Here is a 288,358-nt window from a genome sequence, read left to right as displayed (position 1 = left end):
ATATACGGAATAGGCAAATCCATGGAGAAAGAAAAGAGATTAGTGGTTGCCAGAGGTTGGAGGGGGTGGAATGGAGAGTAACAGCTGGTGGTTATGGGATTTCTTTTGGGGGTGATATAAAAGTTTTGAGATAAAATGGTGGTGATGGTTGTACAACTCCGTGAATACGCTAAAAAAAAACCACTGAATTGTATAATCTGAGTGAGTCTTATGGTATGCGAGTTATCTTTGAAACTGTTATTTAAAAAATAATATTATTTTTGCAAATTCTACAAAACCATATGATCAAGTGAACACATTGCCAAGATCTCCTCCCAGGGTCTTTAAAAGGCCAAGCAATGCACATAATAATAAATTCCCCTTTGTTGTATATGCATATCAGTTATCTATTGGTACAGTAATGCTGTGTAACAAATAACCACAAAACTTCAGTGGGACACAACCATAAATATTTATTTGGCTCATGAATGAACTGGATTCTGCCAGGCAGTTCTGGTTTTAGTTAGTCTCCCATTGTGATGGGTCACCATGGGTTGTCTGATCTAGGATGGCTTCTGCTGGGACAAGTGGTGTGACCTGATTCTATACCACGTGTCTCATCCTCTAACATTGTCGGCGTGTTTTTACAGTAAAGGCAAGGATCAAGAGAGAGAAGCAGAACCACACAAGCGCTTCTTCAAGGCTCTACTTGTGTCGTGTCTGCTAACATCCCATTGGCCAGAGCAAGTCCCATGGCCAAGCCCAGATTCAATGGGTAGGAAAATAGACCCCCTTTAGAGAGGAATTGCAAAGTCCCATGTCAAAGAAGCGAATATATGGAGAGATGTCTCAGGACCACCAGAGCAATCAATTCTATGTCTGGTTTTATGTATATGGAGGTGTGTGCCTGCTTATGTGTCTGCTGGTGTCTGTGTATCTGTATGTAGTGTGTGTTCAGGCATAGGTGTGTGCGCATGTCAGGCTGCTGTGTGTGTACACCTTCTTTGAGTGTGTATGGTATACATGTGTTACATTTATGCATGCATGAGCACATTCTGGAAGCTTCTCTGCTCATGTGTCTGGGCAAGTCTGAGCTTTCCTAGATGGATGCCAAGCGTAGTGGGCTGAGGATAGTGCCAAGTCAATGCATGTGCCCCCTAAACCTCAATGCCAGCTGGATGCTAGAGTCTCTGTGTCCTTGCCTGTCACTCCCCCAAGACAGGCAACCATTACAGGGACATGAGCACAGGCTTTGAAATCAGGAAGGCTGGATTCAGTTACCAGCTCTGCCACCGACTGGCTTGGCAAATGACTCCAGTCCGTTTTCTGATCTGTAAAATGAGGGCACCACTTCCCAGTTCCCTGTGAGGTAATGCTTGTGAAAGGGCTTTGTTAGTTACGAAGATGCTGGGGGAGTGATTTCCCTTCCCACTCCATGTTCCAAAGGCTTGACCCTCTCCAGATGCTGAAACTGGAGGTGGCTCTGCATCTCTTAATATGCTGCCATGGCAACAACCACTGCCTCCTGCTCAAATGTCAGCAGTGCAGGGTGGGGTTCTGTCACCTCCTCACTGCTGGGCCCAGCGTGGGGGGTCGTAGCGGAGGAGCAGGCCCACCGGAAGCCCCTTACCTTCCTAAGTGGGCCAGGGAAGGAGTCAGGAGACTGATCTGCCTTTGTTGCTCCTGTTCTCCTTTTGCCTTGCCCCCTCCAACGGCAGCTCGGTTTGGAGCAGTATCTTCAAACTTAGCCAACCTCAAAGTCACCCAGGCAGCTTTCAAAAATGCAGACTTCTGTGTCTCACCCCAGAAAGCCTGATTCAGTAGGTCTCAGGTGGGTATCTGGCACCCACATTTTTAATATGCTTCCCAGGAACCACACCTAGAGGAACCCTGCACCCTTAGTGAAGGACCTGGGGCAGCCCACTGGCTTATGCTGCTGGTCCCCACAGCATAACCAGTCATTTCGTTCATTCATCTACTCATTCATTCACTTATTCACTCATCGGTTTATTTGCTCACTCATTTAATTACTCATTCTTCCACTCACTTAAATAACCATTTCCTCATTTATTTTCTTATTTATTTAAACACACATTTATTAATGTCTTAAGCTCTGGGAGAGGGAAGATAATTAAGGACCCAATCCCTGCAACCCTGCAAGAGGTTCCAGGGCAGTGTTTTTCCAACTATAGCAAAATGAATTTAAGGGGTTTCCTAGCATGTTTTAGAAAATGAAACAGAAGAGACTCTAATAGAAAATATTAGTGTGCATAGCAGGAAGCACCACGGAAGTCAGTGTTTGGGAAACTTTTGCATCTATTGTGCGTGAGTCTGGGCATTGGATTTCAATATGAAATGTATTTTCTGGTGGGGGTGAGGGAGCATGAAAACAAATGCCAATACTGCATGCTGGTGCTAGAGTGGGGATGAACTGAAGGTTCCACAGAGCTCAGTCCCTCTGCCAGGGTGACATCGAGAAGCTTCACACAGAAGGTGACATTTGAGCCAGGTTTTGAACCATGAGCAGGAGTTTCTCCACTGAAGAATAAGGGAAAGCATTGCAGGGAGAGGGAACAGTATGTGTGGAAGCACAGAGGAATGAAACAGCAGAGAGAGGAGCTGGATGACCAGTGGGCCTGTGGGGCTAGAAATGGTGGGAGGGGAGGCTGGAGAGTAAGAGAAGGCTGGATCCCAAAGGGCCTTGATGGCCAGAGAAAGTGCTTGAGTTTTATGACATTGTGTGGAGCCACTGTAGAGAAAGCAGGGAAGTGACATGATCAGAGGGAACATTCAGAGAGACCACACCAGCAAGACTGGGGTAGGGAGGAACCAGTGGGAGACTGGTTATTATGTGGTGAGGGAAAGTAGTAACTGGAGCCAAGTAGTGGTCTGTGGCTGGGGTTGAGGAATAAAGGTACAGTTGAGAAGAGTTCTAGGAGGTTAAAGAAATAGGACGTGAAGACTGGACATGGGAGTGGGCATTGGGAAGCGTTCACAATGAGGCCTGGGATCCTGATGTGAAAAGCTGGATGGGTGGCGAAGTTACTTACTAAAATAGGAGCCCTCGATTTGCCTCTTTGTAAGGGTCCCCATCTGAGTTCAGCACAGCTCCTCGCCAAGGGAGTGGAGGTAGTTACCCAGCCCTCCCAATGGGAGGGGCAGTTTTAATAACTTAATAATTAAATAAAAATTAAGCCAGTAATAGAGGCTCATTGTGGAAATCATACTAATAGCAGTGTGGTGCCCACTGTTAATTCCATTTCCCTTAATCTGAGTCCCTGGGAAATCATACTTCCCCTCCCCCTTTCAATGGCTACTTCTTTGTATCAACTTGACTGGACCATGGGGTGCCTGAGTGTTTTACTAAACATTATTTCTGGGTGTGTCTGTGAAGATGTTTCTGGAAGAGATTGCATTTGGATCTGCAGATGGAATAAAGAAGATTGCCCTTCCCAAGGCAGGTAGGCATCATCTAATCTGTTAAGGGTTTGAAAAGAACAAAAAGGGAGAGGGAGGGAGAATTCTCTCTCTTTGCCCAACTGCTTGAGCTGAGACAGGGTTCTTCTCCTACCCTTGGACTGGGACTTGCACCGTCTCTTGGCTCTCAGGCCTTTGGACTCAGACTACAAGTACACTACCCGGTCTCCTGAGCCTACAGATTGCAGACAGCAGAATGGAGGACTTCTCAGCCTCCATAATAGCACGAGCCAGTTCCTATAACAAATATTTTTATATAGAGAGACATCACTTTTTCACCAAGGTGTTCCTTGGCACCTAACTTTATCTAAATGTTTAATGCCCTGACTACAGACTTCCCAGCTGCCTTCTCTGTGGGTTTTTAGTTTCTCTTATCATCTTTGCCTTATTTCTCTTGTTCACTCTCCATCTCCCCACTGGAATAGGGTCTCCCCAAGGGCAGGGATTTATTATTATTATTATTATTATTATTATCATTTATTTCAGAGAGAGGAAGGGAGAGAGAAATAGAAACATCAATGATGAGAGAGAGTCATTGATTGGCTGCCTCCTGCATGCCCCCCCTCGGAGATCAAGCCTGCAACCCAGGCATGTGCCCTGACTGGGAATCGAAACGTGACCTCTTGGTTTATAGGTTGAAGCTCAACCACTGAGGCACACCTGCCAGGCAAGGGAAGGGATTTTTATAGGCTTTGATTCCTGCTGAATCCACAGGCTTGGCACATAGGAGGTTGATGGAAAATTCATTTGAATGAGTAAATGCTTGAGCTCCTCGAATCTTCCCCACAACCTGTGAGGAAGAAATTGTTAGTCCCATCTGAAGAGGAGAGCGCAGCGACTCGGCATCTGGCCTGAGGTTGCACACACGCTTTCAGGCCTGCAGTTCTAAAGCTGCCCTGCCTTTGTCTCATAGGCAGGGTGATTGCAATAATGCGGAGGCTTTTCATCTTTTTCTGAAGTGCCCAGCAGGCTACTTGAACTTCAGGCTGGTCCTACTGCCCAGGTGCCTCTTTGAAGCCTGGCCCCAACTGATCTGTGAGGGGCTAGGGCTCTGGGCTTGCGCTGCTGGGGTGGCTGCGGTGGGCAGCAGCACCACCTGCTGGACACACCAAGCCTGTGTTTCTTGGCGCTGCCTGGTGGCTGGGAGGAAGCTGTCAGGCTCACACTCTAGGATTTAGCCTTGAGGCCCTCAAAGAGTTGAAGGGTCTACCTACAGGGTGTGAGCTGAGAGACTCCATCATTCCCCCACTTATTCACAGCCTGCTTAAGAGCTTCAGGGATGGGGTCCAACAGACCTGATTTCATTCCTGGCTGGACCACTTCCTAGCTGTGCAACCCTGAGCAACCCCTGTGAGTCTCAGGTGACTCATCTGTAAAATGGAGATAATCTTAGAACCTACCTCAGGGGTGTGGTGAGGATCAAGCCAGTACAACCCAAATACCACCTCCTCCGAGAGGCCTTCCCAGATTACACCCGTCTGAAAGAGCTCCCCCATCTCCCTCCAAGCCATTCTTCATTCTTTTACTTTGCCTCAATTTTTCTTTATCTGACACTTTATATATCATCATCTGACACTTTAATATTCCTTCTTTACTATCTTTCCCACAAAATGTCAGCGCCATCGCAGTAGGGGCTTTGCTCATGCTATATCCCCAAAGACTTCGGCAGTGCTGGGCACACATAGAGTTTAATAAAAACATTTGAGTTCCAACACACTTTGCACAATGCCTGACACATACTGAGTATGCAATAACTATTATTATCATCATGGCTATGCATTTCTTTAATCATATGCATTTAATCATTTGCTCATTTCTTAGTTGATTCACTCACATATTTCTTCTTTTATTGTGATAAAAGATACATAGCATAAAATTTACCATTTTTACCAAGTGTGCAGTTCTAATATGTTAAGAACATCCACATTGTTAAGCGAACATCACCACCATCCATCTCCAGAACCTTCTCGTCTTTTCCAACTGAAACTCCCTGCCTATTAAACGCTAATTTCCCATCCATTCCCTCTGTCCAGGCCCTGGAAACCACCATCCTACTTTCTATCTCTATAATGTGACTACTCTAGGGACCTCATATAAGTGGAATCATACAGTATTGATCTTTTTGTCACATGTATTTCTTGAGCCCCTACTACATGCGTAGGGAGTAGTTCTTGCAGCGCTGAAGTGCAGATTGAACGAGATCAATGCAGGTAAAGCTGGAGGAAGAGCCCAAATAAAGTGGGCCCAGTGTCCTGCACGCTCCTCTCGGCACTCTGAGGCGAGGCGGTGCTCCCACCTCGGGCAGGGAATTCTCGGACTCCTGTCTGTATTTCCCTCAGTGGCTGCTGTGGCTGCTGTATCCCTCACAGATACCAGGTGGCAGCCTAATGCCACGGAGTGGCCTTGGTCTGAGCCAGCCAAGGGGAGCAGGGCGAGATGCTGGGGAAGACGGAGCCTGTCTGGGGCTCTAGGGGCAGCAGGAAGCCCTGGCCAGTGTGGCCCAGTTGGTTGGGCATCGTCCCATGCACTGAAGGGTCGCTTGTTTGATTCCTGGTCAGGGCACAAGCCTGGGTTGTGGCTTCAATCCCCGGTGGGGGTGCATACAGGAGGCAACTGATTGATTGATGTTTCTCTCTCTCCTTCTCCTTTCTGCTCTCTCTAAAATCAATAAAAACATTAAAAAAGGAAGTGATTAAGAAGAAAGTTCCTAGAAACGGGACACAGGGGCCTCAGTCCTTCGGGGTTTGAATCCTGTGCAGGCAGCAAGGCCCCAACAAGGGGGGGGGGGAAGGGGAGCATGCTGTAGGGGAAAGAGCAGGGGTTTGTGCTGGACCACATGTGGGCTCAGGCGCAGCTCAGCCACTTTTCTGCTGTGTATTGTTGGGTGAGTCTTTTCACCTCTCTGACCCTCTACTTCAGCATCTGTAAAATGGGTCTTCTGATAAACCTTGGGCAGGGCTATAGGGAAGAGTAAGTGAAAAGGAGCGCTGAAGCCTCTGGAACACAGCAAGCACTCCGAGTCTGCTGGCATTTCCTGGTGTTCATTATTAACAGAGGCGAGAGAGGTGCAGAGCCAAGAGGTAAGGGGAATCATGCCAGTCACTAAAAGTCATTTCAGTTTATAAGTTCTCACTACCGCTTATTAAGCTCTTACTACTGCCAGACTCTAAGCCAGGTGCTTGGCAAGCCCCGAGAGGTCAACAAGTCTCCAGGTCCACTTTACATACCATGGATGTGGGTCTTTCTCCAGCCTGCTGCTCAGGCCCAGCTGCTTCCACGAGCTCTTCTGACTCCCAAGCAGGAGCAGCCACGCAGAGTTGTTATATTCCAGTGTTACAGATTCCTCCCTGACCTCAGAAGATAATTTTTGTTGCCCACAAGAATTCTCATTTAAGAAGTCAGACACAAAAGGTCACATACTATATGATTCTATTTATATGAAATGTCCAAAAAAGGTACTTTTTTTTTGGATGGAAAGTAGGTTAGTGGCTGCCAGGAGCTTGGGGAGGGGACAATGGGGAAAAACTGCTTGACAGGGTTTTATTTTGGGTGATGAAGTGTTTCGGAACTAGAGAGAGGTGTGTTTTGGAACTAGAGAGAGGCGATATCATAGCTGTGCAACATTATGAATGTACTAAACGCCGCTGAACTACTTACTTTAAAAGGTTTACTTCTATGTTATGTGAATTTCATCTCAATTTTTAAAAAATTTTGATTTACGAATCCGTTACTATTGTTGTGACCATTAAAGATAAGGACTGGGGCCCGGCCAGGTGTGGCTCAGCAGTTGAGAGTCGACCTAGGATCCAGGAGATCGAGGTTCAATTCCCGGTCAGGGCACTTTCCCGGGGTGAGGGCTCCATCTCCAATGACTCTCTCATCACTGGTGTTTCTATCTCTCTCTCCCTCTCCTTTCCTCTTTCTGAAATCAATAAAGATATATTTAATAATAATAATAATAAAATAAATAAATAAATAAATAAATAAATAAATAAATAAATAAAGATAAGGGCTGAGGGTAGGCAGAGTAGCTTTCCAAAGAAGCCCAAATTGGAGCTTTTCTCCCCTTGTGCTAGAGGAAGGACCAGCATGCTTCCACCTGCCTGTCTACTTGCCCACTAGCCTTCCAGTCATTCATCTAGCCATGCATTCACCCGCTCATCCACTATTTACCTATTAATCTATTTTCCTACTACGCGCCTACTAATAATACACCATTTCCTCTCTCCACTCAGCTACTTGTCCACTTACTCATCCATCGTCCATCTATCCGTCCATCCATTTACTTGTTTACATACTTACCCTTGCCTTTCCTACACTCCAATAGTATGGTAATAACCCCATCTCTGGGGGTGGGCCCTCTAAGAGGTCCTAGTAACTAGACCCATTTGAGACCAGCACCCTTCCTCACTGCAATTAGGAGGCCCCGGGCCTACAGGAGCCTAACCAGGAATGCAGAGGCAGGAGGGCGGCTCCTTCCTCACCCCCACCCTGCTCCCTCTGGCATCACCCCTGCCTGCCCTGCCCTACCTGGCCCTTCTCTCTCAAGGATGCCTCCCTGGCCAACCTTACGTTTCATCAGAGAGGGTTTTAGAGCTGCCCTGATCCTCACTTTAATTAAAAGGAACAGTCCTCCCGGAATTGTTGGGCTGGTTTTTCTTTTCCTCCTCGGAACATTTGCTCGGCCTCTGAGCTGGGGCCTGGTGCCTGATTAATTGAAAGTTCCAGATGAGCAAGGACACGGCTCTCTTGGGAGGGAACAGGAGAGACACAAGCTGGTGTTGGCTCCATGCTTTTCCTGAGGGAGGGAGCAGCCGTGTTCTAGGCCGGTGGGCAGAAGGCCGGCAGGGGGTCTCACCCATTAGAACAGGCCCCTCCAGCCACTTTGGACCCCATGGAAACCCCAGATGCCAAACTTACAGGATTCTAAATAACTCATGTGCTTACTTTCCATAGAAAAATGATAAAATAAAGCAAAAGGAAGGGCCCAGAATGCTCCAGTCCTGCCAGCTGGAAATAATCATTGCTAACACTTGGGTGTATACAGCCTCCTGGAACTTTCTGGGCACTTTGCGTAAACAAATGATTTTATTGCCTTTCCCCCTTGGTTATGTAAGTGATAGATGTTCATTATAAAAAGCTTAGACAACAGTTTTAAAAGCATATGAAAAATTTTAACTGTCTATCCATAAAAGTATACCAAGAGACTGTGTATAAAGAAGTAGGGAGTGGCAGGTGTGGGCCTGGGTATGGGCTCTGGAGGCGCACTGGCCTGGCCTTGGTGAGGAATTTAACGTCTTGTGCCTCGGTGGTTTCATCTGAATGGGAACCATGCAGTCATGGCTGTCTCAGGGGCTGCCCTGAGGAGGAGTAAGACCACTGGGTATCCTGCCTGGCCCTCTGCAATCAATGCAGCCAATACTGTGGCACAGTTCGTTCTTGGGGAGATTTCCTTCCAGGTATATAATAATAAAATACAACACAACACAACATACAACACAACACAATACAACACAACACAATACATCACAACACAACACAATAGAACACAATACAATAGAACAAAGCACAACACAATAAAATACTACACAACATAACACAATATTAATGATACTGTGTATTTATAATTTTGAACCCTATTTATTTTTACTCATCATTGAATTTTGGATATTTTTAGAAAGATGACATGTACTTTTCTTTTATGACACCACCTTTAATGGCTGGGTCATGCTGCACGGGCTGAGATTGCCGCCGTCCATCCCACAAGCCCATTGCTGAACTTCTAGGTGAATGCCTTTGTTTTGCTACTGTTGTTACGCATCATAGCCCCATGGCAATTTTTAAATACTCATGTTGGCCGGCATTTCTTAGTATTTTCTGAGAAAGAGATTCCTAGAGGTGAACTTGGTGAGTCAAAAATATCTTCTTACTATATTTTATCACCAAATTATGTCCAGAAAGTTCTTTAAAAATCAATTTAGGGATCCGTCCTACCTCTATGAATATGTTTGTTTCCCTGCGTCCTTGCTGATATTGCCATGTGTGAATTTTAAAAGTCCTGCAGGCTTAATGGGTGAGGAAGATCTCTCTAGTTACTTTAGATACTAGGAGAAAAGGTCAGTATTTGGGGATGAGTATTTGGTAGCTGTGAGAGTAGGTTTCTCTTTTCTTTGCACGTCTGGGTCCTTATCTATAAAGTGGGGGTAATAATAATTCTTATTGCATAGGGCTGTTCTGAAGATTATATGAGTTAATACATATAAAATTTTTAGAGCTCTTCTTTATAAATGCCAAGTAAAACTCAGCAAGTATTACTGCCTTTGCTGCTATTGTTGCCAAATTCCACAGGTATAATCTGGGGCCTGTTCTCAGACGGAAATAACATTTTGTGATTTTGTGTAGGTCTCATGTCTCGCTGATCCTCAGTGTCTTAATCTGTCAGGTGGGGCTGGAAGGCCTGTCATGCCTGCCTTCGAAGGTTGTTGTGAGAACTGAATGAGGATTTGCGTCTCGGAGAGGCTGAAATGTGTGAGGGTTTACTGCCTCTCTTCTTGCCTGATGGGTCTCAGATTCCAAAGAATGGCACTGACAGTCCAGGAAGTCTTCCTGGAGGGTGGGAACCAAAGCCAAAACTTAAAAGAGAAACTGGAGTTAGCCAGCTGGACGTACCCCAAGGCTGCCTGGTATCTGAACAATATCAGGGTTTCGTACTGAGAGAGAAGGGAAAAATGGCTGTTGGTTCACAGCCACCTGCGTCTTTCAGTGTCTCCAAAGACACCTCGACAGACAGGAAATGGGTGTTGTGGAAGCCGAGCGTCCTCCAAGGAAGGGAGCATCCTAGGTGGCTGCGAGCCAGGAGCCTCCGGTTGGCTGCCTCGCCTCACTTGCTCCTGGTTATGTTCCCCTTGGGCCTTGGCTGGCCCTGGGGCTCAGAAAGCAGGGGATAGATCTGTTTCTTCTTCCATCAGTGTATGAGGGAAGCAGGTGTCTGGCCCAGCCCTTGCCTTCCTCCAGTCCCGGTGAGGAGCTGAGCCCTCACCAGGGGCCTTCCATCCCAGGGTTCCAACCTTGGGGAGCTGGTGCCAACTTGGAAGGGGGTAGGGCTGAGTTAAGATACTCGCCCTGTAGTTCACAGCAGTGCCTGGCACAGCCAGTGCTCAATAAACATTCCATTAAATCAATTTTCAAAAGGGGTTGATCCTGGGCTTTGGGCAAATTACTGATTCCCCTCAGGCCTCAGGTTCCTCATGTATATAAATGGGAAAGTAAAGAAAAAGGAGAAATGGGCAGAGCAATTTCTGTCCCTTCCTTATGGAGTTTTCTGCAGGTGTTATCTGTCTCCCCTCCCACCCTTCTCCTTTCTCAGCAAAGGACTAGAGAGAAAGAACGCTTCTAGAGCCCTGCGCCCCCAAGTGCCACCCCAAACAGCAGCATCTGGGACCTTGACGGACACGCAGATGACCAAGACCCATCGCAGGCTCTGGAATCAGGTGATGACTGTGCTCCAGTTTGAGAAACACTGATGTTTCCAGGTGAAGCCGATGATGCTGGTCCAGAGACCGCACTTTGAGAACCGCTCAACCCTGGCTGCATATTACAGTCACTTTAAAAAATCTGAAGCCTCAGTCTCCCCACTAAAGACTCAAAGTTAGTTGATCTGAGCTGGCCTACAGGATATTTTAAAAGCTCCACAGGTAGTTCCAACATGTAGCCAGGGTTGAGAGACATTGCTTTCAACCTTTTGGAGGAAATGTTCTGGCTCTTATTTACTTACATTTATGTATTCATCCATTTAATCACTTATTGTACTTATATTTATTTGCTTATATTTGTTGGTTTGTTTCGGCCAGGGATACTGTTTAATCTGTCTTCTGGTGTTCTTACTGTTTCGTGCATCCACCCATTTCAATCAGCACATGGTTGTTGAGCCTTTACAGTGTGACACGCATGTGTTCAATGCCAGGGAAACGGTGGTGAACAGGACAGTCCCTGTCTTCATGGGACTGACAGTCTAGCTGGGGAATGAAAGCGGGAAGAGACGACACAGTGCACTGCGCACAGCAGGCAGGCCCAGAGGCCCCCGAGCGTGGGAGGGGCCTGGCTCAGGGAAGGGCTCTAAGGCAGAGGACGCCCCAAAGGGCTCTTGAAGTGTGAGCAGGAATTTACAAAGCAGAGCTCAGGGGGACAGGGCCCACTTGCCAGAGGGTTGGCACGAACAAAGCCAGAGATGAGAACAGGCCAGTGAGTGTGTAGCAAACAAGGGGCAGCTGGATGTGGCTGAAGGTGGGAGACCAGGACAGATAGGACCTTGCAGGGCACAGTGAGGAGTCTGAACTTGATTCTCAGAGCAGCAGGAGGCTGTTGGAGGGTTGGTTTTCCGCTGGTGGGTTTTATGACCTGACTTCAGCTTTAGAAAGAGCACTCCTCCAGCTGTGCGTGGAGAATGGGTTAGAAGGTCAAGAGTGGAAGCCAGCAACTGGCTAGGAGGCCACTGCAGCCACCAGATGAGCTATGGTGGTAGCCTGGGTGGGGGAGGGGAAGAGGAGAGGCCAGAGTTGAGCTATATCTGCAAATGTGAACCCCCAGGGGAAGGTCCCACATCAAGGGCTGGTGGGGGTCTGGGGTGGGAAAGCTGGGTAGGGTGGAAGCTGGGTTCTGGCTGAGGCTGAGAAGATGCGATTTTGAAAGTTCCAGTTGGCTCTCAAGACCCAGATGGGGCCAGCTGCAGGCCTCACGTGACCACTATGAGTCCCAGATAGCCAGTGTCGCTTCCTAGATTTAAATAAAGTCTAATGAGGCCATTGTTCTGTTGCAAAGCTTCAGCTTAAAAATATTCTAAGTACAAGGGCCAATTTTTTAAAATAATGTTTTAATGGGCCAGGACTTGGCAGTTAGAAAAATGTTATTCTTGGGGTGGGGGTTAGGCAAGGGCAAGGAAAAGAGAACAAATGCTTATCTTCAGATAGCCAGTGTCCCGAGTCCCTTCTCCCACTGGAACAGCTCAGAAAATATCTGCTGCCAATAGAATCATAGAATTAATCCCTCCCAAGTGTGCAGCCACCTCTCGTTTTCCTTTCATCTCTGTCAAGGTGGGGGTCCTCTGCTTGCACCCCTCCAGGGATGGTGAACTCACTTCCTACCAAGGCAGCTTGTTCTGTGGCTGGACATTCCTGAATACGAGAATGTACTTCCTTTGGTTGAACTGGGATCTGTCTCCAAACAGTGCCCCTCCAAACTCGAAAACACACACCTTTGGCCCCTTTAAGATCACAGAGCACTCTGCACATTCTGCCTTATTCATTTATTTATTCATGCATTCATTCAGTAAGTGTTTTTTAAAGCAAGTCACTCATTTCTCTCTAAGCATTTTTTTTTCACCCGTAGGATGAGAGTAATCAGATCTGCCTTAGAGCTTGATGAGTACTAATGACACAGAGGTTGAGCAGGACTTAGCTAGTGGGTGTTGTAAAATGCTGGGTCTCAGGAACAGGAAACTAAAAGCAGATATCTTTTGAATATTAGCATGTGGATAAGATCATGCTGGAACTGGGGATACAAAGACAAATGAGACACAATCCACACCCCGCTCCAGCCCCAAGGGGCTCATAGATCAGTGAGAGAGACAAGAGCTGTGACAGGGAGCTGGGAGCACAAGGGGCAGCCTGCACAGCCTGAACAGTGGTGATCCTGAAAGGCTTCAAGGAGGTAACTTCTCAGCTGAGACCTGAAGGAGTTGTTTTCCAGAAGAGGGGCTATCCCAGGGGTAGGAGTGTGTAAGTGAGGAGCAGTCCCGGTCCAGACAGAACCCTCTGCTTCCCTCTCCTCGCCTCCTTCATCCCTTCAGGAACCCCCATCCCCACCACTCTGTACAGGTCTCGTCAAAGGAAGGTGACACCCAGGTTCTTCTTAGATTGTGCGTTTAAAACATTTCAGACTTAGAAGTTGCAGAATTAGTATAAAGAGTCTGTATACCCTTTACTCAGATTTCTCAAGTGTTATTTCCTCACATTTACCTGCTTCATCATTCTCTTTCTCATTACACACACACACACACACACACACACACACGCACACACACACTTAATTTTTTCCCCTCAATTAGTTAAGAATAATTTGTAGACATGATGTCCCTTTACCCCTGAATACTTCAACATGCATTTCCTAAAAGCAAGGATATTCTCTTAGATAACCACAGTGTATTGATCAAAATCAGGAAATTAACACTGATATAATATTATTAGCTAATCTACATATCTCATTCATATTTCACCTATGGTCCCACTAATGCCCTTCACAACAAAAGCAAAATATTTTTTTCTGGCCCAGGATTATCTGTTGCATTCAGTTGTCATGTCACCTTAACCTGAACATTCTTCAACCTTTGCCTTTTATGGCCTTGACATTTTTCAAGAGCATAGGCCAGTTGTTTTGTAAAATGTTGCTCGATTTGGGTTTCTAGATTGTTTTAAACAGTGTTTGTTGATGTGATCAGCAGCAAACTTTCCCCACGAGAAAGGGTTGGGCTGCTTTTTAGGAGACAAATCCTGGGCCCCAGCCCAGACTTTCTGGATCAGCTGGTGGATGTATAGCCTGGGGATCAGTCTTTATCTGTGTCCTCTCAGGTTCTCATGAGCACTGCTGGTTTAAAGTCATCTTCTGAATGGACGGTTAAGGTTCTTTTGTGTTCTGGGCCCTTGGGCTGGGGCTTCATGGCATGGTCCTTGTATCTCTACTCTTGAGCCCCCCATAGACTCGTTGGGTTACATAGGCCCTTACATACAGATTGTCCCCAGAAGAGGTGGGGACAATCCCCCAGGCTCCAGCAGAAAAGGGGCAGAAGCCCCCAACTTCCACACCATGGGATTTTCCTGGTCTCCCTCTGGCCTGCACTCTGCCTGGTCTTCGACCTTTGCCTGGTGCCATGTGTGTGTCTGCTCATGGAGGCCACTGTGGCGTCCAATCCCATGACTTATAGCTGTGTGAGCTTGGGGGAGTTGCTTTCCCTCTCTGGGCCTCAGGATACTCAACTATAAATGGAAATAAGAACCCCCACTTTGGGGCAGATTGGTGGTGGGGAGTAAACAGCATTCCATGAGAAAGTGCTAGGCAGGTAGAAGGCCCAGGAAATGTGGTGTCCTTTTCTTGTTCCTGCATTCCTGTGATTTGGGGAACTGCTGGGGGGGGGGGAGGGGAGTGCGCCAGCCTGCCTGCGGCCTCCAGCGGCAGCGCCTTCAGAGTCCACTGCAGCGTTTCAGCAAGTCCATACTATCCGTAGCAGCCCCAGTTAGGGGTTGAGCATGGTGGAGGTACTGGGGTCAGGACTTTTCCTGTGTGGGACTCCTCTAATGACAGTCGTTGCACGGGGCTATCTGTTGGTCTGGCTGACACTGTCCCAGCGCTGCCTGCAGCCTGAGGCTCTTCCTACCCCAGCCTCCTTCCTTCCCCCTCTCCTTGCACAGGTGCCCGGTGTCACAGTGGCCGGAGTATCTCCCTGCCTGCTCCTGCCCTTTCTCCCGTGTCATTTAAAGGCATTCACCCAAGCAAATCTATTTCACTTTTAATTCTGTCTTGGCGTCTGCTTCTTTTCAGACCTGAACTGACTCAAACCTCAAAGAAAACACCAAGAAATTACCTTAAAAACATTAGGTGAAACCTCTAGTGAACACGTTGCAGGAACCTTGGTTTCTCCTTGGATGATAGTATTAGTTTCCCACCATGGTTGGGCTCCCCACATGTCCTCGTGAGACCTTTTTAGTCCAAGAAAACTTTTCCCCCAAAGCAAGATATGGACAGCCCTTATTTCTATGTGCATCATAATGAGATGATCTTGTCAGTAAATTGTCCTCCTGTAAGCTGGCAAGCTCATGTGGCTTTATGCTTATTTAAAAATAGTTTATTATGTATTTTCCATTATAAAAAGCAAAGCCCATGTCTATGGCACAGACAAGAGGGAGCCAGTGTGCACAGCAATGTAAGTGGAAAGGGACCTGAGAAGGAGAGGCTGGGGCACTTACCTGAGGATCATCTACACCTCATGGGCTGCTGGGAGGGGCAATGAGAAAACACTTGGGAGGTGGCTGGCACCCTCTTCTTATCTAGTAGGGCCTAAATAAATGCTAATTATCATTGTCACTGTTGTTACTGCCAACACTACTGAGCAGCTTCTCTAAATGGCCCCACAACAGCTCCACGGGCCTGAGGTGTGACCCAAGGGAGTTTCCAAGAGGATCGTGAAAGCGATAGTTTGTGAGGACAGAGAGGGGAGAGACAAAGTAAGTACAAAAGGACAGAAAACCATGAAAGAAAGAAGAGCATCGGTGAAATTCAAACAAATACAAACTTGATTATTAAGATATCTTTGGCTGTGAAACTGGAAATGATTTTGAAAAGAACAAGACCTGGTTTGGGAAAGGGTGTGGGGGAATTATCACCACCAGCATGCTGGGGGGAAGTGAAAATGGACATAATTTACCTGGAAGACAATTTAGGCCTCGGCGTGAGTGCCCTTAAAAACGCACAGGCCTCAAAATTGACTCCACAGCTCCACTGCTGCGAGGTCGTCTGAAGAAAAGAGATGTGCACACAATTGGAGCTTCAGGACTGTGAGCCATTTTTGTGATCTTTTTCTATTAATGTGACCCAAGGTTGTGGTCACCCTGCCTGGCAGTTTGCTCCTCAAAGCAATCTGTAGGGCTTTTATTTTAAAGAGGAGAAATACAAAGTCTGCAACCAAATATTTCATGAGCTGATGGAGATACAGACCCCACCTGAGGCCCTGGACCGGTCAGGGTCCCTGGAGAGACCAAGAGGGCATCTGGAACCTCTTTTTTCACATGACACAGAGCCCAGAGGAAATCACATAATTACTCACCGCCAGGGTGAGCTGGGTTCCCAAAATGCCACATTGCTTTGTTTATGTCTGGAATGATATCAGCTCAGTGCTGTCACCCTGGTTACCTCATGCTAATCAGGAACTCTAATTAGCAGCCACATCCGATTAATTAAAAAAGGGGGCTTATTATTAAGTGACAGTTTGGTAGACAAAATCCTTCAAAACATGGGGCTCTGGGTAGGGGGGTGAAACTCGATTAAAAAGTTCCTTCTAAGGGAAGATCTCAAGCACCATGGCCATAAAAACACTTGCTATTTTTCGAGTGCCCATTTCGGGCCAGGCACTGTGCTTTGTGCTTTCCTCGTTTTAGCTCATTTCACTTTAACCACAGTTTTGTGAGGAAACTGAGACATAAAGAAATTTAACTAACATGTTCAGAGATGCATAGAGAGTGAGCAGCAGAGCCAGAACTCACATTCAGGGCGTCTGACCCCAAAGCCTTGATGACTGTTATATTGTCATTCCTTATTCATATTCATTCATTCATTCATTCATTCATTCATTCATTCATTCATTCATTCATTCATGTATGCATGCACTTATTGAGCTCCTACTGTGTGTCAGGCACTGTTCTGGGCATTTAGGACATAGCAGTGAACCAGAAAAAGTCTCTATCCTCCCAGAGCTTCCTTCGTATTAGAGGGAGGCAGACAAATTAATAAACATATGAGCGCTAAAAATAAGAAAAATAAAGCAGGCCCTGGCTGGGTAGCTCAGTTTGTTAGAGTGTCATCCAGATACACCAAAGTTGCAGGTTCAATCTCCAGTCAGGGCATATATAAGAAGCAACCAATGAATGCATAAATAAGTGGAACAACAAAACTGATGTTTCTCTTCCTCTCTCTAAAAAATCAATAGAAATCTTTTTGAAAAGAAAAATAAAGCAGAGTTAGGGGACAGAGAGAGACAGGGAAGGGTGTTATTTTAGGTAGGGTGGTCAGGGAAGGCCTCTGGGAGGAGATGACATTTGAGCAGAGACCTGAATGAAGGGAAGGAACCAGGCTTGAGGTTATCCAGATGAAGAGCCAGAGGCAGAACATGTCCCTGGCCTCCCTGATACAGGTCTGTAAGTGCTTTTTTTCTGCCAAATCAAACCTGAGTGAATTTGAGGGTCTCACTGTGCCATCTCTGCCTGGCAAGAAGAGGTGCTCAGAAATGTTTGCCAGGAGACACGATCACTCTATGCAATGTCTGATCCAGGATCAGACAAAAAGTGCTATAAAGGGAATTATCAAGACAATTAGAGAAATTGGATATGGACTGTAGATTAGGTAATTGTATTGTAACAGTGTGAAACTTTATGCATTTGATAATGTACTGTGGTTATGTAGGGGGATGTCCTTTTTCTTAGAGGAGATAATGCTCATGTTTTAAGAGAAGCAGGGTCCAAATGTCAGCAACTTACTCTCAAGTGGATTAGCAAAATCACCATCATCATCTTTATTATTATTGTTATGTTTGTGATATGTGTGTGTGTGTGTGTATTGTTCTATCCACTTGGTTAAGCTAAAACTACACTTCCTGGAATCCCCTTCTCTGTGTGGTTCTGGAAGAGTTGGCCAAAAGCAACATTTGCCCAAGGTTTGGGTGGCAGAAGTAAAGCAGGAGCCATTGCTCTCTGAAGGTCCTCAGGGTTGGATGCAGTGAGACACCTGTGTGCTCCCAGAGGTGCAGTGTGGGAGGAGTCCAGCTTGTCCTTGCTCTCCCCGGCCCAGTGCCCTGCTGACCAGTGGCTCCAGATTGTCCAGCAGATATCTAGAGCTGGGAGCTATGCAGAGGTAACAGCCTTCCCTAGACTTCCCCCCTGGCTGACTGCTTTATTTGCAGGTTAGAGCTCAAAAGGGCCCCTTGTTCTAAACGCAGGAAAGAAGTACTGTCAAAGGTACTGAAATCAGACTTTTCCTTCCTTCCATGGTCTCTCTCTTGACTGGTCATGGTGTTTTTTAGTTTACTATTTAATATTGTCCTAAGTAAAGGAAAACTTGAACTCTGACTCTTTAGTATAAATTTTACTGTTCATCTATTTTTTTAAACCATTTTTATTGACTTTTAGAGAGAGAGGAAGGGAGAGGAGAGAGAGAGAAACATCAGTGTGAGGGTGGAACATTGATCGGCTGACTCCTGCAAGCTCCCTACTGGGGATGGAGCCTGCAACCAGGGCGTGTGCCCTGACCAGGAATTGAACCAGCAACCTTTTGGGGCATGAGATGATGCCCAACTATTGAGCCATGCTGGCCAGGGTGCTCAGAGTTATTTTCATCCACACATTCCAAGACTTTTTGGAAGTCCAGCTCTATCTCACTGAATTGTGAGTACGAGTCTCTCTCTCTGTGTCGGGGAAAAGAAATATTGTATGTATATTTAATCTGATAAAAGAGGCCATTGTGCTCCCACCCCCAAGAATCGAAGATCTGATGTTGTAGATCATAGAACCTTTATTATTTTTCCTCTAAATTCTTAGAAATGTACATAACGTACATGCTCTAGTTATGACACCATTTATAGACATTTAAAATGCATCTTCATTTATAAATATTTTACATTTGGTCCATAGAACAGATAATTTTACTAAATAATACTGTAATTTTTTTAAAACAGGCTCTGTATATAGTTTCAATATGTTTATATTACATATATTTTTTTATATAGAGATAGATTTACTTGGTGTTCTGAGAATAAATCCTTATTGCAAAAAAAAAAAAAGCATATATGATAATACAATATCTTCCCCCCCACCCAGGGCAAATACTAAAAAAAGTTACACATATTCACAGTTCTCACAGTAATTGTACGACACGTAATATTGTGCTATATAAGTAGGTTTGGATGGAAATCAGTTAGGGGATTTCTGGCCAAACACCTCACTTAGGTTGGCTTACAAACATGAAATACACTGCATTTGTCTTAAAAAGACTTGGTCTTAGTATCACACTGAAGAACAAAGAGAAAGTTTAGAGTCTTCCTGCCCTTATTCTGCAGGAATTCACACAGGCTGGGGAGGGGCGGGACCGTGAGACAGTGCGGGGTTCCTTTCCGTCTAAACCCTGTAGTTTAACAACACATATGCAGTGTGATCCTGGATTCACCAGTCGGCATTTGGGATGCCTTAGCTATGAGACTATTTTACAGATGATCTCGGGAAAAGGTTTTAGATTTCCTACACAATATCAAACAAGACCTATATACCACGCGTAAGGATGAATGTACGAGTGTGTGCATTTATATGTGTACAAGTACTTCTTGTTTTCTCTACAATAATGTGCTTAATATTCTGAGGGTAATACCTTATTGCAAGAACTGGTATGCTGGTCACTGGTCACTTTCGGATGAGAATGACAAGAGATTTAAAAACCCACAGTCACAGTTATTTACCATAGTTATTAAGGATTAGTTGTAAAACACAGTTTGTGAGCTAACTGGCTAAGGAGCTACAGGGCACAACAGACAATTTGCTACTTGGGAACCCATCTTCCTGGCAAATGAGAAACACTGAGTTACTGGGGCTTGCAAGGAACTGTCTTCGCCCGATTTGCCGATCTGCCACCACCACCGCGGAGCCCATTCCTGAAAGAACCACCACGGCTTCCCAGGGAAGCAGTTTCACTCTTGGAAGCACTCTGGAGGCGGGGGTGGGGGTCTGGATTAACACTAGCTCCTCAGTTAGTGGCAGGGCAGATTTTAGTGGCAGTGAGGGGATTCCTGCTGAGGGATTTCAGAGAAGGTGAGAAGGCAGCAGCTTCGAAGGGGGTGGCAGTGAGGGAGATAGTTTTAAAAAGATAACTGGATCCGTTTTGACTCAGGGGCAGGACTTGACCTTGATTTCCTCTGCAACTGTTCTGTGCTTGGTAAAGCTGGGCCTCCTAAGAGAAACTGGGGCTTCGATTAGGGAACTTCCCCAGCAGGATCTTAGGTCCCCAGAATGGCGATTAAAAAATTAATTGTGCTTGTGGCGGTTTTCCAAGGAGCAGGGCCAGGTGCAGCCAGAATAGCCTGGTGAGGCTGCGGGGAAAGCGTCGCCGCAGAGATCTCGCTCAGCCGGCAGGGGGAAAAGGGACACTACGCAGACTGCTTGAGAAGCTCGTCTGGGAATGCTGATGCGGTCCTCGGGGCTCGTTTTAAAGCCAGCTGCCTCGGGAAGGAGAAAACCAGAAAATGAAAGAGCTCTGCTGGCTCCCTGCTACTTGAGTGAGCTCTCCCTAGAAACCTGTTATACAAAATGCCCTTTTCATGTGTACAGAGCAGCGTTCCGATGGAAACGAACTCCTGCAAAGTCCAAGATAACAGTCATGGGTTTCGGCAGTAAGAGAACAGTCAGGAAAATGACTAAAAGCCAGGAGGGTGCAGCCTCCCCGTGTCACACTCGCTGGCGGGATAAAAATGATCTACTGCGGCAGGAAGTCACAAATGCCCACCGCTTGATGTTAATGGGCCCCAGATTAAAAAGGTCATCGGCCCGCAGGTGCTGGAGCCGTCGAGTATCTTTGCCCAAGGCAGGACCCACCAGGAGTGAGACTGTCCCCCACCTCCCCTCTGCGTGGTGATGGTGTCTGGACTCGCCACTCGAGGTAGGTTGAGATAGAGAGTATCTTCAGACATCAAGTGGTGGTCATGCTCAGCCAGGTTGGGGGTGAGAGCTTCGAGTCGGCGAGCCACCCTGCACCCCTAGATGTAGGCCTCTTTGCTGCCTGAGCTGCTGGCCTGGGGCTGTTCTGGACCATTCTCTGGGCGAACGATGTCTTCGCTGGGCTGGATCATGACCTGAATGCGCTGTGGGCACCGGGGAGAATTTGGGCTGAGATGGAAGGAGACTGGCCTTTCTGTCTCCCCACCTTCTTTTCAAGTCTATTTTGTCTGTACCCAGACTCTGGCCACGTCTCCACATCCTCCATACCCTCCGATGCTCCCATGCACACCTCCTCTCACTTGGGTTACAGCGATACTCCCCACTGGCCCTCTATGTCCATTCTTGACTGACCATCAGCCCCTTCATTCTATTCTCAGTATAGCAGCTGGAGGAGTTATGTTAGGGATTGCGTCCCTCGTCAGGATGCAACAATGGCTCCCATTTCACCAAAGTCCTGTAAGGCACCACGTGATCTGCCCCGTCATCTCAGACCTCCATGTCCTTCCCTCATCCCCTCACTTACTTCACTCCAGCCACGCTGGCCTCCTCACTGCTCCCCATACACACCAAACATGCACCTGCCTCAGGGCCTTTGCACTTGCTGTACCCTCTGCCCGGTACATCCTTCCTTTCAGTTAGTTACACAGCTTGATGTCTACTTCCTTAGGTCTTGGCTCTGTGTTCTCTCCTCAGTGAGGCCTCGCCCAACATTCCCTAAACACCTTCCTACTTTATAGGAACTCCATCGTACTCCTCCCATCTAATGCGTTTTTATTTTGTTATTTGTTGATCTTCCTCTACTAGAATATAAGCTCCAAAAGGGTGTGATTTTTGCCTGTTTTGTTCCATGCTGTGTCCCCAGTACTGACAATAGTGTCTGGCATATAGTAGGTGTTCAATACATATTCGCTTGGTGGATGAACTTCCCACTACCTTCTCCACGCACATCCTGCAGTCCTGCCTCATCATATAACACCCTGTCTTCAGACATGCCTTTTCCTTTCCCATCACTGTGCTTTTGCACAGGCTGTGCTCTCTTCCACAAATGCAGACCTGACTTCCTTTTGAGGCTCAGGAGAGAATAATGGAAAATGAAAACACTAAACTTGGAGTCAGAAAAAAAGGCTGCAAGCCCAAGTAAGTTACTACTTACTAATAACTTACTGTAAGAGATGGGTAACTGGTTTCCTCACTTGGCCTGTTTCTCCATCTGTGATAAAAGGAGGCTGCCCACCACCCACCTTCCCTATGCTGCAGACCTGAGATCCCCTCCTTCTGGCTCTGAGTGGGTCTAGCGAGTACATCTTGGTGGGAAACAAGGTTGAGAGCCACTGATCTGGGCCTTCCCAGACATGGTCCTCCATAATCTGATGCTCCACCATTTCTCAGTGAAATCTCCTCAACCTACACTTACACTGTTAACACCTCTAGCACCTGGCTACCTCCAGCACAGCCTTGTTTCACTCAAGAATATGATATAACTTAACAAAGAGCTGGCATGGACCTAGTATGTGCTAGGTGGTCATGCTTTGTCTGTCCATGAGGATAAGACCATGTTTTCTCTTTATCAAGCTCACAACTGTGGTACTGAGTAAGCCCTCAATACATCTGATTCCACCCTTCATCTGCTCTGAACCCTCGATGGCTCCCCAGTACCCTCAGGATAAAGTCCAAGGTTCTAGTTCTGATCTTCAAAGCCCTCCATGATCTGACTAGGCTTTAAGTTACCAACCTCATTAGCCACACTGATCAGTTTATACCTCTTCTAGGAACATTCTTCTGCTTCTACTTTTAACTCTGGCTCATACTTAGCTATCCCTTCTTTCGGGAAGCCTTCCCTAACCCTCCTCAACTCAGGCAGGGCTCACCCATCTCCCCGGTTTACCCCAATCATGGCACCTCTAACACTCCATTGTCATTGGTTATTGGTTTATTTGTCCCCCCAGCTAGTCCATGAGCTCCACTGTGCCCAGCACAGTGAGGGAAGGGGACGAATGATGCAAAGGGTGCAGAAGGGGCTTACCTGCTTCAGGGAGCCCTTTAAGGTGAGGAACATGTAGGCCATGTACCCAGGGATGAGGACCATGGAAGACAGAGCCATGAGCCAGCCCACGCCCTGGCCCCACTTGGGGAAAACATAGCTTCCCATGGTGAGTGGAGTCATCTGCACAGCACTGAAAATGAACACACCCTGCGAGGGGTGGGGGGCAGTCAGTCATGCATACTGGATAATCAAGGCCCCTCTTAGATCCTGCAGCCAATAGGTCCACAGCCCTCCACCCCTACCCTGAGGATGACCCTCACCAGGACCCAACATCTTGGGAATCCTGCACCAAAGGCCACTTCCAGTACATAAGGAGCCCTTGTGCATGACAGAAGAAGGTATCCCCTCTTGGAGGACCAATAGCAAAAGGAGCCTTCTCCATGACAACCAACAGAAAAGGGCACCCCTCCCAGGAGAACCAATACAAAGAAGGCACACTCTCTGAAAGGACCAACTGAAAAAGGTGGTTCCTCCGAGAGGACCAATAGAAAAAACATCCCTTTCTCCAAGTTAACCAGCTTGGCAAGCAGGACAGAGTTGGATGTCAGTCCCCATTCGCCATTGGCTGGGTGCCCTTGTGCAGGACACAACACTTGTAGCAGCCCAGCCCCCACACCAAGGACCTGAGGCATCTCCCTCCCAGGCCTGCTCATGCCCCAGCTTCCCCCTGCAGAAGGGGACGAGAGATGCTGAGAATGAGAGGCCTCCCCATATGAATAGTTTGCGCTTCAGAATCGGGCCGACCTGGTTTGAATGCTGCACAGACACACTGGGTGATGCTGGCTGGGTGAGCACTGGATGTGAGCCAATAATGTCTATTTTTCTGAGTTTTCTGAGAATGATGTAATATGTCTGGCATCATGCAGGGCACAAAGTAGACGCTTAACAAATGGGAGGGACTAGTATTATTAGGAAACAGGGGTCTGGGGTCTCTTCCATCTACCTCTGCCTCCATAAGTTTCTCTCTAGACCCGAGCTGCCCCAGGGCCTAGTCTGTGCTCATCCTAACAGGGCTGGTCAAGCATGGTCCTTACCGCCACAATGATGGGGGTGAAGAAGGACCAGCAGAGTTTCCACCAGATGCAGGGCCTGGAGCCAACCATCTCTTGTATGTTGTCATAGAATCGGTTGACACCTGTGACATTTGGAGCAAAAGCAGGAGGATGGATGAGTTGTGGGTACTAGAGGCTAAACTCAGTCTGTCACTTTCTCATAGTATGACCACATGCAAGTTACCTAACCTCTCTGAGCCTCAGTTTCCTCATCTGTAACATGGGGTTAATGCTCTGAGGGGTGCTCATTAGTAATCAATAACTAAGTCTCCACAGTAAGTGGGTTGTGTGGAAAAGCAAATCACCTTAGTGTGAAAATATCTACCAAAAATCAGATATGCTTACAAAAGGTGTCCCATCACCCTTAGTGTCCCTCCCAGGCAACATCTATCCCAGCCATTCCTGCAAAGCCCCGATGACCCGATGCTATCAGCAACTGGTGATGGATTGCAAAGAAGAACTGCAAATCCTGCAAAGACCCACAGATGTCATGAAGTTCACGAGAGTGATGCTGGACACTGCTCCCATTATAAGCAAAGTCACTGACCAGGAGGGATCTGATAGCACCAGACCAGTTAGAGTTGGGGAAAGGAAAATGGGGAGGGGAGTGAGGTGGCAAAAACAATATAATGATTATCAAGTACTAAGAGGGACCCTGGAGAACGTTTCTCTCAAACGCATTATCTTGCTGTGATAATCGAAAAGTAGGGAAGGATATCCTTTGACTATCACTCAGTTGGGTCTGGACACTTAGGCCACAAAATCAACAAATAAAATCACATTCCCTTCATTCTTTGTTGTAAGATAGTGCATACTTTTAACTTTAGAATTTTTTGTAGTTTTGGTTTCCCTTTTCTAGATAAAATCTCAAACAAACCATTTTATCCCAAAATTTACGAAGAAATTTTGGTTTCCATTTTAAATGAGTTTAACTGTCCTTCTTATGGTGTCTTCTAAATATGGGATGTCCTGTGCTAGCATCACCGAGTTGCTGTGAGAACTAAATACATGAATGTATGGAAAGGGCCTGGTGTTCAAGCTGTATTGGTTGAATGATGCTTGAAGAAAGGAATGAATCAATGAATGAATGAGTGAGGGATGGAGGAGGGGTTGATGCTCACCATAAAACCAGGAAATGGAGACACATTCAAAGAACACGAGGAACAGCAGGCTCATGCCACTGGCAGAGTAGTAATCAAAAAGCTTGAAGACGTAAATGCCCCCCTGCAGGAGGAAAAGCGGTGAGAGTGAGGCCCCTTCTGTGAGGGACCAGTGCATTCAATTCACAGTCAACGGGGCTTTATAGTGTGATGAGGCTGGGGTTAGGCTAAACTGCAGCATGAAGGCTTGCAGGTAGATTCGAGGAAGCACTTGAGACCCTGAGAGGATGTGGGTGTTGCTTTTCTTACGATTCTGAAGAAAATGTGCAGGGGGTGGAGGGAAATGCCCCAACTCTGGTAAGACTGGAGGGCAGAAAGAGGAGCCATCTGTCCACAACGTTACATCAATCATGTCCTTCCCCTGCTTAAAGTCTTCCATGGCTTAAATAAGGCAATAACATAATACATAAATAAGTAGAAAGATATAAAATAAGATAATAAAATAAAATCCAAATGCCTTGGCCTTCAAGATCCTGCATGATCTCTGGTTCTACATCCCCTACTTAGCCCCTCATTCCCTCTTCCCCCACACTGGCCTTCTTTTTGTTCCTCAAGTTCACCAAGCCCATTCCCACCTCAGGGCCTTTGCACCTGCTGTGATTTCTTCCCCTTAACTAGATCCTCCCCTGGCTGGCTCTTCCTCTCACCTCAGAGGGACTGTCCCTGACTACTCTGTCAAGGTAGCATCTTTCCCATCCCTGCTGGTCATTCTCTGTTCCACTATCTTCTTTCTTCATGGCATTTAACAATCTAATGTGTATGTCAGTCTTGTCCAACAGAGCAGATACTGTCTCTCAGGCCCATAGTAGGTGTTCATCAGCTATGAAGGAATAAATGAACAATAATTCTAGGTCTGAACTGTATTTAGATCCAGCGGTGGTTCTGTGGCTCATAAATCAGACCCACAAGGCTGAGCTCATGGCTTTAGGGTCATTTATATTTATCGTAAAATTCATCAATTATGTTTCTGTCTTCTGAGTAGACTGGGAGGGCTTGAACGCAGAGAAACTTGCTTGTTAATAGCCACAGGAAAAAAAAGAGTAGGAATGAGAGGAAAGGACAGTGTCAACTTCAAATGCCCAACTAACTCCACCTTGATGCTCCAGTTAATTTCTTTTTTAATCCTCAGGATATGTTTGTATTGATTTTAGAGAGCGGAAGGGAGGGAGGGGGGAAGGGAGGAAGGGGGTAGAGAGAGAGAGAGAGACATCAATGTGAGAGAGAAACATCAATCGGTTGCCTCTTACATAAACCCTGACCAGGGATAGAACCCGAAACCTAGGTATGTGCCCTGACCGGGAATTGAACCGGCAGCCTTTTGGTGCACGGGATGATGCTCCTACCAAATGAGCCACCCGGCCAGAGCTCCAATTAATTTTTATGAGTTCTTTAAAACTCAGACCCTGCATTCCTTCCTCCAGGAAGCGTACCTGGTGCCCCAGGTCAGGTTAGGGGCTATATTCTCTAGCTCTGCCCATCATTTCTGGCTCCTTGTCTGTATCTCCCATCAGCCCAGGGGCCCTTTAAGGGCAGGGACCCCCATCTTCCCTCTTGCAGGGTGTGCCAGCTTGGCATGGAGATGGTATATTTAATGAACAAGGGGAAGGTGAGTTAAGACAAGGCTGGAGTGAAGAGGGCCTGGGAGTGGCTCTGGGCAGGCAGACCAGAGGTGTGCCAGGTGCTGGCTGCGCTTACCTGGGTGATGTTAGAGAGGCCAATCAGGTAGGAGACGACGCAGACAGCAGCAATGAAGAGCTCCCTGCGGTTGCGGAGGAGTCTGGGGTACTCGTCCACCAGAGCCGTGATGAAGCCCTCCACGGTGCAGAACTTCAGGGGGAATGGGCGTCAGCCACCTGCGGCCGGCCCCAACCCCGACCCACCCAAAGTCTGACTCTGGCCGGAGACCCGAGAGCCCAGCAGCATCGAGACAGCAGAGCCAGTTGAGCCCCAGGATCCAGGCCTGATCTGCCCCTGCCTCCCTTTGTGAACTCAGGAGAGTCCCTTCCCTCTGAGCATCAGTTTTCCCATCTCAAAAATGGGGAAAGTAGCTGAGCTGTTCCCTGAAGTTCAACACCGTGGGACATTCTAGGGGTCTGAAACTCTTGGCCATCTTCTCAGGGGCCTAGGGCAGTGACCTCCTCTCTCTGCTTCCTCCCAGATGGGCAAGGCTGGGTGAGGGGCGCCTCAAGGGGTCAGGGAGAACGTCCTCACCTGGCTGTCAATGCCCAACATCAGCAGCATCGAGAAGAAGAGAATGGCCCAGAGGGGAGAGATGGGCAGCTGGGTCACTGCCTCTGGGTATGCCAGGAATGCCAGGCCGGGGCCTGCAGGAGAAAGGATAAAAAAATAAATAAAACGTACCAAGCACCTACAGCATATTCAGTACACACCCACTAAGTTTCTTTTTATTTCATCTTCTAAGAAACCTTGTGGGTGAGGGTTGTCAGCCTTTCTTTCTACATGAGGAATGAGTGTGTGTGGCGGGGGAGGCTGTAGGGTTGGGTCCAGAGGCAAGGGGACCAGTGGGCCGGCCGGCAGTGGGGCAGTACAGGGGCAGAGAGGTGCCCAGATGGAGAAATAGTTAGGAGGCAGAACAGGCAGATCCTGGCATTGGCTGGTTTGCTAGTGAAGGTGACACAAGGGCCCAAGGTGATGCTGCGGCTCTGTCCTGTGCACTGGGTGGCAGAGCCCTTTGCTGCAATGGGGAGCACACAGAAGGCGGCTTGGGGAGGTCAGTTTGGGACATGTTGTGTTTGAGTGTCTGGGTGGGGTGACATTCAAGAGATCAGGGTAAACGTTGGCAGGAAAAGGAAAGAGACTATAACTTCCCTGAGGTCTGGCTCTGGAAAGAGGGGTGGTGGCTGGGAGTTCCAGAGAAATGAGGTGGCGGGCTGCCCGGGCAGGGGAGGTTTAGGACCTCAGCAGAGAACGTTCCTTCTGCATGATCAACCTAGTTCTCCATGATGGGGAAGGAGCAAAGGTTTCCTTCCTGAGCCCCTGGGCCTCTGCTGTACACACAGTGGGTCCTCATGTTTGCTGCTTTCCTGGCTGAGCAGGGAAGGGAGGGCTTGCCTGGGTTTTCCTTGGACCCTGTGCCCAACTATGTGGAGAGAAGAGTGGGCACAGCCCACTTGGTGAGAACATTTTTGGAGCTGAAACAAATGCACGGACTTGGGTGCTTTGTGTCATGGTGCTGAATGTGTCTGACTTGGACCAAAGTTTATACTCTTGGGGCAAGTGAGTCTTCTCCCCTCAGATGTCCAGGATGGGCTGGAAGCGCCAGTATGGCCAGGCTCTGCAATCAGCTAGGTCTGGGCTCAACTCCAAAGTGCTACCACCTTTCTAGCTCCCTGAAGCAGGTAACCTCAGCATTAGAAAGGTTCAGGGATACAGTCCACATAAATGCTCCGTGTGCTGCCTGGCACATAGTGACCTCTATGCCAGCGAGCCAAGGGGGTGGTGATATGATGACAGCGAAAGCCTGCGCGATTAACCCCTCCCTCTCCAGGAGCCCCGGTCCTGTGCGGTGCTGACCTGAGGCCGCCACATCAGCAATGGACCTCTTGGTGACATGGGCCATGAAGCCCACGATGGAGAAGATGACAAATCCTGCGAACATGCTGGTGCACGAATTGATGCAGCAGACAATGATGGAGTCCCTGCAGAGAGGGAAGGGCACAGTCAGGGAGGGTGGGACTGGAGAGAAGGTGAGCTAATAGGGAGTGGGTAGCGAAGGGAAGGGGGGGGTGCCTGGGAGTAGGGCTGAAAGGCAGGTGGGTCCATCCCCCACCCCCAGGGAAGGAGCAGAACCAGGACTGGCCAGAGCGATTGGCTCTAAGACAAGTGGAACTGACAGTGGAGAAAGGCCTGGGGGTAGCCTCGAAGGGGCATGGCCCCCGGAGGAAAGTGCTCCTGTGCTTTGGCACCTGTAGACATTGTTGTGGAAATTGTTGTAGCTCCCAAGAGCAATCAAGGATCCTAGGCCCAGCCCATAAGAGAAGAAAATCTGAGTAGCAGCATCCAGCCACACCTATAAGGATAATGACAGAAAATAGTCAAAATTATAATCATAAAGCCACAGTGCCCCAGGGCCCCTTCCAGGTGCCAACCAGCTCTGCGGCAACAATCCTAGTTTGCATAGGAGGGTCAGAGAGCAGCAAAAAACGTATCCTAATGCTGGTCCACTGTGGCTCAGGACTCAGGTGTGCACTTAACCGAGCTGCTGCCCCCTAGTACCCGGGGCCAGGAGGGCCATTCACCTCGGAGTCCGTCAGCTTTTGGAAGTTGGGTGTGATGTAGAAGAGGATGCCTTCCCTGGCCCCGGGCAGTGTCACTCCTCGGAAGAACAGGATGATCAGCATGATGTAAGGATATGTGGCTGAGAAGTAGACCACCTGGGAGGAAAGTAGGTAAAACACGGTCATGCCCCCTCCAATGCACCCATGCCTCCTCCTTCCCCACTTCACCTCCATCTGTACCTGTGGTCACACTAGGCTTGGTTCCAGTTCTCTTCCTCCAGGAAGCCCTCCTGGATTCCTAACCTGCTCTGCTTGGCCACTTTTCTGCAGCCCTTCCTTGGAGTCTGAACCAACCGGCTCAGTGCATGAATTTTCCCTTCCCCTACCCCTCCTACTTTTTGATTTCTGTTTAAATTAAAGTAAAACATGTGAGAGGAAAATTTTAAAAATTTTAAAAATCACATACGAACACACAAAGTTCCTTTCAACAGCCTCTAGAATGTAAGTTACATGAATGACAGGACTTGTCTTGTTCACTTTTCTGTTTTTCCAGGGTCTAAACAGCCCATGGAATATAGTGGACACTCGACAGATGCAAGACAAATACATAAATGCACTGATGTTAACATCTTATTGTTCCTATTTTGAGACTTTCCTTTACATATCGATCACATTTTCTTACAAAACAAGGCTCAAATTAAGTACTTGCCTTTTCATTTAACATGTTTAAAGTTAAAAAACACAGTACATACAGCTTTATTTCTTGTTTTGTTTACTAAAGATTGTTTTACTGTCCCATAACAATGTGATTTTTAATTATACAAAATAGTCTCTCAGGAGGTTCCACCATCCACTGAGGTCACTTCCAATTTTAAATATCAATCTCTATACTGCTACATTGGCCACCCCTGTATACAAAACTTTGTCTGCAAAAGTAGACAAATTATACGAAAAATTACTACAACTTATAATGAAAAAATTATACCAGTCTTTGGAAAAATTTCTAGAAGTAGAATTACTGTGAAAAAAGAAATAAGCTTCTCAAAGGCTTTTAATCCATGTTGCCTAATTCCCTTCCAGAAATGGAACTTTGCCCAGCATTACAGAGTGCACCTTCCCTGCAAAGATGCCAGCAGTGGGTATAATCACCTTAAAAATTATTTTTTGCCAAATCAATCATCAAAAGACAGATCATTGTCGAAAATTACATTTCTTTGCTCACTAGTGTGAAAGAACAATTTTCAAGTTCAATGACCTTTGTAGCTCAGAGTCAAGCTCAGCAGAAATTGTTCTCTGGGTTAGTTTCATCTCCCTGACTTGACTCTGAGATTCTTCAGGGTTAGGAAAGGTGGCCACAATCCCACAGCAAAATCACTGTACTTGGAATTAGGAAAAGGGGATTCGGAACTGTCTGCGTCACCTACAAGCTATGTGACATTGGGTCAATTTCTTATCCACCCTTAGTCTATTTTTTTTCTTGTCTGGAAAATGGGTACAATCAACACTGCTATGCAGAAAGGTTGGTTGCATGAGGACATACAACATGCTTAACATTTGTTGCTAGGTCTTGCACTTCAATATGTCTCCCATGTTCAGCATGGAGCTAGGTACACAGTAGGTGTTCAGTAAATGCTTACTGATAGATTGGGTGACTCACTCAAATGATGCAGTGAGAGAGGCCCTACTCTCTTTCTTCAAGACGTAGCCAGTTGTGTAATGCAGCAAGAACTCTAGATACCACTCCAAAATGATTATAATTGATGTCATGAATTGAGTGCCTACTATGTGCTAGGCAAATGCTACACACTCTGCATAGATTATCCCCCACTCAGTCTTTGTGATAACTCTGTAAGGTACTATTATTGTGATCACTTCACAGATGAGGAGACTAAGGCTTAACTGACTTGCCTAAGAGCACACAGGTAGGCACCACGGGACTGAGATTCAAACTCAGCTCTCTCTCTTCTGAAGCCCTTAGGCCCTACACTCTTCTGCTTCCAAAAGCTGGACCTGGAGACAACTGTGCCCTCCTCCGCCCTGGGTAGCCTAGGGACAGAGCAGAGCTGCTTTGACACCAGTCTTAAATCTGAGAACCTGTTGGGTCCAAAGGTCCCACCAGACTGAAGCAGGGAGTTTTTCATCAGCTGTGCCCATGCCCAAGTGTGGAATTCATTAAGGTTCTGTTTTGCTCATTCAGCTTCTTAGGTAGTCTGAACCTCCCTCTCTCCAGCCTTAGTCAGTTGAAATCCCTTCTCTCCCTTACTTGCTTTAAGACCTCAGACAACATACTTACCCTGAGTCCTTCAGGCCAAGACCAGTGAGGCTTGGCCATCTTCTGTCCCTGGACTCATGGGGTGGGGCTTAAAGGGGGAAAGAAGTAGGGATGAGGCCAGTCTTCCTCCCCCCAGTTTGATCAGCAAGCTCCCTTGATGTCCCCAGGCTGGAACACCCCAACGTGGCCTGGCTTTTCCCTTGCCAATAATTAAAAAAAAATAACTCCCTTGCTAGCTGCTGAGTGCCTTACAAAATCATCATTACCATCATCATCATCATCATCATCATCATCGGCTCATTTGATTTGCATAACAAACCAACAGATAAGCATACGTATTAGCCCCATTTTTAAAGGAAGAAACTAAGTTTCAGAGAGGTGAAGTGACTTGTCCAAGGTCACACAGCCAAGTCAATGGCTGAGTTGGGATCTGAACTCAGGTCTCTTTGACTATAAGGCCTGAGTATTCAACTATTAATCAATCCATCTCTGTTGCTCCTCAGAGGCTGGGATGTGGAGTGTTCACCTCTGGGCCTGCCCACTCCTAGAACAAGGCTTGGAACAGAAGAGATACTCAGGGACAGTGTTTAGCGGTCCATGAGCAACATTCACTCTCCGTTTTGCGGTGGCTCTGCCAGGTCCGGGGTAATCTCAAGAGACTTAATGTGAGCCTGGCACCATGTTAAGAGGTTGACTTGCATTCTTTCCTTTAATCCTCACACTTTCCCAGAGGTAGGTAATGTTATTCCCATTTTACAGGAAAGAAAACTGAGGCACAGAGAGATGAAGGTACCTGCTTACACTGAGGTTGGATAGGGTTCCTGAGAGGTACAGACTGCTTGCCCAGAGCAGAGATCCCTTTGTAGACCCACCCCCCCTCCAGTTCTCACTGTGAACACCTCTTACCTTTCCAGTCCAGCCAACACCCTTCCAAATACAGAAATACACAAGAATCCAGGCAATGGCCAGGGTGATGGCCAGAGGCCAGCGGATCTGACCCGGCTTATCCAGCCCATCTGTCATCTGATGCATGTTGCGCCTGATGGAACAGGAGGGAGGAGAAAGTCATATGGGGCTGAAGTGACCCAGGCAGCGCAGGCCAGCATGTGGGCAGGGGCAATAACCTCCACTGTGATCCTGCTGACATCTGTCATCAGCAAGATCTAAGAGCTGGGTGGGGACTGTGGGGCCCATTATACCAACTGGTAGAAAGCGCTGACCTCCCAGTGCCTTAATTCAGCCACCACTGTTGCTCACCCCTACATTCACTTTCTCCCTGTCTCCACTCCAGCACCCTGGGATCCTTCTGTTTGCAAGCCTGGTCATGTCACTCTTCCGCTTAAAATTCTGCAGTGAATAGCTCCTTATTGTTTTCAGAATGAAGCCCGGTGGACCTTGCCAGCCTGGATGAGCTGGCCCCTGCTTTTCTCTAGTCTTGGCTCTCACCGCGGTCCCCTCAAACTCTCGTAAGACTGGACTACTTGTCATCCCTTCACTCCAGCCTTGCTTGCACTCACCTGCCTCCAAGGTTTCATGCATATTCTTCCTTCTGCCAACACCTGTCTTCCTGACATTGCTTTTCATCCTTAGATGCCATTCCTCACCTAGACTGGTCCAGGTCCCTCCTTGGGGTCCCCACAGCCTTCCGTGTGTCCCTCCTAACAATGGTCACTTGGTGTTGTCACTGCCTGTTTACTTAGCCATTTCTTTAACCAGACTGGCACATAGTAGGTGCTCTAGAAACGTTTATTGAATAAATGGTTGAATGAAAAGCCTGGACATGTGAGAGACAACTGCATGTGGGTGATGCCTAAAAGCAGAACCAGCAGGAGCAGAATCTGATTTTTATTTGTAAGGAGACAGCCTAGCTAAGGACATTTCAGTACAGAGAGACTGGCATCATGTGTTCTCACACCTCCTGAGAACTGCTCCGCCTGGCAGCTTATCCAAGGTGCAGTGGAACCTTCCAGTATACCCTTTCGAGTTGCCCAGGACAGATGCTTCCTTCATGTCAAAGAGATTTGGGTCAATGGACCTCATTTTGGAAAATTAATGCTCCCAATGTGCATCTTCTATGATGAAACAATCAACATGGCTTTCACTATGAACACTTATTCCAAGTGATTCTGGACTGGTTTTCAGGATGAATCGGGACTTTACTGGCCTCTCCTAGTGCTTTTCTCGGCCTGTGATGGTTATTCCCCTCCGCTGGCCACTGGCCACCCTTCTCCACCCTGCTCTTTGCCCCGGAGGCTGAATGCTATGGCTGCATTCACTGGCTCCTGTGCCCTCTAGCTTCTTCTAGAGGAGCTCCAAGGGTGGGAGGAGAGAGATGTTGGGGATGTATTCTCCCTGCTGCCTGTGGCTTTGTCTGCAGCTGGGTTTCTCTACTAAAGGTCTAGTGCATGTCTAGTGGCTCTTCCAAGGTTCAGCTCTCTCTGGGGCAGGAAGGGGCTTCACCCTTTCTTGTGGCTCCCTTAGCCCTGGCCACATCTCCACAAACAGTCCTTCACCTAACTCTTCCATCAGCCTTTTGAGGGTGCCTCTGTGCCTGCTGGCCCTGGCTGATATGCCACCCACCACGAGTAACCCTGCACTCACTCCCAGAACTCTACCACAGCGCTGGTCATGTTGGTGGTGTTCACCATGCTGTAGTTGGAAAAGCAGCGGTCTGTGTTCCAGGGGTTGTCACACTGTTTCCACGGCAGCGCCTACAAAGACACAGTGGCACAGACAAACCCTGTTGAGCCCTGTGGGGCTGGCAACAGTGAGTGGTCCTTGTGCACCCTGCCCACCCTTACGGTCCCCTGAGCCTCCTCACAGCCATTATCTCATCCCTACTTTCCAACCGCTTCCAAATGCAGATCATGCTATGAGCCCCATTTTAGAGATTAGAGAGGGGCAGCAACTTGCTCAAGATCACACAGCTCCTAAGTGTCATGCTGAGATCTGAACCTCGACCTTTGCACTCTGAAAATGAGCTTTCCAAGCTGCACCATATGGTTTTGTGTCCATCCCAGACCACTGCCCAGCTACGCGACTTTGGGCAAGAGACCTCACCTACTTGAGCCTGTGCACACTGTTAACAGTGAATATTTACACTGCTTGTTCTTTGCACAGATCTAAGCACTTTGCACATATTTACTCCTTAATTCTCACATCTCTAGGAGGTGGGTTTCCCGTTTACCCTCACTTTATAAATGAAGCTGTCTCATTCCCAAAGTTGCACAGCTGGTTTATAATAGGGTCAGGGTTTCAACCTAGATCCATATAAAACGGGTTAACAATGCCCACCTTAGAGGAGTGTCATGAGGATTAGACGTCAGCCCACAAAGGCCCTGGCTCAGTGCCTGGTCCGAAACAGGGGCTCAGTGTATGGTGCTACAATTGTGGGGAGACAAGGGCTGCTGAAAACCACCCCTCACCCCCTGCTGCTGGAGGAGTGGCCTTGTCAGCAGAACGGCGGTCCTGGTGGATGGAGGGTGGACTGTGGGTCTGGCTCCTTCTCAAGGAGCAGTTGGGGGGCACTCACCGTGGTGAAGGAATTGTACAAGTAGTAGATAGCCCAGGAGATGATGACAATGTAGTAGATGTTCAGCCAGAAGGACAGCACAGCAGCGGCAAGGCCCACGCCTGGGAGCAAGCACTCATTGTGATATTCATTTAATAACCACAGTTTCCCCAGGTGTGTCAACTGCTATCATTCCCCACATCTACAATCTCACTCGAACTAGGAGAGAGGCAGGACCTTGGCTAAGGACATACACATCTGGCAAGTGAGGGAGCCAAGCCTTGCATCTGGGGCCCCCACACAGGCTGGCTGAAGGTGGGGGTGGGGCTGGACTTGCCAGAAAGCGTGATTCTCCACATGTTCACCTGAGTGTCTGTCAGCACTGAGCAAGGAAGCCAAGAAAGTTGCACCTGGCACATGCCAGGGAAACTTGGAAACGAGCTCACAGAACAGGGCAGGCTGATGTGCATGTGGGGGCCTCTGGATTGGGTCCTCCTCTCTACTGCCCTAGGTTCTGGCCAGTGTGGCCATCTGTCACCTGGCCCCTTGTAACGGCTCCACTCTGCTCAGACGTGGCTGAGCAGCTCCCCCTGTCCACAGGGGTCAAGCGTGTTGGGAAAGCCCTGGCTTTGCCACCGTCCTGTGGGCAGGATCACCATCATGACCTGTGGCCCCACTCTGCACACTTACCCTTGAACATGGGGGCCAGCTTCCACACCCCCAGGCCCCCGATGGATGTGTACTGGCCTAGGGAGCACTCCAGCAGGAAGAGAGGGACCCCGGCAAAGATGAGCGTCAGGAAGTAGGGGATCAGGAAGGCCCCTGTGGGGTCAAGAAGAGAGATGCTTGTGGCCCCCCAGCTTTGGAGAAACCCCAGTCAGAGAGCATCACGGCAGGGCATTCTGGGGTCTATGCCATGATTTCCTTACACTCGGCCTCAAAAACAGCATCTACAGCCAGAGTGAGGACCCAGGAAGTTCTCTGCTACAAACACAAGCCCTGTGCTTTGCAAATGAAGAGGTGAACTTTTAGGTGTCACTGACAGAGGACAATCACCTTTTCAGAATCCTTTGGTAAAAGGTCAAGAAACAGGAAGCGGGGCCTGATACTCCTTTGGGAGTCTTTAGGGGACCCACTCCCCTAAGGTTGCCCCAGAAAATGTCTAAGTGGGACACCTTCTGTGGGGCCCAGGCCCAGCTGGAAGGTGGCCAGGCTGGCACCTACCGCCGCCGTTTTTTCCGCAGAGATAGGGGAACCTCCAGACGTTGCCCAGGCCGATGGCGTAGCCCACGCAGGACATGAGGAAGTCGAAACGGCCCTTCCATGTGTCCCGGTCCGGAAGGTCCGCCGCCTTCTTCTGCACTTTGACCACCAGGGTTTTGGGCTTGTCGTTGGCCACGGGGACCTCGCTAACCTCCGTGGAGATCTGCCCATCAGCCACCTTGCTGCCATTAGTTGCCATGTCTCGGAATTTGGAAACAGGGGTCCTGGCAGGTGGACGTGCAATGTCGGCCCCAGTCCACGTGGACAGCAGTTTTGCGGCTCAAGGTCACCCTAGAACAGAGAGCTGGGGTGACAAGCAATGAAGGGGGGCAAGATTATGGAGCTGCCCCAAAATAACAAACACAAAAGAACTCACAAAAGAACCAGGGCCCCAAGAAAGCTCTCCTATAAGCCTCCCACCAGCCTCTGCTCCCAGAGGAAGGGAGGTGCCTTTTGTTTCCAAAGACATGTGAGGGTGTGGCCTGTGTCTCCTGGACTAGCTTTAACTCTGGCCATCTGTGTCATGTGCCCTCCGTTATGTGTCATGCTTAGTGTCGAGACCCAAGGTGACCAAACTTCTAGAGAGAAATATTAAGTGCTCCTCATTTTCCTCCCTGGATGTAATTAGGAGATTTTCGTAATAGCCATAGCAGGGTAAGTGATGGCGGATCTGAATAGGGAGGTGTCCTGGCTGCAGGTGGTGGGTGAAGGTGGTACATGAGCACAAACACTGGCCATGATCAAAGCCCTCTTTACCATTTTCAAGCTGTGTGACTTTGAGTAAACTTCTTAACCTCTCTGGGCCCCTCTCCCTATCTTTTAAACTGAGGATGATGATAGTACATCCCTCATCGGGTTGTTTTTCTCCACTTACTTATTGAGACACACTGTGCCTGGCAAATAATGAGAACTTGTTGCTATTTCATCAGCAGTTCCCAAGCCTGGCTGTGTTCCCAAGTCATTTGGGAAACTCTATAAAGACACATTCCCAGTTCCCACCCAAGATGATCCCCAAATCTATACTTCTAACAAATTCTCTAAAGGATATTCTTATGCCGGGAGCCCAGCCATAGTCCTTAGGTGAGGAAGGACCCCTCCGCCATCCCCAGATATTTTACCTACACGGCAACCTTCTCATCTCTAGTTCCAGAGAGAGTTGAGGACGGTGTGTGACACTGGACTCAGTCCAGTCCTGGGTTCAAATCTCCATTCTGCCTTTTACCAGCTGAATGGCCCTAAGTACTATTCCTGATTGCTCTAGGCTCAGTTTCCCCATCTATAAAATGGGAGTCATACTATCTGCCTTGCAGAATTGTGGCATAACTGAGCTTTCATGGCTTATAAGAGTGCCTTTCCCCAGACTGGTTGGAAATGATTATGATTTTGGTTTTTGATATTACCTGATGGTTTTCTGTGGTGGGTCAGCTTCAGAGCAGCTCCCTCTCCAACTCCTGGGCGAGAGCCTACAAAGCAGAAGAGAGGAGAGGCTGTAAACTGGCAGGTGGCACTGATGGGCAGCCCTGGGTAGAGAGCAGGAGTGCAGGAAGCCTGTGACTGTGCCGCATATGAGCCCCTTAGAGCCACCCAGCTGGGGTGACCTCAGCGAGTTCATGCACCATGGCTAGCCCATGAGGTCCTGGGAGCATGCAGGAGTGGGGCCTGCTGCTGTTGGGACAGCTGCGAAAGTGGGCATGAGGGCACTGTGAGAAAGATGTTCCATAATTTTATCAGAAATAAAAAGAAATCAGAGGGGCTGAAGCTTCTCAGGGTTCCACTGGGAGCCAATGAATGCAGCTGGTATTTTTATCTGTTCTCCACCCAACCTTGTAGTAATGTTGTGGAAAACCATGTAATAACATAAGAGGGAGCCCCTTGTTTTGTGGAATGAGAAAAGTAGGTTTCAAAACAGTTTATTTAGTATGTATGTATGTTCCTATTTTTACCTCCCCCCAGATCTGTTCATTAAAAAACAAAAAACCTAAAGGATCTACCCTAATATGTCCCCAGTGATTAGTTTATAAGTGGTTTTTGCTTTCTTTTTTTGCACTTTCCTGGATTTCTAGAATTATTTTTAAATTTTTACAAAAATTTATAAATAAAATATATTTTGAAATTTCTCTGAATTTTTTTAAATTAATAAAATCACTCAGAATAAACTTATGGAACCCTCAGCACAAACCGGAACATGTGAAGCACTGATCTGTGGACTCTCAGATGAAGGAGCCAAAGCATGTGTGGCCCATGCCCCAGATGGCTTCCTCCCCTCAGTTCTGCCCTGCTGGGGGACCCAAGCTTGCTGTGCACTTGCCTGCGGCCCCTCACATGCAGTCCCCATTACCAAACACCATTGTTTCTTCCTAGAGTTCACGGAGAACCAGGCCACCTTCGGACAATCCAAACTTTACCGTCAACCCTGCTTCTTGTTCTCAGGGATGACCCATGTAGGCTTGTCTCGATGCCCATGTAGGTCCTGGACTGGGCCTGGCTCCATCAGGAGGAACCCTAGACTCAGGTAGGGTGACTGCCTTGTGGTGTCAGGAATGGCAGGAGGTGGGAAGTCTGTGGTCTACCATAGAGTCTTGGGATATTCAGGGAAGAAAGCAGCCTCAGGAAAGTGGAGGAGGGTAAAGTGGACCCCCTCTGGGGGTCAGCCATTAACTCTGAAAACAATGATGCCCTTAACTTTCCCCGTGATCTATCCTTAGGTGCTCCAACTGCCATATGATCCAATCACCTTGGACCACGGCTGACCGCCTGGCCCTGACTAGCCAAAAAAACTCCTTCCCTGGGAATTCGGCAAGGGACTGAGAAAGGCCAGTCTCTCAAGTGACTTGTTACCACTGAGGCAGCCTTCTTCTGACCACCTTGTACTCAGAGTAGCAGAGAGAGTAGGTCTGCTGAGGAGGAAAGAAGGCAGAGATCAAAAGACGGACAGAGAATCTTGAAGGCATTCTGCTTTGTGGTTCCAGGCTTTCTTAAGACTGGTTAGGTTCCTGCTCTTGGAGTTTATAAAACAATCCCACAGTCATAAAATAAATTCCCCATTTTTGTGTACATTGGGCTTAGGGGATTTCTGCTACAATCTCAAATCTCTGTGCATTACCTCTTACCACTTGTCTAAGTTCTCAGGAATGTCTATGGCCTGTGGGAACAACTTCTGGCCTCCACTTTGGATTTACTTGTCGATTATCACGGAGACTCAAAACAAACTCCCAAATATACCTGGTTCTTAAAACTGGTGCTGTGCACTGGGCCTCAGGATCACCAGACATCACTCAGAGAGAGGGAGAGAGGGAGGGAGGAAGGAGGGAGGGAGGAGGGGGGGAGAGAGAGTTTGAGCCTGGTGCAGCTCTGGGTCACCCCCTGCAAGCAGGCAAGACAGCAGGACATGTTTCACAGGGTGGAACTTAGTATGTATGTCCTTCGAAGAAACCATTCAATATAAACACAAAGGAAGGTTGGAAGGTCGGGGGGAGGGGGTATATTTGGGGGGTGGGGAAGGAGAGTTCTGTTCACCAGGAAGGTTATGCTGTGTCTTCTCCAGGAGTGGAGCACCTCCTCCTGCCAGGCCTGGAGGGATCAGAGATGTGGCTGCTCTGAACTCGCTGTGAGGAAGTCATGCATGCGCTCTCCAGAATACAGAAAAGCGCATTCAGATTTAGCCAGATGCCTCTAACTGCCCTAGGAAGAGCCACGTAAGCCTATGTGGAGTTTTCCTTTCAGAACATGTGTAATATGTGAAGATCAAAGACATAAAGCCACAAACTAGTGAAATCGATGCTTCTTTGAGGATTCAGACTGAGAAGACCCTCTGGCATGACCTCAGCTCCCTCTCACACCTGCTAGCGCCAGGCCCGTTACTTCCCCATTTTGATCCTCGCCTGTAAAGTGGGGGGACACCACCACACTCTCTCAGGCCTGTGGCGGAGACGAAGAGCGAGCGTGCACACACGGTGGGAAGGGCGCCCGGCTCAGCGAAGTCTCGGGAATCTCCGCCGTTACCACCGTCGTGATGGTTACCATCTGTGTATGGGTCGTGGTCTTAATCTGGGGTTCATAGCTTCCTGGAGGTTATGATAGTGATGATGATGATGATGATGATGATGATGATGATGATGTTGACAGTAGCTAACATATACTAAGGGTTCATTACTCGGGACCTTCGGCATCTCTCAGCATTTTCAATAGCCAGGCAGAAATCATCCTTTTAGTTGGGGAATTCTAGCTGATAAAAATGTGAAGTCCTTTGCTTTGGCTCTTTTTTATACCAATTCCTAGTGGTCTACCTGATCACTTTGGGCCAGTGAGAAGCTGGGAGTGGTGCATTTGTGTGTTGGGTTAAAATAATAAAAACTAATTATTCTGTAATAAATAAAGCCTGTTAAGAAAAAAACACCCCAAACGTCTCGTAGATGGGAGGGAAAGGAGAAAGGGACCCTGTTAGTGAAGAGGCCTGGGACCCAGCACTCACAGAAAGCCGTTCCAGGAGCTGCCTTGCTCACACACTTGCCTGGGAATTTTAATTCCTGACACCAGCGGGTTGACCCGTCGCTCCCCTCGTGAAACAGCATGCAGAAAGCATAGGCATGTGCAAGTTCACAGCAAGGGAACTTGGCTGTCTTTCTAGAAAATTAATGACCTCTGAGGCAGAACTAACCTTTTACCACTGTTACGTCCCCTTTCCTGAAACAGGCTCCTGTGCTTTGCAGGCATCGGAGGGCAGCTCTGTGGGTCTGCGGCAGTAAGGCCGCGGTCTCCCTGCTCCCGAGTGCCAGCCTGCAGCCCATCTCTACCTGCTGGCAGGGTGGGTGGAAGGATGCCTCTCACCAGCTCACAATGTAGGGCCCTTTTCAAGGCAGCCTTCCAGAGTTTTCCAGTTCTTCCTAATCAGGTGAACAAGAACCTAGTTCCACAGTCCTCCAGGTCCTTAATACGCCACCATTAACTGAATTCCACCAAAGCAATATTCAACAGGGCACGGTTAATGTGAGACCACAAGCGACAAGTCCTTTGTACTCACTCACCACTTCATTTTTTTTTTTTAATTCTCACTCAAGGATATTTTTTCCATTGATTTTTTTTTTTTAGAGAGTGGAGAGGAGGGTGGGGAGGAGAGAGAGAGAGACACATCGATTGATTGCCCCCGCACACGCCTTGACCAGGGCTGGGGCGCCTTGACCAGGGCTGGGGATCAAGCCTGCAACTGAGGTATGTGCCCTTGACTGGGATCAAACCTGTGACCCTTGGGTCTGCAGGCCAATACTCTAACCACTGAGCCAAACCAGCCAGGGCCACTCCTTCATTTATTCAACAAGTATTTACTGAGTACGTGCTATGTCTGGAACGGTGATGGAACAATTGTTTCAAGCATTTTGTATTCTGAACTACACCCTGGTCACCAGAGTTTGAATCAGTGAACTAACGAGCCAGCAGAAAGATTCAGTTTTGTAAATACTTACTGAAGGCCTATTGTGTACATGGAACTGAGCTGGACACACAGGTTGAAAGGATTAATAAGATCCTTGACCTTGACAAGGTCACAGCCTAGAAAGAGAAATATCTCTGCCTATAGCTAACCATAATCATAAATATTGCAAGAGTATGTGAATAGGACACTGTAGGCCTAGGAGGAATGGGTTAATTCAACCAGAGAAGGTATCCCAGATGAGGGAACATTTGAGCTGGGTTTTAAAGGTTGAATAGGTGTTCATCAGGCTCAAGGAGGGAAGGGCACCCCAAGTGGAGGGAAATACATGAACAAAAGTCAGGAGGTTTGAAGCTTAGAAGGTCAGTTTGTGAAGGGTCTTGAAAGCCAGCCTAAGGAACTTATGGACCAATTGCAGGGATGGAACACGGGTGGTAATGGGATCAGATTAGTATTATAGAAGAAGACTCATTCATGGGACTCTGGGAAGGAGTTAAAGAAAGAGACTTGAGACAGGCAGGTGGTAAAAATGTTCCCATGACGCCCCATCCTTCCTTGATGTGCTCTCTGTGACCAAGTCCTAAGCAACTAATAAAAATGGGCCAAACCACGGAGACAGAATACTTCTGCCAATACCTGGATGAGAAGATGCCTTGTAAGAAAAAGAAAACGTGGAGTTCGGAAGCTCTAAATCAGAAGTGGCAATATGGGTCAAAATTCGCCCTCAGGCTTGTTTTATTTGGCCAGAACAATTTTTTTTTTTTAAGTTTGAATTAGGAGCCAGAAATTTGACTCTCTGGGATACAGAATTTCAAACAGAGGGACAGCAAGTGCAAAGGCCCCAAGGCAGGGATAAGCTTGGCTTGTCTGAGAGACAGCATGGAGGCCAAGGTGGCTGCAGTCCAATGCAGCAGGCAACAGAGCTAGTTAGAGGCGGGTAGGGGCTAGATCACACAAGGTCTCAAAGACCATAGCAAGGGGTTCAGATTTTATTCTAAATGAGATGGGAGGAACTGGAGGGTTTAAGCAGTCACGTTTGCTTGTGTGTCTCACTCTGGCTGCCCAGAAGAGGCTGCAATGGGGCAAGGGTGGGAGCAGGGAGGTTCATTAAGAGGCTGAGAGTCCAGGCAAGATATGTTGGTGACCTGATCAGCGGCAGCTATTGGCAGAGGTGGTAAGGAATGGCACTGGGGATCTCTTTCGGAGGTGGGGCCTGCACGCCTCTGCTGGTGAATTGGTTGTCAAAAGCCCAGCCCTGGACCAGAAGGCAGGCTGGGGGGAGGGGAGCATGTTGCAGCCACTTGGACAATCCTCCTCTGTCCCATCGCATCAGAGGGACAGCGTGGGGTGGGGACTTAGGCAGAGACCAAAAGGCCAAGGCCACAGTCTCAGGGCTGCTATTGTCCAGGGCCAGGACTGGGCCCAGAACCCACTTGGAGCTAGTAGGGTGCCCTGCAGAGCTGGGGAGGCAGGAAAGCAGTGGGCCTGAGAGCAAGGCCCCCACTCCTTCCTATGATGCTGTGCGCATTCCTGCTTTGTTTTGCTCCAGTTCTGTTCTGTAATTACAGAAATTGCAGAGGTTTGCTTCAGACTGCAATCATTCTACTCGCTTTTATTTCTTCTGAAACTACGGTTGAGGAAAAAAATTAATATTGGGCTTGGCTTCATTCCAAGAGGAAACATAATGCAGTTTATTCTCTGCTTTAGGGGGAAACGCTAAGCTTAATCAATTGGACAAGGCTTTATTGAGCATCTGTTGTGCACCCAGACCCATGCCAGCTCCTATCAAGGGAGAAGAGCCAGCATTTATTGAGCACCTATTGTGTGCCAGACATTTCAAAGGCGCTGTAACATCCACTCCTCATTCCATCTCTGTAAGCTGAAAGCAAATTCACCCATCTGACAAATAAGGAAATTGAGGTTTGCCAGCCTGAGGCTATTGTAAAGAGTCTCAAATTGCTTAGCGATTCAGGGCCCTGCTACTCAAAGTGTGGTTCTCCAAGGGGCATCATTGGCATCACTAAGGAGCCTGTTAGAAATGCAGGATCTTGGGACCCCCTCCAGACCATGGCATCAGAAGCTGCCTTTTAACCAGGTCCCAGTGATTCAGGTGCACATGGCAGCTGCAGAAGCTGTAGGGTAGGGATGACCCTGATTATTTCACGGAGCTTGATTCAGGGGCTAGATATTTAGCTTGCTTGAGTCTCAGTTTTTTCATCCGTAAACATGAACCCGTATACTTCATAGGGTTGTTGTGAAACTCTGAAGGGAGATAATGCATGAAAAGAGGCCGGGGAAAGCAGAGGGCCTGGGACACAGGAAGTGCTCAATAAATAGCAGCCTAGCGTGTCATTCAAAAAGATGAATGGCCTCGGAAGTGCTTTGTAATTGAGAAAACATTGTACAAAAGTGAGGACCAATTAATGGCTGATGACCAGGTGCAGAAGGTTTGAGAGAGGTTGGAATTGTGCAGGTGGGTGGCAGGTGCTGTGGGCAGCCCTTGTCACGCAATGCTCCTGAGGTCAGGGAAAGTTCCCTGGAGAAGGTGCTCTGAGGGAGAAAGGGCAGCTGGACAGAACTTAAAACCTCAGAGGCTTGAGCCCAGTTTGGTGGTGAGGGTCAATCTTTGCCAGGGTGCTCCAGGTCCAGATGGCAGGCTATCATCCTTGGATCCTCAGCCAGTAGGGCTGGGCCAGGACTATGCAGTCTCCTTTCTGCCACTCCACACCACACCAGTACACCTCGTCTGCACTAGCAGTCCACAGATGAAGAAAAAGGCCCAGACAAGGCTGGTGGCTGGCCCAAGGTCACACAGCACACAAGTGGTACGATCCTTACCGACCTTTAACACACCAAATCTTGGCCCATTACACACTCTTACTCAAGAGATGAAGGAAAGCAGTTCCACATCTTGGCACACAAACCCCTCAGCTGCCTCAACATACTTGAGAGGTAATATGCAGACTGGATGCATTTCTCAACAGCATTTATTGAATGCCTACCCTTCACAACATCCCAGTGTGACTTTCAAGTAAGTTACTTATTTTCTCTATTGTTTGTTTCCTCATCAGGAAATGGGGCCAATAGTAACCACGCAGTGCGAGGACTGGATGTGAATTTTCTAGCGCTGTGCCCAGCCCAGCAAGTGTTAAATACAGCAAAATCAAAATGATGATTATTCCTGTTTTGCAGATGATGGTACTGAGGCTCAGAGAGGTCAAATGAGCTGCCCAAGGCCACACAGGATTTAACCCAGGCCCTCTGAATCACAGTCAAGTGGTATCTGCTCACCCAGCAGGTGCCTCCCAGACACTGGCCTGTGTGAAATTCTCCGAAGCCTTTAGATGTGGCCCGATGACCTATCTGAGCCTGTCTGCTGGGTTCTGGATGGGAAGAAATGTGACTTCATGAAGATGAGTTCACCTGGCCTCACAGCCTTATGACAGTCTAGAAATGGGGGCTCCCACCCTTCCCCCCTGCCTGTGGCCTCTGAGAGCCTGGCAGTCTGGTTTTCTGGGTGCCTCCAAAACCAGAATGTAGGAGAAGGCTGAAGAACACCTCACACCAGCAACCAAACGACAAAAAACCCAGCTTTATATCCAATGAAAGCTTAACAGAGCCATCTAAAGGTTAAATGATCTCCAAGAGTCTTGGTTCTCTTCTTTTCTATGGTTGAATACAAAACAAAAACAAAATCCCCAACTTTTCATTAACAAAGAGGGAAAGAAAAGGAGTGCTCAGAGCGTAGGAAGGAAGTGAGCTGGGCACTTACTAACATGCCAGAGCTTCTAAATGTTTTATGTAAATTAACTATGTTTTATGTATATTAACTTGCTATTATCACCCACGCACCCCATTTTACTTATGGATAAACTAAGGCACAGGAGGGTTAGACTTGAACCCAGGCAGCTGGGCTCCTGTGCCCATGCTCTTACCCACTCTATTCTGCTCTCTGGTGGGGTGCCTGTGGAACCCACAAGCCCCACCTGTTGTGTGTAAGAGTGGCTCATTTCCAGCAGGGAACTCCCTCCCAGACAAACCCGCATGAGGATAAGGTCTGCTGCTCTTTTTAAGAAGCCTAAGAGAGGCTGCTGGCACTAGACGCTCTGAGCTCTGGCTCCAGGAAAGGCCCATGGTTATAATGGGCAAATCATGCAGGTACACTGGGAGCCAATGAGAGGTCACATGGGATCCAGGCTGAGCAGCTCTCACCAGACCCCTGGGGCTGGGGGCTCTAATTAGAGTCTCCCCGGAGGCAGGAAGCCCCCAGGGGTGGCAAACCCCTCTGGGAGGCCTCAGCTCTGCTCCAACTGCAAACTCTGCCTATTCTTGCAGCAGCCAGGAGGCTTGGCCTTAGGACCCATTTGCAGGGAGAGGGCCTTTCCAGGGGCTGATGGGAGAGGAGGAAGCACAGTTAGCTTGAGACTCTGGAGTCCACAGACCCTGTCTGACTCCTTGATCCACACTTTACTAGCTGTGTGATCTTGAGCCAGTCCCTTTCCCTCTCTGTGCCTCAATTTCCTTTCATGTGCAAGAAGAGTTGGATTCTGACTTCTAGTGTGTCTTCTAACTTCTATCCTCACTCTCATCTCATCCTGCTTGTCTCTCACACAATCAGTGGTTTGCAAACATCTGTTCTGGCCCTTAATTGTCTGCAGTGTCTGACTGAGCACCACGCTTTGTCTCGGCGGTTTTCAATCTAATCTAATCCAAATCAACTGTGCACCTCCAGGGAGCCAGGTCCCACGCTGGGTGCGGGAGAATAAAGCTACAGTCGGAGTCTGAGTCCTGCTGCCCCTGAGCTCTCAGGACAGCTGGGACATGGGCCATGGAACCAACATCCACATGATTTCTTCTGCAGCCCAGAGAAGGAGGGATGGCACCCTGCCAAGGGGGCCTGGGTTTAGGCAAGCAACTGGGAGAGGATGGCATTTGAGTGGGTGGAAAGGGGATAGAAGTAGAGACATTATTTTTATAATCACAGCTATTGAAGCAGGACCAGAATCCTTGACTAATTGTTCTGGTCCATTCCAGGCAGGGCAAACACGGCAAAATGCATAATGTATTTTGAGATGGTGAGGTGCCTGGCCTGGTTGGCTAGAATCTAGGGTGATTTAGGGATCACGGCTGGGGAGATGGTGAGGCTCTGAATGCAGGAAAGGGGGGCGGCTGTTGTAATAGAACAAATCCTGTAATAGAGCAATGATCATACAGGTCGTTCATCAAGTGATTATTATGTGTGGTGCATTCATGGATGATCAAATTTAACTCTCACAAAACTCCACTGCACAGATGTGGAAAACGGGGCTCAAGAAGGAAAGCAATTTGCCCAGGGTCCCAGGTCCGGGAGGTGGCAGCTTGATTCCAAAGCCCATGCTTCTAACAGCCCTTCCCCACTGTGAACACTGGGGGCGCCTGGGGGCCACTGGAACCTTTTAGGTGGGGAGATTTCATTGGATGGCGATTGGGCAAGAGCCTGGCAGCTGTGTGGGCCCATGGGAGGGGGTGGGAGGACAGGGATGAGCGGGGACCATGGTGGGGGCAATGGGGAAGGCTTGGTCACTCTACACAACTCAGCTTCTCTCCTTACTAATAGCTAATCCTTCTGTCCTATCTCCCCACCTACACTGTCCCCTCTGTACGAATAGGACCTGGGTCTTCAACTGCTTCTACTTCCCCCAGCAGCTCAAAAAGTGCTAGACACAAACGTGTTCTCCTGAGTTAAACCCTTTGTGACAGGGGACGTTGTTATTACAAGTCCTCAAGAAATGTTTTGGAGAGGGAGGCACCGCTATCCAGAGCAGTGCTATGATGGTGATTGCTTAACAAGGAGCTCTCATGAAAGCAAACAAAAGGCCGGATTTCAGGGGCTGCTGATTTCTGTGGTGTGAATGCTCCCACCACAGCCAGTTCCAGGTACTACCACAAGGTCACGGGATTTTGAAGGGATGGGGACACTCTGCAAGAGGGCTCTTGATTGCTTCCTGTGAGGAGAGCTCCAGATATCAGCTCCTGGGCTGGCACCAGAGCAGCCGCTGCAGCTCCTGTGGGTGCAGCTGGAGGGAGGAGTGGGGACGGGGGAGGAGAGCTGGAGGGGTGGGAGAGAGGAAGGAGGGAAGGAGGAGGGAAACAGGAGAGTGAAGAAAATGGAGAGAGAGGAGACAGGAAGAGAGTAGCAGAGCGACAGGGGAAAGGGCATAGGAGGAACCCAGATACTCCGTGATCTCACTGAACCTTGGGAGAACCCAAGGAGGGAGGGCACCTACTTTTCAGCAATAAGGAACCTGTGGTTGGAGGAGCCCAAGGCCGCAAGTGGTTGAGGAACTGAGATTGAAACCCAGGCCGCAGGGCCCCCTGCTGACTTCCTTCAGTTGGTTCTAACTGATTTTCCTTGGGCCAGCCCGTAAGTCTCAGCCTTCCAAGGAGGGCCCAAGGCACTAATTGAGAATGTACCCTGAGCCAGGCACAATGGGAACCCAGAGCAGAATAAGCCAAGGTTCCCAGCCTCTGGGCCCCTCGCAGTCCTGTTCCAGGCTGCTTCTTTCTTCCCACCTTCCTTTGGCTGGTGTGGAGAATTCTTGGGCATTTCTGTTCCTGGGGATGCCTCTGCAAAGGCCCCTGGCTCAACAGGCCAGAAAGGATTAATTCAGATCAGAAAGTAAAAGTGATGTGATGACCACCTGGCAATCTTTGACATCACTCTCTGCCTTCTAAGACACACTTGCAAGAAAGCCAGGGGGTTAAATAACCGTTCTCTCTGGTTCAAGATATAATTGAAAGGCTCTGAAGGGCATGGGACAAATGCCCTTCAAGATTTCAGATTTCGGAAAAAGAAAAAACATTATAATGCAGGGACTGGCTAAACTAAATGATGATCTGTAATAAATCACATGCAGACACACAGCCCTAATGGAGAGCTGCTCTGTGTCACAGAATGGCATTTTAATGACTGTGGCCCTTGGCGTCTCCACGGCTCCTCATCAAGTGTCCATACCTGGACTCCATTTCCTCCTCTGGGCAACTCTGCAGGCTCTATCAGCCCCATTCTAGAGATGAACACACTGAAGCCCCAAAGATAAACTGTCTGGCCTGAGATCACACAGTCACAATAAGAACTACCAGGGATCCCAAACTAGTGGCTCGCGCACTTATTGGGTCCCACATATGTGTTTGGTTGAACGGCATCAGCCTAGAATTTTAAAATTTGAATCTGTATGTTTTGTGGGTACATGTTTTCCACCATGACTGTCATCTTGCCCCTGACCTCTTTACTCAGTTTTTGACCTGCCTGGCCCTCAATGGCCTTTGAGTTTGCAATCCTAATATACATGGTGCAATCTAGTCACTCCAGAGAGCTCTTTCTCTAAGTGGCAGAAGAAGGACCAGGTTAGTGTTGCCCCTTCCCTAGGGGATATGCAAAAATCTTATTGGAAGGGGTGGTGACATTTATAAAAGCACACTCAGTATTATAATTTTATATTTGGGAAACAAGTCTGCTGTTATCTTAATATAAGCTCAGTTGGATTTTAAAAAATGTTGAGAGAACTGCTTTAGGACAGTTTGCAAGAATGAGGAAGGTATTTTCAGAGTCGATTAAGGGTCAGATTCCAGGGTCTCAAATATTTCCCACAAGTGAAAGCCGATTTTCTTTATGAAAGACTTGACTGGATGCTCACTTCAGCCAATGCATCTGTTCTTGATTCATTTACTTAGCTTTCAAAAAGAGTCTTGATAGTGTGAACCCCTCCTTCTTTGTAAAGTGAAACATCCCACGTAGCAAGAATAACCTACCCACTTGGGAAAACGGGATTTTTACTGAGCAAATATTCTTAAGTTCCATGCACCATAAACAAACTCAAGGGTATTCAGAGATTTATTGGTCCTGACCCATGCTAGGGGCAGGCAGAACACGGCAGGGGTTAAAGGCACTGGCCTGAGGGAAAGAAAACATGGTTTTGAGTCTTAGCCCAGGTGCTGTGTGACTGAAGGTTAGTCACCAACCTATCTATCTAAGACAAAGGTGATAATGTCTACTTTTAGGGCTGCTGTGAGGATTAAATGGGAGAGTATGTGTCGGTTAGTACAGCGCCTGATACATAGTAAATGCTTGAGACCTGGCAGATATTATAATAAGTCACCTGATTAGGTCTAGTATTACTTGTTGTTGTTTTTTATAGCTGTGGGAAGAAGTCCTGGGTAGAATGTCATGATTATCTTAACCTATAAGCAATCATTGCAAGGGGATGGTGGGAGCCACTAGGAGATGCTGACCAAATCAAATTCTCAGAGCAAACTGTTCATTAAACACGGTTCCCAAAGTGACAAGTGTACCTATCCTGTAATTAGCACATTCAACTGTCATCTGTCCTGACCTCTCTCCTGCCTGCACGGGATGAAGGGGTCAGAATCTGAGGTGTCAGGCTCCTTGTTTCACACCCTGTCACCCAGTCCCAGGATGGGTAGTGGACGCATGGCCCCCCCCTCTGGGAATCCAGACACAGGCTGCTGTCCCTGGGGGCGGGCGGCTTGGACAGGTTTTCGGAAACAAGCAAAATGGTTGCTGCCTCCAAGTCATCAGGACCCCAGCTCTCACCATTGCTTTTGAAACAGCCTAATGCCTGAGTCCAGCACCCTCTTTCTGCTTCCAAAATGGAATGGGGTTGTCTGCCAGCTCTCGTCACATCTCTGCCAGCATGCAAATGATGAACTTTGGGGTTTCTCGGGGTGTTAACCCCATGCTCTCCAATCACCAGTTGGGGAAGTAAATATATTGTGCTGGCTGCACAGGGGAGAGAAATGAAGACCGTGGGTGAGAGTGTTTATTTTCCAAAGGGTTTGCAGTGTGGAGTCATTCAGGTAGCTGGCACAGAGAAAACAGAATTTCCCCTAGTGTGTTTGCATGTAGGCTTTTAGGGACAGTGCATTTGCAGGGAGGTACATCAATCACGTTTTCCAAATGCAAAATATTTGTGCATATTTTTGGTGATGGAGGCGGTTCATTCTGATATTTACCAGCCTGAAATGAAGAGCCTGTTATTTATCATTCTTATACTTGCTTTAGCCATCTCTCAACCCCACAAATCAGAAGCAATACATGGCTGAGAGAAGATGGACCCTTCTCCTAGCCTCCCCTCTCTGGTGAATGGCAATGACTGCTAACCGAGCTACACCCAAGAGCGAGGCTTAATGCTCTACCTACCTTACCTTAGTTGGTCTCATGACAATCCTATGAGGTAGGTCTGTTATCATCTCCATTTTGCAGATGAGAACACTGAGGCTCAGAGAGGTGAAGTGACTTGCCCAGGGTCACACAGCTAGGACGTGGGAGGAAGGGCTTTGACTTTGACACCAAAGCTGAGGTTTGGAGCTACCTTGCTATGCTCTTTCCCCATTCCTCTTGTGCTGAAATTGTCGCTCCTGGCCCATCAGACCTCCACAAGCGCTCTCCTTAATAGCCTTTAGAGAGGTCCAGGTGCTCTTACTGCAGGGCTCAGAGCTGGCTCCCTTCTGGGTCCTTATGCCACCAACCACCCTCCCCTCAGTGTCCCTTTCCAGCCTTTCTCCCCCTACCCCCAGCAATAGTTTGGGGTTTAAATCCAAGCTTCACCTCTGGCCTGCTTGTGTGACCTGGGGGAAGGGCCACTTCACCTCTCTTCCCCTCACTTTGTGCCTCCATGAAGAAGTGAAGGTGATCGTTGCTTTCTGCAGAGGTCATAGGAAGGATGGAACTAGACAAAGCACATTTCCTCACATCTGCCTCCAGCCCCGCTAGTCCTGAGCATCCTTTATGGGGACTCTCAAACCCTAGACACAGTCCCCTCTGCTTTCTCACTCGCTCCAGCAGCTCCCGAATCAGCATTCAACACACATCACTCTGCCTTGTACAACGCCATTATCTCCCGAGGACACAGGCTCCGTTGCCACGGCAACCAGAGTCCTTCCACCAACTCTATTTAATAATTTCTCAACAGTGGAGCTGGGCTGGCGTGGGGCAGGGGGGAGAGCACTGGGTTAGGGGTTAGAAGCTCCAGTTGTAGCACCTGCTGGCCTAGGACTTCTCTCTAGGCCTCAGTTTACCCATCTGTAGTGCAGAGGCGTCTGAAATGGGTGGATTTTGTGGCTTTCTCTGGCCTAGAAAAACCTGAGAAATAGCTTTTGAGGTCCAGGAAGTGGGAGGCATGGTACCAGAGCTACTGGAGAGGGGTTGGAGGTTTGAGTGACATTTCAAGTCCACAAAAAGAACCAGAAGCTGCCTTTGGTGACCACACTCTCCTTCTGCTGACTTGCCTCCAAGATGTTACAAAAGTAACATTTATGCAATCTCTGTGACCCATCATGTTCAGGGCTCTGGTTAGTTAGGAAACAAAGTTTTTTCTTGCAGCCATCACAGCCCTCACTCTGCCCAGTTTGCAGATGTGCAAACTGAGGCTTAGGAAGGGCAAAGGGGTTGCCCATGGCTAATCAGTAAGTAGAAAGTCCAGCCATCCAGAAAGTCTGGGTTGGTGGTGCCTAGAGAAGAGAGCCAGTTCCCTACCCAGTCCCTCTGCCCCACTCAGCTCATGGCTGATCTCGCTTTGGCTCCCACCTGTGTGGCCTCTGGCTCTCACTTAAGGAGCCACACAATCAAAAGCAAATGGTAAGTACCTACTATGTGTCCTCCACTATGCTGGACACTGGAGACCCAGAGACAGCATTCCTGCTCTTAGGAAATTTATGGCTTTGACTGTGAGCAGCTCTTCAAAACAGAAACACCTGGTTTACCTCCATGATCCACAGTACGGCCTAGCACACAGTAGATGCTCAAAATTTTATTTGGTTCAATTGTTTGCCCACATCTGCTCCTCAAGGTAACTTGTCTAGATCCCCCCAAGAGGCCTCTAAGAAAATCTCCCAGAGTAGCTACTGGTGTCTCCAGCTCCAAGGAGCTGCTGCAGACTCTGTGCTGGGGACAAGATTGGTGTGAACGAGGCTTTGTGACTCTTGTCTGGCTCCAAGGTTGGGGAGGGGGTAGTTTTGCCTTGACCCAAGATGATGACATTGCTTATAGGCACAGCCATTGTACCCAATGGTGCTATTTAACTCCTCTGGGGTTAGCATTCTCATTTAGTACCTGTGGTGTAATTAACAGTGTCACATCTGCTCTGTCATTAGTGGCATTCACTGCCATTTGAGAAAGGGCTCTTATCTTCCCCAGCCATTAGTCTTGGGAGGCTATTAGGGGGGAAATGGAGGAGGAAGTGGGATGTGCAGCCTCCCTTCCCTGCCTGGACTCCGGGAACAGCCCATCAGCCTGTCCAGTCCAAACCCCTTGGCTTTATGGACTGAGAATGTGAAACCCAGAGAAGGGAAGAGCCTGCCCACGGTCCCCAGCAGGCTTGAGGCTGCTCTCCCACGTCTTTCTTGGGTCTACAAGCCCAGGCCTCGGGGTCCTGCAGACCCGGATCTGAGTCCTAGTTCTGACACGTGAAACAACCACATGAGCTAAGCGGGCCTGTTTCCTTACTGAGGATTCTGGACACTGCTTGTAAAGTGCTCCGCTCAGGCCCCGGCCGATGTGGCTCAGATGGCTGGAGCATCGGCCTTTGCACCAAAAGGTGCTGGGTTTGATTCCTGGTCAGGGCACACACCCAGGTCTCAGGTTTGATCCTCGGTCGGGATGCATACAGGAGGAGATTGATCGATATTTCTCCCGCAAATTGATGTTTCTCCGCCCCCCCCCCCATCAACGGAAACATGTCCTTCGGTGAAGATTTAAAATAAATAAATAAAGTGCTCCACTCAGTGCCTGGGTCACAGTCAGAACTCAAAACTGGGGCTTGTATGTATCTGATTATTTGGAGTCACCACGCTGAACCAAGCTGCTCATCTTGTGCATGGAACACATGTAAGCATTTAAAAACTTCTTCACAGAATTCTCTCCAGCAAGACTACTTTTTCCCTAGTCCCAAGCCCGCTTGTTTTTTAATCATAGGTGAGTTCTTGACTTCAAGCTCTGGAAACATCGACGTGGGAGAAAAGCGGTTCAGGTGTGAGCGAGGCTGGACCACAGGATGGAGCAGAGACAGAGCACGGGAAGCCAGGGGCCTTTGTTCAGTCTGCTGGGCAGCGCCACCTCCCTTGGCCTTCGGGCGGTCCTCCTGCCAATGGGTACAGTAGCACCTATTCCCTAGCATTGTTCTTACCAGCCTCAGGCAGCCCAGGACTGGTGCCCAGGAGGCTCTCCATACTTGGTGGTTGGGGCCAGGCTGGCCACACAGACAGGGGATGCACCAAACCCTCAGGTGTCCCTGACTCCCCAAGCACCCCAGAAGTAAGCACCCAGAATTTGTGATATTTCACAATCTTCAGCATGTATAGCAGTTCAAGGGCAGGGGGAAGGTAGGGTCATTGCCAGGGTAAGAGATTTCCATTCTATACTCTCTCCCTTCCCTACCTTCTTGTCTGGGCATGGCTCAGCCCCACACAGCCCATTCTTCCAGGGGGTTCCAAATGTTCTGAGGCTCATGTCTGAATACTTCCCTGGTTATCAAGGCCCTTAGATTCTTCTAGACAATCTTGTGGGGTCTCTAGCGTTCATTTTCAACCAAATCCATCTAGATAAGCATGCCTGCACGTGTCTGAGAGAATCATCCCTTCCTTTCCCCCCACATCCTGCCACCGCTGGGGGATCCCTGGCCAAATGAGTACACTTCAGGCTCTAAACTCTGAGTGTGACTAAGGACACGTTAGCCTCCGGCCAGAGCTCAGGTAAGATGCCATAACTCTTTTCTCCTAAGCCTTAGGGCTGTGCCTCCCCACACTATTCTGCAACCTCCATCCCTGTGCACTCTGTGCCCTGCCTCCTATAAATTCAGGTTCATCTGGGCACCTTCTCAAGGGGCTACCTGGTGAATTTGGATTTGGGCTTAGTTAAAGGTGATTCCTATCAGCTTTTCCCAGAGGTCAGAGATAAAGGTGTTTAGGGCTTCCTGAGCTTCAGTTACTTCATCCAAAAAATGGAGATAATGGTAATATTATTATTTTCTCTGGGAGCTCTCAGGGTTATTGCATACTTCAATGGAAAAGATGTGAAATTCTACATAAATGTTAAGTGTGCATGTACTCACGTTGTGTGCAAAGAGGCCTTATTTGAGTCAAGGTCATTCTGACTTGAGCTTTGAGAGAAAACTAGCTTTTACAAAAAATGTCTATTTTTGTTTGAGAGAAGGTTCTTCTCCAGGATATCAAGGACCGTATTTTCTTCTCCTATAATACTTCATACAGGATCAAAAGAAAGAACAGCTGCAAGAGCATTTTTCCCCCCTGCAAACTGTAAAGTGCTGTCCTGATGTCCAGGAATATTGTTATAAGCACTAAGTTCCAGCAAACAGCAATACTGATAGCAAATGTCATTGCTCACCTCCTTGTGGCTGCTGCCCTCTCCCTGCACAGAACCTCCTTACCAAGCAATAAGGCCAGGAAAGCAACCTGCTGTCAGTGTCTTTCTGGGCATCTCTGACCTTGAATGTCCCTCTGGCCAGGGCTCAGTTATCTCAAGAGCTGGCATGTGACACTGATCTTGCAGACTCTATGCAGTTGACAGGTGGGCAGAGCTGCAGGTCATTGTCCAAGGCAGCATCCTCCAGCCTGGCCTGTGTGCCAGGATCCCATTCAGCCTCGGAAGCTGGGGGCCCCTTTTGCCAAGAGTCAAGCCCAAGAGGGCCCCTGGACCCCTAATGTGGCCCATTCCACCTAGCCACCCCCCCCACCCCCCGCGCTTTCAGAGCACCACAGCCAATCGTTCTGCAAGACCTGGCCTCCTTGTAATTTCCAATTTGTGAGAAATGTAAAAATAGAAGGCCATTCGCTGCAGGCAGCTTGCATCAAATCGGATGCCACTTTCGTGTCATGTCAGATCACGGTAAACGGAGCTGATGGCTTTGTCGGCCACTTTTGGTAGCTTCCAGAGCAGCATGATGACAAATTGGAAGACAACTAAGAATGAAGGAAAGATGGCTGGGTGCACAACCTTAATGCAAGCTTTAAATGAATTTAAAGTCTAGGTTATAAATGTGTTGTAATAGGCTGAACACCTGAGTATGAATTCCAGTTCTGCAACTTAGCAGCTGAGGGACACTGGGCACAGATTCACCTCTCTGGGCCTCAGCTTCCCCGGTTATTAAACAGTGACTGTCAAGCCATGGGCCTCCCAGAGCTGTGGAAAAGCTCCACTGACAGAAAAGGAATGGGGAAATGCTTTCTAACTGTGCAGCTCAAATGGGGAGTCATGGTCCTTGCTAAGTGACAATACCAGGGGCTTTTCCGTTGTGGCTGAGTTGGGGCTCCAAGGCCATTTAGAAGCCCAGCGAGCCTGTGGCAAGCACCCCAACCTCTCTCCTTATCTGTTTCTTCATCTGTACAAGAGCAATTCTACTACCTCATACGGTTTTGTGAAAATTAAATGCAATAATATAGTAAAGTACACAGCACATACCCTGGCAGATCATCAACTCGCAATAACTATTCATTATTATTGTTATCGATGATATTATTAGAAAAATAGTGAGTGAGGTGTTTTTTTTCTGTTTATGACTGAATCCAGGCATGTGCTGAAATATCACAGCTTGCATTCACACCTACCGTCTATGCCAGGCAACCCTTATCTCCGCTGTTAGCTGGCTTCCCACTCACTCCCACGTTCCCTTCCCCTGGCTCCTGAGGGCTCCAGGTGAGCTCCGAGGAAACATGCAGGCAGTTCACAATGCTCACTGAGGCACATTTCCTGGGAAACCCTATTTTGGGGTCCACATCTGGCCTCCTACCCTTTTCCCCTCTCAAAGGCCATTTTCTTTCCCTCCACCTCCCAGTGACCTTCAGAAAATGGGGGAAAGGTGACAAAAAGGACTGCTGACACTGGGCCCATTTGAGGAGCTGGAGCAGAGGCATGCCACAGGATAGTGGACAAACATCTGATGATCTCCTTCCCGAGAGGGGGCCCTGCTGCTCCTAGCAACTGGAGTCAATTCAAGGTTGTTTTCATCGCGCCAAGGGCTGTGTTCTGCCCACCATTCTCTGGGTACAGAGAAGCTGGGGCCACTGCACAGTTGAACTGAAGGGGCAATTCTGACGTAGGCAAAGACAGGCCTGAGATGGGCACACCTTGGGCCAGGTGACAGGGACAGGCTTGGGCATCCCACCTGCTCCCAAGGACAAAGGGGATGTATTTCTGGATGCAGGGGGCTGAAGGTAGCAAGCAAGGCTTAGTAGATAGGGGTTGGCACTCGGCCTGTGATGCATACACAGGCGAGAGACAGGGAAAAAGACGTGTCCAAGTTCAAGCGGTTTGGGTAATCTCTATGTCCACTGACAGGAAGTATCTTTATGTGATGGCGAGAAGCCACTTGGCATTTACGCTTTATTTAATGTTGCTCTTAGCATATGCCAGGAAGGTACAGGAGCAGCCTGATGGCAGGTCTAAGGGACCTCACTGTCAATCATCAAATCCCAACCATCACCCCATCACATCACTTTATGGAGGTAAAAACCTAGGCCTAGAGACTCAGCAGTGAGGCAAGCGCAGGTTGGGAAATCAGAACCACAGGATTCTGTCCTACCTCCTTCTAGCTGTGTGACCTTGGGCAAGTCACTTCCCCCTCTGAACTGCAGTTTTCTCACCTCAGCAGTGGAGGATTAGAACTGTAACTGCTGCACCAGGTTGTTGTAGAAATTATAAGCTGGGCACATAAGAGGCTTTCAGCACTCCATTTCTTCCTTCCAGCAGGAACAAGAACTTACTCAAGGTCACCTGGCCAGAAAATGGCAGCACCCCAGCTCAAAGCCAACCCATCCAGGGCTCAGGCCTGGTTGTGGTCTCAGAAGCCACCTTTTATAGCCTTCCTGGCTCAATGACACTGTAATATATTGTAGGTAGGTCCGTGCTAGTGCTGTCATCACAACTTATTGAGTGCCAGCTGTGTGCTGGGCCACGCGTAAACAAATTCATAGCCTTGGAGCTCCTGGTTGCCAGGCTCGCAAAATCCAGGGAGCAATAGAACTGTTGTGCTTCTTTCAGCTTTGATGGACTTGGCTTTCTCTTTATCATTACCCTCTGAGTTGCCTACTCCTTGGCCTCCAGAAGTCCCTCCCAGCCTCAGCCGGAACTCCTCGGGGACCTACTTCTCACCAAGCATCCAGCCCTGGCATAAAGAGTCACACATTAGGAGAGCCGGTTCCGGCTTTCTCTCCCAAGCGGCTGCCTCTCTCCTGTGTGGTTCTTAGGGATCGCCTCACTCCCCAGATGCTCTGCCAGACAAGCCAAGCTGTGTGTCCCGCTGAACTCACTGTTTGTCCTTCAAGGACTGGCCATTGAGCCAGTGCTTGGCTGGAGAGAGAGCGCTTTCTTTGTTTGCTGCCTGCCTCACAATTTATTTCTGAGGCTAAGGGGAGGCTCAGCCATTTTGCCCTGGTTGCTCTGGGAAAAGGTCCCTCCCACTCCTTGCTCCAAAGAGAGAGACAGAGGGTGCAAGAAGCCTGTAGTCCCACTGACCTCCTTTGTTCTGGAATTTGGGAGTTAGGGTAGCCTTTTCAGACTCCATTATGAATACATTTTCCCCAAAGTTCCAAAGAGAGAAGCTAGGCAATACCTAGCACCCAACAACCGCTCTCTCACCAAGTACCCACCTTGTGTGTCACAGAAAAATGAAGGTCAGTTCCAAAGTCTACTTGCATAGCCTGACAGTCTCCGATTTTGGGGGGGGTGTCACCAAAGCTCAGAAGCCATCCTATTCAGCACCTCCCCCCAGTTCTTCGTGGGGATGAGGCTGAGCTTCCTGAGAGAGGGAGGCAACGCTCCAGCTTCACATTGGGAAGAAATGGGATGTTATCATTTGGCATATTAAAATCCAATTTTCTCCTTGGGGTTCACATCAATTTTGGGAGGACACTAGCTCAGAGCCTCGGTGGGGGCTGCCAGGTCTGAGTTCCTTGTCTGCAGATCAAGCCAAGCTATCACAGGGCATCTGTGGTTGCCACCCGTGGGGACCTGGGGTATACATGGAGACCTGATGGTCTCTGCCTCGGGGTCACTGCAGCAGGCAGTCGCCTCTTTTCCCCATCCCTGGGGAGCAAATGCCAGGACACAAGGCAAGAAGGTCAGAGCAGTCCCCCGGTGGCAAAGGGACACAGTCCTCTAAACCTGGGGTGGAGCTCCCGCTCCCCACATTTCCAGGGGTTAGGTGTGGGGAGAGCAGCAGAGCTTGCGTGCGCTCAGCCCGGGCTGGGGTGTGCTCTTTAGCCAACATTTCTTGAGCGCTGGAGCTGCCCCGGGTTGGACGGAGGTGTCCCATCCCCAAGTTGCTGGCCTCCTTCGCCCTTGGAGGATAAATGAGAGGCACGGCTTTATCTCGACGCAGCTGACCCTGAGACAGAAAAGTGGCGCCCGGTCCCCCGAGCACTCACTCCCGGGTCCCCCACTGTCCCCTAGGGAATGGACTCGATGCCGCGAAGCTTCGACGGCTCCAGCAGAGTCCAGCGCCAGCCGGGGAGTCCAAGGGGCCCCGCGACAAGGAAAGGACACGCGATTCTGGTGACTCGCCCGCGAGCCCCCTGCCCTCGGGCCTCCCGGGGAATGGCCGGGAGGAGCGTCGACGGGCGGAGCGGCTCCCGGCTCCGTGGGGCCCGAGGCTCGGAGGCTGGAATCTCGGGTGTCCGCCCACTCCGCCCGGCCCGCGGCGGCGGCTCGGGGCGCCCCGCCGTCCTGACCCGGCCGCGCCGGTCTCCGCGCCCCGCGCCCCGACGCCGGCCGTCCGTTCCTACCTGCGGCCGGGGCTGCGCTGCCCGCGGCGGGCGCTGCGCGGGCAGCTCGGCCACTGCGCTGAGCTCCGGGCGCGGGCCGCTCCCCGCTCCGGCCGCGCTGCGCTCCCGGATCCGTGGCTCCTGGGCTCCTCGCAGCTCGCCCGCAACCTCGCCGCTCGCTGGGTCTTTCGAGGGCGGGCGGAGGGACGCGGGGAAGCGGGGGGCGGAGGAGCGCGGGACCAAGGGGCGGGAAGCGCGGGAGGGCGTGGCTGCCGCTCAGGAGCCCGCCCACCCGGGGAGGAGCTCCCGCGCCACGCGGCCCCTACCCCCGCGCCTCCCCGCGGCCCCTCAGCCCCGGCCCGCCCGCGGGGCCGCGCTCCCCGGGCCTCCCCGCAGCATCTGCGCCAGCAGCCCCCGCCCTCTCCCTCGCCCCTTCCCCCCCCTCCCTCGCCCCTTTCCCCCCTCCCTCGTCCCTTCCCCCCCTCGCCCCTCCCTCGCCCCTTCCCCCCCTCCCTCGTCCCTTCCCCCCCTCGCCCCTCCCTCGCCCCTTCCCCCCTCCCTCGCCCCTTCCCCCCTCTCCCTCACCCCTTACCCCCTCCCTCGCCCCTTCCCCCCTCGCCCCTCCCTCGCCCCTTCCCCCCTCTCCCTCGCCCCTTCCCCTTCCCCCTCTCCCTCGCCCCTTCCCCTCTCTCTCCTTCCCTTCCCCCCCTCGCCCCTTCCCCTCTCTCTCCTTCCCTTTCCCCCCTCGCCCCTTCCCCTCCCCCCCTCGCCCCTTCCCCTCTCTCTCCTTCCCCCTCTCCCTCGCCCCTTCCCCCCTCTCTCGCCTCCCCTTCTCTCCCCTTTCCCCCATCTCCCCTCAGCAGTTCCCAGCTTCCCCCCCATCTCCTCTCTCTCCTCTGCCCACTCCCGCTCCCAACCCCTCTCCCGTCTTGCTGGCTCCCCTCTCCCTTCCTCCTCGCACTCTTTCCTCCTCCCGCAGTCTGTTCCCCTCTTCCCTGCTTTGGCTTTGGGGTCCTCAGCCTGTCTTGGTCCCAGTCTCCCCGTCTTTTTCAGCGTCGCTTCCTCTCTTGGGCTTTCTCTCTCCACCTTGCAGGTCTGCTTCTGTTGGTCTGTCCTTTTTGTTGCTCTTTCTCTGTCCCCCTCGTTTTTTGTAGGTTACAGGGCCCTCAGGGTGGGTGTGGGGTGAGGTCCTGCCCCCTGGCTGTGCCCCCCCCTCATATGCCCCCCCCCAACAACCTTCCCTGCCTGTTACAAGGGGGATACAGCTCCTGGCCTGGAGCTAACAGCCTCTGGGACCAGGCTGGGTGTGTGCCTGTGGCAGGGAGGGGCAGGAAGGTAGGACTCCCTGCCTGCTGCCAGGCGTTGGTCTTGGAGACACAAATGGCTATGTGTGTGGATGGACAGATGGATAAACGGATGACGGAAAAGGAAAACACTGCCTGGGAAGAACACCCAGGGTGGCCGGCAGAACTCGGAGACACCCTCCTCTTTCCAGCTCTTGAGGTGTGACAGTTGTCCCTGAGAAGACTCTCCCAGCCAATCCAGCCTAGTGCCTGAGGCCCCCTCCCTTCCCCTTTCCAAGGCCTGACCACACCTTTCACAAACTCGCATGGGAGGGAGGCCATGGCTGCATTTCTCTCTGGGTCCCCCAAGGACTCACAGAAAAGAGTCCTCCTTTCCAGTCTGAACCTACCCTTCATCTCCCCTCTCTGTCCCCAGGCCTGGCATTTGCTGATTGACTTCCCCTCCCCCACCTTGCCTCACAAGCTGATCATCCATCCTGGGGTCCCACAACACGCTGTGCCCCTCAAGGTTACCCTGCCTTCTCTTGTCTCTTTCCACACACTCTTAACCACAAGCATGGGATCTTTGTATCTTCCTTGATCCAGCCACTCCTTCCCCCTCACTGGTCACCAGGTCCCTTGTGACCTCCACATAATATTTATGGAGCTCCTTCTAATTGCCAGGAAATGTCCTAGGCTCTGGAGACACAGCAGTGGACAAGACAGACAGACCACAGACCTCAAGGTGGTCCTGGACCCAACATGGGAGACAGGCTTTTGTCAAATAACTACAGAAGCCCAGAGTGACAAGACCTTCCAGGAGCACACATTTCAGGGGCTCCCAGTCCAGTCTGGGATGGTCAGGGGAGGTGTCTTCAAGGAAGTACCATTTGAACCATTTGTGGTCCAAGGGATGAACAGGAGCCCTCTGAATGGAGGTGTGGGGCACAGCTTTGAGCAAGGATATGAAGTTAACAAAGGTGGAGGCTGCTTTTGCTTGCCTGATATCCATCTCAACTTCTTTAAGTGATAGCACCTCAACTTTGATTTGGGGAACTTCCCCTCCTCCACTCACATTCATATGGTTGGGCGGGGTTCCCTCCTTCCAGAGGTGGGCATGTGACCCAGGCACAGCCAGAACACATTACTATGACCTTCGTGGGAGCTAGGAGGGGCTGATATGTGACATGTGCTGAGTCCATGCGAGCTCTCCCTGGGACTTTTGCTAAAATCGCCAAACAGAAGCTTGATCTCTGCCACGGCTCCTAAGCCTAGAGCTGCCAGCAGCTGTCCTTGTCACACCCTGAGCAGACCCCACCTGAGAACGAAGCCAACAAAGAGGAAGGCAGCCCTGGGAGGCGGAGAGTAGACTGTGCCTGACGAATATTGATCGATCCCTTGGATGCAGCCATGCCCGAAGGCAGTTCAGTTATTTAGATCTTACTAAGTTTCTTTTTGTCACTTACGCAAGTCTGAATTCATTTTATGTTGCTTAAAACCAAAAATAGTTCTGACGAACCCAGCACTGGATTAAGAAGTATGAAGCATTACTTAGCTAAAGGAATAATAACCATTTCCATGCTCCGTCCCTCCTTCAGGCCTCTGGAACAGCCTCATATGCAGTTTGTCTCTTTTTTTCTGTATTCCTGCTCAGAAGTTAATTCCCTTCTATTTTCTTTGCTCCAAATGTGTTTTGCCTGCATGTGAAAGCAAACTCCGGCTGTCAGGTCAATGTCTTAGGCTGACCCTTTGATGCTGGAATGATCTCTGCAACATTCTCTGTTCCCTGCCCCCTCCCCACACCCCGTGACTGTCCAGTGTCTGTCTGCACATCTCTAGTCATGGGAACCTCATTATTCTACCAGGCAAATAGTTTCAAACAACAAACGTTTATGTCAGTTCAGTTCTTAGAACTGCAGTGGGGCTTCAGGGAAGAGGCACGGAACTATGAAGTTGAGGCGGCCGCATGCAAGGCCTCTGTGTCCTTCCCAAAAGCCCAAGTTAAAGTGTTCTGGAGAACTCAGGCATTCCCCATGGGCTGGAGCAATGGGTTCTGTAAAGCAGGGTTCCCAAAATGTGGGCTGGCAACCGCCTGTGGTAGCTAGGATAGTTTTCAGTGTAATGGAGTAACTTGGCACACAAAAGCTCTCTCCTATTCATCTGCCTAGAGCATCCTGGTGGTTTCTGTCCATGAGCAAGTCTCAGGTTAGTGCTGCTTTGTCTTTAACATCTCTTCGAAGCACTTAGAGGGGCAAGCCTTAGGACTCCAGCCTTGGTAGACAACAATATCTGGTCAGAATTGAATGCATTGCTCATTTGTCCTTGTGTTTATTTTAATGGAGACCTATTTCCTGCAAGTTACACTGATTTAGTTATTGTATAATGTACAGCTTCCTTTTGAGATACATTTATTTAACCTAAAAAAGGAAAATATTTAAGAAAATAAAAATAGACACAGTGCACATACTTTTGCAAAACTCCTGTGGCTGATTTGCAAATGACTAAAAGTTTAAGTAGCCTAATTTCACCCATGTGTTTATGCACTCAACAAATGTTTATGAAAAAACTCTGACCATGAGGCACAGAGAGGTCTAGACAAAGAAATAACACAGTTGGTAGGAGTTCCATTAGAGATGACAGGGCCTGAGTACCGAGGGTTTAATCTCCACATTGAAGAATTAAACTTGGCCTTGGGGGGCACTGGAGAGCCACTGAATGTGCTGGAGCAGAAGAGTGAAGTAGGGTTTAAGAGGGCTGAGACTGGCCAGGTATGCAAGGTGGGTTGAAGGGGAGAAAACCAGAAGCCAGGAGACCAGCAGGGGCTGTTGCAGTATTGTAGGTGTAACATGAGAAGGGCTGGCACCAAGCAGAGTTCTTAGCACACAGTAGGCACCCAGTAAATGGTTGAACAGTTATTGTTAATATTATTGTTATAGTCCTCTCCTTTTCTTGCCTTGGGGTAATTCATTGAGTCATAGACTTACAGCATGTTAGACTGGAAACAGCCCTTAGGTATTACCTAATTGAATCCTTTTATTTTAGAAATGGGTAAACTGAGGCCCAGAGAAAGAAAGTGACTTGCTTGAGGGCACTTATCTATTTGGTGGCAGAGCCAGGAAGATGATGACTACTAGCTATATTTTGGAACACTTACTTTGTGCTAATCACTGACACGTGGGGATCAGAGGCTTAGAGAGTCCTGGCCCAAAGTCACACAGTAGGAGAAAAGCAAAGCTGGGGTCCAACTCAGACCCAGCCACGGCCATAGCCAGTGCTCTGGGCCATTAAGCTCTTTATTCTTGCCCCTGGGGCTGTCCTGCCACCCAAGACAGCCTCCCAGCAGGCCACAGGTGGCGCTGCAAGATCAGTATGCCCAGATCTGTCACTGACCCTCTACGTGGGACCTCAGGCAAGTCCTTTCCTCTCCCTGAGCCCCAGGTTCCTCCCTGTAAATTAAAGAGATTGCACTTCCCGGCTGCCATCCCAAGTCTCCAGGCTGCCGGATGAGGGCTCAGGGGAGGCCGTGCCAATGTCTGCTGCTGGGAGCAGACTCAGTCTCCATGGACAATAGAATTCCACCTTCCAGCTTCTCCAAAATGACAGTAAGACTGAGAAGCCTGCCTTCCACCTAAGAAAACATCCCCTGTGGGGCAACAGGGCTTCATGTTTGTTTACTGAAGGGAGGTTATTACTTTAACCGCATTCCCTCCATGCCAGAAATTCCCCCATTAGCAAAACACCGCTGCATTAATGTTTGTAGCCACTTGAAAAACCACAATAAACCTCGAAGGAGATAATAGGACGTAAGATCATTTTGTTATCCTGTCCAAGTCATGCTGGGGGCCGGTCCCTGGCAGCTTCCTCGTTGCTGAATGTTGAAATATTTGTGTGTGTCATACTGTGCTGGGTTCAATACTTTATCACTTCGCCAGACTGCTGTTCAAGAGGCAACCCCCCCCCCCCCAAAGGTGGGCGGGGAGCAGCTGTGGAGAATTAGCCTGCCTCTGAGTCGAGGGCCCAATAAACATTTCTTCAGGGCATGCAGCGTTGTGGGGAATGTGCTGGCTGGCTTTGGAACTAGACAGGCCCTGAACAAGTGACCTCACCTTCTTTGGCCTCAGTTTCCTCATCTATAAAATGGGAATAATAATAGCATCTGCCTGCCACGGTTGCTACAGAAAGCCAGGTAATGCTCTGGTGCATGATAAATGCTTAATATACTTTTATTATTTTGCCGCCTTTCACAAGGAATTGCTCTGCCTTCTCTCCCTAGTCGACAAGATTCTAATTAAGGGTTTAAGGCAATCTCAAGTGTTACCACCTCCAAGAATCTTGCTCAATTTTTGCCCAATTGCATATTATTTCTTCCTCTTTCAATTCCCCACACAGATCTTGTTCCTGCCCCCCTTTTGATGCTGCTCTTCCTTTGGTGGGGGCAGGGACCGTTGTCCCTGCACACAATAGGTGCTCAGTACTTGTTGACCCTTACATTCTTTCCCAGCGCAGAGAGCCTGGGACTCTTGGATTTCTTCCACGTGCATTGTCTGCATCCAGACACACAAGGTTACTTTCAGTGCCTCTCAAAAGTTCCCGCCTCTGGGCCTTTACATGCGGTTCCCTCTGTAGGGAACACTGCTCCCTTACCTTCTTCTTCTGGTTTATTCTTCATTACTCTGCAGGTGTCAGCTTGAATGGCAGCAGGACTCCTCTTGCCCTCCTGGCTTGGCCCAGTTCCCCCTGTTTGTATTCACTCTGCTTAGAACCGTAAACACTGATCTAACTCTTGGCTTCATGCTCTGTCTCTTCTCCTTGACTCTAATCTATGTGAGGTCAGATGGGTAAGGAGCCCAGGGCCTGGCACACAGCCAGCATTCACTAAATATCTGTTTAATAGAGAAATGCACAAGTGAAAACCATGTGTTCATGCCTCACTCAAGTATCAGGTCCTGGAACCCGCATGTCTGCCCCCAGGCAGACAGGGTGTGAGGACTCAGAGTTCTAAAAACCCTTATTTGTTCTCCTCTGGGCACTGCCAGGCTCCTGAGAGTAAAAGCCCGGCCCAGCTGGTGAGCATCACAGTCATTCCCCAGGATGGATCTGAATGTCACCTGTAACCTGTGGACAAGTAACTGAGGCTGGTTCCCCTGTGTGAGACATTGAAGACACTGCGGCTACTCTGGAAACCCAAGAGATAACTGGAAAAAACCAGAGGCCTGGAAGAAAGGCAGAAAGAGGCAGTAGGTGCTGTGGAAAAAACATGGGTGTCAGGGTGGGAGACTGAATCACATCCCGGGAAAGTTGTCCAGGAGCTACACAGCTTCAGCAAATAATGCCTTTAAAATTCTAAGTAACTACCTAAGTATTTATTGGGCTTCTACTTGGTGCTGGGACCCTTCACATGAACCATTGCAATACCTTCCCAATGACCTCATAGGATGGGTGGTGTTATTTCTGTTTTGCAGAGTAAGCTGACTCAGAGGGTGAAATGGCTTATCCAAGGTCGCACAGCCAGTAAGACCTGGTTCAGATCCTTGCTGTGCCACTTACTCTCTGAGGGACCTCTGTTTACAAAAGCCATTCATCTCTCTCAACCTGTTTCATGGTCTGTGCTATGGGAATGAGACAGAAGCCTCCAGTGGCATCTTGAAATCGGAATGAGAGAGTCTGGAAGGATGTGCAGCCTTGGAAAGGGCTCAGTAAATGCTATTGTGTAGCACACCAATAGCTAATAAGGTCGAGAGCATACTTGCCGAGGCTGTTCTAGGTGCTTTACTGACAGTAATCCTCTGATGAGCCTGGGAGGGAGGTACTATTAATATTCCCATTTTACAGGCACGGAGAGGTTAGGTAACTTGTCCAAGAGCCCACCTAGAAGTGCTGGAGCTGGGATTTGAAACCAGGCAGTTTAGCTGGGGCTTCTAACCATTTTCTTAATACGTATAAACTGTCACACCTTTGCAAGGATTTTTTTTTTTTTTTTGCCTTATCTATAGAGCATTGATAAGAGGTGCCTATGCAAGCGTGAACTCCAGTCAAATAAGAAAGGGCTAAAAAAAAATCATCCCTTATCAGCTGTGTGGCCTCAGGCAAGTTGATCAGCCGCTACTGTGTGCCTGCTTCTTGGACTGGTTGTCTCGGTGAGGTGATGGGTACCAAGTGCCCTGTCCCCAGATATGGTGGTGGTTCATGCAATAGCAGCCCTAGCTGAGGGCCTTTGATGGCTTTAAAAGTGATGGCACCTTGCCTGGCCGGGCGTGGCTCAGCGGTGAAGCATCAACCTAGGATCCAGGCGATCGTGGTTTGATTCCCCGTCAGGGCACGTGCCCGGGTTGCGGGCTTGATCCCCAGTCGGGGATGTGCAGGAGGAAGCAGCCGATCAATGACTTTCTCATCATTGATGTTTCTATCTCTCTGTCTCCCTCTCCCTTCCTCTCTCTGAAATTAAAAAGATTTAAAACAAAAAGTGATGGCACCTTGAGTGCAACTTTTGAGATAAACATCTATGAGGGATGGGCTTCTTCTAAGGAGGAAGTGGGGAGCAGTCCACAGTTGCCAAGCCCTTAGGTGACTCCCTGACTCCACCCTTGCCCACAACTGGGTGACCAAGGCTACCAGCAGCCAGATCTTATCAACCTCGCTTCCCTGCCTGTTCATGGTGCTGAAGTGACCCACAGAAGCCAACACACCTTACCTTTTGGCCCAGCCAGCAGCCTGCATACAGATTTTCAAATCAAAGTATAACATGCATACATTAAAATGCAGGAGAGTACTGACCCTGTGTGTACAGCTCAATGAGTTTTACGTGTGCACACACCCATGCAACCACCACTCAGAGCAAGATGCAGAGCATTTTTAGCTTTCCAGAGATTCCCAGTCAATACAGCACCCAAGAGGTAATCACTGTTCTGTCTTTTAGCACCAGACATTAGTTTTGCCTCTTTTTTTTTAATTCTATATATTTTTAAATTTTATTTTTCAATTAAAGTTTACATTCAATATTATTTTGTGTTAGTTGCAGGTGTACAGCATAGTGATAGACAATCCTATACTTTACAGAGTGATCCCACCTGATATTTCAAGTACCTACCCAGTTTTAACTGCTCTTAAACTTCACATAACTACAGCCATACTCTTGTTTGTCTGGCTTCTTTCACTCATATGTGTCTGGCTTCTTTCATCATGTCTTGAGATTCATCCACTCTGTTAGGTGAAACAATAGTTCATTATTTTTTAGACCTGTATAGTATTCTACTGTACAGATATGCTATAATTTATGTATTTTGCTGTTAATAGACATTTATGTTTTTCCCCATTTGGAGTTATTATAAACAGTGCTTCTGAGAACATTTTATAGATGCCTTTTGGTGCGCATTTGAACACATTTCTGTTTGGGGCCCTTCTTTCACATAGATACGCTGACAAAATGCCATGCATTTTTGAGCCAAGACTCACTCACGGAATTGTCTTTCTAATCCCTTGAGTGGGATTTCTGGTCATGGGTGTGTGTTTCACTTTGGTAGATATGCCAGCAGCCCATTTAATAGCTCTGGGTCCTTGTTAGCAAGAACCCAGACCATTCTCTTTTGATAGGAAAGAAGCCTTTGAAATGGGCTCATATTTAAGTTCCCCACCCAGGCTAGGAGGTGCTGAAGGTGACATGTGCAGAGCTCTGGCTCCACAATCCATAGGTGCCAAAGGGAGTGTTCAAGACCTACTTAGTTCCCTATCTGACAGCTCTGCTCCTTGCCCTATCGAAATGTTTAACTATTTGATGTGATTCTTGTTGATGTTGTTTTCTATACAATCATCTTTATGTATTTTTTTTAAAAATCATAAGTTTTTCATTTCCAGGCCTCACTGGGGAGGGGGTGGCAAAGATGGCAGAATATGGAACCTGAGCTCAAAGCACCTGAAACACCCAATAGAATTTATTCACTTGCACCGCCAAAGCGCCAAGGGCGTAACTACTCGTCATGTGAGCGCAGCTGATCTATTCCCTCCCCTGCCACCCTCCCAGGTCTGCTTTCCTCAGAGTGGCTTCACTGCTGGGCAGCTCCAGGCAGACACCCGATCCTCTCATCAGGAAAGATGCTCTTATTCCCCGGATGTCCAGGAAACTCCCGTAGTTGACTCTCATTGCATTAACTTGACCACAGGCCCATTCCTGACCCCGTCTCCGTGGTCAGGGGTACTCGATGCTCTCTTTGGTCAAGCCTGAGCTACATGCACCCCACCTCCATGGACCGCGGGGTGGAATCAGCCCACCCAGACCACGTGCCAGGCACTGTATTCAGCCCTTTGTGTGTATGAACTCACTTAATCCTTGCAAGACCTATGTGGGAGGTCTTATCTTTGTTGTCCATCATAGGAAACAGTGTAGCACATATACCTCAGAATTATTCCACCCCAGGGAGAGGGAGCTGGGGTATTCATACGCCAGCTGATGCCAGCCATTGATTGAGGACTGCTCCGAGGGTGCTAATTTCCTGGAACTGCTGGACCAGTGAGCACTTGGCAGAGACGCCTTCCAGAGCTGTGTGGTGGGAAAGCCTCCAGGCACAGAGATGCAGGTTTCGGAGTGAGAGGTCAGCCAGAGCTTCTAGGAACGGTCAGATCCAAAGTTATGGGTGATGCATTGTGTCTCCTCCAGGAGGCAAGGGGTGGGCACTGCCAAGGTAGCTGATGCCCTATGGGGCTGATCCATGGAGCATTACCCTGAGGCTACCCAACCTCATTCATTTTCTGGAATTTTTGCCTTCCAAGAAGGATGTAGGGTGCAAACACTGATCATTAAGTCAGAAGTCCCTGGTTCATTCTAGGACTTCATAGCTGGGTGACATCACTAGGTCACAGTTTCTTTCTCCGTTTTATAGGCACAGCCATGGCCACCCAGGAGAAGTGTTAAGAAGCTGAAGGATTTTTTGGACTCAAAGCTTGGCACAGACTGGATGCTCCTTCAGAGCTCGTGGCATCCATGCGTCTCTATCTTAGGAAATTCAGAAGCAGCAAATGTGTGCTCCACTTTCTTTATCCGCCACGGAACGGCAGCTGATCACAATATAATTATTTACGAGAAAAATGGATTCAGCATTTTTATGCCAAACGGAAGCTATTGACATTCCTAGAATAGAGGTAGGAGAGGGAAAACCCATTGCAAATGTTCCTGCAGAAACAATTTGCAATCAGTAGGGCCAGCAATGTGGTCCTTGCTGGTTCTCACTGATAAGGGGAGTGAAGTGCTCGCAGGGCAGAGGGGCGAGGGGCAGGCAGGAGCCAGGAGAGGGCTGGACCCCTTAGTGGGAGAGAACCTTGTGGGCCCTGTGGTTTCAGCTTGGCTGCCCGGGTGACGGGGCTGGAGAGCTTGGCAGTGAGGGAGGAGGGGCCCTCAGGGGCCTCTGCACAGTCTGCTTCCCCCTGCCCGTCTCCCCCCCCTCCCTTTCTCTCTGGCCCTTTCTCTTTCTTTTTCTCCCTCCCCCCTCTCCTTTCCATCCTTACTTTATACTCCTTCATTTTCATCTTTAAAAAATATTTTTAATTGCACCAGTATTTCTGGTATTTACTCCTTGTAAACTATTATAACATTTAAGACCGAAGTTCCTTTTCATCATCCCACTTAATCTTTGTTTACCCCTCCTCACTTCCCAGATATTATGGGAACAGTTTGCTACATGTCCTTCCAGACTTTTTCCCTATTTGCCCATATCTATATATACCTAGAAAGGGTAAAATAGTGTTTTTCATGTGTGTGTTGTTTATATTCTAAAAATAATATTGTACTCTAGTTATCATCCTGCCACTCTTTTTATAAGACCTTTTTTTTTTTTTAAAGAGAAGTGTTAGATTCACAACAAAAGTAGGAGGGCGCTACAGAGATTTCCTATTTATCTGCTTCCCCACACATACACAACCTCCCCAGTGACCAACATCCACAGCCAGAGCGGTGCATTAGTTCCAGTTAATGAACCTACTCTGACATCATTATCACCCCAAGTCCATGGTTTGCATCGCAGTTCACTCTTGATGTTGCACATTCTGTGGGTTTGGACACATGTGTAATGGCCTGTGTCCATCGTCAGAGTATCAAACAGAATGGCCCCACTGCCCTGGAAACCCTCCGTGTTCCACCTATCCATCCTTCCTTCTCCGCAAGTCCCTGGCAACCGCTGATCTTTTCGTCTTTTCCAAAATGTGATATAGTCAGAATCATACAGTATATAGCATTTTCAGATTGGCTTCTTTCACTAAGTAATATTCGTTTAAGATTCCTCCATGTCTTTTCATGACTTAATACTTCATTTCTTTCTAGTGCTGAATAATATTTCATTGTCTGCGTGTACCACAGTTTATTTATACCAAAGGACACATTGGATCATGCTTTTTGGATTTTATCTAAAATGTCATCACCATACCCAATATTATATAGATTTTCTCCTATGTTATCGTCTAAGAGTTTTATCATTTTGAGTGGCACATTTAGGTCTATGATCCATTTTGTGTAAATTTTTGTGAAGAGCGTAACGTTCACTTTTTTTTTTCTTTTTTTTGCACATGGATGTCCAGTTGTTTCAGCACCACTTTTTGAAAAGATTATCTTTTCTCCATTGCATTGCCTTTGCTTTTTTTGTCAAAGATTAGTTAACCGTATTTGTATGGGTCTCTTCCTGGGCTCTCTATTCTATTCCATCAACCTATTCGTCTATTCTTATTCCCATACTGCACTGTCTTGATTACTGTAGCTTTCTTGAAGTTTGATGGTGTTGGTCCTCCAACTTTGCTCTTCTTCAACATTGTGTTGGCTCTTCTGGATCCTTTGCCCCTCCTTATAAACTTTAGAATCAGTTAATCAATATCCACAAAATAACCTGTTGGGATTTTGATTGGAATGTATTGAATTGATAGGTCAAGTTCGAAAGAACTGACATCTTGACCACACTGAGTCTTCCTATCCGTGAATGTGGAATATCTCTCCATTTGTTTAGTTCTTTGATTTCATGCATCAAGGTTTTGTAGTATTCCTCATAGACTTTGTACTTATTTAGTTAATTTTTTACCTAAGTATTTCTTTTGAGGGGGCTAATTAAATTATATTGGTGGTAAAGAAGTGAAATGTAAATTATAACTATTATCAGGGGCCTATCTGAACCCATAAGCTGGGAAAGCCTAGGGCGACTCAAGATGTCATAACAACACTTTGTGTCTGTATAATATTTTACAGTTAAAAACATGACTCCTGTTTGTCAAAACATACCCATTATTATCCCCAATTTACAGATGACGAGGCTAAGGACACAGAGGGACAATAATTTGTTCAAGGAAGCAGCTAGTAAACAGTGATGCCACCTCAAGTCTTGGAAGAGATGAGCCTGTTCAAAATGGGTAACTTCATCACTACCACCACCGTGACTGGATCAGGGAAGCATGCAGGACCAATGCTGGGCCAATCCGAATGAATCCTTGGACTTTTGGTGCTGATATCTATGTTGTCCCCATAAAAAGAGTGCCTGTCTAAAATCAAAACTGAAATAGAGACAAATGTAGCCCAGAAATAGTAGGGTTAAACTCAGGCACAATGCATCCTAATGATATCATCTAAGCCTCTGGATCCAGCCATACTTGAAGTTTCCCTGGAAATTTTCTCTTATGTGACCCAATTAGCCTTCCTCTTTTAGACAATGTTAAGCTTAAGCCAGCTTGCATTGGATCCTATTGCTTGCAACCTAAAGTTTCCTGACTGGTACACCAGAAAGGTCACCTAGGCCACAAGTAAGCAAACTAATCCATGGGGAAGTTAAGCCTACCACTTTTTTTTGTTTTTGTTTTTGTTTTTTTCAGAATTAGTTGTGACACAGACCATATGGCCCATAAAGCCTAAGACATTTACTATATAGACTTTCACAAAAAACAGTCAGCAACTCCTGACCTAGATCAATCTCCTTCACCTCTTATTACAGTTGGAAACTGGGGCCAGAGAAAGTCTTGCTTAAAATTGGGGCACAATCAGTTCTTGAACCCAGATCTTCTGATTCTCAGCCTAGAGTCCTTTGTTCTGTCTCTCTTTGTCCCTCAGCCACTGCCATGAAATGTCCGTGGGCTCTTCCAGGGGGCATTTCATTCATTTGACAGTTTCATCCCTCCCCTAGGCCCAGGCAAAATTCTTTCTGCAGCCTCCCTGTGCTGCTCCTGGGAGTTGCAGGCAGCCGGGGAAATTGAATTCCATAAATAACCCAGCTTCCCGTCCCAGCAAGCCCAGCCTGCCTCGCTTAGGGCCCTGATAACTGGAGCTGGAGCTGACACAGAGGACTGTGCTGTTTGGGACCCTCTCCAAATTCCACAGATAATCTCCTGGCCATGGGTCCAGGGACCGGAGGAAGGCCTGGTTGCAAAATGCTTTTTATATCCTCTGAATAAGACAAGACAGGTTTGGAGACTCCTCCATCTTAAGGGAGCTGAGAGGTGATTTGGATCATCAGGGGTAGGGAGAGCTCAGAGGCAGGAGGAATGCGCAGTCAGAGAAGCCTCTTCAGAAGAGGTGGTCTGGAGTGTTCGAAGATAGAATGAAAAAATGTTCAGGAAAACCTTTCCTACCTCTCTGAACCCCCCCCCCCCCGCAGCTCTCTACACTCCACCCACAGGGTACAACCCAAACGTGCCAAGCCCACTCCTACCTCAGGGCCTTTGCGCATGCCGCTTCCCCAGACAGGGGTCCCCTACCCTCAGAGCCTTGCGTGGCTGATTTCTCTTCATCCTCAGCATACCTGTCACCACCTCTGGGAAGCCTCTTCCCATCACTGATCTTAAAGTTGCAGCCCAACCCTAGTCGCTCTCCACCTAAGCCCCCTTTTTTGATTTCTTATTTCACTGGCCTCTCGAATGGTCTCCGGCCTGGAGTACAGGAGATGGGTGATTTGTTATGCGAGTGACTGGGGACACTGCGGGGAACTCAGAGTTCAGTGGGGGAGTGAGAGGCGCCTTGTGAAGAATGAAAGGGGCCCGCAGTAGCACAGAGACCCACATGGACTTGGGGGCAGGCGGTCAGGACTTAACCTGGAAAGTGGGAAGGAGAAGGAAGGGTTCCTGGTAGGGGGAACAGTGTGTACAAAGGATCAGAGGTGAAGGAGCGAGCGTGAGGGACTCAAAGCAAGGGAGGAGGGGAGCACAGGTGACGTGGCCGGACAGGTGGGCCAGGCCCAGGGTCAGGGCCTGCTACAGCATGCCAGGGAGGCTGGACTTCAGCCCAAGGGTGACCACCAGGGCAACAGTTGAGCAGGGACATGGAAACATCAGCCATGGGCTTGGAAGGCTCATTTCAACAACGTGTCAGATTCAGAGGACAGGGCCAAGGTGAGGGGCCTGTCTGAGGGCAGACTCTCTCCCCAGAAAGGGGTGGGGTGGTTGTCAGAGAAGAACATGGGGTGACCTGCACTCTCTGCTCCATTTCCCTACCCCCAGCATCCACCTCCAGGGCTGCTGTCTTGCCACAGCCCCAGGCTTGACCCCTCTAGGCTGTTAGCCCCGATGGCTCCCTGGAGGAGGTGATCTAGAACAGCCCTGCACCCATTTAAAAATGCTGTACAGGGAGACCTTAGCACAAGATCTGACTGTGCTACAAGTGGGCTGTGTGAGCTTGGGCAGCTCTTCATGCCTCACTTTCCTCATCTGCCAAACAGGGAGAATGTAACACCTGTGTCCCCGGCTTTGTGAAGATTAAATGACAGCGCAGGTCAAGCACTTCATACAGAGCCTGTTCAGGACCAGCATCCCGAGGACTGGTAACTCTCTCAGCCATTATGGGGGGCTGGCTCATTCTGGCTGGAGGTCCCTATGGGGGTGGAGGGGGCGAGATGGGAGCAGAGAAAGTTGGCTGGAGGTTTAGGGGAGTCCAAGGCATTTTGGAGACTCCTAAATCCCTTCTGTGCTTGGGGACAGCTCTGGGCTGGGTCTGTCCCCTACTGGGCTCCTATCCCCAGGGCAGCTCCAAAAAAGTCAGTCCTGGTACTGGGAGGGGGACCCAGGCTCTGGAGTTGGTAGCTGAGGATGGAATCTCTGCCTTCAAGTCCTGCCACTATTCCTTTACAGTCCCTGTGCACGGGCCAGGTGGAGACAGCCGCTGTGAGGAAGGTGACAGATGGCCACAAATGAGGGGTGAATAAAACTGCTAAATCATCAGCTGGGAAATTGAGCATCTTACCTCCCATCTGCGAGAGCCTCTTCCCTCTGGAAGGGAGCATGTGCTTGGGTGTGAGTGTGGGGGGCATTTGGCTAAGGTATAGACGGACTCCGTGCTGTCCCAGGACATGTGCACACATGCACACACACGCTCACACGTGCTGACACACTCATGCGCGCGCACACACCTCTGTGCTAACACCCCCTTGACCTACATTCTTTCCATCACATGCACACATGCACTTGTCCATTCACCCAGAGGCTCTGTAGCACACTTCTTACACATCTTAACACTCAGAAACACCAGCCTACACCCGTCCACACCCAGGGCACAAGGCACCCCGGCAGGTAAATTTGTGCTCCTGCACTTTCTCATGCTCGACACACGGAGATGCAAAAGCTCCTTTGACCTGGCTTCTCACACGCCTGACTCACGGTGGGGCGAGTTACCTTCCCATTCACATCTGCAAAACGGGGATGTGGCACTTCACAGGGTGGCCTTCTTTCCGTCCCTCCTTTCTCTTCTTTCCTTCCTTTTCCTTCCCTGTGAGCTTCATCTCTTCCTTTCTCTTTCAACCTTCCTAATTTATAATGGAGAGAGAGAGAGAGAGGAAGGGGGGAGGACTCAATGCTGGATTCAAAGGAGCTGATGCTCTATTGGGGGGATCAGGCATCTGCCCGCTACATTTTGTCCAGCACCCCTGGGGTTTGCTTCATAGGCAGCTGTGGGGCTCCTCCCTTCAGAGCAGGGGCGCCTGCACCAGAGCATTATTATTTCAGTAACTGTGCCATTTCTCCTGTAGGGTGGGAGGGGCAGGAGTGTTGCGGCCTCAGCCTGCTGCCTGGGGGAGGCAGCCCAGGGGCTGGAGGAAGATGAGAAGGGCTGGCCTGGGGCTGGTGACATGCACTCCGAGGGGAAACAGTTGCCCCAGGCTTGTAATGGTCTTCTCTGCGTGGGGCTCACTTTCATGTTTGTGATCGCACCAGCTCCCCGAGGTTGTGCTGGCAGCAGGAACACAAGAATGGCAGGGACAGCTGGGAACACAGCAAAGACCATCAGCTTCCCGCCAGGCCCAGCTGCCTGTCCGCTGGGCCCGAATTCCAGGCTCTGTGCACTGTGGGTTTCCGCTGCTCCTTAGCCTCTCTTGCCTCCCGTCTCTCCATAAAGTAAGTGGTTACAATGAATCTGTGAAAAGAACACTCATTAATTCACTCACTTGTTCGTTCATCCACTTATTCATCCATCTACTCATTCAGCCACTCATTCATTCAGCCACTCATTCATTCACTCACACACTCATTCACACATCACTTCATTCTCTTTTCAACCTGGTAGCCAGAGGGATTTTATTAAGTGTAAACCAGAAGTAATCTCCCTTGTAGTGGAAATCAAAATCCCTGCAAAGGCCTGTGAGACCCTGAATGACCTGGCCCTGTATCCCAATCCCCTGGGAAGCCCACCCCCTCATCTCAGCCACACTGGCCTCTTGGCTGTTTCTGTTCTCCACACTTTGGCAAACTCTTGCTTCAGGGGTTTGTATGTACCATTCACTCTACCTGGAACTTGGTTCCCTCACATGGACCCCTCCAGCCCTCACCTCCTGCAAATCTTGCCTCAAATGTTGTCATCTCAGGGAACTTGTCTTTGCTCACCTCTTTCATTTTGTATTCTCAATTCCCCGCCTTCCCTCATTTTTCTCCATAGCACTCACTGTCTTTTAAAGCCCTCTATATTTTACATATCTATTTTGTTTATTGTCTGACTTCTCTGAGAATTTAAGCTATGTCAGGGCAGGAATTTTCATTTATTTTGTTCCCTTACTAGCTGTGAGATCTTGGGAAAGTTATGTAATCTCTATGCCTCAGTTTCCTCACCTATAAAAATGCAGCTGACAGTTTCCACAACCTTACAGGGCCACGTGAAGACTGCAATAAAGAACATGTAAGGGGCAAAACTCTACACAGATGATGGGGGTACAAACCCATGGACCAAGGAAAGGAGAAGTTGTTGGAGCACGGTGAGAGTGGCCATAGCTCCAGGAGACGGCTGCCAGACAGGAGCTGTGGCTTCAGGGAGAAATGTGGCCAACCTGCAGTGACTCAGCAGGCAGGGAACCAGGGGCAGAGCACCCCACTGGGGGATGGGTAGTGTGCTCTTGGACCTGAGCATCCACCCTCCTCCTGCCCTCCCATCTCCTGCAGGGCCCTCCCATTGGCTGAACCAAATGTTCATCAGAAGACATGGGAGCCTAGGGTGTAGTCCTTATGGGCCAGGCCTCTGGGCTACAGAGCGGAGTGAAGAAGGCTGGAGAGTGGATCTGGATAAGGGAACAGAATATGTCCAGTGGAAGGAGATGCTGTGTTTATCATTCCCACACAGGACTGACTAGGTGATTTTTAAGACAGTACAGAATGAAAATTCTGATTCTATTATTAAGAATTTCAAGACAGTGGCAGAGTGAATTTAAGCCATGCCACATGCCCATTGAAGCCAACCTTGTTCTGCGTCACAAATGAGGAAACTGAGACACAGAGAGCTAAGGCACCTCTCCAAGAGAGTTATACCCGGACTTTGAGCCCTGGTCTTCCCCCTTCTAGTAGACAAACCACTTTACTAGCATACAGCGTGGTCTTAAGACATCTATGTACTGTAGGGGCGTTGCTGACGAGAATAAAAGCAGGCGAGCAGGGTTCTGCTAGGACCACACATTTGGGGGCTGTCCAAGGTGCTGATACTACACTGGGTTCCCTGGGTTCCCTGGGTTCCTCTTGACGCTTGGATGCTGAGGTTGGTAGCAACTACTTTTTAAAACTGTTTTTATTATTTTAATTTTATTCTTATTTTTGACACTATTAAAGATGTCCCATATCCCACGCCCCCTTTGCCCCACCCCTCCCTCTGGGCACACTGTTGTGTGTGCCCAAGGGTGATGCATATTTGTTCTTTGGCTAATCTCTTCACCTTTCATCCAGCCCCCCCCCCCCCCATGCCTGTCAGCGTGTTCCATGCAGCCATGCCTCTGGTTCTGTTTTGTTTGTCAGCTTCTCACTCCCAGTCTGTCTCTGGGATCCTCTAAATATTAGAGCACGGAGTCCTGAAGTGTTACTGTATGGAGTTTGGGAAGTGATGTGCTGAACTGGAAAGAGTACAGGAATGGGAGTCAGGGAAAGTAGATTTAACTAGGATGGCGCTGACATCATCTTATTTCATCCTTGTAACCATCCATCAGAATGACTACCTTAGCCACATCGAATGCTTTATCAAACACTTACTATGTGCCACTACACAATTACTCTGTCATGTAAGTGCTGGCATCATCCTCACTTATAGACCAAGAATATTAGGGCAGTAGATTTTGTCAGGGTATCATCCATCAAACCCGCCTAGCGCACAAGGCAAGCTGAAAATGCTGGCGTTAAAGCCCATGGAAACACCTGTCAACCCAAGGTGAGTGATTTTTGAATGGATAAATACCATATCACCCTCAGCTGTACATTGGGATACCTCTGAGGCATGGTTAGAGTCTCCCTATGCAGCTGATTTCTAGTTGTCCACAGTGGGATCTGGCTTGAGACACATTGTCTATTGGCTTCCTTTGTCTCCCCATCTCACTTTCTGTAGCAGCCAGCCTCTTAGATGGCCTCAGGATCCCCTCCCCCTGGTGTCCACACCTTCGTAACCCCTCCCACACTGTATCAGGATTTGTCTATGTGAAATAAATATGACAAAAGTGAAGGTATGTCACTTCTGAGATTAGATTATAAAGGACTGTGACTTCTGTTTTGATCTCTCCCCCCCCCCCCGCCCAGGAGCAAGCCTGCTTCCATGTCATGGGCAACCCTATTGAGAGGCCCATGTTGTGAGGAACTGAAGCCCCAGCCAGCAGCCAGTGAGGAAGCAAAGGCTGCCAACAACCACGAGAGTGGGCTTTGGAGTAAATCCTTCAACCTCAGCCAATCCTTCAGCTGGCTGCAGCTGGCTGACAGTTTGACTGAAACCTCATGAGAGACCCTGAGCCAGAACCTCCAGCTAAACCACTTCCAGATCCCTGACCCTCAGAAACTTTAACTAGTAGACATTTGTTGTTTTATGCTGCTAAATTTTGGGGTAACTTGTTATGGAAATAGATAACTAGTACACTTTCTCACTTCACTATTGATGTCTCCTGGGTTCACTTCCCAAATAAACTATTTAAACCTAAATCTTTGTTTCATGTGCAGCTTCTGGGGGAACTCAAACTCAGACCTTTATCCAAGGAGACCTACCTGGTAAGTGGAGGACCCAGAGCACCTGAAGTGGATGTTCAAGAGCCCACTGCTGTATGCATCAGTCCCTCTTGGCTTCAGCCTGAAGGTTCCTTGGTTGTAGGGATTGGATATTGGTTCCCTTGGTGGCCTCAGTACCCAGCTCAGTGCCTTCCACATACGAGGTGCTGAGTATAATTTGCTTCCCTTCTGCTCCTGCCGCCCTGTGTTATGGATGTTTGACTTCATCAAGCATAACTCTCCTATATTCGATTGAGATCTAAGAGCATGAACTCTGGATTTAGGCTGTCTGCTGGCAAATCCTGAGTCTGGAACTCACTAGCAGGGTGACTTTGGGCAAATTATTTAACCATTTTGTGCCTCAGTTTCTTCATCTCTCAATTGGGGGCGATAATGGTAACTACCCCAGAATGTTGTGGGGAGGGGTAAATACATGTATACATAGTCTTGGAAAACACTAAGCCTTTGGGAAGTGATATATGAGTCTGTTTGTGTTTCCGATATCATTTCATACATGTCCCTACTCTCCCTGTACATACCCATTGGCAGGGCGCACAGCTCAGGCAGCCATTGCCTGCCATGATTTGAGAAATGAGAAAGATGATTTCTTTTCAATTCTGAGCCCCATAGGGACAATTACCAGACATGTATAACTTAGAATGATCCCTCACCTTACCTTGAAACACAGAGATCAAACTTCTTTGGGAGTGGGAAGGGGTTGAGGGTTGGGGGATGGGGAACATGCAGTATGAACTTCAATTTTTTTTGTTGGGGGGGGGCAAGAACAAATTCTAGCTGCCTTCCCAGCAGGTGCTCAGTAAATACCCATCAGAGAGTGAATTGGAAAAATACCAAGACGGGCACTGCTGCCTTGAAAATGGGTGCATTTTACATAAAGTAATATCTCTTGGGAACACTCACACAGCAACACCCCTGAATACACACACATTTTCTGCTCACTTATTTTTTTCCTTCTGAGCTGGTGACCCCCAACTCCTGGCTGCTGTTGATATCTCTACCTGAGACACTGAAGGCACCATAATTCATATTCATCTCCTACGTTGGGTTAGGAATATTGGCCCATTTATGCCCTGATTATGCTAATTAACTACTTTTTAAAAAAAGAGACAATTATTACCTTCAGTTTGACAGTTTCTAACTCCATTAGCAATCACAGCTGCCAGAATCATAGTGCTGATTAGTTACCTGAATTGTTCGGAGTAATACAATTCAGGGTGCACCCCCAACCTCTCCAGTAGTGATGGGGTCACTGGACTCAGTGATTTCCACAGAGAGCTGGAGTCTAGGGAGAAGAGGCTGCAGCTGGTGGGGTCACCAGTTTTGACTGTGGTTTCGGCAAAGTCTGGAGCTGGAAGCCACTGGAGTGGAGATCCAGAGGGCTGAGGCTGCTGCTCTCCAGATCAGAAGTGCCTGGTGTCGCTTTCCATGGTCCTGAAACGTTACACACCTTTGGAATTTGGTTCTGGAAATCTCATTGGCAACCATTCCCACAGTTCACATTTTTTCTTTAAAAAAATTATTTGTGCTTTGATAAACATTTTTGTCATTTTTATACTGTCACTGAATAGTTAGGCCAGTGACTTATTAATAATTCACGGGAGGGATTTCATATACCTTTGACAGTTCCATAATGCTTCTGTCAGTTACACATTTTATTTTTGTCTCTGAGAGGCTGAGGAGGGGGGCTCGTGTGATCCTAACTGCCTTCCCCAAGGTTCTGCTTTTGAGCAGTGAGTGCACTTGGGGAAGGGCAAGGATAAGGCCTCCAGGAATTCTGCCTTCCCCCTTAGGTTGCCAAAGGCAAGGGGCTGACCAGTGCCACCAAAGGTGCAGGAACGAGGGAGAGGGGAGAGAAGTCCGGACCCATAGTCTCAGCTCCTTCTGTGTCATCTTATTTGTAATCACACCCTCATTTACAACCACTTCCTCTATGCCAGGTACGACTAAAAGCACTTTGCATGCATTCTTCCCCCACCTCTGACATCCACTAGAATCCTGAGAAGTAGGAATCATTAGCTCCATTTTACAGATGAGCATACCAACACTCAAAGACATCAGGGTCCTTTTCCAAAGCTTGTGAGTGGTGGATGCAGGTCCTTTATTTGTCAAGGGTTTCCCGGAGCAGGGTGCCGACTCCATTGTACTTCTCTAGGCGCACATGCATGAAGCCCCAGTAAACTCCATGGGCACCCCCACATTTAGGCAAAGGCTCGAACATGTGCTTGAGCAGAGTGAGAAAGAGCCTACACAGGGAGCTGTGCTGAAATCAGAAGGGTCAAGAGCAGGGGAGTCGGAATCAGAGTTGTCAAATGCATTTCAGGCACCAAAACCCATCTGCCATCTACACAGGCTTCCTGTAAATAACTCCTTGATAATTCACCTGTCTGTACTCCCTGCCCCTGGCAGGATTGCTCACTATGGTAATAATACCAGATAACACTTACTAAGGTTTTGCTATGTGCCAAGCCCTGTTCTCATCACTGTACATATGAACTCATTTAAATCTCCCAGCCACCCTGTGAGGTGTTGTTTCCATTGTACAGATGAGAAAACTGAGGCACAAGTAGTAAATGGCAAAGATTGGATACAAGCCTGGGTCCCAAGTCTGAGTCTCTGATTACTCTCCTAGGATACTCCAAATCCTGACCCTCCTGGAGGAATTCTGGAATATTTCTACCTCCCCAGCATGTGGCCAACAACTGGCTGAGGTCATTTCCTGAGAGGGCTTTTAGGCAGAGCATGTCACCAGCGCAAGTGCAGGAAAGGAAGGGGCTCCCCTGACCCTCACAGCCTGCAGGACTCTCTGCAGACCCCTCCAGGCTCTTTGCTCTGCCTCTGGCTGCTCACCAAGACCTGGTCTTGGCAGAGCTTTATCTCACATCCTGGAAGTATGGGCACAAGAGCTGCCAAGAAAGCTGCCCAGATCAAGTGGCCTCTGCAGCTTGATTTCCAGCAGCTGTGGCAGGAGAGTTGTGAGGTCACTGATAGCCAGGAAGCTGGCCAAGCACAAGTACCCGCTGACTGCTTCTGAATGCATTGTTCCCTGGAGGCTCAAGGCCCACTCCTGGTGGGCAGGGGTCAAGGGTCATTGAGGGAGGCAGCATGGCAATCTGGGGCACCTGGCTTCCTCCCTACCTGGGTCACTTGGGATCCATCACCCTTCCTCAGACCCCTCTGGAGAGCAAAGGAATTGGGCTAAGCATTGGGATTGCCCATTTGTCAGCAAGCTCTACCTCTGAGTCCCTGCTAGACCCCAGAGCTGTGCATGCAGAGAAGTGCTCAGAAAACGTGGTTGAGAGCTTCACACTGATTCCTGACTATCGTTAGTATTAGCTATCACTGGCTGAGAGCTTTCACTGCACCAGGCTCTGCTACAAACATCATTGCATGTGATCCTCACAGACCTGGGAGGTGAGTGTCTCCATTTTACAGATGAAGAAACAGAGGCTGAGAGAAGTTAAGGACTTGTCCTAAATCACACAACTGCTGGGGCAGAACCAGGTTTCCATCCCAGGTCTGACTTATCCCTAAACCTGGCCTTGTAGCCTCTGCTACACTGGAATCACAGCTGCTGTTCATGGAGCATTCCTCTCCACAAGCCCCCAGTAAGGATTTTTATAGGCATCATCTCATTTAACCTTTGCAACAGCCAGTTTTATGGATGAAGAAACAGAGGCTCAGAAAAAATAAAGCTAATTAGACAAGACCACATGGCCCAGAAGTGGAGGAGTTGGTTTTATAACCCACATCTGGATACTCTAAAGCCTGTATTATTTTGACCTTGATAGTGCCCCACCCAGACCCCTGGAATCCTCACTCCAAATAAAGTTGACACATGGGAACAAACCCTCCTAGAATGCTTAGCATGAACCACAAGACCTTCCCTGCAGACCCCATGGTCTGTGCTCAAGTTGTTCAAACCTCCCTCTCCCTATGCTGGCAAGAGATAAAAACGGGTCAAAGTCGCCAGCAGGAGAGGAGTGAATGCAGGATGACAGTCCCAGGGCCAGCGGGTCTGTGAGCAGGAGGGAGTGGAAATGGGTTAGTGTCCAGGGCAGTGCTGACCTACTTTAGGGCTCATTTCCTCTCTCTAAGCCTTCCTCAGGCCCCTCCTCCCCTGCCCAGCAGTACTGGGTGAGTGGGCCGGCCTCCTCCCCAGGGGAGCCAGGGACTCTGGGACAATCCTTCTCTCTGCCTCTGCTGGGAAAAGCACGTGTCTGGTGCTCTCAGCACCAAGGAGACCTGCCTGAGAGATTTCAGCATACCCATCTGAACAGGAACAAGAGGGCGACTCAGCGGGCCCTGGGAAATCATTTGGGGAGCCCTAAAGGCGGACAGTTTCTATCTAAACATTCACAAGAAGGACATACCTCAAAGGCAGCTGTGAAAAACTCTGCCACTGGTTACGCAGCCACTATGTGCCAGGAACTTGACATTCCTTGTAAAGAATCCTTGCAGTGGAAGGAGGGACCACAGTTATATTCAATTTCCCCATTATAGATGGGGAAAGGGAGGTTCAGAGAGGTTCAGCCACTTGCTCAGGGTCACATAGTAGGTCTACTAGGATTTAAGCCTGGGGTTTTCTGCTTCCAGGGTCCCAGATTTTCCCTCTGTCCTACACTGAGGCTCACCAGGTCCTTATTCCAGAGAAATGGTTCCCAGTCACAAAGAAACTTATTAAAAAGTCCAGAATTCCCTGGGAGATACTGAACTGGCAAACCAGGAATGGGTCCTAGAAACCTGAATTTTCTAGTGGAATTGGGAGCCCCATTTCAAGGAGGGAGCCAATCTGAATGTGAAAGGTAAGGTCTAGCTGGAGGTCTTAGTGACAGGAGACCAGTGTCCATCTGTCCTTGCCTGGGTTGAATTCCCCAGATTGGGAGACCCGGGAACAAAGTGGTGGAATTCCCTGGACCATGAGGGAATTTTCTCTAAGTGCCAGACCTCTTGCAAGCTCTTCAGGTTCAATCCCAACAGGTGCACCTCAGACTGGAGTCTCTACCTGGGGCCCACATATAGGGAATGGGGGCTGCGGTCAAGTGAAAGCAGCAAGGAGGGGAAGTTTCTGTAGCTGATGCCCTGAGCCACCATCTGAGTCCCCATCTGGCCATAAGACTCAGTCTCAGGGCTGGGGTTGGGGGGGTGGCAGTCATGGGCTCCCCACACCAGCATGATGAGGCATTTGGATTTGGCACATAGTAGGCCCTCAACAAATCACAGCAGCGGCCTCCCTTTGCTCAAAACAGAAATTGGCTCATCCTTGTTCACGCTTCTCCCCCATGGCCCTGCTCCCTGCAGGCTACCCTAGACTCATCACCAGTCCTGCCACCAGTCTAACCTCCACCCTGCCGTCTCTCCTCACTCACCACCCTCCGGTGGCTCGGCCTCCCTCTGTCCTTCACACACACCTGGGGGTTTACACTGGCTGTTTCCTTTCTCCTGTGATGATGTTCTTTCCACTGTGCCTCGCTGGCTCTTTCTCCCACTGAGTCCCTTTCAGAGTGGCCTTTCTTGACCACCATGTCAGAAGCAACCCACCACAGCCTTAAGATTCAGCCTCAGGCCCTTGGCCCCTTCCAAGCACACATCATTATCATCATTTTATTTATTTACTGATGGATTTATTAGTATATATACTCCACGCAGCAAGAAGCATGTGTCTAGCATGGTAGCTGGCTCATAGTAGGTGCTCCGTAAAATTTTGTTAGTGAGGTACTGAATGGTTAACAAACAATCTCCAACCTGTGCTTCAACCGATGTCTTCACTCCTGGTCCTGGCTGACTGCCACTTCTGGATTCTTTGCAAATGGAAGACAAAAGAGACTGACATAATCGTAGTGAAAAGACGACTTTAACGAAATGTAAAAAGAAATCTGGGAAAGAGTGGTTCTGGTGAGAGTGCCCAAGCCCATCAGAACAGACACACAAAGGCTGAGACAGTCCTTCATCCAAGTTAGGAGCAGCGAGAGCCAGTGCAGGCAGAGAAGGTCACTAAGCCAGGGTCAGGGAGCCTCTACCTCCCCCGTGAGGCCTTGGGCCCCTCTCTGCAGATGGGGCAAGTCCACCAAGCCCTGGGCTCCAGTAGAGTTGATCACTGAGGATCCTGATGCTGGTCCCCATGGCTGCTCACCTTCTCCCAGCCACTGAGAGTCCACAGGACCGCCCCTTTGGCCCACTCCCGGGGGCCCTCGTGGTTGCTGCCAACAGAACCTGCTATGTTCCTTGGCTCGGTCCAGAATGGGAAGGCCATGGTTGAGATGAGAAGATCGAGAAGACAATGGAAACATTTCAAGGGGAGAAAGCAAGCAGCTCTGCAGGGAAATCAGCACGTGTGTGTGCATGTGTGTATGTGTGTGGTGTATGGAGAGGGGAGCCCTTGGAAGGTCCTCTCCCAGCAGCCATCATGAGGCAGAGCTGGGGGTGGGGTCCGAGTCTGGGGAATGGGAGAGAAAGAAGTTGAGAGGAGAGAAAGTTGCCGGCTCCAAACCTCCCAGCCTGCCGGACACTCAGGTGGGCCCCAGCAGTTGCCAGGCAACCATTCCCCCTCCTCAGCCTGACACCTGCCCATGGGTGACCATCTTTTCCCTCCTCCTCCAGCCACACCAAGGACGTGGTGAGCTCTAATTCTGACCCCACCCTCATCCCCTCATATTTAAATCCATTTGTTAGGCAAACACCTGCCACCAGGCATGGAGTGGCTGGAGAGCTGAGGAAGGTGTGTCCTGAGGGTGCCAGAGTTTCAGCCTTGCTACTGCCAAGCACCAGAGGAGACAAGAAAGAAAGGAAGGGGTCAAAAATTCCTCGAGTGTCACCTCTGTGCCTGGCACCCTGGGGAGTGCTTGCACCCACTGCCCCATTTTGCCCCATTTAATTTTGTAGGGAGGGCTTGCTATCATCAAACCCTTCCTACACACAGAGAGTCTGGGGTTCAGAGAGGTGAAGGGGTTTGCCCACAGTCACACTAAGCACAGAGCTAAGACCTGAGGTTATCTGAATCCCAGACTACATGTGCATCTCACCCTGCCTCAGTTTCTCCATCTGTAAAATGAGAGGATTGAAGCAGATGAGAGATAACAAATAGGTTTATCTTGCATGCCAGCTCTGATCCATTGTTAGAACTGCCTGACCTCTGTGCTGAGAATCATGAGGCTAAGGCTGGGCTCTGCGGGAAGGAGTGTGGTCATTGATTAGCAATGTCTGCGTTGGCTCAGGAATTGACCGTTATGGTGCACGTGCTCTTTATGAGCTGACTTTCTAAGGGTCATGCCAGCTTTGACAGTTTGGTGCCAGGATGTGTTAACTGTCCTCTCTAATGGCCTTGATCAAGTCTCTGAGGCTGATTTTCTCTGGGCTTGGCCTGGGAACAGCTTCCACCAGACTCTTTGTGAAAGACAAAACCAGCTGCTCAGCCTCCCTCTGCTCAACCTCTGCCGGGATCCTCAGCCATGAGCAGCTGTTGCCTAGCAACAGGGGGTGGGTGGGGCTTGGAGGGGTCCCAGAATCCCAGAATCCCAGAATCTGGGAGTATATCAGCTTATCTCCCACATCCCAGGCATGGGCTTTGGAGACCCTGAGCCAGCCCCATGAGGGTCCCCAGAGCTAGAGCCCAGTGCCAGGTAATGGAGGGAGATCTTGAGGGGCTGAGCTCAAGCCCTGGCCTTGATAGACATTTTGTAGACTTGAGGCACATGGCTTCACCTTCCTGAGATCCATTTCTCTGTGTGTGACACTGGAGTAAATCGTCCCCACCTGCCAGGGCATTGGGAGGATTACGAAGACTATGGGTCTGAAGGGAGTCCTTCTTCTGAGGGCTCTTCTAGAAACTCAGAGACTGGCTCAGACGTTAACTCCCCTACTTCCAGTGTAGATGTCAAGCTTGGGACCAAGGTCAGTCCCTAGCCACCTATTAAAGATATCGAGAACCCAATGTGTGGGAGGCCTGGTGCTAAGCATTCTGCATAGATTATTAGTTTATGAAATTCTCACAACAAACTAGCAGGAACTAGCTTTGTCTCCACTTCACAGATGGGAAACTGAGGCCTAGGGAGGTCAGGTGACTAACTCAGGGTCACACAGACAGAAAGGGACAGAGCCAGGATTTGAACCCAGGCTTCTGTGACTCCAGAGCCTGTGCCCTTGAACCTTGACCTGGTAAGGCCACCTTTAGATCCCTCTTTGCTCTGTGCCCTCCTCCCACCACAGCCTTGGCTCCCTCTTTGCCCTCGAGGCCACTCTGCTCTACGCAAGGACATCAGGGGAGGACTTCTGAGGGCATGTGTTTCCCTCCTCTTCTCCTTCCTCAGGATGGTGACATTGGAGCCCAGCCCCTAACAGTGGTCTAGGGGGCTTTAAAATCTGTGGGTAACAGCGCAGGGCTGCAGGTCAATTTCCTGCTTGTTCTGACCACAGGGAGGTCATTTCCTTAGACCACTTGCTGAACATCCCGGTCTGGGCTGCCACCTGCCCACTCCCTAGGACCTCGGGCGGGGTGAACAGAGGTCCTGGGTCTGGAAAGCAGATGGGAGTGGGAAGGGGGTTGGTGTTGCAGAGAGGGAGACAAACAGGAACCAGGTGTCAGACAGGAAGGGGTGGGAAAAGAAGGGAAGGGAAGAGGAGGCAACGGGAGTGTGCAGAGGAGACAGAGCCTGTGGAGTGGGGGTGGAAAGGAATAAAGAGGAGAGGAAGATGGGAGCGGGGAGGATGGGGGGAGGGAGTGAAGACACTGAAGAGAAACAGAAGAAGAGGGCAGGAAAGGGGATGGGGGATGCTGGAGAGAGAAGGGTGTCGGAGCAGCAGAGGGGAGGAGAGAGCTGATCTGCACGCTCCTCAGAAATCCCTCAGGGTGGCCACTGTCCCCCAACCAGGAGTCCAGGTGGGTTGTTCCACTTCCCAACTCTACCCAAGACCAGGGGCCAAATGGAAAGTCTAATGAGAATTCCAGTCTCTTTGTCACAGCTCTGAAGTCCCTGCTGCTGCCAATAGGCCTTTGCTTAGGCCGTCTGGGATTCTGGGGACCAGGGCCAGGTCTCCACTGCTCCTTGACTCCCTACCCAGGAGGACAGGGATCCCTTGTCCTAGAAGCTACAGGCTCTCCTCGGTAGGAAGAAGGATCTAAGGCTTCGACCAAAGCAGACATCCCCTCCCCGACCTCCTTTCAAGTGGATATGTAAAATCTTCTTGCATTCCGCTCTGCATGAAGAACTTACTACCCTAAGGACAGCTCAGTCCCTCCTAGGAGAGTTCCAGGAAGTGAGGTTTGAGCTCTTTGTAATGAGTGCACAAGAATTAACTGGAAGAAAAAGGGAGAAAAGGTGTCCAAGAAAAGAGAACAGTAATACAAAGGCCCTCTGGTGGGCAGGCACATAGTAGGTAGATATCTGATATCTGAAAGGGGACTTCAGAGAGGGAAATTGGTGGTATAAAATGAGTCTGGAGAGGAGATAGGAGCCAGGCCATGCAGGGTCTTATTAGTCACAGAGTGAAGTTTAGACTTTATCCCTGGAACAATGGGCAGCCATTGATGGTTTAAGATGTGGCACAGGGGGAGGAGTAGTGGTGTTCATATTTGCACTTCAAGATCCTTCAATGTGCTGTGCAGAAAATGGATCATTGAAAAAACCATCAACAAAATGAAAAGACATCCTACTGAGTGGGAGAAGATATTCGCAAATGATATATCCAATAAGGGGTTAATATCCAAAATATATAAAGAACTCATACAAGGTGACATGGAAAAAAAACCCCAATCTGATTTTAAAAATGGGCAGAGGACCAGAGTAGGCATTTTTTCCAAGAGGACATAGAGATGGCCAAAAGACATATGAAAAGATGCTCGGCATCACTAATCATCAGGGAAATGCAAATCAAAACCACAATGAGATATCACCTCACACTGTCAGAATGACTACCATCAATAAATCAACAAATGAGTGCTGACAAGGATGTTGGTGGGATTGTAAATTGGTGTAGCCACTCTGGAAAACAGTATGGAGATTCCTCAAAAAATTAAAAATAGAGCTGCCATACAATTCAGCAATTCCACTTCTAGGTATTTATGCGAAGAAATAAAAAGCACTAATTTGAAAAGATATATGCACCCAATGTTCATTTCAGCATTACTAGCAATAACCTAGATATGGAAGCAAACTAGATGTCCACTGGTAGATGAATGTGTGAAGAAGATGTGGTATATATATGTAATGGAATATTACTCAGCCATAAAAAGAATGAAATCTTGCTGTTTGTGACAACATGGATGGATCCAGAGGGTATTGTGTAAGTGAAATAAGTCAGACAGAGAAAGACATAAACTGTATCATCTAACATATGTGGAATCTAAAAAAAGCAAAAAACACAATGAATAAACAAAGCAGAGGCAGACCTGCGTGATGGTATTAGGAGGTGGGGTCTTTGGGAGGCAAAAAAAAAAAGAGAGAGAGAGAGAGATGAGTGAAAAATCACACCGCTGAAGAATTTGTTCTGGACACAACTTGATTAAGTGCACTCATCTGCAGGGAAAAACAGAAAATGGGCCAAAGGGGGCAAGAGTGGCAGCAGGGCGTCCAGGGAGGAAGGTCTGCGCTGGTCCAGGCACACAATGGTCAGAGCTTGGACTGGAGGCAGGGAGTAGGGGGATGCAGAGAACTGGGTGAATTGGAGGCCCATTCGAGAGGGCAGATAGATCTTGTGAATGGACAGGGTTGGGTTGGTGGTGTGATGGAGTCTGGGGGCAGAACTGACTGATGTCAGACAAAACCACCGACCCTCACCTGGACAGTGTCTTAAAACACTAATTCCTAGGCCCACCCCAGGCCTATTGATTTTAGATCTCTAAGGTTGGGGTCCAGATCTTTATTTTTAAAATGTTTTTTCAGGTTATTCCTGTAATCAGCCCATCCACCATGGACAATGGCCTGGTGTTTGGGGCACCCTGGGTCAACCCCCATTTTACAGAGGAAGAAACAGGCTCTGGGTGGGGGAATACCTTTCCTGAGATCACACAGGACTAGCAGAGTAGAAATAACTGCATTAGATGGCTGATCCACTATTCCCATTCGTGGTTTCCCTTCAAGCCGGTGAAGAACCCTGCGCAGGCTACAGGGTGGTGGGAAGCACAGGCTTTGCCCTAGAAGGGACTTCACCCTTCCCAGCAGCCATCGTGAGGCAGATCTGGGGGGTGGGGTCTGAGTCTGGGGAATGGGAGAGAAAGAAGTTGAGGGAAGAGAAGGTTGCTGGCTCCAAACTTCACACGGCCAGCTGGACACTGGACACTCAGATGAGCCCCAGCAGTTTCCAGGCAACCATTCCGCTTCCTCAGACTGATAGATGACTGTCGAGGATGGCTGTTGGTTGATGCTGGGCAAGTCACACCACCCGCATTAGCCTCAGGGTCCTCACCTGCGCATGGGCACAAAATACGTGCCTCAAAAGATGGCCGTGGTATTTGCACGTGATAATGTGCCCAAGGCAACTGGGAAGCTCTGAGGATAAAATTTCAATCCCACTCCACCAAGGTCAGCCTCAAGTACAAGCAGAGGCAGGAGCCACCTCTATGAGTCTGTGTGTGTCTATGTATACACGTTTGTGTGTGTGCATATGTGTGCACATGCAATGCGTGTGTGTGATGGGATGTTTTGAAGAGTTGCTTCCCCTGGCCCAAACCATGCCCTTCCCCATCATGACCTATCACAATGCCTACAGCCACACTACACCAGGCACTATTTTCTTGGGTCCCTTCTTGAGCACAGAAGAATTTTGCTTTGGAGGAAATAGAGGCTGGGAGAGGGGAGGTGACCTGCCCAGATCCCACTGGCGGCAGAGGCAGAATGAGGACCCCTGCCCCAGTGTGCCGTACGCGCGTGGGTCTGCTGGCCCCTGGGTGCCAGTGGGAGCTGTGGTTGGAGTGGGAGCATGTACTCCCCGTGGAGCCTGGGGAGGAGGCTGGGTGATGGGCTCGCCATAATCAAGGCGCAATCAGTGCTAATCAGCGTGTTCTTGAAATAGACCCAACTGGATGGGGGAAGCGCGCAGCCGCCTGGGTTTGTATAGCGGCAATCAGAGGGAGGCAATTTTAGATCCATGGGAACAACAGCTCTTTGTCCTCCCAGGGACTGCGAGCTCTGCGGAGCCCACTGCGGCTTGGAGATAAAAACGCGCCGTTGGGACTGCAGCTGCCCCAGGCCAGGAAGGGGGGCATTCAGACAGTGGGTCCAGCTGCCTCCAGGTGAAGTCCAAACTCTTTAGCACCTTGGCTGGGCACCTACTATGTGCTGGGCACCTAAGACCAGCTGCTTCTTTTGTGAGAAGTGGGCTCCATTTTGCAGGGGAGGGGATGGAGGCTCAGAGAGATGGGGGCTCTGACCTAGGTCACTGGGCTGGTTAAGTGACTGAGCTCTGATGAGAATCTAGTCTCTCTGACTCCAAAGCTTGTGCCTAGTCCTTTTATGGGACCTTAGGAGACATTATCCTAGATTAAGCCAACACCCTAATGGGACTCCCAGGTCTTGCAAATATCTCAAGGCCTGAAGATTATTGTTCTCAATTTGCAGATGACACAAATGGAGGCTCAAAAAGGTGAAGGGACTTTCTCAAGGTCACCCAGGTAGTGTAAGTGGTGGAGTCAGCATTCAAATCCACATCTGTGAAATGCCAGAGCCCCTACTTGAAATCACTAAGCTCCGAGCTTCTTCAAAGGCCAACTGCCTTCGGGAAGCCTTCCCTGGCAACCCTGGGGCTGCCACCCTCCTCTCCTCTGAATGATGCTTGGTTATGACAAAGCTGGTCCTGGCAGGTGGTATGGCTGAGTGACAGACTGTGCGTTTTCAGTGACCCAGCATCAATTCCTCTTCTGTTGGTACCAGTGGCCCCTGATTTCCTTTTGGAGTGGAAACTCTCAGGCAGAAGGCAAGCTCCTTGGGAGCAGTCGGGGAGTGAGGTGGGAAGTTCTCTGGCTCAGGTCCACCCATCCAGGAGCACTAACAGGTGTGAAATGCCTAAACACAAGAGGGGAACCCGCTGGAGGAGAGGGGGGCAGACAGCCCAGGCAGAGTCACAGTAGAGGTCCAGGTGATAGCGGATGGTCCAGGCCAGTGGCTGGGATGGAGAAAAGTGGGTGGATTTGAGAGGTTTCCTGGAGGAAGAACCTAGGAGACTCATTGATTGATAGAGTGAGAACTTCTCACTGGATCAGCTGGCCTCACACCCCAGTCATCCTTGACTCCACTCATACCCCACCTCTGATTCACCAGTAAATCCTGTCAGTCTACCTTCCAAATATGTCCAGAACCTGATCATTTCTCCCCTTCTCTCTCTCTTGTCCAGACCCATCTTCTCTTGCCTGGATTTCAGCAGCCTCCTCACTGGTCTCCCTGCTTCCACCCAACCCTCCCACAGCAGCCAGAGGGGTCTTACTACAACAGAAATTGGGTTATGTCCCTCTTCTGCTCAAAACCCTCCTGTGGTCCCTCATCTCACATTTACACCAGTCCCCTCCCCAACTCCTACCAGGCCCTTCGTGATCTGCCCATCATGTCTTTTACCTCACCTTCTACACTCTCCCCTTCCTCACTTTGTTTCCATCATCCTGGACTCCTGTTCTGGCACCACTGCAGATAATCTTTCACCCCAGGGCCTTTGCACATGCTGTTTCCTCTGCCTGGAATGCTCTTCTCCAGGCAGGCACAGGCTCCCTCCCTCGTCTTCTCAGTGAGGCCTTCCCTGCCCATCCTGTTTAAAAGTTCAACCCCACCCGATACTCCCTGGTCCTCTCTATACCTCTGCCGGCTTTATTTTTAAGCCAGATTACTTATTATCTTCTGTTATATATTTTTACTTTTTAAAATGTGTACTGTCTCATTCCCCTCCGTGAGGGCAGGGTCATAATGAGTGCTCCATCAGTGTTTGCTGAACGAAGAAGTGGTTGGATGATGGTGTCATTTATTGCAATAAAGAAGAACAGGCTGGTGGGAGTAGGAGTTGGAGATGCCCCAACAGACACCCAAAAATTATATCCAGAAGGCAGTCAGATATACAAGCACAGACCTTAGTTTAGGCATCTGTAAGTTGGACTAATAATCCCAGCTCCCTCGATGGGCATGTGTGGGGATGGGGGTTGGTGAGATAAACGGGTGGCAGTCATCAGCAGAGACTCAGCTCTCCACAAAGTGTGCCTGCCTTGCATGTTTGCTTCCTTCCCTCCTCAAACAGCTGCGGCAAGCTCCCTGCGACAAACTCGAAGCTGCTGGAACACCCATTAATGCTGCGGAGAATGACACGGCCCAGATGAGGGGTCCTGCTCCATTTGCCATGCCCTCATCCTGAGCTCAGCTCCTGGGGTGCCCAGATCCCCCAGGGGAGGCTGGAGCCAGGGCGCTGCGGGGATGTTTGAAGCGGCAGCACCTCCTTCCCTTCTGCCTCCAGCCATTCCTTCCAACCATATGAGAATCATTTTTCATTCCCTGCAAGCCTTCATTTGCAACAACCCCTCAGTGGTAAGGAGAGGATTTTAAAAATAGCTTTATTGATTTTATTTTTTGGAATATAAAAGCAATAGATGTTCTTTTGTAAAGAAAAATTAGATGGTATACAAAAAAGGGAAAAAAATAGAAATCAGCCCAAACCTTACCACTCCGAGATAATCACCATCTACATCTCAGCATTTGGCCTTCTCTTCTTTGTTCTAGATTTTTGTGTCCAAATGGATTGAGGGCAGGACTCCAAGGCAGATGGTGGAAGGTAGAGACTGGAGGGAGGCAGGGCAGGTACCAAGGCAGAGTCTGGCTGATGGGGTCTGTGTCATTGCTGGTACACGGTCAGAGAAAAACCCATAGCCTGTCCCACATGCCTGGTCAGACCCTGAGAGGCTGCCCTGTGCATATTCGTCTAACCACACCTCCTGGATATTTTTTGTAAGAATAGTTTAATAATCACCTTTCCTGTTAATTTGGAGCTCTATAAAACAAATACCATATTGCCACTATCTCATTTAACCCCCAGAATAACCAAAAGAGAGTTCCTGTGATTAGCCCCATTTACAGATGAGGAAACAGGTCCAGGGAGGCAAAGTTATTTTGTCCAAGGCATAGAGATAATTCAGAACTAGGACACAGGTCTCCTGACACTGGCTGGGGCCCTATGCCTCTTGTTCTGAGAAGAGTGACATGTAATAAAAACCACATTCTATGCACCGGATGCTTAGGCACAGCATTGCCTCATTTAATCCCCTCAAAGTCCCTGCCAGAAGGGGCTTATTCTGGCCATCTGCACAGATGAGGAAACTGAAGAGCAGATGTCACTTGCTTAAGACCACATAGTCAATAACCAACCTCTTGGTGGTAAGGAGAGGATTTTAAAAGTACCTTTATTGATTTATTTTTGGGAATATAAAAGTGAGGGGGGAGGTGAGAACTGAATGAAGGTGTGTCTGGTTGTTGGGGTAGAGCTGTAAACAGGAGCTAGGGATGGGACTGGGTGAGAAGAATGCATTGTGTCTTTTTGTCAAGGGTCGCCTCTTTGTCCCTCACCTGGGCACCCAGAGTAGGGCCTCTGGACCCTCTAGTTTCAACCTCCCTTGTTAGCTCCAGTTCTGACCTCTCTGGTCCCAGCAGGGACCAAGGGGCGGAGGCTTGGGTTTAGCAACAGCGCCACCTCGTGGCTGACTTGCTGCCACCAGAGCCTGTCTGACTGGGTAGGAAGGTAGTGATAAAGGGAGGGGTGGGGGTGGGGGTGGGGGCTCATTCTTCCCTGCTAGAGATCCGATCCAACCTGCCTGGTATAGATGGAAAAAACCAAGGACTCTGGGTGTGATAGACCGGGCTTTGAATTTCAGCTCAGTCTGTGACGTTGGGCAAATTCCTGCACCTACCTCTCCAGGTCTGTTTCCACATTTGCAAAATGGGAACAAATCACAGCTACAGGGGTTGTTTTGAGGTTATTACTTGACCCTATCCCAGGTGCATGATAGGTACTCAACAAGTGATACTTTAGGTGATCAATAAATGATACTTGCCTTTGCTCTACTGTTTCCTCTGACCCCTCCGTCCACCATCTGACCAGGGGCTCCCACAGATCAGGCCCAGCCCCTCTGCTGGGCTTCTCCTAAGTCATCCTTCTCTGAGGGGGCCCAAACTCCAGCTCAGACCAGGCTACAAAACCCTTTTCACTCTGGAAACGGCTGGATTTGGAAAGAGACTCAAAAGGAAGGCTGAGATAATTCCTGGGAGAATAAGAAAAGCCAAGTGTTGGCTAGAATTGGTCTGACACATGCAGGTGGGTGGTCTCCAAAAGAGCCAAGTCTGCTCCAGTCTCAATGGGTGAAGGTCATGAAGTCCTTGGCCCTGGCCCAACTCGCCCGCTGTGTCTCGTGGTTTGCAATTCTGGCTGGGCACCCCCCTCTTCATTCACATTCATGTCAGTTCCATTGTCTGTGCCCCCACCTCTGAAAGCATTTCCAAGCACCCTCCTTACCTCCTTCTCTTTCCTCAAGACTGCATTCTGCAGGGTGCTCTTCAGTCACACTTCCCCCAAGGTGACCCAAGGACCCCCTAGAACTCTGGATGGCTCCAATGCCCCCAATAATGACCAAGGCCCTAATACTTTTTATAACTCTTTTTGAAAAATGTTTTTATTGATTTCAGGAAGAGGAAGGGAGATGGATATATAGAAACATCAATGATGAGTGAGAAACATCGATTGGATGCCTCCTGCATGCCCCCTTCTGGGGACTGAGCCCACCACCCCAGCATGTGCCCTGACCCAGAGTTGAACCGCTGAGCCATGCTGGCTGGGTTTTATAACTCTCAATGACCCTCTGACTCTGAAGTGCTCCCTGATGACCCTTCATTTTTCCGAATGATCCCCTACAACACTCATACCCACCCTCTAGTGAGCTCAACTCACCACAACTCCCAAGGACCCCATCACCCACTGAGGCTTCACATAATTTTATGAGATCAAGACCTTTTCACCTCTCAGAGCTCTAGGGGTCCCAAAAGTCCTTTCCACCCTCAGTGCCTCTCATCGGCCTCAAACATCCCCTTGTCCATCTTAGTGCACTCTAGTGGCAGATATCACCTCTAGGGAACTATGAAGGCCTCCAAGGTTCTCTAGTGTCAACGAAGGTGTTTCAAGGCTCCTGAAGGCTTTCCCTACATGGCCTCCACCACCACCCACTGCTCCATGGCCCTGAGTGATCCAACAATGCTGATGGCTCTGGTGGCACTGTGGGAAGTGCATGGGCCTTAGAACCAGACACTCCTGGTGCTGATACCCCCGCTCAGCCACCAGCCAGCTCTGGGGCCCTGGGAAGCAGACTCTGCTTCTCTCAGCCTGTTTTCTCATTGGTAGAATGTGAACACCACGTCAACCCACAAGGTGATGGAGGGCAAGGTAACACATGAAAGGGCCCAGCCTGATATCCAATACTGAGTAAGTCTTCAATGCTTATTTATTACCTTTCCCCTGGCTCTCCACTCTCGGGCAAGCTAGGCACTTGTTCATTGAAGCTGCGGCCCCATGGAGCACCTCCTTTGTGCCAAGACCTGCACCAGGTGCCATCCCCGGTGAGCATGGCATTACCTAATCCCCTTGCTCTATTCAAGTGATTGGGGAGGGGCCACCCAGACTCATAGCAGGTAAAGTTGCACAAGGGGTTAAAAAAGTAGACCAGGGATGGGGAGGACTTTGATTTCCACCTTCTTCCTCCAAAGATATTTTTCTGTCTCTACTTTTGCTTGGGCTGTTCCCTCATCTCAAGTTCTCTTCCCTTCCTGGTGAACTCTCCCCACCCCTCAAGGTGCATCTCAAGTCCCACATCCTTGGTTAGGTGGTTGGGTATGTGAGCTCTATTTAGACCCAGCAAACCAGATCCTACCCAGCTCCTCCACCTTCTAGAATATATATATCTCTTTGGGCAGTTTATTTAGTCTCTAAACCTTAGTTCCTTTATATGAAAAATAAGATTAATAACACTTACCTTTAGATTTGTTGTGAGGCTCTTATGAGGTAATGCAGGCATGACACCTGGAACACAGTAGGTGTTCAAGAAGCAGTTCTTATTGCTACCCCTGGCACCCCCTAAGTTCCTGGTTCCTGGTACATTCTGCCCTGTAGTTTCTTATGGGGGTGGTTCTGACACTTCACCTAGCCTGGAAGCTCTGAGAGCACTGCATGCATTACTTCTCCAAGTATGCCCCATAAAGTGGACCTTATTCAAGAGAGAGGCAGAGGAGGCCAGGAGTCGGCAACAAAGGCTGACTTTGCTCCCTTATGAGTAAAGAGGTGCCCAGGCAAAGGGCTTTTTAACAGCCCGAGATGGAGCATGGGGCTGAGTAGGCAGCAGGGGTGCAGAGGACTGCTAGGGGAATCCTGAACCAGCCACGTTCCCTCTCTGGGTCTCATTTCCTTACCATTCTACCTATAGCTAAACTGAGGCCCAGAGAAGTGGGCAGACTTGCAAAGTGCCACACTGCAGAGCTCAAACTGGAGAGAGCTGGGAACAGGAAGGCAGAACAGCTTCTCCCCATGCACTTACCCCCATCCAGAGGAGTGTGGACATCTGTCCTCTTGACTAAGAAGAGCAGGAACACTGAAGGAAAGGGGCCTTTCCATTTGTCTCAATATCCCAAATCCTAGCTGAATACTTGACCCTATTTTCCAAGATTTGCAGCTCTCAGGAGAAAGTGCCAGTTCTTTGGTGCTTGAGCCTCTCCCCCATTGCAGAGAAAGAATTTCTTAGGTCTAAAGTAACCTTTGACTTCATTTCTAGAGCTCTCCTCTCCTCTGGTTATTTGCAGTACCTAATAGAGCTAAGCCGCAGTCAGGCTTTGCCAACAGGGATCGCTAGTACACACTGCAGCCTGCAGGGTTCACTGGGTAAATTAATGCTTCATGCTACCAACTCGGTAAGCTTAAGAGTCTGCAGATGAGATATCCTGGGAACAGGGAGACCCACATTTCCATGACCCAGCCTCTTCAAGTCTTGCTGTTGACAGCTGCTTACCACAATACACTTTCAGACACAAGGAGGGAATGGTGTCAGGAGACAGGTGACTGCACCAGTCCCTGTGGCTCTATGAAGTTATGAAGTATTCAGGGACCCTCTGGAGAATCACAAAGATTTCTGAATTCTCGAACTTTGTGGGATGCTTCCCCTATGAGCATATGTTACCACCTCAGAGAGGGTGAGAAGCCAAGACAGGTTCAGGTGGATCACAAGATCAGGGATTTTAAGCCAAAGAGTAGACTAGACAAGAATGAACACACTGTGTGCAGGTGATCTTACTGTATCATGAACTGTCCGGACAAGACACGCTCTGTGGTATCGAGCCACTCTTTGGAAACCTCAGACACAAATTTAGAGATTTTGTCTAAGTCTGAGAATATCAAAGATTTAGAGCTTAAGAACAATTTATTCAGGATAATAATAGCCAGTGTGAACCCAGAGTTTTATCCCTCACCCTCGGAGCTCACAGGATCCTCAGAGATGAGCAAACAGGCTGGCAGGGGCAGAGCCTAGAGCCAAAACTGGGCTGCATGCTCCAAATCCCCATCTCTTTCTCTCCATTGCACCCCGCCCCCGACATGCAGGTCTGCCTATGAGGACTGGTGCATGAGCTCTGTGTCAGCTGTGGTTGTTGCTATTGTGAAGTGGCTATCACCTACTTTGGGGCTTTGCAGCACAAGACACAGTAAGGCACAGTGATTAAGAGACTGGATTTTGAGGTCAGACAGACCTGACTTCTCTTTCTGGTCCTGCTGTTTACTAGCTATGTGACTCTGGGCAAGTGACTTGACTTCTCTGTGCCTTTCCCATATCTGTAATGTGGGGCAAGTAATATATAAACAAAGTAGGGGAAGTGCCTACTTTATGGGGTTGTTGTGAGGATTAAATAGATAACTTGTAAAGCACTTAGCACACATGAAAGGAAGTGTGAGCTCCTGAAACACCAGAGTGTTTCTAACTTGTAATCCCCAGTTGAGACTGCAACCTCCAAACAAGGAGTCAAGATGCTTTTGCAGAAATATCGTGGTAACAAGAAACAGGAAGAAATGAATACCACTTTGCTTATAGTTCATTCATTCCTTTAATTTTTAAAAATGAGTAAGCAGACAATTGTGTGCCCTTTGAGTACCCAATAAAAATGTTCATTATGCAAAACAGTACAACCTTTATCATTTTTAATAATACTGTAAATATCTCAGAAAGGATGTATTGTTTCTAATGAATATCAAAAAAGTCTTCACAATGATGTTTCCCCGGCCCCCACATTTCCCTCCCCACCCACCCCAAAGTTACCCAAACACTAGTAGGAAATTACAAAAAACAAAGAACAAAGAACAAAGGCCCTCCCTCCACCCTGCCCCGTTAGTGATGTTAAGTGAGTGAAAGGTTAAGTGCTGCAGGTATGTACAACGCAGTGCGTGCCAGGAGAGGCTGGGGGCTGTGCATCGGTGAGAGCCTGTGGGGGGAGAACCAGCAGCAGCAGCAGCAGCAGCGGGGAGATGCCCTCCCCAGAACGTGTTGGGAGAAGAGCAGACTACAAGGGACGCGAGCAGGTGGCTCAGCTGAGCCCTGATCTTCCTGGGTCTGTTTCCTGGGTCGACCAGATCTAAGAGCTCAGGGAGAGGCAGGGCAGGCCTGGGCTGTGTGGGCAAAAGGGGGACCAGAACCAGGAGTCCCGCCTGCCTGGGCGGTGCTGGACATCTCTCCCAGCAAACTCAGGCTCAGAGTGGGGCGCCCAGAGCACAGAAGCTGGGAGTTTGGTAACTTTGGGGCGAATCAAACACAGGTTCATTACAGGAAACTTGAGCCCTAGTTTGGACAAAGCTTGCATTTCCACCAAATGAAATTAGGGACATAAGGAATCAAGAATGCATCTTCCCTGTCCCCGAACAACTCAGAACCCAAGGCAGAGGCTTCATGTCAAATGCAGTTAAAGAAAAAAGAAAGAGAGGCCAGCCAGAGAGGCCTGCAGTGAGCCTGCCTCCCCCCGACCCCAGGCCTGCACCGAGGACGGACAGGGAGCCCAGTTTCCCTGGGAGGGAAGCAGGTGGAATGGCTCCCCCAAAAAGGGTAGGGAAGAAGCTTCCATGAACGCTCCAAGGTTCTGCTGGTGACAGGGATGTGGAGGAATCCGAGGGGTATCAGGACTGGGGGAAGAGAGGAGGGCCTGCCTGGGACCACCAGAGAAGACATGGTAGGGGCATGAAGACGGAGCCAGAGGATGACACCAGGCCCCAGGCCCCAGGCCCTCTGTAGCTCCTTGTCCTAGGAGGCCGGTGGAAGATCCTGCAGTGCTGATCCTGGCGGGGACAGCGGCAGGACAAACAACCGCAAGCACAATAGAGGCTGCTTCCTAAGTCCCAAAACCAGCCCCCAGGCAACTCGAGCCAGCTCCGGGGAGGATGGGGCAGAGCTGAGGGCTAGAGCAGACGGAGCAGGAGGGCCTGACATGGGGCCAGGACCTGGCTGATCTCCAGAGAACGGACCGCTCATGGATGAAAACAAACTTGAGTTTTGGGGAAAACACACATCACCACCACACTGTTCCCATGATAAACCTGATTTAAAATAAGCAGGTGGAGGGTGGGTGCAAGGAGACTGCCTGAGAGTCTTCAGAAGAGCCCAAGATGAACGGCAGGTCTGCAAGCCAGCGAGGCATGCAATGAGAATCTCCAAGAGATGCCGCCAGGCCCAGAAAGGCCTCGGGATCACCTGATCCTACCCTCCCATTTAGGAGACAGGGGAACTGAGGCCCAGGGAGTGCAAGGGAGTGCCCAAGGTCACCTAGTAGGCTCAGGGTGGATGTGTGCCTGCAACCCCGGAGTCCTGAGTCCGGTGGAACTTTTTCTTCTCTGACATAGCCTTGCTGTCTGCAAACCCACTTCACTGCTAAGAGGTTGGGGATGGGAAAGGAAGGGTTTGAAGGAAAAGCCCCCCACCCCTGGGGATGTGGAGGAGGGAGAGCAGCAAAGGTCAGGGACAAACAGGGGACATGGACTGACTGGTTAAAAGGCTGACAGAGGAGGACAGGAATCACTCCTACCCCACCTGTTCACAGCCTGAGTATAAAAATTTGACGATATGATACATTTCTTCTAGAAAACACTGGTTAAAACCGTCCTAGCACAAGAAGATTCTGCTAGTCCCTGTACAGTATTAACTCTTCGAAATGTTACTTACAAGATGATTGGGGGCAAGCGAGGAGGGGAATGTGACTTTAAACCAGAGTGTACACGGCCACCTTAAAATTAACTTGTTAATAAGTCCTGTGCAAAAGGAGCAAGCCTCTATCATTAGGTGAAGTACGTTTTTCAGGTATTCATTTATACACACGGGAAGGAGAAGGAAGCAGAGGCATCCGAGGTGGTGGGTGGACACTCAGAAGTGCGTCTCCTTTTCTGTGATGGCTGCAATGGTCCCATCGCCCTTGAGTTTGGTGTCACAGTCATTAACCATCACCGTCCGTGGGCCTGCCCCAAGCTTGCCCCTCATTTTCAGATCAGCACTGGGGATCACCAACTTCCGGAATTTCTAGGTGGTTGGAGAGAAGAGCTGTCTGAGAGCAGCTGGGAAGAGTTTTGGGTGACTGATTTCTCATGATCAAGGTTCTGTTTTCTCTTTCAGATCCTGCCATGCCTAAGGGGCTGAACCTATGTTGCCCAAGTGGGGTTAACAGGCAGACTCATCTGTGCTGAACACCTCCTGTGTGCCAGGCATGGCACCAGGTTCTTGACACAGGACAGGGGTTAAAAGCATGGGCTTGGGAGCCAGGTGCCCGGGTTTGAACCCCAGATCTACAATTTAACTGGGCCAAAAAATGTAACCTCTCTGTGCCTCAGTTTCCTCATGTGTCAAACACTGGTATCTGCTTTCTAGGATTACTCAAAGGCTCAGGATAGTTGATTTACCCATAGATTAGCACAGAATACATATCCTCACAGCCATTCTCTGAGGTAAGGACCATTGACCCCATTTTTCCTTCCAGATCCTTCCTGTCAGTTGGCAGAACCTTCTGGAAATGGAGGGAGGTAAATTAACTGATACAAGTTCTCCTAGTAAGGAAGGCCTGGAAACCAGGTCTGACTACCTCCAAAGACTTCAGTTTTTAATAAGCCCTGCCCTCTGTGCATGCAGATATGTGAGCTTAGGAAGACAGAGGGAGCTCAGCAAAGTAACCTCTCCTTCCTTCCTTCCTCCCTCCCTCCCTCCCGTCCCCTCCCCTCCATGCCAGGCCTGAGAGAATCTCCGAGGACTCTCCAGGAGACACTGGCATTTCTGAATACCAAAAGACCTCTGTAAGGCTGGGCAGGGGCCTGCAGTGGCCAAGGCGTTAGGGCTGCAGGACCACTCTCCTCTGGACATGTTTGATCCCAAATCAGGATTACCCAACTGCCCTTGACCTACATTCCCTGCAGGTGCCAAGGAGCCTGACTTGCTCTGGGAGCACAAGCAACCTTGCACCTTCTGGTTAAATGCATAGTTTTTTCTGGAGCCCAGGCCCCTTGGTGAGCAAGCAGGCTAAGCGAAGCCGATTCTGAACAAGCAATTTCATTTGGGTGTCTGTGCGCACATACACATATACTCCCATCTCCTTCTGACCTTGTCCTAGGAGACCAAGGTCAACCCCTCAGATCCCTGGGGTGTGGCACTGGGGGAGAGACAGGGCCCTGCAATGAAGTGCGGCTAGTCAAGCAGAGGAATGAGCCCATAAAGCTCAGAGGATGAGAGCACAGGCTTCAGAGTTTCTGTTTCACCACTTAGAGGCTCTGTGCCCTTGGGTAAGTTGCTTCACTTCTCTGTGCTTCAGCTTTCTCATCTGTGACATGGGGACAATAAGAGCCAGACCTCACAAGATTGCTATGAGGATTAAATGGCTCAGTGTTTATAAATGGCTTAGAATAGTGTCTGGCACGCTGCAAACAGTTTGCTAAATGAGCGAGAAACTGACTCAAACCATCTGATCCACCAGCAGGTGGGAAAGGAGAGTAAATAGAGAGCAAGTGCTCTGGAAATAAGATGGCTTGTGTTATAATTCAATCTGCCACCCAGAGACCACACACTGTACCATTCCATTGAGAGGAAGCATCCAGAACAGGCAAATCCATGGAGATAGAAAGATTTGTGGTTGTCTGGGGGTGGGAACAGGGTTAATTGTGAAGGGGCATGAAGGATCTTAAGAAGGTGATGAAAACATTCTAAAACTGATTCATGGTGATAAATGCACTATGTTGAAAGTTACTAAAAAAAAAATTGAATTGCACACCCCAAATGGGTGAATTTTATCATAAACATACTTCAATACAATTGTTTTAGAATTTTTGGCTTCCACTATGGAAAACAGTATGGAGTTTCCAGAAAAATTAGAAGTAGAACTACTATATGATCCAGCAATTCCACTTCTGGGTATTTATATGAAGAAAAACATTAGCTCAGAAAGATATATACACCCCATGTTCATCACAGCATTATTTACAAAAGCTAAAACATGGAAGTAACCTAAGTAAGCTAAGTGTACATAAATGGATGAATGAAGAAAGAAAACATCTCTCTCTCTCCTTTTCTCCCTCTCATTCTCTCTCTCTCTCATACACACACAAACAGAGGAATATTATTCAGCCATAAAAAAGGAAATATTGCCATTTGTAACAACATGGATGGACCTTGAGGGCATTACACTAAGGTAAGTCAGACAGAGCAAGACAAATACTGTATGATTTCGCTTATATGTGGAATCTAAAAGACAAAACAAAACAAACAAACAACTGAGTTCACAAATATAGAGGACAGATTAGTGGGTGGGCAAAATGGGTGAAGTGGGTCAAAAGATACAAACTTCCAGTTATCAAATAAATAGGTAAGTCCTGGGGATGTGATGAACAGCATGGTGACTATAGTTAACTAATACTGCACTGTGTATTAAAAAGTTGATGAGAATAGACCTTAAAAGTTCTCATCACAAGAAAAAATGCTGTAACTATGCATAGTGATGGATGTTAATGAGACTTATTGTGGTGATCATTTCACAATATATATAAATACTGAACCATTATCTTGTACACTGGAAACTAATATAATGTATATCAATTACATCTCAATAAAAAACTTTGGTTTGCTAATTTTTGGCTGTGAGACACTCATTTTTGGTTGAGTGCCAATTTCTCTGAGCTTCAGTTTCTCTACCGATTTAAATGCAGAAAATGATGGCAGCGCCCTGGTCTGCTCTGAGGACTAACAGATATACAGTATGTAGAGGAAACAGCAGGGTGATGACATGGGATAGGTGTCAGTCCCCAAATGTCAGATCCTCTTCCTTTGTCCTGGGAATTGGGTCCTTATGACAACCTCTGTAAGTTAGGGACTGCTGCTATTCCCATTTTACAGATGAGGAAACTGAGGCTGAGCTCAGAGAAGCAGGCCCAAAACCGAGGCCTCACAGACACACCTCTACATAGTGGTCATGATGAACACCTGTCGTGGAGGATCTGTCCATGGCTTCCCTGAGAGACACACGGGGGCCTGTTCTCATCGCACTCATTGCCCAGATGAGGAACCTGAGACCCAGAGAGGTGCCCACAGACTCAAACCTGCTTACCAGCCTGTCCAAGACAGAGCCAAGCCCCACCCTGCCCCTTGGGCCTCTCAGGGCCACCCTTGCCGACCCCTATAACTCCATCTCACCTCAAGCAGCGTCCCCTCTGTCTTCCACATCTTGATGAAGATCCAAAGGGGGATGCAGAGCATGGAAGACAGGGCCATAAGCCAGCCTATGCCATAGCCCCAGGCGGGGTAGGTGTAGATGTTATTATATTTGAGAGGCTTGTACTTGACCAGAAAAAAGATGAAGATGCCCTGTGGAGAGATGGGGAGAGGTCCCTGGGGCCAGCGTGCATGAGGCCAGGAGTGGAGATGATCTACCCGATGTGACAGCCTCAGAGAGGCAAGGTTCCGCCCTGGTCCACAGAGAATTTGAGGCTCTTCTCATCAGCATCAGACACACAGGGAATGGATCCCCAAAGATTCCAGGACCTCACCCCCCCAGGAGCCTCATCCCCAGCCTCCACCCAATCAGGAGTTCTTATTTTTCCTAGCTACTTCTTGGGACTGGTTTAAAGCTCACTTTCAGAACAACAACGGTTTGTGAAGATGCTTTGAGATACTTCCAGTGCCAAGAACTGGGTGAAGAGCAATGGGTTGTTCTTTTATTAATCATCAGGTCACTAAGGCCTCTGACTCCAAGGTCTGGTCAGAGGGTAGAGTATGAGCCCAACTTTACCCTCAGTTGTGCTGCTTTTGCAGTTAACAACAAAGCCAAATGTCTCTCAAGTGATCCTTAGCCCCCACAAAGGCAGGTCGCAGCCACCCAGTTTGCAAGTATAGAGCCTGAGGTTCTGAGAAGGGGAGTGACTTGCTTATAGTCAAGCAAGCTGGTGGCAGAGCTTGGATCCCCAGGAGACCCCTCCCTTGACAAGCTCAGACATTGTCCCCAGGACTCCAACCCAGGTATCATGTGCTTAGGACTTTCTGAGTGCAGAGAGGGTCACACAGGCGACAACACCTCCTCAGTTCTAGCTCAGCCAGGTCTGGGGCTCTGAAGTGGAAAAGTGGGTGGGTGGATGGGTGCTTACCGCACAGATCCCGGGGGTCACGACCTTCCAGCACCATTTAATGAGTGACAATGGCCGGTAGCCAATCATGTCTTCGATGTTATCATAGAAGCGGTTGCTTCCTGTCCAGAATAAACAGACAGGTGCACGCCTGAGAACTGTGTACAAGACTCAGAGGGAAGGCTAGGAGTGTTTGCTTTCCCCAGCCGGACGCAGACAAATTGTGTCAGGGGCCTTATTCATCACTGCTCAAAACTACCAAGATGTCACACCTAAATGAGGTTTTGGGAGGAACTACAGGAGGGATTCTGGTCTGATACTGGGAGGGCCCCTGTAGACCTTGGGCGGTGAGACCCAGGAAACGGTGAGGAGTTTGTGGGAGAAAGCTGGAAAGTGGTCTCTGGAGAAGCAGGGTGAGGCACCGGTGTGGACGTGCATGGACGTGGGGTTCAGGGCCATGAAGGCCAGGGTCTGGCTGGGCTGCTAATGAGCAGAGTGGCCTTCAGGGGCATGTATTTCTGAGCCAAGTTCACAGTGGGAATGTCTATCATCATCAGACTCAACTCCTGCCAAGAACAGGAGGACCATAAGGCAGGTATTGACTGAAGGCCAGGCACTATGCTCCCTGCTTTGCCTACATTATTTCCTACTTGGAACATAATGATGATGACCCCATTTTGCAGATGGAAAAACTAAGTCTCAGGGGCAAAAGGATTGTCCCTAAGCCTGAAACCCCTCTCTGTGCTGTGGGAGCATAAAAGCAGGAAGGCATCCTGACAAGTGGGAAGGGCCACGGAGTCTCTGAGAGGAAGGAGGATGAGGTTGACATTGATGGAGACAGGCCACAGAGAACCTGAGCCCACCCCTGCCCCGGGTACCTGTGTCCTGGGCACCAATTCGGGCCACTACAGTGCGGGTGGGCTTGGCCTCTACTCACCATACACCCAGCCAATGCAGACACACTCAAAGATGGCCACAAAGAGAAGGCACATCCCACTGGCGGCATAGGAGTCAAAGAGCTGGAAGATGTACATGCCACCCTGCAGGGTGGGAGGACAGACACATGGACAGAGAAATGGACAGACACATGGGGGAGCAGGGTCAGCCAGCTGGCCTTGGAGAGGGCCCTCTGCTCTTCCCTGTGCCTAGAGTGACTTCCACCAGGGCAGACTGCTTCCCCCTAATCCCTAGAACATTGCACCCTCTGCACCTGGGCACCCCTAAGACACCAGCCTCTGGGAATTGCTGGGATTGAATGGTCTTTCTTCTTTGTTCTTCAATGACAGAAACAACACAGGAAACCAGAGACTAGAGGTTGGGCAGCCTCAGTACCTCTCCCTGATGGCTCTAACAGCCTCCCTTCTGGCTTCCCTGCCTCGACCCCAGCCTCACCCTCTTGTCCTTCTGCATATCAGCTTTCACAGGGACCTTTCTAATATGCAAATAAAACCACGTCACCCAGAGTTTAATATTACCTGTTGGCTTCCTTAAGCCTGCCATTCAGGACCGCCCTCCTCACTTGGCCTCATCACTCCTTACTACCAGCCACCCTCAACATGCTCCCTCCTGGACAGACTGAGGAACAGTCTCACCTCTGTGCCCTTACACACGTTGTTCCCTTTCACTTGTAAGTCCCTTCAAAGCCCAGCTCAAATGCTACTTCCTCCAAGAAGCCCACCCTGATAGCCTCATTATTTCTTTGGGCCTCCATAGCCTGTTTTAATGAACTTAGAATTTAAAAAAGTATTTCTCTTTCAGCTGCTTGGTTAGTGCTGAACTCCTGCTGAGAAGACCCACATGCCTGTACTCTTTATGACCCTGATTACAGAGCCTGGCTCACAGCAGGTCCCCTATACATGCAAACTGAATTGTGTAGAGTGAGAGACCATGGAAGAGGAACTCTAACTGGCTTGTCTACTGCTCTGTCCCCATTTTGGCCCAGGGCTTGGCACATAGTAGATGTGCGGTCAATTTTTATAGGATATAGGAATGACGTGAGCCAGTTTTATAATATACAAATGATTAAGTTCAGTGGGAAACCCAGGAGGTGCACACTCAGCTGACCTACAAGGCAGGCACTATTGCTATCCCCAATGTTCATATGGGGAAACTGAGGAACAGAGCAGTAAGCATACTTGCTGAAGGTCATCCAGCTAGCCAGGCATGGGCTGAGGATTGGACCCAGGTGGCCATGCCCTTAACCACCCACTATACTGCCTCAGTGCAACATAAAAATTTGTGGCCTATTTTTTCCCTAGAGCTGAGCTTTAAATGCCTATAAATGAGGGAGAAGATCCTGCCAGCAATTACTGTGAAGGCCGAGGCCGACACAGCCCATTTGGCAATTTGAACTTCCCCTGTGCAATTGCACAGATATCCCTCCATGGAGGCAGAAGGTTGGCATATGAAGTCATGGTCTCTGGCAGCCAAGTGTTGGCTCCCTGCTGGGCCCTGGGGGCTGCAAGGCACCCTTGGGCAGACCTGAGGCCTCAGGTGGAGGGTGGGTATGAAGGCTCTGAGAGCTGGTGGTACCCAGGGCCAGAGGCCCACAAGGACCTTCCACCTGCCTGCTTCAAGCCAGTGCTGCCCATGCCAATGCCTGCTCTTCCAGTCTCATCATCAGCCTCTTTAACACATCAGGTTAACCCCCCAATTTGTGTGTGACAAAAGACTCTACTTTTCGTAATTAATCGGCACTTAATGAGGCCCTGTTCACAGCAGCCCCGGATTCCCCGCCTGGGGAGAAGTGAGACGGAAAGGAGAAGTGCCACACCATTCATTTGCTCAAACACTGATTATCACTCCCATTAATGTGACAATGACTAGGAATGGTAATAACACCAGCCACCTCACAGCAAGTCCCCACCCCAGCCAGGCCTTGAGGACACAGAGCCAATCAAGGTCTCTGTAGACCTCAGGGTCTGGTGGAGGAGACAGGTGAACAGATGGGTCATTGTAACAGTAGTAGGGAGGCTGGGCTGAGCTTGGAACAAAGTGCTATGAGGGAGGAAAGCAGAGGAGGCTTCCAGGAGGCAGCGGCATTTGGCTGAAATGTAGATTAGGAGATCCAATGGGCTGACCTCAGTATCACAGCAGCTGCTTTGACTGACTCTGAGTTCCCTCATTTCTTCCCATGTTTCTTATAAACCTCTTCTTGTCTCTAAGCAACAGTTCTTTTTTTTCTTTCTTTCTTTTTAAATTAATTTTTTGAGTTTAGAGAAAAAGATACCTTTCCCAAGGAACTTGAGAAAGTATTTATTAGACAAGATGGCTGCAGGAGGGGGAGAGAAACTTGATTTTATAAAACAGTCTTAATTTTAAGGTCATGATGAACCCCTCCTCACAGGCCCTTCAGAGACAAGAAGAGGGGTACACAGGAGGGCTGAAGCAGAACACAGTGCCTGAAGGTGCCAAATATCACCACGTGTGTCTCTTCTCAGTGATGCTCAGAAAAGCCTTTGAACTTTATCCAAACAATAGTAAATAGCTGAGGTCTCCATAGCTGACACTGTCCCCTTCACCCCAAGTGGCTGTTAGGGGTGGCCTGCGCATCCAGAACACCAGATAATCCCAGCATTCCCCTGTGAGCTTTCTTCCCCTCTGGTAACGACAGCAGTGACCTTTAGCTGAGCATTTACACATGCAACATATTGTGCTGAGGCTTAATGAGAACTTTCATGCGGTTCTTACAACACCCCATTGGGAAGATGAAAGAACTGAGTCACAGAGAAGGTACTAGACCTGGCCAGGGTCACACAGCTAGTCCGTTTCAGACTGAAATATGACTTTGGACCTGCCTACCCAAAGCCCAGGCACTTCACCCTTGTGCTACACTGTTCGTGTTGCTTACCCTGTCCACATCACTCACCTCTGTTAACATCACGAGGCCCAGAAAATAGGAGACGATTGACAGGGCCAGGATAAGTAGCTCCCGCCGATAGCCCCTCCGGAAGACCTTGGGGTACATGTCCACCACGGCGGTCACAAGGCTTTCTACACACACAAACTGGACAGGGTAGATACAACGGTGTAAAGCCCAAGAAAAAGGACATTTTAGTGGCCCTGGCTGTGGCGAGCACAGCAGGCCTAAACACCGGGCTTCCTCACCACTGGGCTTATCTTACCTTCATGCCCACACTCACTCACAGGGACAGAGGGCCCTGGAATAACAGCAACAATCCTAGCACTTACAGGACTCCAGCATGCCCATGTAACAGATGAGGATGCTGAAGCTCAGAGAGGGTAAGTAACCTACCCAAGGTCACTCAGCAAGGAAGTGGCAGAGTGAGGATCTGAACTGGGGTCTCTTGATTCTAAAGCTAGTACTCTTTCTCCCCCATGCTGCCTGTCAAGGGCCTATATGCTGTGGGCCCTGTTCTGGGGCCAGTGACTTAAATGAGACCCAGCCCCTGCTTGGGAAGCAAGACAGGAGTCCTAAGAGCTGAGTGCCCTGTGGGCAGCAGGCTCTGATCAGTCTCAGTGTGCGAGTGGAACTTGATTTACTCATTCTACAGGACTGTGACAGTCCTCTACCCTTCGCTTTTGGTGGCCTTTGCTCTGCTGCATGGAGGCCATCAGGGCTAAACCAGTACCCAGCCCCTATGTTGCCACCGTAGGAGTCTCTGGGTGGGGGTGGGGGGTGGGGAGGCGAGCAGAGCCATTTCTTGTTCTCAAATCCTTTATGATGCATTCTACCTCCTCAGGAAAGGTATTTGCATCCTCATGATGCAAAGGGACTGTAGCACATAGAGGGGCAGCAGTCTAGAGTCACACAGCTGGCAAGAGTTGTGGGGCTTGGACTCAAACCCAGCCCTGACTCCATAGCCCAGGCTCCTAGCCTCCAAGCTGCCTCGCCTCTACGGTAAGGCTGGCTGTGCTGGTCCAGGATCGAACCTAGAGAGACATCAGAGCATGTGCACTAAGAGGCACACAGACCTGGGTACATGTTCCTGTTAGCCACTTGGCATCTCTGAGCCTCAGTTTCTTCATCTGCAAAATGAGGGTAACAAGAGGAGCCCCCAGCCTGTGTGGTTATTGTGACAAAGAGCTAAGGACATAGCCCGGGCACAAAGCAAGTACAGCATTTGTGGGGGTGAGCAGAGCAGCCATCTGCCCTCCATTCCAAAACCCCGGGCCTCCCTGGCAAACACAGTTATCTCAGCCCAACTGCTGGCCCAGCTCAGCCCAGGGACTCACAGAGTCCGGGCCCCAGGCCCCACCCCCCACTTCCCTGTGCCCAGGCAGGCCTGTCATTAACACACACAAGCTGAGACCTTCGGAGGCCTTCACCACAACAATGGAAGGGAAGATTATGAACAACAATGGAGGGAAGATTATCAGCAGAAACACCTGGTGCTTCAGCAGCTTGGCTTAGCAGTTTCTGAGAAACCATCCAGGGGAAGAAATTGGGCTTGGCTGGGTTGACAGACATGCCAGCCACAGGGCCTGTGCTAAGTGACTCATACAAGGTCATGAGTGATGGGCAGCACCTCACCAATAGTCCCCAGTCTGATAACCCAGCCGCAGCTTTGGCTGGAGGACATTCTCTGGGGCTCTCAGGGGAACCAGCTGCGATGGGACAGCAGGGCAAAGGGGAGGTTTCTAGGAGTGAAGAGAAACTGAATGCCACAGGATTCTGGCTGAAAAACCAGGGAGAGGACTGGAAGGGCAGGCTGCGGGGCGTGTTACAGCATGAGAGAATGTAAGTGGTGCATTTGTGTAAGATAAAGGATACATTGCTAGCTCTAACAGGCCCTTCACTGAGGAAGGCAGGCTGCCAAGCAGAGGGTGGGTCCGAGACAGCCCTATAGGAACTGAGAACAGAGGCAGGCAGGCAGGCGAGATGTGGGGGGATGGGGAGCTGGGGGTGGTACTGAGGACCCATGTGGCTGCCTGGGTGAGGTCATGGTAGCCTCAATACAGAGGCAGAGGAAGAAAGAAGGTGCTTTTCTATGTCTCTGTGTCCTCAGTGATTTGATTGGGACAGGGACACATGCTAGTTGGGTATCACAAACCATAGCCAATGTTCTAAGAATTTCTTCTGCCTTGCCAGGTGGTGCTGTTGGGAAGAAGTATTTACCAGAATGGAAGTATTTAGCAGTGTTTTAAAAACCTGAACTGGGAGTTGGGAATTCCAAGTAAGGAAAGCAGTGTTTGGGAAGACTTGGAGGGACCCAAGCAGCAGCTGTTTGGGGGTGATGATGGAGACCACCTGGGGATGGGGGGTATGCTGGTAGGAAAGCAGGGTTGGGGGTGTACGCAGGGCCCTGATAACCAGGACCAGGAGGGGGGCGGCTAGGCCCCATAGACTCCCTGCCCTCCCAGCCTGGGCTGCCCCCTTCCTTCAGCACCTTACCTGGCTGTCCAGGCCCAGGAAGATGAGCATCATGAAGAACAAGGTGGCCCACAGTGGGGAGAGAGGCATCATGGTGACAGCCTTGGGGTAAGCGATAAAGGCCAGGCCAGGGCCTGGAGAGCAAGGAGAGAAAGGCGCTGGGTGGAGTTCAAGCCCTCATTCAATTGTTATTTTAATCCATCAGGTGCCAGGTACTGTGCCTAATTCTCACTCAAATCACTTAAATCTCCCAGCCACCCCATGTGGTTGGTACTATTATGATGCCTACTTTGCAGATGAGCTGGCAGAGGCATAGAGAGGTAAGCCAGGGTGTGGAAGGGTTAGGATTCAAACCCAGGTTGGTCTGACACACAGACCTTCCTCTGCACAGACCTGTCTCTACTATTATCACCAGGGAGAGAGGGGTTCTTATTAAAATGCAGGTTCTCAGTCCAACCCAGAGATTCCTATGTGGTCAGTCTGTGGTAAGGCAGGGATAGGGCACTGATGATTCCAATATAGGTAGTTAGGAGTCCAGGCCTGGACAAATGCTGTTCCACCCAGGCTGCCTCTTCCTTTGGGTTTCTTTCCTAGTTCACATTCACTTCTTTTGGCTGCTCCAAATAGAAGGCTTGGTTTACATCTCCTCAGTTAAGCTTTATTAATGTAAGGGGAGAGATACCTAGTGTTCTAGTCCTGTAGCACAGTGGTCAAGGGCACAGGCTCTGCAGCCAGATGCCTGGCTTCAAATCCTTGTTCTTTACTGAGTTATATCTCAGCTGAAAAATAGAGGTAACCAAATTCTACCTAATGAGGTGGTCTTGAGAAGTCAGTGAGATGATGCAAAATATGGAGAGCACTTAAAAAGGTATATGGTCATTTGTGACAACATGGATGGACCTAGAGAGTATTATGCTAAGGGAAATAAGCAGAAGGAAACTCATAGATACAGAGAACAAACTGATGGTTGTCAGATGGGAGGCAGGTTGAGGAGGGGGAGACAGTGTGAAAAAGGTAAAGGGATTAAGATGTACAAATCACCAGTTATTAAAGCAGTCACCAGAATGTAAAGTGCAACATAAGAAATATAGTCAATAATATCATGATAACTACATATGGTGTCAGATGGGTACCAGATTTATTGGAATGATCACTTCATAAGTTATATAAATGTCTAATCACTAGGTTGCACACGAAATTAATAATGTACATCAATTGTAATTGAAAAATAAATTTAAAAAAACTACTGTATTCAATCTGTAGTTGGCTAAATCCATTGATGTGAAACCCGGCGATACAGAGGGCCGACTATATTTATTGAAAATAAATCCACATATAAGTGGACCTGAGCAGTTCAAACACTTGATGTTCAAGGGTCAACTGTAATGACAAAAAGAGTTATGGTAGTGCTTTTGAGATCCTAGCTCACTCAACAGGAATTAGGATGTTCATTTTACAGAGGATAATGTTCCCTCCTCATGGGGCTGCCCCATGGTTTAATGTGAGAAAGGAGTGTGGATGTTTTGTGAAGTGCCAGGTGACCTACCCACAGTGGGCAGTAGGATGTCATGGTCAGAGCATGAGCTCTGGAGCCAGGTGGCCTGGATTAAATCCCAGCACTCTCTCTTCTGGCCTGGGTAACCTGGGGTAAGTGACCTCACCTCTCTGAAACTTAGCTTCCCCATCTGTAAAATGGGGGTAGCAGAAGTGCGACCTCAAGGGGCTGAGCCAAGGAACACAAGGGACAGTTCCTGCCCAGAGCAGGCACTCGATGACTGAGAACTTTGATCATATTAATATTACCTGGTCTAGCTTGGAGCCGATTTCAGCAGGGACTGTCTCTATTTCTGACATACATCATGGAGCAGAGCTCAGCAATCAGCTTCCTGCTCTGATGTCCACACCCAGCACCCTGCCCAGCTTGGTATGCACACCAGACTCAAACAGCCACACTCCAGACCTGGGTTCTCGACAGAAGCAGTGTGGTCCCAGGGGTTCTTGGAGTTGTCACAATGAATTGGGCATGACTGGCACTAAGTAGGTGAAGGCCAGAGAGGCTAGGTTCTGCATGCTGCTCTGGACAAATGTCCCACCAGACATTCTTGTAGATGAAAAACCATTTTAGAGTTATCTGAGATTGGAATCTATATCTGTCATGGAAACAGAAACTATTTTGTACTTTTTCATATACATTAAATTTTCTCATCATTCAAAGATCATGTAAATCAAGGGCAGAATTATTTACCATTTTGCAGAATCATCTCAGCAACAATACACCTGCCTATAGTGTGTTTGATGCAAACACATCCATCTATACTTAAGAGTGTCACACTCATGATGAATCTGCATCTAGAAAAGGGAAAGGGAGAGAGAGGCTCTTCAAGGAGTGGAAACAGCATGTGCAAAGGCTCTGGGGTAGGAGGAAGTGAGCTATGTCACAGAAGTGAAAGCAGGCCATTGAAGTGGGACACAGTGAGCAGGGGGAATGGAGTGGATGGTGAGGCTGGTGAGGCCACAGGAACTGGGCAATGTAGGAACTTAAGGCCATGCTAAGAGTTCAGCACTTTGAGGAGTCAAGAAAGGCTTTACATAGAGGACAGATTCAGAAAAATTACTCTGAAGAGTAGCCATGGAACAGAGAAGTCAGAGTGGAACAGGAAGGCCAGTGAAAGGTTCCTACAGTCATGCAGGGGAGTGGTGATGGTGGTCTGAGCTGGTGGGGAGACAGTGGAGCTGGGGAAAAGTAGATGAAATGGAGCAGCATTGAGGAGGCAGAATCTACACAACTTGGGGATGCCTTGGATTCTGAATTGAGGAGGTGTCAACGTTTCTCTCCCAGGTAATTCCCAGAATCCTGGTTTGAGGAGAGATGGTGAGGCCACCTCCTGAGATATGACCCAGGAGACTTTGCTGAAGAGAATGATATTTTCATTGTAACCATCACCTGAAGCCTCCCCAACCTTCAGCACTTACCTGACTCTGCCACTTCAGCAATAGGCACCCCCTGCTCATACGCCATGAAGCCCAGGACCGAGAAGATGGCAAAGCCAGCCACAAAGCTGGTGCCGCTGTTCAGGCAACAGAGCATGATGCAGTCCCTACAGGGAAGCAGTGAGAGGGGCTCAGGTCAGAGTGGGCAGTGCAGGCTGGAACATTCTGTCTGAGCACCATGACTGTGTGGCAGGGAGGGCACTGAGGGCATGGACAGCACCATTTGCCCGGTGAACCCCTTATGGTTCAGAGAGGTTAGGTGGATGGCCCATGGTCACACAGCTTCTGCTACTCTTCTAGAAGATAGGTAGGTCACAGGCCAGAAGCATGGAGAGGGATTGGAGAGGGAGGGAGGCTGGCAAGTGGGAAAATACATAACTTGGAGACAAACCAACGCTCCTCCAAATCCCTGGCAGGAGAGAAAACAAGGGAAAGTAGGAGAAGATTGATTACTAAAAGCTCAAAAAAGGAAGGCAGGAGAAGCCTCTGAGAAAAGGCTGCTTCTCAGCCAGGGGAGTACCATGGACACAGCCTCGGAAGAAGACATCCCTTCTGGCCAAGTTTTTACCAGGGCTGCACCCCACAGACCTTGCTGCTCAGTCCCTGCTCTGCTGCTGCTAGGAAGCAGCCCTTCCAGGCCGGGCCTTTCATAGAGAGATTTATTGGAGTAACTGTCCCGACTTTGGGAGAGGCTCACCACAAAGAAGTACCAACAAAGAGCCCTGACCCAGGAGAAATCACACTACGAATGACTTTGCCAAGGTGAAAAAGATAGATCCCTCAAGTCCCAGCCCCTCCCACCTCAGGTTCCACATCCTCATGAGGCCAAATTAGGGAATCACCCTCTCAGGATCTCAGCCAGTGCAGATTGTGTACTTGGGAGTTAGTCTTACAACATGTGAGATGCTCCACTTTAAAGGGAGCAGCTCCCAAGTGGCCTGTTCAACCCCCTGCCTGAGGCAGACTAGCCTGGAGTGTCCCTGCGGCGGAGGTAGCCAGCTGCCTCTGCTCACCCCTAGCAATCAGGAGCTTGTCATCTCCTTCCAGGAGGCTTTTCCCTTGCCCGAAGGCTCCTGCTGCTTACAGGGTAAGAACTTCTCATGTCGTGTTTGACCAAAATCAGCCTTCCCTAGTAAGTTTTAGTTCTACCCTCCCAAATAACCTGGAGCTCCTTCAGGCTTAGAAGTTCTGAAGATAGCAGCCCTATATTCCCCTGAGTTTTTGTTCTCTCAGTTACACATCCCAGTTCCCTTACCAGTTCCTCATCCTGCTCCTGATCTGTAGTACACTCCAGCTTGTTCAGCCCCTCTTCCAATGTCACTAGACTCAAGAACAGAGTAAAACTCTCACCTCTTCACCCGACACCATACTTTTTGTAATACAACCAAAGGGTACACTAATGTCAGTGACTATAACACCCTGTTGTCCTGCAATGACTCTGAGAATTAAGGGCATAGTGAAGAGAGCATTAGACTGGGGCTCAGGATTCCATTTCTCCCTGCAATATCTTTTCTCTGGTCCTGATCTCACTAGCTATAAGACAAGGTGCTTGGGTAGACTGAACCTATTGACTCTTGGGCCTTGTATTAGATTCAGTAATTTTCCAGCAAATAGTCGTTCCACCTACATTCTTGCTTGGGGTGGAGTATATCTCCCTGCCCCACTGACTAATGGATATTAGCAGGTGCAATACAGAGGCATCAGATACACTTGTGCGATCTGATTTGTCCTTTATTCCTTCTGTGATTTGCCATGAGAAGAACTTCTATAGGGAAACTGCTGTCCCTGCATTCTGAACCCAGAATGTACCCACATAGGCCAGACTTGAGCCTGGCCTGGATCCTGGAGCCAACCCCACTCAGTCCACAGCCCAAAGGAGAGCTTCCCCAGCTGATCAGCAGACTTGGGAGCAATAAAAACAAATGCTTGTTGTGGTAAGCCACTGAGTCCCGGGGCTGTTTATTACACAGCATTATTGTTGCAGAGAGTGACTGATACAGGTTCCTTTAAAGAACTCTTCTGGCAGTGTGGACACAGGATGGGCTTGCAGACCTGAGGACTTTATCTGCAAGCCTGATGTACCACCTCCCAAAAGGAAATTCAGCTCACCCCAGAGTAAGGGCAGAGTTATTCCTAGGATTGGAATAAATCTGCTCCTCATGCCTGTTTCCTGACCCTAACTTATCCAATAGTGGGAAACCAGGCAGTAGTGGTGAGGAAAGCATTTTCTCCATATCTTACACATTCTGGAATTCAGTCTAATTGGGATCTGCAATGTGTCCAGTCCTGTACTAGGGTTTTTTGAACACTGTGTCATGGACTCTGGAGGCTCAGGGAGGAGCAGCATACACTCAGACTTCACAGTCATTGGGTGGTGAAATGGAGATGTGCATTCATTTATCTCAGACACCAAAGTCCACGCTTTTTCTAGCAGTTACACAAAAAGGAAGCTCCCTAAGAATCAATACTTCCCAATTTTGACTGGACAATTATCTCTGGGCATCACATGGTTGCTGAAAAATAAATGTCCCTTATCTCAAAGTCCCCATCTTGCCCCAGAGGCCCCTAGAGAGGTTTCCTCACACCACATTTAGGCTCTGAGCGGACCTGAGGTCCCTTTCAGTCCTGTCCCCCCCACCCCCACCCTCAGAACTCCCACACCTTCAGGGGAAGGAGCTTAGCTGCCTGCGTTCTGAAGTGGGAATTTTCCCCGCCTGGTTTGCTCTGTCCCCATCACTCTAATTCCTCCCCCACGGGGCACCCTCTAGGTGAAAAGCTTATGTAACAAGCTATGTGAAGCTGGCAGCAGCTGAGCCAGCTTTGAAGACCTCCAGAAGCCATTATGCTACCAGAAGAGAGGGTACTAATTTACTCCCTCTGAGTTGAGAAGACCTGCTTGTGGAACAATTTGGAAAAGGAAATAAAGCCAGCCTTTGGATTTGGCAATGTCACCTAGGGGACTGAGTTTCTTCAGCTGATGAGAGGAGGAGAAACCTGCTGTTGGATGGGGAAGCAGAAGGGATCATCAGCGACCAGCATAGTCACCCACCTGCTCGGTGGGGAAGAAAGTTGCCACTGCCCCGAGACAGCCTGACAACAAGGTAGTCTTGGCCAAATCCATGCCAACTGCTATAGCTGTGAAAGAACTAGGCATTCCTGGTAGGGAGGAGTCAGGGTACAAGAACCAGAAAGACCCAGGTTCAAAGCCACATTGGCAATGTGAACACAAGCAAGTGACTTACCCTTGGGCCCCAGTTTCCTCATCTGTATAACGATGTGACCCTTCCATGCTTCCTTACATGTCAGCCAGCGCTATGCTATGCTTGAGGGACAGTGGCAAACAAGAAGATCCAGCCCATGTCCTCGTGAGCTGACAGCCTAGCTGGAGGTGAGGGACAGTGACCCAGTGATCTCCGCAGTGCCCAGCACAGAGGGTCTGTGCTGAACGCTGGCTGCTAATGTGCTGATAGTTGCATGCAGACAGCATCCCTCTCCAGTTTCCTAAGGGGGTCACACTCCACCTGGACTTGAGGCCTGCTGTGCCACATCCTTTCTCTTCCTGTCCATGGTTATATTACTTTGTATTGTGGCTGACAAAGTGCTTTACCTCTCATCCCCCAGACCCACCTCCCCAGAAACACCATGAAGGTAGAAAGGATCTTATGGACAACCTGGTCTGAGTTCTATCTCTCTAGCATGTTTCTGTCCAGCCAGACCTAATTACCTGTCTTCCCAAAGGTCCACAGGAACAACACAACTTGCTGCCTAGTTGTGTATTGGATTCCACGAAAGCTTTTCTTTTCTGCATGTTAGACCTTTCACTTCCTCAGTGCTTCAGTTTCCCCAAGTTATAAACTATAGACTTGGGCTGTGGCATTGCTGTCTGTATCTCCCAAGGTACCAATCCCAGTGCCTCACAATTAGTAGACACATAATGCACATGGCTGACTTAACAAATGGGTTGATAAAGCTTTGAGAGAGGATGCCTTCCCCTGACTACCAGGGAGGGGAGAGAGGACTAATCATGGCTATGTAATGAAGAGACACACACACACACACACACACACACACACACACCCCACCACCACCACAAGGAGGGGATTCAGAGAGCTTCCAGTTGATGAACAGGCCGAGATTCAGGGACAGTGGCACTCAGAGAGGGCATGGCAGCTCCACCTCCCTCCCCCATACCCTGCCCTATGTATCTCTTCCTTCTGACTGTTTCCGAGTTATATCCTTTTATAAGAACCCAGTAATCTAGTGAGTAGAATTTTCCTCTGAATTCTGTGAGCCATTCTAACAAATTAATTGAACCCAGGGGATCCTTAGAACCTCCAATCTGTTGCCAGTCAGTCAGAAACACAGATGACAACCTGGACTTCCAATTGGTGTCTGAAGGGGGGAGGGGCAGTCTTTTAAGACTCAGCCCTTAACCTGTAGAATTTGATGTTAGCTCTGGGTAGATGGTGTCAAAATTGAGTTGACTTGAAGGAGACCCAGCTGGTGTCTGAGAATTGCTTGGTGTGTGTGGGGGGCAATCAGACACACTGGAATTTTATTCCTAGTTTTAGAATTGTTTCCTTTTAAAAACTATTTAACTCTTTAATCAATCTGCCACTTATTATGGTGCCTGTATGAGACAAAGTATGAGTATCTACCTTGATTATCCTGTCTCAGAATCATTTGCTGAAAAACCCTTCCTTTCTCAACTAACCTATGATCAGAGATGGCTTCATTGCCATTTTTCCATGAGTTTATAGCTGAGTAAGGAGCTTCTGGACTCTAAGGAAGAGATGTGCTGTACAGTCATCCTGGAATATTTACCTACTGTGACCAGGCACTAAGTTCAGGGGTGCAGAAACCTCAGCAAACAGACCACGGCCTAGACTTAAAGACCAGGATGCAAATTTCTGTTCCATAATGCACTACTGGGTGACCTTAGCAAGTCCCTGGCCCTCTGTGAGTCTCAGCCTTGCAGCAGAACTCAGACTGCTGGCCTGGGAGGCCAGGCAGTCTCAGTTCACCTCCCCGTGAGCCCCCTCCTGGTGCTGAGTGTGGCCAGCTGCAGAAGGCGAGGGAGAGAGGCTCACAAGGCTGAGGGGCAAGCAGGACACTGGCCATTCCAGGTGGGTAGGAAAGGATCCTACTGTCAAATAAGGAGAGGCAGGAAGCAGGTTTATGAACAGAAGGCAGAAGAACAAGGCCCTTGGTGTCAGAAGACCTGGGTTCACATCCCAACTTTGCCATTTATTAGCTATGTGACCTCGGCAAGTCACTTATCTACCCTGGGTAAAAGGGCAAGATGGAGGCCTGGGTATGATTCCAGAGTGGATTTGCTTCCAGCCTGGAATGCACTCTGATCATATTGTTATTTTCCTAGCTCCTCTATGGCTACTCTTTGACCCTGGGGCAGGAAGAGACTGGGAAACAGCCCATCTGTCTGGCTCTGCAAGGTGGTTAGACAAACATGAGCTAGCTAGGCAGAGTGGAGAGCCCTGAGGGTTTGGTGCAAAGCTGACAGGGCCCCGGGAAATGCTCACCTGTAGCAGTTGTTGTTATAATTGTTATAACTTCCCAGAGCAGTCAGACAACCCAGGCAGATGGCATAGGAGAAAAAGATCTGCGTTCCAGCATCTACCCAGACCTGCAGAAAGGCACAAAGAAGTTGGCACAGAGAGAAGTCAGTGCAGGTGCCCTGTTCTCTGAAATCCCCATCTGCACCCACCCTCCAATGAGACTAGACAAAGGGGAAAGCAAACTTCTTAACCTTCTTAGGAATGTGTTTTTTTAGAAGCTCTATGCCTGGGGACCACTTGATTAAATATGAATCTCCTTAATTAATTTCAGAATTTTTCAGAGGTTATGGATAATAGTTCACTGAATATTAAGAACTTGGATGTTTAGGTCCCTCCTCCAGCTGTGTAACCATGGAAAAGTTACTTAACCTCTCTGAGGCTTAGTCTCCTTAACAAAGCAGAGAGTGAACTTCCTTTTCAGGAGTGTTGACAGGATTCATGCAATATGGAGTGTAGGCTCCTGGGACCTGGAGCATGTTCACTGGCATGTTTAAACCAAAATGAATGATTTTCCTCCTTTGTGTTAAGACTGCCATGAGAAAACTGTTAAGGATTCTGTTCAGGGTTTCCCATTGGTATAGCTAACCTGAGCATAAGAGGTGGCATGGAAGGGACAGCAGGAGAAGGGAAGGCCAACCAAATCTTTACAACCTTTCAAAATGCATGTGTTTTAGGTTTCTTATGTGGTACATATGGAAACTACTTTCTCATTCTCTAAGTTTCTCTCCGACAAAAACTGCTGTGGACAGCATGACACGCATGACAGGAATTACAGTGGCTTTTCTAACACTTTCTCCTGGACTCTTTTTGAATTCTTAGAAATTACCAAGGAAAACCCACAATTAAAAACCCAAATGCAGCCATGAGAATGATGCTTCAGAATCGAGTGCCATCTAGAAAACAGGGCTTTGCACTAAATACAATTACTAGCAAATATTTATTAAACACAACATGCCAGGCACTGGTGCTGAGTCCTGCAGGCATTACTGCACTTGAATATTCACAGCAACTCTACTCGAGGGGTGCTTTTATTAGCCCCTGCCCCCATTTACAGATGAGAAAACTGATGAAGAGAGAGGTTGAGTAACTTGCTTATGACCACACAGCTGGGAGTGGCAGATACAAGTTCCAGGAGACCAGCCTTTAGAGAAGCATGCTTAACCAATGCCAGAATTTCAGAAGTCTTCAGGTGCAACCTTCCACCCAACACAGGACTCTCTTCTGTGTACTTCTGATAGAACAATTTCTACTTGATGACTGTCAGTGGCAGGCAGTTCACTATCTTCTAATGCAGCCCCCTTTCTTCTTTCATGCATTCTAACCATTAGAACATTCTTAAAATGAGAGGAAATCTCCCTTTCTGTGTTCCTAGTCCTGGAGCCACCCAGACCACACCCATCTCTTTCATGTGGTAGCACTTTAAAGATCTGAAGAAAGTACCAGTGCCTCCTGGACCCTAAAACTCTCCCTTTTCCAGGCAAAATATTTCTATTTCCTCTTTCTTGGGGATTTGATTACATGGTACAGGTCACTCTTCCCTGGGTTTGCTTGATTTTTATTTTTTATTTTTTTATTTTTTAAAATATATCTTTATTGATTTCAGAGAGAGGAAAGGAGAGGGAGAGAGAGAGAGAGAAACATCAATGATGAGAGAGTCATTGATCGGCTGCAGCCCACAACCTGGGCATGTACCCTGACCGGGAATTGAACCCTGATCGCCTGGATCCTAGGTCGACGCTTAACTGCTGAGCCACGCCTGGCCGGGCTGCTTGATTTTTAAAAAATCATTCAACAAATTTCTATTAAAACTGAAGATCATAACATTGCCTCCCAACCTAAGAAATGAATACTTTTTAACTGCTAGCATAGGGTCATTGGGTTTAGTGTCTTGGAGCTAAATGAGGAACTCGGGGAGAGCTCTTTTATGAAGTGTGTATATTAGGGGGAATGGGGGTGCCAGCAGATCAGACTGGGTTGAAATATGAAGAGGAAATAAAAGTGGGAATATAAAAGAACTTTCTCAAGAAATTTTGCCTTGAAGGGGAGATGGAAGGTAAGGTGGTAGTGAAGTGTTAGTGAAATTTAGGAAGGATTTATTTTAAATGGTAGAAACTTGAGGATGCTTCAATGTTGATAGGAATAAAAAAGTTTTAAAGATTTAGGAGAGAAATGGATATGTCCTGCTCTGTTTCCCCATTTGCCAACCTCAGGGGATTCCCTTTACCCAAATTACCTGTGTTGGATATCAAATCCCCAAGAGAGAGAAAATACATGTATTTTGCCTGGAAAAGGGAGAGTTCCAAGGTTCAGGGGGCACTGGTGCTTTCTTCAAATTTCAAAGGACAGTAAAACACATGGAAAAGCAAAACACAGTACAGCTGCTGACTCAGGAAATGAAACAGATCACAGGAGATGCTGGCAGGGATGCTCAGGGCGCCGGAGTCTCAAGCTTGTTTTTGATGCCTCCTCCCAGGCCAGTGAGAGAAGCCCCCAGCTGTGTGGGAAAGCTGGTTTCTCCATCGAAACTGGGCCCCACGGCCAGTGGTCCCCCTCCACCCCCTGCCAACACGGTAAATAAACTCTGAGTTTGGAAACACCAAAGAGAGTTTTCTATCCACATGTCTCAAAGACGAGCCGCCAAACCACGATTTTTCACTTGCAGGGAATTTTTCTTGTAGTTTGCTCACTGAACACGTCAACACTACAACAGATGTCTGTTATTTTTGCCCACACAGCATTCATCTCCCCTTTTCAGGTAACAGCACCCCAATTTTCCTTTGGGAAACTACCTCTTCCCCGCTCAGAGATAGCTTCAGGGGTGGCCACATGAGCCATGCTTGGCCAACCAAAGCACTTCTCTTGGCCACAATGATTGGGCCAGGGATGAGCACATGACACAAACCAAGCCAATGAAACTCAATTCTGGGACTTTTAGTGGAGCCACTGCAAATGGGATACATCCTTAAACACGAGGGAAGAGAAGAGCCTGACTGAGAATAAAGCCAACGCTGAGGGAAGCAGAGTCGAGAGCAAAGAAAGACTGATGTTGGCGATGTGACTTGAGTCAACTGGGTCCAGCCATACCTGAAATATGACCTACCCTAGAACATTTCTACTTCAGAGGCCTCTTTTTCTTAAGCCAGTTTGAATGGGATTGCTGTCACTTCAAATGGAAAGAATTCTGACAAATAGCAACATTAAGCTCTTAGAAAAGCCCAAATACTATAAGCCCAGATCTTTCAACCAATCCTGAATTACTGATGAAACACCATTTATTAAGTGCTCTCTGTGCAGAACCCTGTGCCAGACTCTGAAAAAGGCACTGTACCATTATATATAGCACTCCATCTCTGTCTGCAGGCGAGATAAGATAAAAACATTCAGAGAACAAGGTACCTGGTACCTAGAAGAGGGAGCTGAGGGGGAAGATTAGCACATGCTAGGGCAGTCAGAGAAGGCTGTCTGGAGGAGATATACCTTCAAAGACTGGAGAAGCAATGAGAGGGGTCATGTTGGATCTAGAGGTTCATGGGAAAGGGGAATGTATTCTTGAATGATTTTTCCCCCTCTAGCTCCTCTGCCTCTGAAGGAAAAAGCATGTCATTGTTATTCTGAAGGTGACCATTACATCAGCACCTTCATACAATACCCTTAGTATTTCTCTTTCTGGGCAATGACTTTTGGTTTCCTACCAGGAGAAATATTGAAATTAGCCAGTAGTCTCTATTTCTCTCCCTTCTCTTTCCTTTAGCATCTAATTTGAAAAAAACAAAAAAAACCCAAAAAACCTATTTGTTTCCAATGAACATTTAAGGCAATCTGTGAATTTGTTCTACTTTTCATATACACATTCCGTTCTCTCCTAATTTTTAATATTGTATTGTATTTGCATTAACAGAACATACAAACATTAAATATTATCTCCCTTACAGTGATTAATTAGTGTGAGTTCTAAGGTGGTTATACATTTAATGCTCAGCCCTGGCCTTTATGTTTATACTTCTCTAGTCAGTTGGGTTGCCTGTATCCTGCTTTCTAGTACTTTCCTCTATAAAGGCTCAAGGGAAATATTATTTCCCTGGTTCTTGTACATTCTTAATTGACCTGTGGCTTTCATACTTGACTATATATAAAATCCTTGGTTCTTTTTCTGGGAATCTTGAATAAGTTTCTTAGTTGTCTCCTGGCACAGAGTGCTGCTGTAGAAAAGTCTGATGCCTTTATAAAGCACCTACTCTTTTTATCTGAATGACCAATAGGGTTTTTCCTTTCTCTTTAAAGTCCAATAATTTTATTAGAGCATGTTGACTATTCTGGGCTGGTTTTCCCAGGTGTGTGGCGTACTTCTCCAAGATGCAAAGTCAAATCTTCTCTCATATCTCGGGGAGGGGGTTCTGTTTTTAGTATCTGTTCTCTTCCCTTGCTTTGGATTTCTTCTTTAAGGACTTGTTTGTATGTTGGACTTTCTTTGCCTACCTTCTATACCTATCCCTTTTCCTTGCATCTTTTAAAAAAAAATCTCTGCATTTCTGACTTTAGTTTCTACCTTTCCATCCCCTATTTTTCTTATGATATTATCCATGGTGTTTATTCACCCTTTTTTCCCCTTCTATTTAGTTATTTCTCCTGAAATATTTTTTCCTTTCATAAGCCATCTTTTCAAATCTTTTTGTCTAATGATTTTACTTATTACTATTGTTTCAAAGCATCTGTTGGTATAATTTCTTTTAGCTGTTTTGGAAATATTGTTTCAGTGTTTAGATGTTTTATGGGCCTGTCCTTGTGGAATACATTTATTATCTGTAGGAATGCTCTTCTGCTCATAATTCTTTTTCTTATAGTAGCTTTGTATGGGATTTGACCACAATCTTTTTCTGTTGCTCATGTGTAGGTGAGATGCATCTTTCTATACTCTTAGAAGGGGGTTTTCTGTAGAGAAATAAGGGTAATCCTGGAACTGTGAGGTTAAATAAATTTACCCATGGTCATATTTTTAAAGATTTTTTGGTAATATGACCATGCAGATAGTACTTCCTGAAATTATTGTTCTCTATTCCCTCCCTCCACTCTTATCCAAGATTTCTCTTTTTGTTTCCTCTATGCCTCTGTCCTGCTCAATTTAGACTCTGCTTCCAGGAGTTTCTCCTCAATGTGTGCTTCTCTCTGGCCATGGAGCCTCAGCTGGTCAGTCCCTAGAGTCCCAGGGCCCAGACCTCTGCCCAAACTTCCCACAGTCCTCCAACACTCACCTATGGCTTGGAGCCTGCATATATCCCTCCTAGTTTTGGCTGGCATCCTCAGATAGCTCCACCAAGCTTCTACTCCCAGAGTCCTCTCCTCCTAGGGGTGAGTACATGTTAGAGATTTCGGGGTTTCTTGGATCTCATTCTTCTGAATTCCCTTTGCCTTCATCTTCATCTTCATCTCATCCCACAGGGTTGATATCGGGCAGATATTATTGCTGTTGGTGTTTAGCCCCCACCTGTTCACATTTTGTGGTCCATGGAGTCACCTAGTGATGCTGTCCATTGGTGTGTGTTTTTGTTTTACAATCCTAGTTTCTCTGTTGGGGTGAAGAGATTCTAGGAAAAATTTTTAAAACCTTTTTTCCCCCCTGTTGCCATCTTGTCTCCCTGATTCTCAAGAGGGCAGATTAAAGAAGACTAGTCTTGAATGAAGGTGGCAGAATACCCAGAATTGAGCAATTTGGTGGATGGGGTGCAATATTAGAGGATGAGCCCATTTTTAAAAGGGAGGTTGGAGGTGTAAGGTGGGAAAATGGGTAAGTATAATCTGGGCAAGGCAAGTTTGAGACATCTAAATAAGATGTGTAGGAGACAGATGGAAAGTCTAAGACTAAATATCTAGTTCCGGGCTAGAGAAACAAATTTGGAAGTCATCAAAGTTTTAGCTATAACTTGAGACCTCCCTAATTCCAGATCCAAAACTTTCTTCACTGTTATTTTCTGTTTTTCACATTTGGAAAACCCACGTTGGTATCAACTTTTCTGCTGAGATGTATGCTCATTGGGCATGCAGATCCCAAAACTTTTCAGGATTAGAATTCCTTGAAAAAGTCTCACAAAGAAGCATGATATGTCTTCACAGGGAGTCTATATCATTAGACTCCTTAAAAGACTGGCATAGCCCATGTGTGTCTATGCTTTTAAACATATGCCTGTTGTTGAGAAAATGCAACAGGGCCCCGATTGTCCGCTTTCTCCCTCAGTCTGGGAAAGAATGAATTAATTCATCAGGAAGCTACTGTATTTGTTAAGATAATTACTGATAGGTTATGCTGGATTAAATAATAAGCCCCTAAATCTCAATGGCTTAGCATAACAGAAGTTTATTTCTTGTCTGCGCAAAGCCAGATGCAGATTGTGAAGGGGCTCTCTTCTGCCCAGAGACTTAATGACACAAGGCTTCCTACCTTATGATACCTCATGTCAACATAGCCTCTGAGGCAGAGGAACAGAGAGCTGGAGATCTGCTTTGGAAGTTTTTAAGAGCCAGGCCTGGGAGGTGCTTATATCACTTCTGTCCACAAACCATTAACTGAAACTAAGTCACACAGCCCCAACCGAAATGCAAGGGAGTCTGGGATATGTAGTCTTCCCATTTACCCAGGAAGAAAAACAATAAATGGCTGGTGAACAAATAGCATCATCTCTGCTATAGGCACTATCCCAAGTCTATTTCATCTAAGGCTACTTTTTTCCTTCAACTAGGAATTCTACAAACACCCAGAGATCTAACAAAAGTTGGATCCATATCATAGTTGCCACTGGAATGATTTGACAACAGTAAAAATGAGAGGCTAATTTAACAGGCTAAAAAAACATTCATGAACCCTTCTACCAGTCTGGTAATGCCTTAAGACTGGGAAACTTGAGGTAACATTTGTTGAAAACCTACTGTGTACTTGAGGCTTTCATGTACAGAATCTCACAATTTACAGAACCATGTTACTAGCTAAGTATTATCATCTCCATTTTTATCCAAGAGAAAATGGACCCATACAAGGTCAAACAGCTAATAAGGGAGAGAGTGAGGTTTGAACCCAAGGCATTCTGGCTCCAGGTTTTACAGAGAAGCACTGAGGCCTCCTGGTATGCCGAGCAGGCCTGGACTCTCAGCTGGGATTTAAACAGCTCTGTGGCTGTCAAGTCAAACAGGACAAAGGCAACCCCACCTCAATGAAAGGAAGACCAGGCAACTGAGCCCCATTGACCAGCATGTCCCGGGACGCTACAAAGGGGCAGCTCAGCGGAGAAAGGACTTCCTATTTCTCAATACAATTTGAAGGAAAATAGTCTCCACAAAACAAACCCTAAGGAAGCTGGGTCAGTAGCTGAGGAACAGATCACTCCCCATGTTCTTCAGCAATGAATGGGGGGCGTTCTGGCAGCACGGCTGGGGGCAGTCCACATTCAGAGGTTTGGAGGACAGATTTGCATGGGAACAGGGGAGTGGAGCCCCTTCAGAAGAGAGGTGGTCCCACTCCCCAGCTCTGGCGTAACCTCACCTCTTTTGGGCAAATGGTTCCAGCGAGCCCTGGTGCACAGCAGGAGCAGAAAGCAATGGATAGGGACATACGCCGCCTCTATAGCTAGACCCCCAGGGCCCAGCACAGGGCAGCACGGAGTAGGTCCTCAGTGATACCAGCTGGCAGAGGTAAGGAAGGACGGATGGACAAGTTCTTCCCTCCTCATACTCAGAAGCTACATTTGTCATGACAGATGCTCACTCTACGCTGCCCCAGTGCACACGGACACCACTTTACAGTTTACAAGGCACCTTCTTCTGTCCTGTGGCCCACAGGATGCCTTGAGACAGGCATCATTATGCTCAGGTTAGAGACCGCTATGAGTATGGGCAGAAACACTCTCCCCCTCTCCCCACAGAAGTTTGGGGGGAAAAGCTTCATGTCTTTTTCTCACCTTGAGAGAAGCAACTTATCTGACTGGGGAGGCTGGGGTGAGGTCATTGTACATATGTGGTTAGCACCTCCCTCTCTTTCTCACACCCACAGATTAAATTAGATGATGTGTGTGAAACAGATTTGGCCCAGTGCCTGGTTCTTAGAGAATGTTAAAGTGCTCAGAAACCCAGCCACGAGCTCTAGTAAACAGTAGGTGCTCAGTCAACACTGATTCCTCCCTAGGATATGCTGGTCTTCAAACATCTACAAGAAAGAAAAAGCCTCTCCCCCTTTCTTCTCACAATAAACGTGCGCTGAGTGTCCACCATGTGCCAGGCACAGTTCCAGGAGCTCCTGTCCTCAGGGAGCTGCCATTCTAGCAGTAAAAATGGACCACACACGAGGCAGATAAGCTAGAGTACATCTGGTGCAGAGGAATGAGCAGGGGGCTGAGAGAGATGAGGTGCAGGGCAGCAGGGACCAGGGCCCACCTGCTCCATGAAGGTGCAGCTGTTGCCAGGGGAGCTAAAAGGGACTTAGGGCTGAAGAGTGATTTCCTATGGTATCTAAGGCAGCACAGGCTACAGAAAGCAGCTCCCCAGACATGTGCTTTCAGGTCTACAAACAGAGCCACCCATCAGAGCAGAATAGCAGTGCCTCCGCTCATCATCAAAGCCGTTGCCAGCAGGAGGACCTGCTATTTCCATCTCTGCACCTGGTGTTGATGGTGTTTGCTGCACTGACACTCTGAGGTCTCTGACACGTGCAGCGTTAACCCATCCTGCCAACAAAGGAGATGTGTGATGATGGTGCTGCTTATAATAATCACGATGACACAAGCTCACCTCTGTCAGCACCTATGACACACCAGGGCCATCCTAAGCACTTTACAGGGATTAGATGCAAAGGGCGTTATTGTTACTCCCCTTTTATAGGTGAAAAAGCTAACTCCCAGAGAGGCGAAGTCACTTGTCCACTCAGCTCTGGAGAGATGTACACACTGGCCACTGTGTGAGGAGTCCCCTTGGACTAAGGGACACATGAACTTCTAGAATGGCCCTCCGGAATCTGGCCTGCCCTAGGGAGAGGCACTGAAGCACCATGCAGAGGGGACTAAATGAAATGAGATGGCTTTTGTCAGGTGCCTGGTTCCAAGCCTTGCTGGGGCTTAATGGAAAGGGCCAGACAGACCTGGGTTGGAGCCCTGCTTTTCCACTTACCTGCTGTGTAACCTTGGGCACGTTACTTTACCTCTCTGAGCCTCAATTCCTTGTCCATCAAAGTAAGATACAGTGAATATAAGGTATGCAGTGGGGTACCTGGTACAATCCCCTTAATCTGATTTCTTTGAGTGGTTAGTGCTTCTCAAATCTATGAAAACAAGCTCCTATATCTTTTCCACCATCCCAGCCCCCTCCCCACCAGGTGAACTTACAATTTTTCTGAGCAGCACCAAACACAGCAGTGCCCATCACTAAAGCAGATTCACCTGCCCTTAGGGCAGCGAGCATGGGCACAGCAGTGAGGGGCAGAAGGAGCCAGCATCTCACTGCTCCCAGGCTTCTTACTTCCCAGTGCCCAGCCAAGAAGATGGTGAAAACCTCCAGACCCACCAGTGTATGAGGCTGGATCCAAGTAGCCAGGACAGGGCTTGGTGGCCCTCTGGGGGCTTATGCCCCACAGTGTTTTCCTTTAACATTTTCTTTTCAAATAGCCACACACAGACACACAAAAATACACACAACACAACTTTTGTAAGCAGAGCCTTCGACCGAGGCAAGAATGTAACTTATATGGCCTGGCAGAAAAGGGCTGAACTGAGCTCTTTCTTTTAGCCTTTTATATTGGTAAAGATTCAAAAGATTAAAAGTAGGTTAGGAGAATAATACAACAGCTGTGTTTCCAGTGTGTACCTGACAGCGGCTTTTGTAGAAGTGAATAATTACATGAAATCACTTCCTTCCCACCTCCTCCTCAGCCCCTCCGGGTTGCTAGGCGCTCTCTCTCCTTCTTTTGGCTAATGCCACATACAGAAGCTGATGAATACAGTATGGCCATTATGAGGGAAGGGAGTTGCCGAGAGGAGGATTCAAATGCTCCTGGTGGACTCAAAGTGGGGAGCAGGCTTGGGGGGAGAGGACTCTGGATATATTTAAATGCTAATGCGCTGGGCAGGCGGCAGGGTGAGCAGAACAGTGGTGGGAAGGGGCAGAAGCTCTTGGCCTGGAAGCCCCACTGGAAATATGTTCTGCAGTCTCTGGCTCCAGTGCCAAGCGATTCCCTGGGCAGCCAGCCCTGGGGGCTGACTCGGGCCCTGCCAGAGGCCCTGCCAGTAAAGTGTCACTGGGCTGAAGGGTTGCACTGCAGGCGGTGAGGAGCTGTTCAGTTCTGCGAGGGGAGCCTGGGTGTGTAGGCTGACCCTGGTGGCCCCTTTGTGTGGAGCAGGGAGCAGGGTCACTGTGGCTGGGTCTCTGCCCAGAGGCTAGACAGCCATGTCCCAGTCACAGAGCACAGAGGGAGTGCACAGGCTGTTGCTGGCGCTGAGCCAATGGTAATGACCTCCATGCCTTATGTGGCTTAATCCTGGGGGCTGTGCACGCCTACCTCTTAATCCATTGCATGAGACAATCGAGACCCATTTTATCAAAGGACTAAACAGAGGAGGTCAGAGCGATGAAAAGCGTGGGCAAGGCCCAAAGACAGCACACTCTCAGTTCTGAGCTTTGCTCAGGACTGTCTACACAGCCTGAGGGGGCTACGTGTTAGGACAAGGTCTTCCCCTGACAGTGTTTCTCTAAGGGTATACTATTGGCATTTTGGACAGGGCAATTCATTAGGCAGGATTGTCCTATTCATTGTAGGGGGTTTAGCATCCCTGGCTCCCACTCTCTAAATGCTAGAGGAGGTCTAGTTACTGTGGAAGCCAGAGTGACACCCCACACATTTCTAAGTGAGCCCTGGGCAGTGGCCCTACTTAGCCCTGGTTGAGAACCACTGAGACAGGAGGAGACTGAACTGGCAGTAGTGGTGGGGCTTCAGAACCCAAACCCCATCACCTGGGAGCACAAGGCCAGGGTCTTCTCGGCCAAAATAGACATTTGCTCCCAACCAAGCCCCAAGCTAGCATATTCTCCTGTGTCAGCTGAACAAGCAGCCGAGTTGAAGCCCCATCATCTCCCACCATAACCACTTCTCTCCTCTAAAAACCAGGAAACTGGCTCAAGGCAGAGAGCCAGGAAAAGAAGGAGCACACCAGGATGCCCCACAAGCCACGACGTATACTCCAGTCTGTAGGAAGGACTCCTTGGGAGGAAAACAAAAAAGAAAAAAGCCATGATTGGTGAAGGCAGCTGCCTCTGCATCTGCCCAGAGACAGAGGAGTAGGTACATTTAATCACATTATTATATTCATTGTTTATTGTCTAGCTCCTCCAACTAGAATAGAAAGATACTCCATGAGAGCAGGGAGTTTCAGCTGTTTTTTTCACTGATGCAGCCCTAGCACTTTGCACACAGCCTGGGACATAGTAAGCACTCAAAAACATTTATTGAAAGCCCACGGATGCTTAAGAGTCGCCAGGACATAGGAAGGAAGCAGTCAAGGCTCATGCAGAGTCCTAGCTACCAGGAAAAGTAGAGAACATGCTAGGCTGAGGGTCCAGACACCTGGTTCCAATTCCAGGTTGCCCTGAAAATTCCTGTGTGCTCTCCCTAAAGTTTTCTTTTTCCCTGACCTCAGTTTTCTAATCTGTAAAATAAGGAAACTAGATTGCAATGGAGATGACAAATATATGGCACACACATCCCACCTCTATTCTTGTCCATGGCAGACATAGCTAATCAATCTTATTACCATTCCTTCTTGTGGCAGACATTTCTAATCAATCCCATCCTTCCCATGGCGGATACTGCTAATCAATCATAGCGCTCTTTTGCCCTCAATCCAGCTATGGTGGAAGAAGTCCATCACCAGTTAGAGTTGATAAGTGAGCTGAAACCTGAGAAAAATGGTGATCTAGCCTTGGCATCCTAGGCTTATATAGCAAGGATGTATTTTGGGGTCAGCTGAGGCTCATTTTCCTTGGTGTGTTTCAACTTTATAGTCTTAAAAGCCTCTGAGACACCATGGAGTTGAAGCTCCTGCCCCACACTATGGACAAACTTAGAGTCAAATGCCAGGGGCAGAGAGTCTTTATAAAGGAAAAAGATGAATGACACTACACTCATTGAGACAGATGTTTTCAACGGATTTTTGGCACTTGTCCTAGCCTGGAAGGCTGGAAGGAAGTGGAAGAATATTCTCGTGGTGCAAATGGTATCAGCAAAGGCCTAAAGGTAGGGGAAAGAAAGGTCTACATGAAGTTGCCCAGCAGGAATGCTTCTAAGCAAAGGACTGAGAGAGGGGATGGAATACACCTTCCTGGACCCAAGGATTCACAGAGCTTGTATTTCACTCATCACTGTATCTTTGGGTGGAAGTTGCTCAGAGTTTGAGTGGGAAAATGCCTGTGGTAGCCAAAGCTAGGAAGAGCTACTCAATTCCATGTGAAACAGAATTCTAATAGTGAAGGGGAAAACACTCAAATTCCTGCCTCAGGAGCTTCCTAGAGGGGATCCATGGTAGCTAGGAAGTAGGGACAGTCACAGTCAGTAGCGGAAGAGCTTCTTTCCTGGCTCAGAGCTCTGGTATTGGGATGAGCTCCCTGTTGCTAGAGGTAACCAAGCAATCAGGGATGGAGTGAGGAAACTCCTGCATTGCATTGGAAGTTAGGGGAGAAATTCTGTGAGGTTTCCTGCTGCTAAAAACTTAACAGTGAGTTCATTTCCCTCAACATTTTCTGAGCATCATATGTCTGCCAGGCATGAAGAATATAATTGACTCCATTCCCTGGTCAGGAGCTTGCAATCCAGCAAGCATAGGAAGAAAAACAAAGTCAGACAAGCACCTTCCCCAGACCACAGAATCAGACAGATGTGGCCGAGTGAAGCTCTGCTGGGCAACCTCGGGGAGGCTACTTCTTTGTGAGCCTTAGTTTCTTCATGGGTATAGTGGAGATATCAGCTCCAAGCTACAGGTGTTGTTCTGGAGATAAAAGGATGCACGTAGAGCACACGCTGGCATCTGGCTCAGTAAATGCTGCGTCTGGTCGGAGGGGCTGAGTCGCCAGACAGGGGTCATAACTTTGGGCTTGAGAATGCATCTTTGAAGGATCTGGGGGTTGAGTAGGCATGTCCCAAGAAGGGAAGCAGTAAAAAAACTCAGCTATTCAAGACAGGTTCCAGAGCCTCAGCCTCTTGACCACCCTTATGTGAGTACTCCCATGAGAGGCAGGAGCCTGGACTACTCACGAGCTCATACCTCCTCTCCCAGGCCCAGGGAGCTGGGCTCTGCAGGCCTCACTCAGGGCTTCTCCATCTCCCTGGGACCAATCGCCTCTGGGCAGAATTAAGGGTGAGGATTGAGGGGAAACCCACCACCTCTGCATGGGCCTTAGAGAAGCTGTGTAAGCTGCCCATATGAGCATCGCCTGGGGATGCAAAGATGCCCTTTGCTCCTAAACAGAGAAAGCAGTGGATTCTCTTATATCATCTCAGTGGCAGAAAGCCTGGCCCTCAAACCCTGATGGACCTCACTCCCTTTGCTGGGGGTTTACAAGGCTGAGTGCTTATCTCATTTCATCCTCAGGGCAATGGCCTGAGTGAGGTATATTACTGCCACCTGACAAATGAGAATGCTGAGGCCCAAGAGACTATAGGAGTGGCCCTCCAGCAGCCAGCCAATAAGTGGAAGACCCAAACCCAGGTCTGTCTGATCCCACAGCCCTCCCTTTAATATTTCTAGGAGACTGCCACCATCTCAGACAAGAGGAGAATGACCAGGGTGACCACAGTGGCACATGTGTCTGCTCCTCACAAGCCAATGTTCAAATGGATTTGGTGCCTAATGTTCAGTGACCTGCCCAAGTCCACTCACACACTCTTCTCCTTCCACCTCTCAGCATCCTTGCCTACGTTCATGGTCACATGGCCACCTGATCCACACTGCCTCTCCTCTGCTCATCTGAACAAAGAGGTGACAGCTTTAAATGATACCAGAACCTTGGGAGTCTGACTAATGACATAGCGAGTCCAGAGCTCCCAGGGCAGAGGGCAGAGTAGGTCTGGGGGAAAGGGTGAGTGCCTGAGGACAGCAGCATGGCAGGCCTCCCACCTGTAAGCCTGAAGCCGTCTTCCTGACCACAGCAAGGTCTTGGAGGAGGGAGGAAACAGGAGGATGGCTAACCTCCCAGGTGGACTAATGGGACATGTGACAGGCTGCCACAACACTCCCTCTCAAACGATGTTCCGGGACTGTGGCATTGGCTCTGGGCAAAGCTGCCAAGAAAGAGGGGCTGTCCTCACTCCTCACACCTCCCTCAGTGACTTCCTTGGTCATGGGTTTGAGCAACAAAACTAAGAATGATAATTTAAAAAAATAAATCAAAGCATGAATGTTGAGGTGTTTAGGGGGTGAAGTGTGCCGATATCTGCAACGTACTTTGAAATGTATCAAGGAAATAAAAAGGATGGGTGGATAGAAGGCTTTTTTGAAAAGGTCTGTGATGAAGCAGACACAGCAAAATGTCAACAGCAGAATCTAGGTGGTGACTATGTGGGTGTCTCCTGTGCAGGCAGAATCAACGAGACAGCAGAGAGGAAGCTCCCATCCCAGCAGCGGGAGCTGGCAGGCTCACTGAGATGAATCACATCTGCAGAAAGGGGAGGGCAATGCTTCCTGGGACACATCAGTGGGAAGATGTATGCTTTGTGATCACATCAGTGGGGGGAATCTGAGATGACCACATTCTACAACAAGCATTTAGTGGGCACCTACTACGCGCTGGGCAATGCAAGCCACCACGGGAGAGGTATGGTTGAAAAGGATGTTGTCCGTGTCTTGGGCGATGCTCAAGTGTAGTTCAGATTATCTCCCTAAGGATGTTAACCATATACTTGCTTAGGGAGATATTCATCTGACCCTTTCCCTCACTTACTCTCACGGCCTTGAGAAATCTTAATATACTATTATCTGCAACCCTGGAAATATGTGACTTCCCCCTTTCAGATAATTTATAATATAAACACATTCAGATGACTACAGATAAATCGTCTCATCTCTTTCTGGGCCTCGTTTGCACAAAGGATATTTTAAAGAATTAATTCCTGGGCTCTGCCACTTTTTATTAATCAGACACGTACAAAGGCTAATAGGAACTTCCTGTCAGCATAAAACAGCCCATGAGCAATGGGTAAAAAGGGGGGAAAAGAAACTTAAAGGGCTGTTGATAGTGAAAAGATTGAAACTCAGTGACTTTACTTGATGCCCTAATTTTATGGCTGAAGGAACTTGGGCACAAGGAGGCACAATGTCTGTTCAAGCTGGGTCCCCTGATTCTGAACCTGAGAGTTTCCCACTGTGCAACCCTGTCTCCTGGGGGCAAGGGAGGGTGGGAAGTGCAGGACCTAGGCGTTTATTCACTGGAGGTTGAGCTGGGTCCACTTGCCTCTAACATTTGAAACATCTCCAAGGGTTCTAATCAAGGAGACAGAGCTATGTTTGACCTCTTTGTGAATATTATGCAGGACTCAGCACTTGCCCTGCAGGGCTTTCCAGCACTTGGCCTGCATATGAGAAGTGAGGGAAGTAGAACACGAGGTTCACACACCAGTGAGTTTTCACAGAGAACATCAAATGTCACAATCCCTGCAAACTAAGATGTATCAAAGCCCCCATCATCTTGCTGCTCATAGACAGAAGAAATCCTTGGCTCTTCTTGCTCCAATCAGTGCTGGCTCAGAAATCATCAGAACAACCAGTGTCATCCCAATAAATTCAATAAAAAGGAAAAAAATAAAAGAAATCATCAGAACACACTGCATTTGCAAAGCACACACTTCTTCCTCACCAAGGAGTTGCAGGAGGCAGTCACAACATCTTAATGATCAGAACTGCATGTGCCTCTCTGCAGCCCTTGTGCTTCTCAGAGCTCTGTTGTACATGTCAGCCTGTTTGATACTCTTGACAGTCACTTGAGGCAGAAAGGATAGAGCTTGTTAAAGGTGGAAGCCCAGAGAGATGAAGTGATGTGCCCAAGGTCACATGCTAGTGAGTCAGGACCTGATTCCTTGTCTAATCTAACCTCTTGATTTCTCAGATGAGAGAACAGGCACCAAGGGGTGGAAAGATGAGATGTTTCAACTGGAAGTCCTGCCTTCTCTTCCATTTCTCCACTAGCTGTGGCCATGTGTAAGTCATGTCCTCTCTCTGGGACTCAGCTACTTATTCACAAAAGAAAAGAGTGAGCCTTAACTCTCAAGCTTGTTAAAAAGAGCAAGTATAAATGGGCACTGTAGAGCTTTTTGTCAAATACCTTGATACATATGATTTTACTCCATGTGTTAGAGGCAAACTTACTGTCAGAAAATATATTCATAGATAGCATGAAATATGAAATAATCACCACAAACATGACTTTATGAATAAAATTGAGCTGTTAAATTAAGCATCAATGACTAAGGGCTATTTTCCTTAATATTAATGTACTGCTTGAACATTCAGTATGGCATATTCACGACTAGCAGATGAAGAGAAGCAAATACTGAGGGTTACACATTTTCATGAAAAATATAATTATGAAATAATCATTTTAAATTCATAGTCTGCTTTGAAAGGAAGAAAAAATTCTCCCAGATGCCAGAAGTGAGAGAGGCCAAAGATGAAAGATGAGGAGGAGGAATAGTCCCAGTGACCTATGGGGATATCCAAGCAGACATTAGCCTGAGAGGCTGAGATTTAAATCCATTCCAGAGTACAGAGCTAAGATTATAGCCCCTGGGCATGATCAAAAGCTGAGTGGGCTTACTCTAAAAAGCTAGGAGCCAGAAAAGGGGATCAAATCTGCAACTTAGGTATGTGCCCTGACTAGGAATCCAACTAGCAAACTTTTGGTATATGGGATGATGCTCCAACCAACTGAGCCACCTGGCCAAGGCCCAGCAAATCCTTCTTGCTCACATTACTTGGCCCAGCACCTCTGTCTCCTCTGACCACAACCCTCATTGGTGTGTCTAACAGGTCTCAGCCAGCCCTGAAGGCTCTCAGACCAGTGCTCCTCAAACTTCCATGTTACACAAACCAGTGGGGGATGTTGCCCAGATGCAGGCTCTGATGGAGTAGGTTTGGGATGGGGCCTGAGAGTCTGCATTTCTAACAAGCTCCTAAATAAAGCTGCTGCTGGCGGTGGTCTGGGAATCACACTTGGAGTCATAAAGGTTTAGATGGTTGTCTTGAAATGTCAGTCAGCTCCGCCTATATGTACAGTGACAGCCAGCATAATAATAGCTTACATTCAAATCTGTATCTGCTCTTTTGGCCCTAGGCTTTCTGTGAGAACAGGATGGATTAAATCAGTTTATGCTATGGAATGCCACAAAAATGCCTGAAGTTTTGGTCAAGAAAATAAAAGGGCGTATTCATCTCTTAAAGAAAATAACAGCTAACATTAATTGAGCATTTCCTATGCACTAGACACAAAGCTATGCACACAATTAATGAGCATTATCTCATTTAATCCTCACAACAACCCTTTTTACAGATGAGGACATCAAGGCACAGAAAGGCTAAGTAATTTGCTTGAGGTTACACTGTTAGTAAACAAATGAACCAGGACTCTAATCCAAGCAATCTAATGGTAACTCCCACACTATAGCTACAGCTCTGGTGGAAGCTCACCAGGGATCTTGGTTGTTGGGGTGGATGAACTCTTTTTAACAAAAATATGCTAACATATGCACACAGATGTTTATAGCAGCTTTATTTACAACTGCCAAATGTAGAAGTACCCAAGGTGTCTATCAATAGGTGAATGGGTAAACAAACTGGTACATCCAGACAACTGATATCATTCAGTGATAAAAGACATGTGGGAACCTTAAATGCATATTACTAAGTGAAAGAAGCCAATCTGAAAGGGCTACAAAAAGATCAGTGGTTGTCAGTGGTTTGGGGAAGGAGGAAGAGGGATGGATAGGTGGAGAACTAGGGTTTTTAAAGCAGTGAAACTATTTGTATGATACTGTAATGACGGATATGGGACATTATATATCTGTAAAAACCCACAGAATGTACAACACAGAGTGAAGAACACTAATGTAAACTACAGACTTGTTTAGTTAATAATAATGTATCAACTGGTGTAACAAATGTACCACACTAATGTAAGATGTTAATAATAGGGAAAGCTGGGGGGTAGGAGTGGGGAGGTATATGGGAACTCTATTTTCTGCTTAATTTTTCTGTAAAGGTAAAACTGCTTTTAAGTTTGTTAATTAATGCATACAATTTTATGTCCAACTTTGGGGATGACCCTCCCCCAATTAAAGACTCCTGTCCTAGAACACGCCACTCATCCACCCCCTCCACCTCACTCCCACAGAGCCCAGCAAATATCTGGCAAGGGTGGATACTTTGTACATTTCTACCCATTCATTTAAAAAGCAAAGACCTAGCACAATGCCTGGAAAATAGTAAGTGCTCAATAGTGCTTCCTGGATGAATCAACATATGGTTAGAATTCTTTAGAAAACAAAACAAACAAAATAAAACAAAAGGGGCCTAAGAATACCTGGAGACAGGCTTACAATTGATCCTCTGCCCTGCTGGTGCAGCTGGGATCACCATTCTCCATGGTTCTCACCACCCCCTGCTGCTACCCTTGGTGATCTCTCTCCCCTACAAGACTGCAAAATCCTCAAGGGCAAAACATGGCCCGATTCATTCCTCATACTCCCACCTTACAGTCAGGCCTGGCACACAGTAGGTGCATCTTGAATGTTTGCTGGCCTCTCGTCTCTTTTCTCTGTAGTGCCTCTTTGGGCTTGTGAGTAATTAGACAAACTCACACAATGGCATTAACTCAGTCACATTCACCCATAAACCTGTGACATCACAGCTGGAGGGCTGCTTCTTACATCCCCTATGACACTGCAAATCCTTCCCATCCTTGGCAGACAGAGACTCCTTTCTTGCTTTACACTTTTAGATAAATGTCATTTGATATGCTTCCACTTCTTCACTTTCAAACTATTTTCTCGCTCTTTCTCTGCAGCTGGAGAAATTTACAAGTGCTGTTTCATCTAACCTTATCACATCTATGAAGGAACAGGAGATGAGTAAAAGGTTGGATTCTGCCCTCTAGAAGTTTACAAGAGGAAACTGAGGCTCAGAGAGGGCGAGTAACCTGCTCGAAGTCACATAGTAGGTGAAGGAGAGGCAGGGATTTAATGTTACTCGGACTCTAAAACTCTTCTGCAAAGCTCTGTTGGGCCTTTGTCTGAATAATCTTCTTAAGTTACAGCTTTGTTCATGGCAGTGAATCTCATGCCCAGAAAGATTCGACAGCTCCCTACTTACCACTGAATGAAGTCTTAAACTCTTTGGGCTTGGCACCCAAGGTTCCCAATGAAGGGGGCTTAGTCTGCAGTCTCACCCTTCTTTCTTATGTATGATTCTCTGTTACAAAACCTGTTCTATAGGCACACTATTCTCGTATGTACTCTCTGGTCTGCGCTTATCTCCAAATAGCCTTCCCTTCCTCATCCTTCAAAGACCAAATGAAAGGCTACCTGTTTCATAATGTCTTCTTTGGGATGCACAACTGGAAATAATTTTGCTCTCCTCTGTTTGCAGTCCTTTATCTAAACAATCATATGGCATCCACACACACCCATCCATTCACCCACCCATCTACCCATCTACCCAGACACCCATCTAGTATTGACTGGGAGCCTAACATGTGCCAGGCTCTGTGCCAGGTACTAGGGAGTCCACAGTGGACAAGACAGTGGACAAGTTATTTGCTTATATAGAGTTGACATTCTAACTGGGGGAAACTAACAGAGAGCATGTCAACAAATGAAAACAGATTGCTTTAGATAGCCATCAGCCCCATGAATAAAGTAAAACGGGGCTTACAGTCATGGGGTTTATTGGGGATGTTTGAGCTCAGCTGGTCAGAGATTACCTGACTTTGGAGCCAAGACCTATAGGGTGAGAGGGAGCTGGCCATGAAAATACCTAAGGGAACAGTGATCCAGGTAGACAGGACTGTGGCAGGAAAGAGCCTTGGATGTCCAGGGCTGATTGGGAGATTGGACCAGGCTATGCAGGGCTCCCTGGCCTTGGCCATGGTGAACAGTCTGGATTTAAATCCTCATGCAAGTGGAAGCTACTGGGGATTGGGGGATGGGAGTGTTGTAAGCAGGAAAGGCAGACTTCTGCTTCTGGTTACAACTGACTGAGTGGATGGTAAAGGAATGACCTTCCTGCCATAAGCAACTATCAAAGCAGACAAAATACAGGAGGCAGCTGTTTCCAGGCAGTGGATAAGATGCAGGGCAAGACTGCTATCCCTGAGATATGGAGCCCTCCAATGGGAGCTTGACCAGCCCTCCTCCTAGGGAAAAAGAGCTAGAGTCCAAGAAGAACACACAGTCTCACCAAGCTGAGGAAGCAAAACTGAAGTGTAGGGCAGCTGAAAGAGCTGGAATCTACAGTGTAGGGCACCAGAAAGGGGGAGCTGTGTAGAGCAGGGGCCTCAGATACCCACCGGCAGTCCCTCCCAAGGCTCTGGCTGATGGCTGGGTTATAAACACCCAGGGTGAAACCACCCAAGACTTTCCAGATAGAGCTGTTACAGAGTTGAGAGTGCAACAGAGACACTAGAGGCCGGACACTACCAGGTAAAGAGCACTGCCAGGGAACTGGGGCTCCCTGCCATAGAAGACAGATCTAGTCAACACCAAGTATTCACCCTTGGTACTTGGCTAAGACACAGAAAAACCTCCTTTTAGGAGCAGGAACTATGGCCAAGGGTAGGGTTTCTTTACCATGGCACTATGGATACTTTGGGCTGAATGATTCTTTGTTGCGGCGACTGTCCTATGTATTGTAGGATGTTGAACAGCATCCTTAGCATCTACTCACTAGATGCCAGTAGCCCAAGTTGTGACAAAACTGTTTCTAGACAATGTCAAATGTCTCCTGGAAGGCAAAATTTTCCTGGTGAGAACCATTACTCTAGAGTAAGAACTACTCCAGACCCATCCCAATAAAGCCTAAAGGCAAGCCCTGTCAAGATTTACAGGGATAACAGAGCACAGAATCCTATTAAGTCCTACTGAATCCTATTAAGTTAGAGAAGCTCTGACAAACAGATTGGGATCTCCACCTAGATAACATATAGTTGAACCTACATAAGTTTAAGGTGATCATGCAGTGATTGAACTACTTATTAAAATAAAAACCAACACTCTTTAGAGGAAGATAACAGAACCCAGAGCATCTACAACACAGTATCTACAATACTTAATTACAACCCACAGTATACAACCAAAAACCACCAGACATGCAAAAAACAAGAAAATACGATCCATACTCTAAAGAAAATGTTAGGCTTAGCAAAGATTTTAAAGTGGCAATTATAAATATATTCACATCATTAAAGGGAAAATACATTCAAAGAACAGCAGCAGGAATTTGCATAATCAGGGATTCCTTTTTCCAAGTTCCCTCAGTCTTCTATGTGAGGAAGGGAGTAGTGGTGAGTCAGAAGCCCACCTTGGAGGCTTCTCTATTAACCCAGAGTAGGCTGCCTTGTGCCTTAGTTGTTTAGGCTCCATTTAAATTAGTGTTCAACCTTGGTGAATATTCTCAAAGTGGGGGACTCACAAATTAGAGCAGATAAGTCATGATAGAATGAACAAATGAAAGAATGAATGAATGTCTCAACACTGGGAATCAGGAGAGTAGTGTCCCAAAGTGGAGGTGAAGGGCTTCCCTGTCATACAAGGGGCCCACTGACTGCTGACAAGATTACCACAGAGGTGATACCTACACTGGATGGGTACTACACCCACCCAATGCTGAGATTATAGGATTCTTCTGAAGCATTTATGTAGGTCTGGGATGCTCAAAAACTCCACAGCCAGGATTTCCAGCCCAGGGCTGGGCAGAGCCAGGACAAACCCAGAAAAATCAGATACGACAGAGTTTCAGCACTGCATTCATTACATGGCCGAGTCAGACTCACCTGGTTCAAGGGCTACCTGTGTAACCATGAGGCAAGTGCTTTAACCTCTTGGAGCTTCTGTCCTCTTACCTATAAAACCTTTGGGACATAGGCTTTTAAATTCTCAGCATCTATGAGACAGAACTTTACAGACTTATCTTACTGGTCATGAGAATAATTATACAGCACTTAGCCACTGGGTCTAGAACATGGTAATTTTCAACTGAAAATTACCTGCTGGTTGAGTAAATCAGATAAATTAAATTATGAGTTCATCAAGCACAGGACCTGACATAGAGTCAGCCATCAGAAACAATAATTAGTATCACTGCTCTATTCAAGCAGCTCTTCAACCACTGAGACTGCAGATTAGGAAGGTGCTGCTGAAGCCGCTGAGAATTTCACCCTGAGTAAGCCTGCAGCTGAAAGGGTTTAAGAGGCACCCCAGCGATGCACAGAATCTCAGTGGTGTGTGCAGGAATTCTGATTTCACAGACAGGCAACTTTTAAGGAATTTCAAGCAGTCAAGAAAAAAAGCAGCATTTATTACCTCTCTTTAAGTGCACACGAGGTTAGATCCGTAATGTATCTCTAACTCATGAGTTTACCTGATGACTGAAAGGAGCACACCTGTGTCAGATGACTTTCAGCCCTACCACCACCCTTCACCACCATTATCACTGACTTAAATGTATGTCTCTCCTGAGAGACTGTCATCTCCTTGAAGACAAGAACCATATGTGATCTGATTGTGCACCCCCAGTGCCTGGTACTGACTGGAGCAGTGACCCTAACCCAGAATCAAATATACTGAAAGGAAACCCTGGGGGATTTTTCAGTCCCAGGGGGTGGGTGGTCCCTATGTCAGTGAGGTTTGCAGTATTTTCAAAAACATATCCAATGTCTCTAAGTTAATGTCAATTTTGTACATTTTAATTTGAAATTCCAAGAGCCACGAGGCCCATTTCTCCTTGGGTTCTTGCTTGGAATCAGAGTACACTGCCACCAGGTGGCAGCAATTCCACAGTCACATCCACGAGGTTCATCAGGTAGGGTTTTAAACCAGGGTCTTTAAGGAAAGTACTTATATGCATAAACCATGAACACAGATAATAGGGCTGTGAAGGCCTGGGGAGGGAGCTAGAGTGGGGAGGAAGGGGTCAATGGGGGGGGGGGCATCTGTAATACTTTCAACAATAAAGATTAAAAAATAATAATAATAATAAACCAGGGTCTTGTTTTTCCTGATTTGTGTTTCAGTGGGGTGGGGAGGTTGGAGAGATCAGGTGCTCTGAGGTGCTCTCACTGTCTGGGCATTTTTTACCCCATCCCTAGGATCTGGACATCTCAGCTGCAGGCTCCAGTTCCCTCCATGGAGGAGGAGGACTTAGGGAATGTGTGCACGCCCTGGGAAAGCAGACCCCACAAGTTGGATCCCTGACAGGCCTTTCTGTTCTTGCCCTGAAAACACACACTCCAAACACAATGATGAGTGAGAGTGGCAGGAATCTGGGGCAGGGAAAATGTGATTTCCTGCAAGAGCCCCTCCATTCCCCAAAGACTGAAAAGACAGAAAATAAAAATTTGAGGGGAAAAAAAATTGAGTGGAAGCACTTCACACTTCAGAGAGAACACAGGGCTGACAGTGAAGACAAATAGATGTTTAGAAAGTTATAACAGACCACGGAATGCAAATTGCCAGGGGACAAAGAAGGCGAGCTGCTGTGTCACTTCAAGTTCTTGACGAGAAACTTAATTTACTGGATCCACAATAAAGGCACTCGGTTCTGAGTTCAAAGCCTACCCTTGAGCTGTGGGGGGCCCTGACTCGTCCTGCCCAGCACCAGTGACATGGAGGAAAAATGAGGAAAAACCCCCAGTGTTCCTGGGGCCCTACTGGGTGCTAGGCTCTGGGCTGGCGTCAAAAATGACTAGAAGAGCTTTCTCATTCACATGCACACTTGCTTATAGCTACCCAGTGCGGTAGACATTCTATCCCAGAGGTCAAGTGAGAGATAAAGGGACAGGCTGAAGGCTACCCAGCTGGTCAGTGGCACTAGAGTGACTCAAATCTTCCCTCAACACCAGATTCCACGGCACAGAAAACCCTTCTCTCTGGATTGCAAACTGACAACTGCAGTATATGCTACATCACCATAAAGTCACACAGGCTCTGCCAGAAACTGTTCTTCTTTCATTCATTCAAAGACTATGTGTCGAGCCCTTACTGTTGGGAGGGGCTGGAGATCTAACAGTGAACGTAACAAGTCAATTTTCTGCCCTCAAGAAGCCTGCAATCCAGCCAGTAAAGGAACTGCTACAAAATGGGGTGTGTGAGTTGTTGGGAGTGTCACTGAGAAAACCAGAGCCGAGGGTGGGATTAAGGGGGTGCGACCTCAAACAAGGTGGTCAGGAAGCCCTCACTACACAGCCCTTTAGACCTTAACCCACTTTTCACGGCTCTCTCTCTTGACCTCACAGTTACACTGTGAGCAAGGTATTCTCCTCACTCCCAGGACCCCCACAGCTGAGCTCTCTTTACAAGCTTTCTGAGGTTCTCTGGCCTCACTGGCTGAGGAAAAAGTAGGAGGGGGGAGGGGAGGACACTAGGAATTAGCCCACTCTCCCTCTCAGCACTTAAGCAGCCTACAGGTAGAATCCCTGCCACACAGGCCCAGAAGGGCAAGGAGGGCCCCTCAAAGCCAATGCTCCTTTGTCTAAGGCCCCAGGAACTTTGCACCAGTCAGGCACCCTGTGTCCCTTTAGAAATGTAAATAACCAGCAAATAGGCCTGTCTGAGCCCCTGTAAGAGGTAGGGAAGGGGAGCTGGGGGCAGAACTGGAATGGAGTTTCTGGATCTAGGAGAGGCTACACAGCTGCTCCAAGATCCCTATCACTCTGGTTGATGTGCTGGGAGAAGAGCGGCCTATGAGGCAGGAAGGCATCCTGGGGACTGTCTTCCTCCTGTGGCTCATTGCCTCTCCTTCCGCTGCTGACCCACGCAGGCAGTCCAAAAGGAAGGATGAGAAGCTCTGATCCCACCCAACTGTGGGTCGCCTAGAGAAGGAGGGGGTCTTATTCATTCTACACACTGTGTGCTCATTTCCTCCCAACACCCAGGGCCTGGATGGATCAGCTCAGGGGACCAATGGGACTCAGAGGCAGGAGATCTGAATGTGTCCTGGAGTCACCCTCAGACCAGCCCTCTGACCTCCCTGGGGCTCACCTTCCCCAAACATCTTCCCATCTCTCCACCCACAGTGGCTCCAGGATCAACCCTTTAATCCCCCCTAACCATCGGAGGAGGCCTGAACACTGCAACTTCTAGATCATTCCCAAGAATTAGGGTGTTCACACTCCCAGACCAACTAACCAACCAGGCCTAGTGACACTTTCTGGGAACTTTCCTTCCTGGTGCAATCTGAGGTGTAAACAGGAAACTAAGTCAAGATGACTATTCAGAAAGAAAAGTCTGGACTTGGTAAAAGAGAACACTATCAAGATACACAAAACCAAGCCTTTTACTGACCTCCTGATAAAATATTTCCAGCTGACAGCTCTCCTGGTCTACTTTCTCTAACTTTGAAAACAACGCTTCAGTTGTCTCAAGGGGGACCATGTGACTACCTAAAATCCTAACACTAACCCAGGATGTTTTTTCAGCCCTGGTTGCATTCCAAACAATAACTATGACATCATGGTTTTGATGTGATTTTTTCTAATGCACTTAAATATATAATTATAAAATGAAAAAAAAGTTCCTTCATCAATTGGGTCCTCATATTTGAACTTCATAGCCATCTAATGCGATACGCAGGTACAACCTGTCATCCTCATTCTAGGAAAGCAGGAACTCGACCCCAAAGAGGTGAGGTGCCTTTCTTGAAGCCACACCACCAGTAATGGGAGGGCAGGAATTGAAACCTGTGCCCTCCTGCTTTGCATCGTCTGGGGTATGCACAAATGGGAACTATTGGAACTGGGTAGTGTGGATCTGTTGTTTTCTTAATACCTCACCTCCCTTCATTTAGGAGTTCTCCCACGCAGAACTCAGGAGCCCCAAGCTATAATAGGATTGCTAAATTGCTGTGTGACCACAAGCAAGTGGGTCAGCCTCTCTGACCTGCATCTCTGTCTGTCAAGTAGACATTCTAGCTGCGGTACTGCGATTCTACTGCCCTGTTCATAGGCTGCCTTCCCTTAGCACACTGAGACAAACCTTGCACGATGCACCAGCTTCCAGAGTTTAAGGAGCCATCAAGAGCCTTTCTCAGACTCAACATGACTGTACACCCTGCCACCAGCCTTTCAGATTGAGAGCAGATTGAGAACAGGCTCAGGGCTGCTCTCGCCTTCCTTTCCAGCCATGCTTGGCCCTTCCTGCAACACAGCTTCCAGAAAAATATCAGCTACATGGAGTCTTGTCTTCCATTTTCTTTGGGTCATTCTCCTTATCTCTGCCCCAGACAATTACTATCACTGTTGCTTTTGGGCACATATATACACACACATTTCCTGGCCACCACTGATAGAGAATCAAAAAGTAATACAGCTCACAGACCTGGTGAGTTAAAGGTTTTTAGACATTTTGTAAAGAAACAGAACCTTTCTTCAAAAATCAAAATAGCTCTGGTTCTTATATTCATTCAGCAAACATTTACTGTGTCCTTACTGTGTACCAGGCGCTAAGCTAGCCTGGGACTGGGACACAGTGGTGAGCAAAGCAGATACAGACCCTGCTTCTAAGGTGCCTTCTCAGAGAGGCCTTCCTGACCGTCCTGTTGGAAACTGTAGTCCCCCCTCCCCCCGCAGCACTGTCTTCCATGCCATGTTTTGTCTCCATGGTCTCAGTTACCATTTCATGGATTGCATGCTTTACTACTCAATTTTGTTTGTTTCCTTTCCCAACTAGAATATAAACCCCATGGGACAGGGATCACTGCTTTGTCCACTGTCTACTGCTATATGCCCAATTCCTAGATTAATCTTTTTTTTTTTTTTTTTTTTAACATATCTTTATTGATTTGAGAGAGAGGAAAGGAGGGGAGAGAGAGAGATAGAAACATCAACAATGAGAGAGTCATTGATCGGCTGCCTAGCCCGCAACCCGGGCATGTGCCCTGACCGGGAATCGAACCCCGATCGCCTGGATCCCAGGTCGATGCTCAACCGCTGAGCCACGCCTGGCCGGGCTAGATTAATACAGAGTAGGTACTCAGGAAATATCTGTAGAGCACATGAATGGACATTAAACAAATAAATCATACATATAATACATATATATACTATTACATAAATATTTCATTGCAAACATGGCAAGTGCTTTAGAAAATAAGTACAGAATACTGTGGGTGCGTGGTTGGCAATTGGGAAAGATGTGCCTGACAAAGTGATGTTTAAACTGATTCCTAAAGGATAAGTGGGTACTAATTATTCAGACAAGGTAGGAAGGGACAGTCTGAGGAAGCAAGAAGAAGGGTTCCCAACAGAGAAACAGCATGTGCAAAGGTCCTGAGGCAGAAAGGAGGCCAATATCTGGAATGAACTGAAAGCTGGGGACAGTAACAGGAGATGTAGCAAGAAGGAAGCTCATCAGGGACCTTGGAGGCACCCAATCTAGATCTTATTCCAAAGACCACAGGGAACCCCAGAAAGGATTTAAGCAAAGAGGTGCTCATCAGATTAATATTTTAAAAAATCACTCTGCTGCTTATTGGGGAATGGCCTAAAGGGATCTAGAGCCATTTCTAGAAGACTGATTAAGAGACTGTTGTAGTTGTCAAGTGGGAGATGGTGGTGACTTGGACCAGGCTGGTGGCAGCAGAGGCAGAGAGCAACGATGACGGTGTGTGTGGAGAGGGGGTCAGGTGGGAGTTGGAGCCCATCAATTATCCCCTCACAGGCGTCCGAGGGCTCTTCAGCTCAGGGATCAGCAAACTCTTTCTAGAAAAGGCCAAACAGCAAATATTCTAGGTTTTGCAGGTGTGCAGGAAAGAGTTATCATAGCACGCCTGATGTTGCTCTACAGTCGGGCCTGCTTGCAGGATTGTCTCTTGACTAGTGTCTGGGAACTTGGCTAAAATGTTCCCTAAAATATACTAAGTGATTTGCTTGTTTTGTCTGCCTGGGGCACTAAATTCTGCTGTACCAGCCTGCCTGGACTATTTTTACAACAATGTGATTTATGGCAAACACCTGCTTTGCTTCTGAGGGTCTGAAATTCTGAGGACTGTGATTGATCGTGCAGCAGAAAGTACCTGTGCAGTTAATAAACACCTCCATTAAAAACCTGGACTCTGAGTCCCAAGCAGGCTTCTGTGGGCAGAAATACTGCCCACATGCTGCTGCATTTTGATGCTGGAAGTTATAAGCAAGTTCTGTGCCGCCCCTCCCAACAGGAGAACATGGGAAGCCTGCGGGTGAATTCTCCCAGGCTCCGCCTGATGTGTGTTTTTCTCTCACTGATGATGGAAATAAAACACATCTGAGACTGTAACAGTTTCTGAGTCCTGTGAGCTCTTCTGGTGAGTCACCGAATGTGTGTGTGTACATGTAGGGAGGGGCACTGCAGACAAGGGCTGGCCTGGGACCTAAGGCCCAAAAGGAAGGAGATGGTAAGAAACTGGGATGATTACGGGCAGACACTCTGAATGGTGAACTCCTGGCCTCACCTTTGTTCTGGGTGTGGATGGTATGTGTTTGTGTGTGCACATGTGCATATGTGTAGGGCTCCAAGGTCAAAGGTGCTGATGGGGTTTTCCCTAACTTTTATGATTACTAGAATCCCCTCTGAAGCTTCTTAATAATAATGATGCCCAGGTGCCACCTCAGACACCAAAACTGAGGTGGGGCCTGGAATCTGCATATTAACATTTCCTGGTGTTCCAATAATCATCCAGGTATGGAAACTGGGTGATACTCAGGACCCTGACTGACCTTGAGGACCAGGATAAGGAAGCCTGTGTGCAGAGGAAAAAACAGGAAATCTGTCCTGGATTAAGGCAGAATTTGTAGATCTAACAAAAGTACACAGACCATGATTTTTGAAAGGTGTTTTCCAAAACTGCTTCTCCAACTAAGCCTGTGCCATCAGATTTTGGACTGGGCAAGGCCAACAGTCAGGAGCTAATTTCCTTCTTCCTAGGGATTCTACTTGCAATTCAGGATGCTGCCGTCAGGTGCCTGGTGCCTGGTGCTGTGCCGAGCCTGGGGCCCCTTGCAGCACAACAAACTGAGACAGAAGTGAGCACACATTGCCACTCCACTGTGCACCTTAATGCACCGTGATGAGGGACATCTGAGTTGTACTAACTAGCACTCCATGAACATTTCCACCCAAGTTCTCCTAATGGGGTGGCTTGAAGCCACAGACTCCAATCTTGAAATTTCTTGCAAGCCTCATGTTCTACTGAATGCAGATTCCACATTCTACTGCATGATCTATGGTTTTTTTAAATAGAAAAATGGGTGCCTGCTCACTCACTCAAATGTCTTTGAGCATGTTAGTCACACATTGGAATTACCTGGAGACCTCTAAAAGATACTGATGACCTGAGGCCCAGCCCCAGAGAGTTTAATTTAATTAGTCTGGGTTGTGCTCTGAAAATTGGGATTTTCAAAAGCTTCCCAGGAGCTTCTAACAAGTAGCTGAGGTTGAGAACTCCTGGGCCAAAAGATGCTCTGTTTTTATCTCTTGTCTAACACACCCCAGGCAAAGCACCATGTACCCACTTATAGAAGCTTAGGCAAAGGCATTTACTACCCACTTTTAAGAACAGTCAATACTTTACCAAAACAACTAACAGGACGCCCATAAAGAAAATCAATCACCAACAAAAACTCAGTTTCTCTCACTGGAGATGCATGGCTATTGAGATCTGTGATTTTTGGCTGGGGGGAAAAGTATGTTTGTATTTTCAGTAACCTCTAACTGAAATTTAATATTGTCCTCAACTGTTACTGCAGGCAACAAACCACAGTACTGTAAGCAATAGAAATCCCAGATATTTTCCTATAATGGTATAGATATCTCCAGATATCACTTACTCTCACTGCTGCTTTGAAATCACAGAAATGATCAGACCTCTTGCTGGATCTTGCTATTTAATGTATTGATAAAGAAGCACATCTATTATTACCACGTCACAAATTTGTCTTTTTTAATGCTTTGGTGGTTGTATTTCACTATATTTGATTTCCTATATATTTAATCTATGCATTGACATTTATAATTCTGAGAAGGGGTCTACAGGCTTCCAACTGCTCAACCAGCTGTTGAACCTCTGTGGCTGGCATCAGGGGCCTGCAGAAAGCTTCCCAGTGGTGGTGGGCAGCTGTGCATCGAGCAAACGATTCTTACCTGTGGGTCGGAGAGCCTGGAGAGGTCAGGGTACAGGTAGAACTTGATGCCTTCGGAGGCCCCAGGCAACGTGACCCCTCGGATCAGGAGAATCAGAAGCATAACATAGGGGAATGTCGCAGTGACATATACAACCTGCCCAAGAAAAGAGAGACAAGAATCAAGACAGCGTGACAGTGGTGGGAAATGTGGCAGGCCCCTAACATCTCAGGAGAGCAAAGGGCTTCCCTGCACAGCAGTAAGAAGTGAACCCTAACACAGCTTAGTCTCTCTCCTCCTTTCCCGCCACCATCCCCTCAAGGGCTGGGTCTTTTAGTGAGAATCTGTTGGGTGCCTACAATGGTGATTGATATCACTGCTTTTCAAACATTTTTGACCACAACCCACAGAAAGAAGTATACATATCACAACCCTATACATAATGAGCTGAAATGGGAAGTTTCATAAAACTATACTCACTCTTACATGTGATACACTCAATATTCCTCTCATACTCTATTTCATTTATATATCATACTCTATTTCATTTTTTAAAAAGCTTGTTATGACCCTCTAAATTCACATCATAATTCACCCAAGGGCCCAAGATCCACATTTTTGAAAAACATTGTTCTTAATGAAATTCAAGTTTTCATAGCCAAGAATGGGATGGGATGGGATGGGATGGGATGGGATGGGATGGGATGGGATGGGATGGGAAAGAGAAGATGGAGAGGGGAGCTTTTGGGGGCAGGAAAGACCCAGTGGTTGCTTGGAATCATTTCAGTTTGGTCCGCTTGGAGGCAGGTAACTGAGGCCAATGAACCTGAGGGGCTCCCTCAGCCCATAGAGTCAGTGTTAGGAATCAAGACAGTGAAAGAAAGAAAATCTTCCCTGAGCTTCCTCACAAAGAGGTGCTTAGAAGGACAAGGCAATACCTTCACAGACCATTGCAGGTCCTGTCCTGGGGGCCATGCCCCCTACCTAGGTCCCTGTAGGACTCAGGGTTCCCTCCAATTCTGATTTTTTTTTTCTCCTTTGTCACATTCTCTCCAATCATTTGGTTCCTTCCTCTCAGTGAGACCTGCCTGCTATATATGTTTAGATCAGCAATTTTTCAACATTTGGGAGCCACAGACACTTCTGAGACTCGGATGACAGCTATGGACCCTCCCTCCCCCCCTAAATGTGCATGGACACAGACATGCATACAAGTGTTGGGATTGTGCAGGTACTCTGATTCTCCCGATAAAAAACTTGTGCTCTGAGACCTATGATCTTAATTCCTGAAGTGCGAGTGTAGCCTCTCACCCCTTTCTAAGCTATGCTCTCTTTTACGAGTGGTTCAGCCCTTCGTGCTGTTCATTCATTTATTCATTTATTCACTTACTCACTGGTCCACCTACTCACTCACATACCAATAATATTCCTATGTACCAAAGACTGAGACAGACTCTCAGAATGAGTCACAGGATGGAAGTTTCTGCGTCAAGAGGCTTCCCCACTGGTAGAAAGGCAGACCTTCAGGTAGGCAGATAATTAATACATTATGTAATCAGGGGAGTGCAAAGGATGGTGGAGCACAGAGAAGAGAATAGCTAACTACAGTATAGGGGCAGTCGGGGGGGTGTCTCCATGGAGGTGATCCAGGTGTTTGCTTATAGATGACTAGGAGTTAGGATATGGGAAACCGGGACAGAAGGAAGAGAGTAAAATCCTATTACATTCCAGGTGCTTTACCTGTAACAACAGAAATGGCTACATTTATACAGCATTTCCTCTTGGGTTTTAAAAATTATTTATTTTATTTTTATATAAATTAACACCCTAGAAAAATTGAAACAAACATTAAATACAGTATTGCACATAACATCAGAGGGATTGAAGGGACAGAAAGACTATAAAACAACCCACTTCTATTTTTTTGCATTTACACAACGAACTAAACTGTAAGATACTATACTTTATATAAATCCAAACATAAGTCATTCAATTGCTAAGTGACAAAACAGTGACTTAAAGCCAGTCCTCAAAAATAGGAAATAAAAGCCAGCAGGGGGTGGTATCATTGGGTCCTGCTGATAGAGGCTGTAGGCTAGATTATTTCCTCCAAACACTGTCCCTAACCTACAATGACAGCACCACCCTCAGCCCACTCAGAGCTCTGCCCCACCAATTTCAGCATTCGTTTCCATATCAACCATCAGATCAATCGGCATGTCATGTAATCAGTACAAACAATCTCTTGTCATCATATACAATGTAATCCAGAAAAAGTGAATGTTAAGTCAAATATATAATAAATGAGAGACCAACAATTGATAATAATAATAATAATTAGAAGCCAGGAGTCCATAGGGTTGATGGTTTCTGCCCAGAGAGCTAACATGCTATAAAATCTCCCTTTCCCTTAGCTTTGTCAGGACAGTCTATCATAGATCTTCAGCATTTCATGCAAATCCTTAATTTTCTTCCCACACCCAGTTAACGTCTATAAAAAGTCAGCTAAAAATCTATTGCTTCCACTGAATAATTTCCACGTTCATGTCTGTTGTATGGCAAAAGATTAATTATCCAGACCACCCAGGACTTGATTAATATCATCTCTGGAGCTTAGCTATCTTAACTCCCAATGCTCACAAATTTAAGGAAAAGAACTTTACCATGTAGAACATGGTAGAAATTTGTCTTTCATCTCTGGGACCACCTTGATGTCACTAAACGTGTTGATTACCTGACCAGTCTATTCTGAGTAGACTGGGCCACTGGGGTGTCATTAAAGGGTCACTTATAACCTGACCAAATGGACCCGGCTCCATGCCCTGGCAACATATATAGCAGATTGCTCCTCAATGGCCATAGTGGCTTGATTTATTAAATCACTGTTGCTGATTTTGAAGCAATTCCATTGTTTAGAGTTCTAAATGGATGCTCTGCTTCTACATTACATTTGGAGGACTACACTTCCTCCACTGGCATCCATGCCTTAATTTATACTCCTTTTATAAAACCATAAGGGAAATAAAATATGCAGATGAATTGCCCAAAGACCATAGTGCAGACAAGGAGTTAGGCTGCCAAAATGGAACCACTGGCTGGCAGGCATTAGCTAGAAAAATTCCTTTGTAAGCCAAGGTTTGAGCGCCTCGAGTCAGGGTACAAAAGGTGGTTTAGGGGCATCATTATGTAATGTGCACAAGTGGAGAGGGGTATAAAAGTTGGGAATGCAATGCTGAGATATGCATAACCCATGGACAGAGGACAGTGTGGTGAAGGCCTGGGGAGGGGGCAGGAGCAGGGTGGAGAAAAAGGGGGACATTTGTAATACTTTCAACAATAAAGAAAAAAAGAAAATGCAGTGCTAAGAACAGCCTGTATCTGTTGCTGGTCCCAGCTCTCCTAAAGGCCCCTCTGACCTGTTTCTATCCCCAGCCATACCAGACCCTTGGGCATCCTCTCTGATTTTTCCTGAGAACAGCTGTAGATTGTCCAAACTATACAGATCTTGCCATTGAGAGACTGCATATAAGTCACATGCACCCTGCCACATCCCTCCTGTGTTCACCACAGGCATCACTAATTGATCATAACACTCTTTGCAGCGAAGCCTGAATGCAGCCTCAGACCCTCCACACAGGACTCCAGGCAGCCCCCATAATCAGTTGGGAAGAAATCCACTCTTGGCTACCCTTGATCTCACCCATTTTTCATGTATGCATTCAGTCTCCTGCAGGTCCTTTGTCCCTGCCCTCAGAATGGTAAGACGCACGTATTGTGCTCCAAGAACTGCTGAATATGTGGAGCATGACACATGCAGCAGCAACGTGAAAGTGGAATAGGAGACTAGAGAGACAGGCTGGAAGGGTCTACATTGAAGGGGTTCATCCTTCTGACTGACAGCTGGTTGGAGCTGGGTCTCCAAGGATAAGTTGAAACAGGAGAGGGCAAGTCAGTCAGGGAAGAGGCAGAACTAGCCAAGGATGTGGAAGAGAGCAGAGAATCTTGTCCCCTGGAGCATACAGGAACCTCCAGGCTGTCCTCCAGGTGCTCAAGCTGGAGACAGCCTCAGCTCTTTCCTCAGGTTCTTCCACACTCAACCAGTGATCAAATGCTGCCAACCTGACCTCCAACTATATTGTGAAATTACACCTGCTCTTCATCCGCATCATCAGCGCCCTTCATCACCTTTCTTCTCCATCACACAACAGCCCTACACTGTCCATACTGTGGCCCAGGATTCAAACATGAATCTGTCATGTGTCTTCCTGCTCCTCTGAGTGCCCCCCGCCCCGCCGGCCCCACATTCAAGGTTGTAGGATACAGTGCAAGGGACTGGGCTTGGAGTCAGACGACCCTGGGTTCCAATCCTGGCTCTGCTGTGACTTGCTGTGTGGCTTGACCAGTCACCACCCTTCCCCACCCACTCTGTTCTCCACTGTGCCAGGCTCCTCCAGTTGGGGAGCATGCCAGGTTCCGTCAGGCCTCCTTGCCTTTTCATGCCTTCCTTTGTCCATAATGTTCAGCCTCAGCTCCTGGGCCACCCACAGTGTTAGTCCTGGGTATGTCTGAATCCTCACAAGGACCCCTCAAAGTCAGGGACCATGCGTTCCAGTTGTCACATCATTGACCTATCTACCGTATATGTCAGGCAGCAGAGGCCCACAGCAGTCAATTTGCAGTATTTCAGTCTCATCCTCTCAACCTATAAACCATGCCATCTACCTAAATGTTGAGAGACTGAAGTGCCACATTGTCCCTGACCCATATCCCACATTAGTCCCCAATCATTTCAGCATCCTCCCAGCACTAGAGCTGTTTTTCATCGGCTGTTTTATTGCCTTGTAAGATTAAGATTTCTAACATGTAAGTGCCACAAGGAAAGGGAGTTCTTGTCTTTTACTTTTGCCTGCTTTATCCAGGACAGCAAATAGTATATAAAAGGTGCTGAATAGGTCTTTGTTGGAAGGATAAATAAGCAGGCTGAGGCCTGGAATCCTGAGGTTACAATGCAGGTCGTCAGAACATTTTGTGCTCCGTCCATATGAAATGCTGGATCTACATACGAGATTCAGAAAATGGAATTAGATTTTAAGAGGGGTGCTTGTAAGGAAATCACAAGAGATGAGGATTTAAATGAAAAAAAATAAAAATAAATGAAAGGCCAGTTCAGATACGGAAGGCAAGGAAGTTCAGCAAAGCTCAGTATCCCTTTAGAGATGTCTGAGTCCCCAGGATTTGTCTGGAAGAGCCAAGCAGGGCACAGGCATTATGCTAAATTATGCAGTGTTTGGTGATGGGCACAATAAGGTCACTGACAAGGTACCCTGAAGCCTGGCTGTTCCTGGCCGCTGCCAGTGGTGGCTCAAACCCAGGTGGGCGTAGGGGAAAGAGGGTTTCATCGGTCAGACCTCTCAGACCCCAGAAATGAGGCTCCTACCCTAAGCACACCCCTTTAATTTCCTTTTAGCAGGTCAAGTCCTTCTGAATATAAAGGTTAGCACAATTGGTAGTAATTATACTGTATCCTGTTTTAATTGACTCTAATTGCTCATTTGCATTCCAATACAGGAATTGTGGGGTGTTTTCCCCCCTGCGTCTAGGACACAGCTATTTATTTCATGGCATGGAGATGGTCAGGTCGTTGGGAATGCCACAAAAGTTACATAAAGGCTGCCCCTCCCTAAGTTTTCCAGGATAAGGGGGTCAACTGGAAAGCTGAGTGTTATTCAAAAGGCAACTGGAAAGCAGGGTGGTGTGGGGACAAGAACCCAGGACCACAGGGTCAGAAGATCCAATGTGAGGCAGCTCTGGCAAGTTCCATACCCTCTCTAGGCTGGCATTTTACCATTTACAAAGAGGCAGGAGAAAGCTAATCCAAACCTTAGTCCCTCTTGTATCATTTTCCCAATTCCTTTGTTGGGAGAAGGGGGGAGGGATTTACATGAATCACTTTTGTATTATTTACTTAATATTTTTTATAAATCAATATATTTTTACATTAAATAAATATATGTAATAAGAAAACTGGGAACACCATAAACAAAAACACACACATTATCTCTTAGTATAAATAGAAGGCAAATACAAAAATAAATGCAGTAAAAATAAAATGTGATTAAATTTTAGCCAAAGGTTCTGATTCTGCACTGTTTTCTTTGTTCAGCAGCAAGAGTAGCAAGTGTCAGTGAGGCGTTAAACAGTAAGCCAGCACCCTACTGTACCCTTTTGCTTTAAGAGACATTAAAAAGGGAATAGTGTTTAATTACATAATTCGATGTTTTTAAGGCTGGATATACTAAATCATCTTGTGAACGGTCAGTTGAAAGGACATTTCCCATATTGGTGGGAAAGACTAGATGGATCCCTGAGATCCTTCCCAGCAACCACGGTGTTTTCTAGGACAGCCCATTGTCGACCACAACCCTTTTCAAAAGATCAGGACTTCTTAATCCCCTTCACTCTTTTCCACCCATCCCGCCAGCTCCTCCCATCTAGCAACCATCAGTTTGTTCTCTGTATCTATGTGTTTGTTTCTGTTTTATTTGTTCACTTGTTTTGTTTCTTAGATTCCACATGTAAATGAAATCATAAAGTGTTTACCTTTCTCTATTTGACTTATTTCACTGAGCATAATATCCTTCAGGTCCACCAATGTTGTTGCAGATGGCAAGGTTCGTCCTTTTTTATAGCTACGTAATATTCCATTGCGTGTATATGTGTGTGTGTGTACCTCACATCTTCTTTATCCATTCATCTATCGATGGACACCTAGGTTGCTTCCATATCTGACAACCAGTTACAAATAAGTCATGAGGATGTAAAGTACAGCATAGAGAATATAGTCAATAATATCATAACAACTATGTATGGTGTCAGATGGGTATTAGACTTATAGTGGGGATCCCTTTGCAAGGTATATAAATGTCTAATCATTATGTTGTACACCTGAAACTAACAAAATATTGTATGTCCACTATAATTTTAAAATAAATTTTTAAAAATTTGTTAAGAAGACACATAACATGTTAAGTGTTCTTACCATAAAAAATATAGTTGGTGGGGGAACATAAGGGAACTTTTTGGAGGTGATGAATGTTTATTACCTTGATTGTGGTGATGATTTTGGGGGTGTATGCATATGTTCAAACTTATCAAACTGCATGGATTAAATATGTACAATTTTTTTATATCAGTTATACCTAAATAAAGCTGTTTAAAAAGTAAAGACCAGGACTCATGGAGCTATCCAGGGTCCTGACACTGATTTGGGCTGAACCTTTGGTGAGCCAGGTACCCAGAGACTTGGAAGATACTGCTGTTAACTGAGCACCTAAGTTTCTCTAACTGATCTTTGTACCACCTAACTAGGTTCTATTCCCATTTTTCAGACAAAGAAAAAAACCTGAGAATCAGAGATTGAAGTGGCTTGCTCCAGGTCACAGAGCTGTAAGTGTTCCAAAGTCTGCTCTCTCCACATATGCTGTGCTTTCTGCTGCAAACCTTCCTGTTTCAACTCCTGCTTTCTTCTCTGTCTGTTCTTAACCTCAAGGGTTCATATTGCCTGACTTTTGGCAGTAATTCATCATTGTCCACCAACCCCAACCTCAAAAACACTGTTAGCCCAATCCTCCCAGACTTGCCTCCCGCCAGGCTTGCCTGTGTCTGGAAGACATCTGCCCATCTCATATGGTTGGAAAGCATGGTACTGAACATCTAATCCTTAGAAAATCATTCTTTTGAATACCAACAGATTTTCCCTGCTTTGGTTTTTGAGAGAGCACTACCTGAATTCCCAGGTAAGAACATTGTAGCACCAAACAGTCTGGCATAAGCTTCACTAAGATATTATTGACCTCTGGGAACAAGATGCTAGGGAAATGTGAATCTGAAGAAGGAAGATGTGTCCCCATCTTGCCTCTTCACCATTTCTCTCATCTTTAGATTTCTAACAGAAATAGTAAATAAAGGAAAAATTTCTGTTTTAAGCAACCAAATTCCGATAGGTGGTCAGAGTCATGCTTTTTCTTTTTACAAGAAAATTGTGAAGATATTCACTAGTCAAGGAGGTAACAGTATTTCAGCAGTGCCGCCATAATTCCATGGGGAGTTAAAGTTCTAATTTTTGTGTAATGACAAGTAGTTTGTCATTAGCTATGAGAGTTAGCCCATGTGTAGAGCCTAAAAGAATATACTAAAACACCTGCCCACCTTGGGACCTATGTCTCATGGCATCATCTCTGAGCTGGGTTGAGAAGGAAGAGAGGGAAGGTGATCAAGGACAGGATTACAGTTGGGTGGCAGCAAAGCCAGGTGGCATGACCAGGTTTCATTCCCCATTCTATCACAGCAACAGAGACCATGAGCTCTCCCCCCAAGACCTGCTCTCCTCCCTTCTACAGTAATAAAACCCCTAATCTTCAACTGGACCCACGGTCTCCTAGAATAAAGACAATATTTCTCAGCTTCCCTTACAGCTAGGTGTGGTTGTGTGACTATATTCTGGCTAATCACATACAAATTCCAGATAGTGGCCTTAAAGGAAAGGGCTGTATCCTTCCGATGGGCTGGAATGAAGACCAAGTAGTGAGCCATCTTAGACCATGAAAATAAGGGTGACACCCAAGGTAAGGCAGGCAGATTATGCCTGGACTATTATGGGAGAGAGAAATAAATCATCTTGTTTCTGCTACTGTTCTTTTAGGTCTCCATTCTAAGAAGGCAAACATGTAAGCTAAATATCTAACCAACAACTGCCTCTGTGATCTTGGGTAGGTCCTGTTTCCACTCTAAGTCTGTATCTTTTGTTAAATGAAGGCACTAGCCGAGATGATCCACACTATTCCTTTCTACTCAAACATGAGAAGATTCTGAAAATCCTGAAGGTGGACTCTTGAGAGCAACCATCCTCTGCACCTGAGTCAACCAAGAATGGCAACAGATATGGTTAGGAAGTCTACAGAAAGGCCTAAGCAGTAAAATTAAAAGCTTTTAGAATAGACCAGCCAGAGATCACCATTTCTTGGTAAGCCACAGAGTCAACCTTCTGTTTCACAGTGTAGAATGAGCCTGATAGGGTGGTAGCCAATTTGGTGTGGACCCCACCATCAAGTACATGGGTTAGAAGGTCCCTGAGGCCTTCCGGAGCCTCTGTATTCCTCCCATGTGAAGTAAGAGTAATGCCTATTTCAAAGGTGAATGTGAGAGTTAGAGATTGCCATGCAAAGTACCTGACACAGACACTGCTCAATAACTGGAAGGACTGTGACTGCCTTTGTCGCCCATCACTGGGTCAGTAAGCAGTGTCCCTTCAGACCAGAGAGTGAGCTGGCCAGCAGAGAGCAACATACCTTGGGGTTCAAGAATGCAAACAGAAAGGCTGGAGTAAGCCCTGCTTCAGCTGTGATGGTGGACAGAGGATTGGCTCCCGAAACTCTTTATGGGGTCCTCTCACTAATGAGAGTGGCTGGCAATGTGGTGGCAGTGGAAGGCTGGTAGATAGATGTAAGTAATTCACTTGCTGGGAAAATCTGGGTGAATAGGACCGAGAGATAAGAAAAACATCAGGACAGAAGGGACATGTACACAGTGATCCTGAGGAGCTGCGGCAGCCAGGCTCTGGAATGAAGGTCAGACAGCAACAGGAGTAAGTCCAAGTAGCAATTATGAACAGGAACCCCCTGAAGTCCCAATTCCATCCTACAGTTGTGACAGCGGAAGGGCTAGGGTACAGATAGTATTTAGATGAAGTGGAAGAAATTATACAAGAATGAAACAAGGTAAGACCAAATTCCAATTTTAAAAGGTAGAAGGGACTTTTCAGAAGTTGAATTGAAGGGAAGGATGGGCCCCAGCTGTGTCATCACAGACACATACATGACAGCGGTAAACCCTGCCCTGTAAGCAGGGAGGATAGACTTTAGGGAGAAGCCAAGGACAGTGAGCTTTACCAACCTTTGTGAGGCTCCAGGAACCCAGCAACAAAGGAGCTTGAGGGGGTTCTCTGTTGAAGGGTAGGCAGTTGGTGGGGGCTCAAGTGCAGCTTATGGAGGGAAAATTGCTGAGAATTCTCAGATACCTACCCCATAATGACACCCCCAGCCCTGATAGGTCACAAGAGAGGGATTAGATCAACGAGGCATCTTCAGGTGCTGGGGAATTGTGGGCAAGAAACCAAACATCTTTGCAGCCCAGAGAATGGTGTCACTCTTTCTTCTTGCTAATGGTTGGACCATAAAGATCATCTACACCCATGGCCTGTTCCAACCCTGAGATTCCACAACTTTATTGTTTAGTAATTATGAACATCATGGTTGGAAGCAGAGGGCAAAGGAGGAAAAGTGCTCATTTCAGGAGAAAGGGAAGAAAAGGACACACCTGATAAGAATGGGACTAACATTTATTGTTGGGTCTATATGCTTTATTCTTGTCTTATCCAGCTGCACAAGATAGAAGCTATTATCATTTTCATTTCACAGAATTGAAACTGAGGCACCCAGAAGTTGAGTATTTGGCCCATGGTTGCACAGCTCAAAAAAAGGGCAGGATTCAAGCTCAGATCCATCCATTTCCAAAACCTGCACTCAACAACAACACAGCCCCATCAGGAATTCAAGTGTCCTCATAACCCAACCAGCTTCATTTCACACCACATCTTCCTGTGTTCCCTAAACAAACCCTGCATGCAAGCCTTTGCTTTTATCATTCCCTTCACCTGGAAGGTCCTTTGTCCCTTCTCTACTTACCAAAATCTTGCCAACCTTCAAGACCAGTTCTAATACCATGTCTTCCAGGACTCAGCACTAGGCCATCCAGGCCAGATGAAATGCTCCTCCTATAGCCTACAGCGCACTGAACAATATGGCATGCAGATATGGAGAGGGGCCTTGACTTAAGAAAAACCAAAATCAAATCCAGCCTCTGACACTTTCCATGTATGTGACTAACTTCTGGCAAGTTACTGTCTTTCTAGGTCTTGACATTTTCTTCTGTACAATGGAAATAACTATATAGCAAATTAACTCAGTCCTTTTGAGTCTTGGGTTCTTAAATGTGTGGACTACAGATAACAGTTCTCACCTCTCGTGGTAAGTGTGAGAATTAAATGAGCCAATGTTTACAGAGTGCCAGGCCCAGCGACTTGACACATCAGCCCTTAGAAACCAGCTTCCCTTCCTCTTTTTACATGATCCCTTTTTCATTCCACCTTCTCATATACCTGCCTCTCCCTCTAGGTTGGGACCTATTGGAGGGTAAGGGCCTTACTCCTCTGTGCAGGCTCTGAATGCATCTCACAAAGGCCTACATAGGCTATAAATAATTGATGAATGGACACATTCAGACCTCAGTAACCCAGTGAGAACAACTGGAACAAAACAGGCTATAATCCCATGTGTCTGCAATGGGCCTTTGGTGTAAACCATCCCTGCTCTCACTTGAGCCTCTCCATCTAAAAGTAAAGAACTTTTTGTTTAATCCAATTCCCCAGCTATTTATTGAGCCCACTGTGGGCCAGGCCCTGCACTGGTGTCAGAGCTTGCTAATGAATGAGCTGGGCCCCTGCCTGCAAGGGTATATGAGCCAGCTCTAGAGACAGTCACTTAAGTGATGGACCATGCAGTGGATGGCAGCAGTGGGAGCTCAGGGACACAGAGTGATCAGGTATGTCTAGAGAGGTCCTCCTGGAGCTGGGCTTTGAAGGGGCACAGGCTGTCCATCTTGCTCCAAAGAGTCCTGATCTAGAATGTACTGTACAAATAAATTCCTTAGAGCAAGAAGGGTCAGGACATGGAACACACAGGGTACTTCAGCCTGGGAACATCACCTCCAGGGAAAGAAACAAGCTCTGCATGGTGGCAGGGAAGCTGGGCCCAAAGTACAAGATACTTAAATAACAACCACACTCATTAAGTTAGTTGAGCCCAATTCAAATCCTTGTCCGCAGGATATCTAAAAATCACTAGGTGGGGGAGTCAACTACTTAAGCCTATTTCATGGTGAATTAAGATTAGCTAGAGAGTCAATGCTACTGATTTTTACATAGCTCCACCATAAAGACCACAAAAATGAAAACAAATCCTCAAACAAGCCCAAACAACATAAATATTCCATTCAGTACCCAGCCAAGCTTACACTGGCTTTAGGAGCTATTATTTACTGCCTGGAAAACATACTCAGTACCTTGCCTAATAATGATTTAAACTCCATCCATCTCTCTTGGACTAGAAGGCTGGTGTTGCTATGGTGACCAAGGGCACCATTAAAGAACACCATTAAATGCCAGGCAGGGATTTACCAGTGCAGGGAGGCTGTCAGGCGAGAAGTACAATTCCATGTCCTCTTACTCTAGTCTTCAATGCACTCATGGCAATTGATGTATGGAGAGGAGGGTCAGCTGATGCTCAGGGACTGCATCTGCAGCCAGAAAGAGCAAGGAGCTACCTGGATCCTGCAAACATCGCCTGATCTCTAAGACAGACTGCCTCCCATCCATCCACAGGCCAAACACTTGGGGCTCTTCCTTAGGCATCCTGAGCAACATGGATCCCTCCCAGGGCACCCACGCAACACACTCCTTCCAAAACAATTTCATTTCTTGAAAGAAAAATCTATGCTTGCCCTCCTGCTCTTGCCTCAGTTGATGGAGATTCACCATCTCACCTCCATCTCTCCTCTTGGTAGTCATCTCAGAGGATACCAGCCCCCCCCCATTAAGTCAAACCTAATAGTTTCTTATCACTTCCCCTTCTGCCAGTTTCCAGCTTTAAGACTTTCCCTTATTTGATGCTTTTAGTTTTCTGCTTCCTTTTCTCATGAATTTTTTAGTATCTTTCATGGGTTCGTTTTTCTTCACTCTTTCTTTCCATCAACAAATCAACCAATCAATCAGCCAACTCTGATTAGCATCTTTATGTTCCAGATACTGTGTGAGGCACAGAGGACACAGAGATAGATCACGAGCGAGCCCTGTCCTCTTGTCCTCTGGCTCTTGCAGTGGTGGCTTGCTCTCTGCAGATTTCTAGCTGTTTCCAAGAAGTCTGGCCTCATCCCACGCCCATTCTCTCTCTATCCACTCTCCTGGTTTTTCTTATGCACTCCTGCAGTTTTAGGAGCCACTGATGTGCTGATGATCTTTAATCTCTCCTATCAGCCCAGCAGTATCTCTTGTTTAAGACCTATATTTTCAACTCCCTTATGTGTATATCCACTTGGATTTCTTACCAAGACCTACAATTCCACATATTCAAAACCAAAACCATTACTTTCTCCCCCAACTCTGCTCTTCTTTCTATGTCCCCTTCTTGGATAATGGTGTCATACAAGCCACAACTCCATTGTGTTATCTTTGATTTCAGCTCTCTCTCTCACCCCTGCTTCATGAATAAAGCCTTTGAAAGGGAGAAATGCAAAGTTGGGCTCCACTGTCCTGCAGCCTCTTCGCTGCACCCATGCTGCTCTCTCAAGGCCTGGCTAGTTCCGGTAGGCTCTCCCTCTCCTCCTTCCTTCTAGGCCTCACCATCTTGGCTTTTCCTTCCCAGAAAACCCAGCTTCCTCCTCTATGCTCCCCAACTCCCATCTTTACCCCTGTCCTCCTCTCTCATTCTCTCCCTGGGTGTCCCACCTGTGCCCAGAGCACCAATTCCCTCAATTCTACAATGCATGTTTTTAGAAATGTGCACCTTATTATCTCTGAAATCAGAATGTCCCCCAGGGGGCAGTCACAATGCAGTTACTGCTCCTTGAATCTAAGGGATCTAGGTCATAAGATGTTACCATCACTTCAGTTGCGTTATGAGCTTTGCTGGTTAAAATATTTTAAATTAAATGAATTCAAACCAATTGCTTTTTAATGTTTAGAATGTCCTTTTAAAAGATTACACTATGGTTCTGCAGAAAGGCACAGAAACAGATGGGGGTGACAGCTGACACTAAAGCAAATACATGTCATTGGAGAAATGATCCTGATTCCATATTTTCTTGCAAAGAAACAACCAAGTACTTCATGGATTTAAGAAAGGAAGGTGTTACTACAGTACATGCAAACTGACTGCTGTTATAATTTAAAAGATATACCAGCAGACAGAAGAATCTGCCAATGCCTTGGGAAGAGATAAGGAGACTTCAAAGCAACAAAAATCCGGCTTGGTTCCCTCACGTGTCACACAGGAACAACATTAGGGCAATGTAGAGCAGATTAACCAGAAGTATTTTTGCTTCTGGTAAATGTCCTTCTTAATTGGAAGCATTATGAACCTTCTGGTATATAAGATAATGGTGTAATCTAGATGAAATATGGCCTATCAGAGGATTCTCATCTTTTGGGGGACACAGGCCCCTCCGAAAATCAGGTGATAGGTATGGACCCTCACCTTAGAAGAGTGTACATATCTACATGATCCCATAATTTATAATTCTAAGGGGTTCAGAAGCCCCTTGAAGCATCCATGAGCCCTAGGTAAAGAAATCCTAACATACATGCTCAAGATTCTACTCCATATCCCTCTCTCCTGAGCTCTAGACATCCCCATCTGTCACCCAAACATCTCCACTTGTAGTCTCACAGGCATCGCAAACGTAATGGGTCCCCAGAGAGACCATACCTCCCTCAACTCCAGCCAAACCTCCTACTCCAACCTCATTGCCCCATCTCATCCAGCAGCACCACCAAGTGCTCAAGCTAGGAACCTGGGCCTCATCTAGGACTTCTCTCTTTCACCCTCTATATCCAGTCATGGGGGCTGATTCGCACTTGCTTATTTCTCAAGCCTGTCCCCTTCTCCCCTATCTCAAGGCTGCCTACTTAACTACCACTACATGGAATCATCCTTGGCTTCCAACGACCCATTCCTCACACCACAATCATAGCGACCTTTCTCTAAGAAAAGCCTGCTCCTATCACCCCTCTGTTTTAAGCCCTTTGGTGACTCGCCATTGCTCTCAATTATGACAAAGCTATCTACAAGCCCTTTGTAAGTTGGCCCCTGACCACCAATCCAGCCTCTCTCTCTGTTTCTTCTCAAGGATTGCCTGCTCTGGCCACACTAAACTTCTTTCTATGCCTTTTCTGAGCCACATGCTGTCTCTCAATCTCTCTCTCTCTCTTTCTGCCACCCCACATGTTGCACAGGGACCACATTCTGGATATTTGCCTCCTGTGTCTCCAGGACTTATCAGGGTACCTGGAACCCAAGAGATGTTTAATAAATGAATGGTGAGTTAATCTTAAGGCACATGGTCCTAAAAAACACTAATGCAGTATTAAGTGCTACCGTGAAGCAGAAAAATAGAGTGGGCTCCAGACCCAGCTCTGTGACCTTGGGCAGGTCACGGTACTTCTCTAAGCCTCATGTGCAGAGCCATAAAATGGAAATGAAATTACCTATTTCAGAAGGTTGTTGCGAAGGTTAGATAGAATGTGAATTTGTGGATGCCACAAAAGCAGCCCTGTCTTCTAAGGGACAACCTGGAGACGTGGGGCCATTTCAGGTCATTACAAAGACAGGTATGACCTTAATGATCAAGGGCTAGGAAAACTAGTAATCCTGCAATGAAATGGATTAGACAATTCCCACACAACAAAAACTGCCCTGTTTCTTATGACTTTCAAATATTTCATCAGATATTTATGTGGGGGAGGGGGGTGCAGGGAGCTGATTATAATTATAAAGACTAGAATCCAACTCTGTTTTACATATAACCTCAAAGTACATTTTACCTCATCTTAATTTAAGCTGAGTTTTCCAGAAATGCAATTACCATGTAAATTTAGGAAAGCCTGTACTTCCTTTTATTCAGTACTTTATCAAATTCTGTTCGTTATTTCAGAAAATCATATCACCAACAGCAATGGAATGAGAGTGGAATCTGAGTGGCCAATGCAACACCCTCTATCAGTCCACATTTGCAGCCTTTGCACTTGTGGTGAGTCTATAATTACGTATGTGGTTAGCTCTATTTCAAGATATAAACCATAGAAGAAAGGTATTGACATTATTCAGTGGAACCTTGGCTTTCTTGTCTTACTTCCAAATGATTCGTTTCAGGTGGGGGCCAGCACCTGACTACCCCATAACGTCTGTAGTGTGCCTGAGCATTTACATAGTGAAACATTTTATTTTAGTATAAGCTGCTTCCATTTTTGCTTTTCCTCTAAAATATAGTTGGGTATTATATATTTTCTTGAATTTACCTGTGCAGGTAGATTATTTACAAACTGCATTTCAGGGTGGTAAATGCAGTGTTCAAATCCTCATCATCAACAAGGGGTGTTGGGTCTGTAAGGGGCTTAAGCAGCCCTAGGGGCCTGTGAAGGACCCAGTGGCAGGGCTGACATGGAGTGAGCACTTCGTTCCTGGTGTTGATACTATTATGGTCAGCATACTGGGTCAATCCTAATTGTGACACAACATACTTGGGATTCAGAATAAAGACTGTGCCTGGCTTCTGCAGAGTGAATTATCCTCTGCTCCAATGTTCTCACTGGGGGTTCTAGTTCATTACACAGGGGAGTTGTCAAATGGGAAGGAAGACAGCTGCTGCTGCAGCATAGAGCACAGTGTGAGGCCTGTCAGTCCCCCTCTACTTTACCAAAATACATCCCTGTTCAAGAACCCTCCATGGCACCCCACTTTCCATAGGACCTCATTCTGGCATACGTGCTCCCCTTAACTTGAATTCTGGCCCAGCACATTGCTTCCCAGCCTCCATAGCCACCTTTGACCTTCCCTTTCTTACGTCTCCTCCACTGGGCGGCTCAGCTCAGCCCCTCCACTTGGCTGTCCTTCAAAGTGAAGTTCACCTCCCACTGCCTCCAGGAGGCCTTTCCGGACCACTCTGGGACACAGTAGCATCCCTATCCAAACTCCACACCAGTACTGACTATGCTATTATTTGACAGTTTATCTATATTTCCAAATCATGTCCATTTTCTTCAGGTGAGTGAATCCAGTCTCCTGCCCCACTAGCTTGAGAAATCTATTAAGTGGAAGAATGGGTTTATAAAAATGACGAGCAATGAAGTAAAGCAACAGTGATCAGCGCATCTACAATACAAAAAGCAGCATGTAGGTATTTACAAGCATCACCCCACTTAAGCCTTGCAGCGGCCCAGTGAGATGGGTGCTCATGTCCCTGAGGAAACAGCTCAGAAGCAAACAAAGGCCCAAGGCCAGGGTCACACCGGAGGCAGAGCTGTGATTCAAACTCATGTCCGCCCAACTCTGCTCTCTTCTGCTTCCCTGTTGCCTACAGATGGTGCCGAGCACAAAGTGAACACTCGGAATAGCGGGTGAGTGAATGTTCACCCAGGCAAGGAAGGAGCCAATACTAATTGAGGGCTCCGCATGCCCTAGGGGGGAAAACACCGGTTTAGCGATCCACCTTAGCAGATCTGAGTTCAAATCCTGACTCCTCCACTAGCTGTGTGACCCTATACACATCATTTACCTCTCTGGACCTCAGTATCTTCATTTATCAAGTGGGTTTGCTAAACTCACCTGACAGTCTGCTGTGAAGGTTAAATTAAATAATGAACGTAGAGTGCCGAGCGCAATGTTGGGCACATGTAGGCGCTCTGAAAATGATGTTTCCTTAGCTCACTGGGGAGGACTGAAGCTTTGAACCTGAGTCTGTCTGACTCCTCCACTCTGTTGACCCCCTTCCCATCTGCCTGCACCCTCCTAGACCTGCCATCACCCCCATTTTTTTCTCTTTCCCAGGAAAGGGTCTTGTACCTACACCTGCCCATGGGATCATACATATTTCCTATTGACCTTGACTCATTTTTCACTCCTTTCCCGTTAGACAGGTTTTTCCTCTGCTGTTTCCTTGGCCATGGGCAGGGGGCGGGGGATGGGGCTTGATTGTATGACTGCCAGGAAGTACTTTGGAACTTTTGCCCCAATCAATCAAACAGGCCCTAGCAGATGACAGGCACCACACACTTGTTGACTAAATTCACCAACAAAGGACCCGATCCCAGCACCATGTGGCTCACCCTAGGGACAAAGAAAGGTGAAACAGCCCTTGACATGCAATGGATGCTCACTCTACGCATATGAGGAGGAAGAAAGAGGGAAGGAAAAAGGAACAGATGCAGGGAAAGGATGTGGCTAGCTTTCGGCCATTGTACATGGTTCCTTTCTCCTGGAATCCCTTTCCTCCTCTGTCCTTGGGTAATTAATAACCATCCATACCTCATGGCCAGCTGGATGTCCCTGCCTCTCTGGGCCAAGTTTCTCCCAGGCACAGAGATGTTTTGCAACTGCCTGTTTACTTGTCTCCCTCCACTCTAGCCTCTAAACTTGTTTAGAGTGGATATCTGCAGTCCCAGCACTGGACACGGTACACAGGACATGCTTAATAAATATTTGCCTCTCAGAGTAAGAAATCTCCCTGGGGTCCACGAGCACAGCAGTCATGAGACAAGGAGAGCCAAACCCAGGTCAGCTGGATGCTGCCACCTGCAAAAGCCATGGAGAGTTAAGAGAAGACCAAGGAGGGTGAGGGCAGGAGGGGCCAGCGAAGGCTTCCTCAAGGAGCAAGGCAGCAGGGTGGGCCAAATAACAGTGGATGGGGAAGCAAGGGCTGGAATATGGCCACGTGCTGCCAGTCACCTGCCAGTGAACACAGGGAGGAACTGCCGTAACAGGGAGAGGGACAGGGAGACAGGTCCGAGAGAACCATTGTTTGGGGTGAGGAACGGAGACTTAAATCTCTTCCATTCAATCCTAACATTTCTCAAATGCCAAGACAGGATTTGAGCTGGGCCTTCAACCATGAGAAGAATGTCAGGGGAAAGATGGGAGAAGGCATTCAGGTGGAGAAGAGAAATGGTAGGGTCCCAGTCTTGCTGGGGGAGGCAGGAAGCAGACCAAGATTTTCTGGGCAGATAAGCAGGAGATTCTGGCAGAGGTTTCACACCTTGTAAGCTTCCTAACAAAATGATCTCCCACCGGGAAGGAAAACTCTATACATAAAATATTTCCTTTAGCATTTTCAATGACATGAAAAAACTAAACATCCTAAGGGTCCATCAGTCATAGAAGAGTTTATGGTGTCATGGGATAGTTACACAATGGAATTTAAAGATCATTTTCTGGTAAAGTGGATGGAAACGCTGTGTCATGGACTGTTAAATGAAAACGGCAAAATAGTGAATTCTATCATGTTATGATCAAACAAGGTACAAACTATGGTTATACATGTTTAAGAATCAGAGGGCAATATATGAACAATTTGGGGAGACTATTTTTTGCTTTGAAATAGCTGTTATGATATTGCCCGGGCAGTTTTTAAAATTTGGTGTAGGTGCTATAGGTGATGGGGAGCTACTGAAGAGATCTGACGGGAAGTCATGCAATGAGAGCCATAGTAAGGAAGCCACATCTGGCAGTGGTAGACAAGCAGCCTGGGAAGGGAGCATGGCAGGGTGAACGACTGCCATTATCCAGCTGTGAGGTCGGACACACCTGGACAAAGGTGATGGGAAGGCTCTGTATTGTACAAGGTAGCTAGGCTACAGTCACCAGTCATTCAAACACGAATCTATACCCATCTGTCAGAGCTGGCCCATACACCACATTAACCCTTGCCCAGGGTGTCCTGGACATGCTGACCCGATGCCTTCTTCCCCCTCCAGTGGGCTCTGGCTGCCAGCCCCCACCCCCAGCTAAATCATTCTCTTACTAGTGACACTACCACAGCCCTCCACCTGTCACTGTACTTGTCATGCTAACCTTGACAGAAGGGGAAAATGAAGCCCAGAGAGATAAAGTGACGTGAACACCCAGAGAAGGTCAGGGTAGCCTACAGTAAATCACACAGCCAGCAAGTGGTACGGCAGGACTCGATGTCAAATGCTGGCTCTTACCTTCCTTCCTCACTGCTATCTCTGCCTTCATCTTCTTGGCACAATTCTTAAGGGCAAGATACACAGCTAACAAGTCTTGTAACTCTCCCCTAGCACCCAGCGTAGTGCTCATTCCGTAGGCACAAAATAAATATCTCACTCATTTCTGGCTTAGTTTTCCAACAGCAGTGCTCTAGGTCTGGAGCTGAAGGCAAAGCCACTTTGACTCTTCTGTGCCTGCCACACAGGAGGGTGGGCTCCCTGGTCTGAGGGAGACCCAGGCGCGTGGGTGGGCTCTGCACAGTGCCAGGTACCCGAGGTGTTCCCTAAGAGTTAACAGTGCCTCCCCCTCTCAGTGCTCCGACAGGCTTTCTCAGGAGGCGGCCAGCCCTGAAGAACCCCTCCCACCCAGCAACCACTCTGACTTTGGGGGGCCTTTGTGCTTTAATAAAGACGGTATTACTGAGTCGCAAAGCTTCCCTCCTTTCCAACCTTCCTCGCTGCCAGGGTTCCCGCTAAAGGTGAAGCGCTGTCATTCAAGGCCAAAGAAAGGGCTGAATCAAGATGCTAAACTCTTTTGACTTAATGTGACAATCTACAGCTCTCCCTGAAACACAGTTGTGTGAGAAGTGCGCCCAACTCATCACAAAGGCCCCTGGGCGGCTGCGGTTTTGGGTGTCCTCGGGTTCTGGGGATCTCTCCGCGCCGCCTGGGCTCTCTGCATGCATCTCATGAACGCTCTAGTTTCCTCTCTGAATGCAGACATCAGCCGGCCCGGGAGAGCCTCGCCACCAACGCCGTTCCCTGCTTGCTTCAGACTCCAACAAAGACCACTTGAGGGCCTAGAGACAGTACTGCCCAGTTCCTTTCCTGAGCCTGTTCTCTTCCCTTTCACACATCTTTCCCTTTTATCCTCCCTGCCCCCTTCACTCCTGCTTTATGCCTCATTGAATCCATTAGCCACTTTATAGGGTGCTCCTGAAGAATAAATTTTCTGTGTGGGGCTCCTGATGATTTTCCTGCTGGCAGCTCTGGTTGGCCTTGGTGGCGGTGGGGGGAGGGAGAAAAAGGCACACTCTGAAGGGAGGAGCCTCCACAGCCCCTCCAAGGTTACATCTCCAGCTGGCAGCTGTAGGGCAGGCTGGCTGAGCAGGCAGCCTTACCGGCCAAGGGCCCCACCCTGGCCCTCCCTGACCCCAATGGGCTCTGATCCCCCATGATCTTAGGGCAAGCAGTTTAAGTCCTGTAAAACCTTTGTCTTCTCATCTGCGAAATGGGGATGATAATCGTACTCTTCTCATAGGGTTGCTGTGAAGACTCAATGGGTTAATGGAGTAAGGACTTCAGAACAGGACCTGGGTCAAACTAAGTGCCACTCATCATGTAGACAACACGGTTGTTGAAGAGTCTTTGTGCCACCTCCAGTTCCTCTACTTGTTGGTGAATGAAGGGAGGGAAAGCAAAAAAGCAATTCAAGGCTACTTGCAGCTGTTCCTGCATAAGTGTGTGTGTGTTCTTTTTTCCTGCCTTGCTGTCCTAGAGCTCTGAAAGGAATAAAAACAAAGCCATAAAGCAGTGAAAAGGCAGGATTCTTCTTAAAATCTCAGCTAATCCTGCAGCTTCCTTTAAAGGGGCAATAGGAGGAGGCGGGGAAGGGACCAGAATTGTTTTTGCAGCACCCTCCCCTCCCAACCACTGCTCCTGGAGACCAGGAAACTAGGGGGAAATATCCATAAATCAACCACCAAGAGTAGAACAGAGGAAGAAACCAGGCAGAAAGGGAAAAGCACAGGAACCAGCTGGGGAGGGGGTGGGGGCAGCACGTGGGGACACTTTGACTATCTGGTGAGCAAGGATGGCTGCCTTCAGAGGGCACAGCATCAAGGCCAGAGGCTGCATGAGTCATTCCCCTTCAAAAATGAAAAGACAGCGGCAGGTCCTGCAGATCAATGATGCCACACGAGAAGGTGTCTCTGATCAGACCGCATCTCTCCATTCCATTGTCACTTCCTCCTCAGTCACCCTCTAACAGGGCTCCCACAGCCTCTCCATCCCTCACCCATCCCTTCACAACAAGGAATCAGAACCAACTTTGAAGGATGAAAATCAGATCATGCAACCCATGTTTAAGAACTTTCAGTGGCTCTCCACTGCACTTAGAAAAAAACCCCATGGCCTGGGCGGTCTGGCCCCTGCTGATTTCCCTGCCTGACTGCATGCCACTAACAGGTCCACCTGGATCCCAACGTGCTTCACCTCTCAAATTTACCAGGTCCTTCTCACTTGAGAACTTCACATGTGCTGCTCACCTAGCCAAGCCCTTGCCATTCTTCCCATCCCAGATGAAGAGGTCTCCTCAAGGAAGCCTTCTCTGACCTCTCTGAGGAGCTCCCCTATCTTCATTCTTCTCTCTCACAGTCCCCCTTCTCCCACCCAAGCACTGCTGTGACTTGTTCATTCCCCATATCCTCCACCAGGCTGCAGTTCCATGGTCTGCTTCACTCACCAGTGAAAAGAGCCCCCAGCCTGGTGCCCGGCCCACAGTAGGCCCACAATATACACCGGATAAGTAAAAGAAACAACAAGTGAATAAGCAACATCCGTAGCAAGTGAGCTTTTGGGTATAAAAAATGGGAGCTGAAAAGGCTGGGGTGAAATGTCAAGGATCCTATGGAAAAGCTCTCCACTGCAAACCATCACGGTAGCTTTCCAATGTTTGAAACAGTCCATGCTTTGGGTGACAGCAATTTATATGTTAGTTTCTTGTTAAAAGACAAACAGTCTACATGAATTAGTAATAGATTAATGTAGAGATTCACAAACTTTTTTCTGTGAAAGATCAGAGAGTGAATATTTTAGGTTTTGTGGGTCACACAGTCTCTGTCTCAACTACTCAACTCTGCGGCTGTAGCAGCACAAAAGCAGTCATAGACAAAGTGTAAAGGAATAGACGTAGCTCTGTTCCAACAAAACTTTGACAAAAACAGGCCATGGGTTGGCCATAGTTTGCCAACCTCTGGATTAGACTGAGGCCTAGTCAAGTTATAAGAGAAGGGCATAGTAATGACCAGTTTTTTCAGTCTTCAACAAATATGCACAGTAGGTTCTAGGAATTTCACAAAATTGTAACATTGCTTTACATGCTGTCAGAGGCCAAAATAGAATAAAAACAAGGACACCTTAAATTCACTTGTAATTACTGTTAGAACACAAAGCATTTCATTTTTATCTTTCTGCATGTCAGGAATATATTCGTACAAATGGGAAATTCTAAGAGCAATTTTCACTCTGGAAGTACTGAGGGCTCAATATTTGTTAAACGTATGGTTGGGTGAGTGGATAGATGGACAACAAAATGAAGAGACAATCCAGTTTTTAAGTAGGGTGATTACAAAAGTAGACTTACTTGGTCAATAACTGGATGAAGGAGAAGTTGTCAAAAATGACTTGGTTTCAGGCTTATGAGATCAGGGAGAGGAGCTGGGGGCAGAGATGGGCAAGATGAATTTGGTTGATGAATTAAAAAACAAGGACAGAGTGAGATAAGTCTTTTCAACAAATGGTCATCCACAAACAAGAAAATTAATCTAGATACAGACCTTACATCCTTCATAAAATTAACTAAAAATGAATCACAGATTCAATGTAAAACACAAAAGTATGAAACTCCTAGAAGATAACATAGGAGAACACCCAGGTGACTTTAGGTATGGTGATGAATTTTTAGGTGTAAAACAAAAGGCACAATCCATGAAAGAAATAGTTGATAGGAAGGACTTCACTAAAATTGAAAACTGCTCTTTGAAAGACAGTGTCAAGAGGGAAAAGACAAGCCACAAACTGGGAGAAAATATTTGTAGAAGACACATCTGACAAAGGACTATTTATACAAAATACACAAAGAGCTATGTTTATAGCAGCATTTACAATAGCCAAGATATGTAAACAGCCCAAGTGCCCATCAGCAGATCAGTGGATAAAAAAGCTATGGTACTACACGGCTGTAAAAACGAAGCAACATTTACCCTTTGCAACAGCACGGGTCGACCTAGAGAGTATTATGCTAAGGAAGATAAGCCAGTCAGAGAAAGACAAATACCATATGATTTCACCAATATGTGGAATCTAATGAACAAAATGAACTGATGAACAAAATGGAACCGGGAGCGTGGATACATGAAACAGACTGACCGGTGCCCAAGGGGAGGGGTGGGTAACTGGATAAAGAAGGTGAAGGGAATAGCTAAAGGACATATATTCATACCCCAGGGACACAGACAATAGTTTGGTGAAGGTCAAGGGAGGGAGGGGCGGGGATGGGTGGAAGTGGGCAAAGTGGGGGAAAATGGGAACACCTGCAATAATGTCAGCATTACAAATTTTTAATAAAAAAAAGAAAACAAACAACCCAATTACAAAATGGACCAGCAGACACATCACCAAAGATACAGAAATAAGCACATGAAAAGATGCTCCACATCATATGTCACCAGGGAAATGGAAATTAAAACAACAGTGAGATACCACAAGGCACCTATTAGGAGGGCCAAAATCTGCAACACTGACAACACCAAAGGCTGGCAAGGATGCAGAGCAACAGGAACTCTCACTCAATGCAAAATGGAACAGCCACTTCGGAAGACAGTTTGGTGGTTTCTTATATAACAAAATGTACTCTTATAATCATGCTCCTTGGTATTTATCCAAAGGAACTGAAAACTTATGTCAACATAAAAACCTGTGCGCAAATGTTTACAGCAGCTTTATTCATAATTGCCAAAACTTGGAAGTACCCAAGATGTCCATCAATAGGTGAATGGATAAATAAACTGTGGTACATCAAGACAATGGAATAGTATTCAATGATAAAAAATTTTTTTGAAAAGCTCTCAAGCCATGAAAAGACATGGAGGACCCTTAAATGCATATTATAAAGTAAAGGAAGCTAATCTGAAAAGGCTACGCTCTGTATGATTTCAACTATATGACATTCTGGAAAAGGCAAAACTATAGAGACAGTAAAAAGATGAGTAGCCCAGGGGATGGGGAAGGGGGAGAACAGGCAGAGCACACCAGGTTTTTAGTGCAGTGAAACTATTCTGTATGGTACTACAATGATGGATACATGTCCTTATACTTTTGTCCAAACCCTCAGAATGTACCAACTAAGAGTGAACCCTAATGCAAACTATGGACTCTGGGTGTTTATGATGTGTCAATGTAGGTCTATCAGTTATAACAAATGTACCACTCTGGTGAGGGATGTTGATAATAGGGGAGGCCAAGCATGTGTGGGGGTAGGGAGCATATAAAAAGTCTCTGTACCTTCTGTTCAGTTTTGCTCTAAAAAAATGTCTTTAAAGCCTGAGCCTGAAACATGTGCCTCCAGAAGCTGAGGACATGCTTGTTGAATTGAATTAGTTATTACTTTGGAGGAAGAAGGAAGCTGGGAATTATTTCTTGAATTAATAAAATTTCAGAATTTCTGCTGAGGTCCGAATATAGGAAATGGGCTGGAACTTAGTGGGAAGATAGGGTTCTCCTTCATTGATCAGCTTCATGAAAGTGGCTTTGGCCAGGGTCCAGCAGGCGAGAGGCAGGGCGACCTCTGCCCACTTGGGAAGACTCAGATAACCCCATGTTTATTTTTAGGTGTTTTTGTACAGAACCCAAAAAAACCTTTGGACACTGGGCTCATGTCCAAGGTGCAATGAGCAATAATCAGTAACAAAAGCATCAGACCCTCTCTTGAAGAGCCATGTGCCAATCCAGGGACCCCTGGTCTCCCCAAACTGTCAGATTTGATCCACAGAACCTTGTCATTTATACACAGCTAGAGAGCTGGGCCACCAGGCTCTAGTTCCTAACCTGATACCTGACACTTTCTGTGTGGCCTCAGACAATTCCCTTCCCCTCTCTGAGCCTCAGTTTCCTCATCCATCAAATAATGGTAAGGGTGGACCACATGATGTCCAAGGAACCTCACAGTGCCAGCAAACCACATCTCATCCTGGATGCTAACCCTGGTCTTGGGCATGGAAACCCAGCCTTTAGGGAAATGCTTAATTAGCTCATCTGACCAGAATTTCCCCTAAAAGCACATTTAGATCCAGCTGCAACTAACAACCATTGAGTACCTACTATGCACTTAAGCTATCTCATTAACTGCCTCTTCAGGACCAGCCCATAAGAAAATTGTCATTGTCCCCATGTCACAAATGACAGCCATGAGGGTATACTCATCCACAGCATGGGCTATGTGATCACCGAGGCCTGGGGTTGATCCTGGCTGTCTACTTCCTACCTGAGGGTGCTTGAACAAGCTAATTCTTAAACCCTCCAAGCCTTAGTGTTCTCATTTGCGAAATGGAGATTATGCTAGCCCCTGTCTCATGGGGTTGTTTCAAGGTTTGAAAGCAATGGGCATGTGAAGTGCTCAATAACTATTTCCTATTACTACTTATAGGTATTATTACTGCTATCATTACCATTCCTACTAGAGATGAGAAAAGTAGACTAAGAGAGGGTGTGCAAAAGGACATCACTCAAAACACCACAATGTTCTACATTTTAATCAAGTCCACAGAAAGGCAAGGTGGGTCACGACCGAGGTACAAAGTCACCATGTAACTCTGGCCAAGCTACTCAACCTCTCAGTTTCAGGGTCTCCACCTATAAAACAGGCAATATCTCCCCAGTTCATGTGATTAATGTGCTAATGTAGATGAAAAGCCCCTGGCAGAATGTGGAATAAGCAGAAGGCCATGAAAGAATGGTCCCTCCCTTCCCATATGCCTCTTCTGAAATCCCCAAGAATGTAGCCTGCCAGTCCTTCCTTGAAGCTCTGTTCCTGTATTAGAATTCTCTGACAAAAAACATTCTCTAACACACAGGCTTAATGGCCCAGCCAATGGCAAGTGGCCCCACTGTGGGACTAAGCCTTCTCCAGAGGGCTGAGTAGAACCAAATGCTGCCATGGCCCATGTCCTGGGAAGCTCAAGCCCACACGTGCACACGGACAACCCACTCACAGGCACGCACAAAACCTCGTCCAAGAAGCCCTCCCCACAACCATGCACACCACCACCCAGCCAAGCCCCACTGGCCTCGGCATCAACTCCGAGGACGTGTAATCATAGGAGAAGCAATAATAATACCAACCATGACACCTCCTCCCTTTCCTGATGGTTCACAGTGCACTTTCCCTGTTATCTGAGTAGGGCAGAGGTTGTGCTTTATACATCTTTAGATACCCACTGAATAATGCTAGGTACAGAGTAGGTATTCAGAAACTATTTCTTGAATGAATAAATGTTATCTTTATAAGAAGATTTTTAAAAGTAGCCATTACTCAGCACTTACTATTAGTTACACACCCTGCTAAATACTGAACGTGCATCCTTGCATTTCCTCCTGGCAATCCCCCCATAAGGCAATCTCAGTTATCAATCCCTGTTTTGCAGAGGAGGAAACTGAGGATCAGAGAAGTTAGGTGATGTGCCCAAGGTCACAGCTAGTGAGTAACAGACCTGAGATGTGAATTGTGATTCCAGACCCTGGCTCTTACTCCCTTCCAGTTGTTCCCCTTCTCTTCAGCCAGAAGAGGCAGCAAGAAGGGGGCAGAAGCAACGTGTATATAGTCTGAAGAAGTAGTTCAAGAATGCAATAATTTTTATATTTGAAAAACCAGAAAATTCTATTATCTTTATGATACAAACTAGAGAAAGCCAATATCAGTAATATCATATTGACTGAAGGGACATGAGTCTCTGTTCTACTCAGGTCTCAGCTTCCTTCTAGCCCATACCACTGGGCTTGTTGCTATCTCTTCTGTGCTCTCCTAATTCGCCTCCTGTAGGTCCACCCACCTCCAATATTCTAGCATTTTCCTCTTGATCCCACCTACTACTGGGGTAACCATCTTTTGTAAAAGGGCCCAGAGTTGACAGTTCCCGTTTTCTCAGAGGTTTTATTTCCAGCTCCTGACCCAGACAGTAGCTTACAATCAAGCTTATGAGCCACTGCCTACCAGAAGCAGGTAGGCAAGGAATGATGTGGTCAGTTAGGATGACCCAGGTATAAGAAGACTTCATTTTCCTCAAGAAAAAATGAGTGGCACAAAGGAGGAAACTAATGGCACTGATGCTCAGCGACAGGAGCAGGGGTAACAAGGAACGGTGGAGACTGTAGCTAACCATGTATCCTTAGGAGGAGGTGGCTGCTGCTAGCTCAGTCACATTTGGCCATATAGGTATACAAGTTCAGTACTGCCAAATCTTTCAATTTTCCATGAGATGCCAGAATCCTATTTCTTTTTCCACATGAAATTTCCTAATTTCTTAAGGTTGGAAACTACATCAGTGGGCTGGACTTGGCCATGAGCTACACGTTCATAATCTCTATTGACCCTTGTGGCACAGACAGCTATGCTCACCAGAATTCCGTGTTCCCCTACATTTCCCAGCCTCCCTTGCAGGTAGGTGAGGCTGTGCCTCAGGTTCTGGCCAGCAGTCATGACTGTAGGAGCCATGGTGATTTCCAGGCCAGGGCAGTTAAGAGCCACTGTATCCTTCCATTTCTCTTCATTGAAGAGGTGCCAACCCTGGAGGCCACATGGTACAGATGGCACAGCAAAGTAACAAGATGGAAGTGTCTGCCCTTCCCTCCACAGACCCCAGGAAGGTAGGTTAGATCTTAGGGTGTGTCAGTGGAGGCAGTCAGGGTTACCTGCACTAGCACACATATGGAGCACATGTCTTAATCACAAAAAACTATGTGGTAGTAGTTTAGCACTTCCTAGTTTTCAAAGAACTTTAACTCCCTTTTCCATGTGTGACTCTCAACTCAGTAAGAAGATAGGATGAGCTTTGTTATTTCACAGAATAGCCCTTGAGCTGTACGACAAGTAAGTGGTGGACTGGGATTCTAGCTCTGGGCTCCGGAGTGAACTTCCTGTTCAGTGCTCCTCCTACCTCCCAACTTAAGAGCTGGCCTTTGCAACATGAACTCCCTGGCACTCTCTGGGTCTACAGTGCGCTCGCACAGGACAACTCACGCTCTCCCCTGCGGCGCTAGTTGCTTGAAGATGTGCCTCTTACCTTTCCTGTGGACTTGGTTCCCTTCCAGATACAGAAGTAGCAGATGGTCCAGGCTGCCAAAAGACACAAGGCCAGCTCCCAGCGGAGGTTCCCAATGTGCTCAATCCCATCCGAGATGGCCAGGACCCGGCGCCTGCAGAAGAAAAGGCCATGGGTCACAGGAGCTGGAGAGGGCCTGCCCCAACCAAACCTTGAGCAAAGCTAGTGCTGCAGAGGGGCAGGAACAGCCTGCTCTTTCCTTTACCTACCACCTGCCACCCACCTAGCATCCTCTGAGCCAAACCCAGGGCTGGGTGTGGGGGCCTCAGAGAGGAACAAGAACCAACCTCCTGCCTCCATGGAGTCACTGCATGGGGGGGAAGAGGGCCCAGTTAGCATACGGTTTACAGGGCAACTTGGTAAGGATATGATGGGAGAAGTGCAGGGCCTTTGGTTAGATCTTCTCTGCTGTTGGTCATGACATAAGCATGTCTTGAGATGGAGCCTCTAGAGCAGTGGTGGGAAACCTTTTTTCTGCCAAGGGCCATTTGGTTATTTATAACATCATTTGCGGGACATAAAAAATTACAACTTAAAAATTAGCTCTGAAAAAAGCTCCTAGGTGTGTTGAATTTCGAGTCCTCTCTGCAGTTGCCTTGGCAGGGCCAGACCAAATGATGTCGTGGACCATATACGGCCTGCCCCTGGACCAGAAACCTGAGTTCCTGAGTGACTACATGAACCCTCCTGCCACCCTGTGTCAGAAGTGTTGTGTGAGCAAGAAATGAACTCTGTTGCTTTAAGCTACAGAGATCTTTGGGGGTATTTGTTACTGCAGCATAAACCAACCTATCCTGACTGCTACAGGGGGCCAGGGAAAGCTTCCTGGAAGAAGTGATACTTGAAGCCACTGTGAAAGATGATGGAGTTTAGCCAGGAGGGGAAGGGGTAAAGATTGTTTTAGGTCTAGGGAATAGCATGAGCAAAGGCCAGAAAACAGGCATGGGGTACTTGGGGAATACTGGAGCACAGAGATCAGAGGGAAAAGCAGAAAAGGTAAATAGAGGCATCATCAGAAGCCTTGAGTAGCTTGCCAAGGGGCACGGGTGTCCCAGAGGGCCCAAGCCACGGGAGGGGACCCCTGGGTGTGCTGAGCCAATGCCTCCAGCCACGCCGTCCCTCAGAACTCATCAATTCTTCAGAGTTGACACAGGTCTGGCTCCCAGAGCCCACGCCTGGGGTTTGTGTTTCTTTAAAGTCAAACTCGCCACGCTCCATATTGTGCTGAACCATGGCACCAACACAAACCCCCTCCAAACTTGCTCCACGAACCCCATCCCGGCTGCCAAACCACCCCCACAAGGCCACGCCAGTCGCCTCAGCGCTCTGGGAACGTCCTTTGAGAAAGCAGCTCCCATCCCACCAAGCATGAAAGCCTCCCTCAGTGTCTGTCTCCCTGGGAATCCGCTTGGGGCCTGATTCTGCATTAATTACTCAATGACACCAATTAGCACTGGTCTGCAGGCTCCTTCCAGCCCCAACCCCCACAGGAGAAATCAGGCAGGCCCCCAAACAAAATCGGGCTATGTGCGGCCATGGATTTACTCAAAAGGAAACCAGCTCTCAGACCTATAGCTAGAAGTGGGAACATTCACATAAATATGCATTTATTTAGCAACTACTTGTACCAGGCATTATATTAATACTAAGGTACTATGGATAAGAAGGTACACATGGGATCGCTCTTGTCCTTGACTAGGAAAAGTTAGATACAAAAGAAGTCCAAGTTATTTGAGAAAGATCAGAGATGGCCACATAGTTATAACGATGATTATTTTAGTTGCATCTTATATCTTAGCAGTTTCTGGCTTTAATTCATTTTAAAACTACAGGCCTTATTACATGAAACTCTAAAGAATATCTATCATTATAAAAGAGCAGCGGGCCCCAGAGCATGATCCTTGCGGGGTGCTTGCCAAAAGACAAAAATTCCTGTGCCCCATCCAAGACCCCCTGAAGTCCAAATCTTTGTGGAATGGCCCCTGGGAAGCTGCATTTTCCCACCTTTCCCCAAGGATCACTCAAGCACCCAAGGTAAGGCTTGAGCACCACAGAAGTAGTTTCCTGGCAAGGAAGGAATGACCTACCAACTCCACCTAAATAGTTTTCAAACTTTTTTGGGGGGGTGGGGGACTTGGGAGTCAGGGATCCTTTGAGAAGCTACTTTCTCCCCAGAGAAATAACCCGATGCACCACCCCCAACATTCTACAAGAACCTCAGGGGGCTCACTGACCCCCTTGTCTCCAGACTGAGAGCCTGGTAGACAACATGTACCTACCATCTTACAAACTGTCCCCCAAAACGCCCTGAAAGCCCATCAGCTGGTGATGAGAAGGGACAACCCAGAGCAGGAAAGAAAGTGCATAACTGCAGATAAAAAGGACCTGGGTGTGCTCTGTCCCACTCCACCCTAGCCTCTGAATTTTTCATCAAAGAAACACTTACGCAAGAAGGCACCCATATGCCTTCTTGTTGAGGTAGTTGTTCTCTGAACCGGGAAACTGAAAGCTGGAAAAGGCACAGAGATAGAGGGAGAAAGAAGGGAGCAGACCAGCCAGGAATAGGCTGGCGCAGGTCCTCTCTTCCACATTTTGGATGCTGCAAACTTTTGAGTCATGCAGCCTGCATCGGCGCCCTCGCTTAATTGAACAATCTAATTCCCAGAATGGGAAGCAGATTACTAAAAGTGATTTGGGATGAACTGCTCTTTTGTTTCACCAGACACTATTTGAAAACTCCTCAAACTATTTTCTTTAGGCTTTACCAACGCTGACTCTAACTAGCCATGAACCTTGGGTTTCTAAAGAAAGGGGGCTCGTGGGCCAGGTTCTCAGCCTGCAGGGCTGTGGGGTTGTTTTGAAACCCACAAGGGCAGTCTTTGAGAGCAGGGGGGCTGGGCACTCAGCTCTGGGGACTTGGAGAAGGCACAGCTCTTCCTGGGAAAGAGCTTTCTTAATGACCCGCCCCCATGAAGCGCTGGGACAGAAGAAAGGTCTGAATAAGGAAGAGTTTGCTGCCAACACCCTGGCAAAAAAAGGACCCAGGGCCAGACCTCCCAATACCGTTCACGGAGCGGGAAATGTTGAAGACTAGCTGGGGCCCTTTAGAGGGATTCATTTACTTGAGTAATATTGTGCACCTACTGTGAACCAGGCACAAAAGCAGATTCCCCATGAAGCATCTTTTTCAGGCCATAAGAGTAAAATATTTCTGGAGATTTCCACCTAGAGGCTGAAATCTCAGAGGTTGGAGGTATAACGCCTGTGCTTCTCCAGCCGTTGGCACATACAGAGATAGTTGGGCTCAAATTCCTTCCCAGCTGTGTGTCTACCTCTGCTGACAACCAGGTTTGTACTTAGCTGAGCAGGCATGAACTGTCCAGTGGGTTAGAGGAGAAGGCGAAGAATCAGTCTTTTAGACAAGATGATTTTGAGGTGCTTGTGGGACACCCAGGGAGCTGCAATGATCCAAGGCAACTGGGCCTCTGGATGCAAAGCTTAGAAAATAGATACAAGGAGGAGATCAGAGTGTGTCCTAGGAGAGCATGAGATTGCCTGGGAAGCACTGGAGAAGGAGAGGGAGAGGATCTACAGCAGAGCCCCTGGAACCCCAACATCTACAGAGCAGAGAGAGGTAGGGAGGAACCCTTGAAGGAGAGGAGAAGGGTGATCAGATAGGCAGGGAGCAACCAGAGAAGGTGGCATCCCCTAACCCAAAGGGGGGGAGAGGGCATTTCAGAAGGGGAAGCAGCCCATCTGTCAAGTGCTGCAAAGCTGCCTGGTGAGAGGGAGAGCAGCTGTGAAATTTGGGACCAGGAGGGGTGGATGAGGCAAGGAGAGCTGCTTGCCTGGTGGGCCAGACTTCAGATGGTGTAATGAGGAGGAGATGGGAGGTGAGAGCCTGGTGAGGCAGCTCTTTTAAGAAGTTGGGCTCTACCGGGTCAGAGATGTTGGTACCTAAAGGGGCCACAGGACACAAGAGTTGTTTTATATACATTTGTTTTGTTCTCAGGTTGGTGAGGCTGCCGTTGTTAATGGGAAAGAGCCAGGAGGGAGAGAGAAGTTTCAATTACTGGAGAGAATAGGGGATAAGAGAGGAGAGAAGGGGGTAGAAGTCCCAAAGATGGAGGCAAGGAAAGAATCCACAGGTGGAGACATTATTTCTACAGGAACTGGAAGGAAAGAGTTGGGGATACAAAGAGGTGAGCTTAAAAGCAAACTCTGTCCATATTAAGAGAACCTCAGAGGAAGAAACAAGGAGCTGGCAGTGGAGGGGAAAGTGGAAAATGCCACCTGAGAGCCCTCACATCTCTCGACATTGAGCTCTCATTGTGAAAGCATAATTATACAAATTTTACAGGTGGGGAAACTGAGGCCCAGATAGGTGAAGCAACTTGCCCAGATTGGGGCTTGAACCCAGGTTCTTCTGATGCTCACACACTGGCTGCCTTGCCAGAAATCGACCCCAGGGACAGGATGCAGGCTACTCAAGGGCTCTCTTATTCTGCAGTTTCCTCCCTCTCTTTCCCATACACAGAGGGGCCGAGTCTGGAGGGCTGGAAACAGCCTCACACCTGGAGGTGCCCTTCCAGACACTCCAGCTCCAAAGCCAGGAGCAGTTTGACTAGAGGCAGCTGAGATGGAGCAGCCCCCCTCTCCCCATGCCACCCCAGAGCCTGGGAGAGGCCCTGTGGGAACAGCTCCCAGCAAGGCCTGGGGAGGCCTCATCTTTATGTCCAGCACGGCGCCCGCAAACACATCACCTTTCTTAAACCTGCCACAGAGGAAAGTGCTGCCAGGGACGCAGAGACCGCCCTAAAAGCTGGCGCTGAGTAGCTGGGCTATAAATAGCCTCGGTGCTCCTTTCTGGTCTCCCAAAGCAACAAACAAACAAAAAAAGGCCCATCACCAAAACAAATGTGCCTTCCCTGCCCCCTCCAGAATCCCTCCGCCTTTGGGGTTCTGCTCACTTCCCCGGGAAGAAAGAAGTGCAGGCCCCCAACTCTCCCGTGTATGGGGCCTGCTCCTGCAAAACCCACAGCTGAGGCCCTAAACCTGGTGGGGGACTCAGCGCAAGGACCCTCCTAGACAAGAAAATGAGGCCTCTGCATCATGCATTCATTCAGCAAGTAGTTACAAGGTGCGAACTCCATGCAGAGCATCCTAAGGATTAGAGCTACAGTGATGAGTGAAGCAGGTCCCCTGGCGGAGTTTACTACCTGGGAGTATAAAGATAACAACATGGACAGTGACAGCTTACATTTCCTTCATGTTTACTCCTGCTGTGAGTGCAACTATTATTCCATTTCACAGATGAGAAAACTCTGGCCTAGGGAAATAATATACCCACAAAGGCAGAGGCAGAATCTGAAGCCACATCTGTTCAACTTCAGAGGCAGAGCTTGGACCCACTGTCCAGTCTTGGGGAAGATGAAACAGAAACATGTCACTCAGGGGACACAATTAGGGACCTTCGTTGGCCTGAGGGGTCTAGAGCGATGGCTCCAATTTCTTCTATCACTGCAGAAATCCTCCTCCTAGGCCACACAGAAGTCCCCACCAGTCCCCAAACACACCCTGCACTTCTCCACTTTCCAGAATTCATTGCCACTGTTCCCTCCGCCAGGGATGTTCTCAGGTCTCCTAAGTTTTCAAAATTCTATCTGTCCTTCAAGCACCAGCTCAAATAATACAAAGCCTCCTCACAAAGGTTTCCTGGGTCCCCACCCATACCCTTAGGACTAGTTCCTCCTTCCATCTAAGGGTTAAGTAAGCATCCACTGCGCACCAGGCACTAACTAGGTCAGGGGTCAGCAGAACTTTTCTGTAAAGGGCCAGAGAGTAAATATTTTGGGCTTTGCAAGGCCTATGGTCTCTGTCCCAACTATCCAACTTTATCCTTGCATTGTGAAAGCCTCCATAGACAATTTGTAAATGAATGAATGTGGCAGTCTTCCAATAAATCTTTATTTACGAAAAGAGGCAGCAGATGGGATTTGGCTGGTTGTCTCCTGACCCCTGCCCTAGTCTAATGCTTCCCAAAGAACACTAATCCTTCAAGGCACCCTGAGTTCCCAGGTCACACTGGGACCTCATTTGAGAAAATGCTGTACACTGTAGTCCTCCTTAGAGAGTCTCAATGCTCATTAGAATATTAAATCTCTGAGAAATCCTGAAATAAAGACACCTCTAAAGCTCTGTGTCACCCAGTGTTTCCCAAATTTACTTAGACGTATTCCCCACTAAACCACAATGAGATTCTGCTTCACACCCACTAGGATGGCTATAATAAAAAAGACAGACAATAACAAGTGTCCTCAAGGATGTGGAGAAATGAAACTCTCATATACTCTTGGTAGGAATGTAAAATGGTTTAGCCACATTGGAAAAACAGTTCCGCAGTTTCTTAAAAGGTTAAACATAAAACTCAGCAATCTCACTCCTAGATTATTCATAATAGCCCCCAAACTGAAAACTGTCCAATTGTTCATCACCTGAAGGATGGACAAACAAAACATAGTATTTTGATACAATGGAATATTATTTAGTCACAAAAAGGAATGAATTAGTGACATATGCTGTAACTCGGGTAAACCTTGAAAACATTATGCTAAGTAAAAGAAGAGAGTAACAAAAGACCACACATTGCATGATTCCATTTATATGCAATGTCCAGAGTAGGCAAATCCAGAGAAAAGTAGATGAGTGGCTGCCTGGAGGCAGGAATAGAGATTAACTGTAAACACGCATGAGAGATCTGACTAAGGTGATGGAAATATCCTAAACCTGTATTATGGTGATGGTTTCACACTTGGCAAATTTACTCAAAATTGTTGACCTGTACATGGAAAGGGGGTGTAGCTTATGGCATGTAAATTATACCTCAGAATTATTAAAAAGTTGTTAAGGAAGTGCCCTTGCCCGGGCTGGTGTGGTTAAGTGGTTAGAGCGATAGCCTGTGCACCAAAGGATCACTGGTTTGATTCTCAGTCAAGAGCACGCACCTGGGTTGCAGGTTCGATCCCCAGTCCTGGTCAGGGCGAATGCAGGAGGCAACCGATTGATGTGTTTCTCTCACATCCATGTCTGTCTGTCTGTCTCTCTCTCTCTCTCCCTGTCCCCCTCCCTCCCTCCCTTCCACTCTCTAAAAATCAATGGAAAAATATCCTTGCGTGAGGGTTAATAAAACAAAACAAAACAAAACAAAAAGAAGGAAGTGCCCTTCACCACGTTCTGCCTTTCCAAAGCAATACTTCCTAACATTATGCAGAGCATACACTTTTTAAAAAAAAAAAATATCTTTATTGATTTCAGAGAGAGGAAAGGGGGGAGAGAGAGAGAGAGAGAAACATCAATGGTGAGAGTCATTGATCGGCTGCCTCCTGCATGCCCCTGACTGGGGATTGAGCCCGCAACCCAGGCATGTGCCCTGACAGGGATTTGAACCCCGATTGCCTGGATCCTAGGTCGATGCTCAACCGCTGAGCCACACCCGGCCGGGCAGAGCATACACTTTAGAAGAGAGCCCCAGCCATTCTTATGTATGTTATCTTGTTTTACTCCCATTGTTCTGAGGAAACGGAGTAATATGTACCTTGCCTTGGTAAGTTGCAGAACCTGGCCAGGCATCCTGGTCTCTTGACCCCAAATTCAGTGCCTGTTTCAGCCCTTCCTGGCTGGAAGGTGAGATCTGGGAAGTACGAAGCAGTGAGAAGAGGAGAGTAGGTCTAGAAGTAGGGACTGGGAGAGCTTCAGAACGTAGGGAAAGGCACAAAGTGTTAAACTTGTGCCTCGCAGGGAGATTCAAGCAGTTCTGCAGGTCAGGAGGCAAAGTGCAGAAGCGCAGGCAGACTGAGAAACAGAGAGGCTGCCACAGCCTGTGGGACTCCACCACAGGTTTGTAATGCAGCCCATTCACGTGTGTGGAACACAGATCCCACGCACAGGAAGGGGTCTCATCACCCCACGGGTGGGGTCCAGGACCCGCAGATGGCTGACCCTTTCTCCCCATCAGCACAGCCCAGAAGTGCTGCCCAAGCCTTCCCAGCCTCACAGGCTCCCACCATACAGCAGCTCTGCATCACACAGAGCTGTGATGCCACCGTCAACTCCCCTTGGCCCCTTTGAGATGTGCTGTGCTAAGGTGGCAAAGAGCCACCATCTGACACAAAGGGACAGTGAGCAAGAAAGGCACACCTGCCACCAGGGAAAGCCCAGGGAGAGGAAGGCCAGAGTGGGGCATGAGGGTCTGCTGCCAGCTCCCACGTATCCCACCAGGAGACCTCTGTTCTTTGAATGTCACTTTATCCACCTCAGCTGTGGTGTGGGGCGGGTGGATGGCTGCAAATGAGCAAAATGGGGGAGTGAGAGGGGCTAACAATGACCAGTTACTTCCTACCTACCTCCTTCACTTCATACTGACGGCACCTTGAAGGGTGGGAGAGATACATCCATTTCACCTATGAGAATACAGAGACTCAGAATCACATGCAGGATCCCTACTAGCAAGAGGGACAGTCAGGCCCCCAGGTCTGGTGCTTCTTCCCATCCTGGGTGTCTTCCAGGGAGAGCGTGGAGCAGAGGTACGAGAGAGAGAAAGAGAGAGAGAGAGAAAGAGAGAGAGAGTGTGTGTGTGTGTGTGAGAGAGAGAGACAGACAGAGAGAGAGACAGAGAGAAAGGGAGGGAATGAATCTGGGGGAGTTTTACATACTTTCTTGTGGTTTTATTAAAAATAACCTAGAATTGAGATAATGCACTAAAATTTGGTAACAGCCCCTTCTGAGTTATTCTGTGCCCAAGCCTGAATTAAAGTAATTCATTAACACCTTGTTCCACTAGCTGCAGGGCGATCAACTTCAATTTACATCTGTCATCCCAGCAAGTCAGAGTCTGCAGGTCTCACCCTCAACACCTGGCTCAGCTGGAAACCATAGCGTTCTTTCAAAAGCAAGTTGAAGTAATTTCCTAAAGGAACTCCTTGAAATCCAGGGAAAACATAACCCAACAGACATTTTGTTTTGTTTTTGCTGGGCAATGGAGTTCTGTCTTTAGTCGTTTCCCATTCGTTTTCCTTCCCACCCTCCCTCCATCAATTATACCTCCCCATCTACTGAAAAACTTCCTTCCAGAGCTTAGGTCCATGGGTCTGCAGAGAGGAGGGACGTGCTAATCAGGTTCTGCCCAAGATAAAACAGATAGCTGATGGCATTTCAGAGACAGGCAGGAGAAGCATGGAAGGGCAGAGGGAGGCAGGTGGGGATCAGAGAGGCCTGTTCTCAGCCCAGGTCTGGCTCCCACTAGCCAAAAGAGGCACAGTGAACAAGTCCTTTAACCTCTCCCTGCCTCAGAATCCCATTGCTTCCACTGATTAGCCTTGGGCTTGTTACTTAAATCTCTCTGAGACTCACTTTCTTTGTCTGCAAAATGGGAACAGTAAGATTAGTAGTAATTGGGCTTAGTAAGTGCTGAAAAGCTGTGATCTATTATTATCCATTCTTGATCATTATAGATATTTGTATGTAAAATCACCACCCCCACCCTGACAAATACTGTCTTACACTAAATAATGGGAAGTACTGGTTTACTGAACCAGAAGAGTTCTGTCTGAGGTTCCTTTTACATCCTGATGTGTGCAGTAATGAAAGTCACTCTTTGTTATTAAGCACCCACTGTGTACGCTGGCCCTATGCATGGTCCTCTAAGCATATTACTTCATTTAATCCACCCACCTAGGGAATAAATAATGTGGCATCACTGTAAAGAAATAAGAACGGTATTAAATGTACAGGAACATACTGGCAGAAAGAGACTATCAATTATTAATAGAGTTCTCTCTTAGGGGCTGGGGCTGGGGGGAATATATTGTAAAAGGCTGAATGTTTGTGTCTTCCCAAAATTCGTATGTTGAAATCTTAACCCTCAAGCGATGGTATTAGAAGGTGGGGCCTTTGGGAGGTGCTTAGGTTATAAGGGTGGAGCCCTCATAAATGGGATTAGTGCTTTTATAAAAGAGACCCCAGAGAGCTCCATGGCGCCTCTGCCATGTGAGGACAACAGTGAGAAGACAGCCTTCTGTGAACCAGGAAATGAGTCCTCACCAGACACTGAACCTGTCAGCACCTTGGTTTTGAACTTCCCAGCCTCCAGACTGTGAGAAATAAATGTCTGTTGTTTAGGCCACCTACTCTATGATATTTTGTTCTAGCAACCTGAACAGACTAAGACACATATTTATAAAAGACATAGTAGCCCCTCCTTATCCACAAAGGATACATTCCAAGACCCTCTGTGACTGCCTGAAACCATACTATGTTTTCTCTACACATACATACCTATGATTAAGATTAATTTATAAATCAGGCACAGTAAGAGATTAACAATAACTAATAAAATAGAATGATTATAACAATACACTGTAATAAAAGTTATGTAAATGTTTCTCTCTCTCAAAATATCCTATTGTACTGTACTCACCCTTACTGTGATGATGTGAGATGATGCAATGCTTGCATGATAGATGAGGTGAATGACCTAGGCATTGTGACCTAGTGTTAGGCTACTATAAGGGTTACTTGAACACAAGCAGTTCAATACTCAATCAGTCTGATAACCAGGAGAGGCTACTAAGTGACTAGTGGGCAGGGAGTGTTACAGTGTGGATACGCTGGACAAAGTGATGCTTCATGCCCTGGGCAGGACACAACAGGATGGCATGGGATTTCACTGCACTACTCAGAATGTGCAATTTAAAACTTATGAGTTGTGCCTGGCCAGGCGTGGCTCAGCAGTTGACCGTCGACCTAGGATCCAGGCGATCGGGGTTCGATTCCCGGTCAGGGCACATGCCCGGGTTGCGGCCTCAATCCCCAATGACTCTCTCATCATTGATGTTTCTGTCTGTCTCTCTCTCTCCTTTCCTCTCTCTGAAATCAATAAAGATATAGTTTAAAAAAAAACAAAAAACAAAAAACAAAAAAAACTTATGAGTTGTTATTTCTGGAACTTTCCATTTAATATTTTCAGACCATGGTTAACTGTGGGTAACAAACCACGGAAAGTGAAACTGCAGATAAGGAGGGACTACTGTATAATCTGACACACAAACATATCCCATTTATATATCAGTTGTGTTTTAATTGCATACAACATTCACAATTTTTGCAGTCAGTTAAGGACACAACACCCTGCTCAGGCATCAAAGTGCCGATTTGCACGTGCTTTGGTGCACCTGTAAGGGGCTGCCCAGGCCCGCTCCCTCACAATGAGTCTCTGGTGTGGCGCAGCCATCGCATCCTCAGTTGGACCTCCTATCTGTTCTTAAATCTGGGTCCAGTGCTTCCCCGGTGGTGAGGATCAAGCAAGAAGAAATCTCTCTGCGAGGCGAGCTCCTCTGTCCACCAGGGCAGCACACGCCGGGAGAGGCAGCCCCGAAGAGCAGAGCCTTCTAGAGAAACTGTGGCTGCCTGGGGGACAGTGGGCGCCTTTGAGTTCTGAGTATATGAGGGAGGCAATCCCTCATTTCTCCAAGATATGATTAGATAATGGGGAAATGGAAATTTCTTTCTTCTGTCCATCTCAAAAGGCTGATTTAAAAACTAAATGAAATGTTAACTGAAATGACTTATAAAATAAATGATTAGTAAGGTGAAACCAGAGCTGTAAATGGGATTTGTTAGACAGGAGGATCATTTTAATCAATCACAACTTATTCAGTGACTCCATGGTTCCTACTTTTTTAATTAGTATCAAAATGATCATGTTTCTAGTTTTTAATTTTTTTAAAATTCAAATAGTACAAAAAAAGTATAAAGCAAAAAGTAAAACTCTCTATCCATTATCAGGTGATCACCATGGTTAACAGTTTCTTATGCATCCTTCCAGAAGCATTCCATGGGAATAAGGCATATATACATTTTTATATACATGGTATTATATGAAACATTCTACATCTTGCCATTTTCACTTAATTTTATCTTAGAGATCTTTTCCATACCAACACCTTTTCTGTCTCATTCCTTTTCAGCGGTTGTTGCAGGAATATGCCCAAATTTATCTAATCAATACTGTATTAAGAACATATTACATGTGTCTTTCTTCCCCTTACCTATCACCAACAGTGCTACCATCAACAAGCTGTATGTAACTAGTGTGGTCATGCCTGTAGAACACAGTGTCAGAAGTGGAATTTCGGCGACAAAGCATATGTGAAGCCCAAGTACTGAGGATTATTGCTAAGTTGACTTCTGCTGCTACCTAAAAGCCATGAGAGTTTAGGCACATTCAGATGGAGCCTCCCTTTCTCCCTTGTCAGGAAAAGCCCACCGAGAAAGTGTGCAGGTGGAAGATATCTTAACACAAGTATGTAGCTGTGGATGCATTAAGAGATCAGAGGGGCAGTTCTTTTCTCACCTCAGTGCATAGCATGGCCAGGGAGAATTACCATTGTCCTCCCAAGACTGAGTCCACCCATCTTCCCCAACAGGAGGCACAACTCCCCCCCCCTCCTCCAGGCAGAGATCTCAGCTTCAGGTACCTGGACCAAGCAAGTGCCCCACTGCCCCTGCCCCTCTGGCAGCCTGGGGATGTCAATCTTACTCCCAGACCTAATAATATTACTCCACAAATGCTATAGCTTTTGAAGGCATCCCACAGGATCATTTCAAACCCTTTAGAAAAGCACTGAGATCCTACATGCCTGGCTCCAGCCTCGTTGGCCACCTGCTATTCCCTAAATATTCTCCCACTTCAGGGTCACTGCCCCTCTTGCTCCCCAGCCTCAGAGCTCATCCCTGATATCCACATAGCTGGATTCCTAACTTCTATCAGGTCCCTGCTCAAATGCCACCTCCTCAGAGAGGCCCTCCCTGACCCTGTGACACTTTCCACTCCCAGCTTGCTTTTTTTTTCAGGAGACCGATCCCAATTTAACCTAATGCTTTCTGCTTATTTGGTTTGTCTGTGCTGTCAGCTCCACTAGGGTGAGTCTTTGTTTCATTCATGTTGCATCCCAGAACTTACAACGATACTGGACATATAGTAGGTGTTAATAAAGACCTGTGACTGACCAGATATTCTGGCCCCTGCCTACCTCCTCAGCAATGTCTCCTACCATTCCCCAGGATCCAGATGCAGTAGTATTGCAGGTAAAGTCTGCAAGTCTCAACAGACAACTTCAGGTCTTCTGGCCTACGCTACTTTCTCTACCTGACATGCCATTCGCCCACTCCACCATCAATCACATGAACTTCTATTCATCCTGCAAAACCCAGCTAAGCACTGCCAACTCCATGGGCCTTCATCAAAGCCCAGACATCTGGGCTTCCTCATCTTGGCTCCTTGCAAGCATCCTATAGATAATGTTGCCTTATATTTCAAAAACTTTTTATTATTATTGTGTTTTTTTACTTTCCAGCTTTCCCCACCAGGCTGTGTTTCTTCAGGGACAGAATGTATCCCCCCTCATCTTTCTGCCTACTGATAAGGTGCCAAGAATGCAAAATTTGGGTGCTCAAAAAAATGTTGAAAGAACATTCAAAGGAAGAAAATACACTAAGAGAGTTCTCCAGGTCCACCGTGAGAGGCAAAGAGGTTTGGCTGAATCTTCTCTAAGAATGTTGTAAAGTACCCATGTAGACTTTCAAAGATCTGAATAAAGTCCTCCTTGTAAAATTAGCTACCATATATTAAACATGTACCATGTGTAAAGCATATGGGCCTCATCTGATGCTCTTGGAACCTCTGAGAAGTAGGTCCTCTGACCATCTCATCTTCAGAGGCCCAGACAGAGGCTCAGGGAGGCTATCTGAGCTGCCCAGGGCCACACACTGGGCAAGTGGAGGAAGCATGACTTAAAGTGGGCTCCAGAACATGCTGGCTGAAGTTTACGTGGTGGCTGTGAATGGGGTGATTAGTGGGAGTGGGACAATCCAAACTAGCAGAAGCAGACGATGCCACGCAGTGCTGGGTTTTGACTTAGGGAAAGGGTCTGGAGAGCACTTCTGACCCTGCAGTCGGCACACAGGCCAATTCTAGATAAGGCTCAGCCATGAATCTGCCCTGGCAGAGGCAGGGGCCGTGTAGGGCACTGAGCCTCAGTACCAGGAACTAACTTGGGTACCTTACTTACACATTTTCTGCTTTTCATCCTCACAGGAACCTGGAGAGGTTGGCAAGGCAGGGAACAGGGATAATCCCCATCCCCAAAATGAAAGCGTCAATCAAGAACATTCTCTTTCTGCATTTAAACCTTCCCAAAGGGCCCAAGCTGTGCTGGGCTTGGTACCAGTGAGGACTTCTTTAATCCTCAACTCAACCTTGTAGGTGGGTGTTGTCATCTCCAATTTATAAATGAGAAAACTAAACTCCAAGGGGTTAAGAAACATTCATACATTTATTCACTCGTCCACTCATCCATTTCAAGTAATATTTATTGAGCACCTAGAATGTGCTGGCAAGATACTAGGGGGAAAAACAGAACTGTCCTTGCTGGCATGGGGCTTATACTCAAATGGAAGGAGAGAGGAAATAGACAAGTAAACAAAGACAGCAGGATTTCAGCTAAGTACCAGGTAGGACCATAAAATAGAGTGATATGGGTTAGAGGGACTGGGTTCTGATTCAGCTGAATGTCAAGGAGAGCCTCCCAAATGACATTTGATTTAAGATTCAACGATAAAAAGGAGCCAGACACAAGAGCATCTGGTGAGAAAATCTTCTAAACAGAGGGAACAACAAATGCCTGAGACTGAGGCTGGGACAAGCACAGGAGGGACAAATGACAGAAAGAAAGCCGGTGCAGATGAGGGAGATGGGCAGGGGGAAAGAGGAGTCTGAGAGAGAGGCAGGGACAGACCCTGAACCCACAGAGAGAATCAGGGTTTCACTCCTGCTCCTCTGCCTCCCCAGTTTTGTGTCCAAAGAAAATCAATGCAAGTAGCCACATGATTTAGAAATAAACAAATTTTTAAAAACTCTTCCAGTGTACTCAAGCCAGAAAAACAAGACCTCATCCTTTTGAACAAAGATATACCCCTTAGAGCTTAATTCAGGCCAAGCATGCAATATGTGCTCAATAAAATTTGTTGAATGGACACCATGCAAAAGTGATTTCAACTGTACACAAAGTGAGCATGAACTTGCTCACAAAACTCTAGACTAAAGGGACTCGAGGGCCTGAGGAAGGGAAGTGAAAACAAACCAAAGCCCATCTGATGCCACAATGCTGGTTACGCAAATAGGACTCTATCTCATCAGAGGACACAGGTTCAAAATTTAGCACTGCAAATATACTTCGATAAATGCAAGGATACCGGATGCACAATGAGTTACTAAGGGACACCAGGATGGCCTAATTTTGAAATTTGAAATCAGGAAGACAAGCCACCCCTGCCCAAGCCAGAATCTAGGACTGGCTCAGCGCCTGAGCTGTTCTCATTATACCCTGAAAAGGGAAATGAACCTTCAAGATTGGGGGGGGGGGGGTGCCCAACATCAAGGTGAAGCCCTGACTGGCCATGGGCAGGGAAGTAGCTGATCTGTGTAGGCTTGTCTCACTTCTGTTTCTAGAGGACTAGAACCGCATCTTATATTTCTGCCTCCTCCAAAAATTGCACAGTATCCTTCCTACGTGCCCCAGGAGCTCAGACATTTGCCAAATGAATGAACATGCAGGATTTCAATGCAGTCTACTGGGACCAATAAGGAGACCCTGAATGAGGTCCCAGAGTTAGACGCAGTGAAGAAAGGACAAAAGGATCCCACTGGAGACATGAACAGGGGTGGGGTGTCCATGAGCCAGCCACACAGGGAAACAGCAAAAGAACTGGAGAAGATGTGCTTTTGAGGAAACCTGATCCAACACTTGAAGGGCTGTCACATAGAAAAGGAGTAAGACCTGTTCTTTCCAAAGCTCCAGAAGTCAACTCTCAGCTGAGTTTAAGGAAGAACTTCCTCCCAGCAAAGTATCTGTAAGACTGTGTTTAATGTGACGCCAGCGTTCAGGAAGTAAGGGTGGGGGGGAGGGGAAAGACTCCAAATGATTTCATTGGAAAATACATTTGGGAATTCGGGTTAATCAAAGATAACAGACAGTCTTACTGAAGTGCAAAGCTTTCAGCCCTTCTCAAATTTATGTAGTCCCGAATAATTTTTCATAGGATGCTATGCACATCTCCCAGAGTCTCTACATTCCAAGCTCTTCTCTGGGGAAAAGATGAGTTAGAGCTGTCTGACAAAAGCATCTTTTGAAGGGGTGAGTGTCACACCAGCATTTGAGTACTTTTAGGATGCAGAATTCAACACTGTATAGATGATATAGATGCAATATGAATAGAAAACTAGAACCATGGGTTCATTCTCCCACGGGCTTTCATCTTGAATGACCAAGTCACCGGCAAAAAGGTCCAGTGACACCTGAAGACACAGACTAGCTGTCCCCTCCAGAATCTCAGTGTCCAATGGGTGGGTGATATGGACATTGTAAAGGGATCCAGGAAGTAATCAGGGCTGTCACTGGGGAGCTGAGTGACAAGTTCTTACCAGAGCCCACTTTGACTCTTCTTATGCAGTATTTTCTAGAAAATATTGCCTGCATGCTTGCCTTCCTCTCATGCATCTATCCTGTAAAAACCAGAAAAGCTGCTGCTTCATGGCTGCCTATGGGAAATTCTGACAATAAACAAGCACATTGCATAAATAATGATTTAACTGAGGTTTTCCATACATGTTACAAAGAAAATGACTGGTGCAAAACAACAGTAAGTTACACAAAGACCTTGCCCAGTGTGGGATTTTAGGATGGGTCTTCTAAGGGAGCATAGAGATCAGGTTTTACAGATCCTCAAATGTGCAGGTCCAAAAGAAGTCTCTGTGACAGTCCTCTGAGAAATCATAGCCTTATGGGGTCAGAAAAGGCCACACAGGTCCACTCACCACTGCAGCCTCCTCTCTAGTGCTATATTATATGGATCCTCTAATGGAGACTATAACTCATTAGGTCTGAGGAGGGATGGAGAATTTGTATTTCTAACCAGGTGATTCTAATGCTGCTACTCTGCAGACCACATTTAAATAGCACTACTCCATCGGGCATTTTAAAAGACCTAAATTAATGTAGGGCTATACCATGTTCATGGACAGAGGGGCTCAAACATAAAGATGACAGTTTTCCTCAAATTAACCTATAAGTTCAATACACTCCCAACCAAAATTTCCACAGAGTCGTTCTGTTCTTTATTGTTGTTTTTTAACTTGACAAGCTGATTCTAAAATTCATTTTGGAAGAATAAACAATTTTAGAAAAGAACAAAATGAGGAACTTGCCTTACCAGCTCAAAGCTTACAAGAAAACTATAGTTATAGTATCAACACACAATTAGCAAAAGAGACCAACGGAACAGCACAGGGAACCCCAAAACAGACCTGTGCTTTTAGGAAAACAATATATGGAAGATGGTCCTACAAGTTGATACAGAAAGGATGAACAATTCAGTAAATACTGCTGGAGAAATTGGCTATTTATATTTAAAAAGCTGGATTCCTACATCATATTCTATGCAAAAATAAAATTAAAAGTGAAAAAGAAAACTTTTAAAACTCATACAAAAATACAGAAAACTTTTTTACAACTTTGGGGTAAGGAAATATATCTTAAGTAAGACATCAACTGCGTAAGCCAAAAAGACTGACAAATTTGACTTCAATAAAATGGAAACTCCTATATGCCATAAATAAGAGAAAAGCCATACACTATGAAAAGCTATTTGCAGCATAGATACTAATATCTAGAATGTATAAGGACTTCCTACCTATGAGAAAAGACAAACTATCCAAAGAGAAAAGAATATGAACAGGAAGTTCACAGACAAGGAAACCCAAATAGAGAAAAAAAACATGAACAGATGCTTGACCTTACAAGTAAATAGAGCATGCATATAGAAAATAGTGGGATACCATTTCATACCCATTACACTGGCAAAACTTAAACACTCTGACCAGACCAAGAGCTGTCTAGTATGTAGAGCAATGCAAATTCTCACACACTCCTGTTTGGAGAAAAAATTAGTCCTTTTGGAAAGCAATTTGACATTATCTGATAAAACTGATAATGCATGCACTCTACTGCCCAGCAATTCCACTCTTAGGTATATGGCCTAGAAACCTTCACTTATGCACAGACAGAAGCACAGCAAGACATTCACTCCGTATGTTTAATAATAGTAGGAGACTGCAGATTGTCTAAATACCCATCCAGAGGAGCTGACTAAATACAATGTAGTCTATTTACACATTGAAATACTATACAGCAAGAAAAAAGTTAATGAATGAAGCTACATGTATCAATAGAAATACTTCTCAAAATCAATATTGAACAAAGAAATAATATTGTAAAAGATGTAAGTAATGGGTACCATTAATATGAAATTTTAAAACATGCAAGAAAGACCTAGGTACTATTTGGGATTTACATATACAGAGAGCATAAACATGAGAATGATAAATCTAAATTCAGCATAATGACTTCTAGAGAGGGAAGGAGAGGAATGGTATCTTGGGAAAAAATAAAAATCACTCATGAAATCACTGCTCCTCTACACTACTATTAGTCAGCATTAAGGTAGGGGAGGTTCTTCAATGAACCAGGTTTTTTCAGATGAGAAAGACTCAGAAAGCATTGAGTCAGCCCTTGACCCACAAAGGAAACCTCTTTGATACCTTGGGAAAGGGATACTTCTACCTTTACTAGAGACACTCCTAAGTCAGGGCCGTCGGGTACAGTTATGCATGTAGACACTGCACAATTCTGGAACACACATTTCACAGTGTTAATGATGCCCCCCCTAGGGTTCTGCAGTGAGCAACCGTATGTGGCAGCCCTGTAGCTTCCAGGTCATAAACCTCTTTGGAGCACTGATAAAAAATGCCCACCCACACAATTACTGCCTGTAATGTCCACGGATTCAGACACCTGCCCAACAACAATCAGCAGCAGCCTTACACTAGTCAAACACTTCTGGGAGCAGCACTCCCAACCTTCAGAAGTACTTACAGACAATGCTGTGAGACTAAGCTCTTCCTTAAGCACATTTAAAACCTGCCTCTTGATAACCTCCATCCATTAAAGTTCATCTACTTCAGCTATTGAAAGAAAGCTAACCTGTCACCCCCAGAGATTTCTGCTTTCCAGGCTAAATATACTCTAAACTTAGCTTTTTGCAAACATCTTCTCTTTTGATATATATTTTTTTAACTGTCCATCATTTAAAAATAAAATTTTAAACTGTCCAAGCATTTCTTGACCTAATAAGCAGCTAGGCATGATGACATGCAATCAAAGAACAAGAAAGCATCTCTCATCTGTCCCTTTGGGAAACCTCTGAAAAGCTCGACTCTGACTCCCAACACCGTCAAAAGCCCACGGAAGGCAGGAAGTGCAAGAGTGGAGGAAGGGTCAGGCTTTTTCCATGGGTGAGAGCAATATTAACTGAGCAGAACCAGGATGGAGTCCCCACAGGCCAAGGGAGACAGGTCATATTCCACTTACTCCCAAAACTCCATGACAGGAGAGGTGGCATTCTGCAGGGACACATGGCTGTGGTTACTCATGTTCAGTTTCTGGAACTCCACACATTTCTCTACAGTGGAAATAAGACAAGAAATACAAGATTAATCTCCACAAGGGCTGCATCTTGGAAAACATTCAGAGCTGATGGAGCAAGCATGGTTTACCTCACCGTTCCAAGTAAACATGCCTCAAAGAACACCGTGGGTAAAATCAATAACTTACAAACAGTTTGAAAGGCTTGGTCTGATTCAAACAGGAGGAAGAGTTCTGGGGGCAGGGAGCCTTTTCTCTCATCCTCACTCAACGTGCCCTATCAAACTTTCTTCCTGCCTTGTTCCCCAATCTCCTTTCCTTTTTTCACTTCCCTGTCAAAGGGAATTGTGTTACTCAAAGGTTGTTTTTTTGTAGGAGTAAAAGAATTTCTCAGACACCCAAGTTTGACAAGGCGTTTTTATTAAGATGATCATTAGTCGTGCACAAATAAGCAATGAGTTATAAAGTCTTTGTAGTTATAGTATTCCTACAACTATAAAACCAGAATTAAATTTACCAATTAAATACCAACTAAACTACGGACCCAATACAATTCAAATTGATAGCATAAAGTGGGTAAGATAATGCCATTTTGTGATATTAAATGGAATTCAACAGAAAAAGGGCCTGACAGGTAGGAGGCAGGGTCTATACTGGGTTTGGCTTGCCTACTTCTCCATGCTCCATTTGAGACTAGACTCTACCACCACCTTTCTCTGTTCATGCTGTTGAAAAACCTTTATTCCTACAATTTTTGTTGTTCTCAACTGGAACTTCATTTCGTACTAATGCACCATTTATGAATCAAATCTCTCTGCTCTCTTCCCCTTGGCTGCCATCATCCTATTTACCAAAAACACATCTTCAATTATAAACACTCACAAAGTCAGGCACTGAAATCTCCTGACTGTCCTCAGTTATAAGGTGGTTGTGCAGATAATCCAGAACATATGAGTATTTTTAGAGTATTCTCAAAATAAATACACACAATTAAATTATAATGGAGGGCTCACAGGCCTCCAAGAATATGTCCTTGAATTTTAATTTGATAAACATCGCTAAGAGGTCCCTGGCCAAAGAAAGGTTAAGAACCAGGGAGACAGTGAGCCTGGCCAGCATGGCTCCATGTTTGAGCATCGACCCATGAACCAGGAGGTCACGGTTTGATTCCCAGTTAGGATATGTGCCTGGGTTGGGGCTCCATCACCAGTAGGGGATGTACAGGATGCAGCCGACTGATGATTCTCTTTCACCATTGATGTTTCTCTCTCTCCCTCTCCCTTCCTCTTTCTGAAATCAATAAAAACTTTTTTTTTTTTTTTTTTAAAAGAGAGAGAGTGAAAAGTCCACAAAATGCAACAGGAGAGAGAGCAGGGCAAAGTTATGCAGGGCTAGAAGCTAGTTCATAGCACTTTCTAGGCCTAATGCCGGCTGTTTCTTTTGCTGGTGACCGACATCCTACCCAATCTTACTGTAGCTCAGCCTTCAGGATGACAGGCCACTTCTGGGGACAACCTAACCACATAGATGGTGAATAGCTTAAAGCATGTAGGCCAATTTCAGTCAAAAGGCAGTGGTTACCTAAAGCACTACTGAGAAGAGTTCTGCGGCCGATACAACTCAAAAGAGAGTTCTGCAATTAATTAGCGATGTGTGCTCTAAGCAGGGCCACCTTAGATGTGTTGGAATGTATTTGCCTTCTCTGGATTATGACTCAGTCCTGAAAGGATGACAAACTGAAAAGCAAATAGTATATTAGAATCTAAAGTAATCTAAAAGTTATCCATTCAAGTGGTAGGGTGGGGTGGGATAGTGAATTCACATACCTATCTGGATTGGACAGGTAAAGTAAATGAGCAAAGTGGACTGGGTAAGGACTGTGGCCTCATCCAAAGGCAACAGTGGCTTCTCTGCTGCAGCCATTGCTGCCCAGCAAGAATGTGGGAATGTGGGTCTGGTGTTGCCAGATCTTTTCAATTTTTCAAGAGAAGCTAGTGATCTGGATTTTCATGCGAAGTCTAATGATTTTTCAATTTGGGCAATCAAATACATTTTTTTTTTTATCCTTACTCGAGGATATTTTTTCTATTGCTTTTTAGAGAGTGTGGAAGGGGAGGAGGGAGGGAGAAGGAGGGGGAGAGGGGGAAAAGGGAAGGGGGGGAGGGAGAGAGAGAAACATCAATATGAGAGAGACATATCAACTGGTTGCCTCCTGTACTCGCCCAGACTGGGCTGGGGATCAACCCTGCAACTGAGGTATGTATGTGCCCTTGGCTGGAATCGAACCCAGGACTCTTCAGTTTGCGGGCTGACGCTCTAACCACTGAGCAAAACCAGCTAGGGCTCAAATACATTTTTTATATTTGCTGGTCACTGACCTAAAGCCTAATTGGCCTTTTGGCCTCCCGTTTGCAACCCTTGAGCTAGTTTAACCCCTTCATTTTACAAAGCAAATAGTAATATAGACAGGCAGGGCTACAATTGGAGCCTGAACCCCTCATACCCCCTCTCTGCCCCAAAGGGCTCAGTCTCTGTATTTGGCAAAGCAAAGAAAAAGTATCACCATCTTCTACACATGCCAATTCCTGGACCAGGGCACAGCTCAGGCTTCAGGGCTGCAACCAACAGAAAGGACCCAGACCCAGTACAGAACTGACCTCCAGGTTCAGTGGAATCTGGACACAGAGAAAGGCCAGAGGCCATAGGCCAGGATTGGTATCTAGGACAAAGACACAACCCCAATTCCAGGTCCCCCAGCAGGGCCAGCAGAGAGACCCTCCCTGGGGGCCATACCTGTGTTCCACTCATGCCCACAGGTGGCCCAGGGGAGCTCGGTGGTGAAGCAGTTGCACAGGTAGAAAATGGCCCACGCCAAGATGATGATGTAATACACATTTAGATGGGCCTCGATCACCTGTGTTGCATAGCCAATGCCTGAAAGAACAAGGAAAGGGAGCAATGTGAATCTCTATCCACCTTATATGAACAGTCTCAGCTACTCTTCATAGCCTGATATCATCCAGGCATCATTTTATTTTCTGATTAACTCAATCCTTACCTTCAAATAAAGGGCAAATTTTCCTCCAACATGTAATGCCACCTTCACTCGTGAACTGGCCCAGAGCCGTTTCCAGGAAAAAAACAGGAATTCCACAACAAATAAAAAACACCACGTAGGGAATCAGGAATGCCCCTGCAAGAATGTAAAATATGGGAATGATGTCAAAATTGCCCCCACCATTTTATGTTCAGCACAAGAAATCTTTAACAAGTACCTACCACAGGCAAGACAAGAGGTTCTCTAAGCTGGAGTTTAGGTTGCCACAATGAGGACCAGAGTCAGGAAATGTGGCCCTGGGTTTGTGGCCTCTGCTACCTACTCCCATGAGTAATCTACTTCACATCTCCCTGCCTCAACTTCTTCCTCTGTAATATGGAGCTTTAATACCTAATCTCTGCACCTCTTTTCTCACAGACTTATTGTGTAGATAAGATAATGTGAAAGATAGTGGTCTGTTTCCTTGATTCTTTTAACTTTACATTTCACCCTCCAGCACAGGTCAAATTCATTCCCTCCCTGAATGCTGCACCCTTCTTTATTCTAAAGTAACCTCAAAAGGCCAGGTGTGTGGACCCCTTCTTCTTATTTACTTTGGAGTGACTTGCAAAATATCTTTTTCATAAAGAGAAGCATCCTTAAGGAGATATGCAATGAGCAATATAAGCTGAGGCCCAGGTATAAAGTTGAGTTATAAACAGTTTGCGGCAAGAATATGTCCAGAAAGGCTGGATTTGGATCAATCTGAGAAAAGACCACCCATAAGCCTTAGTGCTCCTATCTTGAAACACAATACCCATTGACTGTGCCTTTCTGTGAAACAAATTAAATAACTGAAGTGAACATGAGCTATTACAACCAGAAAGGGATTTTTTCCAAATCCCTCATTCTCTCTACCTAATAACAAAGCATGAAAACACGTGCCATTCCCCACCATCTGATCTCACAAATGAAAGCTTTAACTGAAATTGCTTTCTGCTAAATGAATTCTTTCTGACTGCAGGGTCAATAGCAACAATTTTGATTAATCCTGATAGTAGAACCATATCTACCAGGTTTTGAAAGGCTCTTAGCTTTTCTGTGCAAGACACTATTTTTAAAGTTTCACATTGGAAAAGAAATACTTTAAACTACTATTGGGATGTATGAGTAGAGCTGTTTTTAAAAAAGGTAAACTGTTGATAAGCAGCTACTCCAACTATATTAGAAGGTAAAGTATGAAAGGGGATAAGAGGGCCTGTTCGCTCCATTTAAACCTAAGTGATTAAAACAAGCTGCAGCAGCTTCCCTAATATGTAATTTACCTGTGAATCCTCTAGAATCTAACAAATGACACTTTTTAAAAAAGCCTTTTGGCCTATGTATCCACAAAGCTGGTAATCCTTAAGGTAAATTAGCTCAATTAAACCGGGATAGCTGTGTACCCAATGGAGAATCCTGGCAAGTTAGAACTTAAAAAAAAAAAAAAAAAGACTAATTTTAAACTTCACTCACCACAACCTTTTTAATCTGTGGCAGAATTTGTCACTAACCCAACTTACCCTGTTTTCTGCTTTTAAGAATGCTTTTAGTTTTGGCATAAAAATTTCCTGTATAAAAATATTATGCTAAAACAATTTTTGTCTGGGACTATCCTAAAGGGTTTCCACAGGTTTCTAAGCAGACATGGTAGCTTATGAAGGCTGAATCTGCACAGAGAGGTGGGGTCCACGGCTGAGGCTGCAGGACACATTCAGGGTCCCCGAGTCTACTCCCTCTCTGTCCCTTGCCAAGCCACTAACACCAGCAGCCATTTCATTACCAGTGTAGAGCAGGTTTGGAGTAGCCTGTGCCTTCAGGATGAATGTCTCCAAAGAGAGAGTTCAGGCTAAGCAGTACCCTTCTTGCTCTCCCTACAGCTGCTCACACAGGAAGTCCTGCTCCGCACAGCCAAGCAGCGTGGTCCCTCCCAGCCAACTCTAAGCTACTTTCACTGAGGTCTGGGAAGCTGCTGGAGGGGCAGGGAAACAGCAAAGGCAGGGAGGAATACACAGATACAGGCGTTTTCTTGGGGAAACTGTGCCACTCAATAAGGCTTTACAGGGTCCTTTGCCTTGGACCCGCTGGCTGTTCTGATGATGACGACAGGTGTCGGTTCCTGAAGTCTGGAGCCCATTTCTTGAACTGAGAGATTTAAGGATTCACTGCTGCATCTCCACCAGACTTACTTGGATATGTTGTCACTACAAAGGATTACCTTCCTTTCCCTGGCCCCCCGCCCCAATCTCTAAGCATCTCCTAAACAAATCAATGGTGTTGCTTTTTTGTTGTGGGTGATTGTGAACCCAGTAAAAGAAACTGCTTGGTACCAATTCATCCACCAAAAAGGACCAAAAAGAGGGCCTAGAAAGGGCCTTATGATGCCTGGCCGGGCTTGGCTCAGCGGTTGAGCGTTGACCTAGGATCCAGGCGATGAAGGTTCGATTCCCGGTCAGGGCACATGCCCGGGTTGCGGGCTAGCCGATCAGTGACTCTCATCATTGATGTTTCTGTCTCTCCCTCTCCTTTCCTCTCTCTGAAATCAATAAAGATATATTTTTTTAAAAAAAAAGAAAAGAAAAAAGAAAGGGCCTTATGAGCAAATAAAAGACTGGGCAGGAAATCAAACAACAGTGCCTAGCCAAAAAGTTTTCCCTGTTGTTGGTCTAATTCCAGTGTAAGACAAGGCCTCTGGTGTCAGAATGCCATCTTTATCACTTACGAAGTGAGTGACTTCTCTGACCCTTCGTTTCCTCATCTACAAAATGGGTGAGACGACTCTAAAGATTAAATGGGATGCTCAGCATTTCAGGAAGCGCTCAGCACCGAGCCCCTTTTCTTCATGGAGGTTTCCAGTCAGGAAAGCTGAGGGTGCAAGGGGCTGTCGCCTGCCCGCAAGAGCGGCGCAGGTCGCAAAGGCAAGGGCTCCTGGTCCGGCCGGCACTTCCCGCGGGAACGGGAAGTATCGGGCAGGCGCGTCCTCACGTGCTAGCCGGCTGCGCCCGCAGGTGTGAAGAGCACCCGCGCGTGCGCACTGGGGAGGCGAGCCTTGCCCGGGGGAGCTCGCGCGCCAGGTGGCCCTGGCCGGGAGCCGGCCTTTCCCCGAGGGTCGCGCTACACGCAGGCGCGCGAGGGGTCTCGCGCTCACCCCTAGCTTCCCCGCCCCCACCGCGCTGGTCCCCCTCCCTGCACCCTCCCCAGTGCCGCGGGCCGCCTCACCTCCTCCGTTCTTGTAGCACAGGTAAGGGAAGCGCCAAACGTTCCCAAGCCCAATAATCTCCCCGGCAACGCTCAGCACGAACTCCACCTTGTTGTTCCAGTGGCCGCGCTCGTGGACCGCCTTCTCGCGCTTGTCGCGCGCGGTCGCCGCGCCCCCGCCGCCCGCCGGCGCCTCGGACTCCCGCGCCTCGTCAGCAGCCTTCCCGTTACCCAGAGGCAGCGCCTTCTCCGCCTTCATGGCCGCGCTGGCTGCCTGGTGCGCCGGGCGGGCTCTGCGCCGCCGCCCCGGGCGGGCTGGCTTTTCAGGAGGCGCGAGCGGGCGGGAGGGGGAGGCAGGGGGTGGAGCTGAGGGGCCGGGCCGACCCGGCCGGGCGCGGGGACGGGGGCGCGGCGCGGCGCGGCGCGGCGGCCAGGCCCTTAGGGCGCCCACGCCGGCGCAGCTGGGCTCGGCCCGGGAGCCTGCGAGCACCTCGCGCGCGCCGAGGGCCCTGCGCGCGCCGAGCACCTTGGAGCCCCCCGCGCGCGCCGAGCACCTCGCGTGCCCTTCCAGTCCGCGTCCTACCCGCCGGCCCCCTAGGACGGGAGTGGAACCGCCCATGCAGGCCTAGGCTGGGTTCCTTCACCAAGCCTTGAAGTTCCACCACCGCTGTCACCGCCAAACGCCCGCGCCAGGGTTTCTCATCTCTAATCAGAGCAGCGGGCTCTAGACTAGGCTCCTCCACGTGTGCACCAAGCACCTGCCAGTTTTGTTAAACTGCAGCCCCTGGGCTAGTGGGTCGGGCCGGGCTGGAGCTTCCGCGTTTGTAACCAGCGCCCAGGGGCTGCGGGGGCTGCTGGTCCAGGGACCACCCTTGGAGGAAAAGGGGAGTAAATGGACTCGGTTTCTTCCCAGAGCTCAGGGACTGTGAGCTCCCCGAGGGTGGGGGCACCTCCAGAGCTCGTTCATCCTGGTGCCCACTGCTCTGAACACAGCGAGTGAGGACAGTGGGGCAGTTAAGTGCTCCCGTCAGGAGGCAGGCAAATCCAAGTCCAATCTCATGCTCCACTTATCTTAGTTGTGTGAAGTCATCTGACCACTCCGTGCCTGTTTTCTGCTCTACCTTTCTTATGGGGTAAGAAATGCTTGTAAGTACTTAGTACATTAGAAGTGCTCAGTGAACACAGCAATTATTAATACTGGCACACAGTGTGTAGTCTGACCTATACACTATTTGTGCATAATCCCATTTAATGCTGGTCTCTACACTCAGTTGTAAGGATGATGTACAGGGTGGGGCAAAACACAGAGTTTATTCTTGTGTTATTATTAATTATTGTATTATTTCCCATACAGATACCTGTTAACCTACTTTTGCCCCACCCTGTACATTATTTTGTTTAGTATAATAGCCACAGAGCCTAGTATAAGACCTAGCACATAGTAGGTGCTTAGTAAATATTTGTGAAAGAGCAAAACAGGAAGGAAGGGAGAAAGAGGAAAGAATGCCAGATCTGCAAGGGGCTACAAAGATAATCAGATCCACCCCCATCATCTCACAGTCCTGAAGTCCAGCCAAGTGAGCTCTTGCTAAGCCACCCACTGTGCCTCCATCCATCCCCTCCAGCTCCCTCTGGGGCTGTCTTAGGGAGAGCCTCCTGTCTTGCAGCCTCCAACCTTTCCTTTCATTCTGGCTTACGACTGCTCAAGTATCTCCCCACCTCTATCTCCCCAGAAAACCCTTCCTGCCACCATCTTCCCGTCAGGTCTCTTCCCCCCCCCTCCCCCTCACTATCATATTTCTTGAAAGAGTAAGTTTACATGCTGCGGGCCTTGTCTTCACCTCCCACTCATTCCTCAGCCCACAGCAATCTGGCACCCACTCCCACCACTCCTCAGAAAATGCTGTCTGTGAAGTCCTGGAAGCCCTCTTAATTTGGCAAATCCTGTAGTTCCTTGTCCATCCCCATCTTGCCTGACCTCTAGGTAACATTCTGCACTGTTATTCCCTTCTCTCCTTAAATTCGCCCTTGCACGATTTCCTTGACACTGCCTGCCTCAGCTGCAGTTTCTCTCCCTGCTTCTCTGGTCTTCCTGTCTCTCCTCTTAAATATGGTCTTCCTCATGCCTTCAGCCACCCAACTAAATGCTTGCGGCTCCCAAACTTATATCCCCATGTGCAGTGTGTTAGGTGAGAGTAAACTGAATTCGGGTTGATGTTGGTTCGGATCCAGGCTCTGCCCTCATGTGTTCTCTCTTGCTTCAGGCCCCTTCTCTGCCAAGTGGGGTTCCCATTAGTTCTGACCTCATAGGGTGGGTGTGAGAGCTAAAAGCCTTGGCTGAAGTAGGTGTTCTGTGAACAGTAGCTGTTGTTTTTATTGTGATGATGATGATGATGGTGATGTCACTCCCTTACTTAAAAGTCTTCATTGGCCATTCTTTTCCTACAGATAAAATCAAATTGCTGACTCTGGCTTTCAGAATTAGCCCACAGTCTGAGGTCCCAGCCTTTTCCTTCTATGTTAATGCCGTTTTTCTCCCATGTAAAACTCCACATCAGTGCTTTCATTTCCTTTGGAGTGGTCCTCAATGCTGCATACAGAATGGGCAATAAAGGAAGGAATTCATCTTTAACTTTGACAGTTCCTGCATACAGTAGGTACTTAGTACCTAGGAGTCCATTTGTTAAATGAACAACCACATCAAACATTAGAAACACATTCCCAACTCTTATTCTTGCAATATTAGGCTGTCACCCCAGAATCAGTGTAAACCTCCTTTGAATCTAGTTGCATTTCACCTTGTACTGCTCCTCAGCATAATTAGCTCCAGGAATCTACTTCCTCTGAGCAGCTGTGATTCTATGAGACCTGCTTGGGAAGTAACATTGAACCAGCATGAGAAGGCAGAGGCTGGCCATCTTCTGGTGGGGACCTGGGCTCAGTTATGCCAATGGGTATTTCTGTGGCCTGGGTACACCCCTTAACTTCTGAGCTCTAGTGTCCTCCTTTCATTAAAATGGTCCTGATTATCTTCATCTTTTAGGGTGGTCTTAGAGGTGAAGCGAGACTACATTTAGAGAAGAACATTGTGTATTTACTAATATCCCAAACTCACCTCTCAGATTTTAATATTTCCTTTTATGGAAGTTGACCAGGTCAGTTTCCTCCTATTAAAATTTAGTAAGTTGCCCTGCTGGTGTGGCTCAGCGGTTGAGCATCGACCTATGATCCAGGTGATCAAGGTTCGATTCCCAGTCAGGGCACATGCCCAGGTTGTGGGCTCAATCCTTAATAGAGGGCGAGAGGAGGCAGCACATCAATGACTCTCTCATCATTGATGTTTCTCTCTCTCCCTTCCCCTCTCTGAAATCGATAAAGACATATATATTTTTTAAATTTTAGTAAGTATATGAAGTCCATCTCTTGAAAAGCCTTAACCTGTTTACCCTGTCCTTATCCAGAAGATCCCACATTTCCCCATCACATTGGCACATCTCTGGACCTTTTTTTCCACTTTATTCTTTCTTTGTTGAGAAGCGATGACTTGATGATCACACACTCGTGTCCACAGGGTGGAGCAAGGGAAATATGGGCCATGTCTCATTCCAGAGATGATCCTGTTGTAACCCAGCATAGTGGTTAGAGATGTGGACTCTAAAGTCATACTTCCTGGGTTCAAAGCCCAGGTGCACCACCATGGCAAATTACTCTGATCCTCAGTTTCCTTAGCTGTAAAATGAGGATACTAATAGTTTCTACCTTTTAATTGTTATGAAGATTAAATGAGTTAGTATTTGTAAGGCACTTGGATTTGTGCCCAGTAAAGACGTATTTCTTAAGTAAATATCTAAATACTCAGAGAACAGAAGTGACATGACTCCATTATCTCTTCCTTGGGCATTCAAAGTAGTCAAAGTCTTTTCTCTTCTAGAAGCAGCAATTGCTGTCCTGAAGGTTCATTTAAATTTTAGCATTACTCATTCATTCATTCACCAAATATTTATGGCCCTTCAATTATCTTCCAGATACCTTATTGATCATAGGGTACAAAACTATTTACAAAGCATGCCCCAGTGGTATCCTGGAGCTAGCTCATACCGGCTCATGAGATCCAGTTATTCAGTTTTCAGGAATTTTGTGAGCCACAGTTGTTGGTAGCTTGAAATCTACTGCAGTTGTGTTTACACCACAAGAATCTGCCGGAGCTACAAAGAAACCCCCACTCCCACCCCCAGCCAGTGTACTGGCCCACCATTACAGAATAGTGGAGGAGGCAGATGCTAGGCAAGTACTCACAGAAATGAATGGGAGGTTGGAGATTCTCATACATGCTGCAAAGGAGAGGTCTATGGTGCTAAGAGAGCTTGTTACTGAGAGATCTGACCTTGTCAAGGAGGACCAGGGAGGGTTCCCCGAGCGAGTGACAGATGAGCTGAAGCCTGAAGGGACAGGTGCAATCTACTGGATGCAGAGGGGGTTGGGGGTCCTGAAAGATGATCACTGAGTCTGAGGCTGGGTGTGGAGTGTGGAACAAGATGTGCCTGAAGGGGAAAAGTTTTAGCAGTGGGTGACATGAGCATATTTGCATTGTTAAGATACTACTGTGGTCACAGTGTGAAAAGTAGATTATGGGGCAGGATGGGAGTAGTAGAGAAGCTACTGCAGCTATCCAGGCAAGAAATAATGGCACTCAGACAAGGGAGATGGCAGTGGAGAGGGAGAGAGAAAGGTGGAGTAAAGCATAGGAGTGGGGGTGGGAACTAAACCCACTGGACTTGGCCTGGGGCTAGACATGGAGGGTGAGGGAGGGAAGGTGTCAAGAATGTCTTGCCAGTTAGGGGAACTCTAGCATCCTGCTGCAGGGGTGATGGTCCTGCTAACTTTATACTGATTCACCCACTGCTGGCTCACTAAGGGAATGAGAAATTAGAACCACTGGACCAGTATACTTTCCTCAATTGTGTGAATGGCTGCTGGACCAAAAACCTACATATCAGAACCAGGATCAAAGAGAGGAAGCAAAAAGGCATCAGGTACCTGAAAAACTTCCTCCAGTCCTCCAGTCTGGATAATCTGCAGGAGGTGGAGAGCTCCTCAGCACTGGAGATGCAGTAGTGGAAGCTGGCCTGGACATGGCAGGGAGACCACAAGGGAACTTGAGGTTGGGGTTTTCCAATCATTAGAGTCTCTGAAAACACAGTTTTCTGCCTTACCTTGCCTCATCACTACCACCATACTTTTTTCTGATACGTTTCCAATAATAATCCCAGTTCTTCACCCTTCCCTGCCTCCATGCCATTAGCTCTATAGGACACTCCCAGCACCAGATTTCAGTCTTCTGACTTGCTTTGGCCACCAGAACGAGGAAGAAGGAATGATGTGCCAGTACCAGGCCTCAGTTCTTCTTACCATCTTCTGCTTCTGCCATCACCATGTGAAGGATATTCCAAGTTAGCCCACTGCTTCAGGAGGAAAACAAGACACACACAGAGCAGAACTGCCCCAGCTGAGGTGCCCCCAGAGAAACCCAGACTGAAGCAGAGGCCTCAGTGACCTGCAGAGGTCTGTGTGAAACCAGCCCAGCCAAGCTGGGGTAGACCAGCCCACCTCCTGCCTCCTGACTTAGAAGCTATAATAATCAATGTCTGTTGTTTTGAGCCACCGAGCATCAGTGAGGCTCATACCCTTTTGCTCATGTCCTTCCCTTTCTTGAAAGCTCCCCTTTGTTCATCAGACACAGCTCATTCTTATAAGCCCAGTTTAATGCTCACCTTCTTGAAATGAATTCTAAAATGGGGGAAGAAGGGGGACATCTGTAATACTTTCAACAATAAAGATAAATTTAAAATAAAATAAAATAAAATAATAAAATAATTTCTCCACCCTCTAAATTCTCAGTCCTCCTTGATGACCATAACTTCCAGGTTTAAGCATCATTTTGCAACCTTTAAACACCAGACTAAGGACCTGGCTAGGTTTCTATAGAAACCTTCCTTTAATGCCTTCAGTGCTGGTTCAGGGCAAGATCTTTACTGGTAGGGCCAGAATTAAGGTAGAAGGGTGGGCAACCCCTCCTGTTAACACTTCTCATCCCTTAGCAGTCTCTGTAAATCTTTATTCCATCTACTGCCACAATGCCTAGGACAACCTTCTTTTGAAAGAAGGAAATACTGTAAGAACTATCTTATTTTCCATGGAAGTGTTTGGATGAATGAGCACAAGTAAATGATAATTCTTCCCATATACTGTAATATATTGAATCATTGGTCCCAGTTCTTCACTCCCCCATAATTGTGTTCTCCATCCTCACTCTTGCTGTGGCCCCATGGTGGGCAGATTGTACTTCTCCAGGCCTTGACTTCGGGCTTGACTATATGATTCACATTGGCCAAGCAGTGGTTTGAAATGTGCTTTCATAGTTGAGCTTGCCCTCTTCTTTGCTGGCATTACCATGAGAACATACCCCATATAGCTGCTGCCCCTCCAACCTGGGCACCAGAAGGAGATGATGATGAAGAGATGCCCCAGCCAAACCTCAGACCCACAGCCTGAAGCAGAGCTGCCCCACAGCCAGCCCACAGATACAGGAATGAGACATAAATGCCCACTGTTATATGCCACTGAGATTTTGAGGTTGTTATACAGCAAAAGCTGACTGATACACGTATCACAGGCTGTGCTTGGGTCTTTCTGTACCCCACCACTATGGAATAGGGATGGTAATATCTTTACCCGACAGATATTGAAAATGAGGCTCAGAGAGGTTGAACAACTTGTTCAAAATCACACAGTGGAGCCAGAGATTCAAACCCAGTTCTCTGACTTATATTCTATGGCCTGCTAGATCTAACCAGGTCACCTTCTACCCAGTGGTTTCACCCACATAAATGTTGCCTTTTCCTGTTTGATCTAGGTATAAAAGGACAGGACAAAGGAGGAAGTTCACATTCTCTTTCTCATCTAAGCCCAAGAACATTAGCTCAAAACTTAATCATTATATCTTGGATGCCACCCTGGGAAAAGCAGCCCCCATCTGGGCCCTGTATCTGTGAGAGCATGCTGTCCAAGTTCCAAAATAGTGATTTCACACTTGGACTCTGAGCTGCACTCCTTCCGGAGCTGGGAAGCATCTCTGTGTGTGAACACACGTGGTTCCTCATGTTCTGAGTTTCCCTGTGTTTATATCTAATCTCCTCAACATTCTGGTTCAGATGTCTAAAACGAGTGGCATGACACAAACATTCACATTTACCCACAGGTAGGGCTTTTCAGGACCACTACTTCTAGCCACACAGGCTGTGTGCTCACCTCCAGCAGCACCGTTCACATGGTTACTCTGGACGTGTGCAGCATGATGGCTCTGGTTTTCTTATTACAGATGTCGGCACTGACCCTGAATTACCCAGTTGGTAAAATGCCATACTCCCTACAGGCCCCAGATATATAGTGCCTTGTAGTTATATCTCCAAGTTAGTCAAATATTTCCTGGAGAGGATCATAAATTAAGAACTGAATGGCTATTAAATATATATACAGCCCTGCCCTGGCTGGTGTTTCTCAGTGGTTAGAGCATCATCAGGTCCAATTCCTGGTCAAGGGCATGTACCTGGGTTGCAGGTTCGATCCCTGGGCCCAGTCGGGGCAGGTGTGGGAGGCAACCAATCTCTCTCTCTCTCTCTCCCTCTCCTTCTCTTCCTTTCTCTCTCCCTCCTCTCTCCCTCCCTTCCACTTTCTCAAAAAAACAAAAACAAAAAACAACACCACACAAAACAATGGAAAAAATATCCTCAGGTGAGGATTAACAACAAAAAAAGATACATACAGCCCCAAGTCATAGCTTTCTGGTTCAGTGTTTCTTTGGTAACAGTGTCACCCCAAGCAATGTTTTCTATCACTTTCTTTATTGTGACCCACTACAAAAAAATAATGGGGGGAATTTTTAAAGAAATTTTCTTGGTGCCCTAACATCCTCATCGCAGAGAGAGGTCCACAGTTATCTCTAAAACCAACAACTGTGATGGAGGGTCTGCTGTGTGTGTGCCAGGCAGGGTGCTAAATGCTAGTGATGGCTCAGAAATGGTCTTGGCCTTTCAGTGAGATAACAAACAGTAATCCGACATGGTGGGCACTTGAAAAGAGATGGGTAGAAGGTCTTATGGGAGCACAGAGCTGATGAAGTACAAGCTGGAGTTATATTGGGAAAGGAGAGGAGGCTGTGCCAGGCAGAAGGCACATACAGGCAAAGGTATGGAGTTGTGGAAGTTCCCAGTGGGCTTGGAGGTGCCAACTACCTAGAACTGCACTGTCCAGTAGAGCAGCTACCAGCCACATGTGATTATAAGTGCTTGAAATGTGGCTGTAAAACACTTTCTGGATCTTGAAGACTTAGTATAAAAAAATGTAAAATTGCTTATCAATATTTTTTAATACTGATTACATATTGAAATGATAATATTATTGGTGTGATATTGTGATTTATAAGAAATTTGGTCATCTGAATGACCATATATATATTTCTCATAAATGTTTGATCTAAAGCCATGGTTCCTGGCCCACAGCTCCCAAAACCCTTAGAATTTCTGGAGTGAAAGAGCAATGTGAGCATCTTCTGTCATAATATTTGGTCTCTTGTCCTCAGTTCCTGAAGTCCCTTGAGCACCTTAAAGGTGAAATAGATGTCTTGTAATTCATAGCAAGCCCCTTTGCACCACAACTGGGTTGCCAGGGGAACCAATCATTAATAGAAGGTTGGAACTTTTAGTCCTACTTCCTGACTTAGGGGGAGGGGAGAAGGGCTGGAGGTTGAATCAGTCAGTAATGGCCAATAATTTAATCAATCATGCATGAATAATGAAGCCTCCTTAGAAACCCAAAAGGACTGGGTTCAGAGAGCTTTTGGATTAGTGAACACATGGAGATTTAGGGAGAATGACATGCCTCGAGAGGGCATGGAAGCTCTGTGCCCTTCCCCATACTTTGCCCTATGTATCTCTTCTATCTGGCTATTCTTGAATTATATCGTTTTATAATAAATCATTAATCTAGTAAGTAAACTATTTCTCTGAGTTCTGTGAGCCTCTCTAGCAAAGTAATCAAACCCAACAAAGGGATTGTGGGAACCTCTGATTTAGAACCTGTTGGTCAGAAGCACAGGTGACAACCTGGACTTGCAGTTGGCATCTGAAGTGTGGGGAGAGGGGGAGTCTGTAGTACTGAGCTTTTAACCTGTGGAATCTGATGCTGTCTCCTGGTAGATAGTGTCAGAATTGAGTTGAATGGTAGGACACCTAACTGGTGTCTGAGGAAACCCCGCCTCACACACACACACACACATTAAAATTAGTGATCAGAACATTTATTGGGTTAAGTAAAACATATTATTTAAATTAATTTCATCATTTTCCTTATACTTTTAAAATGCGACTACTAGAACATTTTAAATTCCTTATGTGACTTAACATTCCTGGGCTGCCTGGGGAAAAAGTTAGACCATGCTGAAAACTCAATCTGAATCCCAATCAAGTAAACTCTCAGGGGGCTAGTTGAGGTCTCGAATCAAAGCTATTGCCAAATCCAAGTCAGGCATTTTCTTGCCCAAGCCTGGGTAGTCAGCCATGGCTTAGAGATCAGGCAGCCCCAGTGGGCCACTTGTTTGCTTCTCATCAACACCGAGCTACAGTGTGCTGGGCCCATTTCTAACTGCTCATCTGTTCTCCTCTTTGGAGAATGGGAAGGGAACAGGTGTCTGCTGCTGCCCCAAGCAGATCTTTCTCGGCTGTCTTTTTGAAGATTCCTTCACTCAGTGCACACCACAAATAGTGTGTGGTTTGTACTATCACTTCCAATTTCCATTTGAGCAAGTCAGGTTGAAGAGCTTGAATGCTTCTCATAGCTTCCAAGTGAGGTTGCTGGGGTTGGATTTGGGTCTCTGGGCTCCAAAGCCATCTTTCTATTGCCCAACCTGGCTTCTGTCTTATTGTGTTATCTGACTTCCCAAGCTCCAGTCATGATGAGGTCCATCTGCTGCCCCTACATTAGTTTCACAATTAAGAGTATGGGAAGAAGGACCTGAGCTCCAAGGCAAGTTCTGCCTCTTACTAGTTGGGTGACCTTGAACAAGAAAAGTAATGTCTCTGAGTCTCAATTGCTTCTCTGAAAAGTAAGTGTAATTAAGAGTATCCATCTCATAGGGTTCCTTTGAGAAGTAACTAAGCTGCCACATGCACCTCTCATCCCCAGAGATTGTGGTTTGTGGATCAGTGTCCATCTTTCTCACTAAACTATAAGCAGCATGGGGACATGAACTGGGACTGATTTTACATGCAATACAGTAGCCATCATCATCATCTTCATCAACATCATTGTTATTATGAAAGTCATTGATTTTTGTCTTTTTAAATAGCTGTATCAATCTGTTACCAGAATTGTAGAAAGCCCTGGGCTAAGATTGGGCTTTTTAGGGGTCTCTGGTGAAAGTGTTGGCTTAGAATACATGGGAATAGCAAAAGAAAAAGAGAATGGACATCTTTTTAATGCCTCTGGGATGCCAGGCAGTATGCAAGGAGCCTTCACATCCAGTGCCCAAGAAGTCGCTGTGATTGTTATCCCCATTGTACAGATAAGAAATTGGAAGCCCAGAAAGGTTAAAAAACTTGTCCAGGGTCACACAGCTAACAAGTGACTTAGATGAAATCCAAACTAGCCTGACTCAAGGGGCCAACTTCTCCCCACCTTTTTTTTGGAAAAAAAAAAAAGTATCTTTATTGATTTCAGAGAGGAAGGGAGACGGAGAGAGAGGAACATCAATGATGAGAGAGTCATTGATTGGCTGCAGCCCGCAACCCGGGCATGTGCCCTGGCCAGGAATCGAACCCTGGTCGGCTTGGATCCTAGGTCAATGCTCAACTGCTGAGCCATGCCCGGCTGGGCTCTCCTCACCTCTTTTAATTGTAGTTCTTCAAGGGTGGTAGGAAGAATGCATCCTCGGCGAGGAGTCAGGCAGGTGGGTATTCTCTGGCAATCAAGGAAGGGAAGGAGAAACCTCACTGAACTGTGAACTGAGGCAGGACTTCTGTGTTGAGGTGATCTTGGGCTGAAAACGAGAGGCATTTACCAGCATGGCCAAGGTGCTGGGGTCCCAGAGCTCAAGTATCATCTGTTGAGGTTCACTGCATGCTATGCTCCATGTTTAGCTCTACAAGCATTCCCTTACAGCAGTGTCAGGCATAGGGATGTTATAAGCCAGACCTTGCAGTTGGGAAAACTAAGGATCTGAAAGGTAAAACTATTTAGTGGAGATCACACAGCCAGTAAGGAGCAGAATCCAGGTTTGAATGCTTGTCTGCCTGATTCCAAAGTCCATGCTGTTTTACAAAACAAAACAAAATGAAGTGAATGCTGCCTTTTGTAATGCAAGATCTTCAGGGGGAAATCAACAGACTAAATAAATAAATAAATAAATAAACAGGGAAAGGGATCCCAAAATCAATTGGGCATCATCCCTGTGCCCCTCCTCACACTTGGACACACTCCAGCTGGCTTTCCCAGACCCTGTCCTTAACATAGGCAAGTGGGTCCCGTTCTGTGTGCCTGGATCCCCGAGATTCTATAAAGGCAATGATGGCGTTTCACAGGTTATTTTAAGTATTTTAAAACGCTAAAAATTATACAGTTCCCTGCATTAGGAAGATACGAACAAACACAGTAACTGCTTTTGTTGAAGGTAGACTTTTTTCCACCCAGGATAGGAGGAGGAAGTCCTGTGCCATAGTTAAATAGACCTGTGTGTGACAGTTGACTTTCAACTAGTCCCTTCACCTCTCCTGAGTCTCAGTTTCCCTGTCTGGGGAGAATAGTAGCATCTACTTCAGGGGCTACTGGGGGGATTATCCATGTCAAGAGTTTAGCCCAGCACTTAACACACAGTGAGCACTCAATTATCCATGTCCCTATGTGTGTGCACGAGTGACTCTGGCTAGCCCAAGCTGGTCAGAAGACCTATAGATTTATATATAATATTCCCTGTTAACCTCTACTTTTTGTAGTATCTGTAGTCATGTTCCCTCTCTCATTCCTGATATTGAAAAATTTTATCATTTCTCTGTTTCCCCTGATTAGTTTGGCTAGTGGTTTATATATATATTTTTATAACCAGTCTTTGATTTTCTTTATTATTTTTCTGTTTCTATTTCATTGGTTTTTTAATTTTTTTCCCCATTTTTTTCTGCTTATGTTAGGTATAAGTTTCTGTCCTTATTTTAGTTTCTTAGAATAAATTTGAATAGAATAATAAGTTAGAAACCTAGATCATTAATTTGAAGCTCTTCTTCTTTTCTAATATAAATTAGAAATGTATTACTATAAATTTCCCTCTAAGCACAGTTTTAGCTGCATCCCATAAATTTTGATATATTGTGTTTTTATTTTCATTCAGTTCAAAATATTTTGTAATATCCCTTGTAATTTCTTCTGTCATCCATAGTTAATTAAGAGTGCATTGCTTAGTTTCCTATACTGAGTGATTTTCCAGATATTTCTGTTACTGATTTCTGACTTCCATTGTAGTTCAAGAACATAATTTATGTTATTTAAATCCTTTTAAATTTATTGCTTTTTATGTTGATCCTGTATCTAGTAACTTTGACAACTTCACTTGTTAATTTTAATTGTTTGCTTTGCCCCTAAGGCTGTGAGAAAGAAAATAGGCATTCTTCTTTTTTTTATATATCTTCATTGATTTCAGAGAGAGGAAGGGAGAGGGAGAGAGATAGAACATCAATGATGAGAGAGTCATTGATTGGCTGCAGCCCACAACCCGGGCATGTGCCCTTACCGGGAATCAAACCCTGATCGCCTGGATCCTAGGTCAACACTCAACCGCTGAGCCACGCCCAGCTGGGCGAAAATAGGCATTCTTATCTTGTTTCCAAGCATAGGGGTAAAGAATTCAATAACTGTGATGTTAGCTGTGCATACTTTCTACAGTCTCATTACCTAGTTAAAGAACTTCCTTTCTCTTTCTAATGCTAAGAGATTTTTATCATTAATAGGTGTTGATTTTATCAAATATTTTTTATAAATCTTTTGAGATATGATTTTTCTGTTATTGTGGTGAAATATATTGATTCATACTTGAATATTAAACCATTCTTGCATTTTTCAAATAAATTTCACTCAGTTATGATATATTATCCTTTTAAAGATATATCACTGTATTCAATTTGCTAATATTTTGTACAGGAATTTTCACATCTCTATTCATGGACAATATTGGCCTATAGTGTTACATCTTTTCTGATAATATCCTTGTTTGGTTTTGGTACCAGGGTTATGTTGATTTCAAAATAAAATGCTGGATAATGTTCCCTTTTCCTTTTTGGGACATGATGATGTAAAATTGGTATTTTTAATGTGTAGAAATTGTCTTTTAAAAAAAAACAAAAAACATAGGACTATAAAAATTTACTATTTACTCATTTTTATTTTGGCAAGTTGTGTTTTCCAAGGAATGATAGCATAAGAGTCCCCCTTTCAGCACAGCAGCATGAACATCAGCTCACATGAGGCAGAGAGTCTGTTTTAGCAGATCAACACACCCACAAGCCAATGGGCAAGATGGGGGGGGGGGGCAGGATGTCATCCCACACTTTTAGAGAAGAAATGATGGTGGTATGTGACAATACTTTCCATGTTGTTAAGTGCATGTTTAAAGATAGTTGGTTTCTAGCAAGGTGGGAACATATTTTAGAATACCTGAAGTGCTCTCTTGCTAAGTTTATATGCTGTGCTAAGATGGGGTGGAAACTATAGGTTACAGGAATCTCCTTGGTCCAAGGAAAGCTGTTGAACATATTTGCATTACCAAGTCTAGAATAGTCAGGAGGTGAACTGCTTTTGGGTGGTAAAGATACCTCGCTGGAAATCACTTCTTGTAGTTAACCAAGATACTCAGACCAAGAGCTTCCTGGAAGCTGAGACCAGGAAAAACAGTGCATGAATCAGAAATCAGAAAAATCCTTCAGAATCTGGGCATGGGGCTAGAGGTAGCAGCAAGGTCAGGGTCAGGGTTGGAAACCAAGTGAGGGCCAGGCAGGGCCACAAGGCCCTGAGCTAAAGTCCCTGCCTAATTGAAGGCACTCTGGCCCCTGACTAGCACCTTGTCTGTCCCTCCCATATTAGGAACCAGGGGCTGTTCTGGGTTCCCAGAGTCACAAAGCAAGCCACCATCTCTGGCTGGAGGGGGCAGATGTTGGGACATTAATTCACCCAGTTGCTTATCTTGGGTCACAACTGAGGTATCAGGGCCCTGGTGACTTCCAGCCTGGTGGACACAAGGGTTCCCTCCTTGCCCTTTCACCATCTCCCCTTCTTCATAGCTTCATGTTTTCTCTCCTTCCTTATTATTCCTAGTTTTTCTCTCCTTTTTTACATTCTCTGCACCTTTTCCTCACTCGTGTCCACCCTTCTTCCTCCCTCACCTTTAACACAGGTTTCTCCCACTGCTCCCTCCAGGCCTCTTTTCTTGTCAGGCGGGAAGAACCTTGGAGGTGGTTGCCAGGATACTAGATTAAAACAGTGATAGAAATGCAAACGAGGTGTTGTTGGAGCTAACAGGAGAATGAAACAAAAATTCAGATTAATAGATGTCAAGCGACAGGTCTTTCAGGGACCAACACCTTTCTGGCCCTGTAAGGGGACTTACTACTACTGAGTGTGGTTCTCCCCCTGGGACAGAGAAGAGCACGTACTTCTGGTGTTGTGCACATAGAAATCGTGAAAGAAGAAAGAAATTGGGAGAGTCATTATCCAGAATTAGGGGACAAAAGGCAAATGTCCTTTTAGAGGCAAAGGTTCCACTTCAAAGTGGAAGCCCCAGGCATGTGATAAGGCTCTTTAAAAAGTCTATTAATTTGAACCTTTGGAGCCTTTGATATTATGTCTCCAAGATAAACAACTGACCAGAAATCACTGGAAAACCAAACTTGCTGTCCTTGCCAAGGGAGCAGCAACACAGGCCTACAATTATGGAAATGCCCACTAGGGGAGGTAGTGATTACTGCAGATTCTGGGCCATAGACTATGTGTAACTAAGATCCTCTCTCTCTCTCTCTCTCTCTCTCTCTCTCTCTCTCTCTCTCTCTCCCCCCCCCCCACACACACACACACACCCACGGGGGGGGTGTCTAGATCTTTATCAAAACAATAGCAAATATTATTCAATTACTACAAAATAAAAAATTTTGATATTGGATTTAGAACAAGATAGGGAAAATTCCAAGTTGCACCTTTTCTTGTATTAAACTTCAGTTGGTTTCTAACATTGACACTGGTCCTTGGGGTAACATTAAGAAGACACAGTGACTTTCTAGGCCTCCTTGTTCTCAGCTCAACTTCTTGCTTTTCTGTGTGGGGACTTCAAATGGATTATTTTAAAAAGTCTTTAACTATTCATTTGCTCTTATCATATAGAACTAGGTAACTGCCCTTTTGAAATGATTTCAACTTGAGGACTTCCTATGGTCATACTCTATCCTGCTTCATCTCCCACCCTCACCCCCGCCCCCCATTCCAATACAGAACTTTTCTTTCCACCTGAGGACAAAGCCGAATTCTTATGTATTTTAATTCAGGGAAGGTTTCTTCAAACCTAGAATTACACACCTGATTTCCTCACATGTTCTTCATGACTCTTTTCCTTCTTAATCAGGAGGAGGATCCCAGGCATCTATTCCTAACCTCCTTTCCTCCCACTTTTCCCGATCACGGAAAGCAAGAGCAAATTACTTGTTAAAACTCCATTAGCAAGCCCTTGCCCCTGAGGCCTAACATTTTGTATTTTTCTTGTTCTGAATATTTAAAGCCCATTTTTTAAAAAACATTTGAATAACTGGATTTTAAACCAAAGTTTGAACAATGAGTCTTCTTACATGATTACTGGTTCTTGGGAACAGAATTGCTCAGAAGGCAATGTGCAGTGCAAAACGGCTCCTCTTCTGAGCCAGCTCATTTGTTTGCTTGGGACAGTGAATGCTCTAATCACAACATATTTGGTTTCCTTTGTAATACTGGAATTTCTTAAGTGTCCTTGGACACTTTCCCACCCCTCAAATATTAGTCATGCCGCTTGATGCTCAAACAAATCCCAAAGTCGACACTCTCTGAACACATCTTTTCCTATTTGCATGGAAATTAGATTTTAAAAACATCAAAATGAAAACAAGTTTCATAGCCCATGTCCGTAAAATGCCTCTCCATCGGTAAGTGGACTGTAAACTTCGCTTCCAAACAGTAGCTTTTAGTTCCATTAGTTTATGATGCTTGAGAAGCTAAGCGGGAATTGCAAGCTGGCGCACTTCACTGTGGAGGGGAGCTTTTCCCTCTGTGCCAGCTTCTCCGTGTTTGGCTTCGCTTCAGTCAGAATTGAAGCACCCTTGGGTCTTTTACTTTGGTGTTTTTATTATACAGTAAACAAAGTAAATCTTCATTTAATCTCAAGTCTGTAAGATTTGATTTTTAAAAATCAGTAAGTAAAAAAACAACCCTAACCATCTTTGGCAATGGATAGAAAATCTCATTGCCTCCAGTGTGGGCATTAGGAATGATCATATCTCACAATTTCACCCTATCCTTTTTAATTAACTATTTAACAATTTACTGAGCACCTAATATGCACCAGATGCTGGGGTTATAGAGATAAATATGATAGCGCTCATGCTGATGGAGAGAGAGAGAGACTTGTGAAGAGATTTTAATAGAAAGCAATGCATAATATAACAAAAGCAGAGAACAAGTTAGGTCTATGGGAAAGTGGACAACTTCCAGGGAAATGAGGGAAGGCTTCACAGAAGAGGTAGCACTTGAAGTGTGCCTTGGATAAGGAGCAGTATCCTAGCTGCAAGGTGAGCATAGGGTATAGGAAAAGGGAGTTTGAGTCAGACATGTGAAGGTCTCCAAATGCCTGGCCAAGAAGTCTGGCCACTTTCCTCCTCACATGCACTTGGAAACATTGATTGATTCACTGATTTATTCAACTATCTTAGTAGTTGGTGCCTGGCTTTTCCTGCAGAGGGCATCCAGGTAGAGATAGCTGCTGGAGCAGAAGCAAAGGGGCAAGTTGCCGGGTGAGAAATGGCAAGAGATGTGTCTGGAAGGGAAGGTTCGGCCCAAGGGAGCAGGGCCTTGTGTGCCACTTTAGGTGAGTCTTTGTCTATAGTCACTGAAGGCTACTTGGGGGAAGTAATGCAACCGCCTTCCTGCTTTAGGAAGATATGCTTTTGTATTGAGCACCTCCCCAGGTGTGAGGCGTGGTCCTTCCACCCACAAGCTGCAGTCCATTTCAGGCTTCACGACAACCTGTATTCGTCATTCTGAAGGCACAGAACCAACAGTCAGAGTGTGAGTAGGTTGCTCAAAGTGGTGGAGCCAGGACCCCAGTACAGGCTTTGCATCTCTCAGCCCCGGTCCCCCCAAAGCTCCCACCTCAGCCAGCGAGAATAGTAAATGCAGTACCCTGGGATCCATGACAGTACTCCTCCCCAGATATGGCGAGTGGGTGGGAGAGGCTGATGTTTGCTTCCTTCCACCCCCGGGCATCCTCAGACCCAGGAGCAGGATCTCTGATTAGGGGTGTCCAGGGGCCATGATCCACAGAAGGCTTCATCTATGGTGTTTTCCTCACTCTTACCTCTCATTTTGGTCTGTAGGTGCCTGCTATTCTTTGGGAGGGAGACTTCGTGGATTGGGGAGTTAGAGTGGCCTGGGTAGCACCCAGGGGAGGGAAGGCAGAGCCTGTTCTGAGTTTCATATGAGGGAAACTTTGTGCCCAGACTGTCTGGCAGATGCTGTGACCCAGCAAAGGTGTATTCGTGGTGGGAGCTCTCAGTCTGCTAGGAGTCTCAGGTAGCTGCACACCAAAACCCCACATTGTGGAGCAATGCGTGGGGATTGGAAGGTGGTATAGGCTGACTTGTGTCCCCCAAAATTAATATGTTGAATTCCCAACCTCCCAGTACCTCAGAATACCACCTTCTATGGAGATAAGGTCTTTAAAGAGGTAATTCAGTTAAAATGAGGCCGTTAGGGTGGGACCTTCATTCAGGAGGACTGGTGTCCTTATAAGAATAGAAAGAGACACCAGCGGCACCCACACAGAGGGACAACCATGTGTAAAGGGCAGGCCTCAGAGAGGCCTCAGAGAAAACCAACCCTGCTGATGCTTTGATCTGGAACTTCAGCCTCCAGAACAGTGAGACATAAATTTCTGTTGTTTACTCTACACAGACTGGCACTTTGTTATGGCAGCCAGAGCTGACTAGCATAGAAGGCAAGGTGGTAATAAAATTAGGGAGTTACGGTATCTCAGAATCATGCTGCTACACCTACTACAACCATTCACTCCCTGCATCTGCTTTTCACCACCCCCACCCCCCAAAACAGAAGTTGCTTGCAGGATGAGAACATTCCCTATACATTTATGCCCTGACATTTCCAAATAAATAAATAACTTATTCAAGAAAAGTAATCAGTAAAACAAATACTGACTGATTAGGAGGAAGGTTGGACAGTGGACGGTTGCCATGTACGGTGCAGGTGCCCTTGCTTTATGTATAATCTCAGTCCTCAGAACAGCCTTTCACCATGCACCTTATGAACCCCTGGGCTGCAGGCAGGGTAGCTAACTTGCCCCAAGTCACAGCCATAGTACCAGAGCTGGTATCAAACCCAGGCCCAGCCAAGTCTAGAGTCATGGTTATTTCCACTGTCCTCTGTACTTAGGTCCCTGGGGGATTAAAAAGAAGACAAGGGCCCTTTCTCTTCCTCCCCCAGTCTCACAGTCAGGCTCAAAAGACAAGCTGTACACAAATGAAAAAGTGACGAGCAGTCCCAGGTGATACACCTACTTGCCATGACATGGAACTATTGGGGTCTGCTCTCAAAAACACCCACATGACTGCCCAGTGGAACTGGGCTTCACAGAGAGGTCCACAGGGAAAATTTTGACCCTGGGGGCTTTGCTTGCAGACATCACCCCAGCACTTGGCAGTTCTCTTGGTTCACAACACACAGCCCAATTTCGACCTAGCAGCTGATTAACTATGGCTATGGCTCTGTATCCTTAGCTAAATATTCCCGGTCCCTTGCCCTTGGCGTCTGACCTCCCCATCTTTCCTGGTTGCAGACTGCACACTGCTTTCCACACCCATTCTGACTGGTGTTTGCAATGATCTGCAGCTGGCTCACCAGCTCCTGAATCTGATTCCAGGTGGTGATAAGGAGCAGTAGTCATTCTGGGCACACAGCTGTCTCACCAGCTCCTGGATCTGATTCCAGGTGGTGATAAAAGGAGCAGAAGTCATTCTTGAGCAGGTAATGATCAAGTGTAAGAGGAGGAAGCACCCACAGGAAACAGAAAGACAGAGGCATTAAACAGAGCCTTTTAGCAAAAAGACCCGCCACTTCAAACAGCCTCAGTAATGGCTTTGGCATTTTGATCTGTGCAATTCTCTTCTCCTTTCTGAAAATCCGTGTACACGCTCATTCTGACTCACTGACGAGCTTGTAAGAAGGCATCAACACACACATCATCAGTCAAAATGCACACAGAACAAAGAGCATAGAGGAATTTAAGTTACAATGGTACAACCCTGAGCAGAGTAAGCTCAGATGAGTGGAAGCAAAAGACTACAAAAGACAGGTGTGGAAAAGAGGGGTGAGAGAACAGCACCCCCAATATCAGGTGGAGGACTCCCACTTCTCACACACACCTCTTCTCCATGGGTTCATTTATGAGTACAAAGGCAGCAAGTTGATTTAACTTCATTTGGCAACTCTCATTGAGAAGGATTTGGAGACTTCCAGGGAACCTTTTTGTGATGGATTAGTTATGTCTGCCAGAGATACAATCTGCAGAGTGGTGGCATGCAGCCCTCTGATTTGACATCCCAATTAAGCCATATTCATTGCCTGCTAGATTTTCAGTATCACTGCAATCTAAATTCTCCGGCTCCAGCCAGGCCGGGCGTGGCTCAGCGGTTGAGCCTTGACCTATGATCCAGGCGGTCAGGGTTTGATTCCCTGTCAGGGCACATGCCTGGTTTCGGGCTTGATCAATGATCCTCTCATCATTTGTGTTTCTATCTCTCTCTCTCTTTTCCTTTCTCTGAAATCAATAAAGGTATATTTTTAAAAATTAATTAATTAATTAATTAATTAATTAATTCTCCGGCTCCCCACCCACATGAAGTTGGCTCCCGTCTGACATAGGTGCTGCAACCAACCCCATGTGTGGTAGGCCCACTGGCTCCTGATGATCACCCACCTGGACTCTTTCTTCTAGCTGGGCTAGTTCATCCAGTCTCCACTTCTACCTGACCCCAGCTTCATGCTTGAGAGAAATAAACAAGCAAAAGTATAGAGCATTTGGCATTGTCAGCACATAGTAGGTACTCCATAAGTTACTAATCATCTTATTACATCACAACATTCTTCCTCAATAAATGATAATTGAGTGCCTACTATGTATCAGTATCTTCTTCAACCTCTCCTATTTAATTCTCCTGACTGCCCTAGAAGGTAGGTACTACTATCATAGTTCCCATTTTATAGATAAGGCAACTGAGGCTCAAGACATGAAATCACCTGGCCAAAGTTAAGTAACTTGTAAGTGATGAACGAGGGATTCATGTCTGGTTGAAAGCTCAGTCCCTTTTCAATGTTTGCCATGCAGGCTCTCTCCAAGTTGATCCCCCGGCCACAGTCAGAGCATTCCTTCCCTCTTAGCCCCCTATACACAGCCTGATCTTCAGTACTCAGTGTGCTGGGTGTCAGCCTGCACTTCTTGTCTACAAAACATGGAGGTACCTTCTGGTATCCTCGTGCAGTTCTGGTAGGACAAAGTCATGAGCCTGTGCCTAGCATCCATTCCTATTCCCTGAAACTCTCCAAAAACTCTGGCCACAAATCTGGGACCCCAAGAGTTGCCTGGTAGATGCTGGCTCCCAGCTGCCTTTGCATTTCCAACAGAGAAATTACACTTAATTACCTTTCAATGCATTTACTTGAGCATTCATTCTGGCTGACGTCTTCCATGGAGCCTTCTGAAGTGTGTATGTGTATGTGTGTGTTTAGCAGGGGGGGCACTTCCAATGCGTGATTTCAAGGGCTTTATCCCTGGGCTGAGCTGGCTCCATGGGGGCACTGCTCCCCTCTGAAGCGACTGCCCTGGCCACCTGGTCTCTGGGTTAACATGTGTACCAGCTTGGCTGCCCTGCTGTGCTGCAGGTGAATTTCTTTGTGCTCTCAACTTCCTCCTCCACGTCTCTGCTTTCTCCTTCCTCTGCTGCTCCCCCCCTTCCTGTTGATAAATGCGAGTGAGGCAGTCTGGACATGGACTTGGAAAGGGCAGAGGAGGGGAGGGAGAGTGGGAATGGATGCATCCTGCAGATGGTGAGCCTTGGGGCAGTGGCTGGGGCACTTCAGGCATTCTCCATGCCTTTGTCCCCCATCTCAGAGGATACGGTTACCTCCCTTCATTCACATACTGCAGGGTCATACCTGGCCCTTTGCTGCCCACACACACAGCCATAGATTCACCCCGTTATCTAAGCCAATCTTGACCAAGGCAGGAAGTACACCAGTGGCTCCAGCACCAACATCCAGTTGTGCCTCACAATTTTAAGCCCCAAGACATTATCCAGGGGCCAGGCACTGTGGATTCACCATCTGCATGCTGACAGCGCCTCCTCTGGAGACCTGGTGGATAAAACCTCTGTTGGGGTAGCTCTGAAACATGTTCTACACTGTCCCCTGGAGGTCCCCAGAAAACCAGGCTGTAGTTGCCACAGAGGTCATGTGATTGATAACAGCCACCCTCCCCTACTGGTATTTCTTAGGATCACCTTCCAAAGAAACAACTTATGTGTAAGCACTTGCCTCCAGTCTGCTTCTGGAAGAATCAAACCAAAACATCCTCACACACCCTTCCCAGCCTTGCTTGCTGCCCCAGCTCAGGGATGAGCTCTTCAGAAGACATGTGCTGGATCAGCCCAGTGGGCTCAGTCTTCCTCTCTCCCCACACTTCCTTTTCTAACTTGCTGTGCTTCTCACACCACCACCTTCAAGACTGGGGTCTGGCTGTCACCTGGGGTCTTGCCCATTGGGGCCTTAAATATTTGCCATCAGCTGGGTTCCCTCCACTCTGCACTATCCATCCCAATGGCAGCAATCTCCAACATCTGCTAAGACCCTCAAAGCTGCTTGGGTCATGTGGCTGGTGCAGTCACAATTTCAGAGTCAGGTGTTCATTCTTTCCTTTCCATGAGGTGAAGGACCTGGCTCAGACAGGAGGAGACTCAGTGCTCTAGGCAGAGACGGGACTGCTCAATTCAGAGACCTGAAGTTCAGGAAGCAGACAGATATGTGCTCAGATCTCAGCACTGCCATGTACAAGTCGCTCTGCCTTGTGTGGGTTCATCTTTGAGATTCAGCATTTTTATCCTTAAGTGGCAGGTAGCAGATATGGCTTGTTCTCCTTCTTCCATAGTATAGAGTTGGGTAGTGGCTACCCAGCCAGGGACAGCATTTCTCAGCACTCCTTGCACTCAGGTGACCAGTTCTCACTGGTAGAATGTGAGTGGAAGGGATATATGTCACTTACAGGCCGGTGTGGTGTATTCATCATCATCTCTTTCAACTTCCTCCTAGATGCAGAGGACTCCAGAGTCTAAGCCTGGGTCCCTGAATCACCATGTGGAGGAGAGCTGTGTGCCAACCAGAAACACCAGCATTGGAGCATGTGAGCAAAAAATATTTGTTAAACTACTTAATTGTGGGGTTTATTTGTAATAGCAGCTGGATTGACACTAACCAATACATAATGTATTATCTGAGAGATAATACAGATCCCTGCTGTGTAGGGAGCACTGATTGTGTGCCAGGCAGTATTTGTGATATGCATGGTTTTATTGAAGCCTCAAAGCCACATTATCCATATTTTGTAGCTGGGGAAACCCTACCCCAGGAGGTAAAATTATATGGCCAAGGCTACGCAGCTAAGCAGTGCAAAATCTGAGGTCTTAACCACTGTGCTAAACTGCCTCCGTGCATGGGCAACACTGCCACAGTGCCTGCCACAGAATGAGTGCTTCCTAAATGGGCATCATCGTTGTTAATCAGGCTAAAGAGAGTTTGACCAGGGCCTCCTGGCACTTATATGGAGCCTTTGTCTAGAGGAGTCAAAGCCCAGCCATTCTGGGGGCAGATGAAATAGACAAGGTCACCCCCCCTGGTGGGGGCAAAGGACTAGGCTTTCAGCCTCATGGGAGCCTCAACCAGGATCACATGGGAATGCTGACCTTTCATTGATCCCCAGACATGCCCCGAGTGATCCCTTAACTGGACGCCTTGCTGGTGGGAGCATGAAAATAAACCCACAGTCCCAGCTTTCTTGGGGCAAAAATGTCCCCTGGGAGCCCTTCCCTGGAACCAGCAGGCCTTCAGGGAGCTGGACGAGTGACACCCCTGCTCCCCTTGAAGAGGCCTCCCCAAGGCCCCCTGGGATGGCTTCTTGTCCCTTGGCCTCAGCCCAGCCTCCAGAAGGACTATTTCTGGCCAGGCGGGTAATAGATTTCTGTCTCTTTTTGAGGGCCTTTTGTGTGCCCTCAAACCCAGAGCCAAATGCTCCCCCTCCAAAAAAAAGAAGCCGTGTTTCCAGTCCCTGCATGAGACTTGTGGAGCTGGAAGCCCTAGGGGAGAGCTGGCCCAAGGTTTTATTTATGTTAATTGCCCACCCCTCTTCCTGGCCCCTCACTTCACAAAGCTCCCTTGTGGGACACCAGTGAAGCATCTAATGTGTAGTATATATCGAGGCAAGGGTGCCTGCCCTGCATTTCCTGGCTTGTGATTTATGAGGTGAGGCTGGGCTTGCCTCCCTCCCTGCTTCCCACCCCTGCCTGGTCCAGGAGATACAGCCTAGAATTCTCTCTGATGGGGGTCCAGGATTGGGCACCCCGCCACTCCATTCCAGAAAGCTACTGTGCCTCTGACCTGCCCATCAGAAGCTCCACAAAGCCATGATTTCCACTTCATGCATAGGGAAACTGAGGCACAGTTAGGTAGATGTGGATGCGAATTAAGGGAGCTTGGGCCAGCAGAAATTGTCTTCACTAGAGTCCAGCGTTTTACACGCTGCTCTACTCATGGAAATCTCCTGGGAGGTGTTTAAAAATTGTAATTTAGTCATGTTGGGACCGCTGGTCAACTTTAATAGGCATCAGAGAGTTGCTCAGGGATCATATTGAAACATACTGAGGCCCCAGCCCCAACCTGAAGCCGGACCCCATCTTGAATCTTCATGGATGGGGCCTGGGTGTTTTGCTTTCACTGAGGTCTAAGAAACTCCCAAGTATGAAAGCTGAAAGGGACTATGAAATCCATAGAGTCCAGATTTCCCTTTTTACAGATGAAAATGTTGAGGCCTGCTGGAACATGGGTCTTGGCAGAGGTAACACATCAAGGGTGGTTGCGTCTTTCTCTGAGGATGGGAGGAGGAGGAGTGTGGGGATCCTGAGTGTCTGGAGGAGGTAAGAGGAGGAGCTTCACCAACTGAGGTGTGGATGGACTTGAGTAGTGGGACCTCTGCAAGCCTGCTGCTGGCACTTGATCCCAGGCATTCTGTTCCCCCCACCACTCAGCCTCAGAAAACCCTCCCCACTTTCTCAGGGTGTGACAAAGTCCTGCTTTTCAGCTTTGTCAGGACTTGACATCCATAGAGTTATTCTGAAGACTGTCAGGCCCCTGGGCAGGAGGTCTAGGCTGTACTAGAGGAGGAAGCCACAGCTTAGCCTGTACGGACCTGGTCCCAGTCTGCCTTTCGCATAACCCACCCCAACAGCCCATGGGTGCCTGGGACACCTGTCCCCAGGCCTTCACATTGGGACTCTTGTCCCCAGGCCTGCACACAAACTGCTTTGACAGTGGCTGCATGTGTGTTTGTGTGAATTAGACAGAAATAGATGGGTGGAAGGGAAACAATTTATAATTAATGAAAGATGGTGCCTGATTTAGAGTTTCCTTTCCTTTCAACTTTGAGAACTTTTGGTCCAATGTGAACAGGCAGCTGTGACCTGACTGAGGAACACTGGACTCAGAGCCAGATGTCTAAGAGCTTAGCTCCCAGTTCTGGCAGGTGGCCATGTGCCCCATGAGGACTGTCCACCCTCTCCCAGCCTGGGCGTCCTTATCTGTAAACTGTGGATCATCATCTGTCCTGCACAGCTTGTTGGGAGTGTGACATGAGCTATGTAGGTAAAAGTTCCTGGCACACACCAGGTGCTGGGTAAATGATTGTTAAGTATGAGCCTGAAGGGGACACACAAGCAATTCACAGAGTGAGCCCTCTCACCGGTCCACACAGAAATTCTGCAAACTAAGCACATTCTTTTCTGAGAGGCACGTTAGCAGACGTTGCTGTTCCTGTACTGCTTCCAAAAAGAGTGAGAATGTAGTTGGATAAATACTTTTCAGGAAATTTATATCTTTTGATACTTTTTCTGCCCTCAGACATATGTGAAAATGAAGGGAAAGAATATCTTCCTGAATGTTTTCCCCTTAATTTTTACTAAAGTATTACAGACATACAGAAAAGTATACAAATCGTGTTAGCTTCATGGGTTTTACTAGCTACCGGCATCCATGAAACTAGCATTCAGGTCAAGAAGCTTCTAGTACCAGCGTCAAGGATGCCCCTGGTGTGCCCTTCCCAGCCACTTCCTACCCTCAGTTTGCTTAATCATTGTCCTGAGTCCTACCTGTCTGCCTTGGAACTTTATAGGAACCCAATCCTATAGTATGTCACGTTTTTGTCTGGCTTCTTTCCTTCAGTGTTACATTGGTGACATCCATCCACACTCTTACAACACATGTGTCAGGTGCTCCACATCCTTGAAAACTTCTGTATTGCCTGTCTTGCATTTTAGTGATTCTGGTGGGTATGTGGAGGGATTTCACTGTGGTGTTAATTTGCCTTTCCCTGTGGTGTTAATTTGCCTTTCCCCGATCAGAAATAAGGTTGACCCTCCTTATGTATACTTATTGGCCATTTGGACATTCTCTTGGTAAAGTACATCTTCAAGTCTTTTACCCAGGTATCTAGTGAGCTAGCCTTCATCTTAATGATTTGTAGGTGCTCTTTATATATTCTGGGTACTCTTTAGTTTTTTAGGAACTTTTAGAAGGCTTCCTACCTCTCACCCAGATATTTCATCCGGAGCACTGTGGTTGCTTTGGTGTCGATGGAAACCCGTTGAGTACAAACATTCGATAGACGGAGTCTTCCCTAGCTCTCAATAACAGCTTAGTACTGCCATGTTCCCCTGCAGAGTGCAGGTGGTTCCTCTGCACATAGAGAAGCTGGAGGAGTTTGTTTCTGGCCTCCTCCCTTCTCCACCTCCCTCTGTATCTCTTTTTCATGTTTTGGTACCCACCACCTATGTTCTGTTCCCATGGGCCTTGCTCTCATCTGGAAAAAAATCAAATCTCTTTTAAGTTGTCCGTTGACCAGGAGGCTCCATTCCCTTTGGTTCCTGGATGAGAAGTGGGAGGGCTGGAGTTTGACCTCAGAAAGTGGCTAGGGCCGTCCCACCACCTGTCACTGTACCTGGGATTGCACCATTAAAGCTTTAATCCAAAATGACAGCAGCTAGTTACAACATAAGGGAACTAATTCAGCATTTTAACAACAGGTTTATGTGCCCCAGAACATACCAACTGGATACTGGGCACACTCATTGCTAAACCCTGACCAGGTCGGTGTGGCAGGCTTATTTTTATCTTAACCTCATCCTTGCCTGGTTCCAGAAGGAACAGCTACTAGAGCTACCTTTGGCTCACTTCCATCCCGTAACGCTACCCTTTAGATCCTCAAACCCAATACCAATCACACATTCCTATTCACAAGTCAACAGCTTCATGGATTCCACTTTGCTAAGCTCTGTAATAGAGCATTTCGGGGAGGCCAGAGGAATAAAGCTTTAATGATGGAATTACAGGCATCATGAGAGATGATGGAAAGAGATGTTTTCATAGGGGGTCAACCCAACTAGCTTAAGTCAACTGGTAAAAGGATGAACTCCATGCTGTTCTTGGACACCCTTCCAAAGGGTGGATATACATTACTTTGTGCTGCTGAATTGTCCCCAGAGCAGGAAACTGAAAGGTCTTGTGGAAGTTATTGCCTTGACATTTTGAATGAGCCATTTCCCCTCCAGGTGGGTGACCCAAAGCCTATTTGTGTTGGGCAGAGACCAAAAATAATATCCACTGGTTTTAAAGCCATGTCCCCCAAAGCGTTTTTTCCCGCACATCTGAATTCTGAAAGGATATTTTTAAAAGGTTAGGCATCTCCTCTGGGAAAGGCATTTTGTTGTCTTGCTTGAGTGAAGAATGTGCTTAAAGCTTCCAGTTGACCCTGCCAGCCTAGGCAGAAGGAAAATTTCACCTATGAGGGTCAATTTGAGGGTAAAACTTGAAATACTTTTAAACCAGTACATTTTTAAATGAAATACATGCTCAAGAGCAAAAATTTAAATAATACATAAGATCTGACTACTCAACGTAAATTTTCAGCACTTTATGGCAAGAAAAAACATGTTACCAGCAACATTTCCATGGGTGCACCAGTCACCTAAGCTAAGTTATGCTGTGGTAACAAGTAACCCCAAGATTTCTTGGCTTACAATCCTAAAGGTTTATTTCTTACTCGAATTACTTGTCCACTAGGGATTGTCTGTGGTTCTGTTCCATGTCTCTTTCACTCTAGGACCCACAGTGGCAGAGCAGCCTGTATCTGACATGCAGATGTCTCATAGTAAAAGGAAAACAGAGAACTCAATGGGACCAGGCAAGGGCTCTTAAAGCTTCTTTCCACAAGGGACACATGTCACTTCCTCTCACATTTTATTGGCCAGAGCAAGTCACATGGCCAAGCCAGAGGTCAATGTAGAGAGAGAGCAAATATTTTGATCAATTATACAACCTTCCATAATGGGCAAAGATCAGAATGATCTTCTGCTTCTATAGACCATCTATTCCAACTACCCGTGGACCCCTGTACCCAATAGAATGCTGTGTCCCTAGCATGTCTAAAGTGTGTTCCACACAATGTCATTTTCCTGATGTCAACAAGTGTTGGAAGATGAAAGGGTTCCATTGTTAGATAAGTTTGGGAAACACTGAATTAAATGGGAGGTCTTTATTGCAGGGGCTCTCAGACCCTTAATAGAAAGTGCATTGTTGGTTTTAAAGGAAATAGTCCATTGGGCCCACTGCCTGGTGTTTCTAGGTCAGTATTCATAACTTTGGCTCCACAATAGAATCAACTGGGGGGAATTTTAAAGATATCCTGATGCCCAGGCCATACCCTAGGCCAATGACCTGAGCACCTCTTAGATGTGGGAATTTCCTAAAGCTCTCCTGGCAATTCAAATGACAGCTGTTTGGAAACCAGACAGCTAGGGGGATGATAAATCATGGGATCCATCCAGCAACCAGTACTCAGAAGGGGCTAGGGTTGATTTGTAGCAGTTTCTTGCATGTATTGAGCAGATTAGCTGTATTCTTTGGGGACATTACATTCCTGCACAGTCTAAATGAACCAGAGGAATGTAATAACCCCAAAGAACCAAGGTTCTGATGTTGGCAGAGGCCTCCTGCCATATAGATGGTAGTACTGGTGACCTTACCTCTCTTTGTGGACTTAGCAGGGCCAGAGGCCTGAGCCTTTATTCCTAGGGCTTACGCTGGAACATCACCAAATTTGTCTCTGAACTCCACACCAAACAGGAACGTTTCTATGTCCTTTACCCTTAAGAAAACATTAGACTCTTTACCAAGGTCAGTAGTGTTGTGATATCAACCTCCATCTATCCTGTTGGGACCCCCACAACACTGCATGTTCTCAGACTTACCGGATCATAAATCTTTTCATAAAGGGCATTTAGGCACTGGTGTTCTATGTACCCCTTCGCCCCGTAAAATAAGCTTGTCCTAAGGTGTGTAAGGTAAATTTACAGGCCCATTTTAAGGAGACACTCTTCTACCTCTGGAATCATGTCCCTTCCTCCCCTGACGGAATGATGAAACATGCACCCCCTAGAGGCTGATGTGGGTAATTACGTACCTCTCTGGTTGGAAGAAACTTGACACTGAGCCCTGTTATTGCCACTACTGCGTGGACCTTTCTGTTGAAGAGTATTAAGTATTAACAACGCCTTAGCTCCGCATGCCCTGGTGTTCTCCCCAGTGCATGTGGAAACCCTGAAATGTCAGTAGAGAAACAGAGGGTGAACCTCGGAAGCATTTTGTGCTCAGATGCCCCTCATCAGTGGTCTTTAGAAATGAGTCTGGAAAGAGTGATGCAGGGGCTAGTGTAGAAACTGCCAGGGCCATATTCTGTATTCGTCCCTGGGTAGGGCAATTGAGTATGTAGCCACTGCATCCCTAGTAACTCATGGGGCCAGGACACCATTGTCAGAGTCACAGCCATGCATCTTGGACATTCCCCTATTGGTCATTGCATGCACCATATGGTAAGGAAATAATCCGCTCCATCTGTCTCTCCAGCCACCCCAAGGTTCCCCAAGTCAGGGCAGATGCTCACTCACTTCTGCATCCCCATGATCCAGCACAGTGCCTGGCATATAGTAGATGCTCAGTAAATGTTGTACAACAGAGTACAAAAAATTTCTCATCTTAAAGGACGCCTAATGATCTCAAGGCTGAAGTTGCTTATGTCTGTTTTACAGGGTTAAATTCAGATAAACCACAGGGAAGTGGGAGAGCATTTAGATTCCTTTGATGTCCACACTGGGCACTATCAGAGCAGGTTTAAAGATTAACAGCTTTACTGTGGCTGCGGAGGAAATGGAAAATTAAGGCCTGTGTTTTGGGTGATGAAATGGAATTGGTTCCCTTTATGACTCTCAGTGGAAGAGAGAAACATTTTCATCATCTCAATTTATAAAAAGCAATCTTAAGGCCAAGAAGAGATAAGTGGAGTAATTTCAGAAACCCTCAATTTAGGCAGTTTCTTAAATCCCACAAATCTGAAATTGCTGCACACAAACTTTTCTGCAAGCATTGCATTTCCCAGGGCCAGCTGATCCTCGGAGAGCTAATCAAGCAGGTTAAGGGCTCTGTAGACTGGGATCTGGAACAGGAGCAGGAAGGGAAGGAAAGGGAAGGGTGGGAGCTGAATGTGTTAACAACTTTGAATGGCAGGCTAAAAGTCTGGGCTTTATCTCCTAGGCCAAGATTTTAGTGTATCTGAGGATTGTGTGGGATGGTGTTGAAAACACATCTGCCTGTACTTTTCTCCCACTCCCCTTGAGATTCTTCTTCAGTAGGTGTGGGGTAGGGAGCTACTCAAAACAATTTGAACAGGTAAATGACATCATAGTGTAGGAAGCCCAGCCACCCGGGTTCCCAAGCACAGCAGCAGACTGTCATCTGTGTCCTGCTCTATCTTCTCACTTTGACTCCTTTAGTGCATACCTGCCTGACTTCCACCTGCCAGTCCTGCATCCCTTTCTTGAGGGCTCTCTCTGGTCCCAGAGCCACTCCACCCTCACCGACAGCAGGCCAGAAATGCCAGGAGAATTAACACCTCCTGGAGCAGCCTTGAACCCATGCTGATAGGGAGGGTGTATAAACTCCCAGTTCCCTCATCCATAGAGCAAGAGAGCTTGGAGATGCATGTTCTATGGTGTCTCCCAGAGGTCTCCAGCAGAACTGAGCTCCAGCTGCCCTCAGGGGCCACTGTTGATGATGCACCCTCTATTAGTTTCCTTTCCTTCTGTCTCACTTCCTGCTCCCCCCCCCCCACAGCTGTTTCCAGAGATAGCCTCCAACCATCTGCCCTCAGACCCTCGTCTCAGGCTCTGCTTCTGGTAAAACCCAAACCACAGCTGTCAGTGAGAGTTGTGTGACCTTAGACAAGTAGCTTACCCCTTGGTAGTCCCAGTTTTCTCATCCGTGAAATGTTGATAAAGTTGCCTAGGCCATAAGGCAATTGTCACAAACAGGAGGCCTAAGGACTAGATGGGCCCTGCAAGTAGATTTTATCTGGTCTCCAGGTGGTCTTAAAATAATTTACTATGGAGTCCATAGGTTGCATTCCAAAGGAAACATATAATGTACATATAAGGCATAGAGAATCATGTAATAAACATATGTGTACCCACCTCCCAACTTGCAAAATAGAACAACCTTGATACTGCTGAGCCCCCAGATGGCCCAGCAAGCCTGTCTCCCCCACCTCAACACTATGCTGAATTTTGTGTTTATCATCCCCATAGTTTATCCACAGTTTCACTTTAGATGTAAATGATATATTGTTTAGTTTTGCATTTTTACAAATTGAGAAATTTCCCACCAAAATCCAGATTTTCAACTCCCTTTAAAAACAATCAGAAGATCCGACCAGACTGGACTCACATTTTCACATGGGAGCACCAGCCAGTGCTTAGTGGTTGGGGACCTAGTAGGTGGGGCCAGGATCCCCAGGTGCCCACAGTGCCCACCACCCACTGCTGTCCTGCCCTGGCCTGCATCATTCCTTCATGTCACCTGTCTGATGTTCCCTGCAGACATCTGAGCTGGTAGATTCTCATCAAAAGAATCTTTCCAGTGAGATAACCCATGGGAGCCCTTTGCAGAGAGCCTGGCACAGAATTAGTGCTAAATGAAGTGACTCCTCATCACTGTCAATATCAGTGACATCCTCGGAGGCTGCCAGACTCAGCACCCTTGTCTTGAGGCTGATGAGGTGACATGATGAGGCCAAGGCTACCCATGTGGACAGAGGTGGGATCAGGACTCTACCCAGCACCAGGAATGGGCCAGGACATCTGCAGATCTACTGGGCCTCAACTCTAGGGGTCAGGTAGCCCATGGGGACCTCCCTCAGGCCTCAGGTAGGCATCAGTGGAGTTCTGCCGAGGCCACGCCTAGCCTAGACCCACCTGCCTCTACACAGCCCCCACTTTGAAACCAGAGGCTGGGGCAGGTGGGGAGACCTTTGCGAAACAGATCCTGTCTTGGCTTCCCGATGAGAAAGAGATGCACCAGACCCACCTCCCAGAGCAGATCCGCCATCTCGCCGGGCACGGAGGTGGACATTGGGGCCTGTGAATCGTCGCCAGCGGATGGAGCTTTGTTTGCTTCACTGAGTCCCCAGACCAGGGGCTGGCCGGAGAGAGGGCTCTTTCCTGAGGGGCTGGACTTTCCCACAGGAACAAAGTGGGGCTTGTTAGCCGGGCATGAATCTTGGCGTGGGGCGGCCCAGGCCAGGCTCGGCACTGCCAGGCGGCAGCTCAGCGATATCAGGCGAATTCCGTCTTCCGCACAGCTGGGGCTGACAGCAGGAAGCCCAGGGAGGCTCCGAACAAAGGCAGAAAAATGGGCCACGTTTATTCATTCACTGGCCAGCCCAGGCCTGGCTGGCCCATGGGCCCTGTCTCCATGGTGATGGGCAGCCCTCGGAGCTCTGGGTTGGCTCCTCCGTGACCACTGCCTCTTCCTTCCCGTACCCTCGACACATAGGCGCACAGCACCCTGTGGCTGCCTGTGCTCCGTGTTGTCTGGGGAACATGGGCTGAGCCAGTGAAGCGGTCAGGGGCGAGCCTGTGTTGAGTTCCGAAAGCCAGACTCATGGCTGGTCTTTGGTGAGTGGGGTGAAGGCAATAGGTGCAAGTCTGTACACTAACTAAGCACCTACTGTGTGCTGGGCCAGAGGAGCACACATCAGCCCAATTCAGCTTGTCCTCTCCAGTCTCGTTCTAATACTGCATGCAAAAATAGAGGTCTGGCCCAGCCGGTGTTGCTCAGTGGTTGAGCCTCAACCCAGGAATTGAGAGGTCATGGTTCAATTCCTAGTCAGGGCATATGCCCAGGTTGCGGGCTCGATCCCCAATAGGGGGCGTGCAGGAGGCAGCCGATCGATGTTTCTCCCTCATTGATGTTTCTATTTCTCTATCCCTTTCCCTTCCTCTTTCTCTAAAAATCAATTAAAAAAACATATTTAAAGGCAGAGGTCTGTTTGAGCCCAGTGAGTGAGACGCTGCTTCAGCCTGTGGGGAGGAGTATCAGATAGGGAGCTTCCCAGAACTGACATTGACATGCAGAGGCTAGAGGCTGCTGTTCATGCTCTGCCTCCGCTTCTTCACCTCCCTCTACAGGGAGGTCATGAAGGCACATGCCCCAGGGGAGGTCTTCAGAGCCCAGGAATGTCAGTGCCACCTAAATCTCAGGAGCTCTGAGATCCTGAGAAAGGGCTGGAACCCCGACAAATGAGTAAATAAGCATGACCACCACCACCACCCCGATCAATGCTCTGAAGTTCTAGAACAATTGCAAAGAAAGGAACCACAAATTCCCTTCCCAACACCATTCCTAGCTGGTACCAGTCCTAGAACAACTTGGAATCTGGAATACTGGGGACATGCCAGGGCCTAGGAACAGGGACAAGAGGGGACATCAGTGATCGATGACCAGAGAACACTTCCTGTCTTTGACAGCTCCACTCCGTGTCTTTGGTACTAGGTCTCCCGGACTGAGCCAGTGGGCTAGGTCTGCAGGGGTTAACTTGGGACCCAAAGGCTGTCAGGAGAGGGAGTGCTATGAGGCACTGGGACACTGCCAGGTTGTTGTGGCATGATGTCATTTAGTCTTCACAACACCCCCGGGGTAGAATCGTGGTCTCCATTTTACAGGTGAAGACACTGAGTCTCAGAGAGGCAGTGGCTCACCTGAGTCACACAGCTGTGGAGCAGCAGAACTGACACCAGAGCTCCCAGGCCACCGCAGTTACTGCAAGGGTTGCTCGCCACGACTAAGTTTCCTGTGCCCTTTGGTGCCTCCCTACTGGACCCTGCTGTCCCTGAGCTTCACTCAGGGCACGGGCCTCTTCTCCAGCTCTGTGGCTCCTGGTGATTATGCCATTGGCTGTCTTTGTGTGTTACCCTCAAAGCATCTAACTTTTGCCAGCAGAACCGTGCTTCCAGTCCCCTCTGCTCTTCGGAGTTGGTTGCATGTTGTTGATCCTGAAATTTGGCCTGAGTCTACTTCACCTGGGTACTACCTGGGAAAAAAAGGAGAGGAGAAGGGGAAAAGCAACTAAGAAAAGAAAACGGAAGGAGGGAGGAAGGAAGAAAGCAAAGGGTATGAGAGATGAGCACCAAAAGCCTCCTGCTTATCGGCCTCTTCTCACAGTGGTTTTGGCTTTGGACTAAAGAAGAAATGAAAATAATCGTATCTTACATCTATTTAGGACAGAAATGGCAAATATATAGCCTAGAAGGGGTGCCCTCCAATCTGAGACTCATGGCAGACAGAGCTAAGTGGTCACAGCCCTCTTTCTGGCTCCGCTTGGCCTCAGCTTCAGAATCCTTCTCAGTGCAGTTCCTCGGCCGCTCTGTTCTCTCCGAAGAGCTTGCTCACAGTCAGGGCAGATGTAACTACCTCTGCTGCACAGATGAGGACACTGAAGCCCAGAGCAGCTTCTTCTGTGGCACACGGCAGCTTCATAACAGAGCTAAGGATGAGAACTGAGGGATTTCGGATCTTACTCTATCCCGGTTCCGTTTAGAAGTCCCAGTGCAATCAAGGTTGTGGCATTTGAGTAGATTTCTCTTTAATTCCCTTCCCCCCCCCCCCGGAAACCCACCCAGTCCCATCTTCCACTGTTTTGTCCAGAAACGAGTCCCCTGATGTCGTGAAGATATGAGGCATCACTAAATCGGCCATCCCCCGAGGCGCCCAGCCTCACGGACTCCCTGGGGTATGCGTGAACACTGCTGCCACAAATGTGCTCTGACAGTGCTGACAAGGAGAGGCGAACACTGACAAGGAGAGGCGAGTGATGTTTGTACAGCTCTGCTGGGCCAGAGGGAGCTGCTGGGGGAAGCTCCCCAGGCTGGCGGGCCAGGGCACCATGAGCGCAGTGAGGGCAGCCCAGAGGGCGGGTTCTAGGCCCTCCAGCTGACTGCAGATTCCTGGTATGGGCTTGGATGACCCAGGCTCCCTGACCTTGCACGTTAGTTTGGCTGCTGAACTGAATGAAGCTTCATTCTTAGAGTCAAGCCTCTGCTGCGTATTTTACTCTCTTGTTTTTCTTTGACCTTCCTTTGCATCTTCACCCTCAGTGGGTGCCAGTTGTCTACCACCTACCTGCCTAGATTCCTGCCCATGGCCTGCTCCCAGGTGGCTGTGTTTTTCTACTCACCTGCTGGGACACCCACTGGACACCTTTCCCTTGCTGTCTGCCTTGCAGCTAGGTGGGAATGTCTCACCTGCCCCCATTCCACCTGCCAGGTTTGCTTTCTTCACCATCACCTGCAGACAGGTACTTCCCAGACGCACCTGCCCTACTCCAGCTCATTGGCATGGTGAGGCCGTTAACTCCCTTCTCTCCTGGGTACCATTAGTCCTCCAGACACAAATTCATCTAAACTTCTTGATCTAACTCTGTCCCAGAAATCGTCACCTTTGCTGTAACAAATACCTGTATTAGCTGCCAGCTAAAGTGACAAGTACTTGTGCACTCACCTGTTTCATGCACTGGAGGGTGTCTTTTTTTACTCTGTGTCAGGCTCTGCTGAGCAAGTCTTCCTGTAATTTTTTAAATCTCCACTGAAGGATGTGTTTCATGATTTTTTTTAGACAGAGTGGAAGGCAGAGAGAGAGAGAGAGAAACATCCATGTGAGAGAGAAACATCGATCAGTTGCCTCCCATACACACCCTGACCAGGGATTAAACCTGCAACCTAGGTATGTGCCCTGACCTGGAATCGAACCTGCAATCTTTTTGGTGTATGGGACAACTCTCCAACCACCTTAGCCACTCAGCAGGGTTGCTTGTAATTTTATAGACTAGGCTCACCTTCTCCTTCCTCCACCTCAGCATCAGGCTAGTGACACAAGTCGTTATTTACTGAACACTTGCTCTGTGCCACGCACTGTGCTAGGGGCTTTGCCTACATGGGATTGTGGAATCTTTACAATATTCTTGCAAGAGGGTCGCATGCTCCCCAATTTTGAAGATGAGGAAACTGAGCTTTGAGGATGGAGATCACTTTGCCCCAGATCACCCAGCCTATAAGTGGCAGAGCTGTGTCTAGAAGTCAGGATTGTCTTACTCCAGGGACCATGCCCACCTTGGCACACTGCCTTTCCGGCCAAGGAGGGAGCTTACGGACATCTCCCATCCAGAATGCTTGGAACTTCATTGGAAGACAGAAGAGAATAATGCATGTCCTATCCCCAAAGGACTGATGATACTTTATTTGGGGAAACAAAACAACTCATGCTGCCAGCCAATATTTATTGAAATTTAATATCAAGAAAAATGCCAAATAGGTTTCATTTCACCTGCCAGTGCCAATCATTTAGTGATGTCTGCTTGAGTACTGTGTGGGATAGGCATCTAAGGCAGCCTGGACCCAGCGGGGAAAAGTTCAGCAATCAGTTATTACATCTGTTAGGGGTACAGGAGCAGATAGTGGAGGTACATGTGCCACAGAGTTCATTTTTCTGTTTCCACACAGAAAACATGGGAATTTCTATTAAGTTCCAAATTGTGTAAAGAGAACTATAAATAGAGGAGAGAGAAAGGAACTGGTATGATTAGGAAAGGCTGCCTGGAGGAGGTAAGATAGGAGCTGCTTAGGGTCACTGCACTCCCCAGGGTCCGAGGCACCATCCGGGCCAGGTTGAATATATTCAGATGTGATAAAAAGTTTGAATCTTCCCTATGCCTTGGTTCCCCTTCTTTAAAATAGTTAATTCTGTAAAAATTAAGATTTGGAAAGCCTTTATATCTCTAGTGTTCCTAAATAATCCTATGTCATAAGGGTGGAAGGCTTTTTTTCTAAGCCTCCCGGCTTTCTGCACCTGAGCCCTTCCATCTGCGAGCTCCTTGCCCTGGAATCAATCGCTGTAGCCAGAGCTGGGCTTTGTATGGGTGTCTACTGCCCTCATGTGGCTGAGACGAATATTGCACTAATGTCAAAGGGGCCTCTGCCCCTCGAGCCACATTGCGCGATACTCAGGGAGACTCAGATGCTGGGAAAGGAAAGCAGGGTCCAGAGGGGCTGCGTCTCTGGGCCTGGGGCCTCTTGTTGGCGTGCTCCATCAGTTAATAGTCCTCTCAGTGCAGATGTGGGTCTCCCATGACCTCAGTGCCATTCCAAGATTTGGGAGAAGTAACTGACATGCACTGGCACACACCTGCTGACACTCTTACCTGGTCCGTCTGATTTGATCACCACACTGGCTCCACCAGGTAGCTGGCATGATGGCACAGCAAACTGAGGGCAGAGAAACTCCCTTGAGGGATTCAGAGCATGGCAAAGATGACACCAGCCTTCCTCTGCTGGGGTTTAGGGGACTCTAGCTCTGGAAGGCGGGCAAGGAGTCAGGAAAATTCGAAAAAGCCCCAGCACTCATATATACACCTTAATCTCTTCAGCTGCCACTGAGATATGACTGGTGGCCGTTCACCGCACCCCCTCCCCACCCTGCCAGCCCCTGCTCTGTGACCCAAGGTAAAGTTATTTAACCTCTCTGAGCCCTACCTCAATGTTTCAATTGGGGATAATAATTTCCTTGTTTTTTAGGGTTGTAGTATGAATAATTGACTGAATGTAAGTAAAGCATGGTGTCAGGCAGACAGCACATGCTCAGCAATTACCCCCCCCCCCCAAGGCTGCAGCATCCATAAGGTCAGGGATTATGTCTGCTGTGTTAATTCCTCTAACCCCAGCCATTTGGATGGGGCAGTTCTCACAGAAGAGCAAGGTCAGAGTTAGCAGTGGGGTCTTTGCAACTGGATACCTGAGTCCAAGTCCTGGTGCTGACTCTTCTTTGGTCTGGGTGGCTTTGACAAAATACCTAGCCTAAGACTCAGTTTCCTCATCTGTAGGATGGGGATAACCATCTGCTCTATGGGACGGTGTAGATGAATGGGCCAATGTGAATAAAGACCCTGATATGTAGCTATGTCCAAATAAATGCTAGCTAGTAGTCAGATGGGGATTCAATATTAGCTGTTGGGACTGTGAAGAGCCAGTGGGTTGTTCTAATTTCCCCTTCAAGGCTGCACCAGCTGCAGCTATAACCTGACCTCTTCTGGATTCATGTGTTGGGTAGAAGAAGGGCAGGGATGGAGTGCCATCCCAGTCCCCTGGAAATACCACTAGCACAAGGTCACCCAGCCCTGAGTAGTGATGGGTTCCCAGTGAAGGGGAGCAGACTTGCACTCTCCCCACCCTAGGCTGCTCTGCCTGACCTGGGATGGGGGCTCAGGGCTGGCACACAATGAGGGGCTCTTTTGTCTTCTTAAACAGATCAAACTGGTCTCAGCTCACAGTAGTGCTGCAGTCAGAGCTGGCCTTAAAGGTAGGGAGAGAAAGTGGCACACGTGTGGTGAGCTCTAAGACAGGAGCCTCAGAATTCAGCATGCGTAGGGCTCACCTGAGGAGCTTACTGGAACGCAGATTCTGACCCAGTAGGTCTGGGGTGGAATTGGGGGCGCTGAGGTTCTACATTTCTAACAAGCTCCCAGGTCACCCCAAAGCTGTTGGTTCAAGGACATACTATGAGCATCAAGGTTTAAGGAAAAGCAGGCTGACTCATTTCACAGGTACAATGTGAGGGTGAATTGCAGCTGGCCTGGAACTGGCCTGAGCTGTTTTGCTGAAGTAAAAGCTGTACCTGCATGGCCTTGACCCCTGGTGAAGGCATAAAGGGTACTGATGTGACCATGGATCTCCCGGGAGTTTCAGGGTGCTTTGAAATATCAGCTTGTCAACATTTATTGATATAATGAGATCAGTGATCTGTGTCTGGTCTCAGTGAGCTCATCAGAGAACTCTGCCATGGGGCTGGTTACCCAGAGTATGGCCGAGTGACCAGCGTGTTGCGAAGCCCTGATCTAGACTCCAGCTTGAGCTTCCTGATTCTAGTATCTCATGTGTATGCTTTAGTGGTTCCTGATCTGAAAGAAAAAGCACATCTGATATGTCTGTGCCATGTCAGGGTGACAGTTGAAGCTCTCACTGGCCCCTTGGGGTCCCTTGCTAGGAGGCAACCTTTGGCTGTGATGCATATCCTTTCATGTATTACTATCTTCTTTTTTTCCAACTTTATGATTGACAAATGAAAATTGAGTATATTTAAGGTGTAAACATGATGTTTTGATATGCAAAGCATTGTGTGAAATGATTGTAAATTGTGAAGTGATTACCACAATCACGCTAATTAACATATCCATCATCTCACATCGTTACCCTGTGTGTGTGTGTGTGTGTGTGTGTGTGTGATGAGAACCCTTGAGATCTACTCACTTAGCAAATTTCAAGTATACAACACATTATTATTAACTACAGTCACCATGCTATGCATTAGGTCATGCTGTTACTGTCTTATATCTTTCTCTTGCAATAAACCTTAGATAGGTAAGCATTGCCATTTAGGGTCCTGTGAGTTTTTTGTTGTTTTTTTTTTGGCAGTGGAACCCAGTCTAATTGCCATATTACTACAACAAGCACGCACATACTGCCTCCTGGGGGTGGGGCACTGTGCTCAGTTCTGTGGAGAGAGAGGTGGCTAAAGCTCAACTCTGTGTTCTCCTAGGAGAGCTGTGGTTCTTCTCAACCTTGGTTAGACATTGGTGTCCTCTGGGAAGCTTTAAAGTACTGGGCCAGGGCCCCATCCCCAGAGACTCTGATGTAATAATGGTTGGGGGTGTGACCTTGGCATCGGGTTTTTAAAAAGCTGGGCAAGTGGTTCTAATATGCAGCCTATACAGCATGAATCACTCACAAAGATCATGCAGCAATATTATTATTAGAAGGGGAAAATGCTGAGTGTCGGTTGAGAATAGAACTAGGCCACCATCAATGTCAGGGTCATAAGAGAAAGGGCCCTTTACAAAGTCTTGTCCTGGGGTGCAGTTGGTGTTAAATTTCCTACCTGTGATGGTTAATTTTATGTGTCAGCTTGATTGTATCAAGGGGTGCCCGGATTTGAAAATTTAAGGGGTGTGTCTGTGAGGGTGTTTCTGGAAGAGATCGGCATTTGAATGAGCGGACCCCATAAATTAGATTGCCTTCCCCAGTGTGAGTGGACATCATCCAATCTGTTGAGGGCCTGAAGAGAACAGAAAATGCGGAAAGGAGGAATTTGCCGTCCCCACTTTTTTCCTTCCTCACAGTTTAAGCTGAGACATCTCATTTACTCTCATTTTCCCCTGCCCTTGGAATGGGATTTATACCATCAGCTCCCCTGGTTCTCAGGCCTTTGGACTCAGACTGAATTATACCACTAGCTTTCCTGGGTCTCCAGCTTACAGATAGCTGATCATGGGACTTCTCATCCTCCATAGAGCATGAGCCAATTTCTCATAATCTCATATTTATTCTCTCTCTCTCTTTCACACACACACACACACACACACACACACACACACACATTATCTATATCTGTTGTCTGTCTGTCTGTCTGTCTATCTATCCATCATCTATCCTGGTTCTGTTTCTCCCTCAAATCCTGATTAACATGCCACCCAAGGTGGAGACCAATGTGGCAGTCTTGCATTTTGAGGCACTAGTGGCATTCTGAATGACACAGGGAGAGAAGACAACACTGAGACCAAAAGAAAAGCTGTCATCTGCAAGAATTTCTGACCCCATTATACCTGGGAGAGGGGACACTTGGGGACAGGAGACCATTTTTTTTTATGCCTCTCATAACATATACCAGGAGTAAAACCCAATGCAGACACACAGAGTGTCCTGCAGACCCCAGGATATGAGTGACAATCGTTGGGTCTCTCTTCCAGGGTCTGAAACAGTTCAGCTTCCCTGTCCCTGTGCACAGCTCTAGATTACAGAGGCTGTGTATTTGTTATGACCTTGAGTGAGGTCTTTTCTCTCCAAACTCTATTGTGATTCTTGCTCCAGAGAGTTGGCATCAAGATCCTGCTACCTTGTATTGCTCTAGTCACCAGGGCATCACAACTCCGCCTGCATTCACAGCCAATTAGCTGCCCAGTGACAAGCCCCAGAAGGAACTGGCTTTAGCCAGACCAGAACCAAATACAATTCTGGACAGAATTGGGGCTCATAAGATCTCCAACCAGCAAGGAGTCCATAGCTCTCTACCTAGTGGCCATTACTCAGAGAAAGTAAAACTTTTTATATATTTGTTTTTGAGTAGCTTCTCCATTGTAGAGTTTCTTCTGGAAAAAGAGGAAAAGAAATGCAGAGCCACTGGTCTGGGACCATTAGATAGGGATACTGGTGGGGATCCCAAACTATCCAGTGCTGCCTTCTGAGAAGGAATTGGGGTTCAACAGCCCTCCCCAACCTTTAGCACATTTGGGTGACTTTTGGTAGTTCATATCATTTCTCTGGGGCTAGGTTTTCTCATCTATACAATGGGCAGAGTGGATACCAATGGTCTCTAGAATCAAATACACACAAGACTGAAGTCAGCAACAAGGGTGATCAGGTGATGCAGTCAGATCTAAGGCTGGAATCTCAGAAAGAGATCAGGTTCAGCCTCTTTCAACCCCAAGATCCCATGTGTCAGCCTCTGCATTCCTGGTTAGCACAGGCCTCAGCCAGGAGTAGAAGGCACCAGTCTGTTAATACACAGATGAACTTATGCATAGCCCATGGACACAAACCATAGTGTGATGAAGGCTGGGGTGGGCTGGGAGCAGGTTGAGGGGGGGAAAGGGAAGAAATGGGGGAACATCTGTAATACTCTCAACAACAAAAATAAAAAATAAATGTTAAAAAAAGAAGGGAACTGGGAGGAGACTCCTCCCGCCAGGCCAGGTTTGCTAGCCTCTCAGCCTCCCATAGGCTCGGCGCTCTCCAGGGTCCTGACCTGGGCCTGACTTCTTCTCTGTTCTCGCTGCTGGCTCCTCAGCCACAGGTTCCCGATAGCAGGATCCAGGGCTCAAGGGCAGCTTTGCCACACCACCCTGGAACACATTTAGAAATTTATTTTTAACAGGCTTTAAAACCAATATTTGGAAATTGGTTTAACCTTTCCCTGCCAATATTTTTAACAAGCATTTTCAACAGAGGTATGGAACTTCTTTGGTTTTGATTCTTTGGTTGCATTTGTCCCTCAAGTCACATATTCCCCTCTCTTAGTTCTATTCTCCCTCCCTCCTTTCTTTCTCTTTTTCTCTCACTTTTACCTCTCCCCTCAGAGTGAGTGTCTCCTTCCTCCAGGGGAGAAAGGAAGCACATTCTTATCATCTTCTTAAGAAATGATTCTCATTGACTTCACTTAATTCACAGTTTTAATTTGAACTTGAGTAATTCTGAAGTTCTCCAGACCAGAAAATCCTTATTTCTCTATAAGCCACCATGTTGCTAGAACATTTTCTTGCCATTTGGGGGTGACTTGACCTCACTTCCTACACCAGATTCAAAACGAAGTGGAGGAACTTGGTTGCAGCATCCATTTATTCAACAAATATGTACAGAGCCCTTGCTGTGCATCTGGCATTGCTCTGAATGCAGAAAATGCAACCTTGAAAAAGATAGACTATACATTGCCCTCAGGGCACTGACATGTTCATGGGGGAGATGGCTGCATGAGGCTTAGAAACCATACGGAAAAAATGCACATCCTTCTTCAGAACCAATAATAAGATACCCCCAAACATCCAAAGTGACCTCAAAGGGGGCTGATCTTGGGTGCAGTTTCAGGTCCCCATCCTGGTGGATGGGACACACCAGGGCTGTAGATCTCCTCATTAGAGGAAAGGGGGTGAACTGACAGGTCCAGAGGAGACAAAGAAGGGGAAGAAGTTCCTTTTTCCAAAATCCTTTACTTGTTCCAGGTACCAGAGAATTGGGGAGAAGGAGCCAAGATTTGGGTACAGAGGGAGAAAGTTTGAGGCCACTGGGGCTTTCAAGGGGTGAGCTCTGAGCCAAATCACAGCTCTGCTTGAAGGTGGGCCAGCTCTCCCTGTGAAATCCACATTTTTCTAAAGCCCCAGACTGCCTACGATGTCTGAAAAGCTTCCAGATGTTCCTACTGCTGGCATTCATGACCAATTCTAGAGCACACTCCCATCACTGAGTGTGCTATGAAACACAGCCTGGGTTGTGAAATGCTACAAGCCTTGGGTGGGGGTAGGGGTGGGGCACTAGCCAATGGGGATTAGATCCATATACTTCAATCCAGGAATACCAATTCTGGAAATTTATCCTGTGAAAAAATTTCAAAACTAGGGAAAATGCTTTATGGGGGAAAAACACATGCGTAGCAGTGGAAATTAGAACTGGGAAATACCGGAAACAATATAAATGTCCTATAGTGGGGTTAAGTGAGTTTTGGTATATTAATTAGTGGGATATTCGATTTATTACTAAATCACTTCTCTTAGAGGTGAGGAAGCTGACCTCCAGAGAGCAGGAATGATTTCCTGAGATCGTGTATAAGGCCAGACCCAGGCCAGGACTGGCCTCGGGGCCACCTTGCAGCCCAGCTTCCTCTCCTCCATTCCAGAATCCAAAGGGAGGCTTATGCTTGATTCTGAAAATGAGTTTGCGTTTTGGGGGAACACAGGCAGGACATTAAGTGCCATGAATTTGGGAGCAGTAAATGCCTTTGAGTGACACTGAGAATGTCAGTGCATCCCCAAGGCCTTCCAGGGCTGATGACTCCACTGGAAGCCTCAGTGGGGAGCTCCTGGGTCATTTTTTTCTCCCAGTTTTATTGAGGCATAATTAACAAATACAGTTGTGTATATTTAAAGTGTATACAGTGCTTTGATTTGATATACTGTACACTGTGAAATGATTACAAGTTAATTGACTCATCCACCACTTCACATAGTTACTTTGTGTGTGTGAGAATGTGTAGGATCTATTCTCTCAGCAAATTTCAAGTGTACATTACAGAATTAATAGCCATAGTCACCATCCTCCTGGGTCTCTGATGTCTTTCTAATATGTGCTGAGCTTACTTTTCACAAAAAGCAAAGGGAGTAGGGGAGGTCCCGGCCCTGATGACAGTCTCTCTGACTAGAATTTAATCACATTATTTTGTTCTTATTTTATTTTTCCAGCTACATTCTAATTAGGGGGTGTCACACTGACTTTTCATTTATGGCAGTATTGTACGATTTCTTTTTAAATGGCTTTATTTAAATAAAAAGGTGAGCTGTTTTAAAGAAAGCTATTGAAGAGTGTGAAGGGGGTGTATGGATGTGGCAGAAGTTGAGAAGTGGAACCAGAATAGAGAAAACCTGGGAAGCACTGCCCTGAGCCACTTCACATCTAGAACATTTGTCAGCCTGTGCAGGGAACAGTTAGGTGAGAAAGAAGCACTCGAAATCATATGTGCACATCCATGGTCATTATGTAAAAAAGAATCATGCACCTGGTCTGTGGTGAAAGGAGAAACAAAGATGATAAGCTAAATAGACAAGGAAAGGCTTTTGTTTTGTTTCATTTGTTTTAAAAATAGAGACTTGGACATGTTTGTAGACTGAAGGGAAAGATGCAGTAGAGAGGTGGACATTTATTCACTCATGCATTCATTCATTCCATAGTACGTATTAAGCACCTACTTTCTGCTAGAACTCTGCTAGTTGCTGGACACGCAACAGTGAACAAAAACAGAAAAAAACCTTTGCTTCCAGGGGTTTGCATTCTCATGCGGGAAGACAGCAACAAATGATAAACAAATATATTATGTGTCCAGTGGTAGAAAATGTCATGTCAAAAAATAAGGCAGGGAAATGGAGATAGAGAGTAATGGGGAGGAGTGGGATGCTGTTCTTTAGTGAGCCAGAGAGAGCCTTGCTGATGAGGGATATTTGAATAAGTCCCAAATGAAGTGAGGCTGTGAGCCAGGGGAGATCTGGAATGAGAGTTAGGTGGAAGAAAGAGCAAGTGCAAAGGCCCTGAGGTAGGTGTGTGTCTGGGAAACAGAAAGTGTGGCTGGAGTGGAGTGAGTGGGGGGAAAGCAGTGGGAGAAAAATCAGAGATCACGTGGACCTAGTTAGGACAGTGTAAGGACTTTGCCTTTTACTCTGACTGAAATGGGATTCACTAGAGGGTTTGAAGCGGAGAAATGTTTATCTTCGACAGACATTTCATGTGAAGGACCTTGGATATTGAGTTAGGAAATGACTGAAGGTGGGCAAGAGATATGGGTGAAGGGGCTATTGCAATAGTTCAGACCAGAGCTCTCAGTGGCTCAGATGAGGGTGGTAGTTGCTGAATATAAACATCAAATAAACAGTAACATGAATGGTAATTAATAGGATGATTAATAGTAAGGCAAGGGGCTGCAGAAGGCAGGTGGGAATGAGACCAAGAGGACTGAGGTGAGGGAAGTGAGGAATTAGCCTGGAAAGGGAGGTAGAATAGCCTTTCCCCCTGGGGAGGAAGGAGATGCAGACCACTGAGCAACAGAGACATACAGAGGAGGAGGTGAGGGCAAGTGAGAAAGGTCAGGGACAGGACCTTGGATACTCCAGGAGACAGGACCCAGAGTTTCCTGTAAATAATAGCAGGGGAGGGGAGACCTCCAAGCAGAAGGAGAGCCAGTACCTGTTCCCTGTCCGTTGTAAGCCCACATGTTCAAGTCCTTCCCTGCTAGGTTCGCCACAGTCTACCAAGCTCCCAGTAATGGGCCTCGCTTACAGTGGGTTCTCAACCAATTTGTTGTCATTGTTAATCCTCACCTGAGGATATTTTTTCCATTGCTTTTCAGAGAAAGTAGAAGGAAGGGAGGGGAGAAGAGAGAGAGAGACATCAATGTGAGAGAGAGACATCAACTGGTTGCCTCCTGCACAGGCCCCGACCAGGGTGGGGGTGGGGCAGGGAGGAACAAACCCACAAGCCAGGTACGTGCCCTTGACCGGGAATCCAACCTGCAACCCTTTGGTGCGCAGGCCAATTCTCTAACCACTGAGCCACACCAGCCAGGGCTTCTCAACCAAGTTTTGAGGGAACTAGTGGGTGAAATGGATGGAGATAGACGGAAGGGAGGTTCAGTGAAAAGATGGATGGAAGGAAGGATGGATGGAAGGATGGATGGAAGGATAATATGCTAGAACAGATGTCAGAACTTCTAGCTCAAAATTACTTTAAAATGAAAGAATGGACGAAAGAGTAAAAAAGTTTGAATAGTGCATTGGGGAATAACAGATGTGAATCATATTTGAATGGATGAAAACCAATTTATAGGTCAAAGTTTCCTTGGAGGATCAGAATTAGAGCAGAAGGAACTGGTAATTTGAAGGGATATCTTAATCAAGCTGCCTAGCCTGACAAATGCAGTTCTTCATCCACTATGGAATTGGGAAAGTTGCACTGTTCTTGGAATTAGGGAATCTGGGTACAAGTGAAGCAGTTGTTTCCCTTAAGCAGGTACAGAGCGTAGTCTGATGGAGCTCAGTCCCCTGGGGGGATATGGGTTGGAGAGACAAGTTAGGGCCCCCAGTCAAGCAGAGCTGCACTCAGGGCTTGTATAGAATCAAAATTTTCAGCATAAATTCAGTCATATAGCATACAACCATTCTCTTTCCTACGCCCAAACTTAAGTCTTTTCTTTTTCATTCCTTCAAGATGCACCTAGGAAACCAAGCTATTCTGATGTGCTAATTCATACTAAAGTGTTGGTGGCTATTGGGGAATCAGCCACTCCACTACTCTACACCAGTTTATAGGCATTGAAACTAGGATCAAATAGGAGAAGTGACTTCATAAACAACAGGGTCATGGAGAGCTTTTTAGAGATGACATTTGAGCTGAGTCTGGAAGGTGAAGTAGGTGTTAGTGAGTGAAGGAGGAGAAAGGAATCCCAGGCAGAAGGAATGGTGTGAATGAAGGCATGGAAATACAGGGCTCTTCAAGCTGTTCCGGACATGTGGGGCAGGGGTGAGGCTTGGAGGAAGATGAGGCTGGAAAGCTGAGCTGCACCAAGTCACGTATGACATTGCGTGCTGAGCTAAGGAATTCTGACTTGGTCTTGTAAGCAGTGGGAAGCTCCTGAAGAATTTGGAGCCAGTCATATTTGAGGCAGCAAATTATAATGGTTAAAAGCATGGACTCTGGAGCCAGACTGTCTGGGTTCAAATCTTGTCTCTGACGCTCATTAGTTGTAACCTTTGGTGAAGCACTTCATCTCTCTGGGCCTCAGTTCCCCATCTTTGTGAAGATAGTAGGTGTTATGTAAGCTCCAATCAAAGAACTTATGTGCATATATGCATAACCCATGGACACAGACAGTAGTGTGGTGAAGGCCTGGGGGGGCAGACTTGGGGCAGAGGGGATCAATGGGGGAAAAAGGGGACATCTGTAATACTTTCAACAATAAAGATAAATTTTAAAAATAGAAACAAATAAAAACCATGCCCAGCATATACTAAGTATATCATCATCATCATCACTATTAGGTTTTAGGAAGATTCTTCTAATAGCTAATGTTTTGGGGTGAATAGGAGCAGGGTCAGCTGCAAATAGGAAGAACAGGTGCAGTAATTCAGGGAGGGGGGTAGGATGGAGCAGACTAAAGTATGAAGGCCAAATCCAGCCTACTGCCTGGTTTTGTAAATAAAGTTTTATTGGAACACAGTTACACCCCCTTATTGACATACTGGCTACTGTCTCTTTCACACTACAGCAGCATAACTGAGTAGTTGCAACGGAGACTATCTGGCCCTCAAACCTGAAAATATTCACTATCTGACCCTTAGCAGGAAGAGTTTGCTGACCCCTCTGGCTGGGGCAAATGCTTTCACGTGCCTCCAGCCACCTTTAGGAGAGACAGCCCATTCTTTCTAGGCTCAGAATACACCTGGCCCTGCACTTTCCAGCAGTCATCCCGAACAGATGGACAAGATGCTTAGATTCTCCCAACTCAATTTCCTCTACAATTATTTTGCATGGCTTTATTGTTCCTTTTCAAATTAATTCTTGCATCTTCAGATCTGTAAAGGAAAGAAATATTGAGAGCAGCCCATGACCTTTCTGGTGGTTTGCAGTGTTTTTTTTTTTCCCCTCTTCATTTTTAGCTTTCATTACCCCCAGGATAGCATCTAATTATTTTTTGAATAATCACGTCTCCTGGGCTCTGAGGAAATTTGAGAAGTTTGCTCCCTATTATGTCTTCCAAATTAGTTTCTCTTCAATTTTGGTGCAGTCTCTTTTGTCTCTTCATCTCGGTTCAGCCAAAAATAGTTTCTCAAATTGAGTGCTAAATTCTTCGGGATTTCGTTCACTTCAATTAACTTTCCTCAGGACTCTCTTTGGTTTTATAAATGAGGTCTTTGCTGGGCTGCCTTTTCATGCCAGCCTCGCCTCGTGGCCTATTCATCCTTCTTGGAGGGTGGGGGCTGGAGGGGTTCATGGAAGGCTGGGGGGAGGTGTAGAAAGAGGCAGAGAGTCTGGTGTGTCTGGACTCTGCTACTTTCAAACTGAAGGATGTTGGGCAAGTTGACCTCAGTTTTCCTCATCTATAAAGTAGGAGGAGATGCCTACTGCATTGAAAAGCATGTTGGTGAAAGGTGTCAGTATTCTAATGATGGATGCTGAGGAGCAGGAGTAACACTCCGTCAGTGCTTCTGGGCCTCTAGGAGTTACCCGCAGTCAAGGCCATGCTCAGATGCTTGCAGTCCAATGCCCAAGTCCTTAGCAACTACTTCACTTGCAGGAGAAATTCAGAAAGCAGTTGACGATACCTTATTAATCATAATACTGTCATCTGCACAACACAGTGCTTTCGGGTGTACAGATGGCCTCAACACCCCTCTGTGACTTCACGGCCTCCTGGAACCCTGTGGGGTAGCCCGAGCCAAGGCATCAACCCATTTTTAAAAGTTCTGCAAAACTACAGGCATACCTCATTTTATTGTGCTTCACTTTATTGTGAATCAGAGATGTTGTGTGTTCTTACAAATCGAAGGCAGGACCCTCCACCTGCAAAAATATTACGACTCGCTTTATTACAATATTCATTTTATTGGGGTGGTCTGGAACCGAACCTAAAATACCTCTGAGGTATGCTCATATTTATAAACAACTAAAGAGGAAAAGTATATATAAAACTGTTTCTTAGTAGAACTTTTAAAAATGATTTCTCTCAGGGAAGTGTCTTTTCCGCTGGAATTTGTGTTGATGACCCAAAGGCTCTGTGCACTGGGGCTTAGAAGCGCAAGCCCTGGGCCAGGAGAACTGAGTTCAAATCCTGGCTTTGGCTTGTTTTAGCTCTGTGACTCTGGACCAATTATGTCACCTCTCTGTGCCTCAGTTTCCTCATCTGCAAAGTGGGGGAAATGATGTTTCCTAGATCACAGGGCCATTGTAAGGATTAACGAGACATTGTGTGTCAAGCTCCTAGGACAATGCTGGGCAGTAAGCACTATTAATAATAAAATAAGAATACAAATAAAATATGTAATATAAAATAGAAGAAGTCATGTATAATCCTCCCACCCAACCCAAATGCTTCTGAACAGACCCTGATTGGTAAGGCCGCATCAGGCAGGGAGTTGTTTTCCAGCTGTTTTCACTTTTCTGTAGAGTATCAGCACTCTCCCATGGCTGCCTCCTCCTCACAAGTATAACTTTTAGTGGATGCCTGATACTCCATGGAGTCCCCTGCCTGCCAGCCACTGGGTGTTCGGTCATTTTTCTGCTATAAAACTCCATCTGTACTTGACCTTCTTGGCACTTGCAAGGCTTCCCTCCTGGGGTCTCAAGTCCCTCTGTGGATTTGCAAATTGATGACTGAAGAATTGAGTAAGGAAGATTTTTCAGGTGGGGAGGGAGGGTGGCAGCCTTGGGTCATCACAGAATCCTAAAGGCCATTGAGGCTCCCAAGAGCTGGGCCCAGGCAGGAGGACACTGGGGTTGAGCCAGGAGGTGCAGCAGCTCTGCCTGGCTCCTGTAGTGGTACCTAGCAGCACTGGGTGGCAGGCTTGTCCTGCTTTTAAGGACACCACTGTCCCCCACAATGCACCCCAGAGCAAGCATGGAGGAGGCTTTGCTGGCAGGAGCACTGCCCCTCCTCTTCTCATGCCCTTCTCCCTTCCCAAGCCCTCCCCCACCTCTGCTCACATTCTCTCAATTCCTAAAAAAAGCTTGGAACTGTAACAGCCCTCATCACAGAACGGGCACAGGGTTCACTCAGCATTTCACATGTCTGGTCTTATTTCATCCCCCCTCTCCCCCCCACCAGCCATAGGTTCCATTAGTGCACCCATTTCACAGCAGAAGAGATTAAGGCACAGAGAAGTCAGGGCACTTGCACCCCTGGGAGAGAAACCCAGGTCTGGTTCCAGAGCCCACGCCCATGTCTGCCAGGATTTCCCAACTGGGTTACTCACCTTGTTCCCTAGTCTTGACTCCAAGTGACTGAAGGTGGTCAAGGGTCAAATCTACTGCCAAGGGGCAGAAGCTTGTAGTTCTTGAATATACTCAAAGGGACTGGAATTTGGTGTCATCATTTATTGGCCTGAATGCTCCTTTCCACCAGGCTGTGCAATCTGTTAGGCAGGAATCACGTCGATTCACCTTTGGGTCTCAATCACCTGTCATGGGAGCTCTGTCAATGCTTTAGGAACCAACTCCAGCCCAGTTCTACAGGTGCTTTGGGAAAGGGAGTTCTCAAAAGGGAGTCCCAGCAGCTTCTTGGAGGCAAGCAGGTGCTCTCCTTTCCAAGGTCATCTTGGAACTTGTGGGTCAGGGACTGTGATGGGACTTTTCATATGTCCAAGTTGTCTAGCGCACACCACGCCCTTAAGGCTGGGATCACTGTCCCATCTCACAGATGAGGAAACTGGGGCAGACGTGTATATATACACGAGGAGGGGGTGGAAAGAATGGTCATTTTCCACCACTGACTAGGCTGCTGTGGGTCTTGCTACTTCTGCCCCCAGTTTCCTATGCTTGCATCTGGTACAAATCCCAGCTCTAGTCAAGTCACTCAGATCCGTTTCATCTCAGTCTGCCTCCCAAGAAGATGTCTAGGTCTGTGTCATCCTGGCAAACCCTGCATTATTTCCTCTTGGTACTAATTTTTGTCATCTCCATTGGGGGGCCTTGGCATCTCCTTCCAATCTTCATCTGGATGCAGTTGTCCTGGTAACAGTTGTCCCACGAAGCTCCTGATCCCACACTTGGCTTGGAGTAGAGAAACCCCAGCCACTCTCACACCTGCCTCTTGGGAGCAGTGCTGTACCCTTAGCTGCCCTAACAGTCAAGATACCCATGATTTCCCTCTGCATACCTGTTGCTCCAGGATGCTTCTGAGCAGTAAGCATCCTTCTTCCCTGAGAGTTCTGCCACTTCCTCTGCTGGTTCAGCCAGAAGCTGACAGTGCACCAGTGAGGTCTGTGACCCCCAGCCCTGGTCTCTGCTGTCACCCTCTCTTAACACCCCATCTCTTATACCAGCCCTGCCTAAGGCCATCCCTGGTGGGCAGGACCATATCAGCAGTCAGCTCCATAAATCATGTGTAGGGCTTGAAAATGTTGAGTGCAGCCCAGCCTGACCAGCCCTGGCCCCCAGGCAGTCTCTAAGAGTCCCTCCCCTTGCTGGGGAACTAGGGCTTTGCTCCAAGTCCTACCCTAAGTTCTACCCAAGGCCCTGCTATGGCCCTCATTCTCCCTCTAGGGGCACCCCCTAGATCCTGTGCAACAGTCACCCCATGCTGCCTGACCCCCAAGTTCTGATCTCCAAATGCACCCTAGCACTATGGGACTGTTCCTTCCTGGGAGCCACCCTGGCCTGCGTCGAGCCCGACCTGAGCTGCCATCAGATAAACACTCATCCATGGGCCTGGAGTCACACAGACTTGGGTTCCTGGCCCAGGTCCCCGGCCCAGGTCCCCCTTATTTGCTGTGTGTCCTTGAGTAAGTCAATCTCCTCTCTTACCTTAGCTATCATCACATTAAATAGAGGGCCAATAATTCCCACTTTGCAGATAGGAGGGAGGAGAAAAATGTAAAAACATCCAGCAGCGCTCATGGTCTCCTTCACTGGTTGTAGCATTCATTCATTCATTCACTCATTCATTCATTCATTCATTCATATTTATTGACTATCTCTTATGACCCCAGCACTGAGAATATAATGATGGGCGAAGGCCAGATCTGGCCCTTGCTAGACACATAGCAAGTTTAGACTACAAGGGTAATGACTTGTGCTATGAGAAAATAAGGCTGTGGGGAGAGGGGTGGAGGTGTCTGGAAACTGACATTCGAACAGAGACCTGAATCATGTGAAGAAACGGCCATTCAGCAATCTGGGGACGAGGAATTGCTGTCACAGGTCCTGATACAGGATCATGCCTGGGATGCAGCTGGGAGGTGAGCGTGGCTGGGAGGAGAGGGCAGGTGGGGTCAGTGAGGCTGGCTGGGCTAAGAAGGAGTGTTTGTCCCCCAGGTGCAAAGGGGGCCAGTGCAGGGCAGAGAGCAGGTTGTAACATGATCTGATTTTCATTTTCCAAGGCTGCACGAGGGTCAGCTCCACCCAGCCACTAAGATGGTGGGCTCCTGCCAGGTGTGTACCTGGAAGGCGAAATCACCAGGTGGGGAGGGGAAGCCAGACAAGCTCCCAGAGGGTCCTGGACCCTGTGTCTGTCCTGGGAGGCCTGGTCCGCCACTGGCCCAAGAGCTACCCTGGCCTGGGCACCCCCTAGAACCCTGCAGCCAGGCAGATGGTATAGGTTCCCCAGAGCAGAGAGGAAGGCTGAAGGCCCCGGTGCTCAGGGTGGATAACAGGCAGGTTTCCAACCTCTGAATTTGGTCCAAGGGTAACTTGATTTCAGTAAGGAGACCGGTGTAAGGGGAGGAGGAGGGAAGTGAGAAAGAGGAGGAAGGAGGAAGGTGAAGAGGAGGAGGTGAGGAGATGGGGGGGAGGAGAGTGTCTGTGCATTCACTTTACTGGAACAAAATTTCAAATTCACGCTTGGGGGAAACTATGTCAGAACCCTTCTGGACCCATCAGTATCAGATGCCCATAAGTTTTAGGTGTTGGAAACCAAGTAATTTTAGAAAACACACACACACACACACACACACAAACTGTCCTAGTTCTGTAATTGGCTCCCAAGGCTCTGCTCAACAATTATTAAAATATTGGTGTGAAACCTCCAGGAGGAACTGCTCCGGGCCCTATCATTTGCATCGGTGAGACAAGCAAAGGCCTTTGCACGTAGTGTCAGCTGTGGTACGTTTCAAGGTCGGATAATTAGCTTTATTAAAAGAGAGTCAGATTTGCAAGGGGAATAGGGACCAAGGCTTAGGTGTCCCTCGATTAACGGAATCTTGCTGAACAGAACCCCTGGCCTCTGGATGCCGTGGGTCTGACATATCATTTCTTTGAACAGTGGTTCGTAAGGTGAAGTCCACAGGCCCTCCTCCTTTCCAAAGTGCAGAGAGGCTCCAGGAGATCCATGAACCTCCTGAAACTGGAGACAAGATTTTCCTAGGTCAGAGGCTCTTGCAGTGAGACCACAGCAGCAGCCTCACCTGGGAACCTATTGACAATGCAGATCCCCAGGCCTCGCTCCAGACCTGCTGAGTCACACATTCAGGACCTGGGGCCCAGTCATCTCTTTTAACCATCCCCCTCCAGGGGATTCTGATGCTAGCAAAAGCTGTGCTCTTTACCAGGACACAACAGCTGAGAGTGAGGCCTTGGGAGTCACCCTGACCTGAGTTCAAATTCCAGTGCTGCTACTTAGTAGCTGTGTGAGCTTGGGCAAGTCACTTAACCTCTCTAGGCTTCTGTTTCCCCATTTATAAAATGAGATAATAAAAACCTTGGGCTATTGGGGGAACTTTTAATACAGCAATGACAACTTTAGTCTTCATCAAATAAGAGTCCTAATGAGAGGTGATAATGTCTTTGAGGAAGGGAGGAGTAGGAACAGAAGTGTGGATTAGAAAGGCAACTCTGTAGGATGGCTTGAACACCTGAGTGGCTACAGATAGCACCACCAGCGATTAGGGTCATAGCTATAGTGGCAGCACGGAGTGGTGTGGGTGGACGGAGGTGAAAGAGTCATCAGAGGTCAAGTGGACAGGGCTTACAAGCAGCTTGAGTCATTCTGGACCCTAGGGGTACCGATGACAGAGCCCCTGCCCTCACAGAGCTCATGTGCTTAAAGGAAATAAAGTCAGTGAGCAAGCAAAGGAATGCTTAAGGATTTCAGAGCATGGTCAGTGCCATGAAGAAGGCACAGAGTGATGGGGCAGAGAGGGATATGGGGGACCAAGGGTGGTCAGAGCAGGTAACATTGAATGAAGACTTGAATAACAAGTAGGAGCCAGCCAGAAGATTCTGGGGGACAAGCATGCAGGCAGAGGGAAGAGCCAGTGCAAAGGCCTGGAGACCAGAAGAATGTGGTGTGTGAGAGGAACAGAAAGAAGGGCAGGGAGCCTGGAGAATGGACCTGAGAGTGCCCAGGGCACTGTGGCTCTCACCTGTCTGAGACTCCACTCCATTATGAAGGGCCATTGTGAGGAACCAGTGATATAATGAATGTAATCAAATCTGGCACTCCCATCTCCTCTGTGAAGGGAGATGAGATGTACAATAGTTTAGCATTATAAACACTTGTTGAGTCAAGCCCCTAGAACATGCATGGCAATGGGATCCAGAACTAACTTTTGATAGGATGTAGCAGCAGGGAGACAGGGAACATGGGTACAGACCATGTTAAGCTGTACACTCAGTGACTGGAAGGTGATCAGCAAGATTCCCTCCTTAACTTCACTGAGCCTTAGTTTCCTCATCTGCAAAAGGAGAATCATCTCAGTACCTACTGGGGTAGTTGTGAGGATTATATGATGTAATGTACAGTTCTGAGCACAGTGACTGAAACAAATTAAGAACTAAATGGTAGCTGCTATTATTATTAATGTGAATATCATTATCATCAGTACTCTTACCAACAAGGGAAAGTTCTGCCTCAGGGCTCTCTGGAGGGACACTGAGCCATGATGCATCTGTAGCCAGGTATAGGACCCTGGGAGGGTAGCCTTTTGTCAGCCAGGCTGAGACAAAGCCAGAAGCCCCAGAGGAGAGAGCTCCAGGCTGGTGGCAGCAAGAAGCATAAAGGAGCTGAATTGTAGTCACCTCTACCTGGAAGCCTTCCTTGATTGTTTTGGGTGCTCTCAGAACCTTTGCACTTACCTTTGCAGGGGTCACAGATCCTGCTATGATGTAGTTATCTGTCCCTCCATCAAGATTGAGAGCTCGTTGATTGTAAGGCATGAATATGACCCATGTTTGTACTTCCAAGTTCAATCATAGTCACCTAGAGTGCAGTGGTTGCTTGAATGAACAAGCCAGTGGACAAATAAAGTGAAGAATGAATGACTAAATGAATGGGAGTAAATGCACTGGCTTGTCCAAGGAAGAGCAAATTTGGGGTGGAGAGGGTGAGGGAAAATGCCTCTCCCCTGGCATGATCTTGGCTGCATCTCTTCTCTTGGACACAAGGGGGCAGCATCACTGCAAAGCCCACCATGGAGAAACTGCGGGAATCAGAATAGTTCCCAGGAAAGCTGACCTGATGCTTAAGTCAGCCTCCCTCAGACCTGAGTGGTGGATTACAAGAGAATGAACTTGCTAACAATGACAAGCAGCTTACAGTAGACGTAGTGAGCTCTGTGTTGCTGCAGGTGTGCAAACAGAGCATGGCCTCAAGTCCTGGTCTGTGGAGCCAGCCCTAGGCCTTTTCCAGAGACATCCAGGGGCCTCACCGACATCTGCCTGAGAGGGGAAAGGAAAACCTTTGGCTCTCCTTAGAGAGTTCTCTCCTCTCCCCCTTGCCACCGGCGAACACCTTCATTAGATAACAAGTGAGAAAAGTTTCCCAAAAAGTTGTTCCATTTTTTGTTGTTGTTTTGTTTTTTAATCGTTTCAAATTTACAGAAAGTTGCAGCAGTAGTACAAAGTTTCCCCACCCCCCAAAACATTTGAAAGTAAGCTGCTAACATGTTACCCTATCACCCCAAATATTTTGTTTGTATTTCTTGCAAACAAGCACATTCTCTCCCTTACCACAAGTACCCACATCAGGAAATTATCATCAGTGCACCATCTAAACCTCAGACCCCATTCACGGTTCACCAACTACCCCAATGAGGTCCTTTATAGCGAAGTATCCCGTCCTGGGTCTTGTCTCTTTAGTCTTCCACCTCCTTCATTCTAGAATCGCTCCTCAGTCTTCCTGAGGCCTGCACGACCTTGACACTTCAAAGATCACAGGCCAAGCATGTTGTAGAATGCCCCTCAACTTCAGTTTGGCTATTTCTTCAATATTGGGTCCAGGTTGCCCATTTTTGGTAGGGATATCACAGAAAGGGTGTATTCTTCTCACTGCATGCTGTCAGGTAGCACACGGTTTCTATTTGCCCCATTACTAGTCACATGAACTTTAATCACTAGGTAAGTTGGTATCTGCCAGGTTTCTCTGCAGTGAAATTTCTTTTTTCCCCTTTGTCATCAAAAAAATATTTTGTAGAACAGGTGCTTTGGAATTATGTGAGTAATCCATTCCCTATCAAACTTTCACCTACTGGATTTAGCATTTATTTATGACTCTTGCCTGAATCCAGTATTACTAGGACCATTACCAAATGGCGATTTTCTGAACATATCAGTTGGCAATTCAACCATAAGGAAAAGCTTTCTCCTCTCCCCTTTATTTACTCATTTATATCTGGACTCAGTATGGACTCATGGATTCCCATTTTATTTAATGGGTTATAATTTCTTACTGTGAATGCTTATTTTGATGCTCAAATTGTGCCCTATTTGGCCAGCAGGAGCCTTTTCAAGCTGAGTCCATTGTTATTTTAAAGTGCCCCCAACATTCTTCAAACACTTTCTTTTTCACACAAGATAGTGCCGGCTCATCTTGGGTTCCTGCCCATTTTTCCTGTTTGGGAGGAGCCTGAGTTTACTATCCTTCAGAAGGGCATTTTGCAACCTAAATTGCTCTGGTCCCCCAGCCCTGAGATGCCTCACTATGGGGTCAGACTGACCTGGGTTCAGATCCCACCGCTTACTAGCAGTGTTTCCTTGGGCAAGTCACTCAACCCTTTGTAAGCCTTTCCTCGTGCGTAACATGGGCATAACAGTCCCACTGCCTCACAGGGGAAGAAACGAGGGAGACCACTCCTAAAGTGGGTGGCCAGCCCCTGGAACTCACTTTGCTACCACTGGTTTTAACACACACCAGAACGACCACATCGATCATATCGCCAATGGCCTGGGAAGTGATGAGGGGAAGTGATGAGGAATCCCTGGATCTGCCGCCGAGGGTAGAGAGCCCAGTCTGAGACCCTAACTCAGTTGAGCTCACTTGGTGGTACAGCCTTCCCTGTCTGAGTTGCCGCTTCATTCCTTGCAACAGGACTTGAAATTTTCCCTGTCTTCCAACACCTTATCGGTGAGGAAAGATGAACATCTGTAGGAATGAGACACGTGCAATTGGGGTTTTGTGAGGGGGAGTCCTCACATCTTAGAGAGGCACTGTAGGTAAAGCACCTGGCATGCAGTAAGTGCTCAATAATTGATAAACCCTACTATGCTTCTGCTCTTCAAATAGTTGAATGAGTTTGGGAAATACTGCATTGCAGAGCCCTCAGAGATTCATCATGCAGGTCAGGATAATACAGGTGCCGGACATGCTAACTCATATTTTGCTTCTGGAAGGCAGGAGCTGAGCCTTCCTTATCTCTGAACTCTCCATGCCAACAGCTCAGGGCTCATCACACCATAGATGCACGGTAAATGCTAAATGGATTAGCACCTCCTCACCCACCAATCATTCCTCCTCCTCATTTCCCCATCTTTATGCCATGGACCTGCCTTTCAGTCCCTCTGGCTCACGTTCTCTCCTCCCTCTGCTCTGCCCTCCACCTTCTTCTGTCTTTCAGCCCCACCTCTGTGGCCTCCTAAGCATACCACGCATTGCAAACTGCCTCTGCAGAGGTCCAAGCCTCCATCACCCCTTGCCTCACTGGCTCTCAGTCTCCCGTCTGCAACACCATCGCCCATGCATTTCACACTCTTCAGCAAATCTGTTGCCTGCTGAAGTCCACTCCAGCTCCTCAGCCTGGCATTCAAGACCCACAGCCTTCTGGTCCTTTGGAGTAGTGCCATCCCCAGATAGAACCCAGGAATGCACATTTTAACCTGGGTGCCCTAGGGAATCCTGCTTTCCTGCAAGATATTAACAGCATAGCCATCCCAGTTTCCTTTAGATTAGTATTGGAAGGGTAGGTCCTTTTCTACCCATTCCCTTTAAATCTGTTTGTGTCTTTATATTCCAAGTGGGTTTACTGTAGACAGCATGTAGTTGGGTCTTACTTTTTTATGCAGCGTGGCAACACCTGCCTTTTAACTGGGGTGTTTATGCCATTTAAATGTTATGTGATTATTGATATAATTGAGTTTAAATCTACCAGCTTGCTATTTGCTCCCTATATGTCCTACCAATTCTTTATTCATTTCCCCCCCTCTTTTTTCTTTTTTTCTTTTACCATTCAAGTATTTTTTTTATGATTCTACTTTATCTCCTTGTTGGCTTATCACATACCCAATTTTTAGCAGTTGCTTTAGGGTTTATATACATATCTTTAACTTATCATGGTCTACATTCAAGTATGCCACTTTAGGGTAAGAACCCTAACACAGAACACATCAGTTTCCCTCTCTTGGCTTTTGTCCTATTGCTGTCATGCATTTTACTTCTAGTTATATTGTAAAACCCACAACAAATCATTATTTTTGCTTAAAGAGTTCATTATCTTTTAAAGAGATTTAAAAACATTATTTCTTATTAACCCATCTATTTCCAGATTCCATTCCATTGTGCAGATCCATGATTTCCATCTGATTATCATTTCCCTTTTGCCTAAAGGAGTTCCTTTAATATTTCTTGAGGGGCTTCTGATGAAGTCTTTCGGCTTTTGCATGTGTGAAAAAAGTCTTTATTTCAGCTTTGTTGTTAAAATAAATAAATAACAGTTCCATTGAGATATAATTTACACATAAAGTTCACCTTTTAAAAATCTACAATTCAGTGTACAAGTCAACTATTATCACGATCTAATTTTAGAACATTTTTATCACCCCAAAAAGAAACCAAATACCCATTTGCACTCATTAATTCCCCCTCCCACAGCCTTAGGCAACCACTAATCTACTTTCTGTCTCTATAGATTGGCCTACTCTGGACACTTCATATAATTGGAAACATACAGTATGTGATCTTTTGTGTCCAACTTCTTTCACTTAGCATGATTTTGAGGTTCATGCATGCTGTAGCATGTATCAGGACTTCATTTTTATGATCAAATAATATTCCATTATATAGGTATTCCACATTTTGTTTATCCATTCATCAGTTGATAAAAACTTGGTTTGTTTTTACTCTTGGCTATTACAAATAATGCTGCTATGAACATTTGTGTACACATTTTTGTGTGGAAATTTGTTTTCAGTTCCCTTGGATTCCATACCTAGGAATGGACTTGCTGGTTCAAATAATAGCTCTATATTTACTCTTGTGAGGAATTTCCAGACTATTTTCCATAGCAGCTGTACACCATGTTACAATCTCAACAGCAACATCCAGGCTTCCAATTTCTCCACATCTTCACCAATCTTTCTGGTTCATTCTCTTTCATTTTTGAATGATGTTTTTACTATGTATAGAATTCTAGGTTGACACTTTTTTCTTTCAGTACTTTAAAAATGTTGTTTCACCTTTTTCTGGCTTTTATTGTTTCCCATGAAAAATCTTCTGTTATTCTTTTATTTCCCTTGTTTTTCTGTACATAATGTGTGCTTTCTCTCTGGCTGGTTTTAAGATTTTCTCTTTTTCAGTAGTTGTAATTTTAACTATGGTGTAGTTTTTAATGTTTCTTGTACTTGAGCTTCTTGGGTCTGTGCATTAACAGTATTCATCAAAATTTTTAAATGCTCACCCAGCTGGGCATGGCTCAGTGGTTGAGCATCAACCTAGGATCCAGGAGATTTCGGTTCAATTCCCGGTCAGGGCACATGCCCTGGTTGCAGGTTCGATCCCTAGTCAGGGGCGTGCAGGAGGCAGCTGATCAATGACAACTCTCTCATCATTGATGTTCCTCTCTCTCTCTCTCCCCTCTTTCTCCCCTCTCTCTTCCTCTCTCTGAAATCAATAAAGGTATATATTAAAAAGAAATAAAATGGTTGTTGAAAAAAAATTTTTTTTAAATCCTTGGCCATTATTTCTTAGCATATTTTTTCAGTTCCTTCCACAACTTCTTTTTACGTCTACTTTGGAGACTATGAATATCAGGTCCTTTGTTACACAGCTCACAGAAGCTTTGTTCATTTTCTTCTTTTTTTCTTCACTGTATTTAATTTTGGATAGTTTCTATTGCTATTCTTAAAGTTCACTAATATTTTCTTCTGCTGGAGCTAATGCTATTAATCCCATCCATATCCCAGAAATTCTACTTTTAATCTCTAAATGTTTGATTTGGGAGTCTTTTATATTTTCTACAACTCCTCTTTACATGCTAATGTTTTCTTTTATCTTCTTGTATATATAGTGTGTTTTTTAAGTAGCTGTTTTAATGTCATTCTCCTAATTCTACCATCTACATCATTTCTGGACCTGTTTCAGTTGAGTAAGTGTCTCATTATGGGTCACATTTTTCTACTTCTTTGCATGCCTAATCATTAAAAGAACATTTTATTGTGGATTTAATGTTAGGTAATGGATTCCTTCAATTTTCTTTAAATATTCTTTAACTTTGTGCTGATGCAGTTAAGTTACTAGGAAACAGTTTGATACTTTTGAGGCTTGCTTTTAAGCTTTGTTATGGGAGAACAAACATTCTTTATTCTAGGCCTAATTGGCCCCGCTGCTGCTAAGGAAATTGCCTCCTAAGTACTCTACTTGATGCCCTGTGTGTTAGAAGGTCTTCCACTCTGGCTAGTGTGAATACATACCATTACAGACCCTGGGTACTCGAGTTGGGAGATAGGGAATTATTCTTTTCATTCCTTTTCAGTAGCTCCTTCCCAGCCCTTTGGTAGTTTTCTCACATGCTTTTGCTAATCAGTACTCAGCTTAAGACTTGAGGGGAACCTTCTAAAGCTCTCCAGGGTCCTCTCTGTGCAACATTCTACTCTTTGTACTCTGCCCTGCAAATTCTAGCCTCCTTGAGCTCTGTGAATTCTCAGTTCTACTTCCTCAACTCAAGAAGACTACCAGGCTCTCTCTGGGTTCCTTTTCTCTGTTCTGTGGCCTGGAGATTCTCACCAGAAAGTAAGCTGGGGCATTATAGGGCTCCCCTCATCTGTCTCCCTTCTCCCAGGAATCACTGTACTATATTCCTATTGTCCAGTACCTGGAAACCTATACTATCTACTATAATCTTGTCTGTTTTTCTTTTTAGTTGTTTAAGGTGGTGGTGGTGGTGTGTGTGTGTTTGTGTGTGTGTGTGTGTAAGTCACTCCATTGTGGCCTGAAGCAGAAGTCCCTATTATTTGTTATTAAATCTCTCATTTAAAAAAATTTTTAACTTGTCTCCTTACTGCCAAGGTTAAAGATTTGTTCAAGTGTTGAAAAAGCCATTTGTAATGCCTCTTTTATCATTTGTTCACATCTCCTGTGCTCATTTTTTTAGTGGAGAAGTCTTAGTGTTTTCTTACTGATTTTTATCTGCTCTTTATATTTAAAGCTATTGTGCTTAATGAATTATGACAGTGAACACACCTCTGTGACCACCACTCAGGTCCATAAATAGAGCTTTACCAGCATCCCAGAAGCCTCCCCTTGTGGCCTGCTATTCATGACCCTCACCTTCTTCCCCAAAGATAACCGATATGCTGACCTCTAATGATATCAATTAAATTAGGTTTGCCTTTTTGAACTCTATATAAATAGAATCACGTGGGATATGTCCTTTTGTGTTCGACCTCTTTTGTTTCATTATGATTATGGGATCCAACCATGTTGTTGCCTATAGTAGCCATGTTTTCTCTTCTATGTTGTATGAATATACACAGTATATTTATGTGTCCTACTGATGGTGAAAGTTTAGGTTGCTTCTATATTTTTGGCTATTTTGGATAACACTGCTTTGTGTTTTTTTTCACATTTAAACCTAAAGTCCACCTGTGTCTTCCTATCTGTGTTTAATACCACATTGTCTCAAATACTGCAGGTTGCAAAGATATCTTGATATCTAGTAGTGTCCATGATCTAACATTCTTTCTATTTGCTGAGTTTTGTCATCGCCCGTGATCACATACATGACCCATTGAGACGAGCACAGCTTAAACTAAAACTTAGTTTTTGTTTTTTGTTCAGTCCACCATGGACATGAAGATCAGCTTCTCCTTACAACCAAGACACTGGTGACACAAATCCTGCCAGGAATTCTCTGCTATGGAAGCCTCACAGTGCACACACCTGGGCTCTCTTAACCCACCCTCCCCATATACATCTGTTTCTGGGTCTGAGACTCTGGAATCTGACCACCCTGAGTACAAATCTCTACTCTGCCACTGTGAGACTTGGGGTACACATGAGACCTGGGGCAAGCTGCTTTTCTTTTGGAGCCTCTGCTTCCTCATCTATAAAATGGGAGTAGTCATGTTAACTAATAGGGTTATTGTGAGGAGTAAATAAAATTATGTAAAATGTGGAACACATGCAATAATAGACAGATATCATCATTATTGCCCCATTGTCCCTCCCAGCCTGTTACCAGGAGGGTTCAGGCCCAAGTCAAACAAACATCTTGCTGAATGCAGAAGGGGCCACTGATCATGTGGCCCCTTCTGAGAACTGGGCTTCCACCTTCCTCCTGGGCCAAGACCGTTCTTACCTATGATCCCTCTCCAACACCCCCACCGGACATACCTCCAGTTGTCCAGACTCCTTGGTCCCAGACATTCAGTTCCTGTCTTTTCCCACGTGCTATTAGTGGGCCCAGCTCTGGGCAAGATTTCAAGAATGGAGCAAGTGTCACCTCCATGGAGAAGCCTTACCTGCCCACACCCCCATCCTGTGACTATCTCTCTTTCTGCTTTATTCTTCTTTGTAATTCTTGATTCCTGCCATTAGATATTTATTTATTTATTTATTTATTTATTTATTTATTTATTGTCTGCTTTTCCCACTAGAATATAACCTTGATGGGGTCAAGGACTTTGTTTTATTGTCACTGTATCTCCAGCACCTAGAACAGTGGCTTGCATATAGTAGGTGCTCAATAAATATTAGTTTATTGGATGAATGAATCCTGTATCTGAATGCTCATTCCTAGGCTGAGGCCAACTCTGCACCTTTTTTGCCTACATTATTCATCCACTGATTCGGTAGATATATGCTGAGCACCTACTGTGCATCTGGGTCTTAGCATTTGGAATGAGTTGAATTGTGTACCTCAAAAAGATATCTTGGAATCCAACCCCCAGTACCTCAGAATGTGATCTGATTCAGAAATAGGGTCATTGCAGATGTAATTAGTTAAGATGAGGTCATACTGCAATAAGGTGGAATCTTAATCCAGTATGGCTGGTGTCCTTATAAGAAGAGGGAAGAGGCACAGACACACAGACACACAGGGGAGAATTCCATGTGACGATGAAGAAGGAAATTGAAGTGCCAGCCAAGGAATGCCAAGGATTGACGACCACCACCAGAAGCTAGAAGAGCAAAGAAGGATTCTCCCCTACAGATTTCAGAGAGCATGGCTCTACTAACACCTTGATTTTGGATTTTTATCTTCCAGAACTAAGAGGGGATAAATTTCTGTTGCTTTAAACCACCCAGTAGACACTAATATGGCCTCCCCCTCTCTGCTCATTTGCCTGATAGAACACCAAATCTTTGTTCCCCATTCAGTCAGCATTCTTGATTTCCGGTGACAGGAACCAGGAAAGGATTAAGCAGAAAAGGGCACCTGGCAGTGTAAGGTATCTCCTGAAAGGCTGTTTAGAGGGGTTCTTGTGAAGTGGGCTGAGATCAAGGAGGGAAGACACTAGAAATAGCCCAAACCCAACTGTAGGACCCATTAGGTGTGAGGTAGGCAGGTTCTACAATGGTTCCTAGTGATCCTCCTCAGTAGGTATTCACACCTTTATGTGTTCCCCCTCCCTTGAGTGTGTGCTGGTTTTAGCGACCTACTTCTAATGATTAGAATACTATAAAAAGTGATGGGGTCATGTTAATTCTTAAACTGGGTACAAAAAGGCCCTGGCTTCCCTCTTGCTCACCCCCTTTTGCTCTCTCACTTGCTTACTTTCGTGGAAGGCAGCTGCCGGGTTGAGAGCTGCTCAGTGGAGAGAACCTGTGGAGAGACCGCTGGCCAACAGTCAGTGAGGAACCAAGGTCCTCCGTCCAAAACCCTATGAAGAACAAAATCCTGTCAACAAGTGTATGAGTGATATTGGAAGCTGATCCTTTGTTGGTTGAACTAACAGTCCTGGCTGACACCTTGATTGCAGCCTCATGAGAGACCCTGAACCAGAGGACTCAGCTAAGCAGTGCCTGGATTTATGGGCCACAGTAACTATGAGATCATAAATGTTTGTTCTTTTAAGCTGCTGAGTTTGGGGGTGATTTGTTACACAGCAGTAGATAACTAACACAGGGTTCAATCACTATGAGAAGCCCTGGCCACTAGACTGATGATTTGTGCTTACCTGCAGGATGAATCACCCACTGTCCCCGCCCCTTTGGTCCCTCATTCCAGGTAGAAATACTCCTAGGTGGAAGCATTTGATTGGCAGAATTTAGGCCATGTGCTGAAAAGAAAGGCTATGGATGCTGTAAGGACAAAAAGAAAAAAAAAAAGATCAGTCTGTTTAAGTTTCCTGTTTGTATGCTTATAGTAATCCTGACTTCTTAGCGCTTATCTATGTCGCTAAGTCATTAAAGTCTTGTCCACTAGACTGTAGGTTTCCGGAAGGCAAAAAACAATCTGTGTTGTTCATTATGCATTCCCCTGCACCTAACACCTGGCCCGACTCACTGTAGGTGCTCATTAAGTGCTTGATGAGTGAGTGGATGGATGGATGGATGGATGGATGGATGGATGGATGGATGGATGAAAGCTTGGCACCATTCATTCCAGTTTATGCACATTGTCTTTTCAATATGGAGCAATATTTCCTAATCTTTTCTTATAATAAAAATCAGCTGAGATGCTTCTTAAAAATCCAGAATTATGGGGTTCATTACAGTTCTGGGATGAGGCCAAGGAAATTATGTTTTAACAGTGCCCCATGTTATTTAGGTAACCTAGAACTATAACATTATTTGTGTCTAAGACCCTGTGCCCCTCAGCCCAGCCACCACTAGCTGGAACTCATCTGGATATTTTATAGTCGTCTTCTCTGGGACAAATGACCCTTGTGCTTTCTTCTTCTTTTTTTTTTCCTTTGGAGAACCTGCAGGTCTCCCCCTCTAGTCATCTGCAGTGTCCTCTTTGCATTCTCTCTGCTTTCTCTATGACTTTCAAGCACAGTCCCGTCACTGGACACTGAGGAACTCTTGTGCAGCGCTGTATATGGGGCATCTCAGACTCTTTAGCCCCCCAGAGGCAACACTGAGTTATGGATCTCACTTAGTTTTAGGGGGCTGTACGGATGGTGAAAAAAGACATGACCCCTGAAGATGGGCTGGAAAATGAACATAAAAAGATGATGATTATAAAAGAGATCCATCTGTTAGGTGCCAGATGAACAGTGGGGATGGCGAGTGCTATAGGAATTGATGTAGGGAGCAAGGCCAAGAACTGCAGCATTCAGGGACATCTGTATGGGGGAGGAGTGACTTGAGCTGGGCTTCAAAGAAAGACAGAAAAGCGATTGAATCCAGTGAAGAATAACCAAAGGGAAAAATAAAAGGGCAGACTGTGCCAGGCATGGAGAACCGAGTGAGAAAAGCTGTGAAGGTGAAAATGGCCGTGGCGCCTGTTCTGGCTGTTCCCCCATTCCTGGGGCATGCGCACTAAGGCCCCCGGTGGATTCCTGAAACCGGGGGTGGTACTAAACCCTATATACGGGGTGGGGCAAAAGTAGGCTTGTAGTTGTGACTATGTGAAACATAGAATTTATTCCTGTGTTATTATTTATTAATTATTGTATTATTTTCCATGTGAACAACAGTAAACCTACTTTTTTACCTCACTCTGTATACTATGTTTTTTCCTATACATACATACCTGTGATAAACTTTAATTTATAAATTAGGCACAGTAAGAGATTGAAAATGATAACTAATAATAAAATAGGACAACTGTTGCAATATACTGTAATAAAAGTTATGCGGATGTGGCCTTTCTTTCAAGATGTCTTATTGTGTTATACTCACCTTTTCGCTTTAAGGAATCATTTTACAGCTTCTCTTTGGCATATCCAAATTGCAGCATCACAACTCTTGCACTTTGGGGCCATTATTAAGTAAAATAAGGGTTACCTGAACACAAGCACTGCGACATTGAGACAGTTGATCTGATAACCACGCAGGCTACTTAAGTGACTAACAGGCTGAGAGCATATACAGGGGGATACGCTGGACAAAGGAATGATTCACATCTGAGCAGGATGGAGTAAGACAGTGAGAGATTTCATCACACTGCTCAGAATGGCATGCAATTTAAAACCTATAAATCATTTATTTCTGGAATTTTTCATTTAATATTTTCGGATCATGGATCACCATGGGTAACTGAAACCTTGAAAAGTGAAACCACAGATAAAGGGAACTACTATACTGTGTAATAATTCACCCCCAAATTTAGTGACTTAAAATAACAACAATTAATTTATTGTCTCTTGTGGTTTCTGTGGGACAGGAAATCGGGAAAAGCCCAGCTAGATGGTTCTGGTTTAGGGTTTCTCATATGGTTGCAGTGAGTCAGTGGCTAAGCTGAGATGGGGGTAGGGTGACTAAAGTATTGGGAGCTAGCTGGCAGGGTCTCTCTCTTTTTCTCCCTCTCTCTCTCTCTCTCTTCATATAGTCTCAGGGCATCTCCTGTGGTCTGTCTGCATGGACTAGCTTGGGCTTCCCCACAGCATGGCAGCCTCAGGGCAGTCCTGCTGGCTTACATAGTAGCTTAGGTCTCCACTCGTGAATGTCTAAAGGGAGCCAGGTAGAAACTTGATCACCCTTTATGACTTAGCCTCAATAAAATAATATCATTTCTGCTGAACTCAACTAGTCAAAACCCACCTAATTTGAAGGGGAGGGGACATAAACTTCACTTCCCAATGGGAGAAATGTCAAAGTCACATGATAAGAAGAGCATGTTGGGTGAGAGAGATTGTTGTGTTTCTCTTTGGAAGATGCCATCAATCTACCACAGCAATGTTGAGGAATGTGCAGGAGACCATCTTGGCTGTACCAAGAGGTCTGTTATCGTTCATTTTATGTGTCAAGTTGACTGGGCTAAAGAATGGCCAGATAGCTGGTAACACTCATGTTTCTGGGTGTGTCTGTGAGCGTGTCTCCAGAATAGATTAGCATTTGAATTTGTCAAGTAAGTAAAGCAGATTGCCCTCCCCAGTGTGAGTGAACATCACCTGATCCTTTGAGGGCCTGAATGGAGCAAAAAGGTAGAGGAAGGTGAATTATCTCTCTCAGTTTGAGCTGGGACTTCTATCTTTTCCTGCCTTGGGACATTGCTGCTCCTGGTTCTCAGACTGAATTATACCACCAGCTTTTCTGGGTCTCCAGCTTGCCAGTAGCAGATAGTGGGACTTCTCAGCCTCCATAATTATGTCATCCAATTTCTATAATAAATCTCCTGTTATATATGCATATACACACATATATATAATATGCATACACACACACACACACATATATATATAGCGGGTGTGTGTGTGTGTGTGTGTGTGTGTGTGTGTGTGTGTGTATAATCGGCTCTGGAGAAACCTGACCAACATAGGATCCATATGGTTGTTTGAGGAATTAAGCTCGTAGAGATCAGAAGGGGTGAGCTTTGGGGGAGGAATGAATTTGGACTTAGTCTGAAGGCAGAGGAGAACATTGAAGGTTTGTGAAGCAGGAGTGAGTTTTGCATAGCTTTGGGGAAAGTAAAATTTGATGCAGCTTGGGGAAAGCATGGAGGAAGGAGAGCCATTTAGAGAGGGCAACAACATCATATTGTTAACTCAGTTTGTAAGCATCTGGGACCCCTGGGTCTTTTTCTTCTATGCCTGGGCTCATTATTACATTGGAATTGCTTTTCCATCTCTACCAATGTCAAAGTCATTGCTTTTGCATCTCCAAAAATTTTGTACAGGTTTTTATTGTTGTTGTTTTTATTTGTTTGGTTTTTGCCAGATCATGTTTTCCAAAGGCCAGGAGCACTCTGAGGGGTCTCTTCCTTTCTCCTAGAGTATTAGACAATACTCTTAATTCAGTGTCATCTGCCATTTTGATGAGCATACTCTAGGTCCCTCTGACTGGGTCATGAATTGAGCTAGGTGAGTCTGGCTCTGGTTTCAGTAGGCTTTGCTCTAATGCCAGACTATTAGCAAAATCCTGCAGAGGGAGCCCCTGGCACTGGCCCTTCCCTGCTGCCTGACTTGGTAAAGTCACTTAACTTCCCTTAGACTCATTTTCTTTATCTGTAAATGGAGGTTATAACAGGACCTACTCCATAGAGTTGTGCTGAGGATTTAGAAAGATTAGCCATGAAAAGTGCTCAGCTCAGAGCCCAGCCACTAGTGGCCTCTCAGTGAGCAAGAGCTGTTATTACTAAGATCTGGAAAGTATCGTCCAGGATCAAAAGCCCCATATGGTGTGGTAAAAAGAGTATAGGGTCCGTAGGCAGAAATCAGGTTCAAAGTCTAGCAGGGCCATTAGCTAGGAGTTTGACTTTGAGCAAATCACTCTGTCCATGCATGCATGCATCCATCCATCCAATACCTATTTTTTGAGTACTTTTCTGCCTGGAAGTGAGTTCAGTGCTCAGGATTTATCAATGAATAAGGCAGTCCCAGTTCCTACCCTCATGGAGCTTATAGTCTCTCAGGGAAGACAGATGTTGAACACCTGGTAACCTGTAGGCTGTGTGCTTATGATGGAGGAACAAGTTGCTAACCCAGTGACTTTTCAACCAGGGATGATTTTGCTTCCCCCAATGAACATTTGTTAATGTCTGGAGATATTTTTGGTTGCACAACTTGAGGGGTGCTACTGGCATCAAGTGGTTAAAGGCCAGGGATGCTGTTAAACATTTTATAATACACAGGTCAGCTTCCGCAACTAAGAATTATGCAGCCCCATATATCAAAATTGCCGAGGCTGAGAAACACTATAGGAGTCCATGGCAGCGAGCCCTCAACTAGCCAGGGGAGTAGGGTGTTAGGGAAGGCTCCCTTGAAGAAGTGACATTGGAGATCTCAAGGACAAATTAGCCAGTCAGTGCGTATGAATATGGAAAGGGAGCTTGTGGAGAGGAAGAGTGTTCCTAGCAGCGGGAACAGCATTGCAAAGGCCTGGAGGCGAGAGAGAGCAGAAAAGTTCATTGCTCCTGGGATATAGGAAGTGGTGGGGGTAGGGAGGTACTGATGAGATTGCACATGTGAAGCACATGCTACAGGAAAAGTGACCACTTCTAACATTCAGTGGGCCAGGCCCTGGGCCGAACACTTCACATGCATTATTTTATTGAATCCTCACTGCAACCCTGTAAAATATGTGCTGTGCTGTTGTTTGCCCTTTTACAGCTGCTCTAGAGAAATGGCAAGTTTAAGGTCATGAAGCTTTTGTTGCCGCAGAGCCTGGCACCAAACACATCTAAGTCCAGGCACCAGGTCAGGGCTCAAGTTGTGTTTGTTGATTGAATGACTGAATGAGGAAACCAACCTAAAGCAGAGCTGAGTTAAAGAGAGATGACTGTCCCACTGGGCCTGCAGAATTGAGGCAGAGGTACACCTGTCTGTCATTCAGACAGGTGAGGAAGTGTCCTGGCACCCAGGTGTGATTCACCTGCATGGCCCTGAATGTCCTGTCTTCTCGTTTCTTCTTACCTCTCAATGGAGAGCACATTCCTGAGGCCACCTTCATTCTCAGCTCCCTGTCCTGTCACCTTGTCATGGAAGGATGGGGAATTGACCTGGAGTGATCCGCTTTTGAAAGGCCGCTTCATTGTTATGGGATCACCTGAGGATACATCTGCTGACCTACACTGTGCCTTTTCATAGCATGGCTTTTGGGATCCACAGCAACCCACAAGGAATTCATGGAAGTATAGGTTCCCAGACCCCATTCCAGACTCTGAGGGTGGAGTGCAGGAAGATTTAACAATCTGTAGGTTGTAGATTTTCACAGACTCCTCAGATGACTTTTAGGCAGGCTAAAGTGTGAAAAAAGGCACCACGAACCAGCAGAACAGCCAGCATTTTGGTATGCAGCCTGCATCACCATAGTGGTCCCTGCACGTCCACATTTGCTGAGACCTGACTGTGTGCTGGGCACCAGGCTAAACCCTTCCTAGCGTGGCTTACTCAGGGATCTGTGTGATGTTCTGGTGTTATTTATTCCCTTATTTTATAGCATTGAAGTGGCTTTCCTCCATCCAAGCAGCCTGATCTGTGGTTCAGAAAATACAACCTCATTAAATGCAGGTGCTGAAATCTGTTTGTGACCTGGAGGAGTTAATTTGGTTGAGCTCACCTTGCTGGGTTGTGAAATAGTCCAGCTTTTCTCCCCCCCACCCCCCACCCCAGTCATTTACTCAAGAGAAAGGCCCCTAGAGACAACTGGAATGAATGAGCTGGGGGAGACACAATGTGAACCCAGCTCCAAGAGAGGAATGAGAAGAATTGAGAGGAGGGAGGTCAGAAAAGCCCAGTGAGGAGCTGGGACAGCAACGCAGTGGGGCTGGCATCCTGTGCAAGGGGAATTGATCCTCAAGACCTCCAGGCAAAGCTATCTCACACCCAGCAAGAAGAGTGATGGCATTAAACTTGTCTGTAAACATTGGATCTTTGCTTAGCTGGGTTGGGTCCTTTCTCTAGCACCTGCCTGCAGCCTGTTTGACCATCCATCCTCCAGACCACACCACCTGGCTGAGTGCCCCAGCTCCTCGCTGCATCTCCTGCACTCTCATCCCCACCAGTTCAGCCCCTGCAGTGCAGCCAGAGGGGTCTTCCCACGATGCAGCAGGAACCAGCAGGCCCCTCCTCCCAAACCCTAATTGCCTATTATCTGCCCAGTGGCCCCTCTCCCCAGGACCCCTGCATTTGGCCCCACACCATCTTTCAGTCTGTTCCACAGTTCTCTCCAAAGCACAGCCCCAAGGGGTTTCATGGCTCACATCGAGGAAGTTGGGAAGAGCAGGGTGGGATGAGGCCACTTCACTGTGGGCCCGTGTCACCGATAGAGCATGGCCCTGTGGTGTGGAGAAGGGCAGATAGGCTGCATGTCATGTGCATCAACAACCCTACCCTAAGTGCAGGACATGTCACAATGTCATACCCGGCCCATGGGTGAGGACAGTGAAGGCAGGTGCAGTGACGGCCTTGGTTGAACCCTTTTTAGCCAACCTGAAGACAACAGGAGCACAGTTCTGCAGGAAGAGCAGCCAAGGGGGTACTAACCCCATTTCTTGGGCTGCTCCACTGGCCAGCTGCGTGGCTATGTGAGTCCCTCCGCCTCTCTGAACCTCAGTGTCCTCATCTGCACATGGAGTGGGTGTGATTCCTCTTTGCGGGGTTGCTTGGAGGGTTTTGCAAGTTAACCAGCATTGCGTACTACTGATGTTTTGTGCATGCATACTGGGTACTATTATTGGGCATTACCAAAGAGACCTGCCACACCCACACACACCCCTTCCAGAATTCACGATCTCCAAATCCTTTCACTTCAGCTGCTCCTAATAATGGCCTTCCTGGTAAGGCCGGCTGTGTTTCTGATTTTGACTCCGAGGCAAACATTGATCTGGGGTGTGCTTTGCAAGGATGGATGAGTGGACACCAAACCACTCTCCAAACTGGATCTCAGCCTTTAAATGATTAATGTATTCAGGCTGCAAATAGTGCCTTACATCCCAGTGTCTCCAGGATGCTTGGAACATCCTCAGCACTTTGGAACACGAGGCAAGGCAGAGATGTGGCCCTGCTTGCTAAATTTAGGGTTGGGTGCTCCTTTGTGTAAACAGGATCTACAATGTTAGGGGCAGGACTGGTCTCCTTTATTCGGGTGGGTGTGGGGTTTTGTTTCCTTCTTGGTAAACTGGAAGGAAGCCTGAGTTAGGAATTAAAGAGATGTGGGCTTGGGTCTCAACATTCTCTTCAACTGGTTGTATAACTTCTCCGAGTTTTGGTTTCCTACTTGTAAAGTGGAGACATCAATTTAACTATGGAAAAGCTCTTTGGGAACCAAGAAGCAAGCACCAGGCAGGCACGAAGCTTCTGGGTTTGTTCGTAGACTCTGTGCCTTGAATAAAAATTTCATGGTGGCATCTATATGCTCTTAGGCTCACCTGTGGGGCATAATGGGATGTCCATTAGCTCCAAGCTCATCCTTGTCTCTGATCCCAGGGCAGCTGACTTTGGGCATCTGGGTCTCAGAGACGATGCCTTTTTTCTCTTCATCCCTTAGTTCCCAGGACACGCCTGGCACATAGTAGGCTTTCATAAAAATGGTCATTGGCTGGATGAGGGCACCACTGCATTGATGAAGACTGGATCATCCACCCAATCCCACAAGGAAAATGCACTGGATGGAAACATCTCAAATAGATTGCATCTTACCTGTCGGCGGCCACTGCTTCTGATCCCCCTGAGGACGAGGACGATGGTGTGGAATTACATTTTATTAATTTAATTTAGATGCCAACTTTGAGCCTGCCTCACCTGAGCTTCACCCACGGAAACATCCATGAGAGTGAGCGGCAGCTGGAACATCTCCACATGAGAACAACCAGCCATGCAGACAAGCAGGAGCACATGAGCCATTACCACCTAAAGGGCTGCTGTCATCACCTCAGAATTTTGGAACAGCCAGACCCCTGTGTACACACTTGCCTTTTGTTTCTCCCTCTAGTCTGGCTCACTGCTTTTCACACTTTACTGGACCTAAACCATTGCCTCAGATAGGATTTTTCCAGGGAAAGTTTGGCTCTGCCTCATTCACCCACCTTAGGCCCTGTCTTCCCTACAACCACAGTACATGCGGTCCTGCTGTACACAACTTGATCACTGCTATATCCTGGGCACCTGGTGCACTGGATGGATGGATAGATAGATAGATAGATAGATAGATAGATAGATAGATAGATAGATAGATGATAGATAGATAGATGATAGATAATAGATAGATAGATAGATAGATAGATAGATAGATAGATAGATAGATGATAGATAGATAGATAGATAGATAGATAGATAGATAGATAGATAGATAGATGATAGATAGATAGATGATAGATAGATAGATAGATGATAGATAGATAGATAGATAGATAGATAGATAGATAGATGATAGATAGATAGATAGATAGATAGATAGATAGATAGATAGATAGATAGATAGATACAGATAGACAGAAAGATAGATAGATAGATGGGGACATAGACATATATATATATATAAACCTGCTCAATAAATGTTTGTCACTTGATTTACTTGGTATTAATTAATGGACCAGACAAACCTTTGAAATCTCAGTGGCTTAGTATTAAAAAGGCGTATTTTGTGCTCACACAAAGTCTGTTCTCCATCTGGTGACTCAGTGAACTCCTGGTTCTTCTGTCATCTGCACTTGTGGCCCAAGTCTCCACCGCACAGAGGGAAAGGAGGAGATGCCTCGGCTCTTATCTGTGTCAGCACAGAAATGCACACATCCCCTTGGCTCGCAATCCCTTAGCCAGAGCTAGTCGTGCAGCCCCAAGTCAGTCGCAAGGGGGACTGGCAAATGCAGGGGAGCACCTGGACCATTTGGAGCACCCTAACCACTGTACCAGAGAGCCAAGGCTTGACCAGGAGATGGTCCTTGATAATCCCATCCCGACGTACTGAGCAGTGCCAGGCACTGTATAAGGGGCTTTTCCAGCTTTCCCTCATGCTCTCCTCCCAACGCTGCAGGGAGGCAGAAATTACTCCTCCACGTAGCAGATGAGGAAACTGAGGCTGAGTGTAGTCCACCACTTGCCCAAGTTCACATAGCCACCAAGTAGCAAAACCAACACTCAAACACAGGCTTGTTTTTTCACTCCGACCCCAGTGCCTTCTCCACTGTGGTCCAGATGTTCAATGGGCACAAATGGTCAAGGGGCTTCAAGACAAAGAAGAGGTGGGATCTAACAATATGTAGGAGCATGGCTGGGGAGAAAAGGGCATAAAGGTTCAGATGTAGCCTGGCAGTGGCCAGAAGAATACATGTGCTGTCATCTTCATGTGGTATTGCTCAGGAAGAAAGCACTGGACTGGGAAAAACAGCTACTTTTCAATGAGAGGTGAAGAACAGGAGATGCCTTATAAATGTGGCTCAATTTATTGACTGCCTCTCACAAAAGTCCCTTGGACACTCAAGAGAATCATTTAGATTTTGCCTTATCTTTGAGAAATGAGGACTGCATCACCATGCTTTCAGGTCATTTTTGAAATGAACATTTCCTCCACCCCACAGAGAACTCATTATTTCAGAGTTCTTCCCCACCCCCCCACCCCCATCAACTTATTTTTTGGTCTATTTGAACCCCAGAGGGGATAATAAATATAAACAGTAGGAACTAAAACAAAAGAAAAAAGAGAAACAGCCTTAGTGTTCAACAAACTACCTTTAACAAGTAGGTTCAGTATTGTTGACAGGTCTTTATCGGCTCTTAGCAAACCTTTAAGAGGCTCTGCTCTGAATACAATGACCACAATTTGGAGCAGTGGAGTTATGGAGTTGGGGGAGGGGTGATCCATTTTTATCTAGGAGAGCCCAGTGGCTTTGATCCAGTCCTCTGAAGTAGTGCTAGACTTGACCCAGGGTTGTTTGAAAACCTGGAGAGACAGCTCCATTAGGCATCTCTGCTGAAGGACTTAAGGAAGACCATTTGGGCAGCTCTGACCATGAGAACATTCACTTTTCTATTGACTCTTTCCTGGCCCTAGCAACTCAATGCCCTAGTTCTGTCCCATTCATCTTTCCTGGCATAAACTATAGGGGCACTTGTTTTATCAAATTTCTCACAGGCATTAAAGTAGGCACTGAATTGTTTCACAGAACCTGAAGCATTGAACAACAAGACTTCAGGTTGTGCTACATCAGGTCGTAGGTAGTAGCCACTGCCAGGGAAGTGTGGAAACCTGGAGGACAGAACTTTGGTCCAAGGGCCACAAATGTGGCCTGCGCGTTCATGAGCGTTGGTTGCAGGGAGGGGCATGGGGCTGCAGAACATCTTACAGAAATGCATCTCTGTCACTCTGATCGTGTCACAGCTGCTTAAGCTCGCCCATGGCTCCCTGTTACCTTCAGGATGGGATCCAACCACCCTCATGTGGCCTCTGAAGCCTGTGGATTTCTGGCTGTACTGAGGTGCAATGCTGCTTCATCTTCCATTGTTTATACAAGCTTCCCGAGTGCATCTCCAGAACCTCCTGGTCGCCCCCATGCACTGTGCTGCTTCCCACCTCACTGCCTTTGCTCTTGCTGTACCTGCTGTCAGGCATGCCCTCCCTCCCACTTTCATTCATGCCTACACATGCACATACGGGCACACATGCACACACGCACAGATCCCTGGGTAACTCCTACTTGTCGCCTAAGATTGAACTCCAGCTTGCCTCCTCCCAGAAGCCTCTCTAGCTGTGCCTGAACTAAGGTATAGGTACGTTGGCAGTACTGCCTTGTTTCTCAATCACACAGGCCAGTAAGCTCTGTGCAGGGAAGGTCTCATTCATCCGTGTCCCCTTCTACCCAGCAGGGGGCCTGGTCCCTCAGGATGCTCAGCAAACAGGTGAATGATCTGGTGAAAGCCTGCATGAACCAGGGGCCCTTTATGCCCGTGGAAAAGGTTTCCAGTGCCCCCCATGTTAGTTCATGTCTCAGATTTTGTTATGCAAGTCAGTAGAAATACAGGATTTGGTCCTGGCAATTCTCATGTTGAGGAAGCTTTTCTGTGTTCCACAGTCCAAAGAAAGATGCCCATATTGGGCAGAAAGTACAAGAGGAAACCCAAGAGGACAGAGGCCATCACAATTCATTCTCTTCTGACTTATTTTCCTTCAAAGGATATAATGGCATTAAGGGGGTGGGAAATAAAATAAGACAAAACAGAAAATTGTTTTCATTCTCCACTTTTTCTTCTCCCTCTCCACATTTATACATAATCTTATGTCATAATCAGGACATTGGCAGACTTTGCATTTCTCTTCCTAATGAGGTTTTCCCCAGGGCCCAGCCTCTGGCTCAGTCCTGGGTGGACACAAGAGCAAGGGACTCTGTGCTTGGGCTTGGGCTCTGGCCCCATTTCAGTCCCCTCCTCAAATCCTTCTGTCCCCACTCCCCCCAACATCCCCAATACCACCACCACCCTACCCACCCCCGCGATAGGAACTTGGCCTGTATGGAGCATGCTCAACGTTTTATCACTCTGCAAGGTGAACACGATTTCCCCATTCCTACAGATGTGGAAACAGAGGCTAGAAGGGAGGTGGCTTGCCCACCAACCAGGCCTTCCCATTCTGAGGCCTGCGATCTTGGCTACTTCCGAATCAGCCTGTCCCATGTTTTTGCTCCAGCCACCTGCCTGGCATCCCCGTGACAAACACAGGGCTGACCAGAATGGCTGACTTGCAGCCCCTTTGGGTTCCCATTCTTTGGCTCAGAGGTGGAAGAGATAGGCCCTATACATGATGGATATATTTCCTAACAACCAGCAGAAAGTCTTGGCTAAGAGCACAGTCAGGCCAGTTCTGCTGCTTACAGGCTGTGATCTTGGGCAACTTTCTCAACCTCTCTCTGTCTCAGTTTCCTCATCTGTGAAGTGGAATCTACCTCATACGGCTGTTGTGAAGATTAAATGAGCTGATAAAAGCAAACCACTTAAAATAGTGTGGCACTAAATACTATATAATTGTCATTGGTATTATTATTGTTTGTTGTTATTTTATTATTACTATCATCTCTGACTGTGACAGGTCATTTCTAGGCAGAATACACTCACCCCTGCCCCGTTGGCCTTTCCACTACATTTTTTTATCCAGGGGTTGAAGCCTCACAAGTCATAGGGTTTTCTGATGGAAAACATGTACTATAGTCCTACTCTTTGTCAGGTCTTTTCTATCCATTATCTCTTCTCCTAACAACTAAAACAGCTATTACTACCACCAGTTTCCAGATGAGAAAACAGAGGGTCAGGCTCCCACAGCAGGTTCGGGACACAGCCAGGTGTCAGACCTGGGGCAGTTTGGTACCAGAGCCCTGGTTCTCTCTTTTGCTGCCATTTTTCATGGGCAGATGGGGTGCCCACATTGGCCTCTCCTCCTTGAGGGTTCTTTCTGATGAAGTTAGGTTCTCACTTTGGTGATGTGCCACACTCTACAGCAAGGAACAGTGGCTTGGAGGGGATCGTGTGAACTGGATTTTCCAGATTATCACTGCTGTTGGCCAGAAGTTGGGAACACCAGGACCCTGTCCCCGACTGGAGCCTGTGCTCTCAGCACAGCATGCCTCCTCAGGTCTCTGGAAAATTCTCTTGGGGAAGCTGGATGTAAGAAGCTTCTTCCATTCTTTCCACCTTTTCCCTTTTTTATTCATCACTAAACATTTTTTGACCTATACTATGTGCCAGGCCCTGTGATAAGTGGAGTATCCAGTGCAAAGGCCCTGAGGTGGGAGGGAGTTGGATGTGTTAGGGACAGAGAGCAAGCCAGCATGAGTGACGCTAGCTGGAGCTGGGGAAGTGGGAGAAGATGAGCCTGGAGCAGTGGGCAGTGGCCAGACCTTGGCAGTCTCTTCTGCTCTGTGAGGAGCTCAGGGTATATTCTAAATGTAGATGCCCTCAGTTGTTCTGAGGCTATGAGGCCCAGTGTGAGCTTATTAGTGGCTCCACTCATACCTGCTCCACCCACCCCAGGAGCCCACCGTTTACGTTCTCCCCACCCCCTTAACTACTCCAGCTAGAACTGCAGAGTCATCCACTCACTTCTCTCACCCTCATCGTCCATCATCTTATCTACTTCCCCTTCTAGGAGTTTCTCCAACACATCCCTTCCTATCCAGCCCTGGGCCTCTGCTTTGGGTCAGGGTCCCCTCCTCTGGGTCAGGGTCTCCCCTCTCTGTAAAACCTTGCTCTAGCCATTCTCTGCCAACTGTCTCCATCTTTCCCAAACTCCCTCAAACTGAAATCAAGCTGTGTCACTCCCCACCTGCAAAACCTTGCAGTGTTCCCCAGGGTCTGTGCTCTGTTGTCCAATACAGGAGCCACCAACCACAGGCAGCTCTTTAGAGCTAAGTTATTAAAGTTAAATACAATTTAAAATGCACTTCCTTAGTCACGTGAGCCATATCTCAAGTGTTCAATAGCCACATGTGGCCGCCATATTGAGCAGCACAGTTATAGAATAGTTTCCTCATCACTGAAAGTTCTGTTGGACAGTGCCGGACTTTATGAGATAAAATCCAAAAGTGTTAGCCTGGTATTTAAGGCCTCAAACAATCTGGCCCCACCTGGCTTGTCCCAGTTCATTTCCTACCAGCCCTTCCCATGCACACTCAGCTCCAGCCACATCACACAACTCTACGATTCCCAATCATACCTGTGTTAGTTTGTCTCATGTACCCTTTTAGAGTTTATGCAAATATGTGTCATGTGTGGACATGTCTTTGTGTGTGAGTATATATGTGTATATGTGTGTATGTGTACGTGTGTATGTCTGTTCTCTTGCTACCCCCCCATTTCTTACACAAAAGGTAGAATACTAAGGCTTCTTTGGGGAATGATGAAAATGTTATAAAGTTAGATTATGCTGGTGTTTGTGCAACTCTGTAAATATGTAAAAAGCCATTGATTTATCACAGATGATCCTCATGATAGATAAATTATATCTCAATAAATCCATTTTTTAAAGGAGGTAGAATGCTACATGCTGATATAGACTGTTTTGCATCTGCTTGTTTTTTATTTCACAATATAGCCTGGAGCTCTTTCCCAATCACTATATACAGAGCTTCCTCATTTTTATACAGCTGCAGAGTATTCCATTGTGTAAATGTTCCTGGTGGTGTACCATAGTTCCAGCTGATAGATATTTGGGGTCATTCCAGTCCTTTTCTGTTCTGGACAATGCAACAGGAATAATCTTGCATGTGTGGGCTGGTGTATCTGTACACAAGTTTCTACAAGTGGAATTCTGGGTCAAAGAGTAACTGCATTTGTTATTTTGACAATTATTGTAAATCTCCCTTCATAGAGTTATATTGATTTGTACTCCCACCAGCAGTAAATGAGAGTACCTGTTCCCCAAGGTTCACTGACAGACTTTTGAATGAATTATCGATGCACTTTTAAATTGCATTTCTCTTATGAGTGAGATTAAGCAGCTTTTTCATATGTTTAAGAGCCTTTTGTGTTTATTTTGGGGGGAATTGCCTGTTCATGTCCTTAGCCCATATTTATTACATTGCTGTTCCTGGTCTTTTCCATTTTGATTTCTAGAAGCTCTTTATATATTGAAGCAATTCCCCTTGTCTGTGATATAAGATACACTTTTTTCTCAATTTATCATTTGCCTCTTGTGATTTTGCATATGTTTTTGTTTACACACATAGAAATTTAAAAGGTTTTTTTTTTTCCATCTTGATAAATGTACCAATTTTATCTTTTTGGCTCTTGGATTTTGAATGATAGAAAGATCTTACCCACTCCAAGGTCTTAAAGGAATTTTCCCAAGCTTTTATTTTGATATTTTATGGGTTTATGTTTTTGGAATTAAACCATAATTTTGGTCCACATGATCCCCTTAGTGTACGGTGTGGTGTATGGATCCAACCATATCTTTTTCCAAAGGACTACCCATTCATCTCAACATCATTTATTAATAAGTGCACTTCTTCCCCACTGATTTGAGATATTGTCTTTATCATGTACCAACCTCCTGTACAGATTTGAGCTTATTTCTGGACTAATCTGTTCCATTGATATGCCTCTCTCTTCATGAGCCAGTACCAAACTGGTTTAATGATTGAGGTTTTATGGTATAAATATGATTTAAATCCAGCTCCGCCATGATACTTTCCAAGATATCCTTAAACAAATAAAACCTCCCTCTCCCTCTACTCTTAATGCACAGTCTGTCTCTGACCCCTGGCCAACTGCAAGCTCCTTACAAACAGGGCCTTACCCTCTGTGACTGTGAACCCAAAGTGCTTGGGGTGGGGCCTGGCATGCGGCAGGCCACCAGCACCACATTCATCTGTCTTGTCATGGTGTTAGCCTTCAAGCACACAGGGCTATAGATTCCCAGGTGTCACGTGTTTTCTTGTTTGAAAATGAAGACACAACTTCCCTGCCTCCAGCCTTCTGACATTTCTCCCAGAGTCCCCCATAGATGTCTCAGGATCCAGTTGGTGGATCTGCAGTAAACTTGGGCATTTTCAGGACTGAGTGCTCCACTTTAGACCCTGGATGCCCAAGAGCCCTCAGAAACTGGCCTCCCCTCTCCTCTCTTGGTCTTCATGCCCCGTTGACCCTACTGTTTCATGTGCAGTGGGAGGTTCCCTTCATTTACAGAGAAAGTAGAGTTGGAGTCTTATTATTCTTTCTTCTGTCAACAAGACAACAAGGAAACTTTGCCCTGCTGGCATTCCTCTGTCCTGAAGACTGCAATGGGAAAAAATCTTCTTCTGTTGACCCTAGAGATTTTTTTTTTTTTGCAAGTCTCGGCCAGTTCCTGGCTATCAGCCCTTTTTACACATCAGGCTACTTTAAGGGCTGACCGGCATTTAACAAACATTTCTGGAGCCTATCCTCATACCAGACCCTGTGCCAGGTGCCAGAGAGCACCCAGGTGGCTTCTATCTATCTTAGCTTCACTTTCAGTAGCAAGCCTGCGTGGACACAGAAAAAAACAACCCAGTATAGCATTAAATATGATGAGATGTGCACTGGGTGGTCTTTCTGGGTCCCTGATGCAGAAAGTAGCACAGTGTGACATTTTCTTAAGCTAAGGTGGGCCTTGAGCCTGTCTAGGCCACCTCACCACCTGTCATTTTACCCATGACATCACTGAGCTTCAGGGAAATGACAACACTCCAGATCCCCAGGAAACCAGACACAGGGCTGAGAATTGGGGCCTGGCTCTCTGGCCTTCCACCAACCTTACTGTCTTCTCCCTGTCCCTCACTCCCATGGCTAGTCACCATAAACCTCCCAAACATTTCCTAATTCCCTTGTGTTTCCCACCACCTCCACTGCTGCATGTGGGATCCAAGCCAGCACCATCTCTCATCTGCATCATCTCAGTGTCTCCTCATTACTTGAAATCTTTACAAAATGCCATTCTGATTAGATCACCTTCTTGCTTAGTGACTCTCAGTGGCTCCTTATTACTTTTTTCCTATCACTTGAACTCTTTACTTTGAAATAACTGTAGATTGGCATGCAATTGCAAAAAATAGTAGAGAAGTCCTGGGTATTCTTTGAAACCCAGTTTCCCCCACCAGAAATATCTTGAATCACTGTTCCCTGTTGCTTTTAAGATAAAGATAAAGATTACTATTCTAGTTTGGAACTGGAATCAGAGAGATCTGGATTCAAGTGCTGGTTTCACCACTGACCAGGTGACTTTGGCAAGTTATTTTGCCTCCCTGAGCCTCAGGTTCTTTGAGTACAAATGTAAATAAAAGTACTTACCTCAAAAAGTTGTTTTAAACTTAATGAGATAATACTTATAAAGTGTTTGAAACAGAGACTGGCATCTTGATTGTTTTTCAATAAATGGTAGAATGGCCTGAATGGCATGGCCCCTGCCTACCTCTTCCTGCCCACAGCCCCCCTTGCTCTCTCAACTCTAGCCACACTTCTTTCTGGTTCTTTCTCTTGTCCTGTTCCTTTCCCACCCCAGGACCTCTGCTTATGCTTTTCCCTCTTTCCTGGATATTTTTCAG

At 47.1% G+C, this 288,358-nt stretch overlaps 2 protein-coding genes across 3 annotated transcripts; both read right to left on the bottom strand.

Moving 5' to 3' along the window:
• Positions 1 to 18,761: 18,761 nt before the first annotated feature.
• SLC6A1 (solute carrier family 6 member 1) lies at positions 18,762 to 59,905 on the bottom strand. The gene is made up of 16 exons (XM_081160379.1): positions 59,731 to 59,905; positions 37,913 to 37,975; positions 36,474 to 36,816; positions 35,940 to 36,071; positions 35,271 to 35,371; positions 34,340 to 34,449; positions 32,645 to 32,777; positions 29,488 to 29,622; positions 29,155 to 29,258; positions 28,763 to 28,887; positions 27,440 to 27,552; positions 26,924 to 27,055; positions 25,190 to 25,292; positions 24,051 to 24,151; positions 22,996 to 23,163; positions 18,762 to 21,115 (listed from the first exon to the last, which is right to left on the bottom strand). The coding sequence occupies exons 3-16, from the start codon at positions 36,709 to 36,711 to the stop codon at positions 21,011 to 21,013; spliced, it is 1,800 nt and encodes a 599-aa protein (XP_081016505.1). The 5' UTR covers positions 36,712 to 36,816; positions 37,913 to 37,975; positions 59,731 to 59,905; the 3' UTR covers positions 18,762 to 21,010.
• A 39,604-nt stretch (positions 59,906 to 99,509) lies between these two features.
• SLC6A11 (solute carrier family 6 member 11) lies at positions 99,510 to 206,492 on the bottom strand. 2 transcript variants are annotated; one of them, XM_081159322.1, is made up of 14 exons: positions 206,194 to 206,492; positions 202,957 to 203,091; positions 202,692 to 202,832; positions 199,845 to 199,935; positions 180,265 to 180,397; positions 151,342 to 151,476; positions 120,915 to 121,018; positions 115,357 to 115,481; positions 112,405 to 112,517; positions 109,918 to 110,055; positions 106,987 to 107,089; positions 106,071 to 106,171; positions 105,124 to 105,294; positions 99,510 to 101,976 (listed from the first exon to the last, which is right to left on the bottom strand). In XM_081159322.1, the coding sequence occupies exons 1-14, from the start codon at positions 206,429 to 206,431 to the stop codon at positions 101,824 to 101,826; spliced, it is 1,881 nt and encodes a 626-aa protein (XP_081015448.1). In that variant the 5' UTR covers positions 206,432 to 206,492; the 3' UTR covers positions 99,510 to 101,823. The 2 variants fall into 2 exon arrangements, with proteins under 2 accessions (XP_081015448.1, XP_081015449.1); XM_081159323.1 differs by lacking the exons at positions 106,987 to 107,089; positions 109,918 to 110,055; positions 112,405 to 112,517.
• Positions 206,493 to 288,358: the final 81,866 nt, after the last annotated feature.

The sequence above is a fragment of the Miniopterus schreibersii genome (assembly GCF_964146895.1).
Source record: "Miniopterus schreibersii genome assembly, chromosome: 15".
Lineage (NCBI taxonomy): Eukaryota > Metazoa > Chordata > Mammalia > Chiroptera > Miniopteridae > Miniopterus > Miniopterus schreibersii.
This window is presented reverse-complemented; position numbering and strand designations above follow the sequence as displayed.

Bases quoted from the DNA above. Each gene is read 5' to 3' on its own strand.
- SLC6A1 (XM_081160379.1), bottom strand. From the start codon at position 36,711: ATGGCAACTAATGGCAGCAAGGTGGCTGATGGGCAGATCTCCACGGAG. The intron at 34,450-35,270 runs GTGAGTGCCCCC...GTGTCTTTGTAG, and splicing joins TGTACAATTCCTTCACCACG to GCGCTGCCGTGGAAACAGTG. The intron at 24,152-25,189 runs GTGAGCATCAAC...CAAATGTCACAG, and splicing joins CTCCATTTCCTGGTTTTATG to GTGTCAACCGATTCTATGAC.
- SLC6A11 (XM_081159322.1), bottom strand. From the start codon at position 206,431: ATGAAGGCGGAGAAGGCGCTGCCTCTGGGTAACGGGAAGGCTGCTGAC. The intron at 110,056-112,404 runs GTAAGGTGCTGA...TACCCTGTCCAG, and splicing joins TCCTGGGCCTGGACAGCCAG to TTTGTGTGTGTAGAAAGCCT. The intron at 101,977-105,123 runs GTGAGATGGAGT...CCAACCACCTAG, and splicing joins CAGAGGGGACGCTGCTTGAG to AAATTCCGGAAGTTGGTGAT.